Raw genomic sequence first — 285,411 nt, 5'->3', positions numbered from 1 at the left:
GGCTCTCTGTAGTTTGTGTCTACTTTGTAAGATGTGTATCTGTATTGCAGGTGTCTCTCTTATCTGGCTGTGTGTACAGTAGTCTTTAAATATGTTCATTTTAGGTCAACCTATATTTATTAAAAAAAACCTATACAATTATTTTGTTCAAATGGTATAAAAATGAATATTCATGGTCAGCATACAGCAAATAAATACTGCGAGGTATTTAAAAAATATGATCAAGTTTGGGGGCAGTCTTTAAAATTTCACTGAAATTGCTGTCCTGTAAGGTGCAAGAATCTGCTATGAAATGAATTGCATGATGTATAATTTACTCAAAATGGTTAATGAAAGTGCTGAAATAAAGTTGATTTAAACCCCAAAGATGTCATTTTTTTTCCATGAAATGATAATCAAATCTGAAGCTATCTTAAATCATGGTGCATTTTATTTGGGACTAAAATGTAGACTGCAGCTATCACATTGGAACAGAAATACAGCAATGAAACTCTAAACATTTTGATCTGCTGCGACCTCTATTTTCCCTCCATACTGTAAAATGTCTGACTTGTTGTAGAGGCTACTGAGAAACCAGCAAAGCCTAATGCTGAAAGGTTGGAATAACTATTCTGTAAGGTAATTTTTTTTGGAGCGATCTAGCTTGCTCTCACCAGCGTGTAAAGAAAATGTTAGGCCTCATGGCATATAATAATAGAAAGAGGTGACTTTAAAATTGTAGGCAATCAGGAGAGACCACATTTAGACCATCATCCAGTTTTGGTCCTTGTTCTTCAAAAAGAGATGTCATGTTATTGGAGAAATTTCAAGCAAGAGCTACAAGATTAATATTAGAACTTTTAAGGAGTCCGTTATGGAGAGCAATTCTGTACCTTGGGAAGAGAAGACCAAAGGCAAACTTGATGGGCAACTTTACAATTATAGGAAGGGGGTTGATAAATTGAAAACATGTTTTCCAGATGAATTCTAGAACCAGTAGTACAATCCCACTCTTGGAAGTTTGACTCCTGAAATACTGCTGTCTTGACTGAAGAACTCACCTGATCTCCAAAAAACATGACTCTTCTGACTCTCCATCAGAAGACATGCACTTGACAAGACATTCCAGTTTCAAAACCTTGTTGCAGCAGGGCTCCCTTCTGTTTTCAGATGACTATCTACACATCCACTTCATGTCGAGAGTCAAAGAATACCTCTCCTTAAAGTATAAAATGAAGCCACCCTCGCAGGGGAAGAAAATAAAACTGAAGCTCATGTGTCAGAGTGGGTTGACCACGCTGCTAAAATCATTTGTGAGAACCCCAGGTACTGATAAACTCTCTGACATACAGATTCAGAGGAGGCTAAGTTCAGGCAGCAGCCACATTGACTCTGTCACGAGTTCCACAAATCCTTCACAACTGCTTGTGGGAATAGCGTGACAAGGGAATGAAACCATGCCGTGAGTCCTTAAAACACCTAGTTTCTCTCAATGGTGCTACTAAGAATGGAACTGATCTATGCACACCAGGAAGGCTCAAATTCATCATCATCATAGCAGTCCCTCGGAATCGAGGAAGACTTGCTTCCACTCTTAAAATGGGTCCTTAGGTGGCTGAACAGTCCAATACAAGAACCACAATCTCTACCACAGGTGGGACAGATAGTCATTGAGGGAAGGGGTGGGTGGGACAGCTGTGCCACACACTCCTTCAGCTGCCTGCGCTTGATTTCTGCATGCTCTCGGCGATGAGACTCGAGGTGCTCAGCGCCCTCCCGGATGCACTTCCTCCACTTAAGGCGGCCTTTGGCACTTTATCAGGGCGGCTTTGAGGGTGTCCTTGTAATGTTTTCTCTGCCCACCTTTGGCTCGTTTGCCATGAAGGAGTTCCGAGTAGAGCGCTTGCTTTGGGAGTCTCGGGTCAGGCATGCGAACAATGTGGCCTGCCCAGCGGAGCTGGTCGAGTGTGGTCAGTGCTTCAATGCTGGGGATGTTGGCCTGGTCGAGGACGCTAATGTTGGTGCGTCTGCCCTCCTAGGGGATTTGTAGGATCTTGCGGAGATTCAAAAACCAATCTCTGCAGAATTTGTTGATAACCACTGGCGTGGTATTAGTGGTATTACTGCCGCAGGGTTAGAGAGGGGGACATCAGTTAGGATTCCCTGCTTTTGACTGTTATCCAGTGAAACTCTTGGAAAACGTGCATATGTGGGCATTGATTGAGGACAGAATCAGGCATGGCTGTGATGAACACCATCATCGAATAGGCTGCCAAAATTCACTTTCCGAGCTTATACATTGATGCAGGGAGCTTGAGTGAGCTACTGATGGGCACCATCATCCACGGTCCATTCACCACTAGGAGTCAGCAACTTGAGGGGAAGAAAACATTGGAGAAAGATGGAATAATCCTGTTGCGTGTGCAGGGTAGATCCTGCAGCCAGCCCCCTCTACTAGTTGTAGTTGAGAAGAATATAATATTATGCTTTAAATGTATCTCTGGTTGATTTTTTTCCATTAATTTTTGTCCCCAGATCTCATTTTATCAAAAACATAATTATGTTGTTTCTGTGCAGCGGAGCGAAGTCTGCACAACATAAACTGAGATTTGTTAAGGGAAACTCAATAGGGTTTTTTCCTTCCATGTGGCAGATCAGATGTACTCTCGCTATAAAAACATAAAAAAGGAATGAGAAAAGGTATTCAACCTATCTTTCTTCACCTTTTTGTTTTAGTTCCATGAACAGAATCTACTCAGACCATTTTTTTTCTGTCTCAATTTTGCCTTGAGGTAAATTCCGTATCTCATATCCTTTTATTGCTTCCTGTTGAATCAGGAATGTATTATTTTTGATTGAATACTTTATTACACATTTACTGTGCGAGATAACATTGTTCCAGAAGCTAATTCTAAATGAGAACTAACTTTTATAATTCTTAGTTTCTCTGATGTTCTTTTGGCTTAATAAGCGCTCCAAATTCACCCCACTGATTTGAATAAATAACTTTGAAGATTAATATATTTTCCCCTTCCCTTCACCATTGCCTCCACCATCCTCATTTGCTTTCTAGAATTCAAAATTAACTCCTTTAGCAGCTCTCTTTTCCCTCTTTCAAAAACAAAATTGAACTGGTTATAATAAAGGACACTTAATCAGTCCCATACTACCTCCTACCATCCACTATGCAAAACTCACCCAGTACTAACTAATATCTTTTCCTGATATCCGCAGCATAATTAAGACCGCCTATATTCACCTCTGTAACATCGCCTGTCTCCACCTTTGCCTCAGCTCATCTGCTGCTGAAGCCCTCATCCATGCCTTTGTTACCTCTAGACTTGACTATTCCAAAACAGTCCTGGCTGGCCTCCCACATTCTACCTTACATAAACTAGAGGTGATCGAAAACGTAACTGCCCGTGTCCTAACTCGCACCAAGTCCCGCACACCTATCACTCCTGTGTGCACTGACCTACATTGGCTCCTGATAAAGTAACAAAATTCTCATCCTTGTTTTCACATCCCTCCATGGCCTTGTTCCCCCCCCATCTCTGTAATTTCCTCCAGTCTCACAACCCCCCGAGCTGTCTGTGCTTCTCTAATTCTGCCCTCTTGAGCATCCCTGATTATAATTGCTCAACCATTGGTGGCCGTGCCTTCTGTTGCCGAGGCCCTAAGCGCTAGAATTTACTGCCTAAACCTTTCCGCCTCTCTACCTGTTATGTATGGAAGAACTCCACAAGTTTGAGTACCGTGAGCTAAAACTGATGTGACCTTAGTCTCTTTAATGCAACTCCAGAGTGCTTAAGCAGCATGGCAGACAACCTTTTATACTCCCTTGCATGAGGTATGCAGGTGACCCTTGGACCTCCAACAGTTGCGCCCTCTGGTGGCAAGTCTTACACAGTTACAATGTTTGCATACATAACATCACTCCCCCCAAATCTTTGATACAAATTATTTACAACTTGAGATGATCCAGGACCGTATGCTCCCTGGTTAATTGTCTGCGTTCAAACTCTGGCATGGGTGAGTTGGTCAGACCATTGCTGCACTATGGTGCCGCTGATCTGACAGGACTGTTGGAAATGGTGGGTTCATCTTCTTGATTGACAGCGAGGTCGATTGCTGGTTGGGTGCGTGTTGGTGGATCGATGATGGTGATGTCCTCTTCAGATTGTTCCTGGTTGTCGGTGAACCGCCGTTTGGTCTGATCCAAATGCTTTCTGCATGTTTGTCCATTCAATAGTTTGACTATAAACACTGGTGGCAGTGGATGTACTAGATGACATGATTACGTATTCAATCCATTTTGAGTAAGAGTCCACTACAACTAAAAACATCTTTCCGAGAAAGGGGCCAGCAAAATCAACATGGATCCTGGACTAGGGTTTGGAGGGCCATGACCACAGACTCAATGGAGCCTCCCTTGGTGCATTGCTCAATTGTGAGCACGTGTTGCACTGGTGTACGCATGACTCCAAGTCCGAGTCAATGCTGGGCCACCAAATATGCGACCTGGCTATAGCCTTCATCATGACTATACATAGGTGGGTATTGTGTAGCTCGTGTATAAACGTTTCCCTGTCTTTTTGGCAAAACCACGTGATTACCCCATAAGGGACAATCCGAATGGATGGACATTTCATCTTTGCGTCGGTGAAATGGCTTAATTTCATCTTGCATTTCCCTGGACGCAGCTTTTTACAAGTAATACCACAGGATCCTGGCTGGTCCAGGTCCTGATCTAGCAAGCAGTGACAGGTGACCCCTCGCTCTCAAAAGCATCCATGACCAGAAGCAAGTCTGCAGGCTACGCCATTTCCATCCAGGTAGTGGGCAATGGTTGCTGACTGAGGGCATCAGCACAGTTCTCCATGTCTGGTCTGTGGCGGATAACACAGTCATAGGCGGACAATGTTAGCGCCCATCTTTGGATGCAGGACGAAGTATTGGTGTTTATACCTTTGCTTTCTGAAAACAGCTAAATGAGCGGTTTGTCGTCGGTTTCAAGCTCAAATCGAAGTCCAAATAGGTATTGGTGCATTTTCCTAACCCCATATACACATGCTAACGCCTCTTTCTCAACCATACTATAGGCTCTTTCAGCCTTAGACAGACTTCTAGACGCGTATGCAACCGGTTGAAGTTTGCCCAATACATTGGTTTGCTGTAACACACAGCCGACCCCATACGAAGATGCATCGCAAGCTAACACTAATCGTTTACACGGGTCATACAGTACAAGTAACTTATTAGAACAAAGTAGGTTTCTGGCCTTCTCAAAGGCTGTTCCTTGAGATTTACCCCAAACCCAGTCATCACCCTTATGCAGCAACATGTGGAATGGTTCCAGCAAAGTGCTTAACCCGGGTAGAAAGTTACCAAAATAGTTGTGGAGTCCCAGGAACGAACACGGCTCCATCACATTCTGTGGTCTGGGTGCATTCTTGATGGCCTCTGATTTTGAGTCCGTGGGTCTGATACTGTCTGCCGCAATCTTTCTCCCCAAAAATTCGATCTCTGGAGCCAGGAAAACACATTTGGAGCGTTTCAGCCTGAGTCCCACTCTGTCTAGTCGACATAGAACCTCTTCCAGGTTGTGCAGGTGTTTGGTGGTGTCACGACCAGTGATCAGGATGTCATCTTGAAACACAATGGTGCGCGGAACTGCTTTCAGCAGACTCTCCATATTCCTCTGGAAGATGGCAGCAGCCGAGCGAATCCCAAAAAGGCACCTGTGGTATATAAACTGTCCTTTGTGCGTGTTGATGCATGTCAATCTTTTCGAAGATTCAGCCAGCTCCTGTATCATGTAGGCGGAGGTTAGGTCCAACTTGGTGAATGACTTCCGCCCCCCCCCCCCCCCCGGCTAATGTTGCGAACAGGTCATCTGCCTTGGGTAGCAGGTACTGGTCTTGTAACGAGACTTGGTTGATCGTTACCTTGTAGTCTTCGCAGATTCTGACCGTACCATCGCCTTTTAATACCGGAACGATCGGACTGGCCCATTCGTTGAACTCGACTGGTGATACGAGTCACTCTCGTTGAAATCTGTCCAGTTCGATCTTGACTTTCTCTCTCATCATATATGGAACCGCTCGAGCCTTGTGATTAACAGGCCTTGCATCGGGGACTAGATGGATCTGCACCTTGGTGCCTGTGAAGTTGCCAATGCCTGGTTCAAATAGTGATGGATACTTGCTCAGCATTTGGGCACACGAGGCATCATCCACTGAAGATAGTGCTTTGATGTCGTCCCAGTTTCATCGACTCTTTCCCAGCCAGCTTCTGCCGAATAGCGTTGGGCCATCGCCTGGTACAATCCACAGTGTTAAATCATGCACGGCTCCATCGTACGATACCTTAACTGCTGCACTGCCAATGACTGGTATGAGCTCTTTAGTGTAAGTGCGCAGCTTTGTCTGAATCAGGCTCAGTTTGGGCCTTTGTGCCTTGTTGCTCTACAGTTTCTCAAAAGCCTTCTGGCTCATAATTGACTGACTCGCCCCCATGTCCAACTCCATTGATACTGGAATACCGTTCAATTTGACTTTCAGCATGATAGGAGAGCTCTTGGTGGTGAAGGTGTGTACCCCATACACTTCTTCCTCGGGTTGAGTTGCCTCTCGTTTGTTCTGCGTGATCCGTGCCAGATCGATGATCCTCTGCTGACTCTGCCAATGGTGAGTTGCAGCACTCTTGCACATTCGCTGGAGGTGCCCCATTGTTTCACAGTCTTTGCACACATAGTGCTTGAATCGACATTGATGGGCTTGATGATTACCCCCGCAGCGCCAACATGGTGCAAATGGATTTGCATTCACGCCCGATGGAGGATTCTGAGTCATCCTAGGTCTTGTAGCTGCAAACATGTAGGCCCTGCCATATGCAGTTCTGCCTGCTAGCGATGTTATTTTATGCACAGTACTTGCCGGTGAGCTTCGATGCTGGGAAGATATCTGTCTGGTATTATCACTCGTGGATATGAATGCCCGGGCTATCATGGTGGCCTTGCTCGGGTCTTGGGATTCGGCGGACAGCAGCTTGAGAAGAATGCCCTCGTGGCCGATGCCAAGCACAAAAAAGTCCCGCAGCATTTCCCCGAAAAATCCAGCAAATTCGCAAGTTCCCACAAGGCTTCTCAGGTCGGCGACATAACTCACCACGTCCTGGCCCTCGGAGCGGGGGTGCGTGTAGAAGCGATACCTGGCCATTAAGATACTCTCCTTCGGCTTTAGGTGGTTCCGAACCAGCATACACAACTCTGTATATGTTTTCTCCGCTGGTTTCTCCGGTGCTAGCAGATTCTTGATGAGGCCGTATATTGTGGACCCACACACGGTGAGGAGAATCGCCCTGCGTTTGATCGCTTTATCATCCCATCCAGCTCGTTGGACACGGAATACTGATTGAGACGCTCAACGAAGGCCTCCTAATCATCATCCTTTACAAATCTGTAAAATACCAACGGCAGTCATGACCGCATGAAAGTTCGTAATCTGTTACTTGTCGCCAATTGTTTGGTATGGAAAAACTCCACAAGACTGAGTAGTGTGAACTAAAACTGATGTGACCTTAGTCTCTTTAATACAACTCCAGAGTGCATAAGCAGCATGGCAGACAGCCTTTTATACTCCCTTGCACGAAGTGTGCAGGTGACCCTTGGGCCACCAAAGGTTGCACCCTCTGGTGGCAAGTCTTACACAGTTACAATGTTTACATACATAACAATACGCTCCTTCAAGACGCTCCTTAAAACCTACCTCTTTGACCAAGCTTTTAGTCACCTGCCCTAATTTCTCCTTTTGCAGCTCGGTATCAATTTTTAAAAATCTCATAATAATCCTGTGAAGCGCCTTGGGACATTTCACTATGTTAAAGGCACTATGTTGTTGTTGTTTTATTTCTGATGGTGAATTGGCACAACAAAGCATAATCATCATCATCATAGGCAGTCCCTCGAACAAGGAAGACTTGCTTCCACACCAAAAGGGAAGAGTTTGCAGATGTTTCAATGAAGGACCCGATATTCCAGTCCTGAACTCCAATTGAAGGGGTGGAAGATGCCTGTGCATGGATTTTTTTTTACGTGTCATGACCGTTGCACATCAGCCACCACACGGGCTTGACAGAGCTAGGCCTTTATCCAGTGGCAAGGATTAACCAGGACGACTGGAGACCTGCTCTGCTGTACGGACCTAGTACGCACACATATCGCAGTGTGGGCTGGTCCGTGCTGCCCCTGGGCCCTCGGCTCTTCTGGGTCCCATACCCATCATATAACATGGCATAGATATTTACATTTTAACATGGTAGTACATTAGGGACTCTTCCAAACGAAAGGGTTTTTCACACACATACACACGAGAACCAAGCCCTATAAATCAAATCTAAATAATGCTTTGTGATTGGTTCAGCCATGCGTATTATTGACAGCTCTTTTTTGAATTGAGTGCCAGTTTTTTTTAATCCAAAGAATCTCAGCAACTTTTTCCAAAAGGTTATTTGAATACATCATGCACACGGGCTCATAACTTATAACGCACCCAAGAGACATTCAATCTAAATAACCTGATAACCAAAGTTGTCGTAAGTGTTGGGAAGAATATTAATTCTCTGCTGCCTTGAAGATTTCTAGGGAATTGAACCTTTGGGGTCCTCGAGATTGAAGTATCCCTGTATTCCTTCAAAATAGTGTCATAGGATCTTCTACGTCCGCCTGAGAGAGCAGACAGGGCCTCGCTTTAACGTCTCATCAAAAAAACGGCAGTGCAGCGCTCCCTCAGCACTGCGCTAGAGTGTCAGCCTCGACATATGTGGTCAAGTTCCTTGAGTGGGACTTGAAGCCACAACCTTCTGATGCAGAGGCAAGAGTGCTACCCACTGAGCCACAGCTGACACATGGGGCATTGATGTTAGGGAGGAGAAATATTACAACAGTGACTACACTTCAAAAGTAATTCATTGGCTCTAAAGTGCTTTGGGGGTGTACTGAAGTTGTGAATGGCGCTATATAAATGCAAGTGTTTCTTTTCTTTCTCTTCTAATCATGATCTAGCGATCACCACTGGGAGAGCCCATCTGTGGATTGAGGGATCTGCCTTGGCTGTGATTGCCCTCCCCCATCCCCTCCTTTCCTCACACAATCAAAGATCCTGCTAGTAAGGCTCACATATTAATAATAACCACTAAAGTGAGGTACCAACTGGAATTGTACCCCACCAAGGGATCACTGCCTTCAGGAGAGGGGAGAAAAATTAACCAAAAAAAAATGCTTCAAATTAATTGCGGAAATTACACAAAGAAGTAGTACTGGGTTTCAAAGATGATGCCAAGGATCTCAGATGTTCAGAGCATTGTGTCCGACTGCCAAGCCTTTGCTCCATTGAACAGTATTACACCACACGAATGAGCCCCACCAGATAGAACGCGATTACAACACGACAGACTGGGAACATATCGACATGAATGATTTCCATTTAACCTTCATGTCGTCATTTCAAATTGAAAAATTATTTTGGTTTATGCATTTGACGCTGAATGCTCTGATGCCGGCACTTGTTGCTACTGGCTGAGGGAGTCCCCATGAGGAGACTGGCATTGCCCTTACTACAAGGTGATAATAAATATTGTTTTAAGTCTGTAACGTGGAAGGAAACAGATTTAACTCATTGTTAACTCGAGCTTGCTGCTGATAGGGGAAACTTTGATGTTTATTACCTGGCTGTTAGTGACATCAAGTTCAACAGTGCTTGTGTGCTGCTCCCTCACTTTGTGAAGTGTAAGTTGTTGTCTAAATTTAGGGGCATAGAGAATTAAATTATGAGGACAGATTGCATAAACTTAGCTTGTATTCCTTGAGTATCGAAGATTGAGAGATGAGCTGATCGAGGTGTTTAAAATGTTAAAGAAACATTCGAAAGGGTAGATTTAGAGAAACTATACTTTCTGATGGGAGAATCGATAACGGCAGGACATAATCTTAAAACTCTCTCCCACAAAAGGCTGCTGGACAATTGGAGCTTTCAAGACTGAGATCGATAGATTTTTGTTAGGTAAGGGTATCAAGGGATATGGATCGAAGAGTTAGTGGAGTTAGGGTACAGATCAGCCATGATTAGTGTAGTTAATGCTTGCTGCAAAATGCTGTTCATTCCAACTTTAACTTGGCTGTTATCAAAGTGTCACCAAGCCCTGTTGTGGTCTGATGTAAAACTGTAATTGAATGGCGCAGCAGCCTCACGAGGTTTATTTCTGTTTCTATGTACAAGACTCACTCTGAGAATGCTCAGGTTTGTAGAGCTGTTGCACTGTGAGTGGCTTAGCCAGTCACGTGATGTTCAATTAACCCCAGTTAATTGAGTCCAGGTTCTCCACAATGAGGTGTGCAGTTGCGAACCTGGTGGATGAACTGGTAGGGTTTAGTTGATTGTTATAAACCAGCTAGTTCTTTCCAGCAAATGTGTAGCTGTGAAATCTTAAGCAAAGAACACATGAAGGAAATACACTACATCCTTGAAATGGCTGTTCATCCTTGTTACTAGACTTGAGCACAAAATCACTTCGGTGCTGTACTGAGGGAGTACTGCAGTCAGAGGTGTCATTTTTAGTATGAGATATTAAACCGAGGTCCATCTTCCCTTTCAGTTGGATGTAAAAGATCCCATAACAGTATTTCAAAGAAGAGCATGGAAGTTTGCCCCAGTTTCTAGTCAATATTTATTTGTTAATCAACATTACTAAAACATACTATCTGGTGATTATCTCATTGATGTTTGTGGGACCTTGCTGTGTGCAAACTGGCTGCCATGTTTCCTGCATTACAACTTCAAAATGTACTTAATGGGCTGTAAAGAGCTTTGGAATGTCCTGAGATCGTGAAAGGTGCAATATAAATGAATTCTTTCTTTCTCATTGATACAGTATGTGCATCTAGTTTAAGCTTTGCTGTTTGAGAAGTGTTCCACTACACTGTGATAGCTGAGTGTCCCGGGCACTCCACTGGTTCAGTGCAGACGCTCAATCAGTGGGGATGTTTTTGAATCTCCCGTTCATCTGATATTTGACTCTATTGGCTGTCACTTCAAGGAAAAGGCCCTAAAAAGTTAATAATGGAGGGCTTTATGGTGTTCCTAACACAGATGAGACAGCACACAGGGAGGTTAAAGTAACAGTGACCTCAGTCTTTATTAAGACACTCCAGAGTGAGGAACAGGCCTAAGGGGCTGGCTTATATACAGTGCACCCAAGGGATGCTGGGATCCCTTGGGACTTCAGGGGATGCGCTCTCTGGTGGCAGAACATGGGAGTGCATGCTTTACAGATACACAACAGGCTTTATTTAAGATGAAGCAATAATCCCACTTTATTAAGTATTCAGGTGGTGCAGATGCGTTACCTGATCCAAGAGTGATTAATCTGTGGGATTGCTGATGAGAATACACTTGTCAAGAGCCCCATCAGTTGAGGAGAAGCATTGTGTCAATGATTGACCTGGTTATATTGATGATACAAAGTTGTCAATTGGCAGAATACAGACTTTTGAGAGGCGGGAAGCTGGCTTTTAGTAAATGAACACCCTCTTGTAAAAAAATGTAGCTCCTCCCCCAACTCCAAAATAGACAGAATGAGCAGGGCGCTTAAAGGATAAAGGCAAGTGAAAGCTCGTTAACTTCAAAAACTGAGGTGTGTGTGTGGGGGAATTAATAGAATAGCACAATATGAGAAAAAAGAGGAACATTTAATTTAAAATTGAAATAGAGAGGGTATCATAGAAAAGAGCCGGACGCATAAAAGGAAAGTGCCACAGTAAACCTTCTCCTCGACAGAGAGTGCAGTAATGTTAGAGGTGCTGGGCTGCAGGTCTGTCTTAAGGAGCTGGCAACTCTCATTTATGACTTCTTTTTTAAAGCGCAGTCTTCTAACACACTGTCGCTCAGTCAGGTCCAAGTATGAGTGCTTGACACTGAAAATTCTATGTGGCTAAGGTCTCCTCCTCCTGCTCATTCTCCGACCAACTACATTACCCTGATAATTTTCTTTATAACCTTCTGCCATCTGCATCCTGCATTAGAAACGTTGTAAGCAATACAGGCCGAGATAATGCAGGCTCCATTTTAATCGACAGAGATTTCCAATCTACTCAGATGAACCCTGATTTTTGAAATATACTCCAAAAAAGCCTTCTTTGTTTCAAAATGACTATTTAAAGCCACTTAAGTGTGAATCCTGCCAATGGTACTACTTCTCTCCAGTGTTCCCAATTTTTCAAACAACTAAATGCACTTCAAAAAGCCTTCTTTGTTTTAAACTGACTATTTAAAGCCACTTACTCCAACATCAGTGTTCTCCTCCAAAAGCTGCTGGTTCTGCCGATGTCCAAATGAACGCACCACGCACTACCGCCCACTTTACTCAGCATAAAAGCCCGTTTTCCAGAACGGTATGCTTCAGGTTGGTACGTCGGCGGTAAGTGACCAATGTTGGCGTTTTCAGCAGTATGTCGGATCTTCAGTGTCGGCGGACAGTGCGCATACCGCTCGGCGGTATGTCAGTCACCAAAGTTGCGCCGGGCGGTATGTTGGCAGTATGCAGCTGTTTTTACATGAATGTTCCAAATCTCGGCGGTATGCGGGCGTTCTGCGGTGGTATGTCCACCAAAGTCGGCCCCATAGAATGAAACCGCACAGAAGGATGCGATTCAGCCCATTGTGCCTGTGCTGGCTCTTTGGAAGAGTTATACAATTAGTCCCAATCCCCTGCTCTTTTCTCAAAGCCCTGTAAATTCTCCCCCTTCAAGTATCCATCTAACTCACTTTTGAAAGTTCGAGTTGACTCTGCTTCCACCACCCTTTCAGTCAGTGCATTCCAGATCATAACAACTTGCTGCGTCGTGTCGCCTCTGGTTACTGAAATGCTTCTTGAGCCTACATTCATTATATATATATATATGCTTGGTAGTGTTCCGCTTCAGAAGCTGCTCTATATATGAACTATGTGCCATTTAATCCCCTGCTGGATTTTTAATTGATTTTTTATAAAGCGTATAATTTCCCCTGGTAGTTTATACAAAAGCTGAGTTGTAAAATTATTCTGATGGCATATTGCAGTTCTGCATCAAAACCACAACAGGCCACAGTGGCATTTTGCTAACATCTTAGTTAAAGTTGGAATGAACAAGCATGTAGCAGCAAGCATAAACTGCACGTTAATTATATATTTATATGCCTTGACATAATAGGTGTTGTTACAGTGTTGAGAAGCCTTGAGTAATAGACGGCAATCAGTGTTCTAGCTGCGATGTTCTCCAGTTCTTCCTGCCTCCAATAATAGGGCACTTATCCCTCACACTTTAGGTCACTGTAGTACTGTATAAACCTGTGAGTATTCTCACAGGTGCAAACATTACAGCTGTGAAATGGCTTCACAGACATAAAGGCCTGGATTTTCCAGAACCTATGACCGGGTCCACGGCCGTAAGTTCCCCGCAAGCTCTGGGTTTCCGCATGCGCGAAAACACGGAACTTGCGATCTGTCAACAATCTTCTTGACAGATCCACCACATCCCCTGGAAACGGGCATTCATTCGGCCCTTCGAGCCTGCACTGCCATTCAATATGATCATGGCTGATCATGCAACTTCAGTATCCCATTCCTGCTTTCTCGCCATACCCCTTGATCCCCCTAGTAGTAAGGACTACATCTAACTCCTTTTTGAATATATTTAGTGAATTGGCCTCAACAACTTTCTGTGGTAGAGAATTCCACAGGTTCACCACCCTCTGGGTGTAGATGTTTCTCCTCATCTCGGTCCTAAATGGCTTACCCCTTATCCTTAGACTGTGACCCCTGGATCTGGACTTCCCCAACATTGGGAACATTCTTCATGCATCTAACCTGTCCGATCGCATCAGAATTTTAAACGTTTCTATGAGATCCCCTCTCATTCTTCTAAACTCCAGTGAATACAAGCCCAGTTGATCCAGTCTTTCTTGATATGTCAGTCCTGCCATCCTGGGAATCAGTCTGGTGAACCTTCGCTGCGCTCCCTCAATAGCAAGAATGTCCTTCCTCAAGTTAGGAGACCAAAACTGTACACAATACTCCAGGTGTGGCCTCACCAAGGCCCTGTACAACTGTAGCAACACCTCCCTGCCCCTGTACTCAAATCCCCTCGCTATGAAGGCCAACATGCCATTTGCTTTCTTAACCGCCTGCTGTACCTGCATGACAACTTTCAATGACTGATGTACCATGACACCCAGGTCTCGTTGCACCTCCCCTTTTCCTAATCTGTCACCATTCAGATAATAGTCTGTCTCTCTGTTTTTACCACCAAAGTGGATAACCTCACATTTATCCATATTATACTTCATCAGCCATGCATTTGCCCACTGACCTAACCTATCCAAGTCACTCTGCAGCCTCATAGCATCCTCCTCGCAGCTCACACTGCCACCCAACTTAGAGTCAACTGCAAATTTGGAGATGCTACATTTAATCCCCTCGTCTAAATCATTAATGTACAATGTAAACAGCTGGGGCCCCAGCACAGAACCTTGCAGTACCCCACTAGTCACTGCCTGCCATTCTGAAAAGTACCCATTTACTCCTACTCTTTGCTTCCTGTCTGCCAACCAGTTCTCAATCCACGTCAGCACACTACCCCCAATCCCATGTGCTTTAACTTTGCACATTAATCTCTTGTGTGGGACCTTGTCGAAAGCCTTCTGAAAGTCCAAATACACCACATCAACTGGTCCTCCCTTGTCCACGCTACTGGAAACATCCTCAAAAAAATTCCAGAAGATTTGTCAAGCATGATTTCCCTTTCACAATTCCATGCTGACTTGGACCTATCATGTCACCTCTTTCCAAATGCGCTGCTATGACATCCTTAATAATTGATTCCATCATTTTACCCACTACCGATGTCAGGCTGACCGGTCTATAATTCCCTGTTTTCTCTCTCCCTCCTTTTTTAATGGGCCCAAGTTTCTACATGATTCGCGCCTGATTTTTAGGAGCAACTGGTGGAGAACGGACTATTTTAGAAATCGCAATTCTCCACATTTTTTTTTCTGCAGTTCTAGTCAGGTAGAACAGTTCTAGTTTAGAACAGAATTTTTTCTTCAAAAGGGGGCGTGTCCGGCCACTGACGCCTGATTTGAAAGTTTCCACAGTGAAAATGTACTCCAAACTAAAGTAGAACGGAGCCAGTGAAGATTTTTGTAGAACTGAAAAAACCTGTTCTACACATTAAAAAATCAGGCGCAGGTTACAAATTAGGCGTCCAGAACGAGGTGGGGGGGGGGAGGGAACTCATTAAATTCTACAATAAATCCTTATTTATACTTATACAAATATTATGCAAATAAATCCAACTAAATAAACATTTATAAGCCAAGAAAAGATTAAATAAACCATCTTCCTACCTGTGTGAAAGTGCTTCAGCCAGGGAGAATTCTGCAGCCGTTCGTGCCGCTGAGCGGGAGGGGGAGAGAGAGAGAGAGAGAGGGAGGGAGAGAGAGCGGAGGGGGGGAGGGAGAGAGAGCGGAGGGGGGGGAGGGAGAGAGAGGGGGTGGGTGAGGAGAGAGCGGGGGTGGGGGTGAGGAGAGAGCGGAGGGGGGTGAGGAGAGAGCGGAGGGGGGGTGAGGAGAGAGGGGGGGGTGTCGGGTCACAGGAGCGCGGGTCGGGTCAGTCGGTGGGGGGGGGGAGCGGGTCTCGGGTTGGGTCGGCGGGGGGGGAGCGGGTCTCGGGTCGGGTCGGCGGGGGGGGAGCGGGTCTCGGGTCGGGTCGGCGGGGGGGGAGCGGGTGTCGGGTCTGGTCGGCGGGGGTGGGGGGGGGGGAGCGAGTGTCGGGTCTGGTCGGCGGGGGGGGGGGGGGAGCGAGTGTCGGGTCAGTCGGTGGGGGGGGGGGAGCGGGTCTCGGGTCGGGTCGGGGGGGGAGCGGGTCTCGGGTCGGGTCGGCGGGGGGGGAGCGGGTGTCGGGTCTGGTCGGCGGGGGTGGGGGGGGGGGAGCGAGTGTCGGGTCTGGTCGGGCGGGGAGCAGGAGCTGGCTGTGGGAGGAGCCTCATTGACGCAGCCCCAGTGAGGCCATTCAGCCAGGGTTAGGGGCTGCGTGCTTCGGGCCCCTCCCACACAGTTCGGCGCCTGGAGCTACTGCACTTGCGTGCCGACTGTAGCGCGCATGTGCAGAGGTCCCGGCACTGTTTTCAGCGCCGGGACCTGGCTCCGCCCCCCACACAGCTCGTGCTGGCTGCGCCGACTGCCAGAAGACCTGTAAGTAGGTGGAGAATACCGAGGATTTTTTTAGGCGCCGTTTTAGGCGCGAAAAACGGGCGCCCAGCTCGGAGGGGCGCCCGTTTTTTTCTTGTGGAAACTTGGGCCCTATAAGTGGAGTTACATTGGCTACCCTCCACTCCATAGGAACTGATCCAGAGTCCATGGAATGTTGGAAAATGACTGTCAATGCATCCGCTATTTCCAAAGTCACCTCCTTTAATACTCTGGGATGCAGTCCATCAGGCCCTGAGGATTTATCGGCCTTCAATCCCATCAATTTCCCCAACACAATTTCCCGACTAATAAGGATTTCCCTCAGTTCCTCCTTCTTACGAGACCCTCTGACCCCTTTTATATCCGGAAGGTTGTTTGTGTCCTCCTCAGTGAATACCGAACCAAAGTACTTGTTCAATTGGTCCGCCATTTCTTTGTTACCCGTTATGATTTCCCCTGATTCTGACTGCAGGGGACCTACGTTTGTCTTTACTAACCTTTTTCTCTTTACATATCTATAGAAGCTTTTGCAGTCTGTCTTAATGTTCGCTGCAGGCTTCCTCTCGTACTCTATTTTCCCTGCCCTAATCAACCCCTTTGTCCTTCTCTGCTGAGTTCTAAATTTCTCCCAGTCCCTGGGTTCGCTGCTATTTCTGGCCAATTTGTATGCCACTTCCTTGGCTTTAATACTATCCCTGATTTCTCTTGATAGCCACGGTTGAGCCAACTTCCCTTTTTTATTTTTACACCAGACAGGGATGTAGAATTGTTGTAATTCATCCATGCGGTCTCTAAATGTCTGCTATTGCCCATCCACTGTCAACCCCTAAAGTATCATTCGCCAATCTATCCTAGCCAATTCACGCCTCATACCTTCAAAGTTGCCCTTCTTTAAGTTCTGGACCATGGTCTCTGAATTAACTGTTTAATTCTCCATCCTAATGTAGAATTCCACCATATTATGGTCACTCTTTCCCAAGGGGCCTCGCACAACGAGATTGCTAATTAATTCTCTCTTATTACACAACACCCAGTCTAAGATGGCCTTCCCCCTAGTTGGTTCCTCGACATATTGGTCTAGAAAACCATCCCTTATGCACTCTAGGAAATCCTCCTCCACCGTATTGCTTCCAGTTTGGTTAGCCCAATCTATATGCATATTAAAGTCACCCATGATAACTGCTGCACCTTTATTGCATGCACCCCTAATTTCCTGTTTGATGCCCTCCCCAACATCACTACTACTGTTTGGAGGTCTGTACACAACTCCCACTAACGTTTTTTTGCCCTTTGGTGTTCTGCAGCTCTACCCATATAGATTCCACATCATCCAAGCTAATGTCCTTCCTAACTATTGCATTAATCTCCTCGTTAACCAGCAATGCTACCCCACATCCTTTTCCTTTTATTCTATCCTTCTTGAATGTTGAATACCCTTGGATGTTGAGTTCCCAGCCCTGATCAACCTGGAGCCACGTCTCTGTAATCCCAATTACATCATATCTGTTAACATCTATTTGCACAGTTAATTCATCCACCTTATTACCGATACTCCTTGCATTAAGACACAAAGCCTTCAGGCTTGTTTTTTTAACACCCTTTGTCCTTTTAGAATTATGATGTAGTGTGGCCCTTTTTGTTTCTTGCCTTTGTTTACTCGGCCTTCCACTATTGCTTTTTACCTTTCTACCATCTGTTTCTGACTCCATATTACTTCGCCCTGTCTCGCTGCATAGGTTCCCATCCCCCTGCCATATTCGTTTAAACACTCCTGAACTGCATTAGCAAATGTTACCCCCAGGACATCAGTTCCAGTCCTGCCCAAGTGCAAACCGTCCCTTTTGTGTAGGTCCCACTTCCCCCAGAACTAGTTCCAATATCCCAGGAGTTTGAATTCCTCCCTCTTGCACCACTGCTCAAGCCATGTATTTATTCTAACTATCCTGCTCCCTCTACTCTGGTTAGCATGTGGCACTGGTAGCAATACAGAGATTACTACCTTTGAGGTCCTACTTTTCAATTTAACTCCTAGCTCCCTAAATTCAGCTTGTAGGACCTCTTCCCACTTCTTACCTATATCGTTGGTACCTACATGTACCACGACAACTGGCTGTTCACCCTCCTTCTCCAGAATGCTCTGCAGCCGCTCCGAGACATCCTTGATCCTTGCATCAGGGAGGCAACATACCATCCTGGAGTCTCGGTTGCAGCCGCAGAAACTCCTATCTATTCCCCTTACAATAGAGTCCCCTATCACTATAGCTCTCCCACTCTTTTTCCTGCCTTTCTGTGCAGCAGAGCCACCCATGGTGCCATGAACCTGGCTGCTGGTGCCTTCCCCTGGTAAGTCATCTCCCCCAACAATATCCAAAACGGTATATCTATTTTGGAGGGAGATGATCACAGGGGATTCCTGCACTACCTTCCTGCTCTTGCCTTGTCTCTTGGTCACCCATTCACTATCTGTCCTAACCCTTACCTGTGGTGTGACCAACTCACTAAATGTGCTATCCACAACATTCTCAGCATCGCACATGCTCCAGAGTGAGTCCATGCGCAGCTCCAGTGCCGTCATGCGGTCTGTCAGGAGCTGCAGCTGGACACACTTCCCGCACACATAGTAGTCAGGGACACTTGATTTTCCACATAGCACAGGAGGAGCATGACATGAGTCTGAGCTCTCCTGCCATGACTTAACTCTTAAATTAATTTACTTAGTAAAATTGACTTAAACACCAAACAGCTATTTAGTAGTTCGTTGCCAATTAAACCAATCTAAAAGTCAGTCTAAAAGAGAGTTATACTTATCAGTTGAACAGCCAACCACTTACCAGATTGGCTGTGACGTCACCTCTCGATTTCGCACCCCTCTATCTTTGTCTGCAGCTGCTTGGGCTGGTTTCTGGGCTTCTGTCTCCTACTCTTGCACTCCTTATCAGCTGCTCTAGTGTCAGAACTGATAGGAAAAACAAGACAAAACCACACCAGTCACCCCCACTTGCCCAAACTCACCCACTTACCAAACTCACGAATGTCACTCTATGCTGCTGCACTCCGTGCTCTGTACGAGCTGCCTCTTTTTAAACTGTATCTAGGTCAGATGACTCACTACAATTTGTCCAACCAATGCTCAGTGAATGCCCGTGAAACTCTTACACCTGATAAAAGCAGGATTAGGGCCTTCTTTTACCAGCGTGTCTAAATACATATTAAAATAAAATTTAAAAAATAATTTTAGCATTCGAAAACCTGCTAAATAAGTTTGTGTTATTTGTGGCCCCTTTGAAAAATGTTTACATTTATTTTTCAAAAAATTAAATTTGTTTTAAATTGTATTTTAATTAATTTCAAACATGTAATGATTTTTTTTTTAAATTTCAGTGTTGTGAAAATGTATTTTTTGGGTGATTCGTATTAAGCTTACGGGGGTTCCGTACATAAATGGAATCCCCATAACCGTAATTGTATCCCCTTTCTGATTGGTTGGGCTGGCCCACGTCATCCCAGGGATACTTGCAAACTGCATGCGTCCCTGGGATACATGGAGCTCTACACAGGTCTACGCGTAGAGGCCCAGGAGCACAGGTCTACATGGATTTAGGTCCATCAGGTAGGTTTGTCATTTTATTGTCGTTCAGAGGCAAATTCAGGCCCAATATGTACAGTGCGACCACAACTAAATCAGCATTAGTTCTGGATGTGGCCTTGGGTGTGAGACTGCCTACAGGAGGTAGTCTCACACTGCTCCAGCTTCAGGCAGGCTGCAGCATAATTGCAACTGGTGCAAAAACCAACCTTAATTTTAAAATTTAAGCATTGCTCGGGTGACCCACTGGATTATCTTCGAGGTTTCGGATATTAGAATATTAGTGAACAGCTGGCACGACACTCACTTTCTCAGTAACATTTTTTTACCAACATTTGGATGATGGCAAGCAAAGTTTGGTGCACGCAGGCTTCTCTTTGAGCCCCTGTAGCCACCAGCCAGAGGTGCCGAGTACCATCTGGCATGACTTTGCAAACCCCACCCTCCGCAGTTTGGATTCTCCCCGATTTTACTCTGCAAAGAGACATTGCACCCTCCGACGATTCAGATTGAGACATAACATAAGAAATAGGAGCAGGAATAGACCATTTGGCCCCTTGAGCCTGCTCCACCATTCAATAAGATCATGACTGATCTGATCATGGACTCAGCTCCACTTCCCTGCCTGCTCCCCATAACCCTTCACTCCCTTATCATTCAAAAATCTGTCTATCTCCATCTTAAATATATTCAATAGCCCAGCCTCCACAGCTCTCTGGGGCAGAGAATTCCACAGATTTACAACGCTCTGAGAGAAGAAATTCCTCCTCTTCTCAGTTCTAAATGGGCGATCCCTTATTCTTACACTATGCCCCCCTAGTTCTAGATTCCCCCACGAGGGGAAACATCCTGTCTGCATCTACCTTGTCGAGCCCCCTCGGTATCTTATATGTTTCAATAAGATCACCTCTCATTCTTCTATACTCCAATGAGTAAAGGCCCAACCTGTTCAACCTTTCTTCATAAGTCAACCCCTTTAGCTCAGGAATCAATCTAGTGAACCTTCTCTAAACTGCCTCCAATGCAAGTATATCCCTCCTTAAATAAGGAGACCCAAACTGTGCGAGACCCGAGTGAAGCTCCACCTGTTCCATTCTGTGGAAATGAATCATCGGTGTTCTGCCTCACTGCTATGTACTCCACCCACAAATATGAGGATATATAATTTTGGCCTCATGTAAAATGTAAGTGAAGCCTTTGATCTGAATTTGATGGCACCCACTTACCTGAATCTATTCTGATTTCCATGGTAAAGTGATTTTAAAGTAAACCTGTAATAACATCTTTACACGGAATTTTTTTTTTAACCACAGATCAAGCTATTCTCTAGAGTTAAGAAGAATGAGAGGTGATCTCATTGAAAAGTACAAAATTCTTACAGGGCTTGACAGGGTAGATACAGGGAGGATGTTTCCCCTGGCTGGGGAGTCGAGAACCAGGGGTCGCAGTCTCAGAATAAGGGGTTGGCCATTTAGGACTGAGATGAGGAGAAACTTCTTCACTCAGAGGGTGGTGAATCTTTGGAATTCTCTACCCCAGAGGGCTGTGGACACTCAGTCTTTGAGTATATTCAAGACAGAGATCGATAGTTTTTTGAATATTAAGAGAATCAAGGGATACAGGGACGGTGCAGGAAAGTGGAGTTGAGGTAGATCAGCCATGATCTTATTGAATGGCGAGGCAGGCTCATGTGGCCGAATGGCCTACTCCTGCTCCTAATTCTTAATCTTCTTAGGTGGTTCCTCGTATCGAGGATTACTTCCTTCCGCACCAAAAAGGGATGAGTTCACAAAGCTGAAATGTTAACCCTACCTTCCTCTCTCCACAGATGCTGCCTCACCTGCATCTTCTGTTTATATTTCAGATTTCCAACATCTGCTTGAAGCTACTCCTTTCATTGTGTTGGAGCAGATGAAGCATATCTGAGAAGATGTTTGTTTGGATCTTGGAACTAACAGTTGAAATGTGAAACAGTATATCATTTTTGTATGATTATTTCGAAGGCTAGCTTTCAGATTTACTTAACCAGGACAGTTACTAGAAAGAAAGAAAGATGTGGATTTATATTGCGCCTTTCACAACCACCCGACGTCTCAAAGCATTTTACAGCCAATTAAGTACTTTTGGAATGTAGTCACTGTTGTAATGGAGGAAATTTACCAGCTGAAATGTACTAGCTGATTAATCACACCACAAATGCAAGTTTCATTCAGCCTCATCAAAGTTGAAATTGCTCAGAAATGAAAAGAATGCTAATTAACATATTTCTAGCTTCAGATAACCCCTTTAAAAAAATGTCTGTTCAAACATCATCATAATTTTCAGTCCACTCTCTGCAATAAATATGACAACTATTCCTTAATTATAACTTTAACTTTAGTCGAACTAAGATATTTTAAAAATGCTTTCTAGAAAGAAAGAACTTGCATTGAGATAGTCCCTCTCACGATATCAAATCTCCCCAAAGCGTTTTTACACTCGGTGCAGTACTTTTAATATGTAGTCACTGTTGTAATGTAGGAGACAATTACAATCGTTTGTAGAAGTGATTAAATGAAAGCTGTTCCACATGATGCTTTCCTAGAATTAGACACGAGATAAGTGTTGGTGTAATTTGAAAATATTTTGCGCATTCCACAATAACAATCAAAAACATTAAATACAGTAAAGGTGCGGCTTTCAATAATTGCTTTTCTTTGATGTGGTATTGTATCACTTTGATTGTGAAAGTACTGCAGCATTAAGGAGACTTAATTCGCCCTCAAATATTTCATTACTATTCATCAAAAAATTTACAAACTCAAATCAGTATCATCAACTTTTTAAATAAGCCACAAATATGCCAATGAAAATTGATATTAATTAATATTATGAATTTATTCTGTCACCGTGATACAAGAAGAGTTATTATTTAAAAGGAAAGTTAAATATACATGTAAATCCCATCAGTGATTGGTCCTTATTTATGGAGCTCGACTGTGGGCGAGACTAGCAAGACTTAACAAGACTACTAAGCATTGATTCCCAAGCTGTGCAGCAGACTACCATTCCCTTCAAATATTTTATGAGTAATTGAAAAAGGTACGCATTAAGGAACCATCAAGGTCTGAAAGATGCATCAACTGTTTTTTTCATTCGTGGGATATGGGCGTCACTGGCAAGGCCAGCATTTATTGCCCATCCCTAATTGCCCTTGAGAAGGTGGTGGTGAGCTGCCTTCTTGAACCACTGCAGTCCATGGTAAGGGTACTCCCACAGATTCCCTCCCTAGCAGCACTATGGGAGTGCCCTTACCATACTTACTCCTCCTGCCGCACAGGCTTCATACAGTATACCACTTCTGCAATTACCACTGGACTAACTAGACTGCAGTTTGACCAGTTCACATGAAGTCCTGCAGCTGGTGTGGCCAGTCCAAATGACAACCTCGAAACATAGGCCATTCGGCCCCTCAAGCATGTTCCTCCATGCAATTAGATCATGGCTGATCTGTATCTTAACTCCACCTACCTGTCTTGGTTCTGTAATCCTTAATACGCTAGTTTATCAAAAAATCTGTCAATCTCAGTTTTGAAATTTTCAATTGATCGCAAGCCTCCAAATTTCCACTACCCTTTGTGTTTCCTGAGGAGCCTAGCTCTAATTTTATAGTTATGCCCCCTTGTTCTGGACTCCTCCAGCAGAGGAAATAGTTTCTCTCTATCCATTCTATCAAATCCTTTAATCATCTTAAATGCCTCAATTTTATCACGCGTAATCTTCTATATTCAAGAGAATACAAACCTAGTCTATGCAACAAAGCAAAAAACTGCGGATGCTGGAAATCTGAAATGCTTAGCATGTCAGGCAGCATCTCTGGACAGAGAAACAGAATTAGCATTTTAGATCGATGAACTTTAGTCAGAACTGGAAAAGGTTAAGTGCCGAAATTGCCCTCCGCTCCACTTCAGTGCTGGGACCCCAGCTATTTACAATATACATTAATGATTTAGACGAAGGAATTGAATGTAATATCTCCAAGTTTGCAGGTGACACTAAGCTGGGTGGCAGTGTGAGCTGTGAGGAGGATGCTAAGAGGCTGCAGGGTGACTTGAACAGGTTAGGTGAGTGGGCAAATGCATGGCAGATGCAGTATAATGTAGATAAATTTGAGGTTATCCACGTTGGTGGCAAAAACAGGAAAGCAGAATATTATCTGAATGGTGACAGATTAGGAAAAGGGGAGGTGCAACGAGATGTGGGTGTCATGGTACATCAGTCATTGAAAGTTGGCATGCAGGTACAGCAGGCAGTTAAGAAAGTAAATGGCATGTTGGCCTTCATAGCAAGAGGGTTTGAGTATAGGAGCAGGGAGGTCTTACTGCAGTTGTACAGGGCCTTGGTGAGGCCACACCTTGAATATTGTGTACAGTTTTGGTCTCCTAATCTGAGGAAGGACATTCTTGCTATTGAGGGAGTGCAGCAAAGGTTCACCAGACTGATTCCCGGGATGGCAGGACTGACATATGAAGAAAGACTAAATCGACTAGGCTTATATTCATTGGAATTTAAAAGAACGAGAGGGGACCTCATAGAAACATATAAAATTCTGACAGGATTGGACAGGTTAGATGCAGGAAGAATGTTCCCGATGTTGGGGAAGTCCAGAACCAGGGGTCATAGTTAGGACCGAGACGAGGAGAAACTTCTTCACTCAGAGAATTGTGAACCTGTGGAATTCTCTACCACAGAAAATTGTTGAGGCCAGTTCATTAGATATATTCAAGAGGGAGTTAGATATGGCCTTTACAGCTAAAGGGATCAAGGGGTATGGAGAGAAAACAGGAATGGGGTACTGAAGTTGCATGATCAGCCATGATCATATTGGATGGTGGTGCAGGCTCGAAGGGCCGAATGGCCTACTCCTGCACCTATTTTCTATGTTTCTATGTCTATGTTTCCAGAGGCCATCAATATAAGATAGTCACCCAAGAAATCAAATAGGGAATTCAGAAGAAACGTCTTTATCCAGAGAGTGGTGAGAATGTGGAACTCGCTACCACAGGGAGTGGTTGAAGCAAATAGTATAGATGCATTTAAGGGGAGGCTAGATAAGCATAAGAGGAGGAAATAGAGGGTTATGCTAACAGGGGTAAATGAGGAAAAACGGGAGGAGGCTCAAGTGGAACATAAGTGCCGGCATGGACTGGTTGGGCCGAATGGCCTGTTTCTGTGCTGTAGATCCTAGGTAATCCCATGTAATCCTATGTATGCCACATCCAACCAGAGATGGCAGTCCTTGTGGGATAGGGCCCCTTGTGCTACTCTAATGTCAAAAGTGGTGGATAACAGTGCAAATAAATGTCTCACTGTACTCCACCCAAGAGATATGTGTGTGTGAAGAGATGCTGCTCACTGGAACAGATTGTCCATGTTTTAGATCTGCAGTGCGGGCCTGATGGCCATGAGATGTGACCACCCAGTGTCTGATGGCTCTCTCGCTTGAGCACTATTCAACCAAGTTTAACAATTATTTGAAATTTACCAGACATTTGATTTGGACGCTGCCATTTTATTAGTTGTTCCCTCCTTTTTTGCGGGGGGGGGGGGGGGGAAGCTTTAGCTCAGTCTTGTGACACTCGCCATGGTCTGCACGGATCAGGATCTCCCATTCTGTTCTATTTGAAATCAATGCGTGTTTTTTATGAATCTGTTGGCTTAAATGATCCGCAGTAAATCTACAGTCGCGAACGCGCTGAACCAGAGTCAAACCTCACATAGATCATTTCCTATCCACTGCCCGGGGAGCCTGGGTTTGATTCACAATGAACTACTTGCATGTTTGTAAAATGTGCGGATTCGAATTTCCGAATCAATCCGTCGTAAGGTTGCTCAACTTTCCCCGAGCTCCGTCGATTTATAGAGCAACTGATCGCGAACAGTCGTGCCTTTATGTGTCGCAGATTGATAATGTTATATATCCAGGAGAGTTGACTTTTCCCGACCGGTTACGAAATAGCAATTCTGCTTTCTTTTGGGAGAGTGGAGCAGGCTTAAAATGTTGATCAAAATAAAAGGACACACACACACACAAAAAACAAGTTTACAACCAGGTCCCATCGATACTGCACTGTATCAGTGAGAACACAAAGATAACGTGCGAGAAACTGACCTGAAACTAACCACGGCTGAAGTGGCGAGCAACAGGCAGCACCGCCTGGCGCACAGGCTTTTTATGGACCCGAATCTTTGAATATGCAAATACAGCGACCGACGGGTTTGGGCAGATATCTCACCTGTCAGTCTTGGTCTTTTGAGTCGAGAGGAGTTTCTGTCTCCTGTGCAACTGGAGCAAAGGGACGCGCGAAGCGCATTGCCCGTTTGGGTTCCTCTACACGCTGAAGAGTCTGGAGGAAAGTGGGATTTTCTGCGGGAGAGACGTTCGTTTGGGCTTCGTTGCATTAAGTGCACGAATCGATCAATCACCGTTCAGTGCCGATCTGCAGCGTAAGGTGAGGATCGCATTGATTCCTTGCACTGAATGTGTATTTACAGGGTGATTGGATTTTTAAGATATATATATTTTTTAGACTTGATCGCATTAACCTGCATACAAAGATATTGTCTCGTGTTATTTTTGTTTTGCAGTCAAAAGCAAACAATATGCAAAGGATATCGTTTTTTTGGCTACTTGTGTTCTTTTGAAATCATACAAAGCGCTAGATAGACTGCCTGCCATATTTGTGACGATTTAAAACTAGTTGGAGTCTGTGGTTGTTTCGGCAAGGGGAGGGAGCGTCACAAAGCAGGCGGCTCAATCCCTGCAGTACCTGTCGGTCTTGAACCTGTGTCCCACTGCCAATTCAAACCGATTTTAGGCGGCGGGAGAGGATTAAAAACATAAAATGCTGCAAAAGCACAACCTCGATTTCAACATTCTCATCCTTGTTTACAAATCACTCCATGGTCTTGCCCCTCCTTATCTCTGTAATCTTTTTCAGCCCGACAACCCCACAAGATGCCTGCGCTCCTCAAATTCTGGTCTCTTGAACATCCCTCATTATAACTGTTCAATCATCGGTGTAACTTCAGCTGCCTGGGCCTCAAGCTCTGGAACTCCCTCCCTAAACCTCTCCGCCACTCTACCTCTCTTTCCTCCTTTAAGACGCTCGTTAAAACCCACATCTTTAAACAAGCTTTTGATCAACAGCCTTAATTTCTTCTGTGGCTCGGTGTCAAATTTATCTGTTTGTCTCTAACACTGTTGTGAAGCACCTTGGATGTCTTACTACATTAAAGGTGCTATATAAATAAAAGTTATTATTATCATCCGCAAAGTGCAAACCTCGGTTAATGCATCAGATCACACTGACACCTTTTGGTGATCGGTCCGGGCTGCTGTTTGCAAAAAGGTCAAGTATTTGGCTCTGACTTTCCCCAACAGTCCTTGTGCTGGTCCACTTTGAAACTCAGAACTGGAATAAACATAAAATTACCCAACCTTAAGCTTGAGAGTGGAAGGATTTTTCCCTACCCAGTAATGAGCACATGGTGTGCCAGAGAAGTCAATAGCCAAAGGCCTCCAACTCTCTGTCTCCTTTTTTAAAAAAAAGCTTCATCACAACCCATCTTTTTGATCTCGCCTTCAGTTATCTTCTTGAAGGTTTCTTTGGTTTTGGCAGTGGTTCCTCTTATTATTTCTTCGTGAAAAGTCTTTGGATGCCTTGTGTTTGAGGCGCTCTGTAAATGCTTGGTGGTGGTGTAGATTCCAGCTAGGAAAAGTAATGATAACAGAGCTGGATGAATGACTGAATGGTATCAGGTTTGAGGGCACAATGGATACATTTTAAAAAGAGTTGGATAAATGTCTGATTAATAAAAAGGTTGAGGGCACAAAGGATTAAAAAAAGACTTGCATTTATATAGCGCCTTTCATGGTCACCGGATGTCCCAAAGTGCTTTACGGCCAATGAAGTACTTTTCAAGTAGAGTCATTGTAGTAATGTAGGAAAAGTTGTAAGTGCAACCAAAGTTAACCAAATGTGGAAATTGGTGTTTGCTAAACTGCTGCAACCATGGGAATATGAAGAGAACGATAGGAACTGATGGAAGGATTAATATCAATGGAAGGTGGATAGATGGAAGAGTTTTGATTTAGGGTGATAAAAAGAAATTATAAAGAATCTTAAATCTTCGGGTGGATCAATGGGTTGGGTTGAGTCTGTGACAAAGCAGATTGCACCATGGTCCAGCAAGAGAATGATGAATTTTATGGTATTTTATTGCTCCATCTTTAGGGTGTAGTGAACACTCAAGTTCACATCTGCAGTGCACAAATAAGAGAAAGAAAGAACTTGCATTGATATAACATCTTTCATATCTGCAGGATGTCATAAAATGAAGTAGAGTACTTTTGAAGTGCAGTCACTGTTGTAATGTCGGCAAATGTGGCAGCCAATTTTTGCACAGCAAGCACCCACAAGCTGTAATGAGCTAAGTGATTGGGTAGACTGTTTTACTGGTGTTGGTTGAAGGATAAATGTTGGCCAGGATATTGGGAGAAACCCTTTGCTGTTTTTCAAATAGTGCTTCTATGCTCACCTGAGAGGGGAGATGGGGCCTTGATTTAATTCCTATATTTCCTATTATAACAATGACTACACGCCAAAAGTACTTAAATGGCTGTAAAGCGCTTTGAGACATCCGGTGGTCGTGAAAGGTGCTATATAAATCCAAGTTTTTCTTTAATGTCTGAAACAAAAAGATAGATTATGTGCTCAAGTCCTGGAGTGGGGCTTGAATCTATGACATAGAAACATAGAAAATAGGTGCAGGAGTAGGCCATTCGGCCCTTCGTGCCTGCACCACCATTCAGTAAGATCATGGCTGATCATTCACCTCAGTACCCCGTTCCTGCTTTATCTCAATACCCCTTGATCTCTTTAGCCGTAAGGGCCATATCTAACTCCCTCTTCAATATATCCAATGAACTGGCATCAACAACTCTCTGCGGTAGGGAATTCCACAGGTTAACAACTCTCTGAGTGAAGAAGTTTCTCCTCATCTCAGTCCTAAATGTCTTACCCCTTATCCTTAGACTATGTCCCCTGGTTCTGGACTTCCCCAACATCGGGAACATTCTTCCTGCATCTAACCTGTCCAATCCCGTCAGAATTTTATATGTTTCTATGAGATCCGCTCTCATCCTTCTAAACTCCAGTGGATACAGGCCCAGTCGATCCAGTCTCTCCTCATATGTCAGTCCTGCCATCCCGGGAATCAGTCTGGTGAACCTTTGCTGCACTCCCTCAATAGCAAGAACGTCCTTCCTCAGATTAGGACACCAAAACTGAACACAATATTCCAGGTGAGGCCTCACTAAGGCCCTATACAACTGCAGTAAGACCTTCCTGCTCCTATACTCAAATCCCCTAGCTATGAAGGCCAACATACCATTTGCCGCCTTTACCGCCTGCTGTACCTGCATGCCAACTTTCAATGACTGATGTACCATGACACCCAGGTCTCGTTGCACTTCCCCTTTTCCTAATCTGCCGCCATTCAGATAATACTCTGCCTTCGTGTTTTTGCCACCAAAGTGGATAATCTCACATTTATCCACATTATACTGCATCTGCCACGTGTTTGCCCACTCACTTAACCTGTCCAAGTCACCCTGCAGCCTTTTAGCGTCCTCCTCACAGCTCACACCGCCACCCAACTTAGTGTCATCTGCAAACTTGGAGATATTACACTCAATTCCCTCATCCAAATCATTAATGTATATTGTAAATAGCTGGGGTCCCAGCACTGAGCCCTGCGGCACCCCACTAGTTACTGCCTGCCATTCTGAAAAGAACCCGTTTATCCCGACTCTCTGCTTCTTGTCTGCCAACCAGTTCTCTATCCACGTCAGTACATTACCCCCAATTCCATGTGCTTTAATTTTGCACACTAATCTCTTGTGTGGGACCTTTTCAAAAGCATTTTGAAAGTCCAAATACACCACATCCATTGGTTCTCCCTTGTTTACTCTACCAGTTACATCCTCAAAAAATTCCAGAAGATTTGTCAAGCAGGATTTCCCTTTCTTAAATCCTTGCTGACTTGGGCCGATCCCGTCACTGCTTTCCAAATGCACTGCTATTACATCTTTAATAATTGATTCCAACATTTTCCTCACGACTGATGTCAGGTCTATGATTACCCGTTTTCTCTCTCCCTCCTTTCTTAAAAAGTGGTGTTACATTAGCTACCCTGCAGTCCATAGGAACTGATCCAGAATCGATAGATTGTTGGAAAATGATCACCAATGCATCCACTATTTCTCGGGGTACTTCCTTAAGTACTCTGGGATGCAGACTATCAGGCCCAGGGGATTTATCGGCCTTCAATCCCATCAATTTCCCAACACAATTTCCCGCATAATAAGGATTTCCTTCAGTTCCTCCTTCTCACTAGACCCTCGGTCCCCTAGTATTTCTGGAAGGTTATTTGTGTCTTCCTTCGTGAAAATATTTGTTTAACTGGTCCGCCATTTCTTTGTTCCCCATTATAAAATCACCTGAATCTGACTGCAAGGGACCTATGTTTGTTTTCACAAATTTTTTTCTCTTCACATATCTATAGAAGCTTTTGCAGTCAGTTTCTTCTGACTGAGAGATAAGAGTGCTACCAGTGAGTCGAGGCTGATCAGTAAGGGCCACATATGCAATTGATGAGTGTATCCCTCCTGAATTCCCTATTGGATTTATTGGTAACTACACAAAACATTCACGTGGCCGAGGTGCAGCAAATGTTTTGTGGCGGAGGAGCGGCGAGAGATCATGGCGGAGATGTGGCGAATGTTTGTGGCGGAGGAGCAGTGAGAGATCGTGGCGGATGTGCGGCAAATGTGTGTAAGGGGGTCAGAAGAGCCGAGGGCCCAGGGGCAGCATGGGTCAGCCCACGCTGCAATATGTGTGCGCACTAGGTCTGTTCAGCAGAGCAGGTCTCCAGTCGTCCTGGTTAACCTTTGCCACTGGATAAAGACCTATCTCTGACAAGCTTGTGTTTTGGCTGATGTGCAACGGTCACCACACATTAAAAAAATCCACGCACAGACATCTTCCACCCCTTCAATTGGAGTTCAGGACTGGAATATTAAGCCCTTCATTGAAATATCTGTGAACTCATCCCTTTTGGTGTGGAAGCAAGTCATCCTCGTTCTAGGGACCGCCTATGATGCCTTACTACTATATTATACCAGCTGTTTAAAAATACAGCATGAAAACAGTTTTAGTATTTGGCTCAAGTGAATTTGAAAGGGACTCTGAGGGACATTTGGGACCTGGGTTTGAATCCAGTACAGATGAATGAGAGCTGCTTCTTCCATTTACAGAATGAGTTTGGACAGTCGTAACTCAATTCCTACTGCATGCAGTCCTACAGTACAAATGAACAATCTCACAGAAAGACAGTAAGGATTAGTTGGTGTAGAAAATTGAGAAAAAGTCACACTGATGTAATCAGACGTGGTTTACTCAAGATGAGGTTTAGGCATAATGTTGGTGTAGATCTATGTTTTGTATCCAGCTCTGCTTTGACTGACTTGGGATTGTTGGATGTTGACATTGGTACCAAAAGTGGAAGATTGCCCATTGCACTGTGCCGACCTTCCCCTGACAACCGCATTCATTAAAATATGTTTAAAAAAAAATTTTGATGGGAAAATAGAGTAAATATATTCTTATTTTTCCTCCAATAATTAAATCCAAGTATCATTATCTGTACATGCACATGCACCATCTAAATGGTGTGTAACATGAATCTGAATGGTAGGATTCCATAAATGAGAAAAGGTAAAAATTGACAACAGTGCTTATTCACTATTGATTCAGGGAATAAGCCAGACAATAAGACAAACATTCAGGTATGTAGCACTTAATGAACACTTGCCCAAAGGGCATATTCTGGAACTATTAATTTTGGCCCTGAGAATTCTGCAAATTGTTTGTACTGTGTTTTGTTTCCTGCAGTGCAACAGATGTGAGTCCCATCAGAAGCCAGTGATTTGCTTGTAAATGGGAACCAAAACAGCCTGAGAATTCTGACAACTTGCGTCTCAACTGGCTGTACTTTGTAGAAGAAATAATGTTTGTGGTGTGTTATCCTAATCTGAATGGCGGCAGATTAGGAAAAGGGGAGGTGCAGCGAGACCTGGGTGTCATGGTACATCAGTCATTGAAAGTTGGCATGCAGGTACAGCAGGCGGTGAAGAAGATAAATAGTATGTTAGCCTTCATAGCTAGGGGATTTGAGTATAAGAGCAAGGAGGTCTTACTGCAGTTGTACAGGGCCTTGGTGAGGCCTCACCTGGAATATTGTGTTCAGTTTTGGTGTCCTAATCCGAGGAAGGACGTTCTTGCTATTGAGGGAGTGCAGCGAAGGTTCACCAGACTGATTTCCGGGATGGCAGGACTGACGTATGAGATGTCGGCAGCCCGGCATCGGCTGCGTGCGGGGCTTCTCCTTCGTCGTCTTCTCTCTTCCCCCCCACCCCCATCTTCCTCTCTTCTCCCCCCTATCTTCCTCTCTTCCCCCCCATCTTCCTCTCTTCCCCCCATCTTCCTCTCTTCCCCCCCATCTTCCTCTCTTCCCCCCCATCTTCCTCTCTTCCCCCCATCTTCCTCTCTTCCCCCCCATCTTCCTCTCTTCCCCCCAATCTTCCTCTCTTCTCCCCCCTATCTTCCTCTCTTCTCCCCCCTATCTTCCTCTCTTCTCCCCCCTATCTTCCTCTCTTTCCCCCCATCTTCCTCTCTTCCCCCCCATCTTCCTCTCTTTCTCCCCATCTTCCTCCCTTCTCCCAACCATCTTCCTCTCTTCCCCCCCCATCTTCCTCTCTTCCCCCCCCATCTTCCTCTCTTCCCCCCCATCTTCCTCTCTTCCCCCCCATCTTCCTCTCTTCCCCCCCATCTTCCTCTCTTCCCCCCATCTTCCTCTCTTCCCCCCATCTTCCTCTCTTCTCCCCCCTATCTTCCTCTCTTTCTCCCCATCTTCCTCTCTTCCCCCCCATCTTCCTCTCTTCCCCCCCCATCTTCCTCTCTTCCCCCCCATCTTCCTCTCTTCCCCCCATCTTCCTCTCTTCTCCCCCCTATCTTCCTCTCTTTCCCCCCATCTTCCTCTCTTCCCCCCCATCTTCCTCTCTTTCTCCCCATCTTCCTCCCTTCTCCCAACCATCTTCCTCTCTTCCCCCCCATCTTCCTCTCTTCCCCCCCCATCTTCCTCTCTTCCCCCCCATCTTCCCCTCTTCCCCCCCATCTTCCTCTCTTCCCCCCCATCTTCCTCTCTTCCCCCCATCTTCCTCTCTTCTCCCCCCTATCTTCCTCTCTTTCTCCCCATCTTCCTCTCTTCCCCCCATCTTCCTCTCTTCCCCCCCATCTTCCTCTCTTTCTCCCCATCTTCCTCCCTTCTCCCAACCATCTTCCTCTCTTCCCCCCCATCTTCCTCTCTTCCCCCCCATCTTCCTCTCTTTCTCCCCATCTTCCTCCCTTCTCCCAACCATCTTCCTCTCTTCCCCCCCTATCTTCCTCTCTTCCCCCCCATCTTCCTCTCTTCCCCCCCATCTTCCTCTCTTCCCCCCCATCTTCCTCTCTTTCTCCCCATCTTCCTCCCTTCTCCCAACCATCTTCCTCTCTTCCCCCCCTATCTTCCTCTCTTCCCCCCCATCTTCCTCTCTTCCCCCCCATCTTCCTCTCTTCCCCCCATCTTCCTCCCTTCTCCCAACCATCTTCCTCTCTTTCCCCCCATCTTCCTCTCTTCTCCCCCCATCTTCCTCTCTTCCCCCCATCTTCCTCTCTTCTCCCCCCATCTTCCTCTCTTCCCCCCCCTATCTTCCTCTCTTCTCCCCATCTTCCTCTCTTTCCCCCCCATCTTCCTCCCTTCTCCCAACCATCTTCCTCTCTTCCCCCCCTATCTTCCTCTCTTCTCCCCCATCTTCCTCTCTTTCCCCCCCATCTTCCTCCCTTCTCCCAACCATCTTCCTCTCTTCTCCCCCCATTTTCCTCTCTTCCCCCCCCTATCTTCCTCTCTTCTCCCCCATCTTCCTCTCTTTCCCCCCCATCTTCCTCCCTTCGCCCAACCATCTTCCTCTCTTTCTCCCCATCTTCCTCCCTTCTCCCCCCCATCTTCCTCTCTTTCCCCCCCATCTTCCTCCCTTCTCCCCCCATCTTCCTCCCTTCTCCCCCCTATCTTCTTCTCTTCCCCCCTTCTCCCTGGTGCTGCAGAAGGTGAGTAGAAATAATTTTTTATTTATTGAATGATTTTTAATTTTTTTATAACTTTTAATTTTTTAATTTATTTGGATTGATTTGGTTTATTTATTGGTTTATTTATCATTTAATATTGATGATGGCTCTTTATTTGTAAAAGTGAAGTGTTTAATGTTTGTAAACCTCCTCCCCCCCCCCCCCCCACCATCTTTCGTTCCATATGCCTGATTTCTAAGTGTCGGCAAGGTTTTTCTGAGCGTACAGAAATCCGCACTTACTCCATTCTAAGTTAGTTTGGAGTAAGTTTTCGCAGCCTAAACTTACAAAACAGGCGTTAGTGGCCGGACATGCCCCCTTTTGAAAAAAAAATCTGTTCTAAAATGAAACTGTTCTAATTCACTAGAACTGGAGCAAACTAAAGGCCGAGAATTGCAATTTCTAAGATACTCCATTCTAAATTAGTTGCTCCAAAAAAATAGAAGCAACTCAGGCAGAAACTTGACCCCATTATATGTACAAGTCAAGACATTGTGTCGCTTGGAGGGAAAGTTGGAGGCGATGGTGTTCCTACAACATTTCTGCTCTTGTCCTTCTTAATATCCTTCTTAATGTCAAGGACACCCTCAAAGCCTCGTTGATAAAGTGCAACATCCCCATCGACACCTGGGAGCCCCTGGCCAAAGACCGCCCTAAGTGGAAGAAGAGCATCCGGGAGGGCACTGAGCACCTCGAGTCTCGTCGCCGAGAGCATGCAGAAACCAAGCGGAAGGAGTGTGCAGCAAACCAGACTCCCCACTCACCCTTTCCTCCAACGACTGTCTGTCCCAGAGACTGTGACAGAGACTGTAATTCTCATATTGGACTATTCAGTCACCTGAGAACTCACTTTTAGAGTGGAAGCAAGTTTTCCTCGATTTCGATGGATTGCTTGTGATGATGATGATGGTAGAGATCCAGGGGAGGGAGGTGCAGTCAAACTACCCTTGGTGCGATGCATCCTGTAAATTGGACATCCTGCAGCCTCAGCGTGTTATTAATGGAGGCTGTGGATATTGAATCTAGTGGCAGGGGTGCCAGTCAAGTGAACTGCTCTGGATATTGCCACGTTTCTGGTATGTTTTGGCTACCTAGATCAGTGCCGTGATGAGGACTGGGGCTGAGTGGTTCTGGCAATACCTGATCTGAGTGAGTATTCATCATACTCATGTCATGAGCCTTTTAGATGGTGGGCAGGCTTTGAGGGGTCAGGACATAACTATGTAGTCCCTACCCTGCTGTTGTAGCCACAGTTTTGACCTGGCTTGTGCAGTTACTCATCTGTTTGATGGTGACCCTAGCATTTTGATGCCGGGTGACTTGGCAATGTTATTTGGTGCCATTGAAGGTTGGGAGAGATGGCTGGGATTTCTCTTGTTCAAGGTGATCGTTACCTGGCACTTGTGTGGCATGAATATTATGTGCCACTGCCTATGTTGTCCAGATCCTACTATAGGCTGGCATGGGCTGCTGCATTAATGGAGGAGTTGAAACACCGTGGAATTGCCAGCAAACCACCCACTCCTGATCTTGGCGGAAAGATCAATGATGAAGCAGCTGAAGATGGTTCCCTGAGGAGCTCCAGGAGCAAGGTTCTAGGGCTGCAATGATTGGCCACTGACACTCTCAGCCATATACCCTTGTGTCAGGTGTGATTCCAGCCACAATACGGTTTTCCATTTAACCCCATTTATCTTAATTTTGCTTGGGCTCCTTGCAGTCATACTCACGTAAATGCTGCCCTGATGTCAAGGGTACTACACTCCCTTCTCTAGAATTCAGCTCTTGCTTCCATGTCTGGATCAATTTTGTGATGAGCCAGGAGCTGAGTGATTCTGACGGAACCCGACCGGAGTGTTGGTGAGCAGGTTATTGATAATTATTTGTTACTTGATGACACTATTGATGACTTCTTACCAATGTTACCTTTAATTTTATTTGGGTGCACGGCCCTGTTAACGGGCTGCGTGGCCCATTGAAATTTCCACGGATGTGCAGTTTTTCTGTTTAAAAGCCGGTGAGCCAGCTGCACAGGATCTTTAGAGAGCAGCGCGGCTGTGCAGCTTAACAGGAACTTAGCTCCTTATATCACTTTGCTAATGAGTGGGAGAAGGCTTATAGGGTGGTAATTGTCCGAGTTAGATTTATCCTGTTTTTAGTGGATAGGACACACCTGAGCAATCTTCCACATTGTTTGCTAAATACCAGTGTCATAGCTGCAGTGGAACAGCTTGGCTCGGCAAGTGGCTCGCTTTGGTGCACAGATCTTCAACAATATATGGTCATTGCAATGTCATCCAGCTCGATGTCTCCAGCCACAATTTGTGTTGTTACGGTGCTGGCCAATGCACATTTGTTCCTCCTCTCAGCCTACCCTGAGGTACACTGCCACCATAGGCAGAGCCTTCAGCTATCAGACCTCTGCATTCTGGAAGTCTGTTTCTAAATCCCTCTACCTAACTGCATCTCTCCTTCTTCACCAACCTTCTCAAAAACTGTCTTTGTCCGCTCCTTCAGTCACCTCCCGTAACTTGTTCCGCTGCACCATTCTTGTTGAATGTCTGACCCCAACTCATGAAACTTCTCATTCATTGAAGCTGCTGTGCAAATGACCATGCAAGTGGTTCTCTGAACAGATAAAGTCAAGCTTTACTTCTACACAGCATAAAGGATGCATATCATTGGAAGAATAGGTAGGTAGGTAAGCTATCTTAAGTAGTAATAAGCATGTGGGGCCCTCCTTGCTCATATTGGTTTTGCTGGGGCAGTAGTCACTGCTTTGTTCTGAGGACCGACTTGTGTTTGCATCTTGGTAGATACGGTTGCTGAAGATGCGGCCGTGGAAAGAGAGGCTGGAGGATATGTTTTCGGTTGATGATCTTTGGGAGAAGAATGAGGGCTGGCCTTTGGTTCAACGGCTGAGCATTACAAACTGGAAGCACCCACCCTGTGAATTCCTAGCAGGCAGATTGGCTAATTTTCAGTGTTGAATCTGGTGGCAGAATTCACTTGAAATCTATGTTTGAATTGTTGTACCACTTGTAAGCAAGATGAGCTTACTTCAGATCTACTCGAGAAAAGTCAAAAGGCCATTGAGAAGGTACTGCATAGTAGACTCATGATGAAGGTCACAGCATGTGGTGTCAAGGGACAAGTAGCAGAATGGATAGCTAGCTGGCTACAAAACAGAAAACAGAGAGTAAAAGTAGAAGGGGCAGAAGCTCAGATTGGCAAAACTTGGGAAGTGGTGTTCCACAGGGATTGCTGCCGGGACCAATGTTGTTCACAATTTACATTAACGATTTGGACTCGGAAATCGGAAGTACAAATTCAAAATTTGTCGACAATGCCAAATTGGAAGCATAGTTAATGCAAAGGAAGAATGTGACAAAATACAAGAAGACGTTAATAAACTTGCAAAATTGCCGTTTAATTGGCAAATGAATTTCAATACAGATAAGTGTGCAGTGGCGCATTTTGGAAGGAAGTATAAGGAGGCCATATACTGCTTGGATAACAAGAGTCTAATGGGGTAGAAGAGCAAAGGGATCTGGGGGGGCAGATATTCAAATCACTAAAAGTAGCGATGCAGGTAATAAGACCATAAAATAAAAACTAAGCACTAGGGGTTATTTATAGAGGGATAGAATTAAAAAGCAGGGAAGCCATGTTAAACTTGTATAGAACCTTGGTTAGATCACACAGAGTACTGTGCACAGTTCCTGTCTCCATAATTATAAAAATGAGATATAGGCATTGGAGAAGGTGCAAATAAGATTCACAAGGATGATACCAGAACTGGGAGGTTATAACTATCATGAAAGACTGAACAGGTTGGGGCTCTTTTCTTTAGAAACAAAAAGGCTGAGAGGTGATCTGAAAGAGATCTTTAAAATGATGAACAGGCATGACAGGAAAAACATAGAGAAGCTATTTCCATGCCCAAACTAAGGGTCATGATTATAAGACAGGCATTAATAAATCTAAAAGGAATTCAGAAGAAACTTCTTTATCCAAAGAATGGTTTGCGCTACCACAAGGAGTACCATCTGCAAAATACACTGTAGCAACTTACTAAGGCCTTTTCGGCAGCACCTCCCAAACCTGCGACCTCTACCATCTAGAAGGACAAGAGCAGCAGGCGCATGGAACACCTCCTCAAGTCACAAGTCACACACCTTCCTGACTTGGAAATATATTGCCATTCCTTCATCGTCACTGAGTTAAAATTCTGGAACTCCCTCCCTAACAGCACTATGGGAGTACCTTCACCACACGGGCTGCAGTGGTTCAAGAAGGCAGCTCACCACCATCTTCTGAAGGGCATTTAGGGGCGGGCAATAAATGCTGGCTTTGCCAGTGACGCCCACATCCAATGAATTAATTTTAAAACGTTGAGGCAAATAGCATAGATGCATTTAAGGGAAAGCTAGATAAGCACATGAGGGAGAACAGAATAGAAGAGCATGCTGAGAGGGTTAGATGATGAGGGGTGGGAGGAGGCTCATGTGGAGCTTGAGCTAGTTGGGATGAATAGCCTATTTCTGTGCTGTAGACTCAATGGGCTCAAAATTGGGCCATGCCGATTTTTGGCGCACTCACCCGAGTTGCGCAGCTTTTCTTCGTTTCTAAGTGCGCCGAAAAAATTAGTCCCGGGTCTTCGCGCAGCGTGGCCAGTCGAGTCGGGGGCGGAGCCAGCGTCCGGAGCTGAAAACAGTGCCAGGATGTCTGCACATGCACGTTGGAGTGTGCGCGCATGCGCAGTAGCTCCTCGCCCTCAGCATCTCTGTGTGCGTCCCGCCCCTATCCCAGGCCAAGTGGCCAAATTGACCCAACTCTCTTGTCTCTAGTCACGGGTTTTTACCCTCGTGATATCGAAATCACCCTCCTGAGAAATCGCGAGCCGATCACGGACACGGAATCCAGTGGCATTCTGCCCAACCAGGACGGAACCTACCAGCTGACAAGATGGGCTGAGATTGAGTCCGAGCATGGAGCCACCTATTCCTGTCAGTATGAGCAGAGTGGCAACACAGGAGTGAAGAACTGAGACTTGGACGGGACATTCTGAGTGACTCCAGGATCCCCAAAGGGAACAAATCTCAGTTTGATTGTTGGAATTGTGATTGCTGCCGTCACCCTGATTGCTCTGGTCATCGGTGGCGTTATGTGGAAGAAGAGAGGAGGAGAGAAGAAATCTGGTTACAGCCCAGCAAACCCTGCTGAAAAAGGAGAATCATCCTCGAACTCATCAGTGCAGGCCTGAGGCTGGTCCCGAAGTGAAGGTCGCCGGGACTGGAATCTGGACTTGCTGCGTCGCTGGAAGGATACATTCAGAAGCAATCCCCATTCTGGATCTTCATTTGGTTTGATTGATTGTTACTGGCTGCTGTCAGTGTTTATAGTAATCTGTAATGTTCCTGGGCTGAAGATGAAGGTAGGGTAGGACTTACTTGGATATTTTGAAAAAAATTATGTAAGTATGTTTTGTCTCTTTATTTCTTTTATTTTTGTCGTTTAAGCTTCCATGAATGCTTCTGTTGTATAGTAAATTAACTTTGCGAAGTTTATCATATGATGTTCTGTATAGCTGTTTGATCCTATTCACATTCTTTAATCGAGTCATTAAGTTTTGCTGGCCTCCGATGTACCTACCTGCTCTGATTTCTTATCTCTCCCCACCGGTTTTCACAAGCGGCCACAAGTTAGTTTGGAGTAACTGTTAACTGGCCAAAGTGGCCTAAATGGCCAAAACAGGCGTGGGTGGCTGGTAACGCCCCCTTTTGAAAAAAAAACTAAACTAAAAAAATCCCAACTAACTCACTAACTAACTGGTGCAAAATGGGGGTTATTAAGATACTCCAGAAAAATCAAGTTGCTCCAAAAAAAACGGAGCAACTCCTGGCCAATTTTGAGCTCGATGTAACTAATGCCGAGATGCTGTCGGGGCTCATAGCCTTTGTTGTGTTCAGTGCACTCAACCTTTTCTTAGTGTCATATTCCTTAATGCCAAAATGGCTGGGCATTGCCATCTATAATGTTGGAGATGTCTGGCAGGATCATCCACTTGGCCCTTTTGGCAAACACTTCAGCTTTGTTTCTTGGACTGATGGTGGGCTCCACTACGATTCAGAATAGAAACATAGAAACATAGAAAATAGGTGCAGGAGCAGGCCGTTCAGCCCTTCTAGCCTGCACCGCCATTCAATGAGTTCATGGCTGAACATGAAACTTCAGTACCCCCTTCCTGCTTTCTCGCCATAACCCTTGATCCCCCGAGTAGTAAGGACTTCATCTAACTCCCTTTTGAATATATTTAGTGAATTGGCCTCAACTACTTTCTGTGGTAGAGAATTCCACAGGTTCACCACTCTCTGGGTGAAGAAGTTTCTCCTCATCTCGGTCCTAAATGGCTTACCCCTTATCCTCAGACTGTGACCCCTGGTTCTGGACTTCCCCAACATTGGGAACATTCTTTCTGCATCTAACCTGTCTAAACCCGTCAGAATTTTAAACGTTTCTATGAGGTCCCCTCTCATTCTTCTGAACTCCAGTGAATACAAGCCCAATTGATCCAATCTTTCTTGATAGGTCAGTCCCGCCATCCCGGGAATCAGTCTGGTGAACCTTCGCTGCACTCCCTCAATAGCAAGAATGTCCTTCCTCAAGTTAGGAGACCAAAACTGTACACAATACTCCAGGTGTGGCCTCACCAAGGCCCTGTACAACTGTAGCAACACCTCCCTGCCCCTGTATTCAAATCCCCTCGCTATGAAGGCCAACATGCCATTTGCTTTCTTAACCGCCTGCTGCACCTGCATGCCAACCTTCAATGACTGATGTACCATGACACCCAGGTCTCGTTGCACCTTCCCTTTTCCTAATCTGTCACCATTCAGATAATAGTCTGTCTCTCTGTTTTTACCACCAAAGTGGATAACCTCACATTTATCCACATTATACTTCATCTGCCATGCATTTGCCCACTCACCTAACCTATCCAAGTCACTCTGCAGCCTAATAGCATCCTCCTCGCAGCTCACACTGCCACCCAACTTAGTGTCATCCGCAAATTTGGAGATACTGCATTTAATCCCCTCGTCTAAATCATTAATGTACAATGTAAACAGCTGGGGCCCCAGCACAGAACCTTGCGGCACTCCACTAGTCACTGCCTGCCATTCTGAAAAGTACCCGTTTACTCCTACTCTTTGCTTCCTGTCTGACAACCAGTTCTCAATCCACGTCAGCACACTACCCCCAATCCCATGTGCTTTAACTTTGCACATTAATCTCTTGTGTGGGACCTTGTCGAAAGCCTTCTGAAAGTCCAAATATACCACATCAACTGGTTCTCCTTTGTCCACTTTACTGGAAACATCCTCAAAAAATTCCAGAAGATTTGTCAAGCATGATTTCCCTTTCACAAATCCATGCTGACTTGGACCTATCATGTCACCATTTTCCAGATGCACTGCTATGACATCCTTAATAATTGATTCCATCATTTTACCCACTACTGAGGTCAGGCTGACCGGTCTATAATTCCCTGTTTTCTCTCTCCCTCCTTTTTTAAAAAGTGGGGTTACATTGGCTACCCTCCACTCCATAGGAACTGATCCAGAGTCAATGGAATGTTGGAAAATGACTGTCAATGCATCCGCTATTTCCAAGGCCACCTCCTTAAGTACTCTAGGATGCAGGCCATCAGGCCCTGGGGATTTATCTGCCTTCAATCCCATCAATTTCCCCAACACAATTTCCCGACTAATAAAGATTTCCCTCAGTTCCTCTTCCTTACTAGACCCTCTGACCCCTTTTATATCCGGAAGGTTGTTTGTATCCTCCTTAGTGAATACCGAACCAAAGTACTTGTTCAATTGATCCGCCATTTCTTTGTTCCCCGTTATGACTTCCCCTGATTCTGACTGCAGGGGACCTACGTTTGTCTTCACCAACCTTTTTCTCTTTACATACCTATAGAAACTTTTGCAATCCGCCTTAATGTTCCCTGCAAGCTTCTTCTCGTACTCCATTTTCCCTGTCCTAATCAAACCCTTTGTCCTCCTCTGCTGAGTTCTAAATTTCTCCCAGTCCCCAGGTTCGCTGCTATTTCTGGCCAATTTGTATGCCACTTCCTTGGCTTTAATACTATCCCTGATTTCCCTAGATAGCCACGGTTGAGCCACCTTCCCCTTTTTATTTTTACGCCAGACAGGAATGTACAATTGTTGTACTTCATCCATGCGGTCTCTAAATGTCTGCCATTGCCCATCCACAGTCAACCCCCTAAGTATCATTCGCCAATCTATCCTAGCCAATTCACGCCTCATACCTTCAAAGTTACCCTTCTTTAAGTTCTGGACCATGGTCTCTGAAATTACTGTTTCATTCTCCATCCTAATGCAGAATTCCACCATATTATGGTCACTCTTCCCCAAGGGGCCTCGCACAATGAGATTGCTAATTAATCCTCTCTCATTACACAACACCCAGTCTAAGATGGCCTCCCCCCTAGTTGGTTCCTCAACATATTGGTCTAGAAAACCATCCCTTATGCACTCCAGGAAATCCTCCTCCACCGTATTGCTTCCAGTTTGGCTAGCCCAATCTATGTGCATATTAAAGTCACCCATTATAACTGCTACACCTTTATTGCATGCACCCCTAATTTCCTGTTTGATGCCCTCCCCAACATCCCTATTACTGTTTGGAGGTCTGTACACAACTCCTACTAACGTTTTTTGCCCTTTGGTGTTCTGCAGCTCTACCCATATAGATTCCACATCATCCAAGCTAATGTCTTTCCTAACTATTGCATTAATCTCCTCTTTAACCAGCAATGCTACCCCACCTCCTTTTCCTTTTATTCTATCCTTCCTGAATGTTGAATACCCCTGAATGTTGAGTTCCCAGCCCTGATCATCCTGGAGCCACGTCTCCGTAATCCCAATCACATCATATTTGTTAATGGTGATGTTCATGGAGCAGTCTCCAACTGTTACTTGCAGGACTGCCCATTTACTGTTCATGACTGAAGGTGGATGGGCTAGTGATGGGCATAACCTGCTGGTGTGGCACCACATAGTTCTGTCTTTAGCCTGCTGCTTTTGGTGTTTAGCATGTGGGTAGCCATGTATAATAGTTTCACCAGGTTGGTATTTCATTCTAAGGTATGCCTGGTGCTGCTCCTGACATGCCGCATCTTCTACACTTCGTATTGAACCAGAGGTGGTCACTCAGCTCCTCCTAATCTCTCCCTCTATGACACCATCTCCAATTTCTTGTCTATTTCTATTTGCGAAGCACTTTGGAATTATTATTTTTTTAAAGCACTATATAACTGCACCGTGTTGTAAAACCAAACCTATTCAGCAGGATTCTGTTATAGTTATCCCTCGTTAAACAATGGTCAGGTCTCCAGGTTTTGCCATTAAATGTTTCTTGTCAATCCTATTACAGCATGTGTTTGTTCAGGCAATGAAGTTTAGCTGCTGGTTAATGATTCGACATTTGACAAGTAGTTCCTGATTAAAAGGAATCACAACTGTTACCAAGCACTATACTTGATCGCTCAACCTCTAAGTATCCAGGCCATTTACGCTGAGGTATTCTTTCTATTCTGTCAGAATTCAGACTGCAATAGCTACATTCAGGGTTTTTGTCATTTGACGAATAAATCTTGTTTGCAAGCACAATGGTATGTTTTATTTTTCATCAAGAGTAAAATGAAAGAATTGCTGTGAATTGGCACTGGTTCTAATGTATTGATGGCTTGATGAGAGATTAGAAGAAGGAAAGAACTAACATTTCTTTAGCAGTTCATCACATCCTCAGGCTATCCTAAAATGCTCAAAATCCACTGCATTTCTTTTGAAGTATGGTCAATATTATATTGACAACAGACAAGCTGAGCATAGCAAGATCCCATAAAGAGCAAATAAACTGAATAAACCACTTCGAGGGTTAGAAATTGACAAAAATACCACTAATTACACTGCCATTTTTTAAAAGCCTAAAATTGGCAAACAAATGCGCCCAGTGGTCCTCGCCAATTTTAGTCCGAGGCTGATTACCTCTAAAAGACAGGCTCTGGGAGGGAGGAAAACACGCAAAAAAAAGCAAAAAACAAAAAATAAAAATATCACAAAACATTTACAAGACCCTTAACTAAGTAATCGCTGCAAAAAAATGTAAAAATAAAAACTTTAACTTGCCTTTTTTGCAGGTCTTCATATGTACTGTCGTTTTTGAGGCTGCAATACATCTTTTCTCGGGCGTTTTTTTCCACCCAGAATATGAGTGCGTTGAATGGCCAATTTAAAGCGATAGCGCTTTTTCTTGTCTTGCACGCCGGTGGTCCGCTTTTTATTGGTATTTCAAAACTAACGGCGCAAGACTTTGGCCAATTTACCCGATCACCTTTTTCCGTCAAAACGGCAAAATATCGTCGAAAAAATGGGTGCAAGGCTGGCCAATTTCTAGCCCAATATGTTTTCGGTACTGTTGGACAGAACACCAGGAAATCTCTGTGCCTTGATTTAAAAATAATGCCACAAGATCATTATTTACATCCACCTGAACAGGCAGATAGGCTCTCGCTTTAATATCTTCTCTCACAAACAGCATCTCTGACAATGCAGTGTTCTCTCAGTACTACACTCAACTGCTGGCCTCAGTTACATGCTTAAATCCGGGAATGGTGAGATTGCCACCAATTGAGCTTGGCTGACACGTGGGCTTGTTTACAAATGAGAATCTAATGCTTGGGTTTGCCACTGCGGATTCTAAGCCAGTTTGACTGAAAGAAGGCATGCTTAATGTGAAATTAAGGTTTTTGTTTTAGGCCGGCATTTATCGCCCATCCCTGATTGCCCTTGAGAAGGTGGTGGTGAGCCGCCTTCTTGAACCACTGCAGATTGTGGTGAAGGTGCTCCCACAGTGCTGACTTTGTCATAGTGGTTTGGTACAACTGAGTGACCATTTCAGCTAGGCCATTTCTGAGGGCAGTTAATCACATTGCTGTGGGTCTGTAGTCATGTATAGGACAGAGCGGGTAAGGACGGCAGGTTTCCTTCCCCAAAGAACATTAGTGAACCAGTTGGGTTTTAACGACATGGTTTCATGGTTACCAGTGCTGATATTAGTTTTGCAATTCCAGATTTATTTAATTAATTGAATTTAAATTCCCCAGCTGTTGTGGTGGGAGATTTGAACTCACTGCTCTAGATTCATTAGACCAGGCCTCTGGATTACTACTCCAGTAACATAACCACTATGCTCCTTTGTTAACCTTTGTCAACAGGGGCAGAATAGGGCAACTCAAGGAGTGGGACCATGGTTTGATTTCTGATCATGATGATTTGTTGAACATCTTAATGCCATATAAATATAGGAGATCACATGGTTTTGGGTGGTGTGGAGTGTAAACGTTGTGAAACACAAGGTACCTGTATTGCAATCGTGTGGGACCCATTTGATGGACCAGATGGTCTTTACCTGTCTGTAATTTTTCGTATGTTCGTATATCAATCAAGAGTAAGTTGTAAAAATGGATTTCTTTCGTTTAAAACCTTTTGATGTCCGGTTTTCATTTTAGAAATTTTCGGACACTCCACTGAAAAAATCTGGGCTTAAACCAAGTGGATTATCATTGCACCTGAGCCAGCAATCAATGTTAGTCAATCAGAGAATTGAGTAACAATAGAAAGGCAAGCCAAAGGCACAATGAGGTTCTTGGTTGGCAATTATTGTTATGGGAATAAACCTTTAGGCAAAAAGTACTTTCTCGAATATGGGAATGTGAAGTAAAAAAAGAGGTTTAATGGCAGTCAACAGGAAACTGCTTTGGAATATTGGAAAATAGACAGAATCTTTCACCTAAATTTTTTAGCGTGGGAAAAAATTGCAGCTTTGTTGAAAATATAGCTTTAGGCTCTGTCTGTTAATTACCATGTTGTCACAGTGAAAAGAAAAATGCTTTACATTATGCACTGCTTAATGAAAATTATCTTTGAACTCACCCTGTGTAATTTTCTTAACCTGAAACATTGACCTTAACCCAAGATTCGAAAAGGGAACAAAATCTATCCTTTGCCATTGGTGGGAGAGAGCAACAGTAGGTCGCAGAGAAACAGATGCCCTAAGAATATCCATACCTGCTGATTAATAATGCTCGGATGATCAGTAAGAATGGATAAGTGTGCTAGCAGGAGATTTGTGCACCTGAAGTTGTGAACATGACTTCAAAGTAACTACACATGTGGAGTTAATGCAAAGTCTTTTGCTGGTCTGTCTGGGACCTTCCTCGATGTTTGGGGAAGATCAAGTAGAGACCAGCACTATGGAACACTATAGGATCTCCTGTAAGGAGCTGGATACAGAAACATAGAAAATAGGTGCAGGAGTAGGCCATTCGGCCTTTCGAGCCTGCACCACCATTCAATAAGATCATGGCTGATCATTCCCTCAATACCCCTTTCGTGCTTTCTCTCAATATCCCGATCCCCTTAGCCGTAAGGGCCATATCTAACTCCCTCTTGAATATATCCAATGAACTGGCTTAAACAACTCTCTGTGGCAGGGAATTCCACAGGTTAACAACTCTCTGAGTGAAGAAGTTTCTCCTCATCTCAGTCCTAAATGGCCTACCCCTTATCCTAAGACTATGTCCCCTGGTTCTGGACTTCCCCAACATCGGGAACATTCTTCCTGCATCTAACCTGTCCAGTCCCGTCAGAATCTTGTACGTTTCTGTGCGATCCCCTCTCATCCTTCTAAACTCAAATGAATAAAGGCCCAGTTGATCCAGTCTCTCCTCATATGACAGTCCAGCCATCCCTGGTGAACCTTCATTGCACTCCCTCAATAGCAAGAATGTCCTTCCTCAGATTAGGAGACCAAAACTGTACACAATATTCCAGGTGAGGCCTCACCAAGGCCCTGTACAACTGCAGTAAGACCTCCGTGCTCCTATACTCAAATCCCCTAGCTATGAAGGCCAACATACCATTTGCCTTCTTCACCGCCCACTGTACCTGCATGTCAACTTTCAATGACTGATGTACCATGACACCCAGGTCTCGTTGCACCTCCCCTTTTCCTAATCTATCACCATTCAGATAATATTCTGCCTTCGTGTTTTTGCCCCAAAATGGATAACCTCACATTTATCCACATACTGCATCTGCCATGCATTTGCCAACTCATAACCTGTCCAAGTCACCTTGCAGCCTCTTAGCATCCTCCTCACAGCTCACACCGTCACCCAGTTTAGTGTCATCTGCAAACTTGGAGATATTACACTCAATTCCTTCATCTAAATTGTTAATGTATATTGTAAAGAGCTGGGGTCCCAGCACTGAGCCCTGCGGCACTCCACTAGTCACTGCCTGCCATTCAGAAAAGGACCTGTTTATCCCGACTCTCTACTTCCTGTCTGCCAACCAGTTCTCTATCCACGTCAGTACATTACCCCCAATACCATGTGCTTTGATTTTACACACCAATCTCTTGCGCGGGACCTTGTCAAAAGCCTTTTGAAAGTCCAAATGCACCACATCCACTGGTTCTCCCTTGCCCACTCTGCTAGTTACATCCTCAAAATATTCCAGAAGATTCTTCAAGCATGATTTCCCTTTCATAAATCCATGCTGACTTGGACTGATCCTGTCACTGCTTTCCAAATGCGCTGCTATTTCATCCTTAATGATTGATTCCAACATTTTCCTCACTACTGATGTCAGGCTAACCAGTCTATAATTACCCGTTTTCTCTCTCCCTCCTTTTTAAAAAAGTGGTGTTACATTAGCTACCCTCCAGTCCATGGGAAATGATCCAGAGTCGATAGACTGTTGGAAAATGATCACCAATGCATCCACTATTTCTAGGGCCACTTACTTAAGTACTCTGGGATGCAGACTATCAGGCCCCGGGGATTTATCGGCCTTCAATCCCATCAATATCCCTAACACAATTTCCCGCCTAATGAGGATATCCTTCAGTTCCTCCTTCTCACCAGACCCACTGTCCCCTAGTACATTCGGAAGGTTATTTGTGTCTTCCTTCGTGAAGGCAGAACCGAAGTATTTGTTCAGCTGGTCTGCCATTTCTTTGTTCCCATTATAAATTCACCTGAATCCGACTGCAATGGACCTATGTTTGTCTTCACTAATCTTTTTCTCTTCACATATTTATAGAAGCTTTTGCAGTCAGTTTTTATGTTCCCTGCAAGCTTCCTCTCGTACTCTATTTTCCCCCTCTTAATTTAACCCTTAGTCCTCCTCTGTTGAATTCTAAATTTCTCCCAGTTCTCAGGTTTGTTGCTTTTTCTAGCCAATTTATATGCCTCTTCCTTGGTTTTAACACTATCTTTAATTTCCCTTGTTAGCCACGGTTGAGCCACCTTCCCCATTTTATTTTTACTCCAGATACACTATATGTCACTGATAAGAGTATAAGAACAGAAGAAATAAGAGCAGAAGTAGGCCATACAGTCCCTTGAGTCTGCTCCACCATTCAGTAAGATCAAGGCTGATCTTCTACCTCAACTCCACTATCCTGCTCGATCCTCTTTTTGAATGATAAGGGAGTCGAGGGTTATGGGGAGCGGGCAGGGAAGTGGAGTTGAGGCCAAGATCAGATCAGCCATGATCTTATTGAATGGCGGAGCAGACTTGAGGGGCCAAATGGCCGACTCCTGCTCCTATTTCTTATGTTCTTATGCTCTCTATCTCCCTTGATTCCCAAAGGATCAAAAATCTATCCAGCTCAGCCTTGAATATACTCAACGACTGAGCGTTCACAGCCCTCTGGGGTAGAGAATTGCAAATATTCACAACCCTCTGAGTAAAGAAATTTCTCCTCATCTCAGTCCTAAATGGCTGACCCCATATCCTGAGAATATGCTCCCCTAGTTGTAGACTCTGATATTTAATTATCTGTGGAAGCTTTAAGTTAAAGCATCTACCTGCACTATGTGCTCCTCTCTTCACTTCTTTACGAACACTACTTTAGTACAGTCAGGGTGTAATTGATCTGTCTGTAATTGTTTACCTTTTGATGCACTGATATTTGGAAATTGTTCATTTTAATCATGCAAGATACGGGGCTGGATATGATCCAAAATATCATCAATTATTGTTTCATCAGTAGTGACCATATGGATTTAGTTATGATATGGATGAATCCAGAAATAAAATAAATGTTCTTATTCTACCTTTACAAAGGAAGATTAAAAAACAGCTAAACTTAAAAATAAAATTAATTTACTATGTGACTGATTTGAAGTAGGCGATCACTGGACAAATATCCTGGCTTCCTAAAGGCAACTGTCTATATTAAGAATGTAGAAGTATTAAATGAGGATAGGTTAATTGACACTTTAATCTATTTCTCTCTCACTTCTCCACACCCACTCCCCCCAACACAAACAAACCTACGCAGATTGTTCTATTTGAACTCTGCAGAACCTCCTCAAACTCTCACAGAGCAGATTCAATTGATTAACCTTTGGAGTTGAATTTACTATTTCTACTGTAGCAGCCAAGCCACTGGGAGTGGGACTCTGAATGTGTTTTGCCAAATTTCCGCTATTTAATTGTATATATATTTACACATATGAGTTAAGAATAATGCTAGGTGTCAGGGACACTGAGTGACCTAATAGCACACAGCATTATCCTTTGACCTCTGGGAACCAAGGTTGAATCCAGCCCAGATTGATAGTGGGTGAAAGTTGTCTCTCTTTACTGGCTGCACAGGGAATGAATTCAGATAATCTTTAGCTAGGTTCTGGTGGCCATGGGTCTACAGCAGGAAACTATAGTTTGCTCCTAAATTGACAGTCTCATTTGGGGGAAGTCACAAAGGCAGCTGGCGGGAGAAAAAAAGAAATACTTGGATTTATATAGCGCCTTTCACGACCACCGGCTGTCTCAAAGCGCTTTACAGCCAATGAAGAACTTTTCAAGTGTAGTCACTGTTGTAATGTGGGAAGCGTGGCAGCCAATTTGCGCACAAGCAAGCTGCCTCCAAACAGCAATGTGATAATGACCAGATAATCTTTTTTTTTGTGTTGATTGAGGGATAAATATTGGCCAGGACACCGGGGATAACTTCCCTGCTCTTCAAAATAGTGTCATGGGATATTTTATGTCCACTTGACGGAGCAGATGGGACCTCGGTTTAACGTCTCATCCAAAAGACGGGACCTCGGTTTAACGTCTTATCCAAAAGACGGCACCTCCGACAGCGCAATACTCCCCTGGAGTGTCAGCCTAAATTTTTGTGCTGTAGTCCCTGAAGTGGGACTTGAACCCACAACTTTCTGATTCAGCAGGCAAGAGTGCTACCCACTGAGCTACAGCTGAGCAATGAAAATATTTACACTGATGCTTTTCTGCCATTAGGGCTAAGGGTACGTTTTTGAGACACTTTTTGGGAGACGTTTTACTGCACCTAACTCATGCTCCACCTAACCGAGGAACGCTGATACAGTGAGTGTGGGGAAAAATGCCTGTTCCCCATTAGAACTGATGTCTCCCACCATTAAGAGCACACTGTTCACCAAATGAAACAATAATACTACCTTGTGCCCGGTACCTTTCCAAGTTGTAAATTATGTTTCACATCTAGGGCCCCAAGTTTCCACATGATTTGCTCCTGATTTTTAGGAGCAACTGGTGTAGAACGGAGTATCTTAGAAATCGGAATTCTCCACATTTAGTTTGCTCCAGTTCTAGTCAGGTAGAACAGTTTCACTTTGGAACAGAATTTTTTTTTCAAAAGGGGGCGTGTCCGGCCACTTACGCCTGATTTCAAAGTTTCGTGAGTGAAAACTTACTCCAAACTAACTTAGAATGGAGTAAGTGAAGATTTTTGTACGCTCGAAAAAACCTTGTCTACACTTTAGAAAATCAGGTGTAGGTTACAAATTAGGTGTAGGGAACGAGGTGAGGGGGGGAAGGGAAGTCATTAAATTCTACAATCAATCCTTAGTTATACTTATACAAATATTATACAAATAAATCCAACCTGAATAAAAATTTATAAGCAAAGAAAAGATTAAATAAACCATGTTCCTACCTGAGTGAAAGTGCTTCAGGCAGGCCTTTCATGTTGGAGACAGGCGGGGGTGTGGCGTCAGTGTCTCGACGGCAGCGGCAGCAAGCTTTGAGCTGAGCTGCAGTGCTTGAGGCAGGCCTTCATTCTCTTCGTGGCTGGCCGCGAAGAAGCAGCACCGGACGGACCCGAGGCCATTCGGCCATGAGATATCAGCGGCGTCAGTGGCTGGCCGGCAGCCGAAGAATCAGCGGACCGACGTGAGGCCATTCGGCCATGAGATAGCAGCGGTGTCAGTGGCTGGCCGGCAGCCGAAGAATCAACGCAGGACACACGCAGCTCTTTATGGTGCTTGAGGCCATTCGGCCATGCTTTAGGGGCGGCGTCAGTGGCTGGCCGGCAGCCAAAGATACAGCAGCAGCCTTCGAGCTGTGAGGGGGACTGAGGCCATTTGGACAGGGAGAGGCAGCCACATCGACAGTTTTATATTTAAATTTGCAGAATGGGTGCTGTATTGTCAACACCACGTATTATGCAATGGTTTGCCATCAATTCACTGCATAGGAGAGAATTGATTAGAGCTCACCACACCAGGAACGTCGTAGCCCGTAGGTTGATGGGCAGGAGACCTTGCCCACGCCGACAATATTGAACCAGGCGCTCGTACCTGGACATGAGCAAGGCTGATTGTGTGAAAAGGCTGCGTTTTCGCAGAGAAGTTGTCACTGAGATCTGTGATATGGTGAGAGCAGATTTGCAGCCCAGAAGCAGAAGGACACTGCCTTGGCTGTTGAAGGGAAGGTAACAGCTGCACTTTCTTTCTATGCCTCGGGATCGTTTCAGGCTACAACTGGAGATGTGTGTGCCATCTCTCAACGTGCAATACATGCCTGCATTTACCAGGTCACGGCTGCACTTTATGCGCGAAGGAATGACTTCATCAATTTCTCAATGACCGCACAAGCGATCCATGAGAGGGTTGTGGGCTTCTTCAGGATTGCCGGCTTCCCAAAGGTACAGGGCTGCATTGATTGTACCCACATAGCCTTGCGAGCGCCCGTGAAGGAATCTGAGCAGTACCGAAATAGGAAAGGTTTCCACTCTATCAATGTGCAGCTCGTGTGTGACGACAAGCAGCGCATCATGTCAGTCGACGCGAGATACCCTGGCAGCACCCACGATGCATTCATCCTACGCGACAGCGTTCTATCTGACATGTTTGAGCAGCAGCCAGAAGGGCATAGCTGGCTACTGGGAGACAAAGGGTACGGCTTGACCACCTGGCTCATGACGCCCATACGCGTGACACGGACAGAAGCTGACCGTCAATACAACATGGCGCACATTGCGACGCGCAGCATCATTGAGAGGACCATTGGCATATTGAAACAGCGATTCCGATGCCTGGACCATTCCGGAGGACAGTTGCAATACTCTCCTCAGATTGTCAGTCACTTCACTGTTGTGTGCTGCATGCTTCATAACTTAGCCATCATAAGGCAGCAGGAGCTGGTCGTGGAACCAGAAGACCGATGTGAGGGTCCAGTGCATGATGATAGTATTACGGAAGACCAGGATGTGGATGATAACGACAATCAGGAAAGCATGCAAGTGCCTGATGCCGGAGCACGAGGTCGGAGGAGGGCCGTCCATCATGCCCCTTTAACGTTGCTCGAGACTTGCGCCAGCAGCTCATCCGTGAACGCTTCAACTACTGATGCCTGAGGGCTCTGCGACCACTTTTGCATATGGACATGTTTATTCTTTGCAGTTGTTCCTACGTTGTGTTGTGTTACTGGAACATGAAACAGTTTTAATGAAAAAATATTTTATTGAAAAGTTAACGTCACTGTAATAAAATATTTGTTGTATCAAACTATACTTTTTAATATGACTCTTGAAGATCACTTCAAAACTTTAAGATCACTTATAAACTTGTAAAGTTACAAAAGTTACAAAACACTTTCTATGTGAAAAATTTTACACTCTAAGATCACTTACACTTCAAGATCACTTTTTAGTTGCAAAATTAAATAATTTACAGAAGGTGATAGCATTTACACTATAAGATCACTTGAAAACCCTGAGATCACTTATATGTTGTAAAGTTACAAAACTTACAAAACAGTTTCATTGTGAAAAATCTTACACTCTGAAGAACACTTAAACTTCAGGATCACTTTTTAGGTGCAAAATTAAATAAGATACAAAAAAATGTGAGAGCATTTACACTATAAGATCACTTAAAAATCATAAGATCCCTTATAAGTTGTAAAGTTACAAAACTTACAAAACAGTTTCATTGTGAAAAATCTTACACTCTGAAGAACACTTAAACTTCAGGATCACTTTTTAGGTGCAAAATTAAATAAGATACAAAAAAATGTGAGAGCATTTACACTATAAGATCACTTAAAAACCATAAGATCCCTTATAAGTTGTAAAGTTACAAAACTTACAAAACAATTTCAATTTGAAAAACTCTACTACAGCTACATCAAGAACAAGAACAAAAGCAGCAAAGAAAGGCTGCAACTATGTCTCATCCATATCTCAGTGAATGTTCACTTCCTCATGGGGGTGTCATTTGATTGGCTGGGCTGTGTGCCCTTATTACAGCACCTACCTCAACCAGGCCCTCCCTGTCGGCCTGTGCCGTCGATTGCACTCCCTCGGACATTCCCTTCCTAAGTTCCCGTGTCATTACTGCTATTTCTCCTGTCAGGACCGTCAACTCTTCACCTACTGCACTGACGCCACCGATGAGTGATCGGGTAAGCTCATTGGTCTCCATACCCAATGCCACAACCTGAGCCGCATCTGTTGCACGCTGCATCTCAGGAGAGTGTGCCTCCAATCTCCTGCTCCTCTGCCTGGGTCTGCCTTGTGGCACCGCTACACTGGGAGGCACGGGCACGGACGGTGGGATGCTTGGTGTTGCAAGCGGCACCATTACACAGGGAGGCGCAGGCTGGGACTGTGGTGCAGCATGCGAGGAAGAGGGTAAGTCCTGAAAATGCATCATGGCCCCTTAAATCAACCTGCTGCCTGGTTCCAGCGTTTCTTCATTTCTTTTGGTGGCACTTTTATGTGACCTCTGTTGCTGGTATCTAGCTCCTGCCATCTCTGCTCAATTACGTTGACTAATATCTCCACTTCCTCATGCGAGAAATTCTTTGTTCTTGGTGGACGTTGATCCATTGCAAAGTTGAATTGGCACTCTTATTTCTCCAAACACACAGTCCTTAATTTGCATGCACCGATGCAGCACCGGTTCTGCAAGTTTAGCAGTGAAAAGCTGAACTCACTGATTTCAGCAGGTGATTTATTCAGCAGTGCTGCTAAAAGCACTCCCTCCCAAAAAAAAAAGGAAAAAAAAGGGCCTTGTAAATGTCTGGTGTGTCACCCAGGTTGGGTGGCACGATTTAATGTTTTATGTTTTTGCAGGTAGACTCTAAAAGAGTTAAAAGCACTCCCTCACACACAGAAATATCAAAAAAAATTAAATTACAAGCCTTTGCAGGGGTCCAAGAAACAAATCTTCACTTTTTCTGCAGTATTTTTAAAAATGGCCGAGTGCCAATGTTTGTGTGAGACTGCGCGTGCGCGCACGCTCCAACGCGCACGCGCAGGGTTGCCGGCACCACGAAGGCTAATTTAAATTGTACCCGCCCCCTGCTGCTTAGAAAATCGGCGCCAGTGTTAGGCTCCGCCCCCTGCTGCGAAGAGCGCGCCGCACCAAGCAGACATCGAGCTCCAAGGAGCTTGAGAATATCGGATTTTTTTTTAGGCGCAGTTTTCGGCGCGAAAAACAGGCGCCCAGCTCGGAGGTGTGCCGTTTTCGCCGCGGCACGAAACTTGGGGCCTAGTTTCTGAACTGACATTATTTTAGGGTTGGGAGTTCTGATATTTCTGTGTCCAGGCTGACCTCTACTTCCAGCTGGATATGTGCAGAAGATAGCAGTGGGTAAATTTATTCGAAGCTTAGCTTACCAGTAAACCTGTAGTTTTACAACCAAGTGACTTTAGTGTCTCTTTGTTGCCTAGCACAGCTGTGTTAATATGCTTCATGTTTGCCCAGTGATGTTTAAAGAGCTTTGATTGTGACCTCTGTGTAAAATTGAGGGCATCAAGTGAAATATATAGCACAGTATCTTGACCTTTTGTAATGTTTAACTTCCATGGTAATGTGAATTTAAAGTTTGACTCTTTTTTTAAACTCACAATGGCAGAGTGAGCATTCTTGTGGATATATTGATCTGAATCATGCTTTTCTGCAAACATGAAGCATATTAACACAATGGTGCTGATTGTATCATTTCTCACATATAATTCATCTTTTCAAAACATATCGACCTATTTATTAACAAAAGACTAGATGAGCAGTTAGCAAGCAAAAATGACAAAAGAAGATTTTCTGGCTCTCTGCCAGGCGGTGAATGGAGAGTTAATGGTCCAATAATCGCTGGTTAAACATACTGCTCCCAATCTGGCTGCACCCATTTCTGTTAAAAAGACAAACATTTCTATAGAGCCTTTTACAACCTCAGTACGTCCCAAAATACTTTACAGCCAATGACATATTTTTGAAGTGCAGTCACTGTTGTAATGTGGGAAACACAGCAGCCAATTTGTGCACAGCAAGCTCCCACAAACAGCAGTGTGATAATGACCAGATAATCTGTTTTTGTGATGTTGATTGAGGGATAAATATTGGGCTGGGCACTGTGGATATCTCCCCAGCTTTTCTTCAAAATAGTTCCACGGGATCTTTTACATCCACCTGAGAGAGCACACAGGTCCTTGGTTTAATGTCTCATCCGAAAGACAGCACCTCCAAACACTCCCTCAGCGCTGCACTGGAGTGTCAGCCTAGATTTTTGTGCTCAAGTTTCTAGAGTGAGACTTGAACCCACAACCCTCTGAGGTGAGTGTGCTACCCACTGAGCCGCGGTTGACACAATTACATTGACACTATTGGGGCTTTCACATGGGCGGCCCAGATGTCTACCTGTTTCAGGCAGGAGCCTATTTGTAATATGCTAGTCAGGGTCCTCGGATATACATAGGACCCCAGTGCAATTATGAGATATGAATAGGTAGAGCATGCACTGCACATGCTCTGCCTACTGGTACCAGGTGTTGAGTGGCCCAACCAGTGGTCCTTAAAGGGACTGCTGCAGGTTGCTGAAAAATGTACGGATTCTGTTTTTTTTCCTGAACGTTTTGTGGATCCAGAAGGAGTAGGAATGCTCCTCCTAGTCCCCAAAAATCTTCTGGCTCACTGCCCTGTGAGTGTCTTTCACCCCCTTTCAGTCCCTACTTGTAGTGTAGTGGTTATAGAAACATAGAAATTTACAGCGTAGAAGGAGGCCATTTTGGCCCATCGTGTCCGTGCTGACCAACAAAGATCAACACGGCCCTCGGTCAGCAGCCCTGAAGGTTACATATAAACCTATGAACAATGAACAATGGTGGACAGGTAAAGAGCATCCGGCCCAACCAGTCCGCCCCACACAACTGTTATACCCCATGTATCGCAACACCCCACACTCCACCCCACCCCGAGCCATGAAATCTCCTGGGAGTAGCAAAAAAACAGATAAAAACCCAGGTCAATTGGGGGAAAAAAATCTGGGAAAATTCCTCTCCAACCCATCCAGGTGATCAAAACTTGTTCAGGAGATCACTCTGGCCATATTAGATTCCCTGAAGTACTTACCATTGTATCTATGCCAGCCAACAAGAGGTTATCCAGTCTAATCCCATTTACCAGCTCTAGATCCGTAACCTTGCAGGTCACGGCACTTCAAGTGCCCATCCAAGCACCTTTTAAATGTGGTGAGGGTTTCTGTCTCTACCACCTTTCCAGGCATTGAGTTCCAGACCCCCACAACTCTCTGCGCGTGAAGAAGCTTCCCATCAAATCCCCTTTAAACCTTCCATCAACCACCTTAAACCTATGCCCCCTCGTAATTGACCCCTCCATCAAGAGAAATAGGCCCTTGCTATCCACCATATCATAGAAACATAGAAAATAGATGTAGGAGCAGGCCATTCGGCCCTTTGAGGCTGTACCATCATTCAATATGATCATGGCTGATCATGCAACCTCAGTACACCACTCCTGCTTTCTCTCCATACCCCCTGATCGCTTTAGCCATAAGGGCCACATCTAACTCCCTTTTGAATATATCCAATGAACTGGACTCAACAACTTTTTGTGATAGATAATTCCATAGGTTCACAATTCTCTGGGTGAAAAAGTTTCTCCTCATCTCGGTCCTAGATGGCTTACCCCATATCCTTCGACTGTGACGCCTGGTTCTGGATTTCCCCAACATTGGTAACATTCTTCCTGCATCTAACCTGTCCAATGCTGTCAGAATTTTATATGCTTCTACGAGATCCCCTCCCATTCTTCTAAATTCCAGTGCCATACAGCCAATTTTAGTGTCCAGGCCCCTTAAAATGTTATACACCTCAATGAGGTCTCCTCTCAGCCTCCTCTGCTCCAAGGAGACCAAACCCAGCCTATCTAATCTCTACTAATAGCTATGATTCTCCATTCCAGGCATCTTCCTCGTAAATCTCCTCTGCATCCTCTCTAGTGCAATCATGTCTTTCCTATAATACGGCGGCCAGTGTATTATACAATTTATTCATAACCTCCCTGCTCTTGTATTCTATGCCTCGGTCAATAAAGGCAAGCATTCCATATGTCTTCTTAACCACCTTATCCATCTGGCTTGCTACCTTCAGGTATCTGTGAATAAGCGCTCCCCTTTGTTCATCTACACATCTAAGTGGCCTACCGTTTAATGTGTATACCCTTTCTTTACTTCACACAGTGCATTACTTCACACTTCTCCGAACTAAATTCCATTTGCCACTGCTCTGCCCACCTGACCAGTAGATTAATATCCTCCTGCAGCCCATGACTTTCCTCTTCATTATCAACCACACAGCCAATTTTAGTGTTGTCTGCCAACTTCTTAATCATCCCCCCTTATGTTACTGGACTAGCAATCTCGAGGCCTAGACTAATTATCCAGTAAACATGAGTTCAGATACCACAATGTAAGTTTGATAATTTTTTAATTCAGTTTAAAGGAAATACTCTGGAAATAAAAAGCTGTCTGACTGTTGTAAAAATCCATCTGGTTCATTAATGACTTAGGGGAAAACCTTTTGTCCTTGCTATTATGTGACTTAAGTTCCACACTAGCGTGGGTGACACTTAACTGCGCTGTGAAGTGGCCTAGCAAGCCACTCAGCTGTAGCAAACCACTACATGGACTGCAGTAGTTCAAGCAGAAGGCCCACCATCACCTTCTCAAGGGCAACTAGGGCTCGGCGATAAATGCCAGTCTTGCCAGTGATGTCCACATCCCAAGAATGAATTTTTTTTAAAGTTTCACAGGTGCGGACACAGAAGCTGACTCTCCAGTTGCATTTCGACTAACAGTACAAATAAAAACTGGTTGGCTTTGCCTTTGGCCTTCTACACTGTTGCGATGAAGCTCAACCCAAGTTTGAGGAATAGCAGCACATCTTCCTACCAGGTCCTTCACAGTTCTCTGACCTTATTGACTTTAACAACTTCAGACCTTAGCTGCAGTTCCCATTTCCTCTCTGGCAGTAGGCACCGACAATGTGGCATGAGTGTGCCTGTGTTTCTGGTGATGGGGGGAGGCGAGTGGATTGATGTTAGAACTGGGGGAACACCGTGCCGATTGGTGGTCTGCACTCTTGGTATCAACCTACTTTTTTCTTCCACCAGACCCCAGGGAAGCTGGAGCCAGCCCCATTTTGCCAGTTTCTCAATCTACTTACTATTCCCCTTTACCTCTCTCACATTCTCAGTGCCTTGAACATGTCTTTTATTCCTTTGATCTCATTATGCCTCCTTGTGTCTCCTGTGTATATCACTTTTACTCTTTAACAATTTCTCGATCCTCACCATAGCATTTTATGTGTGTCGATGTGTTTTATCCCCCTTCTCTCTTTCCCTTGTTCTGTTTTAAATACTGTTCATCTGTAATATTTTTCTCAGGAAGGGTTTAGAGCTGAAATGTCAATTGACTCATGTTCCCATGACAGATGTGGCCTGACCTCTGGAGTATCTGCCTGATTTCTGCTTTGTTTCAAAAAACTATTTATCCTGGTTCAACGCACTGGAGGGCATTATTAATCTGTTAAGTACCAGATCCCGGCCCTCCCATTTCCATCCCTAGTTCTACTCATACCTGCTGCTTCTGAGCAAACGTTACTCTCTGTACTGGCTGTCTCCAAGCCTGCAAAGGACAGGTTTCCTACAGCGCATACTCTAGATGGGGCTATTTCTGATGCTGCCCTACGCTTTAGACACAAGAGGGGCAATTTTAACTTCAGGTTCAGAGCAGGTGCCCGCCACCTATCCATTCTTACAGCCATGGGGCCCGATCCATTTACATGCACCTGGTGGGTGCCAAATGGGTGCTTTGCGGCAGCTCGTTAGTATGGGAGAACGGGAAAGTGGTCGGCTGCAATGCTCGGCCAGCTGTCAGGTCAGGCCTGCGAATTGCATCGGGGTCCTATGTATGCCATAGTGGAGGCTCCCACAAAATTGGCGGTGGGCAAATCGGAAGCAGGACACTAACTTCAGCCTTGTGATTTCCAAGGGGCAACGGCCCTGTTCCCATCGCACAAGGGCCTGAAAATCGGGCCCCAATTTTTAAACAGAATGAAGCTAGGAACACCCGAAACACCGTTTGCATCAATTTATTCTAGTATAAACTTAGCGTACAAATTTTAAATATTCCAGGTAAATTACGGTGTAATATAACAATTTCTAAATCCCCAGATGTGCATTCAAGTATGTTTTACACACGTCGGTTTTCATCATAAACAGCTTACCACAGCAACGTGATATATCTGTTCTTTTTCACCAGTATGTCTTGGGAACAGCACAATCACCTGATGTAAATATTAAACTTTGTGGGTAAATAAACAATATTTGGAGAGGGTGGAGCTCCTTATATACACACACACTTATCGAGGCCCCATTATTATGACTTGATTCCAAATCAGAGAGGGTTGCAGTACCTGGAGACAATGGTATGTTGCAGATATCATCTGGATTAAGTATATATACGCACAAGCCTGACCTGTGATCTTTTATTTATCTAAGTTGTGATACTGTAATTAGTGATACAGACAGGGTGAGTTCTGATCCCATGCCATTTGTACCTGCAGTATTCAGTGCTGGTACCCACATAGTGTGTGCAAACAAAAATCAATTGGTGCTCAGATGGCTTAGCATACATTTATTTTGATATGCTCCCTGCTAGCTGTAGCAGGAACAAAATAACTTATCTTGTTTGTAGTAAAAGATAGGCAAGTGTTGTGAAATGCTTTAATGCTCAGATAGATTGCCTTGCTAACGCTGTACTGTCGCCTTTCTCAAAGGTTCATGGACAAAAGAAAGCTAAGCAATGAAAGCATAGAGAGCTTCATTGATTTGCACCTTTCACTCATTAACCACTGGTATTGGCAGCAGTTATTAACCCTTTAAACACCAGATGCTACAACTGTGCTAGTCAAGGGTGCATTCACACAATAACTGCAGCATCAGTGTAAAGCAGTTTTGCATGGCTCTAATTTGCAGTTATTATGCGCATGCAGCTTGAGTTCAGCATTGCACGAGGAATATTAGAATTTTTTTAAACAGCAGCTGTAAGTGTTGGGCTATAAAATATTCTGTCAATTGATTATTCTGAATAGGAATGAAGAAATTCAGAGTAACTGCTGTTAAAAATATATTTTTGATACCAAAAGTCAGGTTGTCACCTGTCCCTCGCTGCCTTGGTGGCTGAGGATTGTGATCGGAATTGCAACATGCCTTTTGCATTAGTGAAACGATGCAGTCGACATGTGGAGTGTTGTTCCATATTAGGAGGCATGTGGTATGCAGCTTCAGTTGGTTCTCATACAACCATAGAAACTTGCAGCACAGAAGGAGGCCATTCGGCCCGTTGTGCCTGTGCTGACTCTTTGAAACAGCCGTCGTGCTTAGTTCCACAACTCTGCTTTTTGTCCGTAACCCTGTAAGTTCCTTCTCCTCCAGTACCTGTCCAACTCGCTTTTACAATTACTGATGGAACCAGCTTCCACCACCTTTTCAGGTATAGCATTCCAGATCCTGACAAATTCTCCTCATCCTCTTCTAGATCTTTTTCCAATGATTTTGAATCTGTGACCTCTAGTTATTGACCCACTCACCAGAGGGAATATTTTTTCCCTATTTACTCTATCAAAACCTCTCATCATCTTGAAAATCTCTATTATTTCACCCTTAACCTTCTCTGTTCCAAGGAGAACAGTGCTAACTTTTACAACCTCTCCTCTTAACTGAAGCCCCTCATTCCTGATAATATCCTGATAAACCTTCATTGCACCCTTTCGAATGTCTGTACATCTTTCCTTAAGTGTGGTGCCCAGAATTGTCCACAAAACTCAAGCTGAGGCCTAACCAGTGATTTATAAAGTTCTAGCATGACTTCTTTTTTTATATTGTATTCCTCTATTTATAAATCCAAGTAACCCATATGTTTCTTTAACCACCTTATCAATTTGCCCTGCTACCTTTAAGGATTTGTGTGTATGGACACCAAGATCTCTCTGCTCATCTATACTTTTCAAAATTGTGCCATTTGTAGCATACTATCATTCCATAATAGTCCTCCCAAAGTGCATCACTTCACACTTGTCCGCATTGAACTCCATCTGCCATGCTTCTGCCCATTTCACCATCCAGTCTATATCATCCTGAAGTTATGACCTACTACTTTTCCAAGTTGTGTACCATCTGCAAACGCTATAATGATGCTCCCTACAACCGAGTCTAGGTCGTTTATAAAAATTGCAAAGAATAATGGATCCAAAACTGACCCTTGGGGAACACCACTGCAAACCGCCTCCCAGTCTGAAAAACATCCATCCATCACCACTGTTTACTTCCTGTCACTGAGCCAATTTTGTATCCATATCACCACTTTCCACTTACTTCCATGGGCTTCCATCTTCTTAATAAGCTTCCTTTGTGGCACTTTGTTGAATGCCTTCCGAAAGTATACATATACAACATCTACTGCACTACCTTGATCAACCTTCTCTTTTACCTCATTCAATCAAGTTAGTCAGATACGATTTGCCTTTAACAAATACATACTGGCTCTCCTTAATTAACCCATGCATTTCCAAATGAAAGTTTATATTGTCCGTGTTCTTTAGCATAATTTTGTTTTGGTGAGGATACAACCCCATTTTTCCTGCTTAATTTTCTCCTCTTCGCATGGTCTCCTTGAGCAATGACTACATGATTTGGAGAGAAATACTTCGAGTATACTTAATACCATGAGGTGGCTCTGCTCTGCTCTCCGATTCATCCACATGGCTAAATCTATTTCCTTCACAATGATGCTATTGCTTTTTCTCTAAGGATCAGAACCTTGTTGAGCAAGATAGACAGCAAAGCAGCAGTAACATTAGTGGTGAAGAGGAGATGTTTATCAGCATGAAATGAAGATGGGGAAGGAGAGATGGTATGAATTGGTAGGGTGAGGGGAGAGAAAGTTAACTCTCTGATCTGGGGTGGAGGAGGCGGGAAGAGAATAAAGGTACTTCTGTGTCCTTGACTTGTTGGTGTCCGAAGGGTTAGAGGTGTGCTAAAGAGCACCACAGATGCCAACTCTCTGAATTGTAAGAGGAGGTAGGTATATTCGATTCTAGGTCCATTTTTCTGGCCACATAAGAAATAGGAGCAGGAGTAGGCCATTTGGCCCCTCGAGCCTGCTCCACCATTCAATAAGATCATGGCTGATCTGATCCTGGCCTCAACTTCATTTCCCCGCCTGCTCCGCATAACCTTCGACTCCCTTTGACTCCCTTAACATTCAAAAATCTGTCTATCTGCACCTTAAATACATTCAATGACCCAGCCTCCACAGCTCTCTGGGGTAGAGAATTCCAAAGATTCATGATCCGCTGAGAGAAGAAATTTCTCCTCATTTCTGTTTTAAATGGGCGATCCCTTATTCTGAAACTATGCCCCCTAGTTCTAGATTCCCCCATGAGGGGGGAAATCCTCTCTGCATCTACCCTGTCAAGTCCCTTACATGTCTCAATAAGATCACCTCTCATTCTTCTAACCTCCAAGGATTATAGGCCCAATTTGCTCAACCTTTCTTCATATGACAAACCCTTCATCTCAGGAATCAACCTCGTGAACCTTCTCTGAACTGCCTCCAATGCAAGTATATCCCTCCTTAAATAAGGAGACCAAAACTGTACGCAGTACTCCAGGTGTGGTCTTGCCAACAACCTCTACAGTTGGAGCAGGACTTCCCTACTTTTATACTCCATCCCCCTTGCAATAAAGGCCAACATTCCATTTGCCTTCCTAATTACGTGCTGTATCTACATGGCTTAGTGTTGTCGGCAAATGTTGTAATAGGGGTTGAAACACCCAGCTCTCTATCCATTATGAATATCGTAAGCAGCAGATGGCTCAAAGGAGACCCATGTAGAACTGCAGTTATCACCTTCAGCTTTCTGTAGTCAGGTCAGTATTTGAATGAAAGAAAGACTTGCATTTCTGTAGCACCTTTCACGACCACTAGACGTCCCAAAGCACTTTACAGCCAATTAAGTACTTTTTGAAATGTAGTCACTGCTGTAATGTAGGAAACGCCACAGCTAGCTCCCACAAACAGCAATGTGATAATGACCAAATAATCTTTTTTAGTGATTTTGATTGAGGGATAAATATTGGCGAGAACACTGGGGGATAACTCCCCTCTGCTTCGAAAGAGTGTCATGGGATCTTTAACATTCACCTGAGAGAGCAGTCAGGGCCTTGGTTTAACATCTCATCCAAAAGACGGCACCTCAGACAGTGAAGCACTCCATCAGCACTGCACTGGAGTGTCAGCCTAGATTATTGTGTTCAAACCCCTGGAGGGCGTGAGCACAAAATTTGGTCTTCCTGAGTAATTTGTCACTGCTGTCAAGTGCCTGTGTCTTTAAAAGTTACAGGTGTGAAACGTTATCAGATGCTTTCTGAAAATCCAATTAAGTTATTATCTGCTGAACAGCCTCTGACTAATTTAGTTATGCCCGATAGACTTAATGAAACATTACCATTGCTATGGGCTCTTGCTCTCGATGAAGACCAATAGCTCTTGCATGTTTTCTGCAGTAACAGTGTTACGCCAAATGATTTACAATTCCATGATTTGTGTCACTTCCAGTCTCAATATTGGGATTACAGCAGCTATCCTCCAAGTCAGCCTCATTTATAGCGCTGCCACAGACTTTGCCTATTTGCTCAATTCATGGTTGTGTCCAGTACCTTGCAGAAATTTTGTGCTTTGAGTTTCTTCACATGACATCATCATCAAAGGCAGTCCCTCGAACCAAAAGGGATGGGTTCACAGATGTTTCAATGAAGGACCCGATATTCCTGTCCTGAATTCCAATTGAAGGGGTGGAAGATGCCTGTGTGTGGATTTTTTTTAACGTGTGATGGTCGTTGCACATCAGCCACCACACGGGCTTGGCAGAGCTAGACCTTTATCCAGTGGCAAGGGTTAACCAGGACGATTGGAGACCTGCTCTGCTGCACAGACCTAGTGCACACACATATCACAGTGTGGGCTGCCCGTGCTGCCCCTGGGCCCTGGGCTCTTCTGGGCCCCGTACCCTCATTTGCCGCACCTCCGCTACAATCTCTCGCTGCTCCTCCGTCACAAACATTTGCATGTACACATATTCCTGAACTTAAAAGTTACCACGTCCAAAAACTGCAGTGAATTGATTAAATTAGGACATCAGCCAGTTTCTAATTTTCCTCCTAACTTCTTTCCACTCCATTTATGCCCTTAGTCTCTAATATTCACACGTTTTGCCAATTCTGATTCTAGGCATCCTATGTGCTGGTAAGATTGTACTGGAAGAATGCATACAAAAGAAGGAGTACTGCAGCTTTAAGTGAGTTGACTTATTGTAAAGTGTGTATTTTGACTTTTCATAGTTTGAGGTTTTGTGGTTGACCTGCCGACAAAGCAATCAATGCGGGCACTGAGCCGTTTCAAGCATGAACTGTACGACAGGAAGCAGGCAATAAAGCACAACTCTGCTCATTTCCTGCTTCCCTTGCATAAAATTAAAAGGGAAATCCTGCCCTTTATGATTTGTAGGTCTTTTTGTGTTTGCTCACTGTACCCTTCACCAAAAAGTGGGTACATTTTCCATCACGGGTTAATGAGTAATAAAAAGACTGCAAATCTCAAGTGAAAAGTTCAGTTCTTTGAAAGACTGACTGTTAGGCAACAGCGCACAGAGTACAGTCAATCCGGAAGTTAAGTTTTTTTTGGTACCCTGATTGGAAGGTTCAGAACTTGGACACTCAGAAAGTGTTTAATCAAAACTTGTCCACTGCCATTTTGATTTGCCATTCAGAAGATGGCAAGACTGCTTATAGAAGTGACCAGCACCACTCTGTTGGATATTTCTCTTGGCTTAAATCTGACTCGTAACAAGTTCCCAATGTTGATCACTCTGTCCACAACTTTATGTTTCTACTTGTGGGGGAGACCAAAATTAGGGGTCATAAATATAAGCTAGTCACTAACCAATCCAATAGGGAGTTTAGGAGAACTTCTTTACCCAGAAAGTGTTTAGAATGTGGAACTTGCTATCACATGGAGTAGTTGAGGCGATTAGCATAGATGCTTTTAAGGGGAAGCCAGATAAACACCTGAACGAGAAAAGAAAAGAAGGTTATGCTGGTAGGATTAGAGGAAGAGGGATGGGAGGAGGCTGGTGTGGAACATAAACAGCAGTATGGACCAGTTGGGCTGAATGGCCTGGTTGTCTGTCCATTCCATGTCATTCTATGTAATAGCTCTTTGGTGACCGCATTCCACCTGACTTCCCTTCTTTGTCCAAACTTCCTCATTGAATAATTTGCTTGGACCAATTTTACCCATCCCTTTATAATCTTGAAAATTTTAACGGGGCCATCGACCTTGAAATCTCTTTTCCAAAGAAAACAAATGCAACTTCCTCAACCTTACTCAAACATAAATTTCTGATACCCAGAATTGTATTTGCTGCTCACCTCTGTTCCATCAGAAGGGAAAAATGCCCTTCTATGTTTGGCTGACCAGAACTGCACATAACACTCCATGTATAACCTAACCACTGCCTTATACCGGGGTACAACCTATAGCATGAGACCCATAGGCACACTCCAAGGCCTGTCAATCCAGATCTTGAAGCCTAAGCAGTGCAGTCCTATATTTCTTATATTTCTTATTTGCTGGCTTAGAATATGTGATCCTCCCCCGCCCCCCACCCCGTCCTCCCCAACCTCCCAAAGGTCTCTAGTCCACAAGGACAAAAGCTAGTTTGTTTAATCTTTAAAAGAAACAGTCTGGGTGGGCCATAAACCCTTCAAGACCTTTCAAGTTAAGCCCAATTCAACAGTTCCACTGACCTACTTTTAATAGACTTTAATAAACTTGCAGAATGGGCATATAATTGGCAAATTAATTTCAAAACAGATAAATGTGAGGTATTACATGTTGGTAGGAAGAATAGCTGGGTCACATATTATTTGGAGGGTGGGAGTCTGGGTGGGGTCGAGAAGCAAAGGGATCTCAGAGTACAAATACACAAATCACTAAAAGTAGCCACACAGGTTAACAAGGCCATAAAAAAGCAAACCAAACATGAGTTTATTTCTGAAGGTATAGAATCGAAAAGTAGTGAAGTTATGCTAAACTTGTATCAAACCTTGGTTAGACCACACCGAGAGCACTGTGTACAATTCTGGTAGCCATATTATAAAAAGGATATGGAGGCACTGGAGAGGGTGCAGAGATTTACAAGAATGATACCAGAAATGTGAGGATATACCTATCAGGAAAGGATGAACAGGCTGGGTCTCTTTTCTCTTGAAAAAAGAAGGCTGAGGGGTGACCTAATAGAGGTCTTTAAAATTATGAAAAGTTTTGATAGAGTGGTTACAGAGAGAGTGTTTCCATTTGTGGGGAAGAGCAAATCCAGAGGCCATCAATATAAGATAGTCAACAAGAAATCAAATAGGGATTTCAGAAGAAACTTCTTCACCCAGAGAGTGGTGAACATGTGGAACTCGCTAATGGTATAGATGCATTTAAGGGGCAGTTAGATAAACGTTTGTGGGCGAAGAGCTAAATGAGGAAAGACGGGAGGAGGCTTGTGTGAAGCATAAATGCCGGGATGGACTGGTTGGGCCGAATGATCTGTTTCTGTGCTGCATTATCCTATGTAAAATAGATCCCTTTCATGTAGCATGCCTCTTTTTTGCTATCTGTTCTTGTGTCCATTACCCTCCATTTTCTATTACTCTCCTGTCATATCTCAGCCCATCTGTAAAATTGGTTGAAGTACCTCTAAAGGTAATCAATCTCCTTTGTACTAGTAATCTGGCCAGAGAGCTTTATGGGATCGATAAATTTGATGATACTGCAGGCTAATTTTCAACTTGCTGCTGGAGCATAAAACTGGCGTTAAGGATTGGGCGCCTGAAACAGATGGATTTTCCGTTGCATTAATTTTCATGGAAAGGAAAAATGGATGGTTTTTATAACAGACGCCCAACCTGCAATGCCGGTTTTAGGGTTGAAAGTTGCTTATTCCCCAATTCCATATCAATATTTAAAAGAATATTGCTTGGTTTTTCCCTATCTTTAATTTTTGCACAACAGACATTTAAGCCTTTTGGGAGTACCAGGGTCCAATAGGGTAAAATTCATTTAGTTTCTAATGTTTTTCTGTTTCTGGTCAGTGAAGATTAGAAGGTGCCACTGGATACTCCAGAGCACCAAAGGGAATTTATGCAAATCGGCGTGTGATGAATGACCCATCGGCTTAACAAAAGAGCACTATTGGTTTCAGTGTGCCTTCTGCTTACGTATGAGGCCAAATATTTGACACACGGTGAGATTGATGGCTAATAGATGAAGTTTTCAAAACTTCAAGAAATAGATTCAAAGAACTGCACCAGGGAGCAATATGATGAATAGATTGCGGTGCCAAAACTATTTTTCATAACAGACAAAATCTGTTTTTGAGAGACAAAAAAACAAACCAAGTCACAAAGGGCCTTCTACTTCTGTTGACTTGTATTCAGAATAGAATTATGGAACTCACTAAAGATCAAATAGTGACTTTTCCCACTAGTGTATCAGAATGCATTCCTGGATCCCATCAGTCATAGTTCATAATTGTCACTCTGCGCTACTGTTACATTATATGGGCCTGTCTTGCCTATCAAAGGCAAGCTATGATACTGATGTTACATTAATCCTTCAGAGTCTATTAATGCCAGCAAAATAAAACCAACTCTTGTACCCAAACAATCACCATGCCAAGTGTCTGATTGTTGCCTTGACAGATTTGATGGGAAAATGCAGAGTTTGTGTTTTTTTTGTAGCGTTAAATATTGTATTGTTCATTATTGCTTTATTGTACATTTCCAGTTGACACTCAAAGTTGTTTTTTAATATGGCATCCAAGCATGCAGATTTCCTGTGGCATTGCTGTTTTAGAACAAAGGGAGAATTATATCATGTATTATTTAATTATGAAGCCGATGACCCTTTCCTAATGGGCATAAAGGTATTGCCTCAAGCAAAACTGTCTGTTGCTAAGGTGGAGCTGTTTAATGTGGCTTGTCCTTCACAGGCACCAATGGTGAGGCAAAGGGAGGGGGGATTCGGAGGGAAGGAGAGTTTTGGTGAGGTTGTAGGGCTGGAGGAGGGGCAATGCCATGAAGGGGATTTAACCATGAGCAGAACATAAGAAATAGGAGCTGGAGTAGTCCATACGGCCCCTTGAGCCTGCTCCGCCATGGCTGATCTGATCTTGGCCTCAGCTCCGCTTTCCTGTCTGTTTCCCATAACCCTTGACTTTTAAATTGGAGACGTTTTGGGGACAGGGAGCTTATGCAGGTCAGTAGGGATAAGAACGTTGCATAAGCAGGATTTGAGAGGTGACAACACGTTCAGGCACGTTGGAGAGGAAAGGAAGGTTTTAGATCAGGCGATAGCTTGCAAAGACAGAGAGATAGAGGGTGGTGTTTTGGAGGAGGGGATTAATGGTAAGGGCATCAAAGATGTAGGCGATGGGGTGGTTAAGCAGATCAACGGCTGCAGAAGACTTGGTGGTGAATGGAAGACCAAAGGTTTCTAGTGCCTTTCATGATCTCAGGATGTCCTAAAGCACTTTAGGATGCAGTACTTTTACAGTGTGGCCACTGTTGTAATGTAGATACACACAGCAAGACATCACAAACATCAATGAGGTAACCGACCCAGTAATCTGTTTTAGTTATGTTGGTTGAAGGATAACTGTTGACCAGGATATGGGCAAACTCGCCTGCTCTTCTTTGAATAGTGACACAAATTTTTAACACCCACCTGAGAGGGTAGACAGGAACTGAATTTAATGTCTCCTCCAAAGGACAGCACCTTTGAGAGTGCAGTGCTCTCTCAGCCCTGCGCTGGAGTGTCAGGTAACAATCCATGCTTAATTTAGGATAAGAAATAGATAAAAATTAATCAGTTCTGGTCTTGAAAAAAGACACATGTGAAATAGAAAGCTGGATAAGCTAAATTGTCTTTCCTTGTTCCTACATTATATTGTTGGCTAGAGCACTTGAACCTCCTTTGAGCCTAAGTGCTGCAGAAGCCATACTTGAGAAAATTAAGTTAAGTGCCACAAGTCTAATCCCACTTTCAACACTCAAACAGATGTGATATTACGTGCTTCTTAAAATACAGATTTTTGAATCCAAATCTAGGCCAAATCCATGTTAATTTAATTTGAACAATTTGATAAAAAAAATGGAGTTTTATGAGGATTGGACTCCGTGGGCCAGAAATTTGCCACCGTAACGATCGATTTAGCTCCATTTTTTGGAGCTAAAAGTTTTCTTTTGGTGATAAATAAATTTAAGGCCATTTTGCTAGTTTCGCTGTGGTGTAGCGCCGTCCTTAAAAAATAAGGGCCTATTTTTTTGAGAACCGTTTTTGTGACGTCACTCGGGGTCAGACTCAATGATAATGCCGTTTTTGCGAGTTTCCCCAAATAAGGATATTTTTAAGACAGTGCTAAATACCATTTTTAACAAGCTTGCCATAACTGGTCGAGTCCAATTGAAATCAGCGTCAACAGTGCGATCTTGGAAAACGGAGCTGAGTTAAAGCTTTTGGAGGGAAGGCTGCATTCACAGATTGAGCTTTTAGTGAGTTTAGAATGAGTTGTTAAGGACATTTAAGGACATTTAAAGAATCGGGGCTAGTCTAACTTTGTCATATGTGGTGCGTACTTATGCTCTTATGGTTTTTCATCAAAGAAGGATTATTTGGCAGCATTGTCTGCATAATCAAAGAGGTTGCAGACTTCTGGGGAGGAGGCCTTACCCTGAGGGGACAGGATTTCATACCTGCACCTGACTGAGGCACAGTGTGCGAGAAGGCTGCGCTTTTGAAAAGAGGTAGTCACAGAGATATGCCAGCTCATAAAGGCAGACATACAGCCTACAAGCGCGAGGAGGACTGTATTGCCCGTCGAGTTCAAGGTAACTGTGGCACTTTCCTTCTATGCCTCCGGCTCCTTTCAGGCACCAACTGGGGACGTATGCTGCATCTCGCAGCACGCTACACATAACTGCATTCGCCAGGTGACAAGGGCACTGTACGCACGCAGGGACGACTTCATCAACTTCCCAATGACCAGGGAGGCACAAAATGAGAGGGCTTTATGCTTTGCACGAGTTGCTGGCTTCCCTAAGGTACAGGCTGCCATTGATTGTACGCACATCGCTCTGCGAATACCTTTAGACAATCCGGAGGTTTACCGAAACCGAAAGGGATTCCACTCGCTGAACGTACAGATCGTCTTCGACCATATGCAGCGTATCATGGCAGTAGATGCAAAATTTCCAGGGAGCATCCATGATGCTTTCACCTTGCATGAGAACAGTGTGACACAGATGTTTGAGCAGCAGCTAGAAGGCCAGAGCTGGATGCTGGAGGACAAAGGTTACGGGCTCGCCACCTGGCTCATGAGACCCCCCTCCGCAAACCGCGGACAGAAGGCGAGCGTCACTACAATATCTGCCATATAGTCACAGCAACATCGTTGAGAAGACAATTGTAGTGCTAAAGCAGCGTTTCCAATTCCTGGACCACTCTGGAGGCTCCCTGCAATACTCCCCTGAGCAGGTCGGTGAGTTCACTGTGGTGCGCTGCATGCTACACAACTCAACCACCATGAGGGAACAAGATTTCCCACTGGAGGACTGCAGAACCACCTCAGGTGAGGGTGGGGGCAGTGGAGAAGGCTGTCAATGAGAATGAGGAAGAGGACGAGGAACCCATGCCACCACTTCAACCCGCAGACCAATGGGAGAGGAGGCCTCATGCATCTTACACCATTGCAAGAGCCTTGCATCAGCAGCTGATACTTCACACCGCATTGCACGAAGGCTGAACGGCACGTTTCATCATGGACTGCCCACTGTATTCCACCATGTTGACTATTTCCACCTGTTATTTTGCAAATGAGGCATTACATAAGTTTGGTTTAGTCGAAAAAATAATTTGCAGTTTATTAAACATTTGTACACTTGTACTTAATTTTAAGAAAAACATTTATATTAAACTTTAAACTTTTAAATTAACATCACTTAAATAACAATAAAAGAACAAAAGAACAGCACAACAACAACAACAACAACAGCAGCAAACAAACTTTAGCTGCAGCCACTTCCCCCACCCTCTTATTCAAACACCGCTGCACCGCCTGCCCATCTTGTCATTAGCTGTGCCCGTTACCGCACGCTGAGCCCTACTCTCTCCTGGTGAGCCCAAGCTTCTTATTAGTGTCTCGGGTACGACGCTCTGTTTGGGGGACAGATCCAGGAGACGGCAATCCGGAAGGCCCGGGTTCAGCCTCTTCGGCCTGTGGATCAACCTGCGGGATTGGAGTGGGAGTGGCATCACTTGATACCGTCAATTGCCGCTGGGCAATGAAAGCCTGGGTGTGTGCCTGCGTTGTAGCGACTATCTCCAACATGCAGATAGTGCTGCTATTCCTCTTGACATGCCCTCCCTAATGTCACCAGGTAGTGCTCCTATTTCTCCCTTGATCCCACCCATGGCCTCACGGAGCGATTTTGTAAGCTGAACGCTCTCCCCACTTATTCCCATGAGCTCCACCACCTCCCGTGGAGCCTGCATTTCAGGAGAGTACTGTTCAGCTCTCCTCCTCCTCCTCCGTACAGACGGGCCTGCTGCTGCCCTGGGTGTGCTTTCCTGCAACCCACTGGGACCCGTGACCTCGTAGGGTGGACAACCCAGAAATGTCCCTTTGCACGTAGAGTTGTTGAAAACGCTTGGTACATCCATGGCCTACACCTCCTCGAATTGCAATACCACCGTCTAATCATCCTCCTCTGACCCACCACCCACCCTCATGAAAAATATTGTCGGCCTCCTGCTCCTCCTCCTCCTCCTGATCGCCCTGTAGAATTTGTTCAGTATCGCCGCGGTCGTCGGGCTCATCCAATTCTGCTTGTGGCAAGGTGGCCGGGTCCTCCCCTTCATTATTGGATGTCTGTGAAACATCTGCAAAATATAACACAACACACGAATGGTTAGCAGCAGGGGAGGGGACAGGGTGACATGAGTAGGCTCACATAGCGCAGGCTCATTTGAAGGACCACGACGAATGATATTACATCGCATAAACCGAAGCGTAGCCGACGGAGAATACATCGCATAAACCGAAGCGTAGCCCAGTTGTGCCAACTCATACTGGATTTTGCAGGACTTACCCTCTCTGCAAACTGGGCCCAGCATTTGAATGGGTGGTCGATCTGCGGGACTCATCAATAATACCCACTTTCCAAGGCTGTTAGTGGGTGCAGTGTTGTTGGACCTCCACCAATTTTCGTCCGCTCTCGGTTGTTGTCGGACACCTTCTGCAAAGATGGCAATAGAATTTTTTAACAGAAGGGCCTTCTGCTGTTGTGGCACATACAGATAGTCACATTTACAATTCAAGTAATTGTAGTGCATGAATAAAAACATTACTTACTCTAACTGCTTGGCTAAGGTCCTGAACTTCTTCCGGCACTGCTGGCCAATCCTCCTAGAAACATAGATATAGAAACATAGAAAATAGGTGCAGGAGTAGGCCATTCAGCCCTTCTAGCCTGCACCGCCATTCAATGAGTTCATGGCTGAACATGCAACTTCAGTACCCACTTCCTGCTTTCTCGCCATACCCCTTGATCCCCCTTGTAGTAAGGACTTCATCTAACTTCCCTTTTGAATATATTTAGTGAATTGGCCTCAACTACTTTCTGTGGTAGAGAATTCCACAGGTTCACTACTCTCTGGGTGAAGAAGTTTCTCCTCATCTCGGTCCTAAATGGCTTACCCCTTATCCTTAGACTGTGACCCCTGGTTCTGGACTTCCCCAACATTGGGAACATTCTTCCTGCATCTAACTTGTCTAAACCCGTCAGAATTTTAAACGTTTCGATGAGGTCCCCTCTCATTCTTCTGAACTCCAGTGAATACAAGCCCAGTTGATCCAGTCTTTCTTGATAGGTCTGTCCCACCATCCCGGGAATCAGTCTGGTGAATCTTCGCTGCACTCCCTCAATAGCAAGAATGTCCTTCCTCAAGTTAGGAGACCAAAACTGTACACAATACTCCAGGTGTGGCCTCACCAAGGCCCTGTACAACTGTAGCAACACCTCCCTGCCCCTGTACCCAAATCCCCTCGCTATGAAGGCCAACATGCATTTGCTTTCTTAACCGCCTGCTGTACCTGCATGCCAACCATCAATGACTGATGTACCATGACACCCAGGTCTCGTTGCATCTCCCCTTTCCCTAATCTGTCACCATTCAGATAATAGTCTGTCTCTCTGTTTTTACTACCAAAGTGGATAACCTCACATTTATCCACATTATACTTCATCTGCCATGCATTTGCCCACTCACCTAACCTATCCAAGTCACTCTGCAGCCTCATAGCATCCTCCTCGCAGCTCACACTGCCACCCAACTTAGTGTCATCTGCAAATTTGGAGATACTACATTTAATCCCCTCGTCTAAATCATTAATGTACAATGTAAACAGCTGGGGCCCCAGCACAGAACCTTGCGGTACCCCACTAGTCACTGCCTGCCATTCTGAAAAGTACCCATTTACTCCTACTCTTTGCTTCCTGTCTGACAACCAGTTCTTAATCCACGTCAGCATACTACCCCCAATCCCATGTGCTTTAACTTTGCACATTAATCTCTTGTGTGGGACCTTGTCGAAAGCCTTCTGAAAGTCCAAATACACCACATCAACTGATTCTCCCTTGTCCACTCTACTGGAAACATCCTCAAAAAATTCCAGAAGATTTGTCAAGCATGATTTCTCTTTCACAAATCCATGCTGACTTGGACCTATCATGTCACCTCTTTGCAAATGCGCTGCTATGACATCCTTAATAATTGATTCCATCATTTTACCCACTACCGATGTCAGGATGACCGGTCTATAATTCCCTGTTTTCTTTCTCCCTCCTTTTTTAAAAAGTGGGGTTACATTGGCTACCCTCCACTCAATAGGAACTGATCCAGAGTCTATGGAATGTTGGAAAATGACTGTCAATGCATCCGCTATTTCCAAGGCCACCTCCTTAAGTCCTCTGGGATGCAGTCCATCAGGCCCTGGGGATTTATCGGCCTTCAATCCCATCAATTTCCCCAACACAATTTCCCGACGAATAAAGATTTCCCTCAGTTCCTCCTCCTTACTAGACCCTCTAACCCCTTTTATATCCGGACGGTTGTTTGTGTCCTCCTTAGTGAATACCGAACCAAAGTACTTGTTCAATTGGTCTGCCACTTCTTTGTTCCCCGTTATGACTTCCCCTGATTCTGACTGCAGGGGACTACGTTTGTCTTTACTAACCTTTTTCTCTTTACATATCTATAGAAACTTTTGCAATCCGTCTTAATGTTCCCTGCAAGCTTCTTCTCGTACTCCATTTTCCCTGCCCTAATCAAACCCTTTGTCCTCCTCTGTTGAGTTCTAAATTTCTCCCAGTCCCCAGGTTCGCTGCTATTTCTGGCCAATTTGTCTGCTATTTCTGGCCAATTTGTATGCCACTTCCTTGGCTTTAATACTATCCCTGATTTCCCTTGATAGCCATGGTTGAGCCACATTCCCTTTTTTATTTTTACGCCAGACAGGAATGTACAATTGTTGTAGTTCATCCATGCGGTCTCTAAATGTCTGCCATTGCCCATTCACTGACAACCCCTTAAGTATCATTTGCCAATCTATCCTAGCCAATTCACGCCTCATACCTTCAAAGTTACCCTTCCTTGAGCTCTGGACCATGGTCTCTGAATTAACTGTTTCATTCTCCATCCTAATGCAGAATTCCACCATATTATGGTCACTCTTCCCCAAGGGGCCTCGCACAATGAGATTGCTAATTAATCCTCTCTCATTACACAACACCCAGTCTAAGATGGCCTCCCCCCTCGTTGGTTCCTCGACTTATTGATCTAGAAAACCATCCCTTATGCACTCCAGGAAATCCTCCTCCACTGTATTGCTTCCAGTTTGGTTAGCCCAATCTATGTGCATATTAAAGTCACCCATTATAACTGCTGCACCTTTATTGCATGCACCCCTAATTTCATGTTTGATGCCCTCCCCAACATCATTACTACTGTTTGGAGGTCTGTACACAACTCCCACTAACGTTTTTTGCCCTTTGGTGTTCTGCAGCTCTACCCATATAGATTCCACATCATCCAAGCTAATGTCTTTCCAAACTATTGCATTAATCTCCTCTTTAACCAGCAATGCTACCCCACCTGCTTTTCCTTTTATTCTATCTTTCCTGAATGTTGAATACCCCTGGATGTTGAGTTCCCAGCCCTGATCATCCTGGAGCCACGTCTCTGTAATCCCAATCACATCATATTTGTTAACATCTATTTGCACAGTTAATTCATCCACCTTATTGCGGATACTCCTTGCACTAAGACACAAAGCCTTCAGGCTTGTTTTTTTAACACCCTTTGTCCTTTTAGAATTTTGCTGTACAGTAGCTCTTTTTGTTCTTTGCCTTGTGTTTCTCTGCCCTCCACTTTTCCTCATCTCCTTTCTGTCTTTTACTTTTGCCTCCTTTTTGTTTCCCTCTGTCTCCCTGCATTGGTTCCCATCCCCCTGCCATATTAGTTTAACTCCTCCCCAACAGCACTAGCAAACACTCCCCCGAGGACATTGGTTCCGGTCCTGCCCAGGTGCAGACCGTCCGGTTTGTACTGGTCCCACCTCCCCCAGAACCGGTTCCAATGCCCCAGGAATTTGAATCCCTCCCTGCTGCACCACTGCTCAAGCCACGTATTCATCTGCGCTATCCTGCGATTCCTACTCTGACTAGCACGTGGCACTGGTAGCAATCCCAAGATTACTACTTTTGAGGTCCTACTTTTTAATTTAGCTCCTAGCTCCTGATGGACCCCACTGAGGAAACCTGTTCTGCAACGCTTTGCTAAACTTGAGCTATTGCTGCTAGTTTAAGTTTATCTGGCGCTATCCTCTCTCCACAGCGCCTACCAGGGCGTCATTGGGGTCTGGGTTCAGTTTCCGGGCCTCCTTCCTTTCCGAATCAGACTCCATTTTTCATTTTGCAACTCCTGTGTGGAAGTACTCACAAACCTCCTGTAAGTTACAGTGGTCTTTAAAAATGGCTGATCCAGACCAGGAAATGTACTGCGCATGTGCGGGCACACCGTCATGTGAAAAACGGGTGATTTCTTTTTTGCGTGTGCGCAGAACGGGCTTTATTTTTAGCACAAAAAATTTTAGCTCCATCCTTAAAAACGGTGGTATTTTCACGCTACACCAAAAATTTAAAAACTTTTGGCGAAACATAGGCCTTATTTTTTTGGCGCTATTTCGACATTAAAACATCGGCAAATAGTTATTCGCAAATAGTGCCACAAAACCGTGCTATTCTTAAATGTGGAATTTCTAGCCTGTATTTTTTAATGGCAAAATGGAAACCTGGAGCTGAGCCAGGTTCTTTGCCATTGAGCTAAATTCTGAGGAAGGGGTCGTCGTTTTTAAGTTTTGGATTTGGCTTGGATTCAATAAAAACGTATTTAAAATAGTGCATAAATTTAATAAAAGCCAAACAATCTCCTTTCCAGAGTCTTCCATAATTATGCACTGAAATATATAACAGCATTAAAATACATTAACCTTTGTTTGCTTTACTGTAATTATTCTGTCCCAAATGTTTCCCTCTATAATCGGTTTTAGTTTTGTTATTAACCAGCAATGGGCTGAATAACCTTCTCCTGGACTGTAAATTCCATATCAGTGGCTTATTCATTTTAAGTGTATAAAAGTGATGAGCTTTATTGGAAAGCATTACTCACTGCATCTTAATTTCCTGTGAACAAAAGTAGGTTCGGACTGTACTGTCAGGACTCTGGTTGAAGGTCAAAGCTGAATCCTTGGAAGTTTCTCATGATCTAAACTCACATTTCAGAGTCAAAGCAATCGAGAAGACATCAAGTTGGGCCCAGGATTTTGGGCTCGCCCACTTTTGTGCAGGCAGGGGGGCACATGTTACATTCCCTGTGTCTGAATCGTGAGGCCCGTAGCTCCCCCGATATTGGGCCTCGGGCCTCATTTCAGTGCAGCCGGTGAGGCGATGAGAGCACGCCTGCGAAGAGGAATGCAAGATGGGGGCCGCTACTATTGTCACAGGAGCCCTCGGGTAAGTGGGTCGCTCGCAATCTTGGAGCAGGGGCCCCAAATAGGCCTTAGGCCCTTTGCATATGCAAATAAGGGGCTTAACACCTGGTTCAGGCACGCATAGGGGGCGCATATTTTTTGTCCTTGGCGGATGGTGCACTTTTGACCAGAAATGTGCACACCCTTCCTGCCTGAGCTACTGAGTAATCCATGCGGCATCTGGAAAATAGTCGCTGCATGGACCAATTTTAGGCCCAAGTCTGTTTCGAACTTGACTTTGGACAATCGATTAAAAAAAAATGTGCATGCTGTGGTCTTTTTTTAGAAGCTTAGCAGCCAATCCAGTCGTCCTTGAAGAGATGGCTGGAGGCTGCCACCAGAAAGGTAAGTATTCATTTTTGTACTGAGCTAATTGTGCTCCTCCTGTCCCACATTAATTTCACAGGGCCACTGCCGGCCACCACTTGACCCCACTACCTGATTGACTACCACCCACCAGTTCTGCCAAGGACCCTGACTGTTACCTGAGTCGGCTGAATTCGCTGTCCCTCCACAACTGGGCAGTTGCCTCTGGAGCTGTAACTGGTGTCCACACCATACAGTTAAAAAGGAAGTGAGGCCAGCGGACCAACTTGTGCTGGTTCTGCTGCCAGCCTCATTAAGTGCATCAGTGTGTGCACTACATCGGGATTGCACCTAATTTCAAAGCCATGATTTCATATCAGGCATGAAACTGTATAGAGTGTGGCTGTGCACTTTAAATCAGAGTGAATATTGACACCACTGTTTCAGCCTATGAGTTGGAAGTGGGACAGGACTTATGTATTGTATGCATCTGTGAGTATGCTCACAGGTTTGTAGAGCTGTAGCATTGTAAGTGGCTTAGCCAGTCATGTGATGTACACAAGACTCTATAAAACCTCGATCAGTTGGGTTTAGATCATCCACGATGAGGTATGCAGTTGTGAGCCTAGTGGATGAACTGGTAATGTGTAGTGGGATTGTTAAACCTTTGTTAATAAACCAACTAGTTCTTAATAACAATGTGTTGCTATGAATCCTTAAGCAAAGAACCCTTGAAGCAAATACATTACAGTAGGGCTCACAGCAAACAGAGTATATTTAAACAGAGTCTCTGCGCACTATAACAAACAGAACTCATGACCGAAACTCTCCCGAGAATCTCCCGTTATTAGCAGGATTATTTCTCCAGGAAAATGCAGTGAGCAGATGAAAGTTATATAGTACAAACATTGTGCATAAAATCAATCACAGTCTCCAGGCGCTACTGCATGGGGAAATTATTTAATCTTGGGACTTGTGGTGTCACTGCAGCCTTTAACTTTGCTCAATGCTTAACTCCAATACGTAGCATACTACAAAACAGCCGTCCTGGTACATGATGTTACAAATCTCTAAGTTTTCTTTAAACAAGCTAGTTATCGCCTAATTTTCAACTTTGAAAGCGGTCAGCCTGTACAGATAAAGTAATATCCATAATACTGGGTAACACAAAACCAGGTATTTGGTTAACCTCACAACCAAAATTCAGGCCAAATAATTTCAGTCACCACGTCCTCTTTTATATAAACAAAAAACTGTGAGGCAGATAGGAACATAGGAGCAGAATCGGGCCATTCGGCCCTTCGAGCCTTCTCCGCCATGTAATAAGATCATGGCTGAACTTCTATTTCCAACTCTACCTTCCCGGACTATCCCATATCCCTTGGTTCCCTTATTACCCAAAAATCCATCGATTTCTGTCTTGAATATAAACGACTGAGCAGCCACATCTCTCTGGGTTAGAGAATTCCAAAGATTCACAACAGTCCTAAATGGTCGATCCCTTATTCTGAGACGGTGGCCCCTGGTTCTTTTCTGTTCCTCGATTCTACGCAGAGAATTTCTGCTGCCTGCTAATTAATGGCTGGATGCTAAACACCTTCACTCATTCACCTAAACATCAGTAGAACAGTCAACATATTCTGTGTTGACGTTTGGATAAGTAGAGATGTTTAAGTTTTAATGTGTATGAGTTTGTGCAGTGCTTTGTTGCTGGAATATTTACAAAACATACTATCACCATCTAGTGATAGACAATTTGTACTGTGGCATTTTTGTATCTCAGTTTTGCTTTTTTCGAGTGTCCCAGATAGTAATTGGGCAGATTACTTAATTTGGATGAGTTTACCTCATCCATCACATAACAACGAGAGAGGTAACATTACACAGTTTGTTGCTGGCTGTCCTGTCAGAATCTTTTGCCTATTTACAATGTGGCTCCCTAAAATATCAACATTTTAAAAATAACTGGACGTGAATTAAGTCCTGAAAGGATTTGTCAGTACCTGTCAAACGGATTCCAGACTTTTTTCGGAAAGTGACAACGTTGGGGCCTGAGGCCTTCAACACAATGAACATCTTTGGATAATTTCAGCTCAGCGACTCAACATGCCAGATTGATAATCTGGGGCAAACTGTGATGGTTATTCTATTTGCTTCCAGCTGCCTCTTTATTTGACAAAATCAGTCAGAGCTCTTGATAATTGGGTTGACTTCCCTGTGACTAAAGAAGATTGCTATTTGACTTTACAAGCCTAAATATCTCCTTTAACTGAAACAAGATGCTAACCTTTGACTCATTCCCATTTGGTAGGTTTTATTTATGTTCTGCTCATATTTCACTGTAGTATGGGAATGGTAGCATAGTGGTTAAGCTATTGGACTAGCAATCCAGAGGCCTGGATTTAATCATTCAGAGAACACAAGTTTGAATCTCACTGCGGCAGCTTTTGAGAATTTCAATTCAGTTTTAAGAATCTGGAAATAAAAAGCTGGCATCGTTGAAAGTGAGCATGAAGCTGTCGGATTGTTGTAAAAACCCAACTGGTTCACTGGTGTCCTTTAGGGAAGGAAACCTGCCGGCCTTAGCCGGTCTGGCCTCTATGTGACTTCAATGCTACACCATCGTGGTTGACTCTTTACAACCGTCTAATGCATGCTGCTTGCTCCCTCCAATGGCCCGGCCTGCTGAAGGTCTTGCAGGCCGGGACTGCGCTGCAGGAGGTCGATGGCTGTGAAACACAGAAACATAGAAAATAGATGCAGGAGTAGGCCATTCAGCCCTTCAAGCCTGCACCACCATTCAATCAGTTCATGACTGAACATGCAACTTCAGTACCCCATTCCTGCTTTCTTGCCATACCCCTTGATCCCCCTAGTAGTAAGGACTACATCTAACTCCTTTTTGAATATATTTAGTGAATTGGCCTCAACAACTTTCTGTGGTAGAGAATTACACAGGTTCACCACTGTCTGGGTGAAGAAATTTCTCCTCATCTCGGTCCTAAATGGCTTACCCCTTATCCTTAGACTGTGACCCCTGGTTCTGGACTTCCCCAACATTGGGAACATTCTTCCTGCATCTAACCTGTCTAAACCCGTCAGAATTTTAAATGTTTCTGTGAGATCCCCTCTCATTCTTCTGAACTCCAGTGAATACAAACCCAGTTGATCCAGTCTTTCTTGATACGTCAGTCCCGCCATCCCAGGAATCAGTCTGGTGAACCTTCGCTGCATTTTCTCAATAGCAAGAATGTCCTTCCTCAAGTTAGGAGACCAAAACTGTACACAATACTCCAGATGTGGCCTCACCAAGGCCATGTACAACTGTAGTAACACCTCCCTGCCCCTGTACTCAAATCCCCTCGCTATGAAGGCCAACATGCCATTTGCTTTCTTAACCGCCTGCTGTACCTGCATGCCAACCTTCAATGACTGATGTACCATGCCACCCAGGTCTTGTTGCACCTCCCCTTTTCCTAATCTGTCACCATTCAGATAATAGTCTGTCTCTCTGTTTTTACCACCAAAGTGGATAACCTCACATTTATCCACATTATACTTCATCTGCAATGCAAATGCCCACTCACCTAACCTATCCAGGTCACTCTGCAGCCTCATAGCATCCTCCTCGCAGCTCACACTGCCACCCAACTTAGTGTCATCCGCAAATTTGGAGATACTACATTTAATCCCCTCGTCTAAATCATTAATGTACAATGTAAACAGCTGGGGCCCCAGCACAGAACCTTGCGGTACCCCACTAGTCGCTGCCTGCCATTCTGAAAAGTACCCATTTACTCCTACTCTTTGCTTCCTGTCTGACAACCAGATCTCAATCCACGTCAGCATACTACCCCCAATCCCATGTGCTTTAACTTTGCACATTAATCTCTTGTGTGGGACCTTGTCGAAAGCCTTCTGAAAGTCCAAATACACCACATCAACTGGTTCTCCCTTGTCCACTCTACTGGAAACATCCTCAAAAAATTCCAGAAGATTTGTCAAGCATGATTTCCCTTTCACAAATCCATGCTGACTTGGACCTATCATGTCACCTCTTTCCAAATGCGCTGCTATGACATCCTTAATAATTGATTCCATCATTTTACCCACTACCGATGTCAGGCTGACCGGTCTATAATTCCCTGTTTTCTTCTTCCCTCCTTTTTTAAAAAGTGGGGTTACATTGGCTACCCTCCACTCCATAGGAACTGATCCAGAATCTATGAAATGTTGGAAAATGACTGTCAATGCATCCGCTATTTCCAAGGCCACCTCCTTAAGTACTCTGGGATGCAGTCCATCAGGCCCTGGGGATTTATCGGTCTTCAATCCCATCAATTTCCCCAACACAATTTCCCGACTAATAAGGATTTCCCTCAGTTCCTCCTTCTTACTCGACCCTCTGACCCCTTTTATATCCGGAAGGTTGTTTGTGTCCTCCTTAGTGAATACCAAACCAAAGTACTTGTTCAATTGGTCTGCCATTTCTTTGTTCCCCGTTATGACTTCCCCTGATTCTGACTGCAGGGGACCTATGTTTGTCTTTACTAATGTGAAGCCAGGTCGCTGATTGCAGTGCGGGCAGGCATAGCAGGAGGTGCGAAGGAGCGGCGAGAGTTTGTAGATGGAAGTGACTGGGGCCCAGGAGAGGCGAAGGCCCAGGGGCAGCACGGGCCAGCCGACACTGTGATATGTGTGCGCACTCGGTCCGTGCAGCAGAGCTGGTCTCCAGTCGTCTTGGGTAATCCTTGCCACTGGACCAAGACCTAGCTCTTGTCAAGCCTGTGTGGTGGCTGGTGTGCAACGGCCACCTCACGTTAAAAAAATCCACACACAGGCATCCTCTACCTTTCAGGATGTAGTTCGGGATCCTTCATTGAAACACCTGTGACATCATCCTTTTTTGACGTGGAAGCAAATCATCCTCGCTTCGAAGGATTGCCTACGAATTTATAATGGGGAACAAAGAAATGGCAGATCAATTGAACAAATACTTTGGTTCTGTCTTCACTAAGGAAGACACAAATAACCTTCCGGAAATAATAGGGGACCGAGGGTCTAGCGAGAAGGAGGAACTGAAGGAAATCCTTATTATTCAGGAAATTGTGTTAGGGAAATTGATGGGATTGAAGGCCGATAAATCTCCAGGGCCTGATAGTCTGCATCCCAGAGTACTTAAGGAAGTGGCCCTAGAAATAGTGGATGCATTGGTGGTCATTTTCCAACAGTCTATCGACTCTGGATCAGTTCCTATGGACTGGAGGGTAGCTAATGTAACCCCACTTTTTAAAAAAGGAGGGAGAAAGAAAACGGGGAATTATAGACCGGTTAGCCTGACATCGGTAGTGGGGAAAATGTTGGAATCAATTATTAAAGATGTAATATCAGCGCATTTGGAAAGCAGTGACAGGATTGGTCCAAGTCAGCATGGATTTATGAAAGGGAAATCATGATTGACAAATCTTCTAGAATTTTTTGAGTATGTAACTAGTCGAGTGGACAAGGGAGAACCAGTGGATGTGGTGTATTTGGACTTTCAAAAGACTTTTGACAAAGTCTCACACAAGAGATTAGTGTGCAAAATTAAAGCACATGGTATTGGGGGTAATGTATTGATGTGGATAGAGAACTGGTTGGCAGACAGGAAGCAAAGAGTAGGAGAGGCCTGCTGCCACACCACACATCGGCGACTCGACGTGACTTGAGCCTCCCAGCCGGACCTCCTACAGCGCCTGAATGACTCGACGTGACCTGGGCCTCCCGGCTGGACCTCCAGCAGTGACTCGGCTGGACCTGGCTATCGGGCCTCCACCTCCTCCCCCCTCATCTGGACCTCTCCTTCCCCACTGATGGCCTGGCCTCCTCTCCTCCTCCAGTACGTGGTGAGTACAATGGCTGTGACCCCCCTGTCCCCACATTCTGAACTCCGGTGCACCATTGGCTCCCCAAATGCCTGCCCTCAATCATGCCTTGGACCAGTTACCATCACGGCCGCTACCCAGCTCCGAGCATGCGGCCAACACCTCGCTGTAGACAATTAGGCCCATAAAGCAGTGCCTGGTCTCCAGTCATCCTGGACCCCCTTGCCACTGGACCAAGACCTCGTTCAGTTAAGCCCAGTGTGGTAGCCGGTGTGCAGCAACCACCCCACGTTAAAAGAAATCATGCACAGAAATCTTCCACTCCTCTAACATGAGGTTCAGGACCTGGAATGTCAGGACCCTCATGGACAACCCCAAAAGCGATAGACCAGAATGCTGCACCGCCATAGTTGCCCAGGAACTTAGACGCTTTGATATTGACATTGCAGCCCTAAGCGAGACCCGGCGGGGGAAGGCCAGCTCAAGGAACAAGATGGAGGTTACACCTTCTTCTGGATAAGGAAACCCGAGGCAGAACGCCGCCTCTACGGAGTCGGCTTCGCCATCAAAAATGAGCTGGTAGACCGCCTCAAAGACTCCCCCTGCGGGGCTAACGAACGCCTCATGACACTTCGACTCACCCTATCCCGGAATCAGTGCGCCATAGTCATCAGTGCTTACGCCCCAACACTTGATGCAACAGATGTGGCCAAGGAGGGTTTTTACTCCAACCTCGAAAAATCCCTGACTTGCGTCCCCGTGGGTGACAAATTAACCCTCCTCAGCGACTTCAACGCCAGGGTCGGCAGGGACACAGACCTCTGGGGAGGCGTGATTGGCAGAGAGGGGGTAGGGAAAGCCAACTCCAGCAGTACCCTACTCCTGACAAAATGTCTAGAGCATGAGCTTGTCATCACCAACACATTGTTCCGCCAGAGGGACAAATACAAGGCATCGTGGCAACACCCTCGCTCCAAACACTGGCACCTGCTCGACTATGTCATCGTCCAAGCCAGGGATTGCAAGGATGTGTGCATCACCCGTGCCATGACAGGAGCTGACGACTGCTGGATGGACCACCGCCTAATCCGATCCATCATTGACATCAACATAGCCCCAAAGCGAAGTGGGCAGCAGAAGCACTGTCGCAAAAAAGTCAATGGCGGGACACTTAAGGACCCAGCTAAGAGAGCCCTTTACAGTCAGCACCTCACAGCTAACCTGGCGTGCCTTGATGACCCCGAGACGCAGAATGCCCACAGTGCTTGGTCTGTCCTCCAGGCCTCCATAACCAGTGTCTGCAAAGTGATGCTCGGTCACTCAACCAGGAAACACCAGGACTGGTTTGATGAGAATGATCAGGAGATTCAAGAACTAATAGATTGCAAGCGCAGGGCATTTCTGAGCCTTAGACAGCAACCCAACTCGGGAACAGCAAAGCAGCATTACAGACGGCTAAAGGCTAAGATCTAACAAAAAACCCGTGACCTAAAGAACAGGTGGTGGATGGAGAAAGCACAGGAGATACAGCAGCTGGCTGACAGCCATGATGTGTGAGGATTCTTCACCGCAGTCAAGGCCACATACGGACCAAACTCCCAAGGCCCCACCCCACTCCTGGTGAAGAACGGGGAAACACTCATCAAGGACACTGAGACCGTCAGGGCCCGCTGGAAGGAGCACTTCGAAGATCTCTTCAATCGAGACTCTGCCTTTGACTCGAGTGTTCTCGACTCCATTCTGCAGCATGCTACTCGCCACCACCTCAGTAAGACCCCAACACTGCACGCGGTAGAAAAAGCCATAAGACAACTAAAAAACAAGGCTACGGGAGCGGATGGAATCCCTGATAAGGCACTGAAGTATGGCGGAGACGCACTACTGACGCAAATACATGACCTGATCTCTCTCATCTGGAGGGAGGAGAGCATGTCGGGAGATCTTCAAGATGCAGTGATCGTGACCATCTTTAAAAAAGGGGTTAAGTTCGACTGCAGCAACAACAGAGGAATCTCCCTGCTATCAACCACTGGGAAAGTCATCACTAGAGTCCTCCTCAACCGTCTTCTCCCCGTGGTCAAGGAGTTCCTCCCGGAGTCGCAGTGCGGATTTTGTCCTCTCCAGGGCACAACGGACATGATTTTTACAGTGCGACAGCTGCAGGAAAAATGCAGGGAACAGCGCCAGCCATTATACATGGCCTTCTTTGACCTTACAAAGGACTTTAACTCTGTCAACTGCGAGGGTCTATGGAGTGTCCTCCTCCGTTTCGGATGCCGCCAAAAGTACGTCACCATACTCAGCCTGCTCCACGACGACATGCAGGCCGTGATCCTTACCAAAGGATCCATCACAGACCCAATTCATGTCCGGACCGGGGTCAAGCAGGGTTGCGTCATCGCCCCAACCCTCTTCTCAATCTTCCTCGCTGCCATGCTCCACCTCACAGTTGACAAGCTCCCCGCTGGAGTGAAACTAAACTACAGAACCAGTGGGAAGCTGTTCAACCTTCGCCATCTCCAGGCCAGGTCCAAGACCACTCCAACCTCTGTCATCGAGCTACAGTAAGCAAACGGTACCTGTGTCTGTGCACACACAGAGGCTGAACTCCAGGACATAGTCGACGTATTTACTGAGGCGTACAAAAGCATGGGCCTTACACTAGACATCAGTAAGACAAAGGTCCTGCACCAGCCTGTTCTCGCTACACAGCACTGCTCCCCAGACATCAAGATCCACGGCACGGCCCTGGACAACGTGGACCACTTCCCTTATCTCGGGAGCCTCCTATCAACAATTGCAGGCATCGACGATGAGATCCAACACCGCCTCCAGTACGTCAGTGCAGCCTTCGGCCGCCTGAGGCAAAGAGTGTTTGAAGACCAGGCCCTCAAAACTGTCACCAAGCTCATGGTCTACAGGGCTGTAGTAATACACGCCCTCTTGTATGGCTCAGAGAAGTGGACCATATACAGTAGACACCTCAAGTTGCTGGAGAAATACCACCAGTGATGTCTCTGCAAGATCCTGCAAATCCCCTCGGAGGACAGACGCACAAACATTAACGTCCTCGTCCAGGCCAACATCCCCAGCATTGAAGCACTGACCAGACAGACTTGAACAGCTCCGCTGGGCAGGCCACGTCGTTCGCATGCCAGACATGAGACTCCCAAAGCAATCGCTCTACTCAGAACTCGTCCACGGCAAACGAGCCAAAGGCGGGCAGAGGAAACGTTACAAGGATACCCTCAAAGCCTCCCTGATAAAGTGCGACATCCCCATTGGGAGTCCCTGGCCAAAGACCGTTCTAAGTGGAGGAAGTGCATCCAGGAGTGCGCTGAGCTCCTCGAGTATCGTCGTTGAGAGCATGCAGAAATCAAGTGCAGGCAGCGGAAGGAGCATGCGGCAAACCAGACTCCCTGCCCATTCTTCCCCTCAACGACTATCTGTCCCACCTGTGACAGAGACTGTGGTTCTCGTTTTGGACGGTATAGCCACCTACGAACTCATGCTAAGAATGGAAGCAAGTCTTCCTTGATTCCGAGGGACTGCCTATGATGATGATGAGTAGGACTATAAACGGGTCCTTTTCAGAATGGCAGGCAGTGACTAGTGGGGTACCGCAAGGTTCAGAGCTGGGACCCCAGCTATTTACAATATATATTACTGATTTAGACAAAGGAATTTAATGTAATATCTCCAAGTTAGCAGATGACACTAAGCTGGGTGGCAGTGTGAGCTGTGAGGAGGATGCTAAGAGGCTGCAGGGTGACTTGGACAGGTTAGGTGAGTGGGCAAATGCATGGCAGATGCAGTATAATGTGGATAAGTGTGATGTTATCCACTTTGGTGGCAAAAACAGGAAAGCAGATTATAATCTGAATGGTGACAGATTAGTAAAAGGGGAGGTGCAACGAGACCTGAGTGTCATGGTACATCATTCATTCAAAGTAGCATGCAGGTACAGCAGGCAGTTAAGAAAGCAAATGGTATGTTGGCCTTCATCGCGAGAGGATTTGAGTATAGGAGCAGGGAGGTCTTACTGCAGTTGTACAGGGCCTTGGTGAGACCACACCTTGAGTATTGTGTGCAGTTTTGGTCTCCTAATCTGAGGAAGGACATTCTTGCTATTGAGGGAGTGCAGCGAAGGTTCACCAGACTGATTCCCGGGACGGCAGGACTGACGTATGAAGAAAGACTGGATCGACTGGGCTTATATTCACTGGAATTTAGAAGAATGAGAGGGGATCTCATAGAAGCATATAAAATTCTGACAGGATTGGACAGGTTAAATGCAGGAAGAATGTTCCCGATATTGGGGAAGTCCAGAACCAGGGGTCACAGTCTAAGGATAAGGGGTAAGCCATATCGGACCGAGATGAGGAGAAACATTTTCACCCAGAGAATTGTGAACCTGTGGAATTCTCTACCACAGAAAGTTGTTGAGTCCAGTTCGTTAGATATATTCAAAAGGGAGTTAGATGTGGCCCTTACGGGATCAGCGGGTATGGAGAGAAGGCAGGAGTGGGGTACTGAAGTTTCATGATCAGCCATGATCATATTGAATGGTGATTCAGGCTCGAAGGGCCAAAAGGCCTGCTCCTGCACCTATTTTCTATGTTTCTATGTTATTCACTCGTCAATTTGTGTTTTTTATATGATAATGGATTATTGATTTTCATGGCCGTTTCGAAACTACCACATGCATCCAAACACAAAACTCAAAATCATATACCAATTGTACAGCTCCCCAAATAAATTCTATAAATTCTATCTATCCATGACGGATTAGTGCTGGAGAGGTTATGGCCAGGCTTCTGTGACCCACTTAGTCCTATCTCTATATCTAATTGTTCTGGACTGTGGTCTGGGATGCTTTAAAGGCTATGATCACTGTTGGACACAGTGTCTTACCTACTTGCTTTGCTGCCCAAGTAATCAAAATGCCCTCCATCCTCTTCTTAATGTTGAGAATGTATATCTTCCTTTCGTGACAAACTTCTTTTTTTTCATCTCTTCTCCCCAAACTACAACAATGTGCTGGAGCAGTTGAAGCAAACGATGTGAGGTCTCTACTCAGCGTGGAGATCGACGGAGAAGTCCCGGCCCAATTTCTGAAGAACTGTACAAGAGTTACCCTTAAATACTATAGTATAACCTTTTAGAAAGTAGTGGGGGATGCTGGTATGAGAGGGAAGATGTGAGTAGAACACTCTACCAAAGGCACACAAGAACAATGACACGTCGCTCTCTCTAAGGGAAGACCACACTACCTCTTGCAAAATACCTGCCAAAGCCACCACCATCAAAATGCCCCTTTCTTCTAAGTATATGAGACTACTCAAGCACCTAATGAGAAGGCATGATCAAAAATAAATGCTAAAACTCACTGACTAGATGTTCATTATACAGCACAGCCTCAGAGTGGGCTCTCACAAATACAATGTGAACCAAAGGTGTGGGATCATCAATATATAAAGCAATGTAAAACCCAAACTTTTTTTCAAGTGTCAGATATTGGGGGAGTGTCAGTTTGACTCACTGTAACACTTTTGTTTCTGGGTCAGTAATATTTTCAAGCTCCATGATTGGGACTTGAGCTCATAATTTAAGTCAAAATTTCAATGTCGTACTGAGCACATGCTGTCCTTTGGTTAGTACATTAAAGTGGGGCTCCATATTAAAGGTGTCATGCACCTTTTGAAGGAGAGCAGGGAGAACTTCTGGTTTCTAGCAAACGCTAACATTCCACTCTGAAAACTTGTGCACAAAATCTAGGCTGACACTCCAGTGCAGCGCTGAGGGAGTGCCGCACTGTCGGAGGTACTGTCTTTCAGCTGAGATGTTAATCTGAGGTCCCATCTGCTCTCTCAGGTGGATGTAAAAGATACCATGGCACTATTTTGAAGCAGTGCAGGGGAGTTCTCCCCGGTGTCCTGACTAATATTTATTCCTCAACCAACACTTAAAACAGATTATCTGGTCATTATCGCACGACTGTTTGTGGGAGCTTACTGTGCGCAAATTGGCTGCCGCGTTACAGCAGTGAATTCACTTCAAAATATTTCATTGGCTGCGAAGCAATTTGAGATGTCGTGAACAGTAACTGAACTTCAAAAGAAGCTAATTGTGTGAAATACTTTTGAGTCATTTCAGCATGATAAGGCACTCTGGAGAAGCAAGCCCTTTTAAGTTGGGATTGATAAAATCACTGTTATTGTTTTTTGTGTCTTTAACTTTAATCATGATGCTTTTCATTCTTGTAGATAAGCAGCTGCTGAACAACTCATTCATGTGCTTCACAGTGCAAAGCAAATTAATTACACAGTTGCTTTCAGTCAGACAAACCTCTTGACATGACTGGTGTTTTCAAAGTGACACCACCCACTTTTCATGGAACGAGACCAATGAGTAGAGGATTGTATTGACAGTTGTGGCTACGTACAAGGTTTGTTCAGGGTGTGTCTCTCTCTCAGGGATTTATGGATAGCAAGTGCTGAACGTTGTGTTCCTTGCATTCGCAGTTGGTTTACATTTTGTACATCGCCGCATCAAGGCTGGAAGAATCTTGGCTCTGAATTTCTTCTAGGTATGTACTGTAGGAACCATTAGTCCGAAAACTATTGTGGGTTGCAGTCACAGTCATTTTTACTGACAATGTTCATTAGCTCAGAAGGCTTTGTGCTGTTGGTTCTTCTGCTTCCTCTCTCCTCCCAACCCCCTCCACATTTTGGGGCATTATATCCAGATCTTTGTTTGTGGCAAGCTGAAGCAGTACTTGTATTAATGGGCCTGTGTTATTTTGGGACAAATTGGTAACCCAGTAAACAAAGTTCCAGCAATAGTTCCAGTAGTTAAAAGGAGGTTAATGCAAAAGTAAACAGAACAGTCTCGTATTAGCAGACCACAGGCTCAATTTTGTCCAAGCCCGTTTTCTGGAGTATTACCAAAGTTACGCCCGTTTTTCTGGGCCAGAAATGCAGCAAAAATATTTTATAAGAACATAAGAATTAGGAACAGGAGTAGGCCATCTAGCCCCTCGAGCCTGCTCTGCCATTCAAAAAGATCATGGCTGATCTGGCCATGGACTCAGCTCCACTTACCTGCCCGCTCCCCATAACCCTTAATTCCCTTATTGGTTAAAAATCTATCTATTTGTGATTTGAATACATTCAATGAGCTAGCCTCAACTGCTTCCTTGGGCAGAGAATTCCACAGATTCACAACCCTCTGGGAGAAGAAATTCCTTCTCAACTCGGTTTGAAATTGTCTCCCCCATATTTTGAGGCTGTGCCCCCTAGTTCTAGTCTCCCCGACCAGTGGAAACAACCTCTCTGTCTCTATCTTGTCTATCCCTTTCATTATTTTAAATGTTTCTATAAGATCACCCCTCATCCTTCTGAACACCAACGAGTAAAGACCCAGTCTACTCAATCTATCATCATAAGGTAACCCCCTCATCTCCGGAATCAGCCTAGTGAATCGTCTCTGTACCCCCTCCAAAGCTAGTATATTCTTCCTTAAGTAAGGTGACCAAAACTGCACGCAGTACTCCAGGTGCGACCTCACCAATACCCTGTACAGTTGCAGCAAGACCTCCCTGCTTTTGTACTCCATCCCTCTTGCAATGAAGGCCAACATTCCATTCGCCTTCCTGATTACCTGCTGCACCTGCAAACTAACTTTTTGGGATTCATGCACAAGAACCCCCAGGTCCCTCTGCACCGCAGCATGTTGTAATTTCTCCCCATTCAAATAATATTCCCTTTTACTGTTTTTTTTCCCAAGGTGGATGACCTCACATTTTCCGACATTGTATTCCATCTGCCAAATCTTAGCCCATTCGCTTAACCTATCTAAATCTCCTTGCAGCCTCTCTGTGTCCTCTACACAACCCACTTTCCCACTAATCTTTGTGTCATCTGCAAATTTTGTTACACTACACTCTGTCCCCTCTTCCAGGTCATCTATGTATATTGTAAACAGTTGTGGTCCCAGCACCGATCCCTGTGGCACACCACTAACCACTGATTTCCAACCCGAAAAGGGCCCATTTATCCCGACTCTCTGCTTTCTGTTAGCCAGCCAATTCTTGATCCATGCTAATACATTTCCTCTGACTCCGTGTACCTCTATCTTCTGCAGTAACCTTTTGTGTGGCACCTTATCGAATGCCTTTTGGAAATCTAAATACACCACATCCATCGGTACACCTCTATCCACCATGCTCGGTATATCCTCAAAGAATTCCAGTAAATTAGTTAAAGATGATTTCCCCTTCATGAATCCATGTTGCGTCTGCTTGATTGCACTATTCCTATCTCGATGTCCCGCTATTTCTTCCTTAATGATAGCTTCAAGCATTTTCCCCACTATAGATGTTAAACTAACCGGCCTATAATTACCTGCCTTTTGTCTGCCCCCTTTTTTAAACAGAGACGTTACATTAGCTGCTGGTACCGCTGGTACCTCCCCAGAGTCCAGAGAATTTTGGTAGATTATAGCGAATGCATCTGCTATAACTTCCGCCATCTCTTTTAATACCCTGGGATGCATTTCATCAGGACCAGGGGACTTGTCTACCTTGAGTCCCATTAGCCTGTCCAGCATGACCCCCCTAGTGATAGTGATTGTCTCAAGGTCCTCCCTTCCCACATTCCCGTGACCAGCAATTTTTGGCATGGTTTTTGTGTCTTCCATTGTGAAGACCGAAGCAAAATAATTGTTTAAGGTCTCAGCCATTTCCACATTTCCCATTACTAAATCCCCCTTCTCATCTTCTAAAGGACCAACATTTACTTTAGTCACTCTCTTCAGTTTTATATATCGGTAAAAGCTTTTACTATCTTTTTATGTTTTGCGCAAGTTTACTTTCGTAATCTATCTTTCCTTTCTTTATTGCTTTCTTAGTCATTCTTTGCTGTCGTTTAAAATTTTCCCAATCTTCTAGTTTCCCACTAACCTTGGCCACCTTATACGCATTGGTTTTTAATTTGATACTCTCCTTTATTTCCTTGGTTATCCATGGCTGGTTATCCCTTCTCTTATCGCCCTTCTTTTTCACTGGAATATATTTTTGTTGAACACTTTGAAAGAGCTCCTTAAAAGTCCTCCACTGTTCCTCAATTGTGCCACCGTTTAGTCTGTATTCCCAGTCTACTTTAGCTAACTCTGCCCTCATCCCACTGTAGTCCCCTTTGTTTAAGCATAGTATGCTCGTTTGAGACACTACTTCCTCACCCTCAATCTGTATTACAAATTCAACCATACTGTGATCACTCATTCCGAGAGGATCTTTTACTAGTTGATTGTTTATTATTCCTGTCTCATTACACAGGACCAGATCTAAGATAGCTTGCTTCCTTGTCGGTTCTGTAACATACTGTTCTAAGAAACAATCCCGTATGCATTCTATGAATTCCTCCTCCAGGCTACCCAGTGTGATTTGATTTGACCAATCGATATGTAGGTTAAAATCCCCCATGATTACTGCCATTCCTTTTTTACATGCCTCCATTATTCCCTTGATTATTGTCCGCCCCACCATGAAGTTATTATTTGGGGGCCTATAAACTACGTCCACCAGTGACTTTTTCCCCTTACTATCTCCAATCTCCAACCAAAATGATTCAACATTTTGTTCATTCGAGCCAATATCGTCTCTCACAACTGCCCTGATATCATTCTTTATTAACAGAGCTACCCCACCTCCTTTCCCTTCTTGTCTATCCTTCCGAATTGTCAGATACCCCTGTATGTTTAATTCCCAGTCTTGGCCACCCTGCAACCACGTTTCTGTAATGGCCACCAAATCATACCCATTTGTAATGATTTGTGCCGTCAACTCATTTACTTTGTTTCGAATGCTGTGTGCGTTTAGGTAGAGTGTTTTAATACTAGTTTTTAAACCATGATTTTTAGTTTTGACCCCTCCTGCAGCCCCTTTATATTCATACATATTGTCCCTTCCTATCACCTTGTGGTTTACACTTACCCCAGTGCTACTCTGCTCTGTTGCCTCCTGCCTTTTGCATTCTTTCTTGGGGTCCTGTTCATCTGCCAAAGTTTCCCCGATGTATAATTCAAATTTGGCGCTGCGCAGCGTGTCCAGTCGCCTCAGGGGGGTGGAGCCACTGAAAAAATGATGCCATACCTTCTACGCATATGCGACAAATAAAGTGACGTTTTTGATGTTATTTCAATGCAGTATATCTTCGGGTTGGCAATCGGCCATTTTTAAAGAGCCAATTGTGTGTGTGAGATGGAGTGCTGTGTGAGAGCATTGGTAAAATCAGAGCTGCAGCAATACAAGATGCAACGCGGTGCAAGGACCAAGAATTTCTTGCAGGATGAAGTGGAGGCACTAGTTACTGTGATTGAGAACAGATGACACCAGCAGAGATCACATAAAAGTTCCACCCAAAGAAATGAAGAAACGCTGGAACCAAGTTGCAGAAGATTACTGTGCAATGGTGACCACCTCGAGGTCTGGAGGCTGTGCAAAAAGAAGTGGCAGGATCTTGGTCAAGCAATTAGTGTAAGTAATATTTTCATTTATTCAATGGAATTGCAATTGTAAATGTGAACGGCTGTATATGTCCCACCCAACCGAAAGACACCCTCTTTAAAAAGTTGCATTTTCATCTTTGCAGAGGAAGGTGGTACATAATAAAAGGGAAAGAACTCGAACAGGAGGAGGCCCGGCAACTCTGCAGCCACTGACACCCTTGGAAGAGAGGGTCGCTGCTTTGATTGGTCCTGCCTGGAGAAAAGCAACCACCACTGTACAAGCTGGCCCACACTCGAGGGAGAGGGTAAGTCCTGAAAATTTCACAGTCTGGCTTTGCTAAATGTTAAGTACTGCGCGGGCTAGCCATGCTTCGGTTCATGGGGATGTCTCCGTCAGCTACGTTTCGGTTGATGCAATGTGCTATCATTCATCATGGTCCTTCAAATGAGCCTTCTGCCTGCGCTGTGTGAGCCTACTCATGCCACCCACCCTGCCCCCTCCTCTGCTGCTAACCATTTGTCTGTTCTGTTATATTTTGCAGAACTTGAGGCCAACCTGACGATCCAGAAGAAGATTCAAATGAGGACAAGCCTGAAGAGGAGAACATCTTCCAATCCCACCATCCAGACCAAGAGCATAGGGGGGAGGGGGAGGGGGAGCGGATGGAGCTGGATGAAGCCCCCACTGTTTTACTGACTTTGGTGGAGGTGCAGGTGCCGCCCATTGAGGTGCCAGCCCCTTCTGTGATTAGTGGTTTGAGTATTGGTGGGACATCCCATGGTTTCCTAATGTCCGAGACTGTGGGTCCCACTGGTGAAGCGCAGTGAGGCACACTCAAGGCCCCACCTTCCGAGGCTGCCGGTTCCAGTGGTGAGATGCAGCGAGGCACACCAAGGGCCCCACCTTCCAAAGCTGCGGGTCCCAGTGGTGGGGTGCGAGCCACACCCAGGGTGAGGAGGGGAAGGAGAGCTCAACCGCGCTCTCCTGAGGTGCAGGATCTAACAGATGTGGTTCAGATGATGGCAATGAGTGCGGAGAGCATTGACCTTACGCGATCATTCCTGGACACCATCAGTGGGGTGGGTGTTGAGGTAGCGAAACTGTCGGGAGAAGTAACAGCAATCTCACGAGAAATGGGAATAATATCAGGAACCATAAGTGAGGGAATATCTCAGTCAGCTGAAACCATGTCAGTGAGGGAATGTCAGAGGTAACTGATGTGTTGTCAGTGAACATCAGGAAGGGAATGTCAGAGATGGTGCAAACACTATCAGTGAACAGGAGGGAGGGAATGTCACAGGTAGTTGAGACAGTTTTGCTTAACATGAGGGAGGGAATGTTGCAGGTTGTTGAGACACTGTCAGGGCGCATGATGGACAACGTGTTGGAGTTAGCTGCTTCAATAAGGGAACACGGCCAGACCCCGCGCCCATTGACAGAAACATCTGCCACTCCCATTCCAATTCCCACACCAGCCTCTGAAGAGCCCCAAGCCGAGCCCGCGACTTTGCCCGCCTGGGCCCTTTACATTGCCGCAGCACCGCCCCCCCCCCCCCACCGCCAACAGGTGCGCACTACCCGAGATCTTAGAAAGAATAAGCTTGGTACCAACAGTACCAAAGGGTGCAGCCTATCTTTGCAGCTGCTGTTATTGTTGTTGTTGTTATTATTGTTACTGTTGTTCTCAAATTAATAGATTTTTGTAATTATGCAAAATTACAAGTTTAAAAGTTAGTAAGTGATCTTAAAGTTTTTAAATGATCGTAACTGAAAACTTTAAAGTTTGATACAAGAATAATTTTATTAAATTTAAATTAAGTACAAAGAATTGTTTGTTAAACTTTTGAATAAAAGATATTTTACATTAAATCTGAATCACTTCCATTATTTGTTCCATTATTAACACAACTTTTGAAGTAAACAAGAATCATTTCCATCATTTGTTCCATTAACAGAACAGAACATTATGGAACAGGTCCAAACTGTAAACATGGTCCATGTGGACTAGTTGTCGCAGAGCCTTCAGGCAGCAAAGTGTTCACAGATGAGCTGCAGGCGCAAGGTTCGAGCAGTCGTTAAAGAGACATGATGGCCTGCCCTCCTCCGCCGTCGTGCTTCGGGTTCAGGTACCTGCATGGCTTCCTTGTCCTTGTCCTCCTGCTCGTCATCTGCATCTTCCTCTTCATTATCATCAGCCACTCTCACCGCAGGTGGGTCTTTTCCTACCAGCTGCTGCTGCCTCATGATGGCTAGGTTATGCAGCATGCAGCACACAACAGAGAACTGACCGACAATCTCAGGGGAGTACAGCAAGTAGCCTCTGGAACGGTCCAGGCATCGGAAACGCTGCTTCAAGATGCCAATGGTCTTCTCTATGATGCTGCACGTCGCAATGTGCGACATGTTGTATTCCCGGTCAGCTTCTGTCCGGGTTATGCGTAGGGGCATCATGAGCCAGGTGGCGAGGCCGTACACTTTGTCTCCTAGTAGCCAGCTCTGCCCTTCTGGCTGCTGCTGAAACATGGCAGATAAATCGCTCTCACATAGGATGAAAGCATCATGGGTGCTCCCAGGGTATGTTGCATCGACTGACACGATGCGATGCATGTCGTCACACAAGAGCTGTACTTTAATGGAGTGGAAGCCTTTTCTGTTCCTGTGCACCTTGGAATCTTCCAAAGGTGCTCGCAAGGCAATGTGTGTACAATCAATGCAGCCCTGTACCTTTGGGAAGTCAGCAATCCCAGAGAAGCCCACAGCCCTGTCACACATTGCTTGGGTAGTCATGGGGAACTTTATGTAGTCATTTGTCCATGCGTATACAGCAGCTGTCACCTGCCGAATGCAGACATGTGTTGCATGTTGAGAGATGGCGCACACATCCCCAGTTGTAGCTTGAAATGATCTGGAGGCATAGAATGAAAGTGCAGCTATAACCTTCACTTCGACTGACAAAGCAATCCTCCTGATGCTTCTAGGTTGCAGTTCTGCTTTCACCAATTCACAGATCTCAGTTGCAACTTCTTTGCGGAAACATAGCCTTCTCACAAAGTCTCTATCACTCAGGTACAGGTACGAAAGAACGCCTCTCTCGCTTTCATCATAGGCAGTCACTCGAAACGAGGATGGCTTGCTTCCACACCAAAAAGGATGACTTCACAGGTGTTTTAATGAAGGACCTAATATTCCAGGTCAACTACATCCTGAAGGATAGAAGATGACTGTGCGTGGATTTTTTTTAATGTGGGCTGGCCGTTGCACACCAGCCACCATACGGGCTTGACAGAGCTAGGTCTTGGTCCAGTGGCAAGGATTAACCAGGATGTCTCGCTATACCTGATGTGGATCTGGTGTTCCTCATGCGATGACGTTGAATCAATTGTCTCCTACATAGCACCATCATGCAAAAGGCTCGCACAAGCTATGGCATTGTCAGTATTGCCCCATGATTAAATTGTACCTTTGCAAGAAACTCAAAATGGCAGGAGGACAGGCTCTTTGTTCTCCTTCCCCAAGGTCTGTATGGATGGACCACACCCAGGACTTATGACCTCTCCTCTCTCTCCCACTCACCCCCCCCCCCCCGCCCCAACTTATTGCAATCTTGTGACTTCTCCCCCCTCCCCCAAATTAATTGCAGTCTTGTGACTTCTCCCTTTCTCCCTGCTCCCCCAAACTCATTGCAGTCTTGTGTCGAGTGCAGCAGCCTTCCGATCACCTCCTCCACCTCCCCGCCCCCCCCCGGCTTCTTTTCCAGCCGAGCCCCGAGCCCCTGCGTCTGGGCGCGGGGCCGATTCTGATGGTCGATGCTATGACCCTCCCCTCCAGCCCTGCTTGAAGACGTTCGGTGGTGGTGTGTAAGTACAAGAAAAATGAAAACTTCAGAAATCCAAGAAACTTCCATGTACTCAGTTGAAAGGTAAAAAAAGTTGAACTCTATTATGGCTATTTCAAGCATTAGAGACTCCCTCCAAAAACTTCGATGAAAAACAATGGCGTCTTTCAGCGCCGATTTCTCAGTGTGTGCTGCTTTCTGTTAACTCACCAGAAGGTTTTTCGGGAGTGGCCAGATTAGCCGACCTAGGATAAAAATATTTTGAGCAAACTGCGAAAAATGCTGAAAACTGGCGCAGGCATGGTGTAAAAAAAAACCTAACCGAGAAAGATTGTAACTAAAGATTGTATGTTGGCGCAGATTCCAGGGGGAAACTTTGAATTAAATAATTACGTCAGAAAAAGCGGCGCGCGCCAAACAAATGGCGCAAATGCCCAGGGAAAATGAGCCCCTCCACTGTAACACGTTGTTGCTCTCTGGAACTCTTTACCCAATTCGTTCCATCTTACTACTTCCCTCCCCATCCTCTTTAACTGTGGCTTCAGTCCCCTGTCCTGGCCGCTCCCCTTTACCCATGTATGGAGTCCACTGTAACCCTTTCCTCCTTGTAAAGTCCTCTGAGGCATCTCCCTGTACTTGGGGAGCTTGACGTCAACGCAAGTGGCTGTTGATTGGAATTCAGATCAAATGATTTTAACCTTGACTGTTGATCAGGCTGCATTTACTATATGAAGTGCAGTTTTGGATACAGCATTGGAACTTCTCGGCTGCTGGCTTAAAGAAATTCGGCAAGTTGAATCTGATGTTGCCGACAGCAGGAGAACTGCATGCTGGGAGCAGCCAGCGCAGTAATGTAAGAACAGCCTTTGTGTTGTTTGTGCATTTATGAAGGAAATGCCCTTCACTGTTGTCCTCCCTGCTCCAGACAATACAAGTTATTTCAGAAAATAACAGTTAAACACTGATTGAGATTGATAATCACGGTGGAACCGCCCTAATCCGACCTCTAATTATTCACCTTCCTGATTATCTGCCAGAAGTTTTGTGGAGGAAAGCCTCTCTTGAGGCGCTGCCTCATCAGATAGTCTTTTGTTAATTTGTATTTTAATCCCTTTTCTTGATGAATAAAAATACCTACTGTTTCTTTTGGTTTTTCTATTGTACTCGTCCTTATTGCTGTGCCTAGGCTGCCACTGTAACATACTTCAAAGACCAAATTATGAGCCATGTTGATGATATACCAATTTCTGTTGTCCACAAAGGGGACTTTCTTTTATGAAAGAAAGACTTGCATTTCTATAGTGCCTTCCACGACTCTGGACGTCCCAAAGTGCTTTACAACCAATTACCTTTTTGAAGTGTAGTCACTGTTGTAATGTGGAAAACGCGGCCGCCAGTGTGCGCACAGCAAGCTCTCACAAACAGCAATGTGATAATGACCAGATAATCTGTTTTTGTTGATCGAGGGATAAATATCGCCCATGACATCGGTGATAACTCCCCTGCTCTTCTTCGAGAGAGCACCATGGGATCTTTTACGTCCACCTGAGAGAGCAGAGAGGGCCTCGGTTTAACGTCTCATCTGAAAGACGGCGCCTCCGACAGTGTAGCACTCCCTCAGCACTGCACTGGAGCATCAGCCTAGATTTTTGTGCTCAAGTCTCTAGAGTGGGACTTGAATGGTACGGAAATGGGGGGGTGGGGAGGGGGTGGTGCGGTTCCACTGTTAATCACTTCAGTTAAAGGGGAGGGCCACAGCAAACTCTGCAGCCACTTTAGTGGCAAACACTGGGCCACCAGGGAGGGTTTTGGCACCCAAGAGGGGGTGCCAGGCTACCTGACGGCCCGGCCGATCCTGCGGGCATTATTGTCAGATGACCTGGCAGTTGGCTGACAAAAAAAAAATTGGAGTCGTTGGCAGCGCCATCTGCCCTTTAAGGGCGCCCGCGCCGCCAGCCACAGGAAGTTTACCGACAGCAAAAGCTGACAGGGGCACCGACCAGCGGCAGCACCATTCCCACGGGGCAATTTTTAAAAGGGGCAATTTTCCGCGTGATCATTTCGGGAAGTGGGCCCCGCCGATCGCTAAGGGGTTAGCGAATGCATGACGTGACATGGCGGCAAAACGGGCGGAGCGGGCCCCTACACCGCTCTACACCTGCCCTGAAGGAGGGCAATATCTAAAATGGCAGCCCCTCCACGGAGACTCAGCGGCCAGTCCGCACCGACCCATGGCCACTGCTTTCAGCTGGCCACGGGCCTTATAGAAAGGGGCAATTTCGGCCCCCACCAGTTCATCTACGAGGCTCACAACTGCATACCTTATCGTGGATGACCTAGACTCAGCTGACTGGGGTTTTATTGAGTCTTGTGAACATCACATGACTGGCTAAGCCATTCACAACGCAAGAGCTCTACAACTATTTTAAGTTGAAAATGTTAATACAAGTGCCCCCTTATTAAAGGGGCACTAAAACCGACAAACTTAAACAAATTAAACTTTAGATGTCAAGGATCAAATTAAAATTTGTTTGCTGGGGGTGGTGATGCACTCCAGTCCCTCCGGTGCCCACCTCTGACGAAAGGCCAGGAGTGTCCTGGTGGACAGCGCGTGCTTAAACCATACATTACAATGGGAAAAGGGCGGGGGAATGGGACTCGCTGAAGTGCTCTTGCAGAGAGCCGGCATGGGCTCGACAGGCCGAATGGCCTCCTTCTGTGCTGTAACCATTCTATGATTCTATGAGTAATTCATTAAAATGAATGGCCCATCATCGGTGTTCTGATTAGAAAACCTTGGCCAGTCAGTCGAAAATGTCATTACAAGTCAAGTCGAAGGATTAAGACTTACAAGGGTGATGTATTCATCTGTAGGACAAAGAAGTGGAATTTTTTGACTTTGTTAAGTATATACGCAGGTTATGTAGTTATATGAAAAACAATATTGTTATGACACAGATGTGCACCACACAGTCCTGTATTCAGACATTTGAAAGCATAATTTTAATCAGCAACTGAAGAAAAGTGAGCACTGAGACATCATTACATACTGGCCTAGACATTCGGGAGGATCCAGGCATTCGGGTGGTGTGGAGAAGGACAAGTATCCTGTGCCAGAGTTCGGAGGTCAAAGGCTCCCGAGATATTGCAATGGTGAAGGATCTGGAGTGATGATTGGGTCCTTTTAACGTGGGCTCCTCTTGGCTCCACACTCAGATAAGTTACTTACCTTCTTGATTGACAGGCGTTCCCTAGGGCTGGATTCTCTGAGTGTAACCTGTAATGCCCCTGGCTGCCTCAGAGCAAATCAGTGTTGGACTGGCGGACCTCAAGCAAGTATTAGGCCCCTTACTTGCATCTGCAAAGGGCCTAATGCCTGCTTCAGGCACGGGTAACGGACACTACTTGTTTGTCCTTGGCCAATCTGGCGGTCAGTGCACTTCCAGCCGGTAATGTGTGCATGTTACCTGCCTGCCATTTTGGCCACGTAGCGCCTGAACAATTAGGCGCTATGCAGGCCAGTTTGTAGGCCACTGTGTTTCAACAAACACTTTTCAATTATTAGTTAATTTTAATGCAGGGAAAATTTTTTCAGTAATCCAATATTGCTTTGGGCTAATCTGCTGGAGAGAGAAATCAGTGGCGATTACACATAACCGGCAGGAATAACTGATTCAGAAGTTTCAATACACAAGGTAACATAGAAACATAGAAAATAGGTGCAGGAGTAGGCCATTCAGCCCTTCGAGCCTGCACCGCCATTCAATGAGTTCATGGCTGAACATGCAACTTCAGTACCCCATTCCTGCTTTCTCGCCATACCCCTTGATCCCCCTAGTAGTAAGGACTACATCTAACTCCTTTTTGAATATATTTAGTGAATTGGCCTCAACAACTTTCTATGGTAGAGAATTCCACAGGTTCACCACTCTCTGGGTGAAGAAGTTTCTCCTCATCTCGGTCCTAAATGGCTTACCCCTTATCCTTAGACTGTGACCCCTGGTTCTGGACTTCCCCAACATTGGGAACATTCTTCCTGCATCTAACCTGTCTAAACCCGTCAGAATTTTAAACGTTTCTATGAGATCCCCTCTCATTCTTCTGAACTCCAGTGAATACAAGCCCAGTTGATCCAGTCTTCCTTGATATGTCAGTCTCGCCATCCCGGGAATCAGTCTGGTGAACCTTCGCTGCACTCCCTCAATAGCAAGAATGTCCTTCCTCAGGTTAGGAGACCAAAACTGTACACAATACTCCAGGTGTGGCCTCACCAAGGCCCTGTACAACTGTAGCAACACCTCGCTGCTCCTGTACTCAAATCCCCTCGCTATGAAGGCCAACATGCCATTTGCTTTCTTAACCGCCTGCTGTACCTGCATGCCAACCTTCAATGACTGATGTACCATGACACCCAAGTCTCGTTGCACCTCCCCTTTTCCTAATCTGTCACCTTTCAGGTAATAATCTGTCTCTCTTTTTACCACCAGAGTGGATAACCTCATATTTATCCACATTATACTTCATCTGCAATGCATTTGTCCACTCACCTAACCTATCCAAGTCACTCTGCAGCCTCATAGCATCCTCCTCGCAGCTCACACTGCCACCCAACTTAGTGTCATCCGCAAATTTGAAGGTACTACATTTAATCCCCTCGTCTAAATCATTAATGTACAATGTAAACAGCTGGGGCCCCAGCACAGAACCTTGCGGTACCCCACTAGTCACTGCCTGCCATTCAGAAAAGTACCCATTTACTCCTACTCTTTGCTTCCTGTCTGGCAACCAGTTCTCAATCCACGTCAGCACACTACCCCCAATCACATGTGCGATAACTTTGCACATTAATCTCTTGTGTGGGACCTTGTTGGAAGCCTTCTGAAAGTCCAAATACACCACATTAACTGGTTCTCCCTTGCCCACTCTACTGGAAACATCCTCAAAAAATTCCAGAAGATTTGTCAAGCATGATTTCCCTTTCACAAATCCATGCTGACTTGGACCTATCATGTCACCGCTTTCCAAATGCGCTGCTATGACATCCTTAATAATTGATTCCATCATTTTACCCACTACCGATGTCAGGCTGACCGGTCTATAATTCCCTGTTTTCTCTCCCTCCTTTTTTTAAAAAGTGGGGTTACATTGGCTACCCTCCACTCCATAGGAACTGATCCAGAGTCAATGGAATGTTGGAAAATGACTGTCAATGCATCCGCTATTTCCAAGGCCACCTCCTTAAGTACTCTGGGATGCAGACCATCAGGCCCTGGGGATTTATCGGCCTTCAATCCCATCAATTTCCCCAACACAATTTCCTGACTAATAAGGATTTCCCTCAGTTCCTCCTTCTTACTCGACCCTCTGACCCCTTTTATATCCGGAAGGTTGTTTGTGTCCTCCTTAGTGAATACCAAACCAAAGTACTTGTTCAATTGGTCTGCCATTTCTTTGTTCCCCGTTATGACTTCCCCTGATTCTGACTGTAGGGGATCTACGTTTGTCTTTACTAACCTTTTTCTCTTTACATATCTATAGAAGCTTTTGCAGTCCGTTTTCATGTTCCCTGCAAGCTTCCTCTCGTACTCTATTTTCCCTGCCCTAATCAAACCCTTTGTCCTCCTCTGCTGAGTTCTAAATTTCTCCAAGTCCCCAGATTCGTTGCTATTTCTGGCTAATTTGTATGCCACTTCCTTGGCTTTAATACTGTCCCTGATTTCCCTTGATAGCCATGGTTGAGCCACCTTCCATTTTTTATTTTATCGCCAGACAGGGATGTACAATTGTTGTAGTTCATCCATGCGGTCTCTAAATGTCTGCCATTGCCCATCCACTGTCAACCCCTTAAGTATCATTCGCCAATCTATCCTAGCCAATTCATGCCTCATACCTTCAAAGTTACCCTTCTTTAAGTTCTGGACCATGGTCTCTGAATTAACTGTTTCATTCTCCATCCTAATGCAGAATTCCACCATATTATGGTCACTCTTCCCCAAGGGGCCTCGCACAACGAGATTGCTAATCAATCCTCTCTCATTACACAACACCCAGTCTAAGATGGCCTCCCCCCTAGTTGGTTCCTCGACATATTGGTCTAGAAAACCATCCCTTATGCACTCCAGGAAATCCTCCTGCACCGTATTGCTTCCAGTTTGGTTAGCCCAATCTATATGCATATTAAAGTCATCGAAGATAATTGCTGTACCTTTATTGCATGCACCCCTAATTTCCTGTTTGATGCCCTCCCCAGCATCACTACTACTGTTTGGAGGTCTGTACACAATTCTCACTAACGTTTTTTGCCCTTTGGTGTTCTGCAGCTCTACCCATATAGATTCCACATCATCCAAGCTAATGTCCTTTCTAATATTGCATTAATCTCCTCTTTAACCAGCAATGCTACCCCACCTCCTTTTCCTTTTATTCTATCCTTCCTGAATGTTGAATACCATTGGATGTTGAGTCCCAGCCCTGATCATCCTGAGCCACGTCTCTGTAATCCGAATCACATCATATCTGTTCACATCTATTTGCACAGTTAATTCATCCACTTTATTACGGATACTCCTTGCATTAAGACACAAAGCCTTCAGGCTTGTTTTTTTAACAACCTTTGTCCTTTTAGAATTATGATGTAGTGTGGCCCTTGTTGTTTCTTGCCTTTGTTTACTCGGCCTTCCACTATTGCTTTTTACCTTTCTACCATCTGTTTCTGACTCCATATTACTTCGCCCTGTCTCGCTGCATGGGTTCCCATTCCCCTGCCATATTAGTTTAAACACTCCCAAACTGCATTAGCAAATGTTACCCCCAGGACATCAGTTCCAGTCCTGCCCAAGTGCAGACCGTCCCTTTTGTGCAGGTCCCACTTCCCCCAGAACTGGTTCCAATGTCCCAGGAATTTGAATCCCTCCCTCTTGCACCACTGCTCAAGCCACGTATTTATTCTAACTATAATGCTCCCTATGAGGTCCTACTTTTTAATTTAACTCCTAGCTCCCTAAATTCAGCTTGTAGGACCTCTTCCTGCTTCTTACCTATATCGTTGGTACATGTACCAAGACAACTGGCTGTTCACCCTCCCTCTCCAGAATGCTCTGCAGCCGCTCCGAGACATCCTTGACCCTTGCACCAGGGAGGCAACATACCATCCTGGAGTCTCGGTTGCAGAAACTCCTATCTATTCCCCTTACAATAGAGTCCCTTATCACTATAGTTCTCCCACTCTTTTTCACGCCCTTCTGTGCAGCAAAGCCATCCATGGTGCCATGAACCTGGCTGCTGGTGCCTTCCCCTGGTAAGTCTTCTCCCCCAACAGTATCCAAAACGGTATATTTTTTTTGGAGGAAGATGACCGCAGGGGACCTTCCTGCTCTTGTCTTGTCTCTTGGTCACCCATGCACTTTCTACCTAACCCTTACCTGCGGTGTGACCAACTCACTAAAAGTGCGATCCACAACATTCTCAGCATCGCGCATGCTCCAGAGTGAGTCCATCCGCAGCTCCAGTGCCGTCATGCGGTCTGTCAGGACCTTCAGCTGGACACACTTCCCGCACACATAGTAGTCAGTGTCCCTGACTTCCCACATAGCACAGGAGGAGCATGACACGGGTCCGAGCTCTCCTGCCATGACTTCACCCTTAAACCTAGTGATGAGTTCTTAGCACTGACCCGGGAGAGTGAGTCAGTGTCTCTGCTATGGTAAATTACTTCTTACCTGTGTAACATCCTGCCTCTTAAGGCCAGCCCTGAAATACTTGCCTTGTTTGGTGCCAACATTGCAATCTATTGTAACAGGAATAAATAACGGTGGAGAGGAGCAGGGCTGTCCTGTTCCCGTTGGGTAGCAGTGTGGTACTGAGGACCTGGATCCAGTGCTGCAAGAAGTTTAATGACTTCACAGGGCAGGGCAAGGTGAGAGAAGGCTTCAGCAAATACCACATCCCACCATCTGCATCACAAGCCTCACACACTGCTCAATGCACCGCACCGCCATCACTCTCCCACCAACAATCTCCACCTTGCACCACTCAGGCCTCACAATCATAGCTTCACTTCACTCTCACAACATTACCAGTGCTGCAACACTCACATCTCACACCTTGCACACACTGGCAGCTATTCAACAATGGCAGGCACATCACCCAAACACATTGCACTATACTCACTGGCACACTTCTCTTACAGGCCCCGGAGGCTGAGTTCACGCACGAGTTCTGCTGCACAGGACTCAGATGATGGCCTCGATGGGGTAGCCTCCAGAAGAAGGGTGATAGGCCATGGACACAAGAGAGCCTGCCAGAGAACCTCTTGTCAGCATCGAGGAGCGTGCAGAGTCCAGTTCCAACATTGCGCAGAGCTTGGCGCCATGGTTTGCAGGCTGGAAATGATGGGCAGCTCCAGCAGAGGCCTTGTGGACGCAGCCATGATGCTGCGTGTGATGGGCGATGTCACGGCTTCCATTGGCGGAAGCGACCCCACGTCTCAGTGCTGCAGTGGAAGTGCAGACTGCTCTTCCTGCAGGCTCAGCTCACTGCCACCCAAGCTCAGACTGCAGCCTTTGTGGCTGGGTTTACCAGTGTCGAAAGGGGCTTGCAGGGTGTCTCAGCAGTCCGCCCTCCAACAGATCGCGAGGAATGTTGAGCTGCTGTCCCCGGGGGAGTGGCAGTGGGTCTGAGAGGAGTGGGAACCTGCTATCCTCTTTCAGCATTCCTGTTCCTCCGCCTTGACCCTTGCCGCTGTCTGTCAGCCAGACCAGACTGCTGCTGCCCCTGCTGAGGTGGTGCAGGCTACAGCCGGGCCTTCTGGGCCCACAGCTGGTCAAGGTCATCCTGCAAGGTCATCTGAAGTCTCCCTCACAGAAACTCAACCGACTTCCACCAGCCATGCTGCAGCCACTGGGGGAGCATTGCATAGGAGCACCACAGTAGGAAATGGCACACAATCGACAGGCACTTAGGGATTGCACAAGGGTGATTAGTTGATATTGTAATCCAAATTGAATAGAGATAAATTTATTAATTTTGCTTGGAATTTTTGTTTTGTGGTAGCTCTCATTTCAGCTTTGTACCCAGGAGGACGCTGTGATATTCCTGGATAGTATGATGGGGAGCAAGAGGAATCTGGGGTTTCATACCCTCGAATCAGAGTCTGATGAGGCATTCACGGACAACCCATGTAGGAGGTGGATTTGCTGCCTGACTCCTCCCTTCCTCCTCATTCTCATCCTCTCCCTCTCCCTCCTGTGCCTAAGATGGTCCTATGGTGGCACAGACTGCGTCCTCATGATGGTCAAATTGTGAAGCATGCAGCAGACCACCATGGAATGGGACAACCGCTCTGCCGAGTATGGAGGGCTCCTCCTGAGTGGTCAAGGCATCTGAACCGTTGCTTCAGCAGCCCGATGGTCTGCAGAGTGATATTCCTGGTGGCAGCATGGCTCTCATTGTACGAGTGCTGGGCAGGAGTGTTGGGGTTATGGAGGGAAGTAAGGAGCCAGGTGCAGAGTGGATAGCCCTTGTCTCCGAGCAGCCACCTTCAGGTTTAACGTGATGGCTGGAAGATGGCTGGCACACCGGACTGACGCAAGATGAAGGCATCATGACTGCTGCCAGGATAGCGGGCAGTGACCATCAGGATGTGCTGGGCATCGTCCCACAACAACTGCACATTAGGTGAGTGGTAGCCTTTGCGGATCTCAGGATTGTTATGTAGCATCCACAAAGTCACATGGGTGCAGTCGATGGCTCCCTGCTGCAGAGAGAATACAACGTAGTCCCTTCTCATGGTGTAGAGAGCCTCTGTGACCTCCACGATGCAGTGATGGATGGTGAACTGTGAGATGTTAGCTATGTCTCCTGCTACAGATTGGAAGGATCCGCTGGCGAAGAAATTGAGGGTCACAATGACTTTGAGGGCCGCTGGGAGGCTTATGGTCGCCCTGTTCCGAGGCTGCAGGTCTGGTTACAGGAGGTGGCAGAATTCTGTGATCACCTTCTTGCTGAAGCAGAGTCTCCTAATACACTGCTCATCGCTTAAGTGGATATGAGAAGTGCAGTCCGGAAGACACTAGGTGGGTAAGGCCCCCTGTTGAGAGCCCTTCTCTTCCTCTCCCTGCAAATATCTTTCCTTTGCCGCCTCCGCTCCCTCTCCCGAAGATACTCGAGCGCAGGAGGGACTGCAAGTAGAGCCCCCTGATTCTGAGCTAGTGTTGTGAGCAGAAGTCTTTCAATAAGAATGAAGGTGTTCTCCACTTGCACCAACACTCCCTGTCACCTTTGGACCTTGAAAGCTGGCTGGAGTTGCAAAAAGTTGCACAGAGCCAGTCAAACTGAATAAATATGTCAGTTGTAAGTTGTTGCTGACGATCCCCTTTAAATAACGTGGCTGGAGGCTCCTTCCTGTTTGTCAACGCTTGGTCAGCTGGTCGCAATGAACACAGGCCGGTAAGTGGAGGGGCAAGGTCCAAAATGGCAGATCGTGTGTCAGGTGAACATTGCACACTCACTGACGTCACGATCTGCATAGTCCACATATCCCTAGCGAGCGCGGACATCGGCACCGCTGCCGCCCCGCTGAAAATGGCGGCTGCCGCAAATCCACCGGCAACGGGCGGAAGTGAGGCCGCCGCCATTTTTTTGCCAAAACAGGTCTTACCAGCCAGCGCTAACACCTCCAATTTCTAGGCCTATATTTTTAATTGAATTTCCGTTAGTATTTCCTGTGGATGGCATGTTTACAGCCTAATAACGATGGAGCAAAATAGCTCTATCCATCAACTTTCCTATTGATCCAGGCAGTCGTTACTTTGCCAGACTTATTTATCTGAGAAACCCGTCATGACATAACCATAACAGTTCAGGGAAAAGCTCTGTTTCTTCTTGGTTCTTTGGTATTTCATTGACGATGATCTGTTCGCAAATTTGTAATAAAATGTAAGATGAAACTCTTGTATAAAATAGAAAATTAAACCCTTGCTTAAATTGAAAAGCTAGAGACAGTGGTGGTTCAAAGAGATTTGGGAAGGTCCATGTACACAGATCATTAAAATGTCATGGACAAGTACAGAAAATAATCAAAAAGGCTAATGGAATGCTGGCCCTTATATCTAGAAGACTAGAATAGAAGGGGGTAGAGGGTATGCTGCAGCTATACAAAGGTATGGGTGGACAACACCTGGAGTACTGTGAGCATCATTGCTTAGGAGGAGTTATTTACAATATACATCAATGATTTAGATGAAGGAATTGAGTGTAATATCTCCAAGCTTGCAGATAACACTAAGCTGGGTGGGGGTGTGAGCTGTGAGGAGGACGCTAAGAGGCTACATGGTGACTTGGACAGGTTAGGTGAGTGCGCAAATGCATGGCAGATGCAGTATAATGTGGATAAGTGTGAGGTTATCCACTTTGGTGGCAAAAACAGGAAGGTAGAATATTATCTGAATGGCGACAGATTAGGAAAAGGGGAGGTGCAGCGAGACCTAGGTGTCATGGTACATCAGTCATTGAAAGTTGGCATGCAGGTACAGCAGGCGGTGAAGAAGGCAAATGGCATGTTGGCCTTCATAGCTAGGGGATTTGAGTATAGGAGCAGGGAGGTCTTACTGCAGTTGTACAGGGCCTTGGTGAGGCCTCACCTGAAATATTGTGTTCAGTTTTGGTCTCCTAATCTGAGGAAGGACATTCTTGCTATTGAGGGAGTGCAGCGAAGGTTCACCAGACTGATTCCCGGGTGGCTGGACTGACATATGAGGAGACACTGGATCGACTGGACCTATATTCACTGGAGTTTAGAAGAATGAGAGGGGATCTCATAGAAACATATAAAATGACGGGATTGGACAGGTTAGAGGCAGGAAGAATGCTCCCGATACTGGGGAAGTCCAGAATCAGGGGTCACAGTCTAAGGATAAGGGGTAAGCCATTTAGGACCAAGATGAGGAGAAACTTCTTCACTCAGAGAGTTGTTAACCTGTGGAATTCTCTACCGCAGAGAGTTGTTGAGGCCAGTTCGTTAGATATATTCAAGAGGGAGTTAGATATGGCCCTTACGGCTAAAGGGATCAAGGGGTATGGAGAGAAAGCAGGAAAGGGGTACTGAGGTGAATGATCAGCCATGATCTTATTGAATGATGGTGCAGGCTGGAAGGGCCGAATGGCCTACTCCTGCACCTATTTTCTATGTTTCTATGTTTCTATAGGCCTTGGAGGGACTGCAGCATAGATTTCCGAGAATGATACCTGGACTCCAAGGATTAAATTACGAGGAGAGATTACACAAATTAGGATTGTATTCCCTAGAGTTTAGAAGATTAAGTGAATTTAAGGGGTCGACGTTTTCAAGATATTAAGGGGAACTGATATGGTAGATAGAGAGAAACTATTTACGTTGGTTGGGGAGTCTAGGACTAGGGGGCATAGTGTAAAATTAGAGCCAGATCTTTCAGGAGTGAAGATAGAAAACGCTTCTACACACAAAGGGTGGTAGAAGTCTGGAACTCTCTTCCAAAAATGGCAATTGATGCTCGGTCGATCTTAATGTTAATTTTAAATCTGAGATTGATAGATCTTTTATTAACCAAAGGGATTATGGACCAAAAGCAGTATCTGGAGTTAGGGTGCAGATCAGCCATAATCTCATTGAATTGCAGAACAGGCTCCAGGAGCTAAATAACCTACACCTGTTGTTATGTTCCTATGCTGGAATTAATGTGAGGTTGGAAGTGAGCCACTAGCATTTACTGGGTTACTACTCATTGAACAACAGCAGATTGGCAGGTACATTTGTGTGCCACGTGTGTGTGTGTGTCTGTGTTGGGTGGCTAAAAGCCTTAGTAATCTTTCTAGTCAGCCAGAGTCAGTAACATTGTGGTGAGGGAGGAGGGCGGAGTTGTGACAAAGTATGGCTTTATAATGGGCCGAAAATTCCGGCCTCGCCGGGTCCGTATGAAGTGCGCATGGATCCGGCAAGGCCTCGCAAAAGCCGGTTTTTGGGGCGCGATAAGCCGAAACACGGCTTTTCCGATCTGTCAAGATTATGATCCTCCGCATCCCCGGGAGAAGGACATCCATGCGGGAGAGATTGGGCTATTTGCCCAACTCATGCCCAGCGAGTGTCCTTCAAACCTTTACACCTGGTAAAAGCAGGCGCATAACTTACTTTTGCCAGGTAAGAGTTTTAAAACATATAAAAATTATATTTAAACACTCATTTTTATATTTAAAAACCCTGTCCATTAAGGTAAGTTTATTTTTAACACAATTAAAACACATTAAAAAAAAATCCAAAAAATATTTATATTCTCTAAAACATTTAATTACACTTCATTTCAATTAATTTTAAATATGTGAGATGTTTTATTTATTTATTATGTTGTGTTTGGGTGTTTTAGGGGTTTTTCTCATTGATAGTAATGGGAGTACGTACAAACTGAGCTCTCATTTTTATCAATGAGAATACTGCATAGTAATTGGTGGTTCAGGCCCACATGACTCCAGCTTGTACGTACGTACCTCAAAGACATCTCCCCGTGCGCTGCGCAGTGAATTTGGGCCTCCGACTGGAATCCTACGTTCCTCCGGGACCACCAGGTACATTTGTAGATTTTTTTCTGGTCAGAGGCGTTGGTACGAAGGAAGCCCCTGACCACAATTTCCCCCCCAATGATTTATAATTTTATTTTTGACCCTTTTCAAAAAGTTTTGCATGAAGAGTCTGTTGAGTCCCAACAGAACTGCATTTTTACAACTTTCTTTGCTGAGTATGAAGTCCATGGTTGGCATTGTATCAACAACCTAAGTTTTTCTCTTGTGTGTTACTTAGATTAAATGTCTGCCTTGGCTCAGTTGTCATGCTCTTACCTTTCAGTCAGCAGGATGCAAGTTCAAGTTCCACCCCGGAGACTTGTGCACGCAATATCAACTGACACTTCCGTGCAGTACTGAGGGATTGCTACATTTTCTGAGGTTCCACCTCTTGGAAGAGATGTTAAACAGAGGCCTATCTGTCTGTTCCAATCCTTGGTATACGAAGAGATGAAAACCAGTATTGCTCATCTCACTGTGTAGACTACATAGTGCTGTCTGGGGGGGGAGGTGGGGGGGGGGGTTACGTTGAGGCCTGTCTAGATTTGCCGGGGATATTAAATTATAGATTATATGAATTTGGCAGCAGATTTACACCGAGTGGCTTCTATAAATCCTATCATAAATCCACAGATGTCGCAGCCCAAACCAGCTCTGAAGGAGTGTCTTGCTCCCACGCCCTTCTGACTGCCTCTAAGTGACGGATGTTTCAAATTGTGCAAGCATCCTTGCATACCGCTCTAGTTTTCAGTAGTGCCCGCTTGCAAGCTTCCTGTGATGGGGAATTGCGTACTCAGATCACATCATGCCCCAATGTCCGAGAGGTTGAATGTGCTGTGCCACCTAGGCTATTCACACTTGCTACCCTGTTACAGCTTCAAGAGTTACAAGAAGCATGCTACTGTGGCCAAGGATAGATGGAATGTATTTTCTGTTCCTGTGACTTAAGATTTCTCCCTGAATCTGAAGCAATACATCTCACTAAGGACTGACACTCAACATGTAATGATTCGCAGGTGTTAATCAGATTCAGCAGAATAGCTGGAGGTGTACAGAGCACCTGTTAATTGACTTGCAATTGGCATGTTACTGTTTTATTGTTATTTTAGTTGCTTTGGGAACCATCCCGTAAAGAGTGACAAACTTAATATTGTTTTACTGATAATCTGCAATATTTTTTTGAGAATACTTTAATTAGTATCTGCCTTTCAGAAACCTAACAATTAAAATATTATCCAGAAAGGTAACTTATTACAGAAGTGCACTAGATGTGATGAGAGATTGACAGCCACTATTAAAAGCACTGTGTCACAAATATTTGCCAAAGGTTGGGGTTTTGGATACTCCTTATAAAGCATTGCAAACTTACCTGTCGATCAAAACTCCTTATCTTTCACTTAACTTAGTTCCTGTAAGCATTCTGAAAGTAAGGCATGAAGAAGACCTTAGCTGCTAGTAATGATTACCATATCAATTACTATCAACAATGGAATCAAAACATGCCCTTTGTGCCATAGGCAGGGGCACATAAGTGATGGAATTGTGGTAAAACTTTGGTCTATTTCAAAAAGAAAGACTTGGATTTATATGGAGCCTTTCATGACCACCGGATGTAATGAAAGCACTTTACAGCCAATGAAATACATTTGGAGTGTAGTCACTGTTGTAATGCAGGAAACGCGGCAGCCAACTTGCACATAGCAAGATCCCACAAACAGCATTGTGATAATGACCAGATAATCTGTTTTTAGTGATGTTGATTGGGGGATAAATATTGGCCAGGACACCGGGGATAACTCCCCTGCTCTTAAAAATAGCACCATGCAGTCTTTTATGTCCACCTCAGAGGGCAGGTTTGATGTCTTATCCAAAGGTCAGCACTTCCATGTTGTGTCAGCCATAGATTTATGTGTTCAAGTTCCTGGAGTGGGACTTGAACCCACAGCCTTCTGACTCAGAGGCAAGTGTGCTACCCACTGAGCCACAGCTGACATTGTCCACCTTCTTCCAATTCTGGCCTCTTGTGCATCCTTGACTTGCTTCACCCCACCATTGGTGGCTGAGCCTTCAGCTGTCTAGGCCCAAAGCTCTGGAATTCCTCCCTAAACCTCTCTACCTTTTCTCCTTTAAGACACTCATTAAAACCTAACTCTTTGACCAAGCTTTTGGTCACCTGACATAAAGTCTTCTTGTTTGGCTTGGTGTCAGTTTTTTCTCTGATTACACACCCAAGGACGTTTTACTACGTTAAAGGCATTATAGAGTTGTTGTTTGAAATTATGATACAATGGCAGTTCCCCACTGCCTCTCTATGAAGGCTGTTTCGAATTCTGTGCGAGTGTTCATGTGGATTGCTCCAATTTTTTCAGGTGACCACTTGGTCCCACTCAATGGGCTCAATTTTGGCCCACACCGTTTTTTGGTGCACTTACTGGAGAAGCGCCGCTTTTCTCCATTCAGAAGTGCGCCAAAAAATTCCTCCCCACTTTGGTCGCTGTCTGGCCTCCTCCCTGTGGTCGCGTAGCATGGCTAGTCGAGTCGGGGGTGGAGCCAGCGTCCTGCACTGAAAAAAGTGCCGGGACGTCTGCACATGCGCAGTAGAGTTTCCGCGCATGCGCAGTAGTTCCTCGCCCCCAGCCTCTCCGTGTCTTGCTGCAGTTGTTGTGTCGGACCCGATGCCAACTACTGGAATCCTCAGTTTCTCCGTGTCTTGCTGCAGTCGCTGTGTGGGACCCGATGCTGGCCGAATGTTGTTGTGAGTAGGGGCAGTTGATTTGAAGCTTTAATCATCTAGAAATTGCACCAGGAGATCACTCGGCCAGGGCTAGGGGCAGGCGGGCAGGAGAACTGATAGTGCTCCTGCCTGGATGATTTCTATCAAGGGGAGTGTTTGCTCTTGGGGAGGAGTTAAACTAACATGGCGGGGGATGGGAACCTATGCAGGGAGACAGATGGAAATAAAATGGAGGCAGAAGCAAAAGATAGAAAGGAGAATAGTAAAAGTGGAGGGCAGAGAAACCCAAGGCAAAAAACAAAAAGGGCCACATTACAGCAAAATTCTAAAGAGGCAAAGTATGTTAAAAAGATAAGCCTGAAGGCTCTGTGCCTCAAAGCGAGGAGTATTCGGAATAAGGTGGACGAATTAACTGCGCAGACAGTTAATTGATGTAATTGGCATCACGGAGACATGGCTCCAGGGTGACCAAGGCTGGGAACTCAACATCCAGAGGTATTCAACATTTAGGAAGGATAGGCAGAGAGGAAAAGGAGGTGGGGTGGCGTTGCTGGTTAAAGAGGAAATAAATGCAATAGTAAGGAGGGACATTAGCCTGGATGATGTGGAATCAGTATGGGTGGAGCTGCGGAATTCCAAAGGGTAGAAAACACTAGTGGGAGTTGTGTACAGACCACCAAACAGTAGTAGTGAGGTTGGGGACAGCATCAAACAAGAAATAACGGATGTGTGCAATAAAGGTACAGCAGTTATCATGGGCGACTTTAATCTACATATTGATTGGACTAACCAAACTGGTAGCAATGCGGTAGAGGAGGATTTCCTGGAGTGTATAGGGATGGTTTTCTAGACCAATATGTTGAGGAACCAACTAGAGAGCTGGCCATCCGAGACTGGGTGATGTGTAATGAGGAGGGACTAATTAGCAATCTTGTTGTGCGAGGCCCCTTGGGGAAGAGTGGCCATAATATGGTAGAATTCTTTATTAAGATGGAGAGTGACACAGTTAATTCTGAAACTAGGGTCCTGAACTTAAGGAAAGATAACTTCGACGGTATGATGTGTGAATTGGCTAGAATAGACTGGCAAAGGATACTTAAAGGGTTGGCGGTGGATAAGCAATGGCAAACATTTAAAGATCACATGGATAAACTTCAGCAATTGTACATCCCTGTCTGGAGTAAAAATAAAACGGCGAAGGTGGCTCAACCGTGGCTAACAAGGGAAATTAAGGATAGCGTTAAAACCAAGGAAGAGGCATATAAATTGGCTAGAAAAAGGAACAAACCTGAGGATTGGGAGAAATTTAGAATTCAACAGAGGAGAACTAAGGGTTTAATTAAGAAGGGGAAAATAGAGTATGAGAGGAAGCTTGCAGGGAACATAAAAACTGACTGCAAAAGCTTCTATAAATATGTGAAGAGAAAAAGATGAGTGAAGACAAACGTAGGTCCCTTGCAGTTGGATTCAGGTGAATTTATAATGGGAACAAAGAAATGGCAGACCATTTGAACAAATATTTTGGTTCTGTCTTCACGAAGGAATACACAAATAACCTTCCGAATGTACTAGGGGACCGAGGGTCTAGTGAGAAGGAGGAACTGAAGGATATCCTTATTAGGCCGGAAATTGTGTTAAGGAAATTGATGGAATTGAAGGCCAATAAATCCCCGGGGCCTGATAGTCTGCATCCCAGAGTACTTAAGGAAGTGGCCCTAGAAATAGTGGATGCATTGGTGATCATTTTCCAACAGTCTATCAACTCTGGATCAGTTCCTATGGGCTGGAGGGTAGCTAATGTAACACCTCTTTTTAAAAAAGGAGGGAGAGAGAAAACGGGTAATTATAGACCGGTTAGCCTGACATCAGTAGTGGGGAAAATGTTGGAATCAATCATTAAGGATGAAATAGCAGCGCATTTGGAAAGCAGTGACAGGATCGGACCAAGTCAGCATGGATTTATGAAAGGGAAATCATGTTTGACGAATCTTCTGGAATTTTTTGAGGATGTAATTAGCAGGGTGGACAAGGGAGAACCAGTGGATGTGGAGTATTTGGACTTTCAAAAGGCTTTTGACAAGGTCCCGCGCAAGAGATTGGTGTGCAAAATCAAAACGAATGGTATTGGGGGTATTATACTGACGTGGATAGAGAACTGGTTGGCAGACAGGAAGCAGAGAGTCGGGATAAAAGGGTCCTTTTCAGAATGGCAGGCAGTGATTAGTGGAGTGCCGCAGGACTCAGTGCTGGGACCCCAGCTCTTTACAATATACATTAACGATTTAGATGAAGGAATTGAGTGTAACATCTCCAAGTTTGCAGATGACACTAAACTGGATGGTGGTGTGAGCTGTGAGGAGGACGCTAAGAGGCTGCAGGGTGACTTGGACAGGTTAGATGAGTGGGCAAATGCAGTATAATGTGGATAAATGTGAGGTTATCCATTTTGGGGGCAAAAACACGAAGGCCGAGTATTATCAGAATGGCGGCAGATTCGGAAAAGGGGAGGTGCAACGAGACCTAGGTGTCATAGTTCATCAGTAATTGAAAGTTGGCATGCAGGTACAGCAGGCGGTGAAGAAGGCAAATGGTATGTTGGCCTTCAAAGCTAAGGGATTTGAGTATAGGAGCAGGGAGGTCTTACTACAGTTGTACAGGGCCTTGGTGAGGCCTCACCTGGAATATTGTGTTCAGTTTTGGTCTCCTAATATGAGGAATGACATTCTTGCTATTGAGGGAGTGCAGCGAAGGTTCATCAGACTGATTCCAGGGATGGCTGGACTGTGCTATGAGGAGAGACTAGATCAACTGGGCCTTTATTCTCTGGAGTTTAGATGGATGAGAGGGGATCTCATAGAAACATAAAAGATTCTGACGGGACTGGACAGGTTAGATGCGGGAAGAATGTTCCCGATGTTGGGGAAGTCCAGAACCAGGGGACATAGTCTTAGGATAAGGGGTAGACCATTTAGGACTGAGATGAGGAGAAACTTCTTCACTGAGAGAGTTGTTAACTTGTGGAATTACCTGCCGCAGAGAGTTGTTGATGCCAGTTCATTGGATATATTCAAGAGGGAGTTAGATATGGCCCTTACGGCTAAAGGGATCAAGGGGTATGGAGAGAAAGCAGGAAGGGGGTACTGAGGAAATGAAGAGCCATGATCTTATTGAATGGTGGTGTAGGCTCGAAGGGCCAAATGGCCTACTCCTGCACCTATTTTCTATGTTTCTATGTTTCGGCTGCCCGCCCGCCCCTAGCCCTGGCCGAGTGGCCTCCCGGTGTGATCGATCCAGTATAATCATTGCAAACAAATAGTTGTTTAAATTAGTTGTAAGATTAAAGTAATTTAATTCAAATATCTTTTACTTCTTTTATTTTTGTAGTTTTAGCTTCCATGAATGCTTCTGTTGTATAGTAAATTAACTTTGTGAAGTTTATCATATGATGTCCTGTCTAGCTGTTTGATCCTATTCACATTCTTTAGTTATTAAGTTTCTTTATTAGTGACCAAACAAAATGTTCGCCTTTTGAAACTCACTCGGCCAGGGTTAGGGGCGGGTGGGCAGGAGAACTAATAGTGCTTCTGTCTGGATGATTTCTATCAGTTCTCCTACCTGCCCGCCCTTATCCCAGGCCGAATGACCTCCGATATACCTACCTGCGCTGATTTCTTAACTCTCTGAAGTGGCCACAGACGCTAGCCTAAGTAGATTTGGAGTAACTGTTAGCTGGTCAAAGTTGCCTCAATGGGCAGAACTGGCATAGGTGGCTGGTAACGCCCCCTTTTGGGAAAAAAAAACAAAACTAAAAAAATCGAAACTAACTCACTTACACTGGTGCAAATTGAATGTGCAAAATCGGGATTTTTAAGTTACGCCAGAAAAACCAAGTTACTCCAAAAAAACCGGAGCAACTCCTGGTCGAAATTGAGCCCATTGTAACCAGAGTTAATGTTTCAGGTCGATGACCTTTGGGTGCTGCCAGCATTTTCTGTATTTAATTTCAGATTTCCAGTAGTTTGCTTTTGTCGTTGTACTACGTCATGCTACAAAGCACTGGGTGTTGAACGGGTTGTGCCCCACATTTCCCCCACATTTAACAACCAGCTACAGCTTCAAACATAAACATTTATAGAACGTATTCTGCTGTGGGCAAGGATAGATGGATTGGCTGAATTTATTCAACATTTTGAACTTGGATTACCTTACTGAATAATGAGTTGTACAACTTCATACCTATAGGCATTGAGGCACACCAGCTGTTGCTATTGTCACGATGTAACATTGAATTTCCCAGAGGCTTTCTGGTAGGGGTTGAGCAATCAGGCCTCCTAGCTCACGTGCCATATTCACACCATGCTTGAATTTCCAATGGATGATTTTTGCCATTCATTGGACTTAAAGTCGATAAATCACCAGGAGTGGATGGGATGCATCCTAGGATGCTGAGGGAATTGAGGGCAGAAATCGCGGAGGTACTGGCCATAATATTCTAATCCTCCATAGATATGGGACTGGTGCGATTGACTGTACACACGTCGTCCTGCAAGCACCAACGCAATGCAGAGGTCTTCCGAAACAGAACGGGATACCACTCCCTAAACGCTCACACTCAGCGTGTCCTCACATTTGCCGCACTTCCGCCACGATCACTCGCCGCATTTCTGCCTCGCTCTCACCGCTCCTCTGTCCCGACCTATCCGCTCCTCTGGTATACCTGGGCCCCGCCGATGTTCCTGCCCACGCTCCAAATGGCGACTTGGGTTTTGATGACGTCACCCAGTCGCCCCCCTTGAGGTGCGGCGAATGTTTGGGGATGGAGGAGCGGCAAGAGATCGTGGCAGAGGTGCGGCAAATGGGAGTACGGGGCTCAGAAGAGCCAAGGGCCCAGGGGCAGCACAGGCCAGCCCACACTGCAATATATGTGTGCACTAGGTTCGTGCAGCAGAGCAGGTCTCCAGTTGTCCTGGTTAACTCTTACCACTGGATAATCCTGGTTATCTCTGTCAAACCCGTGTGGTGGCTGATGTGCAACGGTCACCACACGTTAAAAACATCCACGCACAGGCATCTTACACCCCTGGAGTTCAGGACTGGAATATTGGGTCCTTCACAGAAACATCTACAAACTCATCCCTTTTGGTGTGGTAGCAAGTCATCCTCGTTCGAGGGACCGCCTATGATGATGACAGTCAATGCTCGCTAACCAGGGAGCACACATGATATTTTCATCATGCGTGAGAGCATTGTGCCACGCATGTTTCAGCGACAAAGACGAGGTCAGAGCTGGCTGATCGGGGATAAAGGAAGTGGCCTGGCCACCTGGCCCATGACCCCCTCACGGACCCTGCCATAGAAACCGAGCGATGCTTTAATGATAGCCATGCAGCCACCCGCAACATCATTGAACAGACAATTGGGGTGCTGAAGCAGCGTTTCCGATGCCTGGACCACTCTGGAGGCAGCCTTCAATACTCCCCATAGCAGGTCTCCGAGTTCATTGTCGTGTGCTGCATGCTGCACAACTTAGCCAATATGAGGAGACAGGCATTGCTAGTGGGGATTGCAGTAGGAGGAGGAGAACATAAGGACATAAGAGAACATAAGAAATAGGAGCAGGAGAAGGCCATACTGCCCCTCGAGCCTGCTTCGCCAGTTAATACGATCATGGCTGATCTGATCATGGACTCAAATCCACTTCCCTGCCCGCTCCCCATAACCCCTTATTCCCTTATTGTTCAAGAAACTATTTCTGTCTTAAATTTATTCAATGTCCCAGCTTCCACAGCTCTCTGAGGCAATGAATTTCACAGATCCACAACCCTCTGAGAGAAGAAATTTCTCCTCATCTCAGTTTTAAATGGGCAGCCCCTTATTCTAAGATTATGCCCTCTAGTTCTAGTCTCCCCTATCACTGGAAACATCCTCTCTGCATCCACCTTGTCAAGCCCCCTCATAATTTTATACGTTTCGATAAGATCACCTCTCATTCTTCTGAATTCCAATGAGTAGAGGCCCAACCGACTCAACCTTTCCTCATAAGTCAACCCCCTCATCTCTGGAATCAACCTTGTGAATCTTTTCTGAACTGCCTCCAAAGCAAGTATATCCTTTCGTAAATATGGAAACCAAAACTGTATGCAGTATTCCAGGTGTGGCCTCACCAATACCTGGTATAACTGTAGCAAGACTTCCCAGCTTTTATACTCCATCCCCTTTGCAATAAAGGCCATTGGCCTTCCTGATCACTTGCTGTACCTGCATACTAACCTTTTGTGTTTCATGCACAAGTACCCCCAGGTCCCGCTGTACTGCAGCACTTTGCAATCTTTCTCCCTGCCTGCTCCCCATAACCCCTTATTCCTTTATCGTTCAAGAAACTATTTCTGTCTTAAATTTATTGAATGTCCCAGCTTCCACAGCTCTCTGAGGCATAATAACTTGCTCTTTGATTTTTTCTGCCAAAGTGCATGACCTCACACTTTCCAACATTATACTCCATTTGCCAAATTTTTGCCCACTCACTTAGCCTGTCTATGTCCTTTTGCAGATTTTTTGTGTCCTCCTCACACATTGCTTTTCCTCCCATCTTTGTATCGTCGGCAAACTTGGCTATGTTACACTCAGTCCCTTCCTCCAAGTCGTTAATATAGATTGTAAATAGTTGGGGTCCCAACACTGATCCCTGCGACACCCCACTGGTTACTGATTGCCAATCTGAGAATGAACCATTTATCCCTACTCTCTGTTTTCTGTTCGTAAGCCAATCCTCTATCCATGTTAATATATTATCCCCAACCCCATGAACTTTTATCTTGTGCAGTAACCTTTTATGTGGCACCTTGTCAAATGCCTTCTGGAAATCCAAATACACCACATCCCCTGGTTCCCCTTTATCCACCCTGTTCTTTACATCCTCAAAAAATTCTAACAAATTTGTCCAACATGACTTCCCCTTCATAAATCCATGCTGACTCTGCCTGACCGAAGTTTGCTTTTCCAAATGTCCTGCTACTGGACTCCAACATCTTCCCAACCACAGATGTTAGGGTAACTGATCTATAATTTTCTGCGTTTTGTCTGCCTCCTTTTTTAAATAGGGGCGTTACATTTGCAGTTTTCCAATCTGCTGGGACCTCCCCAGAATCCTGGGAATTTTGGTAAATTACACCAATGCATCCACTATCCCTGCCGCTACTTCTCTTAAGACCCGAGGATGTAAGCCATCAGGTCCAGGGGATTTATCTACCTTTAGTCCCATTATCTTACTGAGTACCACCTCCTTAGTGATTGTGATTGTGTTAAGGAGGAGGTGGAAGAAGAGAAAGAGACGCCTGGCGAAGAAGCCATACTGCAACCACCCTGACCACAGGGGAGGCAGAGTGGAAATATGGCCATTGCAAGAGCCTTATGTAGGCAGCTCATCATTGATCGGTTTGCTTGAACGGGGAAGGGGAGGTGTGAGCCTTGCCTCGCCACTCTATGCCACCTTGCTGCCTAATGTACAAATGATTGTGCAAATGAGACACAAGGCACCAGTGTCAAAGATGAAAGAATAATATTTACCAACATGTAACACTCTCAATCTCCTACCCCACCCCCCCCCCCCCCCGCCGCAACAGAACCATACGTAATAGAATGGTTCACCATTTATGGGCACATGATTGCTTCCTGCAATTCAGAAGATATTTGGAGCAAAATAACTGCATTCTGCAGTGGACAAAATGTCAAGGCTCCATGATGACTTCGCAGTCATTATTGCGTCTTGGAGAGACCTTTCCCGTCCCGTCCCCCCCACCCCCGTCCCTTCAAACCCCTCCCATGCCTGCTGTTTCTCCTCAATGAGGCCTCGGGGCATACAGCAAGGCTGCTAGAGGGCTGTTGTGTTGGGGAGTCAGATAATGGGAACAGCGTCTGAGGATGCACTGGACCAGCTCCTGGGCTGGAGGGCCTGGCTTTCGACTGGAGTGCCTCTTCCTCGGCGTTACCTGTCACAGGTGGATGGGGTGTCAACCATCTATGGTGCATGGTTGGCGAGTGAGTGGTGGGATCCAGAATGCTGTCATCCTGATGCATCAATAAGGTCACATTGCATCACTGCGCTCTCCCTGGACATTTCCACCAGGTCCAGTTCAAGGGCTGCCTGTCAGTTAGCAGACTGACATTGCTGATTCATCCTCCGGAGAGCTGGCCTGCAGGATTCCAACCCGGCACTGCTTTGTTGTATGCCACTGGGATCAGGAACATCCGATTCCACATACCCCGTAAATTCTGTTTCATCCCCTGAGGAGCTTTATCCGGAGGGTGCAATTGGTGGGCTCGGATGCTCCAACGGATCAGTGTTCTCCATTACCTCATCCTCGTGTGCCTGGCCTGAAGCGGACGGCTCCCTCAAGGGATAGAGTGCCTCTGGTTGGCCATCTGGAAATAGAAAATAACGCAAGAGCGGTTAGCGGCAGGGGAGGGGGCAGGGCAGCATGAGAAGGTTGGCAAAGCACAGGTTCATTTGAGGCCTGCCGCTACTCGCAGTGCAGTGGATTCAGTAACGTGATCCATGTACATACTCTCACTTCCCAAGGGGGATTCAGCATCGCTCCCGGCAACTGTCCAACCTGGCACTCCGATGAGGGCAGAGACCTTTCCTTCTACATCCGTTAGAAGAAGAGTTTGAGGTGGACCCCGCCTGTCCGCAACTGCTCCCTTCAATTGTGGGAGTACTTTGACTGCAAAGAGAAAAATAGGAAGGGTTCAAAAAGGGTCTCTCTGCTGTTGGGCCACATATGCCTACCACAGTGGAATAGGTGATACTGTGTTTATGTTGTATAGGCCTCATTTCAATCTGTTGCATGTGCTTCATCAGTATGTATTAGCTGATTTCACACATCTACCATGAGAGATGAATGTGATCTTTCAGAAAGCAATAGGAACAGGTGGAGTTCATTGACAGGAAAGATTTAAATGCAATAAATAATGTGGATAAATCATTTAAAGTTAATGGTTGCTGAAAGGGACCAGAGAAATTATAAATCATAGTGTATGAGGTTAATGTAACAAGTAATGGATGCATGCATAGATTAAGATGGTACTCACCCTGACCATTCTCGTGAGGTCATTGAATTTTTTTCGGCACTGTGTGCCAATCCTGGACAGCAGAGAACTCCTGTGCAATATCCCTCCATATGAGTTTAAACAAAGGAGGGAGTGGTCTGGCTCTCTCTGCAAGATAGAGTGCGGGCCACCTCCTTTCCACTGCCTCACTAGCCTCCCGGCTGAAGCACCTGGCATGCTGCCTTCCTTCCTGATCCCCCATCTCAGCAGAAGTGGCTGAAGTGAGCCGGTTTAAGTGCGCGGCCTGCATTTGCGTTTGTGAAAAGAAAGCAAGAGGGGAAAAAAACAGAGCAAAATGTCCGCCTTCTTCACCACCGAAAGTTTCAGATCTGGCGCACAAAGTCTGTTGTGCAAGCCTGACCTTACGCCAACGCTCCTCCAGATGACTTTTTGGCCGAAAATACATGACATGGGCACAAGCTATTTCTACGTGCAAACTTTTGTGCTCCGCCCCGATTTGCGCCCCCAAAATGGCAAAAGCTGAAACCCAGCCCCTGGTACTCTCTTTCCCCAAAAGGTGTGGCTGCTGGGACAATTGACATTTTAAAGACTGAGATCACTAGATTTTTGTTAGGTAAGGTTATGAAAGGAACAAACGCAGATCATTGGAGCTGGACTTGAGGTACAGATCAACCATGAATGGTGGAACTGGCTTGAGGAGCTGAATGGCCTACTTCTGTTCCATGCTGTAGTTTACTCCCAATTAATTTGTTTCACAAACAACTGGTGAAAGTGCTTTATTAATACCAATCTTTTCAATTTTTGAAGAGATGAAACATTCCACATATGTACTTAGAATCCAATTACAATAGGATCTGGATAAGCACATGATTCCTTTGCCTAGGACTATCATAATTGGATTAGGGCTATTCTGTAAATCTTAAGATAAAACAAGATCACGGGCAAGTCTTGCTAGTGTAGGCCATTTAATCCTCTACTCACTTCAGCAAAGTTGCAGAAAGCTAGTAATGGAATAAAGGGTTATGGGGAGCGGGCAGGGAAGTGAAGCTGAGTCCATGATTTTATTAAATGGCAAAGTGATTAGCGATCTAAAATGTGCCTCAGTCAGTGGATTGTTCAGTGCTCTGAGCAGTTAAGCAATAAATAATTGGGAACAATTTGTGCTTGAGGTCTGCTTGGAGCAGCAATTCCTCACAGTAGGAATGCATGGAACATGCATGGCACGTTAAAATTCTAGTGAACATGATATGATAAACCACTTCACAATCTAGGCACCAGAATGAACAGCCTATGGCAATGTGCTGGCAACATGTCAACATTTTTTTGCTTGTTAGTTTTCTCCCCTTCTGCTTTCCTGAAGGCATTGACTGCTGCTGGTTTAGGTTCCACAGGCGCCTGTTGCTTTCCAATTTCCAGATGAATGAGCGAAACGTGGCTCAGCATATTTACCAACGCTCCGCAGAATACTCACTGCCCAAATGTGCTGTAATGGCATACCATTACTAAAGAAAGAACTTGCATTTATATAGTGCCTTTCATGAGCTCAGAACATCTCAAAGTGCTTTACAGCCAATGAAGTACTTTTGAAGTACAGTCACTGTTGTAATGTAAGAAAGCAGATAGCAATGAGTTAAATGACCAGATAATCTGGTTTAGTGGTGTTGTTTGAGGGATAAATATTGGCCAAGACACCGGGAGAACTCCCCTATTAAGAGACAAAGCTATGTCTGGTTCAGCATGTGTAGGGAGCACATTGCTGTGGTTAGTTTCACAAGGACACAAGAAATAGGAGCAGGAGTAGGCCATTTGACCCCTCGAGCCTGCTCCACCATTTAATAAGATCATGGCTGATCTGATCATGGACTTCCCTGCCCGCTCCCCATAACCCTTTATTCCCTTATCGCTTAAAAATCTGTCTATCTCCACCTTAAATGTATTCAATGACCCAGGCTCCACAGCTCTCTGGGACAGAATTCCACAGATTTACAACCCTCTGTGAGAAGAAATTCCTCCTCATCTCAGTTTTAAATGGGCGACTCCTTATTCTGAAACTATGCCCCCTAGTTTTAGTTTCCCCCATGAGTGGAAATATACTCTTTGCATCCACCTTGATGAGCCCTCTCATTATTTTATGTTTCAATAAGATCACCTCTCATTCTTCTGAACTCCAATGAGTATAGGCCCAACCTACTCAACCTATCCTCATAAGTCAACCCCCTCATCTCCGGAATCAACTTAGTGAACCTTCTCTGAACCATCTCCAATGCAATTTCAATCTCCCCGGTTGTAAAATTCAGGTAAACTTGTAACTCCTAACAAACTAATTTCCCTTTTTGGTCCGCATGCGAGCTGACATAAATGGTTCCCTCCCATTTGCCATTGCTTCTCTCCCTTTGAAAACTGCTGTTGTCATTCTTTGCCTGAAAAAACAAACAGCCCAAACCCCTCTGTCCTTGCTAACTAGTACAGGTTGAACCTCCCTTATCCAGAAGGCCCTTATCCAGAACCACCCCTTGTACAGAACCATTCCCGGCCACTGGGTGGTGCAAGCGCAGAATTCCGACTTGAACAAATTGAAATCCTTCCTCACTGCCGACTCCCACAATCACTGGCCTGACCCCGTGATCCACCTCCCCCACCCCCCCACCCCATGTTCTCTCTGTGGCAGCCCCAGCCCCAAGCCAGCCCGCCCCGATATCCCCTTGCTCAGTACCTGTACCATCCAATTTAACGTGACCATCCCTCGCCCAGAAAGATCCCTTATCCAGAGCAGGCCAGGTCCCGAGGGTTCCAGATAAGGGAGGTTCAACCTGTATTTCACCTCCAACCTCCCTTTCTGTTCCACGGTTCACGAATGTGTTGTCGTCTATCAGATCGGTATCTCTCTCCTGCACCTCCGTTAAATCTCTCTCATAGCACCACAAAGGCCCGAACCAAAGTCATGAATGACATTCTCTGTGACTGTGACCACGGTACATTATCGCTTCTCACCTTCCGTGACCATTCTGCAGCGCTCAACCATACCCAACCACTCTTTGTTGTTCACTTCTATGGGATTACCCTTGCTTGGTATCACTCTTACTTATCTGATCTTAGCAATGACTTCTCTTGCTGCCCCACAGCGACACTTCTGAGTCCCCAAAGATCCATCCCTGGCCCCCTCTTACTCATCGATGTGCTGCCGCTTGGTGGCACCGCCTTCAAATGTGGGGTCAGTTTTCATAAGTACACCAATGATACTACCTCCAGCAACCCACCACTGCTGCTGTGCTGCTCGCATGCTATCCCACATCAAGCTTCTGTTTGTCCATTGCCCCCTGTCCTTGCTGACCTACATTAGCTTCCAGTTCCCCAATATCTCAAACTTAAAATTCTTATCCTCATGTTTAAATCCCTCCATGACCTTGCCTCTCTCTATCTATGCAACATCCTCCAGCCCTACAACCACCCAGCCCTCCGAACTCTCCATTCCTCTGATTCGACTTCTGGTGCATCCCTCTTTCCCTTCTTCTTAGGCGGTCCCTCAAATCAAGGATGACTTGCTTCCACGCCAAAAAGGAATGAGTTCAATGAGTTCACAAGTGTTTCAATGAAGGACCTAATATTCCAGGTCCCGAACTGCATATTAAAGGGTGGTAGATGCCTGTGCGTGGATTTTTTAATGTGTGGTGGCCGTTGCACACCAGCCACCACACGGGCTTGGTCCAGTAGCAAGGATTAACCAAGATGACTGGAGATCAGCTCTGCTGCACGGACCTAGTACGCACACGTATCGCAGTGTGGGCTGGCCCGTGCTGCCCCTGGGCCCACGTCTCTTCTGGGGGCCCGAACTCATGCCTCTCCTGGGCCCCGATCACATCGCTCTGCAATCTCTTGCCGCTCCTTCGCCCTGACCTCGCCACTCCAGCTGTACCTGCCGACGCTCCAATCACCGACCTGGGTTATGGTGATGTCCAATCCAGTCACCCTCTTCACAGCCGTCGCCCTCCCGGACTGGCTCGCGCTGTACCCTATAGTGGCATGCCTCCACGCTGCTCCCAGGCCGCTGCATGCCGCTCCTTTTATGGCCCCGACCTGCCGCTGATGGTCTCTCGCAGGTTGGGGCTGCCATCCCACCCCACCCTTTCCCCCACCATCGTTGGCTGTGTCTTCAGCCACACGATTCCCACTCTACAATTTTTTCTCTCTAAATTCCTCTGCTTCTCCTTTATGATCCTTCTGAAAACTCTCCTCTTTGGCCAAGCTTTTGATCACCACTCCTGATCTCTCATTCTTTGGCTCGATATCCATTTTTCCTTAGGCCTTTGAAATAATTTGGGATCTTTCCATATGTTAACCGTGCTACATAAATGCTTGTTGTAAAGCACCATTTCTTTTAGCGATTTGGATCTATTTTTTGCCACGTTTCTGGAGCAGAACATTATCAAATAAACCTGCTTAACAAAAAAAAATGCTATGCTCGTTAATTGGGTGGAACGTTGCCATTATTGATCCAGTGAGGAGGACCTATTAATTGAGGGGTAGGTCACACAATGTTAGAAATGTGGTCATTTCATTCAATTGAGGTCTGTCTCTCCCCTCACTTATTTTTTAAATATGCAGTGGTGGAAGCTAGGGGACAACAGCTGGGTCTAAATTTTATACCTCAGAGCGGTTTCATGGAACATTCCTTTAAATGTAACCATGAACTAAATCAATGTGAAGACCTATTGCAAGCCATTTTGTTTTCAGTTCCCTCAATTTTATCTGCTGAGTATTTGTTACGTTTGAAATTGACGAATTCCATTGACAACATTGTTAAGATGCACTCCAAAGGGTACAGTGGGTAGTGACCCACACACACGAACTCCAGGTTCAATCCCTAGTCTGCTGAGGGTGGTGGTAAAGGACTCAAACATTGTCCTGGGTCCCTCCGTGTTAGGGAGAGAAATATCTTCCCGAGTTCCTGCTCCTGACTATTATCCTGCGACCCTCACTGGAGGTAACTGTGACTGGACATTGGTGGAGGACAGGATTACAACATAAGAAATAGGAGCAGGCGTAGGCCATACAGCCCCTCGGGCCTGCTCTGCCATTCAATAAGATCACGGCTGATCTTCGACCTCAACACTTTCTCGCCCGACCCCCATATCCTTTGATTCCCCTAAGAGTCCGAAAAACTATCCAGCTCAACCTTGAATATACTTAACGACTGAGCGTCCACAGCCCTCTGGGATAGAGAATTCCAAAGATTCACAAGCCTCTGAGTGAAGAAATTCCTTCTCATCTCAGTCCAAAATGGCTGGCTGCCATGCCTCCTGGGGGTGAATAGCTTGTTTATAGCTCGTACATGAAATGACAACAAGTGGTAACAGTTTCTGGAAAGGGAAGGAGAGAAGGTAGGCGAAAAGAGAAAAGAAATGGGCACTTTGCAAGGGATTGTCAATGGATGTTTACTGGTCGAGGCCATAAAAGGAGCGGCGAGCAGCCCCTGGACAGCGTGGCAGCATACCACGGCAAGATACAGCGCGAGCTGGTGCAGGAGGGCGACGGCAGCGAAGAGGGATGTCATCAAGGTCCAGGTCGATGATTGGAGCGTGGGCAAGTACAGCAGGCGAGATCGGGACGAAGGAGCGGCGAGAGATTGTAGAGGGACGTGATCGGGGCCCGGGAGAGACGTGAGTTTGGGGCCAGAATAGGCGAGAGCCCAGGGGCAGCGCGGGCCAGCACACACTGCGATATGTGTGCGCACTAGGGCCGTGCAGCAGAGCTGGTGTTCAGTCGTCCTGGGTAATCCTTGCCACTGGACCAAGATCTAGCTCTGTCAAGCCCATGTGGTGGCTGGTGTGCAATTGCCACCACCATTAAAAAAAAAACGCGCACAGGCATCTTCCACCCTTCAAGATGTAGTTCGGAACCTGGAATATTATTGAAACACCTGTGATCTAATCCCTTTTTGACTTGGAAGCAAGTCATCCTCACTTTGAGAGATGGCCTATGATGATGATGATGAATCCATTAAATGAAATGGATCAATACAGAGAAAGTCCGTAAATGGATATTGAACAACTAATTCTTCCTTCCAAAAATTATTGCTTTCGGATTTATCTCAGAGAGGTAAGATCTCTTCCTAAGACGCACTTTAGTACAAAGATACCCCTTGACTTAAATTTTGGCAAGTTGACTAAATATAAGGCAATTCTGCTTTAAACACAACTGTTTAGAAGGTGGTTCTTTTACAGTAAAATGTAATCCTTACATCAGGTGTGTAATACTATGAATAGCCTAGTTTGTTCTGGTAGTGAAAGGCTGTATCCTTCAGTCCTCCTTACTGAAGGTGACCAGTGTTTCCCTCTAGTAGTGGGCATTGTTAATATCTGCTTAAAATCTGTGCCCACATCTTCATTGGCTTTGTCCTTTTCCCCCCTCGTTGAGTTGGCCCTCATTCATGGCTTTATCTCCTTGTAACCAATTGAGGTTTGTTGTGCATTGTTGAATAAAGATCACATGGATGCGAGCACAATCAGACGAAGCTTAAGTAGTGAAGCTTTGTAAACAATCTCTGTTCAGAAATATATAATCAATGGCAAGCCATTTGGCACTGAGGTCTGTTTTGGAGCGTACGTTACGTAAAGCTCATACGTTACAGTGGAGTTTATGTCGACGTTGGTTTGTGCTCTGTAGTTTGATAGCGAATGCCACCATGGGAATCTCCTTACAGCATCTGGAAAGGTGCCACCCGAGGCACTAAAGCTTAGATCTGGCACTCGAATTCCAGCAGCGTTACCTGAGCCTTTTGTGTTTGCTTCAGCAGAAACAGAAATGAGCAAGCTACATTTTTTTTTGTCAGGTTTGCACAAAGCACTTTGTTGAAGGAACCCCCCCCCCCCCCCCCACCAAAAAATGATTCTGATATTTGGATCTCCTGTTGGGGGCATAGTGCACGCTAACGTTACCTTCTAAACGCTGACTCTCATTTCTTACCCTCTTGTAATGATGTTGCTGAAACCTTCTGCCCTGGACTCCGATTACTTAATGCTTAACACTTGGAGCCTTAATAGGGGCTTGTATTGTGTGTGTGCAGTGAGCTGATTCAGAGATTAGATCGAAGCTGCATCACATCAGATAACCAGTCTCGGTAATGTTCCTGGTTGGAATTTATATTCCGATCATAGTGTGGATTAGTGAATGACTCCTGCTAGTGAATAAGAACCTGGAATCATATCCCTTTTCGTTCTCTGGGCCACTTCATTGCCGAGTGTGGGGTGGGGGAGGGGTGCTGAAATATATCAAATGTGTAAAATAAAGCCTCAAAATGGCCCTTCTTCGTAGCTGCAATGACCTAAATTTATCATCCCCTTGTAATGATGTTACAGAAACCTTCTGCCTTCAACACCATGCGCTGCATTTTGTAATGTAAGCTCTCGAATGTATCAAACATGTTGATTGAACTACAGATCTGTAGTGCTATCAAGGAATGCCGATGCTGATCGTAAATCATGAGAATTATGCATTGAACGTACTCCAGTGCAACCGTTCCTATAGGATGTATTTAATCATCACAGTACTGTATAGTCTGAGGGTCCCTTGAACACCAGAATTGTTTTTGACTGTACTGGGAGCCTACCAGGCAAGTGTATAACTTTTGGAATTGGCAGATCTCCTGTGGAGTTGCTCATGGTAAATCAAGACAACCTGCTGTCGGACTCCCTCTCCATCGGCTTTGCGAGCGCGACAGAGAGAGATGTTGCAGTAAAAATTGGTTACGGCCAATTTTCTGATCTTTGGGCCTTATTATTATTTGGGCAGCTCATTCCTTTTGTAAAGGTAAATGTCAGCCAACAGCGGTCTGAAAGCAATGAGGGGGAGGGGCTGGTCACGAGTGCTGTGGAGTTAGGGGAACAATCCTGCTCTTCCTGCCTCTGCAGCAATGATTTCTGGATTTATTTTTAAAACAATCTGTTGTTGGGGTCCCCTAAAGAATTCTGAGCAAAGAAAGCCTGGCTCCTGCTCTGCTCAGCACCAACCAGGTCTGTCAAGAGGATCTAAAATGGGTGTTAGTCCCCTCGTTTACATATGTCATGGGTCAAGTACCTATTTTAGGTGGTTGGCAGGGTAGCCTGAAAAATAGGTCCAGCTAATTGAGCAGTGGCCTGAACGCACATCGGGCATGGCCCATTATGCCGCTAACTTTGTCATTACCCCTGTTTTGTGCCTGAAGAACAGGCACAATGTATACCAATTTCCACCCATTCACTTATCAGTACCTTGAGATAATGCTGAAAGGTTTTAATGCTGATAAATACTTGGCCTTCTTCGGAGAAGTGCATTAGCACAAAGTTTCACAAAATTGCACGTTTCAAGCTAGACACTTTCAGCCTGTAGGAAAATAATTGGAATGCTAGTGGTCCCTGGCTTGTATTGTTGAGTTTACCACTATTCAAAATAAAATCTACTTTTGCTGTATCTGCATGTTAACTTTCTGTGATTCATGTACAAGGACACCCAGATCCCTCTGAATGAAAACATTTCCAACCATTCAAAAAATATTCTGCTTTTTTGTTTTTCCTACCAAAGTGGATAACTTCACACTTCCCCACATTGTGTTCCATTTGCCATGTTTTTGCCCACTTAGTCGACCTGTCTATATCTCTCTGCAGTCTCTTTGCGTCCTCCTCACAGCTTACTTTCTCACTGAACTTTGCATCATCAGCAAACTTGGATACATTGCACTCAGTACCTTCATCTGTTATTCATATAAATTGTAAATAGCTGAGGCCCAAGCATTAATCCTTGCGGTACCCTGCTAAATAAAGCCTGCCAACCCGAAAAAGTCCTGTTTATTTCTACGCTGTTTTCTGTCCATTAACCAATCCTCAATCCCATGAGTCCTAATTTTGTGTAATAACATCTTGTGTGGCACCTTGTCAAAAGCTTTTTGAAAATCCAAATACATGGGCAGGACCGGAACCAATGTCCTAGGGGGAGTGTTTGCTAGTGCTGTTGGGGAGGAGTTAAACTAATATGGCAGGGGGATGGGAACTAATGCAGGGAGACAGAGGGAAACAAAATGGAGACAGAAGCAAAAGACAGAAAGGAGATGAGTAAAAGTGGAGGGCAGAGAAACCCAAGGCAAAAAACAAAAGGGCCAATGTACAGCAAAATTCTAACGGGTCAAAGTGTAATAAAAAGGCAAGCATGAAAGCTTGGTGCCTCAATGCGAGGAGTATTCGGAACCCAGGAGAGGGCTCTGAGCTAGTTAGAGTGGGTGAGAGCGCAGATGAACAGGACCCCAAGAAAGAATGCAAAAGGCAGGAGGCAACAGAGCAGAGTAGCACTGGGGTAAGTGTAAGCCACAAGGTGATAGGAAGGGACAATATGTATAAATATAAAGGGGCTGCAGGAGGGGTCAAAACTAAAAATCATGGTTTAAAAGCTAGTATTAAAATATTTTACCTAAACGCACGCAGCATTCGAAATAAAGTAAATGAGTTGACAGCACAAATCATTACAAATGGGTATGATTTGGTGGCCATTACAGAACCGTGGTTGCAGGGTAGCCAAGACTGGGAATTAAACATACAGGGGTATCTGACAATTCGGAAGGATAGACAAGAAGGGAAAGGAGGTGGGGTAGCTCTGTTAATAAAGGATGATATCAGGGCAGTTGTGAGAGATGATATTAGCTCTAATGAACAAAATGTTGAATCATTGTGGGTGGAGATTAGAGATAGTAAGGGGAAAAAGTCACTGGTGGGCGTAGTTTATAGGCCCCCAAATAATAACTTCACGGTGGGGCGGACAATAATCAAGGGAATAATAGAGGCATGTGAAAAAGGAATGGCAGTAATCATGGGGGATTTTAACCTACATATCGATTGGTTAAATCAAATCGCACGGGATAGCCTGGAGGAGGAATTCATAGAATGCATACGGGATTGTTTCTTAGAACAGTATGTTACAGAACCTACAAGGGAGCAAGCTATCTTAGATCTGGTCCTGTGTAATGAGACAGGAATAATAAACGATCTCCTAGTAAAAGATCCTCTCGGAATGAGTGGTCACAGTATGGTTGAATTTGTAATACAGATTGAGGGTGAGGAAGTAGTGTCTCAAATGAGCGTACTATGATTAAACAAAGGGGACTACAGTGGGATGAGGGCAGAGTTAGCTAAAGTAGACTGGGAACACAGACTAAAAGGTGGCACAATTGAGGAACAGTGGAGGACTTTTAAGGAGCTTTTTCAAAGTGCTCAACAAAAATATATTCCAGTGAAAAAGAAGGGCGTTAAGAGAAGGGATAACCAGCCGTGGATAACCAAGAAAATAAAGGAGAGTATCAAATTAAAAACCAATGCGTATAAGGTGGCCAAGGTTAGTGGGAAACTAGAAGATTGGGAAAATTTTAAACGACAGCAAAGAATGACTAAGAAAGCAATAAAGAAAGGAAAGATAGATTATGAAAGTAAACTTGCGCAAAACATAAAAACAGATAGTAAAAGCTTTTACCAATATATAAAACTGAAGAGAGTGACTAAAGTAAATGTTGGTCCTTTAGAAGATGAGAAGGGGGATTTAGTAATGGGAAATGTGGAAATGGCTGAGACCTTAAACAATTATTTTGCTTCGGCCTTCACAGTGGAAGACACAAAAACCATGCCAAAAATTGCTCGTCACGGGAATGTGGGAAGGGAGGACCTTGAGACAATCACTATCACTAGGGGGGTAGTGCTGGACAGGCTAATGACACTCAAGGTAGACAAGTCCCCTGGTCCTGATGAAATGCATCCCAGGGTATTAAAAGAGATGGCGGAAGTTATAGCAGATGCATTCGTTATAACCTCTGGACTCTGGGGAGGTACCAGTGGATTGGAAAGCAGCTAATGTAATTCCTCTGTTTAAAAAAGGGGGCAGACAAAAGGCAGGTAACTATCGGTCAGTTAGTTTAACATCTGTAGTGGGGGAAATGCTTGAAGCTATCATCAAGGAAGAAATAGCGGGACATCTAGATAGGAATAGTGCAATCAAGCAGACGCAACATGGATTCATGAAGGAGAAATCATGTTTAACTAACTTACTGGAATTCTTTGAGGATATAACTTGCATGGTGGATAGAGGTGTACCGATGGATGTGGTGTATTTAGATTTCCAAAAGGCATTCGATAAGGTGCCACACAAAAGGTTACTGCAGAAGATAGAGGTACGCGGAGTCAGAGGAAATGTATTAGCATGGATCGAAAATTGGCTGGCTAACAGACAGCAGAGAGTCGGGATAAATGGGTCCTTTTCAGGTTGGAAATCGGTGGTTAGTGGTGTGCCACAGGGATCGGTGCTGGGACCACAACTGTTTACTATATACATAGATGACCTGGAAGAGGGGACAAAATGTAGTGTAACAAAATTTGCAGATGACACAAAGATTAGTGGGAAAGCGGGTTGTGTAGAGGACACAAGGAGGCTGCAAAGAGATTTAGATAGGTTAAGCGAATGGGCTAAGGTTTGGCAGATGGAATACAATGTTGGAAAATGTGAGGTCATCCACCTTGGAAAAAAAAACAGTAAAAGGGAATATTATTTGAATGGGGAGAAATCGCAACATGCTGCGGTGCAGAGGGACCTGGGGGTCCTTGTGCATAAATCCCAAAAAGTTAGTTTGCAGGTGCAGCAGGTAATCAGGAAGGCGAATGGAATGTTGGCCTTCATTGCGAGATGGATGGAGTACAAAAGCAGGGAGGTCCTGCTGCAACTGTACAGGGTATTGGTGAGGCCGCACCTGGAGTACTGCGTGCAGTTTTGGTCACCTTACTTAAGGAAGGATATACTAGCCTTGGAGGGGGTACAGAGACGATTCACTAGGCTGATTCCGGAGATGAGGGGGTTACCTTATGATGATAGATTGAGTAGACTGGGTCTTTACTCATTGGAGTTCAGAAGGATGAGGGGTGATCTTATCGAAACATTTAAAATAATGAAGGGATAGACAAGATAGAGGCAGAGAGGTTGTTTCCACTGGTCGGGGAGACTAGAACTAGGGGGCACAACCTCAAAATACGGGGGAGCCAATTTAAAACCGAGTTGAGAAGGAATTTCTTCTCCCAGAGGGTTGTGAATCTGTGGAATTCTCTGCCCAAGGAAGCAGTTGAGGATAGCTCATTGAATATATTCAAATCACAGATAGATAGATTTTTAACCAATAAGGGAATTAAGGGTTATGGGGAGCGGGCGGGTAAGTGGAGCTGAGTCCACGGCCAGATCTGCCATGATCTTTTTGAATGGCGGAGCAGGCTCGAGGGGCTAGATGGCCTACTCCTGTTCCTAATTCTTATGTTCTTATGTTATGTTCTTATGTCACATCCACTGGTTCCCTCTTATCCATCCGACTAGTTGCATCGTCAAAAAACTCTTAACAGATTTGTTAAACACGATTTCTCTTTCATAAAACCATGTTGAGTTTGCCTAATCACATTATAATTTTCTAAGTGCTGTGGCTGATCTGTATATAGCTAATGCTATAATTCGTGACTGAGAGATGTGTGGTTAGCAAGTTGAAGAATGTGCTGCTGGGGGGAAAACAAGAACAGTGATCTTGTAAACAGAGTTTTCTCTTTGTTTTATTGGGAGCCCAGATTCTCCCATCCCATATAGGTGAGAATGGTGAATAAGGCTGGCAAAGCAGTGAGAGAAAAAGTCAAAAATATCCATCTAAATACGCAAGTGGATAGATTTTAACTTTTGGGTTGGTTGCCAACCCTCCAGGATTGTCCTGGAGTCTCTTGAGAGTAAAGGTTAATCCCCTAGACATTGCTGTGAGCGACCCGGGAGAAAAATCATAGGGGCATTAAACAATGTTGTGTTTTGTTAAATTTTTCTTTGAACATTTTCATTTATTACTGATAAAAAAAATATTGGAAATGAGGAGGAAAAAGGGTTATCTGACTGGGCAGGGTGGTTGGAGGCAGGAGGTCACGTGATGAAACCTCCAGGAATACGTGCAGCCAGAGTTGGCAACCCTACCTTTGGGTGGGCGGTGGGCGGAGTGCGCTGGCTGCAAATCCCTTCTGGTCACAAAAAGGCCGGAGCCATTTTGAAGCACGGAACCTCATTTAAATATAACCGATGAGCTGAAGACGCCAGCTGAGCATCAAAAAAACAGCTCGCCGGTTTGGGACCTTGGGCATTCCGGCCCGCTCCATCGCCAAGCCAACGCACAGGTAGATCCTGGGAAGGGGAGGGGGTGGGGGTGGGGGGTGGGAACCGGAGCCCCAGCCTGCAGAGGCCCACAGTATTTTTGTGGAGCCGGGAGGAGCTGGGACCTTGCTCTGTACAAATTGGCTGCTGCATTTCCTACATTACATCAGTGACTACACTTCAAAAAAGTACTCCATTGGCTGTAAAGCGTTTTGGGATACTCTGAGGCCGTGACAGGCACCATACAAATGTAAGTCTGTCTAATCTAAACATCTAGGCAACAGGTGCTCTTTGGAAAACAGACCCTCTGATTGTAAAAAAAACAGGAACTGGACTTGGTGCTCATTCCTCAGCCCCACCCCCACTCACTGTGAGTAGGATAACTGTTCACTTAATGTAATCCATGTACACTCCATTTGCTGATGTTAGAGTACAGCTTCAGGCATGTCGTAAACAAACAGGGAACATGATCGATTTAATCAGCTATCTAAGAAGGTTAAAACAGACTACCAGATTGTATTAAAATGAGATGCATTTCACTGATGCTGAAGTACACTTGCCTCCATTCTTCAGTAAAATTCGTATAAAAGCCAAATAGCAATTTAACAAATGGCCAGAAATAACACATTCGGAACCAGTCCAGTGTTGTGAGTGCTCAATGATGCTTTAACGTCAGGTGCAGAATCTGGTTGGTTGCTATGCATCAGCAGTGCAGCATGTATGGCCATGTCAAAGGGAGTCATCAAAACTTCTCCAGACTGTTGTGTTGAGAGTGGATTTGAGTTCAACTTCCACTCTCTGGAGGTTAGCAATGCTGTAGCATTCTCAGTGCTTGTAATGAGAATATAAAACTCATCGATTGCATTATTTGCCAATTGAGAAAAAGGATCCGCCTAAAAATAGCAGTCATTTTGCACACTTTTGATTAATCAGCACAAAATCCTACCAGAACATTGTAATGACTGTGCGATTATGTATTTAAAGAAAAAAAATCAGGGCCTTGCCTGCCCCAGTGTATGGGCAGTGATATGCTCGTAATGTGTTGTACTTTGATATTTGATACACAGGTTTTCTCTAATGCAGGAACATGTTAACAAAATGTTCGTTTGTAAACTGATACCTCAGCATAATTGTTCTCAGCTCAGCCGTAAATTTTTTGCCTGAGTGCAGCTTTGTAGAGATGACTAAGGGAGGCAAGACTTGAGGTTGACATAGTAGGTAATTGATGCACTTTGTATTCCTCTCGCTGATTGGAAGATGGCATATGAACAATTTGTAGGCAGTTGCTGTCGCTAGCTACGTAACATTGACACAAGCCTAGTGGTGTCTTAGCACTAGTTGGTACTATCGGTACTTTATCGCGATTCATTTTACAACAACTTGTATTTATATAGCCCCTTTAACGTAGTAAAACGACATTTTAGGTAGTAAGCTCTGATTATTGAATTATTTAACAGGATATACACAAATTCAAATTTTACAAACTATATTTCCTGGTTATCAGATGTTTTGCAAGCTATTGTAGACCTTTTACATTAAAACAGTCATTACAACAGTGACTACACTCCAAAAGTACTTCATTGGCTGTAAAGCGCTTTGAGACGTCCGGTGGTCGTGAAAATCGCTGCATAAATCCAGTCTTTCTTCAGAGAACACATGACTGGAAACTGCATGCTGCATTGGGGTCACAACCCACCAGGATTGTCCTGGGGTCTCCAAGAATTAAAAATTAATTTCCTGGACAGTGCTGCAAACAACCTGGGAGAAAAATCAAAGTGTGTTTCTTTAATTTTCTTTGAGCACTTCATTAATTAGCTAGATTGGTCCTTTGGAAGCAAAGGTGTTCGCCGCTGGCCCTGAAGAAAGCTGCCAACAAAGGTCTTGCGATCCCTGCAGCGAGAAGTGCGGCTTTTCCAACGTTCAGTTGAAATCAGTGTAGTTAATGGGGAATTCCTAACGCGAGCTGCTTGTGACATCAACAAGCTGTCTAAGTGGCCAATCACAATGCGTAATTCTCACAGACCGGGGAATCAGGAAGTGAATAAGCTCCTTTTATTCTAACTTTTTAAAAAATGCTAGAGAGTGCAAAACAAAGATTGGGACTGTTTCATGAGGAAAAGGTAAACCTCAAATAAAGATGTACAAACTGAAAAAAATTTTTTTTTAAAGCTTTCTTAAAGTGTTACATTTTTATTAAAATGGATAAATTTGACACTCCACAAAATTTAAATTAGTTTTTCAGGGTCATAATGTTTGTTTAGCAGCCAATATGCTGTTAAAATCCCAATTACACCTGATTCAAAAGGGCCTAACTTTTAATGGGGTAATTAACAGCGGTATTACCGCAGAAGATCCCCATCTTTTTGTCAGTTTCACTGATTACACTGATTACCGGCTATGACACAGCACAACCAGTGTCGGAGCAGTGAATAACTGACCACAACTTCAGGATCTCCGTGTTGCGATGCGCATGTGCTAAATCCTGAAGTTGCAGTCAGTTTCAAAGAGGCAATGACAACGAAAGTTGTCAGTTCGCTGCTATTACCCACTGCAAATTACGGGACAATAAATATTAGTAGACAGAGAAAAAGGATGTTTTACTGGGCAGGGCGGTTGGAGGTGGGAGGACAGGTGATGAAACCTTCAGGAATATGTCCAACTAGAGTTGGCAACCTTAGCACTGCACTGTACTATGTCTTCAACGGTGGGCTTTGTGGAAAAAGCTAATCTGCTTCATTAAAACCCTGCTAAACGTAAAGCTCGCTTGATGGCGCACTGTAACAATAATAGTTGAGTGGTTTTTGTTTTGTATTTAAAGCTAGAGTTTGGATTAGTGCCTTGAATTTACTGGGAAGTGTCATTTTTGAGGCTGTAATTTTCTTATCAATTAACAACTGTGTTGCCAATACTAGAAGTTAATTGAGGAATTATCTAATGCTGATTGACATTCTGTGGTTATTATGCACTCATCTAATATTCTTCAGTGATGCAAATGGTTGGGTTGAAACTCTAGCTCTTGTCATTTGAAAACCAAGATAAAATCTTCACTGTAATCAGTCCCATGGAGACATTCTAATAACTTATACAATGGTTAGATTTTTAATCATAAAAACTGATACTGAGCTGCTTTCTGAATGTCCTGCAAAGCTTTGTGAATCTTGGCTTGCATCAAAGTACAGGGCACCCCGCCCCCCAAATCAGTGACTTTACAGAGAATTTTACCGCACAGAAACAGGCTATTCGGCCCAACATTCTATGCCAGTAAACGGTGCTGAGATCTGCTACAAATTGAAACCTGTGCCTGTATTCTTTGCCACATTCAGGTTAGTTTCGCCCAGGTCTAACAATCAAACTCAATCATGGTAAATTACTTACTAGGCAGTATGTAGGATGCCCAGTCTGCCCTCTGCCAATCCAGATGATGAATAGCACATTTTCAGATCGTCTTATACATACTGAGCGGCTCATTAATTGACAATTAAAACAATGCCCAAAAGCAAAAAGACGTGAGCAAAATATGGAATATCACAACACTTTTGAGAAAACTGGAACCCACCCACAAGAGGGTAACATATCCTTTTCAGGAACATGACTATTTAGTTTATCTTTTTGTTACCTTTATTGTAGAACCAGGCGTTGTTGGCCTTTCTATATGGCTTCTCGTATATATCACTCACTAACCTAAATTGCAGATGTCAGCTTGCTGTTGGGAGTATATCACATCCACTACTCTGAAAGAAGGTCCCAGCCCAAATTGTTGGCATGTCTGTTCTTTCCACACCAGCTGTGTATTCCAGCTTTTGTCTGTTTCGGTTTCAGATTTCCAACATTTGCATTATTTTGCTTTTCTTTTGTTGGCAAGCTGGCCTTACCTTGTTTGCCAAACAGTCTTTTGAGTTAGTGAGCATGGCAGGCAGTGACTAGTGGACCCCAGCTATTTACAATCAATGATTTAGATGAAGGAATTGAGTGTAATATCTCCAAGTTTGCAGATGACACGAAGCATGGTGGTGGTGTGAGCTGCGAGGAGGATGCTAAGAGGCTGCAGGGTGACTTGGACAGGTTAGGTGTGTGGGCAAATGCATGGCAGATGCAGTATAATGTGGATAAATGTGAGGTTATCCACTTTGGTGGCAAAAACACGAAGGCAGAATATTATCTGAATGGCGGCAGATTAGGAAAAGGGGAGGTGCAAAGAGACTTGGGTGTCATGGTTCATCAGTCGTTGAAAGTTGGCATGAAGGTACAGCAGGCGGTGAAGAAGGCAAATGGTATGTTGGCCTTCATAGCTAGGGGGTTTGAGTATAGGAGCAGGGAGGTCTTACTGCAGTTGTACAGGGCCTTGGTGAGGCCTCACCTGGAATATTGTGTTCAGTTTTGGTCTCCTAATCTGAGGAAGGATGTTCTTGTTATTGAGGGAAATGTAGAAACATAGAAAATAGGTGCAGGAGTAGGCCATTTGGCCCTTCGAGCCTGCACCGCCATTCAATAAGATCATGGCTGATCAGTCCCTCAGTACCACTTTCCTGCTTTCTCTTCATAACCCTTGATCCCCTTAGCCGTAAGGGCCATATCCATCTCCCTCTTGAATATATCCAATGAACTGGCATCAACAACTCTCTGCGGCAGGGAATTCCACAGGTTAACAACTCTCTGAGTGAAGAAGTTTCTCCTCATCTCAGTCCTAAATGGTCTACCCCTTATCCTAAGGCTATGTCCCCTGGTTCTGAACTTCCCCAACATCGGGAACATTCTTCCTGCATCTAACCTGTCCAGTCCCGTCAGAATTTTATACGTTTCTATGAGATCCCCTCTCATCCTTCTAAACTCCAGTGAATAAAGGCCCAGTTGATCCAGTCTCTCCTCATATGACTGTCCAGCCAGCCCTGGAATCAGTCTGGTGAACCTTCGCTGCACTCCCTCAACAGCAAGAATGTCCTTCCTCAGATTAGGAGACCAAAACTTAACAAAATATTCCAGGTGAGGCTTCACTAAGGCCCTGTACAACAGCAGTAGGACCTCCCTGCTCCTATACTCAAATCCCCTAGCTATGAAGGCCAACATACCATTTGCCTTCTTCACCGCCTGCTGTACCTGCATGCCAATTTTCAATGACTGAAGAACCATGACACCGAGGTCTCGTTGCACCTCTCCTTTTCCTAATCTGCCGCCATTCAGATAATATTCTGCCTTCATGTTTTTGCCCCCAAAATGGATAACCTCACATTTATCCACATTATACTGCATCTGCCATGCATTTGCCCACTCACCTAACCTGTCCAAGTCACCCTGCAGCCTCTTAGCATCCTCCTCACAGCTCACACCGCCACCCAGTTTAGTGTCGTCTGCAAACTTGGAGATATTGCACTCAATTCATTCATCTAAATCGTTAATGTATATTGTAAAGAGCTGGGGTCCCAGCACTGAGCCCTGCTGCACTCCACTAGTCACTGCCTGCCATTCTGAAAAGGACCCGTTTATCCCGACTCTCTGCTTCCTGTCTGCCAACCAGTTCTCTATCCACGTCAGTACATTACCCCCAATACCATGTGCTTTGATTTTGCACAGGGAGTGCAGCGAAGGTTCACCAGACTGATTCCCGGGATGGCAGGACTGACATATGAGGAGAGACTAGATCGACTGGGCATGTATTCACTGGAGTTTAGAAGAATGAGAGGGGATCGCATAGAAACATATAAAATACTGACGGGACTGGACAGGTTAGATGCAGGAAGAATGGTCCCGATGTTGGGGAAGTCCAGACACAGTCTAAGGATAAGGGGTAAGCCATTTAGGACCAAGATGAGGAGAAACTTCTTCACTCAGAGAGTTGTTAACCTGTGGAATTCTCTGCCGCAGAGAGCTGTTGATGCCAGTTCATTAGATATATTCAAGAGGGAGTTAGCTATGGCCCTTATGGCTAAAGGGATCAAGGGGTATGGAGAGAAAGCAGGGAAGGGGTACTGAGGTGATGATCAGCCATGATGTTATTGAATGGTGGTGTAGGCTCAAAGGGCCGAATGGCCTACTCCTGCATCTATTTTCTATGTTTCTATGTTTCTATGAGCTGTCCAGCATTTTACTTGTCTTGTGGTGTTGGTCAAGAGGAGCAAACCACTTTTTAAAGGTGTGTTTTGGCAATTTTTTAACACTAGTGGCCACAATCGCTACTGCCAGGATTGTGGTCTACATAATTTCCAGAACCCATGTCCCTCTTACATCCTTGTTCATCAGAGGCTGGCAAATCAATTCACTCGCTCTCCAAAAACAACCTCGGAATCTGATGTGGGATGAGTGAACTCTGTGCTTCGTTAATCCCTCTTGAATGTCAGTCCATCTTGTATGCTGAGTTCCTGGCTAATGGTAAAATACACTTGTCTTCTGTACCAGGCCATCCTTTCCTAATACAGGTCGTTACTTTCAACAATTTCAGTTCTTTATGTATATGGGCAACACTGGCATTCGGAGTCAGCCACGTACCCACAGACTTATTCACTGATACAAAAGGGTAGCCAGAAAAAGTACTGATTCGGGTTTCATTTTATTTCACAACTAAGCCAATGTTGGTTTCATGTCTTTTTTATAAAAGATTTTTTACTATTCTGTTTCTGAAAGAACAGACTCTTTACCATAATTATGAAATGTGCAAGTGCTACAATTATACTTCAGGGGACACCTTTATAAATTAGGCTCAAAAGCTTTGTTCATCATATCCCTCATGAGGCCCCTTTAAGAGAAAATAACTCATCCGGTTTAGTTGATGGCCTTTTCCGATGGAATTTCCATGATAGATATTATCAAGGCTAGGCCTGATTCAGTAATATAGACCAAGAAAATGCTCTAACTTATCTCTAATTTAAGTGTCAGCTGTGGCTCAGTGGGTAACACCCTTGCCTCTGGGTCAGAAGGGTGTGAGTTTAAGTCCCACTCCAGGGACTTGAGCACATAAATCTAGGCTGACACTCCAGTGCAATGCTGAGGGAGTGCTGCACTGTCGCAGGTGCCGTCTTTCAGATCAGACTTTAAACCGAGGCCCCGTCTGCTCTCTCAGCTGGACATAAAAGATCCCATGGCACTATTTCGCAGAAGAGCAGGGGAGTTATCCCGGGTGTCTTAGCCAATATTTATCCCTCAATCAACATAACAAAAATAGATTATCTGGTCATTAACACAATGCTATTTGTGGGAGCTTGCTGTACGCAAACTGGCTGCCACGTTTCCTGCATTACAACAATGACTACACTACAAAAGTACTTCATTGGCTATAAAGCGTTTTGGGACGTGTGGTGGTTGTGAAAGGTGCTATGTAAATGTAATTCTTTTTTTTTCGTGATCCTCCTGGCAGTAGTGAGGGAAAATCCACATGCAATTTGCCTTCTCTTTAATTAGGGAATACAATATCCAGCATGCCAATGTTTCTGAGAGCTTTGTAGTCTCTCACTAAAACATTCCCTCAAATATGTTGGTCATTATTCATGATTCATCAATAGAGAATCTGTATAACCGCACTGGTATGGCATGCCCTTCGAAATTACTTGCTTTTGGAAAGATTTCTAATAGCAGCACTGCAGAAAGAATTAAGTATGTTAATTTACTAATATTTATTTGTCAAATAAACAACGTAAGTATTCAGTAGTGTTGTGGTTGGTCACTACTTTCCCTGCTGATGGGAGGTCATGTACAGCCTTCAATCCATTTTGACTGCATGGTGTTGAAATGGGATCGAGGGACTGAGGTCAGGTGGCTTGCTTCCAGGACACTGCAACTGAGGTTGCTAGCAAGATAGTATTAAGGATTTGTAATTTTATTTGAATCCATGCTGCACTACTGACTAGTTACTAAGTTATGATCTTTCTGCCCAGGCTGCAGATAAGATAATTCATCAACTGATCGCACACTTTTATTTAAAAATCGCTGTCTTCACCCCCTCCTCAAAAAAGTCACCTTCGACCCCCACTGTCCTTGCAAATGACAACCCTATCTCCAACCTTCCTTTTCTCTCTAAATTCCTTGAACCTGTTGTAGTCTCCCAAATCCATGCCCGTCTTTCCTGCAACTCCCTGTTTGAAAATCTCCAAATCAGTTTTCTGTCCCTGCCACAGCACCAAAACACCCCTAACCAAAGCCACAAATTACATTCTCGGGGACTGAGACTGTCGTGCACTATCATTCTTCATCCTTCTTGATCTCTCTATAGCCTTTGACATGGTGACCAAACCATCCTCCTCCAATGTTTGCTTCTGTTATCCAGCTGGGTGAGATGCCCCCACTTGCTTCACTCTTGCCTGTTCGGTCCCATTCAGAGCATTGGTTTCTCTTCCCACCCCACATCATTACCTCTGAGTCCTTCAAGAATCTATCTTTTGCACCTCTCCCCTTCCTCATCTAACTTTGGAGGTATGAGGCGTGAATTGGCTAGGATAGATTGACGAAGGATACTTAAGGGGTTGACTGTGGATGGGCAATGGCAGACATTTAGAGACCGCATGGATGAAATACAACAATTGTACATTCCTGTCTGGCGTAAAAATAAAAAAGGGAAGGTGGCTCAACCGTGGCTATCAAGGGAAATCAGGGATAGTATTAAAGCCAAGGAAGTGGCATACAAATTGGCCAGAAATAGCAGCGAACCCAGGGACTGGGAGAAATTTAGAACTCAGCAGAGGAGGACAAAGGGTTTGATTAGGGCAGGGAAAATGGAGTACGAGAAGAAGCTTGCAGGGAACATTAAGACGGATTGCAAAAGTTTCTATAGATATGTAAAGAGAAAAAGGTTAATAAAGACAAACATAGGTCCCCTGCAGTCAGAATCAGGGGAAGTCATAACGGGGAACAAAGAAATGGCGGACCAATTGAACAAGTACTTTGGTTCGGTATTCACTAAGGAGGACACAAACAACCTTCCGGATATAAAAGGGGTCAGAGGGTCTAGTAAGGAGAAGGAACTGAGGGAAATCCTTATTAATCGGGAAATTGTGTTGGGGAAATTGATGGGATTGAAGGCCGATAAATCCCCAGGGCCTGATGGACTCATCCCAGAGTACTTAAGGAGGTGGCCTTGGAAATAGCGGATGCATTGACAGTCATTTTCCAACATTCCATTGACTCTGGATCAGTTCCTATCGAGTGGAGGGTAGCCAATGTAACCCCACTTTTTAAAAAAGGAGGGAGAGAGAAAACAGGGAATTATAGACCGGTCAGCCTGATATCGGTAGTGGGTAAAATGATGGAATCAATTATTAAGGATGTCATAGCAGTGCATTTGGAAAGAGGTGACATGATAGGTCCAAGTCAGCATGGATTTTTGAAAGGGAAATCATGCTTGACAAATCTTCTGGAATTTTTTGAGGATGTTTCCAGTAGAGTGGACAAGGGAGAACCAGTTGATGTGGATTATTTGGACTTTCAGAAGGCTTTCAACAAGGTCCCACACAAGAGATTAATGTGCAAAGTTAAAGCACATGGGATTGGGGGTAGTGTGCTGACATGGATTGAGAACTGGTTGTCAGACAGGAAGCAAAGAGTAGGAGTAAATGGGTACTTTTCAGAATGGCAGGCAGTGACTAGTGGGGTACCGCAAGGTTCTGTGCTGGGGCCCCAGCTGTTTACACTGTACATTAATGATTTAGACGAGGGGATTAAATGTAGTATCTCCAAATTTGCGGATGACACTAAGTTGGGTGGCAGTGTGAGCTGCGAGGAGGATGCTATGAGGCTGCAGAGCAACTTGGATAGGTTAGGTGAGTGGGCAAATGCATGGCAGATAAAGTATAATGTGGATAAATGTGAGGTTATCCATTTTGGTGGTAAAAACAGAGAGACAGACTATTATCTGAATGGTGACAGATTAGGAAAAGGGGAGGTGCAACGAGACCTGAGTGTCATGGTACATCAGTCATTGAAGGTTGGCATGCAGGTACAGCAGGCGGTTCAGAAAGCAAATGGCATGTTGGCCTTCATAGCGAGGGGATTTGCGTACAGGGGCAGGGAGGTGTTGCTACAGTTGTACAGGGCCTTGGTGAGGCCACACCTGGAGTATTGTGTACAGTTTTGGTCTCCTAACCTGAGGAAGGACATTCTTACTATTGAGGGAGTGCAGCGAAGGTTCACCAGACTGATTCCCGGGATGGCGGGACTGACCTATCAAGAAAGACTGGATCAGTTGGGCTTGTATTCACTGGAGTTCAGAAGAATGAGAGGGGACCTCATAGAAACGTTTAAAATTCTGACGGGGTTAGACAGGTTAGATGCAGGAAGAATGTTCCCAATGTTGGGGAAGTCCAGACCAGGGGACACAGTCTAAGGATAAGGGGTAAGCCATTTAGGACCGAGATGAGGAGAAACTTCTTCACCCAGAGAGTGGTGAACCTGTGGAATTCTCTACCACAGAAAGTTGTTGAGGCCAATTCACTAAATATATTCAAAAAGGAGTTAGATGAAGTCCTTACTACTACGGGGATCAAGGGGTATGGCGAGAAAGCAGGAATGGGGTACTGAAGTTGCATGTTCAGCCATGAACTCATTGAATGGCGGTGCAGGCTAGAAGGGCCGAATGGCCTACTCCTGCACCTATTTTCTATGTTTCTATGTTTCATCTACATGCCGCCCATTGGCGATAGACTTTGGATTCCATGTGCTACACTGACAATGGGTAGTTCTACTTTTCTACCACCTCTCTCGACCCTTCCACTGCCTCCGTACTGTTGGATTGCTTGTCCAACATTCAGTCCTGGATGAGTTGCAATTTGCTCCATGGCACTTCCTAGAGGCCTAATCAGACAAAAATTGATGGCATGCCAAAGTAGGAGATATTCACAGGGGTGACCAAAAGCTTGGTCAATGAGGTGAGTTTTAAGAAGGAGAAGGCGAGGCAGAGGGGATTAGGAAGATAATTCCAAAGCATGGTGGTACACTCATAATAAAGGAGGAAACTAGTACTGTGTACAATGAGCAAGTGTGATCTTAGCTCCTTTAATAAGACTCTAGAGTGCAGGTACCTCATGGGTAGCCTGCTTATATACTGTGCTCCCAAGGGATGCTGGGATCCCTTGGGACTCCCAACAAGTGGGCCCTCTGGTGGTCAGATGTCATGCAGATTACACAGGGTTAAATACATTATATCATTCCCCTGTGAAGTCAACAGTGCACTTATTTACAAGGTGAGATGATCTGGGGCTTTACGCTCCCTTGTCGATCGTTTCGGTACAAATGCGGGTGTGGGTGGCTTGTTCAGTTCTTCACTGGGTTGTTAGGCAGCCGGCCTTGCTAGGCTGCTGGGGACGATGAGTTCGGCATTGTGGTCAACCAGTTGTGTGTGTGTTGGAGGGTCAAAGTTGGTGGTGTCCTCTTTAGGTTGTTCGTAACTGTTGGTGAATCGCAATTTGATTTGGTCCAAGTGCTTTCTGTGCGTTTGTCCATTGGTCAATTTGACCTGAAACACCCTACTCTCCTCTTTGGCTGTGACCGTGCCAGCAAGCCATTTGAGACCATGTCCATAATTGAGCACAAACACAGGATCATTGTTCCCAATATCGTGTGACAAATTTGCGCGGTCATGGTACACACTTTGTTGATGCCGCCTGCCCTCGATGTGATCATGGAGATCAGGATGGACAAGAGAGAGCCTTGTTTTGAGCACCCTTTTCATGAGCAGCTCGGCTGGGGGAACCCCGGTGAGTGAGTGGGGTCTGGTGCGGTAGCTGAGCAGCACTCGGGACAGCCGGGTCTGCAGGGAGCCTTCCGACACACATTTCAAGCTTTGCTTGATGGTCTAAACTGCCCGTTCTGCCTGGCCGTTAGATGCGGGCTTGAACGGAGGAGATGTGATGTGTTTGATCCCCTTGCAGGTCATGAATTCTTTGAATTCAGCACTGGTGAAGCACGGCCCATTGTTGTTGACTAGGACATCAGGCAAGCCGTGCGTGGCAAACATGGTTCGTAGACTTTCAATAGTGGCCGTGGATGTGCTTACTGACATTATTGCACATTCAATCCATTTTGAGTAAGTATCCACGACAACCAAAAACATTTTGCCTAGAAATGGGCCCGCATAGTCTATGTGGATTCTCGACCACGGTTTGGAGGGCCACGACCACAAACTTAGCGGTACCTCTCTGGGTGCATTGCTCAACTGAGAGCAAGTGTTGAACTGGCACACACATGACTCTAAATCTGAGTCGATGCCAGGCCACCACACATGGGATCTGGCTATGGCTTTCATCATTACGATGCCTGGGTGGGTGCTATGCAGTTCACATATGAACGTATCTGATGCCTTCATGTTGCAACCTGTCCAGCTCAATTTCCACTTTTTCACGCATCATGTACGGTACCGCCTGTGCCTTGTGGTGAATGGATCGCCTACCGGGAACCAAATTGATCTGCACTTTCGCCCTGGAAGTCTCCAATGCCTGGCTTGAACAACGATGGGAACTTGCTCCGAACCTGGGTACATGAGGCGTCATCAATGGACGAAAGCGCTCGGGTGTCATCCCAGTTCCAGCGGATTTTTCCCAACAGCTTCTGCCAAACAATGTGGGGCCATCCCCTGGCACAATCCACAGCGGGAGTTCGTGTACTGCTCCATTATAGGAAACTTTGGGCTAGACTTTCCACTTCACATCGCCCATCTATGGCCCATCTATCACCCAAAATGGACCTCTATCGCCCATTTTGAGCAAAAAGTGGAAACTAGGCCCAAAATATCGCCGGAAAAACAGGTGCCTAAGTTTCCACTTTGATCGCCGAGATGATCGCCCAAATGAGGCCCATCCTAAGTTTCGGCACCCAGCATGCACTTTGCTGGGCCGATGCAAGGCCCAAAAGAGTGCTGAAAAATAGTTGCTTTTTCAGGGCCTAAGAGAAGGAAATGGGCACTATGGACGCTATTTTTAACTTCGGAGGCAGGGTGGAGAATTAGTTGTGAGTCATTTAGAGAGTAAAATTGAAGAAAATTGTACTCAGAAATTTGGGACAGGAAATATAAATTGGTATTATCAACTTATTTATGCTAAATAGATCTCATATATTGGAATCATTTAGTAAATCGCTTTTACATAGTGAAGTTATTTAATGATATTGTTGGGGCCTTTCAAACTGACTGGTATACAGCTTAGAGAGTACAGAGAGGGCAGACTACAGTGATTAGATAGCATAGAGTAGAGTAGAGAGATTATTAAAATTAATGAAAGTAATTATCGATAGTGATGGGGCCCATGCTTTCCCTGCCTTTAATTGCAACTGGTCACACACTGGTTACTGAAAAGATCAATTGAAGAGGTGGCAGAGAAATGCGTAGACAGAGACGAAGACAGAGGAGGAGACCGTAGAGCCAACGAAGGTATTTGGAAAAGCAATCCTACCTGAACTTGTCTGAAAATGCTTGTCTTAGGAGGCTGCGATTCCGGAAGGAGGCATCGATGAGATATGTCAACTCATCAAGGATGATCTGCAGCCTTCCAGCACCATCAGAACCGCACTGTCCGTTAAGGTGAAGGTTACTGTTGCCCTAGCCTTTTACGCATCAGGATCTTTTCAGGCTTCAGCTGGCAACATCTGCCATATCTCTCAGCACGCTACACACTGCTGCATTCGACAGGTGACTGAAGCCCTTTACGCTCGCAGGATGGACTTCATAAGCTTCCCAATGACCAGGGAGGCTTTGGGTTTCTCGAGAATAGCAGACTTCCCCAAGGTGCAGGGAGCAATAGACTGCACGCAGATTGTCCTGAAAGCACGCGGAGGTGTTTCGTAACAGAAAGGGGTTCCGCTCACTAAATGTGCTGCTTGTTGTCGACCACAATCAAACAATTCTGACAGTAAATGCTACATTTCCTGGCAGCATCCATGATGCGCACATCTTACGTGAGAGTGCTATCCCTGACCTGTTTGTCAATCAGCCAGAAGGTCACGGTTGGATGCTGGGGGATAAAGGATATGGCCTTGCCAGTTGGCTCATGACCCCTCTGCGTAGTCCTGTCACTGAAGCACAGAAACGGTATAATGAAAGTCACATAGCGACTCGCAACATCGTTGAAAAGACAACTGGAGTCCTAAAGCAGCGCTTCAGATGCCTGGATCATTCTGGAGGCAGCCTGCAGTACCACCCTGATCAGGTTGCAGAGTTTATTGTGGTGTGTTGCATGCTGCATAACCTAGCTATAAAGAGAGGACAAATAATGCCAGATCATGCTGCAGGTCCACCTCCAGAAGGAGATGAGACAGAAGAGGCAGCCGGCGAGGATGAAGAGGAGGAACAGGCGGGAGAGGACACGGGCGAGGACATAGGGGAGCTTAATCAGCCTGGCGATCTAGCACCGGTACCACCACACCTTTCCCGAAGACCAGTAGCCAGTGGCAGTTACACGGCCGCTAAGCTTTTGCGTCAGCAGCTCATTAATGAACGCTTCGCATGAACTATTAATTGTGGATATTCAAATGTTCAATTACAGTTACGGTTAATCAAAAGTTTCATTTCCGTGGAGAAACAGAATAAACAAACAATTATGCATGAAAAACTGTACGTTGTAAGTGACTAAGAGAGAAGGTACAAAAGTTGTAGAAAAATGTTTTTTTTATTAAGAAACACAATTTTTTTTAAGAACTAATGAACAACACCCTCCCTCCAACCCCCCGCACCAACCCACCCTTCCCTCAAATCCCCAAGACATTAGAAGAAGAGGAAATTGAACATTTAAATATTAATAACAAGTGGCCATTTAAGTAATTATAACAAGTGACCATTTCAGTGATGATAACAAGTGACCATTTAGGCAATAATAACAAGTGACCATTTCAGTAATGATAATAAGTGACCATTTCAGTAAAAATGGAAAGTGAACAGTTAAGTAATGATAACAAGTGAACATTTAAGTATTGAATACAAGAGCCCAATTTAGTAACAATAACAAGAAGATAATAACAAGTGAACATTTTTGAAACAAGTGAACTATTGAAAAGCACTCCACCCTCCCTACCTGCGGCCACGTTTCCCTCCAGATCCTGTCCCACCCCGTGTTCGAACCCCACCCGTCCATTTTGGTCTACGCAGACCGACACCAAGTCGTCGTGGAGAGTGTGGCGGCAAGACTTCCTGCCGTGGTGGAGGTAATGGAGCGGAAGCAGAAGCCTCAGGCTCTACTTCCGAGTCAGGAGGAACTGTGTCCTCCATACTCGCTTGTGTGCTTGGGGTCTCACTGCGCGTGGACACGACACCTTGGGGTGCAGCGCCGTGTCCAGCCAGCAACATGTGCCGTAGGGCATTTATTGCGGCTGTCTGCTCCCTGATCGCCTTCAATGTCTCCCGAGCAGTCTGTGACTGCTCAGAAGACCAGCTGGAGAAGCGCGAGCAGAACTGGCTCCAGGTTGTGGAGAACTGGCTCCAATTGGCTGAGAAACCAGCGAAACCCTGGATAAGGTCGCGACCGATCACGACAGTCTCCCTGCACAGGGAAAGTAAGCTCTCCGTCTGGTCCTCCGTGGCAGGCGAGTGCATATCACATTGACTGGACCTCCCTGGGGTCGGCGTCTGCAATGTCACGCGCCTTGGCGTCACCACTTGCATGCCGCTTGGTCCCGGTGCCTCATCTGTCTCAAAAGAGATGGCCGCAGGTTATTCCCCCCCCACAAAAAAAATCTTCTGTTCTTCCACCTCCTCCTCCTCCTCCTGCTCACGCACAGTGGCAGCAGGAGTCTGCACTGGCTCCTCCTCTGGCTGTTCCTCCTGGGAGTTTCCTGATTGTTCAGTGGACGTGTCCGTTGACTCCAGTAGTACTTGTTGACCTTTGAAAGACAAATGGAAGTTATAAACAACATTTAACAATGCAAATCAATTCATCTCAATTTTTCAAGAGCTCAAAACATTACCATTAGCCCATATTCACAAGCGCTCACCAGGCCTAACATGACCTCATTTGAAGATCAATAGTACATCTCAATAGTATAACTCAATTATATATCAAATGAAAGTATCATCGCATAGGATTACCCATGTAACAAATATTTACTATTGATTCACACATTGCACAATGCACAGTTCATTACTCACGTGACTCTAGGGTGGGTTCGGCCACACCATGGGTTGTGACCGAACGGCTTTCTGGCCCCACCAAGGCCACTGCAAGCTCCTCGTAGGCGGTGAGCGACTGCAGCATGGCACAGCCCCCTCCCGTCCTGCGTTGCTCTCGCTGGTTGATGGATATCTTCTTCTGTAATAGATAAGGTAACATTGCACGGCATAAGCAATTGGATTTGGCAATAAACATTTAGGACTGACAGCTTTAAATGTTCAATTACAAGTTTGCACTACATTGCATAGGAATAAGATATTTCATACTGTAACATTCAAATTTATGTTGTGGTGCATAAATGTAATCATAATTTAATCCTAATTTAGTTATTTAGTCATGCTTAAAGATTACGAGATAACATTGCAGATTCTAATTAGAATTTCCATACACCATTAAATAATAAATATGGATGATTTCAAATTTAAATTTCAACATACTCTTGCAGCCGCCAGTAGACTGTTCCAGCTTTTGCGGCACTGGTCCGGTGTCCGGGCTTCAGTTACGTCGGTAATCTCTGCCCAAACCCTCCAATATCCACGGGGTGGAGGTTTCCCATGCCTATCCCGTGTCAGATCCTCCCACCTCACGCTAACACTGTTCACTCGGGCCTCATTGGCCTCCTCGCTGAAGGGCTTGGCCCTTCGCCTTTCTGCAGATCCCTCCATTCTTTAAATTTATATGATTTAAGGCTTTGTCAAAATACCTGCATCCTTTCTCCCCTCTCTCTCTCTCTCTCTCTCTCTCTCTCCCAGACCCACACAGAGCTTCTGAGCATGTGTGAAGACCCTTGACCTCTCAAAACATGGGAAGGAGCATCAACCTGAAAAAAAAAATCAACCTGCACATGCGCAGTAATGCGTTGCTAGGGAAGCTTTTTTTTTCATTCACTTCCGCTTTCTTTGGGCAATCGTGAGATTGCCGAGAAATCACATCGCCCATTTGACATCGCTGAGCTAAGGCCGAGTGGAAAATCGCAAAAAAAAAATGGGCCTTGAGCCGGCGATCAGCACGGGTGATACGCCCTGCATCGCTGGAATTAGGCCCATTTTTTTCGGCCTTAGCCACCAAGTGGAAAGTCTAGCCCTTTGACTTCTGCACTGCCAATTACAGGGATTAGTTCCTTGGTGTAAGTCCTTAGTTTGATGTGAATGGGGCTGAGCTTGGGCCTGTGTGCCTTTTTGCCCCACAGCCTGTCGAAGGCTTTTTTACTCATTATGGACTGACTTGCCCCAGTGTCCAGTTCCATAGATACTGGAATACAGTTCAGTTCAACTTTCAACATTATTGGTGGACATTTCGTAGTGAATGTGTGCACCCCGTACATTTCTGCCTCCTCCGCACTAGTCTCCAATTCTGCCTGATCCACAGTAGATCGATCTTCCTCTGCAATGTGGTGGTTTGCAGGGTTTGCAGCTCGCCTGCACATTCGTTGGAGGTGTCCCATTGTTCTGCAACCATTGCACGCATAGTGCTTAAAGCGGCATTAATGGGGCCAATGATCAACTCCGCAGCGCCAACAAGGTGTTAGCTGCATTAACGATTGATGGCGGACTCTGGGTCAATTGAGATTGGGTCACAGCAACCAGCATGTACGTTCTGCAATGTACATTTCTGCTCGAGACCGACGTTACTTTATGCACAGTACTGGCCAAAACTTCTTTACTCTGCGGAATCTGTTTGGTGTTGTCGCTGGTGGACATAAATGCCTGGGCTATCGCTATGGCTTTACTTAGATTCGGAGTTTCTACAGTCAACAGTTTGCGAAGGATTGTCTCATGTCCAATGCCCAGTACAAAAAAGTCTCTGAGCATTTGTTCCAGGAAACCCTTGAACTCACAATGTCCTGCGAGGCACCTTAGTTCGGCGACATAGCTCGCCACTTTCTGGCCCTCCAATCGTTGAAAAATGTAGAACGGGTACCTTGCCATCAAAACACTTTCCTTAGGATTTAGATGCTCCCGGACCAGCGTACAAAATTCTTCGTAGGATTTCTCTGTCGGTTTTGCCGGGGCCAGGAGATTCTTCATGAGGTCATAGGTTGTTGCCCCACAGACAGTTAGGAGGATCACCCTTCGTTTGGTAGCGTTTTCATCCCCTTCCAGCTCGTTGGCCATGAAGTGTTGGTCGAGTCTCTCCACGAAGGCCTCCCACTCGTCTGAGAACTTCTCCAGGATACCGACTGTTCTTTGCATTTTCGCGCGGTTGTTCGTTACCTCGTCGCCAATTGGTACACTCATAATAAAGGATGAAACTGAGTACTGTGTACAGTGAGCATGTGTGACCTTAGCTCCTTTAATAAGACTCCAGAGTGCAAGTACCTCGTGGGTGGCCTGCTTATATACTGTGCTCCCAAGGGATGCAGGGATCCCTTGGGACTCCAACAGGTGGGCCCTCTGGTAGTCAGTTGTCATGCAAGCTACACAAGGTTAAATACATTACACATGGAGTCTAGATGGCTGGAGGCAGGACACCAATGATGGGGCATAGGAAAGGGAGGGGTTGCAAAAGCAGTCAGAATTGGAGCAATGGAGAGTACTGGGAGGGTTGTAGGGCTGGAGGCTACAGAGATTAAACTGTGAAGGGCTTTAAACAAGAGGATGAATATTTTAGGTTGGAGGTGTTTGGGAACCGGTTATTGATATAAGTGATGGGTGAGCAGGACTTAGTATGGATCATTAAAGATACTAACTCATTCCACTGTTGTGTTACAAATGCAGATCTGTTAGCAGTGGAAACAATTACAAAGACATTGGATGAGTTTACAGGAAACTCTGTGCACCAAGCAAACGGCTGGAAGTTTCTAAAGTCGACGTTATGAAACTGCTGAAATAAAAACAGAAAATGCTGGAGATACATAGTAGGTAAGTCAGCATCTATAAAGAGAAAAGACAAGTTATGACATTTCAGCATTGTACCCTTCATTAGAACTGTTGATAATTTATAATGGTTTCATTCTCTTCACAATTAGAGCTGTCTCTTTCATATTCTGCTTAGTAGAAAAGAAAAAGTTGAGTCAGAATTACTATTGGTGCGTGAATGTACTGAGAGAAATGAGCATCCCAGCTCCAATCTTCCATCAAGAAATGTTGTTTGAACATAAATTCTTGTCATTCAGTTTTAATAAATCAAGGGCTAGAAATTCAGCGACTTTATGACCGGGTTTTTGGCGATACAGATGCAGCTTCGAAAGTCCGGAGTTCCGGAATGTTCTGGAATCCAGACTCCGGGACGATCCGTGGAAGGTCGTCCAGAATCCACAAAATGTTCTGGAATCTGGACATCCTGCCAAATCGTTACCGCCGGGCCCAGGGAAAAGTCAAAAAATGAAATCCAGCTACTGTCCAGTGACAAAAATTGCAAGAATAAAAACGCCAATCCTACCTGTTCCAGGCCAGGTCTTCACAGTCACCGCACCGCTGCTCCTGGGTCCGCACCAACTCTGCAAAGCACGCAAATCCCCGGCCAGAACCAACCAAGCTCAGCACACAAGTCCCTTCGGCCAGAACCAACCAAGCTCCGCGCGCAAGTCCCTGGTCAAAATCAAACTCTGCACAGCACACTGCAGCTCCCCAAAGCAGCAACTGCGTGATTGGATCGCCACGCCCCATGACTCCGAGCGGAGCTGACCTGACCTCACCCGACCAGATTTCGATTTTAAGTTTGCACACCTGTACCTGTAATAAAAAATACTACCTGTACCTGCATCTGTACTGTACATGCGCTTTTAAATTCGACTTTTAAAAAAGAAAATTAGTGGCATTAAACATTATAGGGCTACCCCAGCTGACCCACCTAAACTCATGATCAGACCCCCACCTGACCCACCTACACCCCACGATCAGACCCCACCCAACCTGACTCCATCGCTGTGGTGTTTTTCCCGATTTAAAGATCTGCACAGGTAAAAATTGTGAATTTGTGTTGTGTCATTGCAAGCATGTCAAAAAGACCAACAGATATCTCAATGGGTTCAGATAAAGGAAAGTGGAAGCATAGTTCTTTTTCAATTGCTAAGAAAGTAGAGTTACTCCAGCGATTAGATAGAGGTGCTTCAGTGAGAAGATTGAATGAGGAGTGTGGTGTTGGACTCGCCACCATCAATGATATCAAAAAACAGAAAGAACAGCTCATGAAGTTTTACACGGAAAGTGAGGTTCATAAGGAAATGAGTAAGATAAAAAAGTATGCATAAGCTGAGATGTGATAACGTGGATCGAGCAGTAATGGAATGGTGGCATTAGAGGCGAAGTGAAAAGGTTCCTTTGTCTGGCCCAATGGTGGTGCAACAAGCTAAAATATTCCATGCACAACTGGGGATTGAAACTCCATGTGAGTACTCTTCTGGTTGGCCAGCCAAATTTAAACGGCATCATGGCATCAAGCAACTGAAAGTATATGGTGGGAAAGCTCAGCAGATCATGAGGCAGTTAAAAATTATATTGATGAGTTCATCAAACTAATTGCTGATGAAAACCTTTCACCTGAGTAAATGTACAATGCTGATGAGACATCACTGTTTTGGTGCTACATACTGCAAAAGACATTAGCAGTAGCAGAAGAAACGCAACCAGCAGGTGTAAAAGACGCCAAAGATAGGTTTACTGTGCTTGCTGCTGCAAATGCATCTGGGACACATAAGTGTAAGCTTATGGTCATTGGGAGAAACCAATGTCCACGATGTTTCAAGGGTTTAAGAATATTGCCAGTGCATTATTATGCCAATGTTTCTGAACTGGTATGAGAAGCATTTTGTCCCTCAGGCATGTGCTCATTGCACGGAAGCTGGCCTTGATGAAAACTGCAAAATATACTTGCCGCTAGACAATTGCTCAGCACATCCTGATGTTGAATTGGTAAAGGATAATGTCCATGGAATCTGCTTACCTCCAAATGTTACATCAGTGATACAGCCAATGGACCAAGGAATTTTGAGATCGATGAAGTGTCTCTACAAAAACGAGTTGATGAAGTGTTTGCTTAATGCTGTGAACACAGGCATGGGAATAAAAGCATTCTCAAAAGCTTTCTCTATTAAGGACGCCATATGGACAGCTGCAGATGCATGGAACTTGGCAACTGCAGACACCTTGATCAATGCTTGGCATAACATCTGGTCATCAACTACGTTTGCTGACGATGATGCTCCTCAGGACTTTCAAGGCTTTCGTGTGTCCAGGGAGAAAGCAATGATTGCTCAACTTTTAGATCATGCAAGAGGGCTGACTTGTTAAGCTGCGCAGGAATTGAATGAGGACGACGTCGCAGAAGTCATGGACATAGACAATGATGCTCCCATTGTGCATGCATGTGCCAGATGAAGAAATCTTGCAGAGCGCTTTGCATCCAGATGAAAGCAGTGAGGCTGATGTTGATGCCTGTGATCAAGTTGAAAAAGTGCCCATTAACAAAGCAATCAATCTTTGTCAAGAATTACTTAACGCCTTGGAACAACGAAGCTTCATAAGTGAAGAAGAAATACTGCAGGTCTACAGAATTCAGGAAAAATTAGTAAAAGAAAAGCCCAAATTATTTAAACAAACAACAATATTAAATATCTTTCGAAAGACGTCGTATCAGAAGGCCCAAGACCTACAGCATGCAACTACGCCAGTAATTTCCACATTTGATAATTCCACTGCTGCTCCATCATCAGCCCCAGACATCAGAGCTGAGCCCTCTACCTCAAGCACAACCTCCAGCCAATTGTAACTGTGCCTGTTTATTTTTACCCTGTTTACCAAATAAAGGCCTTCATTTACTGTTTTATATTTCATAACTTTACTGTTTTACAAATAAAAACCTTTATTATATTTCATGCTTTGAGCACTGTACATTCCTTTTCAAATTTGAAGATGGTAGCAAAAGATACAGGCCGAGAAGCTCACATTAAGTATGGTGGAAATAAAAGCCTCTTTTAACCCAGGGGATGTTCTTACGAACTTTGCATTCAAATACATCAGACTACCTTCCAAAACATACAGGTACTAAAACAAGAGAGGGAGACTTACCATGCATTGCAAAGAAGTGAGGGACTGCGAAGAGAAGAACTACAAAATGACGTTGAAAAACCGGAAATATCGGAACCTGGGCTCGGTTGTTTCCAGACTTCGGAAATCAGAAACATGTTCGAAAGTCCAGAAAAACACGATGTCTGGAACGGCCTCGGTCCCGAGGGTTACGGATTTTAGGCGCTGCACCTGTACTTCACCCTTCGCAGCGAAAACCCGGTTGGCAGGAACTTCGAGCACCTTTTTGCGACCACGCTTTCCACGTACCGCTGTGCAAGACCCGGAATAGTGTATTTTGCCTGAAATTTGGCTCTCTCCACATCAGAATTCTGCGCCCAGAATACTGACAGGGAAAAACCTGTGTTGCAGCCCTGCCAGCAGCGGTAAGATGAAGACCTGCTAAAAAGGTAAGTTATTGTTAATGGCCCTGAAATTCCGGCCTCCCCAGGTCCATACGGAGTGTGTACAGACCCAGGAAGGCATCGCAAAAGCCGTTTTGCGTATGTGCTGAAAACCGGCTTTTCCGATCTCTTAAGCTCCGGCTTGACAGATCGCACGCATCTCGGCAGCAAGGACATTCGTATGGGCAAGATTACAGTATTTGCCCATCTCTTGCCCTGCGAATGTCCTTAAAAGTCTTGCGCCTGGTAAAAGCTGGTGCATAACCTACTTTTAACAGCGTAAGAGTTTTAAAACATATAAAAATAAAACTTAAAACCACATTTCTCTGTTAAAAACCCTGCCCACTAAGGTAAGTTTATTTTAAACCCTAATGAAAAACCTTTTTTAAAAATATCAAAAATCTATATATTTTTGTGACACATTTATTAACCTTAATTTAAATTAATGTTAAATATGTTATGTTTTTCTTTTCTATTTTTTATTTGTGTTTTGGTGTTTGGGGGGAGGATGTTTCTCATTCATAATAATGGGAACTCCTGCTTACGGTGTTCCCGTTATTATGAATGAGAATACTTTACCTTGATTGGCTGCCTAGTGCCATGTGACTCCAGCTTCTCCCTCCACATCTGCAAGATGTGAACACGCTCCGATGCGCAGGGAGAGGAGGCCATTGACTGGGATCACTGGAGGGTGCAGCAGCCAAAGGTTGGTGTGGATTTTTTTGACTATTTTCTGGCGAGTGCCTGCGGGAAGCCCAGCACCAGGATTTCAGGCCCATTGTATCTTAAATTTTTTGCAGTGATTTTGTCGGTAAGGGTTTTGTGAATGTTTTGTGAATTTATTTTTTTCCAATTTTTTTCCCCCTTCCCAATGCCTTTCTCGCAGTGGTATCGGCCCCAGACTAAAGTTGCCGAAATTCACAGTTTGCACAGTGAATCCTCGTGCAACGTCGATTTTTACCACTGCGCAAATGAAAGGCTGAATATCGGGCCTACTAATGGTAGCGAAGCGAAAACGGTAATTTTGGCGTAAAAATACAATTTTCACTGAAAACCGAATTTCTAGCCCCAACAGTTTTGATCCAGAATTGTATTTTATATATTAATAATGTAATCCAGTTGCAGTCTTAAAACAAAATAAGTACAATTGAAGCTCATTACTAGTGATCTAAGTAATTGGAGTTATTAATAGGAACCATCCTCATGCCCAAAGGGATATAAGGAATGAATTATCCATCAAATTCAGCATCCAAGATAGCAGTGATTGCTCAGTCGCTCAGAGAGTGGTGAACCTGTGGAATTCTCTACCACAGAAAGTTGTTGAGGCCAATTCACTAAATATATTCAAAAAGGAGTTAGATGTAGTCCTTACTACTAGGGGGATCAAGGGGTATGGCGAGAAAGCAGGAATAGGGTACTGAAGTTGCATGTTCAGCCATGAACTCATTGAATGGCGGTGCAGGCTAGAAGGGCCGAATGGCCTCCTCCTGCACCTATTTTCGATGTTTCGATGTTTCGATGTTTCGGTCACCAAACCTCCAGGATTGTCCTGGCGTCTCCAGGAATGAATGATTAATCTCTTTGACATTGCTGCGAGCAAACCCAGGAGAAAGAGCATCAGGGCATTAAAACAATTGTGTTCTTTTCTTTGAACACTTTTGTTTCTTAGTAGAAGTTTTGGAGATTGGGTAAAAGGCTGTTTGACTGATAGTCAAGAATCATTGAATTAGGTGCTGAAGAGTCTGTTTGTTTTCCAATTGGTGTGGGTGAGGATGGACATATTGGCCAACCAATGGCGGGCGTGTGGAGATGGGAGGTCATGCGATAGAACCTCCAGGAATACATCCAACCAGAGTTCGCAACCCTAGTCAGTGTGCATCCTCTGAACTCAGCTTCACAATGATTCCGTTAATGGTTTATTGACATTTTCCACTTGTATTACTAGTTTTTAAAAAACTGTTGGGGTTTGTTTTAGGAATAGCAGCGATGCAACATTTGTGTTGAAAAGTATTTTTTACAAATGGTGTTGCAGCGTTACCAAGGTATTGTCTAGCTACTATATTAAAACACATTATTATAGGAAATGCACTGTAATAAATTCTGTTCCGTTGCTTTCCTTGCTTCACTAAAGATTAATATTCTGTGTTTTACCACAATTTGTATGTCACAGAATATGTGTTACATCAACAATTGCGCAAGTTGCAATATGTTTCAAACTGATTATTTGCTCACAATCCTGACACTGAGCTATTAATCATTACTACAACTTACATTGCTATGGAATACAATGTCCAAAGGTACCACACACATAAGAGAGAACAGACTGAGCAGCAGTAGATGAATTGACCGTCAAAAAGGTAGGTTTTGAGGCTTTAAAGACAAAGAAGGAAGGAACAATAGGGAGAGATGTAGTGAGTGAGTTCGAGACGGTGGGACTAGACAACTGAACACTCTGCCAGCAAGTGAGGAAGACCAGGAGGGCAGGGGGACCAGAGTTGAAGGGTAGTAGGGCACTGGCAGGAGAATATTGTAAAGCTAGGATGGAGCGAGACCATAGAGGGTCTTGCAAATAAGAAGGATTTTGAATTTGGTGTGTGGGGAGGCAAGGAGGTTGGTGAGGACAGGGTTAACGGAACTTTGTGTTGTGACAGGGAGCAGACAGCAAAGTTTTGGTCAAGTTGGGGTTCATGTAAGGAGGAGCTTGGGAGGGTGCTGAAGTTAAGTATTGTAATAAGCATGGATAAGGGTCTCAGTGGAGGTGGGACTGAGATAGGAGTGAAGGCAGGCAATGTTGGTGGAAGAATACAGTTTTAGTGATGGATAAAATATGGGGTTTGAATCTTCCACTAAATATCTATTGCACATTTTACAAATCCTTCACAGGATATCTACAAACTTAACGAAAAACATAAATAAAAAGATTGAAAAAAGTTCTGTCGCAATACTTTTTAATATTTTGAATCTGTTATCAAGCAAAAACTTGGATCATGCTCTTTTTTAAGATCATATTTTTCTGTGACCAATAATTGACCTTAATAAAGCCAGGGACCCAGTGTTGCGTGATTTTGTGATGATAAGATCATTCATCGCACTTTTATTGTGGAAAGTAGTTTCCTTTGATTCTTGGAGTGGATAATATCTCACCCAGTTAGAGCTTCTTTTGAGAATAAATTGATTATAACAGACCAAACGATGTTTGTTTAAGGTGCAATTTCAAGATCTCGTTTCTGATTATTCTGAAAGTATGTGAATGTAGGCCAACAGCCGACAACTTTAGCCGACTGCTGATTAGTGATAAGTAATGGCAGGATGTAGAAACACACCCAAAGTACTCTTCTTTATTAATAGTAATGAGATCACACTGATCCAGGAAACACAGCTCTGTATCATTGGAGTGTACAGAATTGATGAAACATTCTGGCCCTGAAATTCTGCGGGGATTCTCCTAATCTTTCGCCATAACTTCTTTCGGGAGACCAATAGAATGTTTCCCTGGGGATTCCTCCAATCTCCCACTGGAGTTATGGCAAGAGACTGGTAGAATTCCCATGGAATTTCAGGGCCTGTCTAACTTTGGGCCAATGATAATGTGCTTCTGTGTTCAGTGGTTGCTCAGGACTCCCCAAGTGTAAAAATACCACCTTAGTCCTTCTATGTGACCATCAGCAGCAGGGAGATGAATACTGAAGCTGAGCTGCAAATCAGTTAGGATTCATCTATAATTTAGACCTCACACAAATCTGAATTAAAACATAAGAACATAAGAAACAGGAGCAGGAGAAGGCCAAACGGCCCCTTGGCCTGCTCTGCAATTCAATACTGTTTTGGAGTCTTGGGTTATTTTCCTTGGATTAATTGTCTTGGACCGCTCCTGTTGGTGATTCCTTGCACCCTCTGACTCAGAGTGTGCTTTTGCCTGCCCAATATCTAGGTAATTGTTGCAGACCAAGGAATTGAGAATCCTTGTCACTATTCTGGCTGTATAACACGCATTCATGTGATCCTCCTTGACTTTGAAAGACAAAAGAATAAACACTTCACATGTCTGTGGCTTGTACTATAAACTGTAAAACTTATTTATTAAACAGCAAATCGATCAGTGAACAGTAGCAGTGATGTGCTGTTTAATTTAGAGGTTACTGGCTTAATTATACCTCCTTGAAATACCCTGTATAACAAAATAACAGTCACATCTTACATTGTAAACTGGATTGAACACAAGGTCGCTGAATGTGGAGTTGGAGATGGATATTGTCATTGTGGAGTTGGAGTAGAACAATTAGTAAGGTTATTATTTAAAGAGAAATTGTACAAAAGCAGTTACTTCACTATTCTCCCTTTTCTTCATTTACTGGGATTGAATTGATTTGTATCCTTTCCTTTTCATGTTTAAATATTTACCATTACTGATCTATGGTTCGATTTGCCAATTTTTCCTTCCATTTAATCTGGCCCAGGTCCCTTTCATTTTTTGCTATAAATTGATTGTGATTTATTTTTCCAGTTAAGTCCTTGACTTTTCTTTCTCCTTTGCTATGAATTATTGAATGTGAGTGGTTGGTACATTAAATGATCAAAGTAATTTGGGTATTGATGCGTAAGAATAACTTCACAGGTAGTAAGAAATCAGGACTGAAGAGGTTTCTGATTAGTTGAAAGAAAACACTTGCATTTATATAGCACCTTTCACGACCACCAGATGTCTCAAAGCGTTTTACAGCCAATGAAGTACTTTTGGGGTGTATTCACTGTTGTAATGTAGGAAACGCAGCAGCCAATTTGCGCACAAGCAAGCTCCCACAAACAGCAATATGATAATGACCAGATAATCTGTTTTTGTTATGTTGATTGAGGGATAAATATTGGCCAGGACACCGGGGATAACTCCCTTGCTCTTCTTCGAAATAGTGCCATGGGATCTTTTACATCCACCTGAGATAGCAGACGGGGCACAAGCAAAATACTGTGGATGCTGGAATCTGGAATAAAAACAGAAAATGCTGGAAATCTCAGCGGGTCAGGCAGCATCTGTGGAGAGAAATCTCTCCTGTCTTCCATCCTATCACAGACCTTCCTTTTTTCCTTTCTTCCCCTCCCCCTTTCAGTGCTTCTTAAGAATGTGTTCTTTCCAAACACTCTCCAGTTCTGCATCATCCCTTTTGTCTCTCTAATCTCTCCTGTCTTCCACCTTATCACAGAACTTCCCCTTTGTTCTTTCTTCCCCTCCCCCTTTCAGTGCTTCTTAAGAATATGTTCATTCCAAACACTCTTCAGTTCTGAACCCATCGTATCAGCCTCTTCTTGCCCCACTGAACTTATTTCTTCCTATCTCGACTCTATTTTTTCTTCCCTTGTCCACTCTCTTTCCACCTACATCTGTGACTCCTCCAACGCCCTCCGTCACTTTAACAGTTTCCAGTTCCCCGGCCCCAACTGTCTCCTTTTAACCATTGATGTCCAATCCCTCTACACTTCCATCCCGCACCAGGATGGCCTGAGGGTGCTCCGCTTCTTCCTCGAGCAGAGGCCCAACCAGTCTTCATCCACCATAATCTCCACCACCTGGCTGAACTTGTTCTCACATTGAACAACTTCTCCTTTAACTCCACTCACTTCCTCCAAATTAAAGGTGTTGCTTTGGGAATCCGCATGGGTCCTAGCTATGCCTGCCTTTTCATGGGATATGTGGAGCATTCTTTGTTCCAGTCCTACTTGGGTCCTCTCCCTCACCTCTTTTTCTGGTACATTGATGACTGTATCAATGTCGTTTCCTGCTCCCGCCCTGAACTTGAAAATTTCATTCACTTTGCATCCTTCCCTCACCTTCACCTGGTCCATCTCTGACTCTTCCCTTCCCTTCCTCGACTTCTCCGTCTCCATCTCTGGGGATAGACTTTCGACCAGTATCCACTATAAGCCCACTGACTCTCACACTTACCTGGACTACACTTCCTCTCACCCCGCATCCTGTAAGGACTCCATTCCATTCTCCCAGTTTATCCATCTCCGTTGCATCTGCTCTGACAATACCACCTTTCACACTAGTGCCTCTGACATGTCTTCCTTTTTCCTCAACAGAGGATTCCCCTCCACCGTTGTTAACATGGCCCTCGACCGTGTCCGTTCTATTTCCCGCACCTCTGCCCACCCTCTCAGAACCACCACAGGGTTCCCCTTGTCCTCACCTTTCACCCCACCAGCCTCCACTTTCAACTAATCATTCTCCGCCATTTCCGTCACAGTGTCCTAGTATCCTAGTGTCTCTGTGTTTCTGTGCCTCAGTGTCCCAGTGCCTAGTGTGACAGTGTTCCAGTGTCCCATCTTTCCTCCTCTCCCCTCTCAACATTCCAAAGGGAATGGTTCCTCCGTGACACCCTGGTCCATTCCGCAGTCACCCCCAGCACCCCCTCCTCCACCCCACGGCACCTTCCCGTGCAAGTGCAGGAGATGCAACACCTGCCCACTATCCAGGGCCCCAAATGAAACAGCGATTTATTTGTACTTCTTTCAATTTATTATACTGTATTCGCTGCTCACGATGTGGTCTCCTCTACACTGGGGAGACCAAGCGTAGATTAGGTGATCGCTTTGCGGAACACCTCTGTTCAGTCCACAAGTGTGACCCTGAGCTTCCGGTCACCTGTCACGTTAATTCTCCACTCCATTCCCACTCTGACCTCTCCGTCCAACGAAGCTCAAGGAACAGCACCTCATCTTTCGTTTAGGCACTTTACAGCCTTCTGGACTCAACATTGAGTTCAACAATTTCAGAGTGTAACCACTGTCAATCTTTGGCTCCCTTCCCTCCCTCCGCCCCCCCAATCTGATCCTTTTATCCTCCTTGTCTCTAATGGCAGCTGGATATCTCTCCATTCACATGCTATCCTGACTAATGTTTTTCTAACTCCTGGCATTATCATTTCAATTTGGTCCATCATCCCTTTTGTCTCTCCAATCTCTCCTCTCTTCCACCCTATCACAGGCCTTTCCTTTTGTTCTTTCTTCCCCTTTCAATGTTTCTTAAGAATCTGTTCTTTCTGAACACGACAGTTCTGACGAAGGCTGATCCATCCAAAACGTTAACTCTGCTTTCTCTCCACAGATGATGCCTGACCTGTTGAGATTTCCAGCATTTTCTGTTTTTATTAGAGCAGACCTCAGTTTAAGGTCTCATCCGAAAGATGGCGCCTCCGATAATACAGCACTCTCTCAGCATTGCACTGGAATGTCAGCCTAGATTTATGTGCTTAAGTGCCTAAAGTGGGACTTGAACCTGCAACCTTCTGATTCAGAGACGAGTGCTACCCACTGAGCCGTTGGCTGATACTAAGCATCCACAGCAAACATATTTTTGCTCAACCAAATCATTTTTCATATTTTTACAGTAGTTTTTCAAATGGGACAAGACAACAAAATAAATAGCAAACAAATGCAAATTATTTCCTGAAAAAGATGCAGTCAAATATACAGTATGCATGATAGAATCGTTGAAGTCCTAGGGGGAGTGTTTACTAGTGCTGTTGGGGAGGGGTTAAATTAATATGGCAGGGAGATGGGAACCTATGCAGGGAGACAGAGGGCAGTAGAATGGGGGCAGAAGCAAAAGATAGAAAGAAGAAAAGTAAAAGTGGAGGGCAGAGAAACCCAAGGCAAAAATCAAAAAGGGCCACATTACAGCAAAAGTCTAAAGGGGCAAAGTGTGTTAAAAAGACAAGCCTGAAGGCTCTGTGCCTCAATGCGAGGAGTATTCGGAATAAGGTGGACGAAGTAACTGCACAGGCAGCAATTAATGGATGAGATATAATTGGCATCACAGAGACATGGCTCCAGGGTGACCAAGGCTGGGAACTCAACATCCAGGGGTATTCAACATTCAGGAAGGATAGACAGAATGGAAAAGGAGATGGGGTAGCGTTGCTGGTTAAAGAGGAAATTAACACAATAGTAAGGAAGGACAATAGCTTGGATGATGTGGAATCTGTATGGGTGGAGCTGCGGAATACCAAAGGGCAGAAAACGCTAGTGAGAGTTGTATACAAACCACCAAACAGTAGTAGTGAGGTTGGGGACAGCATCAAACAAGAAATTAGGGATGCGTGCAATAAAGGTACAGCAGTTATCATGGGCGACTTTAATCTACATACAGATTGGGCTAACCAAACTGGTAGCAATATGATGGAAGAGGATTTCCTGGAGTGTATTAGGGATGGTTTCTAGACCAATATGTCGAGGAACCAACTAGAGGGCTGGCCATCCTAGACTGGGTGATGTGAAATGAGAAAGGACTAATTAGCAGTCTTGGTGTGTGAGGCCCCTTGGAGAAGAGTGACCATAATATGGTAGAATTCTTTATTAAGATGGAAAGTGACACAGTTAATTCGGTGACTAGGGTCCTGAACTTAAGGAAAGGTAACTTCGATGGTATGAGACGTGAACTGGCTAGAATAGACTGGCAAATGATACTTAAAGGGTTGACAGTGGATAGGCAATGACAAACATTTAAAGATCACATGGATGAACGTCAGCAATTATACATTCCTGTCTGGAGTAAAAATAAAACGGGGAAGGTGGCTCAACCGTGGCTAACAAGGGAAATTAAGGATAGTGCTAAATCCAAGGAAGAGGCATATAAATTGGCCAGAAAAAGCAGCAAACCTGAGGACTGGGAGAAATTTAAAATTCAGCAGAGGAGGAGAAAGGTTTAATTTGGAGGGGGAAAATAGAGTATGCGAGGAAGCTTACCGGGTCTAGTGAGAATGAGGAACTGAAGGATATCCTTATTAGGTGGGAAATTGTGTTAGGGAAATTGATGGGATTGAAGGCCGATAAATCCTCGGGGCGTGATAGTCTGCATCCCAGAGTACTTAAGGAAGTGGCCCTAGAAATAGTGGATGCATTGATGATCATTTTCCAACAGTCTATCATCTCTGGATCAGTTCCTATGGACTGGAGGGTAGCTAATGTAACACCACCTTTTAAAAAGGGAGGGAGAGAGCAAATGGGTAATTATCGACCGGTTAGCCTGGCATCAGTAGTGGGGAAAATGTTGGAATCAATCAATTAGGATGAAATAGCAGTGCATTTGGAAAGCAGTGACAGGATCGGTCCAAGTCAGCATGGATTTATGAAAGGGAAACCATGCTTGACAAACCTTCTGGAATTTTTTGAGGATGTAACTGGTAGAGTGGACAAGGGAGAACCAGTGGATGTGGTGTATTTGGACTTTCAGAAGGCTTTTGACAAGGTCCCACACAAGAGATTGGTGTGCAAAATCAAAGTGCATGGTATTGGGTGTAATGTACTGACGTGGATAGAGAACTGGTTGGCAGATAGGAAGCAGAGAGTTGGGATAAACAGATCCTTTTCAGAATGGCGGACAGTGTCTAGTGGAGTACCGTAATGCTCAGTGCTGGGACCCCAGCTCTTTACCATATACATTAATGATTTAGATGAAGGAATTCAGTGTAATATATCCAAGTTTGCCAATGACACTGAACTGGGTGGCGGTGTGAGCTGTGAGGAGGACGGTAAGAGGCTGCAGGGTGACTTGGACAGGGTAATTAAGTGGGCAAATGCATGGCCGATGCAGAATAATGTCGATAAATGTGAGGTTGTCCACTTTGGGGGCAAAAACACGAAGGCAGAATATTATCTGAATGGCAGCAGATTAGGAAAAGGGGAGGTGCAACGAGACCTGGGTGTCAAGGTTCATCAGTCATTGAAAGTTTGCATGCAGGTGCAGCAAGCGGTGAAGAAGGCAAATGGTATGTTCGCCTTCATAGCTAGGGGATTTGAGTATAGGAGCAGGGAGGTCTTACTGCAGTTGTACAGGGCCTTGGTGAGGCCTCACCTGGAATATTGTGTTCAGTTTTGGTCTCCTAATCTGAGGAAGGATGTTCTTGCTATTGAGGGAGTGCAGTGAAGGATCACCAGACTGATTCCCGGGATGGCAGGACTGACATATGAGGAGAGACTGGATCGACTGGGCCTGTATTCACTGGAGTTTTGAAGAATGAGAGGGGATCTCATAGAAACATATAAAATTCTGACAGGACTGAACAGGTTAGAACGTTCCCGATGTTTGGGAAGTCCAGAACGAGGGGACACAGTCTAAGGATAAGGGATAAGCCATTTAGGACTGAGATGAGGAGAAACTTCTTCACTCAGAGAGTTGTTAACCTGTGGAATTCCCTACCGCAGAGAGTTGTTGATGCGAGTGCATTGGATATATTCAAGAGGGAGTTAGATATGGCCCTTATGGCTAATGGAACCAAGGGTATGGAGAGAAAGCAGGAAAGGGGTACTGAGGTGAATGATCAGCTATGATCTTATTGAATGATGGTGCAGGCTCGAAAGGGCTACTCCTGCACCTATTTTCTATGTTTCTATGTTTTTATGTTCCTAAGTCATAATTCCTGTCACATTTTACCAAATATCAATTTTGCTCTTTGCACTATAATAACCTTTTTGTCCAACCCAAATTAAACAAATCCAGATTCCTATGTACTCAAAATCAGGGAGCAATAATTAAGTCCAAGTTGTAAGAAAGAGAAAGAAAGACATAAACAAAGAATAGAGCCTTTCAAGTCCTCAGGCCATCCCAAGTGTCCGACAACCAATGAAATACCTTTGAAATGCAGGCATGCCACAAGGTTACCTCCAATTCTATGCTAATAACGGCTTGTGCGGAAGCTTATCAAATTCCTTCTGGAAGTCCATGTAGACAACATCCATGGACATTCTCCTGTCCACCATGTTGGTGACCTCCTCAAAAAAATTAAACTGGATTAATCAGACATGACCTCCCGTTCACAAAATCCATGATTAATGTGGTATATTCCAATAGTTTTGTGTCACTCCTTCAGTCTCCATAATCTCAACACCTTGTGGACTTACCCTCCCGAATAAATCAATGATCGCTTTCTCAAATGGTGTAAGGTGTTTCATATCTTGGCACCAAATCCCGATTCCATGCCTTATTTCATTGTGCGCAATTTGTCCCTTTAAATATAAATTGGTGGTGATCTGGCCCAAGACAATTCATAAGAACATAAGTAATAGGAGCAGGAATAGGCCATTTGGTCATCTCGAGCCTGCCCCGCCATTTAATAAGATCATGGCTATTCTGATCATGGACTCAGCTCCACTTCCCTGCCCGCTCCCCATAACCCTTTATGCCCTTATCACTCAAAAATCTATCTATCTCTGCCGTAAATATATTCAATGTCCCAGCTTCCATATCTCTCTGGGGCAGAGAATTCCATAGATTTACAACCCTCTGAGAAAAGAAATTTCTCCTCATCTGTTTTAAATGGGTGGCCCCTTATTCTGAGACTATGCCCCCTAGTTCTAGTTTCCTCGATGAGCGGAAATATCCTCTCTGCATCCACCTTGTCGAGCCCCCTCATTATTTTATATGTTGCGATAAGATCACCTCTCATCCTTCTGAACTCCATATAGGCCCAGTCTGCTCAACCTTTCTTCATAAGTCAACCCCTTCATCTCAGGAATCAACCTAGTGAACTTTCTCTGAATGGCCTACAATGCAAGTATATCCTTCTTTAAATATGTAGACCAAAATTGTACGCAGTTCTTCCTTTCTTCCTTCAATGCACAGCCTTTGTCATCATAGCTTTCAATCCTGCTAAGATTTGTGCGTAACTGCAGCACATTTTTTGCATATATCTTAAACAACTTTCATTCAATCACGCATGTATCCTGTGAAGCTGCCTTACAGTAATAGTCATACCTTACATTTGTGCTCTTACATAGAAACATAGACATTGAAACATAGAAAATAGGTGCAGGAGTAGGCCATTCGGCCCTTTGAGCCTGTACCACCATTCAATATAATCATGGCTGATCATGCAATTTTAGTACCCCATTCCTGCTTTCCCTCCATATCCCTTGATCCCTTTAGCCGTAAGGGCCAAATCTATCTCGCTTTTGAATATATCTAACGAACTGGCCTCAACAACTTTCTGTGGTAGAGAATTCCACAGGTTCACAATTCTCTGAGTGAAGATGTTTCTCCTCATCTCGGTCCTAAATGGCATACCCCTTATCTTTATATTAGCAGAATTGTTTATTCCAAGAAATACATTTAAGGTAGGCTGACAATAAGGGATTCGGTCTCGAACATGATGAATCCAACTGTAGATTACAGATCAGCACAATGGCCAGTGAATATAAGTCTAGTCGATCCAGTTTTTCTTCATATGTCATTCCTGCCATCCCGGGAATCAGTCTGGTGAACCTTCGCTGCACTCCCTCAATAGCAAGAATGTCCTTCCTCAGATTAGGAGACCAAAACTGTACACAATATTCCAGTTGAGGCCTCACCAAGGCCCTGTACAACTGCAGCAAGACCTCCCTGCTCCTATACTCAAATCCTCTCGCTATGAAAGCCAACATGGCATTTGCCTTCTTCACCGCCTGCTGTACCTGCATGCCAACTTTCAATGACTGATGTACCATGACACTCAGGTTGCACCTCCCATTTTCCTAATCTGTCACCATTCAGATAATATTCCGCCTTCCTGTTTTTGCCACCAAAGTGGATACCTCACATTTATTTACATTATACTGCATCTGCCATGCATTTGCCCACTCACCTAACCTGTCCAAGTCACCTTGCAGCCTCTTAGCATCCTCCTCACAGCTCACACCGCTACGCCACCCAGCTTAGTGTCATCTGCAAACTTGGAGATATTACATTCAATCCCTTTGTCTAAATCATTAATGTATATTGTAAATAGCTGGGGTCCTAATGCGGTACCCCACTGGTCACTGCCCGCCATTCTGAAAAGGACCCATTTATTCCCACTCTTTGCTTCCTGTCTGCCAACCAGTTCTATATCAATGTCAATACATTACCCCCAATACCATGTGCTTTAATTTTGCACACTAATCTCTTGTGTGGGACCTTGTCAAAAGCCTTTTGAAAGTCCAAATACACCACATCCATTGGTTCTCCCTTGTCCACGCTACTAGTTATATCCTCAAACAATTCTCGAAGATTTGTCAAGCATGATTTCCCTTTCATAAATCCATGCTGACCTAGCCCAATCCTGTCAGTGCTTTCCAAATGCGCTGCTATTACATCTTTAATAATTGATTCCAACATTTTCCCCACCACCAATGTCAGGCTAACCGGTCTATAATTCCCTGTTTTTTCTCTCCCTCCTTTTTTAAAAAGTGGGGTTACATTAGCTACCCTCCAATCCATAGGAACTGATCTAGAGTCTATAGAATGTTGTAAAATGACCACCAATGCATCCACTATTTCTAGGGCCACTTCCTTATGCAGACTATCAGGCTCTGGGAACTTATCGGTCCTCAATCCCATCAATTTTCCTAACACAATTTCCTGACTAATAAGGATTTCCTTCAGTTCCTCCTTCTCACTAGATCCTCGGTCCCCTAGTATTTCCGGAAGGTTACTCGTGTCTTCCTTAGTGAAGACAGAACCAAAGTATTTGTTCAATTGGTCTGCCATTTCTTTGTTCCCAATTATAAATTCACCTGATTCTGACTGCAAGGGATCTACATTTGTCTTCACTAATCCTTTTCTCTTCACATATCTATAGAAGCTTTTGCAGTCAGTTTTTATGTTCCCTGTAAGCTTACTCTCGTACTCTATTTTCCCCCTCCTAATTAAACCCTTTGTCCTCTGCTGAATTCTAAATTTCTCCCAGTCCTCAGGTCCTCTTCTTTTTAATTGGCATTATTTATTCAGATCCTCTGAGTAAGTGACACCAAATTTACCCTTGGCCATACTTGTTGCCGCAGTGTATTTGAGGTTATCCTCACCCACTCCAAGTATGCTTGCAACGCTCCATCACAGTGATTACCAGGAACATGCAGAGAGCTTTCTTAAATTGCTGTTGAGTCACGATCTACAACGAACAAATGCTTTGATCCTTATACAGGTAAAGTAGCTCGTAGCTCGCTGCGTGCTTGAGAAGAGTTAAAGGGATCATTATTACGAATGTTTTGTAATTGGTTGCTGCGTTTTTCTTGGTATTGCTAATGAAACCACATATTTCACAACCATCATGATGAAAGACTCACATTTTTTTTTAAACCAGGTTCCTTTAATTCAGACACATTTCTTTATATAAATTGGATGTTTATTCAGCAGTATGATGGCAGCAAAATAAAAGTTTAAGCTTTTTATAAACATATAGGGCTCTATTTTCCCCTTTTCTGATTTTTGGCTCCCGGGTAAATGTACTGCCAATTTTTTTGTGCCCGATTGCGCCGAAAAGAAAAATACAACTTTCGCCAAAGTAAAATTGAATTTTGACGCTGCGGTACCTGAAGTTAAATCTGGGGGTGGAGCTTCAAATGTGTGCCGAAAAGTCAGTGAGCATGTGCCGGGAAAAAAAAACTGAAGCCAAAAGCTTTTTCCATGTGCCGGGTGTGTCCGTGCATCCACGACATTTACATTTTTGCTGCAAAAGATGGATCCAAGGGAAGCGGAAGGAGAAGGACAAGGACAAGGAGAAGAGGAGCCGAGAAGGGCCAAGAGTTTTCTAGCAGAAGAGATTGAGCCCCTGCTAGACATCATTGAGAGGAGATAGGATGTGCTGGAGAACAAAGGAAGAATGGGATAAAATAAACTGAAACACTTGCTACTAGCAAAACTTTGGGACCAAGTTGCAGAACATAAGAACATAACATAAGAAATAGGAGCAGGAGTAGGCCATTTGACCCCTCGAGCCTGCTCCACCATGATCATGGACTCAGCTCCACTTCCCTGCCCACTCCCCATAACCCTTTATTCCCTTATCGCTCAAAAATCTGTCTATCTTCACCTTAAATATATTCAATGACCCAGCCTCCACAGCTCTCTGGGGCAGAGAATTCCACATATTTACAACCCTCTGAGAGAAAAAATTCCTCCTCATCTCAGTTTTAAATGGGCGGCCCCTTATTCTGAGACTATGCTCCCTAGTTTTAGTTTCCCCTATAAGTGGAAATATCCTCTTTGCATCCAGCTTGTCGAGCCCCCTCAATATCTTATATGTTTCGATAAGATCACCTCTCATTCTTCTGAACTCCAATGAGTATAGACCCAACCTACTCAACCTATCTTCATAAGTCAACTCCCTCATATCCGGAATCAACCTAGTGAACCTTCTCTGAACAGTCTCCAATTCAAGTATACCCTTCCTTAAATACAGAAACCAAAACTGTACGCAGTACTCTAGGTGTGGCCTCACCAATTCCCTGTACAGTTGTAGCAGGACTTCTTTGCTTTTATATCATATCCCCCTTGCCATAAAGGCCATCATTTCATTTGTCATCCTGAATACTTGCTGTACCTGCATACTAACTTTTTGTGTTTCATGCACAAGGACCCCCAAGTCCCTCTGTGCTGTAGCACTTTGCAATTTTTTTCCATTTAACTTATAATTTGCCTTATATTTTTTCTGCCAAAGTGGATAACTTCACATTTTCCCACATTGTACTCCATCTGTAAAATTTTTGCCCACACACTTAGACTGTTTATATCCCTTTGCAGATTTTTTGTGTCCTCACAATTTGCTTTCTCAGCCATCTTTGTATCATCAGCAAACTTGGCTACATTACACTCGGTCCCTTCATCCAAGTCATTAATATAAATTGTAAATAGTTGAGACCCCAGCACAATCTCTGCGGCATCCCATTAGTTACTGTTTGCCAACCGGAAAATGATCCTGACTCTGTTTTCTGTTAGTTAGCCAATCCTCTATCCATGCTAATATATTACCCCCAACCCCTGAACTTTTATCTTGTGCAGTAGCCTGAGTGAGGCAGACTGCATTTGCAGGCTGCGATTTTTAAAAAATTGATTACTTTTTAAAATGTTTTCTTTCTGTCTCGTTTTTTCTCTCTCTTAATCCAATCTTTCTATTCTTCTCTTTATTTTGCTTTCTGCACCTGATTTAACATTGAATTCACTATTCTGATTGACGCTTCCTGCTTATTAACGAATCTTCAATCTGATTGGTTAAGGAGATACTCAGACTCCAGATACCCTGTAGAGGGCGCTGCGTTTTTTGGCTGGCCGGCTGACAGGAGCTTGCCTTGCAAATCCCCATAGAAAGTCTATGGGCAAGTCTAACAGCTCAGAGCAAATTCCAGCTAAAGATTTGCATTTATATAATGCATTATTCAGTCTTTCAGAAACCTCACAAAGTGTTTTGCATTCACTGAATTACTTTGAAGTGCAGCGCCTGCTGTCACGAAACCGAACAAGCAGCCATGAAATGTAAGATTCTCTCTAAAAGCACAATTTGTAAAAAAAAAATTGATGGCAAATTTCATGCTCAAGAAGTTAACCATACCAAAGTTTGGTCTGACATGGCTGCAGGCTGTGCTTGATTGTGAGCTTTGACAGTTTTGAAGTAGAAACTAGAGAAAGCAAAGTATATGATTTCCTCAGACTTCATTAAAATAAAAACGTGGGAGTCAGCTGAGAAAAACGCAATAAAGTATCAGGTAAAACAAATGTTTGATAGCTAAATTAAAGGAAAAGTATAAAAAGAAAGTTTTTTTAAAATCCCCTCTGAAGAATATTAATTGCAACTTTGCTGATGTACATTTGTTTATTTGATGCAGCCTGCACGAACAGAATGTTGTTTCACGCCTTCCCTAAATTGGATTCAGGCGATTTGGGATTTAATTGCACCACACCGTCTGTGTCAGTGTGAAGGCAAAGTCACTGCGTTAATTCTACTCTGGAAGATAAAGCATCTGAATTGCCAATTTTGATCCATGTGACCATGTACATGCTAGTTCATACTTACAACAACTTTCATTTATATAGTGCCTTTACCGTAGTAAAATGTCCCAAGGCACTTCACAGGAGCGTTATCAAACAGAATTTGACACTGAGCCACATAAAGAGATATTAGAACAGGTGAGATGGGTTTTAAGGAGCATCTTCAAGGAGAGGCAGAGAGATTTGCGGAGGGAATTCCGGAGCTTAGGCCTAGGCTGCTGAAGGCATGGCCGCCAATGGTAGAGCGATGAGAGTCGGGTGAAATATCAGTTGCTGCTTTTCAAGAAGCAGCCATGTGGGCTGAAACCATTCCCACATAGATTGTTGTTTTCATATCTTCACACTCTTCCCCTGGAGAATAGTGGAAGGGTTCGCCGACTGATTAACAGGCTGAACGTTAGCGGCAAGGTTTTACAAGCTCCTATAACCCATATGATGAGAGGAGACCACTCACACCCACCGGACATGAGTACCCTGCTAGATATCAACCCAGAATTCAGAATTGGTGCTGTGGCCTCCACTCGCCGGGACTGTACGGAGCAGGGGATGAATCCTGCTCCTTCTGGCTCAAAGGCAGGATTGCTAGCACTAAGCTAAAGGCCCACTCCACTCCCACATGAGTTGAGCATGAAATTTTAAAGACAAACTCTTGGTTAAATGAACTTTCAGAAGCATTTTTTTTTACCATTAATTCAATGCTAAATATTCTGGTATATGCACACTGGGTTAAAGCACATGTTGTTTAAATGTACAGATTTTCACACCTTGTGATGGGCCATTCCTTACCCAAGTACACAGATTTTAATTATCCATTGCCCCAAGCATATACAATATTTCACCTCATTGCTCACATAAATAGAGATGCTACTTAACATTATGCTGCCTCACCTAACTACTGGGAACAGATTGCCCACTTCGGAACATAGGAACAGGACTAGGCCATTCAGCAACCTGAACCTGTTCTGGCGCTAAATTAGATCATGGCTAATCTATATATTAACTCCATGTATCCTCCTTGGTTTCCTCAAATACCCTTGCCTAACAAAAAAAATCTATTAATCTCGGTTTTGACATTTTTTATTGACTCAGCCTTAACAGTCCCACTCAAGAGATTAGTGTGCAAAATTAAAGCACATGGTATTGGGGGTAATGATTTTTCGTGGATAAGAAACAGGTTGGCAGACAGCAAGCAGAAAGTCGGAATAAACAGGTCCTTTTCAGAATGGCAGGCAATGACCAGTGGGGTGCCGCAAGGTTCAGTGCTGGGACCCCAGCTATTTACAATATACATCAATGATTTAGATGAAGGAATTGAATGTAATATCTCCAAGTTTGCAGATGACACTAAGCTGGGTGACGGTGTGAGCTGTGAGGAGGATGCTAAGAGGCTGCACAGTGACTTGGACAGGTTAGGTGAGTGGACAAATGCATGGCAGATGCAGTATCATGTGGATAAATGTGAGGTTATCCACTTTGGTGGCAAAAACAGGAAGACAGAATATTATCTGAATGGTGACAGATTAGGAAAAGGGGAGGTGCAACGAGACCTGGTACATCAGTCATTGAAGGTTGGCATGGAGGTACAGCAGGCGGTGAAGAAGGTAAATGGCATGTTGGCCTTCATAGCTAGAGGATTTGTGTATAGGTGCAGGGAGGTGTTACTGCAGTTGTACAGAGCCTTGGTGAGGCCACACCTAGAATATTGTGTTCAGTTGTCGTCTCCTAATCTGAGGAAGGACTATTGAGGGAGTACAGCGAAGGATCACCAAACTGATTCCTGGGATGGCAATACTGATATATGAGGAGAGACTGGATCAACTGGGCCTTTATTCACTGGAGTTTAGAAGAATGAGAGGGGATCTCATAGAAACATATAAAATTCTGACAGGATTGGACAGGTTAGAGGCAGGAAGAATGTTCCCGTTGCTGGGGAGTTCCAGAACCAGGGGTCACAGTCCAAGAATAAGGGGTAAGCCATTTAGGACCGAGATGAGGAGAAACTTCTTCACTCAGAGAGATTAACCTGTGGAATTCTCTACCGCAGAAAGTTGTTGATGCCAATTCGTTAGATATATTCAAAAGGGAGTTAGATATGGCCCTTACGGCCAAAGGGATCAAGGGGTATGGAGAGAAAGCAGGAAAGGGGTACTGAGGTTGAATGATCAGCCGTGATCTTATTGAATGGTGGTGCAGGCTCGAAGGGCGGAATGGCCTACTCCTGCATCTAATTTCTATGTTAACAGCTTTTTTGAATGGACAGAGTTCTAGATTTCCACCATTCTTTGTGCTTCCTGACATTACTCAACAATGGCCCTGCTCCAATTTTAGAACACCTTTGTAATCATTGAAGCTCGATATATTTAAGTAAGGAATCTATTCCCACCAGGCAGGTGTGAATTGCAGCTTTACTGATATAGGTGGTTTCCTGCATGGGTTCTGTTACCCCAGCAGCAGAATTATAGATTTGCACCGTGGCAGCAGAATGCCAGGGTTAAGGGTTTGATCATGTAATCGGGGCAACTGACACACAGAAACTGCTCACAAACTAGCCGAACAAAACCAGCTCCGATATAGAAGTGCGTTATGGTGCATGCGTGGCTGACGAGCAAGTTACATTCTCTGCAGTGTCAGAATCGTGGTTTCAGGAAGGATGTCTGTCTTGAATGGAAATGTTGGTAACTATGGCATTAACACTGCTCTGCACGTCAACACTTCGAATATTTAGAAATGTAATTTAATTCACTGCAAGGTAGCGTTCAAATAAAATATGATCAATTATGGAGGAAAGACATCTCACTAAAATAATTAGTACTCCAAAAACAGAACTGTCGGTCAAAAAAAGACATTCAAATTGATTACATTTACAGCCGGGTTTAGGGCATATTGGTAGATGGCAAAAATGTGGGCTTCGCTTTATCACAATGCTCTAACTTATTGATATGGAAAATAAAGATGGGTGTTATCAGGAACTGTGGCAAAAGTGATAAAATCTGCCTTACCCTGCTTATAAGTGTAACTTTAACAAGATAATCCTTCAAATAACTCTGATAACATGCTTTGCTTTAGGGAAGCGGTGTTCTGATAGACCATGACTGCATCTTAATTGGAAGAAGCAGTTTCTGCTGAGGGTGAAATCACCGCTCTCGCTAATTTCAGTGGAAGTGCTCGGTGAGTTCAAATGGGGAACACTCGTTAGCTAAAATCAGCAAACACATGAATGTCAGTGGCCCGGTTTTTGCAGTCGGCGGCGAACGAACACTTGCCGTTCATTACACTTGCCCCCAGGCTTTCTGGAGAGAAGCTTGTGGGAAAGCAGGGCAACTCAGACAACGACTTCCTGATTTCCGCGTTTAATTGCCCGTCTGCGGACGCTGGAAGTTGCTGTCTCATTGACTCCTTAATAACGGTGAGTGCTGATAGTCTCGCCGTTACTTCGACCACAGAATTTCCAGCGATGGAACCTTGGTGAACACGGCAGGAGATTGCAGCCTGCAGTATATGATCTTGACAAACTGCCCGTGCCAAGATGAAGGAAAGCTGTGACTTGTCCTTAACCTCGTGTTTATTCTGATCTTGTACAGATGGTTTCTCTTTGTTTGCAAACAAACAAGCTCCATTGCTCAGAGGGGAATGGAATTACAACAGACTTAATTGATTAAGGGAGGAATCTTGTGTGTGGTACAAGAGGTTTCACTTCAGCATACATCAGATACGTGTGAGCTAATTGGCAGGTGAGATGAGGTACAATAAAAGATTTTTATCTTAGCAACTGGCTCAGGAGGAGATACGGGCTTTAACCTTATTTGAACAAGTGTTCAACAATACTTGCCCATAAGATCAAATAATTTCTAAGAACAGAAACATAGAAACAAAGAAAATAGGTGCAGGAGTAGGCCATTCGGCCCATCGAGCCTGCACCACTATTCAGTAAGATCATGGCTGATCATTCACCTCAGTACCCCTTTCCTGCTTTCTCTCCATACCACTTGATCCCTTTAGCCATAAGGGCCATATCCAACGCCCTCTTGAATATATCTAACGAACTGGCATCAACAACTCTCTGCGGAAGAGAATTCCACAAGTAAACAACTCTCTAAGTGAAGAAGTTTCTCCTCATCTCAGTCCTAAATGGCTTAGCCCTTATCCTTAGACTGTGACCCCTGTTCTGGACTCCCCCAACATCGGGAATATTCTTCCTGCATCTAACCTGTCCAGTCCCGTCAGAATTTTATGTTTCTATGAGATCCCCTCTCATTCTTCTAAATTCCAGTGAATATAAGCCGAGTCGATCCAATCTTTCTTCATATGTCATTACTGCCATCCCGGAATCAGGCTGGTGAACCTTTGCTGCACTCCCTCAATAGCAAGAATGTCCTTACTCAGATTAGGAGACCAAAACTGCACACAATACTGAAGGTGTAGCCTCACCAAGGCCCTGTACATCTGCAGCAAGACCTCCCTGCTCCTATACTCAAATCCTCTCGCTATTAAGGCCAACCTGCCATTTTCTTTCTTAACTGCCTGCTGTACCTGCATGCCTACTTTCAGTGACTGATGTATCATGACACCCAGGTCTCGTTGCACCTCCCCTTTTACTAATCTGTCACCACTCAGATAATAATCTGCCTTCCTGTTTTTGCCACCAAAGTGGATAACCTCACACTTATCCACATTATACTGCATCTGCCATGCATTTGCGCACTCACCTAACCTGTCCAAGTCACCTTGCAGCTTCTTAGCATCCTCCTCACAGCACACACAGTCACCCAGCTTACTGTCATCTGAAAACTTGGAGATATTACGTTCAATTCCTTCATCTAAATCATTAATATATATTGTAAATAGCTGGGGTCCCAGCATTGAACCTTGCGGTACCCCACTAGTCACTGCCTGCCATTCTGAAAAGGACCCGTTTATTCCCACTCTTTGCTTTCTGTCTGTCAACCAGTTCTCTATCCACGTCAATACATTATCCCCAATGCCATGTGCTTTAATTTTGCACACTAATCTCTTGTGTGAGACCTTGTCAAAAGCCTTTTGAAAGACTAAATACACCACATCCACTGGTTCTCTCTTGTCCACTGTACTAGTTACATCCTCAAAAAATTCTAGAAGATTTGTCAAGCATGATTTCCCTTTCATAAATTACAAAGTAGTAAATGAAACACAGGAAATACCAGTTAGCTCAACTTGCAAAAGTGAAATGCAAGCAACAGGTATCAGGGTAGACATATTTAACCAGAGAATTCCAAAGACTTGGTACACAATGCTGTCCTCAATGAAGGTTTCATTATGATGTAATCAATTAAAGTTTAATGACTAATATGCTGTAGGTGAATTTTAGAAAATAGTTCAATCTATATTACATAAAATTATCAAAAGAAAAAACAGTTTCACCAGCAGCCTGGAGGCATACTCACAGAAGTGGGGATACTTTGTGTACAAAACACAGAAATAATGGCAAGTGTTACAGTATCCTCTTCCTCCCACCACCACCCACTTACCCTCTTACACTAATCTACACACAGACACATACACTTTCTAAGCCACAAGTGATTCCAAAAGGCCATGGTTATACCTCTTCACTTATCTCTGCTTCTTTCAGAACTCTCAAACCTTTCCTCGAGCAGTCTTTTAGACACCCTCCCAATTTCACCTATGGCTTGAAATTTGTTTCCGTTTGTTTCCATGTGTGAAACTTCTTGTAACATTTTGCATGTGTTAACTGTGCGATATAAATACAAGTTGTTTTGTATCAATTAGACTAATGAAAGACATCACTTTGGGTCGTGTAACTTTCTGGACATGTTCAGCATTCTAAAGATCTTTGCAGATATTTACTTTAATATATTAAGAGAATTGTACCATTACAATGGGCTCTATAGTTTAACTTGGTTATCTTCCTACTGACAGTGCCTCTTTTTATGCTATGGGTCAGATTCAACAACAGCAGCAAGCTGTATGTGTGAGGTTCATGCATTCCCCTGGCTACAAAGTTCTGTCTGGGACTATCCCCGATGTCAGTGGAAGGTTTGTAAATGCCAGCAATGCAGGCTCAGATTCAGCCCACTATGGCCAGACTGAAAGCCAGCGGGTGATGTTTATATTAGCTGCTGTTGGGCCACAGTTTTTAGAAACACAGAACGGAGGTCATGATGCTTCTGATGGCACTCGTGTAGTTTTGTTTGCCTTGCAGCCGAGACAGCAGAATTGCCTTTGCCGTTGTGGCCACTGACCAACTATTTAAAGTAAATGGGATATGAGGAGAACTGAAGGGACGTAATAGGGTAAAATCACATTCTGGTTTCCTTTTCATTTTTAAAACGCTATCGTACATTTAAAACCCCATTTAAAACTGAGATAAGGAGAAACTTCTTCTCTCAGAGGGTTGTAAATCTGTGGAATTCTCTGCCCCAGAGAGCTGTGGAGGCTGGGTCATCGAATATATTTAAGTCGGAGATAGACAGATGTTTGAGCGATAAGGGAATAAAGGGTTATGGGGAGCGGGCAGGGAGGTGGAGCTGAGTCCATGATCAGATCAGCCATGATCTTATTAAATGGCGGAGCAGGCTCGAGGGGACAAATGGCCTACTCCTGCTCCTATTTCTTATGTTACGTAATGCCTCTTGAACAGCACTTTCAAAATGATAATGTAATCCATTGTACATTGAGTTCAGAATAGCACCTTGGACAAATTCTTGACTATTTTAGAAGAGCACTGTTATAATAAATATTGTTATCTCTCTGTCAATTGAACTGATATCATTTGCACTAAGGCATCCCATTGTTGCACCTGCCATCATGTTGCATGTGAGTACCATCACTGCAGTAAGGATGGTGTGTGGTCCTTCTAGCTTATCTTTCTCCATGACAACAGAAATGATTCCTCCCCCTTCCCCCCCTTTCTATCTCTCTATCCATCTATCTGTCGGTCTGTCTGTCTATCTGTCTGTCTATCTATCTATCTATTTATCTATCTATCTAATGGTCTGTCTATCTATCAATATTTATTTTGAATATATATATATATATATATATTATATATATAGATATATGCATTATAGAGATCTGCACAAATAAGGTCTTAATATAGATAGGAATAATCTTTACACAACATCCTGCTGGTGTCAATACCAACAGACTATTGCTAATACTAACAGAATACAGTACTATAATGTTAAATGCATAATATTTGGTTTCACTTATTATTTCTGATGGTTTCCTGATCCCTTTAATGATACCACCTTGTTATGTTGCAAATATTACTGATAAACGCAACTTTATACTTGCGCTGATTATTTTTACCATCCTCAAGGGGCAGGGGAAAACATACCATACTAACTGTAATATATGCTGACTGGTTGTGCTCTATAAAAGGAAAGTTCAAAATGCAGCATGTGATGGGGAATGAAGGAATGTAATTTGCCTGGGTGCATTTGTATATTTTTTTGTCTTGCGTTGCCCATGAAATTGTGTAGCTGTACATCTCTAGGCAATGCAAATTTCCAGTCTAAAATGTCTGATTTGCCTTCTGCTAATGTGCTGTGGGCTATAGACCTGCAGGAAGTCAGATTTAAACTGCACGCACAGCAGAAACACAATGGATTGTTTCCAGAATAAATCATTTTGAGGGATCATGGCTCCTGTCTGTCTGCTGGCCAATGACCTTGCTGGAAAGTTTAAATAATAAGGAGAAAAAAAACATTTTTGTTAGAAACAAATGTAAATCAAAGTGGGACATGGAATTGTGTGTGTGGGAGATATCCTTTATCTTGAGAGCCATTCTCTTTTATTATGGGCTATAGCCAAACTGCACACAATATCAGGAGAGAAGAGGAGGGGGGGGGGGTGGCAGGGGTGGAGAAAAGGGAAGAAAATTGGCCAGAGAAAGTATAATCTTCATCCCATGGTTTTTCTGAGACAATTGTGCTTTTGAAATACTTCAAAACGTTGGTTATAATTTCTGGCTGACTGTTCTAAGCTATTGCTGCAATTGCTCAGTTCCCTCCTCCTATATCATGTCACATTGATCTTTAATATTTGAGGCATCAGGCAGCCAGAGACCATTGTTATACTATAATATGTGATTTTGTTCTATAGTGAGACAGTTCTGTCAGCAAAATCTCATATTGTTGCCAAATAATTGACATGTATTTGCAAGCACTTAGCCATCAGCTGGCTCCTTAAATGTTTTAGAAAAGCTCTACGTTCGTGTTTTAATAACAGGGATTGAGTACAAGTGTTTGCAAGTAAAGCAGGTGGCAATTGGCACTCTTTTTTCCCTGTATTGTTGAACTTGAATTCTTCCTTGTGAAGGAGTGGACAGGGAGGGTGTGCCATAGATGGGTGGCTGTTCACCAATCATTCTGTTTCTTTTTGATAATAATCTATTATTGGATATTCTCCATTGGGCATTTTTTCACACCTGTCTTTTTCCTCCCTTTCTTTGGTTCTCAAACTGTCACATGAGCAAGAAATTATCTACCCACCTAACTACCCAACCACCTAACTAACCTAACCTAACTACCAACCTAACCTAACCTTACCTACCCATACCTACCGACCTAACCTAACCGTACCAACTAACCTAATTACCTAACTAACCTAACCATACCTACCTAACTAACCTCACTTAACCTTACCTAACTACCTACCTAACTAGCTAACCTAACTTTGCCTATCTACTTAAATCACCTAACCTACCCACCTGACTACCTAATTAACTAACCTAACTATCTATCTACCTAGCTATGATTAAGAATTCTTGGGGCCCGATGCCCCAAGAATATTCGTGGGCCCTCTGCACCCCTACTACCTCCTCCACCGATCCATTAAAAACAAATGTGCAGTAAAATGCATGAAGAAATAGACCCGTACAATGTTTACACACTGCATTAATAATGGGCATAAATTTGCGGTCGGTGGCGAAGCTTAGCAGTACTCCGACGACATCGCAAGTAAATCCGCACCTATCTCATATGATTCCCCCCTGTGAGAACTTCCTTTAAAATGCTGTGGAGTTCCATGCAGCGTACTCCCAGGAGCCCAGGAACGTACTGTTGTATGTATGGGAACCTGGGATCAGGAGGGGCGGTGGTTGATTTACGTCCTGATCCTTAGCCTATAAGCTATTCATTCTGGTCTCACCAGGTATCGACTTTAATGACACATACGCACAACATAGTTAATGACTGATTCGAGATCATTCTATGATGTGGTTTTGTTACTGTAGACAGCGAGACAGTTCCTGCCCTCGGTGGCATATACTCTACAATGTATCCAGGTCAATTTCCTCTGTAATTACAGAACAAAATATAAAAACAAATAGCAAGAGTTTCTATAGGTATATAAAAAGGAAAAGAGTGGCTAACATAAATGTTGGTCCCTTAGAAGATGAGATCGAGGAATTAGTAATGGGGAACATGGAGATGGCAGAAACTCTGAACAAATATTTTGTATCAGTCTTTACGGTAGAGGACACTAACAATATTCCGACAGTGGATAGTCAAGGGACTATAGCGGGGGAGGAACTTAACACAGTCACAATCACTAAGGAGGTGGTACTCAGTAAGATAATGGGACTAAAGGCAGATAAATCCCCTGGATCTGATGGCTTGCATCCTAGGGTCTTAAGAGAAGTAGCGGCAGGGATTGTGGATGCATTGGTTGTAATTTACCAAAATTGCCTGGATTCTGGGGAGGTCCCAGCAGATTGGAAAACTGCAAATGTAACACCCCTATTTATAAAGGAGGCAGACAAAAAGCAGAAAACTATAGACTAGTTAGTCTAACATCTGTGGTTGGGAAAATGTTAAAGTCCATTATTAAAGAAGCAGTAGCAGGACATTTGGAAAAGCAAAATTCGGTCAGGCAGAATCAGCATTGATTTATAAAGGGGAAGTCATATTTGACAAATATGCTGGAGTCCTTTGAGGATGTAACGAACAGGGTAGATAAAGGGGAACCAGTGGATGTGGTGTATTTGGACTTCCAGAAGACATTCGACAAGATGCCACATAAAAGGTTACTGCACAAGATAAAAGTTCACGAGGTTGGGGATAATATATTAGCATGGATTGGCTTACGAACAGTAAACAGAGAGTAGGGATAAATGGTTCATTCCCTGGTTGGCAACCAATAAAGAGTGGGGTGCCGCAGGGATCAGTGCTGGGACCCCAAGGAGAGAGGCGGGAGTCGAGAGAGGCAGCGGCCTATAAAAGACTCAGCAGTCCGGGGAGCGTCGAGAGAGGCGGGAGTCGAGAGAGGCAGCGGCCTATAAAAGGCTCAGCAGTCCGGGGAGCGTCGAGAGAGGCGGGAGTCGAGAGAGACAGCGGCCTATAAAAGGCTCAGCAGTCCGGGGAGCGTCGAGAGAGGCGGGAGTCGAGAGAGGCAGCGGCCTATAAAAGGCTCAGCAGTCCGGGGAGCGTCGAGAGAGGCGGGAGTCGAGAGAGGCAGCGGCCTATAAAAGGCTCAGCAGTCCGGGGAGTCGAGAGAGGCGGTAGTCGAGAGAGGCAGCGGCCTATAAAAGGCTCAGCAGTCCGGGGAGCGTCGAGAGAGGCGTGAGTCGAGAGAGGCAGCGGCCTATAAAAGGCTCAGCAGTCCGGGGAGCGTCGAGAGAGGCGGGAGTCGAGACACGTACCGGTGCAGCTCCAGCTGAGAGAAGTCAAAAAAGTAGAAAGAAATCAAAAGGTGACGTCACAGCCAACGTGGTAAGTGATTGGCTGCTGATTGGTGAGTAGTTTTTCTTTTTCTTTATTAGTCAGCAACTTTTAACATTGTTGTCGGCAATTTAAGTGTATCTAAGGGTTAAGTCATGGCAGGACAGCTCGGTCATGTGATATGCTCCTCCTGTACCATGTGGGAACACGGGGACAACACCAGTGTCCCTGACGACTACATGTGCGGGAAGTGTGTCCACCTCCGGCTACTGACTGTCCGCGTTGCGGAGTTGGAGCTGAAGGTGGATTCACTCTGGAGCATCCACGATGCTGAGAATGACGTGAGTATCACGTGTAGCGAGTTGGTCTTACCGCAGGAGAAGGGTCCACAGCCAGCGAGGGAATGGAAGACCAGCAGGAAGAGTAGTGCAAGGAAGGTAGTGCAGGGGTCCCCTGTGGTCATCCCACTGCAAAACAGATACACTGCTTTGAGTGCTGTTGAGGGGGATGACTGACTCATCAGGAGCGGGCAGCAGCAGCCAAGTTCATGGCACCGTGGCTGGCTCTGTTGCACAGGAGGGCAGGAAAAAGAGTGGGCGAGCGATAGTGATAGGGGATTCAATTGTAAGGGGAATAGATAGGCGTTTCTGCGACCGCAACCGAGACTCCAGGATGGTATGTTGCCTCCCTGGTGCAAGGGTCAAGGATGTCTCGGAGCGGGTGCAGGACATTCTAAAAAGGGAGGGAGAACAGCCAGTTGTCGTGGTGCACGTTGGTACCAATGACATAGGTAAAAAAAGGGATGAGTTCCTACGAAATGAATTTAAGGAGCTAGGAGCTAAATTAAAAAGTAGGACCTCAAAAGTAGTAATCTCGGGATTGCTACCAGTGCCACGTGCTAGTCAGAGTAGGAATCGCAGGATAGCTCAGATGAATACGTGGCTTGAGCAATGGTGCAGCAGGGAGGGATTCAAATTCCTGGGGCATTGGAACCGGTTCTGGGGGAGGTGGGACCAGTACAATCCGGACGGTCTGCACCTGGGCAGAATCGGAACCAATGTCCTCGGGGGAGTGTTTCCTAGTGCTGTTGGGGAGGAGTTAAACTAATATGGCAGGGGGATGGGAACCAATGCAGGGAGATAGAGGGAAACAAAAAGGAGGCAAAAACAAAAGACAGAAAGGAGATGAGGAAAAGTGGAGGGCAGAGAAACCCAAGGCAAAGAACAAAAAGGGCCATTGTACAGCAAAATTCTAAAAGGACAGAGGGTGTTAAAAAAAACAAGCCTAAAGGCTTTGTGTCTTAATGCAAGGAGTATCCGCAATAAGGTGGATGAATTAACTGTGCAAATAGATGTTAACAGATATGATGTGATTGGGATTACGGAGACGTGGCTCCAGGATGAGCAGGGCTGGGAACTCAACATCCAGGGGTATTCAACATTCAGGAAGGATAGAATAAAAGGAAAATAGGTGGGGTAGCATTGCTGGTTAAGGAGGAGATTAAGGCAATAGTTAGGAAGGACATTAGCTTGGATGATGTGGAATCTATATGGGTAGAGCTGCAGAACACCAAAGGGCAAAAAACGTTAGTGGGAGTTGTGTACAGACCTCCAAACAGTAGTAGTGATGTTGGGGAGGGCATCAAACAGGAAATTAGGGGTGCGTGCAATAAAGGTGCAGCAGTTATAATGGGTGACTTTAATATGCACATAGATTGGGCTAACCAAACTGGAAGCAATACGGTGGAGGAGGATTTTCTGGAGTGCATAAGGGATGGTTTTTTAGACCAATATGTCGAGGAACCAACTAGGGGGGAGGCCATCTTAGACTGGGTGTTATGTAATGAGAGAGGATTAATTAGCAATCTCGTTGTGCGAGGCCCCTTGGGGAAGAGTGACCATAATATGGTGGAATTCTGCATTGGGATGGAGAATGAAACAGTTAATTCAGAGACCATGGTCCAGAACTTAAAGAAGGCTAACTTTGAAGGTATGAGGCGTGAATTGGCTGGGATGGATTGGCGAATGATACTTAAGGGGTTGACTGTGGATGGGCAATGGCAGACATTTAGAGACCGCATGGATGAACTACAACAATTGTACATTCCTGTCTGGCATAGAAATAAAAAAGGGAAGGTGGCTCAACTGTGGCTATCAAGGGAAATCAGGGATAGTATTAAAGCCAAGGAAGTGGCATACAAATTGGCCAGAAATAGCAGCAAACCTGGGGACTGGGAGAAATTTAGAACTCAGCAGAGGAGGACAAAGGGTTTGATTAGGGCAGGGAAAATGGAGTATGAGAAGAAGCTTGCAGGGAACATTAAGACGGATTGCAAAAGTTTCTATAGATATGTAAAGAGAAAAAGGTTAGTAAAGACAAACGTAGGTCCCCTGCAGTCAGAATCAGGGGAAGTCATAACGGGGAAAAAAGAAATGGCGGACCAATTGAACAAGTACTTTGGTTCGGTATTCACGAAGGAGGACACGAACAACCTTCCGGTTATAAAAGGGGTCGGGGGGTCTAGTAAGGAGGAGGAACTGAGGGAAATCCTTATTAGCCGGGAAATTGTGTTGGGGAAATTGATGGGATTGAAGGCCGATAAATCCCCAGGGCCTGATGGACTGCATCCCAGAGTACTTAAGGAGGTGGCCTTGGAAATAGTGGATGCGTTGACAGTCATTTTCCAACATTCCATTGACTCTGGATCAGTTCCTATGGAGTGGAGGGTAGCCAATGTAACCCCACTTTTTAAAAAAGGAGGGAGAGAGAAAACAGGGAATTATAGACCGGTCAGCCTGACATCGGTAGTGGGTAAAATGATGGAATCAATTATTAAGGATCTCATAGCAGTGCATTTGGAAAGAGGTGACATGATAGGTCCAAGTCCGCATGGATTTGTGAAAGGGAAATCATGCTTGACAAATCTTCTGGAATTTTTTGAGGATGTTTCCAGTAGAGTGGATAAGGGAGAACCAGTTGATGTGGTATATTTGGACTTTCAGAAGGCGTTCGACAAGGTCCCACACAAGAGATTGATGTGCAAAGTTAGAGCACATGGGATTGGGGGTAGTGTACTGACATGGATTGAGAACTGGTTGTCAGACAGGAAGCAAAGAGTAGGAGTAAATGGGTACTTTTCAGAATGGCAGGCAGTGACTAGTGGGGTACCGCAAGGTTCTGTGCTGGGGCCCCAGCTGTTTACACTGTACATTAATGATTTAGATGAGGGGATTAAATGTAGTATCTCCAAATTTGCGGATGACACTAAGTTGGGTGGCAGTGTGAGCTGCGAGGAGGATGCTGTGAGGCTGCAGAGCGACTTGGATAGGTTAGGTGAGTGGGCAAATGCATGGCAGATGAAGTATAATGTGGATAAATGTGAGGTTATCCACTTTGGTGGTAAAAATAGAGAGACAGACTATTATCTGAATGGTGACAGATTAGGAAAAGGGGAGGTGCAAAGAGACCTGGGTGTCATGGTACATCAGTCATTGAAGGTTGGCATGCAGATGCAGCAGGCGGTTAAGAAAGCAAATGGCATGTTGGCCTTCATAGCAAGGGGATTTGAGTACAGGGGCAGGGAGGTGTTGCTACAGTTGTACAGGGCATTGGTGAGGCCACACCTGGAGTATTGTGTACAGTTTTGGTCTCCTAACCTGAGGAAGGACATTCTTGCTATTGAGGGAGTGCAGCGAAGGTTCACCAGACTGATTCCCGGGATGGCGGGACTGACCTGTCAAGAAAGACTGGATCAACTGGGCTTGTATTCACTGGAGTTCAGAAGAATGAGAGGGGACCTCATAGAAACATTTAAAATTCTGACGGGGTTAGACAGGTTAGATGCAGGAAGAATGTTCCCAATGTTGGGGAAGTCCAGAACCAGAGGTCACAGTCTAAGGATAAGGGGTAAGCCATTTAGGACCGAGATGCGGAGGAACTTCTTCACCCAGAGAGTGGTGAACCTGTGGAATTCTCTACCACAGAAAGTTGTTGAGGCCAATTCACTAAATATATTCAAAAAGAAGTTAGATGAGGTCCTTACTACTAGGGGATCAAGGGGTATGGCGAGAAAGCAGGAATGGGGTACTGAAGTTGCATGTTCAGCCATGAACTCATTGAATGGCGGTGCAGGCTAGAAGGGCCGAATGGCCTACTCCTGCACCTATTTTCTATGTTTCTACGTTTCTATTTACAATCTATATTAACGACTTGGAAGAAGGGACTGAGTGTAACGTAGCCAATTTAGCTGATGTTACAAAGATGGGAGGAAAAGCAACGTGAGAGAAGGACACAAAAAATCTGCAAAAGGACATAGGCTAAGTGAGTGAGCAAAAATTTGGCAGATGGAGTATAATGTTGGAAAGTGTGAGGTCATGCACTTTGGCAGAAAAAAATCAAAGAGAAAGTTATTACTTAAATGGAGAAAGATTGCAAAGTGCTGCAGTACAGCGGGACCTGGGGATACTTGTACATGAAACACAAAATGATAGTATACAGGTACAGCAAGTGATCAGGGAGACCAATGGTATCTTGGCCTTTATTGCAAAGGAGATGGAGTATAAAAGCAGGGAAGTCTTGCTACAGCTATATAAGGTATTGGTGAGGCCACACTGGAATACTGCGTGCAGTTTTGGTTTCCATATTTATGAAAGGATATACTTGCTTTGGAGGCAGTTCAGAGAAGGTTCAGTAGGTTGATTCTGGGGTTGAGATGGTTGACTTATGAGGAAAGGTTGAGTAGGTTGGGCTTCTACTCATTGGAATTCAGAAGAATGAAAGGTGATCTTATCGAAATATATAAGATTATGAAGGGGCTTGACAAGGTGGATGCAGAGAGGATGTTTCCACTGATGGGGGAGACTAGAACTAGAGGGCATGATCTTTGAATAAGGGGCCGCCCATTTAAAACAGAGATGAGGAGAAATTTCTTCTCTCAGAGGGTTGTAAATCTGTGGAATTCACTGCCTCAGAGAGCTGTGGCAGCTGGGACATTGAATATATTTAAGACAGAAATAGACAATTTCTTAAACGATAAGGGGATAAGGGGTTATGGAGAGTGGGCGGGGAAGTGGACCTGAGTCCATGATCGGATCAGCCATGATCTTATTGAATGGTGGAGCAGGCTCGAGGGGCTGTATGGCCTACTCCTGTTCCTATTTCTTATGTTCTTATGTAAACATACCATCTGGTCGTCTTCTTCCGTATGATAGTAGCAAAGCAAATCAAACGTCAATATCCAGGCAAAGCTTCCGGTAATGAGAGATGCCTTTGATGTTAAGTTGGCATATTCGGATGGCTGGGCCTACGTGTAGTTTTCTTTGGCGAGGACCGTTCAATTTGCTTGGTTTGCTACTGTTACCGGGACGCCGATTTAACAACAAGTTTGATGTCCTTTGAGACAACATTAGTTGTGATCTAAGATCATGTAACGGGGTGTTCGCGAGAAGATTGTCATCATCCACCCCACTATCCGATGACATATGTTCAGGACATCTAAAAATAAAAATAAAAATAAAATGCTTCCGTTCTCATGATTTAAATTAAAACAAAAATGGCAATTTACAATGATTGTTCTAAATTTGCATTTGCTAATTGTTAACCATTTTTTTGCAGGACACACAGCCTAACAGGGCTATGTACAATATAAAATCGCTGGCACCTATTAATTGTTGTGTGTTTGAACTTCATTCCCAATAAAAACCTTTCTTCACATCCCCTTACGCTGTGCAACAGTCTTCCTGCGCCTGCTTGTACAAGACTTGAAAATTGAAAGCATAATTATTTCGGAGTAGTGGGCAATTAGGCCAACTTTTCACCAGCACATTGATTTTTATCTGGAGGTGAAAGACACAGCGAAGCCTCTGTGTATTCGGAACTTGACAGATCGGAAGTTCGGGTACAAGCACATACGGAAATCCTGAAATGGCAGCCGGTTTCAACGACGGTATGATGGCTGACAGTTCACCGTCATATTGATCGCAAATTCAGGGCCATTAAAGCAAATCATATCAAAATATACCATGCTTAAATGAAACATATTCATATGGGGTAACTTGCGAGTGCCTCTGAGTATGGGCTCCATATGCCCCGTGCCTTAATCCGCTTCTGTTATCTTATCTTCTAAAAGTTTTGACTGTAGGAGAATAAGGGAACATGGATCAAAGCTTCATTGTGGTCCCCAAGGTGAAAAGCTTGGCTGCTCCTGACCTACATAACAATGTCACTGCTCTTACAAGTAATTCATTGCATGTGAAATGCTTTGAGTCGTTTCTGAGAGATGTGATAAAAGGCTACATAAATGCGAATGTATTTCTTCTTCCCCCTGATAATGTAATTCCACATTCAGTCTTCAGAACTCGCGCCTCACTGCCAGTGTGAAAAGAAATGTGCTACTGAGTCATATCATGTGCCCGGCTATATCTTGTCTTTGATTCAGAAAGTGCTGCTTTTGACTAAAATATCAGTCAGAGCTAGAGTAACAGATTTTTTTTTTACAATGAGAACTCGCTCGAAATTGGACCTCAGGCCTCATCGGTATACTGCCAGCGAGCAGTGGATGCCAGCCGAACAACCAGAGGCAGCTCGCCATTTCTATGAGGGCAAAGTCAGGCCCGCTGTCCACCCGACAGCTGCCCTCAGGTAAGTCCTTGGAAAGGGGGGTGGGGGGCTGGGAGGCATTGGTGGGGGAGAGGGGGGTGCGAGGTGATTGGGAGGAAAGGGGGAGGGGGCCAAATGAGGAATGGAAAGGTAATTCAAACGAGTGTGCTGCTCTCGGCTCTACATTCAGGGAAGCATTTTTTAAAAAACATACCTTTTTTAGTGCGACCTCCAGTTGTCCCTTTAAGGATGACTGTTTAGGCCACATGTAGACCGGGCTATCGTAAATGTAGCGGGCCCGGCGTCAGCTGCATTCAAGGCAGCCACATTTCTGGAAGAGGGCCTCAAGCAGGCCCATTAATCCCATTGCATATCCAAAGAGCAGGGGCTTAAACTCTGTTTCAGGCGCGGGCTCTGGACGCCTATACTGGAGCCTTTACCAATATGGTGGGTGAAGTACTTTTGATGCAGACAATAGGCGCATGACGCCCACCATATTGGATGCTTAGATGCTTGTTTTATGCCTCCAAAACAGGCGTGGCGTCAACAAATTTCTCCGCCCATAACCTTTGACTTGACTTTATTGGTATTAAACACATGCGTCATGAAATAGCAATAAAATATTGCAGAGCTCTGTGATGTGGTTTTAAAACACATTCACCGTGGTGATTGTTGTTAGCAACCATCTTTCACTCCTGTCAGCTGTCAAGAGATAAATATCCACTCAACTGCTCCGAACATTCCTCAACCACTTTCCTCAACCCATATACCCAGTTTCTGATCCAAGAAACCTGATCATCCCCGATCCAATCAGTTGTTTTTCTCCAGTGCTTTTATATTTTTAAACAGGATTCAATGGCTTTGAGCCCAGATAGCCTGTTTTAGAACAAACCCAGTTTGATTTGAGATGAGCCATTTTCTCTCTTTGCCCTCCTCCAAAGCGGCAAGAGACAAGTAGATCGTGTAATCCAAATTTAACATACCGATTTGGTATTTTGGACCCAACATGGAAATTTGATGATTTTATATTGCGAATTTGCCATTGGTGGTACCTCACGCAGCACACCTGCGGTTGTGTCCCTGGCAATACAAAGGAGGCGTCCAGGACTCATAGTCTCATGGGGCTCGTAAGCAGCTGCAAGGTGTCCACTTGTTGTTAAGTAAGCAGAGAAGAGCCGTGTTTGAAAGTTTAAATCTCCATTTGAGTACTGCTCCCTGAGATATCTTGCGTGAATATATAGGCGCCTTATGCTACTTGGATCTTGAGTGCAGCTGTAAGCAGAATAGACAAAGTGGTGCACTGCCTTGCATTGCTGTGCTGTTTGTTTTCACAGTGTCTCTAAACTTAGATATGGATCAAATCTACCATGGAAAATGCTGGATATACACAGTGGATCAGTCTGCAGCCATTAAGACGAAAACAGTTAACGTTTTGGATTAAAACCTTCATTAAAAATGAAAACTAAATGATAAACCAGCATTTTAATGGAAAAAATGTAGTGAGGGAAACATTGTTTTTTTTCTAGTTCTAATAGCATACTTGCACATTGCATCGCATTACGTCGAACAGTACAGAAACAGGCCATTTGGCCAAATTGGTTTATGCTGGTCTTTAAACTCCACCCTATCCTAATTACTTCCGCCCTACCCCATATCCCTCTAGCCTATTCCCTTCTCCCTCATGTATACATCAAAGTCTCCCTTAAGTGTAGCAATGTTATCTGCTTCAAACACTCCATGTGGCAGCGAGTTTCGCATTCTCACCACTCCCTGTGTAAAGAAATTCCACCTAAATTCTTTGTTTGATCTGCTCGTGACTAGCGTATATTTAATCTCCTTGTTCTGGAATCACCTACACGTGTATACAGCTTTTCCATTTCACCCTATCCTCATTTTAAACAGGTGACCTCTAGTCTTCGCTTTTCCAGAGCAGTCTACTCAATCTTTCCTGATAGTTATATCTTCTCAATTCTGGTAACATCCTTGTAAGTCTTTTATGCATTTTCGCCAGTGCTTTTTGCAGCATGGAGCTTACCTTTCACTGTGCAATTCAGACAAAAGGTTACACCTAAAACACTTTTTGTTTCTTTTTATAGATGCAGACTGACTTGCAGAGTATTTCCAGCATTTTTTTCTATTTTAGTTTCAGCACTTGCACGCTTATTTCATTTTTTATTTATCAAACATACGAGTTCAAAGTAGGTGATGACATTCAAGTTGTCACTTTTGCAAAATTTGGCACCATAAATTGGGTTGTTATCCGACAAGCCGGCAAACCGCTGCTATTCAATGGTCAAGGGCACTCACTTCAGGCAGCTGGTCTCACAGCTGGTCTCACAGCAGGAGAAGTATTGTCAAGTAACAAACAGGCCAAGAGTACTTCCTCAGTAATTGTGTGCAAGTAGTTTCACAATCCTCTGTTTATTACAAATTAGGATCCTGCGATTGAGTCCAATGGGATTCTCAGTTGGAACTGCAGCAGAAAGCTGTGAGAAAATCCAGTAAAGCTACAAGGAGTCTTAATTTACAAGAGATGATGTCATTAAACGTGGGTTTTTTTAACAGCTGGTTGCTTGGATTGTAGGTGGATGTGCTGCATCTGCTGACTCTCTCAACAGACATTTTTCTTTGGTCTTCTCTTGAATATATTCATATATTTTAATATAACCAACATATTTGAAACTGGCCAGTTCAGTAAAGCACTTTCCGAGTTCTCTATTGAGTGGCTGACCCCAGCCAGAGCAACAATTGAGGCATTTCCAGTGGCTGCAGAACCAATAATTATTGAGAACCAAATCAGGCAGTAAATAAAGACCTTGCACATATTGCACCTTTCATGACCTCAGGACGTCTCAAAGAGCTTTTCAGCCAATGAAGTACCTTTTGAACATGTAGTCACTATTGTAATGTAGGAAACGCGACAGCCAATTTGCGCACTTTGGGTCCCATAAACAGCAATGAGATAATGATCAGATATAATCTGTTTTAGTAATGTTGGTTGAGGGATAAATATTGGCCAGAACACCCCTGCTCTTCTTCGAAATAGTGCTCTAAGATCTTTTATGTCCACCTGAGAGGGCAGACGGAGCCTCGGTTTAACGTCTCACCTGAAAGATGGCAAATGTTCCCAATCCTGATCACTATTCCATAATCCTTGCTGGAGGTGCAAATGTGTGGTCATCACATATCAGAGCATAGCCAGGCTACATATGGAAATATTTTTATTATCTGAGGAGGCAAATCAGCTGTGATAGCACAAGCTTATGCTACAACATCTTACTTGCAGCCCCCATGAGGATCTAGCTGAGAGATTGCTGCAAGTGCGATTCGTAATGCTGTCTTCATGTGCCAGGCTTGGCTCAGTGGCAGCACTCTTGCCTCTGAGTTACCAGTCCTGAGTTCAAGCTCCACTAGAGTTACTTGAGAACTTAATCTAGGCTAACGCTGCAGTGTAGTACCGAGGGAGTGCTGTACCTTAATCCTCTTCACTAACAAAAAATGTTATCAGAAAAGAATGGCAGTGGCAGCAGTAGAATTTATATTTCACTGTAATATGAATAATGTCATATCACAGTTTCTATCAATTATGATGTTAGTTATGCTTTTTTAAAGTAGGTTTCAGTTGATTTTTCGGGGGTCATGAGTTATGAATTTGGAATCCTCGGGGAGGTTTTTTTACCTAGCATCCTGCTTCGGTCAAAGCGTTACTTTCATTTTAAATCGTGTGATTTATATGACAGCACAGTTCCGTGTCTGTATGAGAAGCAGCATTAACTGAACGCGAGGATCTCTAACACAAACAAGCACCGCCTGGTTAGGGTACGTGGTTTTATTTTTAAGTCGATAAACTGGGTTGTTACTGTTCTATTTTTTGTAAGAGTTTGGCTGTGTAGTAAAACTCTGCTGTTATCTCATTCACGGTAATCCACGGTGACAATTCATGATGGCTTTAGAGCACTTGCTAGTAGACTTGTAGGCATTTCTCACTTCATTTCAAGCAGGACAGAAACTGAAGGAAAGTAGTTCTGCAATAAGGCAGTTCCTGTGGTACTTAATCTGCCCCGAATGTACAACACTGAATGAATCCTGCCCTTTGAAATCACAGTGCACGCTCCTCCACACAGCTCCCAGGGGGATTGCATTGTGCAAGCATGTTGCTATTCGAGCCATTGTTCCGTTTCTCTTTCCTATGGGCTGTGAAATTCACAAAATTTCTCCTTCAAATTGCATGTCCACAGTGTACCAAGGCTGCAGCAGAGGTTTTACTCGGCTCTGTGCTCCCGAAAGAGACCCCAATACAAAAGCAAAATACTGCGGATGCTGGAATTTGAAATAAAAACAGAAAATGCTGGAAATCTCAACGGGTCAGGCAGTGCCTATGGAGAGAAAGAAGAGTTAGCTTTTCGGGTCGATGACCCTTCGTTAGAACTGGAGACTGTTCGAAAATATCAGGTTCGTAAAGAGCACTGAAAGGGGGAGGGGAAGAAAGAGCAAAAGGGAAGGTCTGTGATAGGGTGGAAAGCAGGAGAGATTAGAGACAAAAGGGATGCTGGGCCGACTTGAAATGGTTAGAAAAAGGTTTCTCTAGATAGAGTGTGAATGGCGGAATAATTACCAGCTGCTATGGGAGACACAGAGAAAAAAATTACATAAGATCATGGGGAAGGGAGCCAAATATGGGCAGAGATTATGGTCTGAAATTGTTGAACTCGATGTTGAGTCCAGAAGGCTGTAAAGTGCCTCAACGAAAGATGAGGCGCTGTTCCTCAAGCTTGCGTTGAGCTTCATTGAAACAGTGCAGAAGTCTGAGGACGGAGATGTCAGAGTGGGAGTGGAACGGGGAATTAAAGTGCCAGGCGACCGGAAGCTTAGGGTCACGCTCACGGACTGAACGGAGGTGTTCCGCAAAATGGTGATCCAATCTGCGTTTCGTCTCCCCAATGTAGAGGAGACCACATCGTGAGCAGGGAATACAGTATACTAAATTGAAAGAAGTACTTTTTTTCTTCTGTCTTTTTTTCTGCCTTGCCTATATCCTCCCCTCGCTCCCCTTCCTGTTCACTAGCTGGTCCTTGGGGAATTAACGAGTGTGGGTTTGAACCCTCGCCAGTAGAAAAAAAACCCTCCCCCCCCCCCCACCCCCCCAAACGAGCAGCATGGTGAACTGCACAACTCCATAAAAAAATCTGAGTGCATTTCCACCATCCTCCTGATCACAGCATGGACAATCACCATATCCCATTGAACGCCGATTGTAAAGTCGGGGGTACAGAGTGTTGGTAACGGCTGTTTGCAATCCCACCCTGGACCCAAGTCCACAATATAGAAAGAAAAGAAAGACTTGCATTTATATAATGACTGTCACGACCACTGGACGTCTCAAAGCACTTTACGGCCAATGAAGTACTTTTGCAGTGTAGTCACTCTTGTAATGTGGGAAACACGGCAGCCAATTTGCATACAGCAAGCTCCCACAAACAGCAATGTGACAATGACCAGATAATCTGTTTTATTAATGTTGCTTGAGAGATAAATATTGGCCGTGGCGGAGGTGCGGCGAATGAGGGTACGGGATCCAGAAGAGCCGAGGGCCCAGGGGCAGCATGGACCAGCCCACACTGCGATATGTGTGCGCACTAGGTCCACGCAGCAGAGCAGGTCTCCAGTCATCCTGGTTAACCCTTGCCACTGGATAAAGGCCTAGCTCTGTGCAACAGTCACCACATGATAAAAAAATCCACGCACAGGCATCTTCCACCCCCTCAATTGGAGTTCAAGACTGGAACATCGGATCCTTCATTGAAACATCTGTGAATTCACGAGGAAGCAAGTCATCTTCCTTCGAGAGATCGCCTATGATGATGATGATGGTACTGTCAGAGGTGCTGTTCTAAACAAGGACCCGTCGGCTTTCTCAGGTAGATGTAGAGAAAAAAATCCCATGCCACTATCCAATATTTATTCCTCAAAGCAACATCACAACAGCTACTGCTTTAGAAAACCATTGTGAAAGATTGAGCTCTGTTGTGTGGATTCGTAATGATATTTCGTAAATTGGAACACTCCCATAGCCTTTATCAAAATCACTAGATTGTGGTTTGCCTGAGTGCTTCAAGAGATCCAGTTAATCCAGTATCATTCCTTTCATCACAAGTTCATTTTATTTAAAATATATACTGAGCTGGCACAACTCAGCTTTGTGTACAGCAGCATATGAGACGACATTTGATGTTATATAGTAGCTACTAACTGTTGGTGTTTGCTTTGTTTTCTGTATTGAGTTTGAGTAAACACTAAAACAATTTAAATTTGCATTGTATGCCTGTGGGCATAAAGAAAGAAGGATTCATCAACATTGTATTTTCTCTTTGGTAAACTGGTAATAACAATAGCTTGGGTTCATGTTGCATCTTTTAATGTTAAAAAAAACTTCTCCAGTCCCGTTAAAGAAGTGATTAGGGGAGTCTAGAATCAGGGGTCACAGTCTCAGAATAAGGGGTCGGCTATTTAGGACTGAGATGAGGAGAAACTTCTTCACTCAGAGGATGGTGAATCTTTGGAATTCTTTACCTCAGAGGAGGCTTAGTCATTGAGCATATTCATAGAAACATAGAAACATAGAAAATAGGTGCAGGAGCAGGCCATTCAGCCCTTCTAGCCTGCACCGCCATTCAATGAGTTCATGGCTGAACATGAAACTTCAGTACCCACTTCCTGCTTTCACGCCATACCCCTTGATCCCCCGAGTAGTAAGGACTTCATCTAACTCCCTTTTGAATATATTTAGTGAATTGGCCTCAACTACTTCCTGTGGTAGAGAATTCCACAGGTTCACCACTCTCTGGGTGAAGAAGTTTCTCCTTATCTCGGTCCTAAATGGCTTACCCCTTATCCTTAGACTGTGACCCCTGGTTCTGGACTTCCCCAACATTGGGAACATTCTTCCTGCATTCAACCTGTCCAAACCCGTCAGAATTTTAAACGTTTCTATGAGGTCCCCTCTCACTCTTCTGAACTCCAGTGAATACAAGCCCAGTTGATCCAGTCTTTCTTGATAGGTCAGTCCCACCATCCCAGGAATCAAGACAGAGATCAATAGATTTTTAAATATTAAGTGAATCAAGGGATATGGGGATAGTGCAGGAAGGTGGAGTAGAGGTAGAAGATCAGCCATAATCTTATTGAATGACGGATCAGGCTTGAGGGGCCAAATGGCCTACTCCTGCTCCTACCTGGAGTATTGTGTGCAGTTTTGGTCTCCTTACCTAAGAAAGGTTATACTTGCCATAGAGGGAGTGCAGCGAAGGTTCACCAGACTGATTCCTGGGATGGCAGAACTGTCGTATGAGGAGAGATTGGGTCGACTAGGCATGAATTCACTGGAGTTTAGAAGAATGAGAGGGGATCTCATTGAAACATGTAAAATTCTGACGGGGTTGGACAGACTGGATGTGGGGAGGATGTTTTTCCTGGCTGGGAAGTCCAGAACAAGGGGTCACAGTCTCAGGATACGGGGTAGGAAATTTAGGACTGAGATGAGGAGAAATTTCTTCACTCAGATGGTGATGAACCTGTGGAATTCTCTGCCCCAGAAGGCTTTGGAGGCCAAGTCACTGAATATATTTAAGAAGGAGATAGATAGATTTCTAGACACAAAAGGCATCAAGGGGTATGGGAGAAAACGGGAATATGGTGTTGAGATAGAGGATCAGCCATGATCATATTGAATGGTGGTGCAGGCTCAAAGGGCCGAATGGCCTACTACTACTGCTCCTATTTTCTATTTTTCTTATGTTCTTATTAGGAGATGTGGCTGGAAACATGCTGATAAGATGCATTTTGAGGAGGGCCTGGAGTTTCCTTCGCACTTGTCCCCCAAGATACACCCGCAATCTGGGCGCAAAAGAATACAATAATACAATAACTTTCTCTTAGATAGTGCCTTTAACATAGTAAAATGTCCCAAGACACTTCAGAGGAGCATTATCAAACATGATTTGACACTGAGCCACACAATGAGATATTAGGACAGGTGACCGAAAACTTGGTCAAAGAGGTAGGTTTTAAAGCGCATTTTTAAGGAGGAGAGAGAGAGGTTGAGAGGTGGAGAGGTTTAGGGAAGGAATTCCAGAGCTTAGGGCCTTGGCTGCTGAAGGTATGGCGGAGCAATGGAAATCTGGGATGCGCAAGAGACCAGAATTGGAAAAGCGCAGAGATCTTGGAGGGTTGTCGGGCTGGAGGAGATTATAGAGATAGGGAGAGGTGAGGCCATGGAGGGATTTAATAACAAGGATGAGAATTTTAAAATTGAGGTGTTGCCAGACCGGGAGTCAATGTTGGTCAGCGAGCTCAGTGGGTGATGGGTGATCGGGACTTGGTGCACATTAGGATACAGGCAGATGAGAAATAGGAGAGGTCCAAGGATAGATGTTTGGGGGACTCCAGAGGTAATAGAAACATAGAAATTTACAGTGCAGAAGGAGGCCATTTTGGCCCATTGTGTCCGCTCCGGCCGACAAAGAGCCACACGGCCCTCGGTCAGCAGCCCTGAAGGTTACATATAAACCTATGAACAATAAACAATGGCGAACAGGTAAAGAGCATCCGGCCCAACCAATCTGCCCCACACAACTGCGATACCCCATGCATCGCAACATTTTACACTCCACCCCACCCGGAGCCATTTGATATTCTGGGAGAGGCAAAAAAACAGATAAAAACCCAGGCCAATTGCGGGGGAAAAAATCTGGGAAAATTCCTCTCCGACCCTACAGGTGATTGAAACTAGTCCACTCTGGCCGTATTAGATTCCCTGAAGTAATTACCATTGTACCTGCACCAGCCAATAAAAGGTTATCCAGTCTAATCTCACTTACCAGCACTAGGTCTGTAACCCTGCAGGTTACGGCACTTCAAATACCCATCCAAACATCTTTTAAATGTGGCGAGGGTTTCTGCCTCTACCACCTTTCCAGGCAGTGATTTCCAGACCCTCACAACCCTCTGCGTGAAGAAGCTTCCCCTCAAATCCCCTTTAAACCTTCCACCAACCACCTTAAAACTAAACCCCCTCGTAATTGACCCCTCCACCATTGGAAATAGACCCTTGCTATCCACTATATTCAGGCCCCTCATACTTTTATATATCTCAATGAGGTCTCCTCTCAGCTTCCTCTGTTCCAAGGAGAACAAACTCAGCCTATCCAATCTGTCCTCATAGCTAAGATTCTCCATTCCAAACAGCATCCTCGTAAATCTCCTCTGCACCCTCTCCAGTGCAATCACGTCCTTCCTATAATACAGCGACTAGAACTGCACGCAGTATTCCAGCTGTGGCCTAACCAGTGTATTATACAATTTAAGCATAACCTCCCTACTCTTGTATTGTATGCCTCAGCTAATAAAAGCAAGCATTCCATATGCCTTCTTAACCATCTTATCCACCTGGCCTGCTACTTTCAGGGATCTGTGGACAAGCACTCCAAGGTCCCTTTATTCATCTACACTTCTAAGTGGCCTACCATTAATGTGTATATCCTTTCCTTATTAGCCCTCCCCAAGTGCATTACCTCACACTTCTCTGAATTAAATTCCATTTGCCACTGCTCTGCCCACCTGACCGGTAGATTGATATCCTCCTGCAGTCCATGACTTTCCTCCTCATTATCAATCATACAACAATTTTAGTTTCATCTGCAACATTTTTAATCATAGCCCCTATATTCAAATCTAGATCATTGATGTATACCACAAAAAGCAAGGGACCCAGTAATGAGCTCTGCAGAACCCCACTGGAAACATCCTTCCAATCACAAAAGCATCCATCAGCCGTTACCCTTTACTTCCTACCTCTAAGCCAATTTTGGATCCAACTTGTCACTTGGCCCCGGATCCCATGGGCTTTTACCTTCGTGACCAGTCTACCATGTGGGACCTTATCAAAAGCTTTGCTAAAGTCCTTATACACGACATCATATGTACTACCCTTATCAACCCTCCTGGTTACCGCCTCGAAAAATTCAATCAGGTTAGTCAAACACGATCTTCCCTTAACAACTCAATGCTGACTGTCCCTGATTAATCCTTGCCTTTCTAAATGTAGATTTATCTTGTTCTTCAGGATTTTTTCCAATAATTTTTTTACTACTGAGGTTAGGCTGACAGGTCTGTAATTACTCAGTCTATCCCTTTCTCCCTTCTTCAACAAGGGTACCACATTAACATTCATCCAGTCCTCTGGCACCATGCCTGAATCCAAAGAGGACTGGAAAATGATGGTCAAGGCCTCTGCTATTTCCTCTTTTACTTCGCTCAACAGCCTGGGATGCATTTCATCCGGGCCTGGGGACTTATCCACTGTCAAAGCTGCTAAACCCCTTAATACTTCCTCTCTCACTATATTTATTTCATCCAGAATTTCACACTCCTCCTCGATAGCAGTATCTGCATTGCCCCTTTCCTTTGTGAAAACAGATGCAAAGTATTCATTAAGACTCCACACAAAGATTACCCTCATGGTCTCTAATAGGCCCTACCCTTTCTTTAGTTATCCTTTTGCTCTTAATATATTTATAGAACATGCCAAGAATTTTTCATGCTCTGTCTTAGCATTCCTAATATCCTTTTTAATTTCACCTCTGAACTTTCTCCAGAGATTCTACAGTATTTACAAGCTGCCGGTATATGACATAAGCTTCCCTTTTTTTTTATCCTCCACTGTAAGTCCCTAGACATCCAGGGGGCTCTGGAATTGTTATTCCCGTCCTTTTACTTTAAGGGCACATGTTTGGCCTGAGCCCTCCGGATCTCCTCCTTGAATGCCTCCCACTGTTCCGACACTGATTTACCTTCAAGTAGCTGTTTCCAGTCCACTGTGGCCAAAATCACTTCTCAACTTAGCAAAGTTAGTTTTTCCCCAATTTGGGATTTTTACTCCTGGTCTATTCTTGTCCTTATCCATAACTACCTTGAATCTGACTGAATTATGGTCACTGGCACCCAAGTGCTCTCCCACTGATACTCCTTCCACCTGTCCAGCTTCATTCCCCAAAACTAAGTGCAGAACCGCACCCTCCCGTGTTGGCCTTGTTACATACTGACTAAAAAAGTTCTCTTGAATGCATTTTAGGAATTCCGCACCCTCTATACCCTTCACACTATATTTGTCCCAATCAATATTAGGATAGTTGAAATCCCCTACTATTACTGCCCTATGGTTTTTGGACTTCACAGAAATTTGCCTACATATTTGCTCTTCTATCTCCCACCCACTGTTTGGGGGTCTATAATACACGCCCAGCAGTGTGATCGCCCCTTTTTTATTTTTCAGTTCGACCCTTTTGGCCTCATTTAATGATCCCTCTAACATATCATCCCTCCTCACAGCTGTAATAGTTTATTTAATCAATACCGTGACCTCCCGTCCCCCTTTTACCTCCCTCGCTGTCCTGTCTAAAAATCCTGTAACCGGGAATATTGAGCTGCCAAACCTGCCCCTCTTTCAGCCATGTCTCTGTAATGGCTATACTGTCATACTCCCAAGTATCTTCCTGTGCTCTCAGCTCATCTGTATTGACGCATATACCATTTAGCACAGGAAGACCTCCTTGAGTACTACTTACTAACCCTTGTTTCCTCTGTCTTACACTTTCTACATTCTTGCTTTCCAATTTCAGCATTACTTCCTTCCCTATTGAATTTGTTTTCAGCTTCCCATCTCCCTGCCAAGCTAGTTTAAATTCTCCCCAACAGAACTAGCAAAACTCCCCGCGAGGATATTGGTCCTGGCGCTGTTGACGTGCAACCCGTCCGGTTTTTACAGGTCCCATCTCCCCCAGAAATGGTCCCAATGCCTCAGGAATTTAAAGCCCTCCCTCCTGCATCAACTCTCCAACCACGCGTTCATCTTCTCTATCCTTCTATTCTTGTACTCATTAGCATGTGGCACCAGTAGTAACCTGGGGATTACTACCTTTGAGGTCCTACCCTTTAATTTTTCTCCTAGCTCCCTAAATTCTGCCTGCAGGACCTGATCCCTCTTTCTACCTATGTCATTGGTCCCGATATGAACCACGACCTCTGGCTGTTCACCGCCCCCGCACCCCCCCCCCCCCCAGAATGCACTGCATCCGTAATGGTGCGGGAGCAGGAAGAGAAACCATTGCTGGTGATTCTCTGGGTATGACTGGAACCAGGCAAGTGCTGAAATGAATTTTGGGCATAAGTGAGTTACTCACTTAACTACAGTAGACCCAAGATTCTTTCCGTCCGTCCATCAAACCCTCTGTCCGAAAAAATCTCTGCCCACGAAACTGGCCACGTCGTTGACTCTTAAGTGCGAGTGTCCTTCAAGTGCGCTTGACCGAGGTGGGGGAAGGGGGTCTCTCAACATTATGAACATACGAAGAATGATGGACAGGAATTGAGGGATAAATATTGGCCAGGACACTGGGGATAACTCCCCTGCTCTTTTTCGAAATAGTGCCATGGGATTTTTACATCCACCTGAGAAGGCAGACGGGGCCTCGGTTTAATGTCCCACCCGAAAGATGGTCACTGCACGAGCCGACAGCCTGTTCCACAGGTCAACTATGCTTTGAGAAAATAACATCTTCTAACATCGAATCTAGATTCAATCTTACAGAAATTGAGATTGTGATCCTTATTTAGTTGAAGCAAACTGTCTTCACAAACACAACCTATTCCCATCATCATCTTCAAAATCTCGATCAAATTACCCCTAAGCCTACGCTTGTCTATTGTGAGCAGATTTTCAGACACAGCAGGAAACCAAGAGTGGGGGAGTGGGACTAATTGGATCACTCTTTCAAAGAGCCAGCACAGGCATGATGGGCCGAATGGCCCCCTCTGTGCTGTAGGATTCTGTTTTGTGAAATCTGGAATTGAATAGCGGCAACCCAAACTTAGTTAAACGTGGGCCCTTTGACGCCATCAAAGTAATCCCATCAGGTTGCAGTTACACCGATATCTCACAAGTGACAGGGTAGTATCCAACAGTCCCCTAGGCAGAAATATTTTAATAAAGTAATGTTGAGAATGACTTGATTTCTGAAAATTTTTTTCAAATTCAGTTGTGGTATGTCATAAAATTAGCAGGATAATAGTGAGTTACAAGGCTGTTATTACAGGGAACAGTTCTAATGATCGTGTCATACACATAAGCAAAACTGTCAAACCTCACAGCAACTGCACAGAAGAATTAAAAATGAGACTCATTTTCATTAGTCATCTGTGGAATAAGTTGTGTACGAAATTATTGTTCTGATTTCCTTCAGCAGATACCTTGAGTGATGTAATTTAAATAAAACAGAATCTTACAGCACAGAAGGGGGCCATTTGGCCCATCGTACCTGTGCCGGCTCTTTGAAAGAGTGATCCAATTACTGAGTGATCCCACTCTCCCGCTCTTTCCCCACAGCCCTGCAGTTTTTTTCTCCTTCAAGCATTTAACCAATTCCCTTTGAAAGTTACTTGTGAATCTGCTTCCATTCCACCATCCTTTTCGGCAGTGTATTCCAGATCATAATAACTCCTCATCTCATCTCTGGCTTTCTTGCCAATGATCTTAAATCAAAAGATTAATAAAGATTTCAGTAGTGGAGGAGCTGGAGGTATAAGTAATCACCTCTGGTTTTTGGCAGTGAATTATCAGCTCTCAGTAACTCTTGCGATTTAATCGCGATTTGTCTGGTTCAGCCTGAATGAGTGGCTGGGGAGGGGGATGGAGTCAGTGACAAGGAGAAAAGTTTATGATGGTGGCCATGAACAATGATGAAACGTGTTGTTACTTCTGAACTATCTCGGACACAGCATGAGTAACAGCGCAGGTTTTGGTTCACAGGAGAGTTGAGGCTGGATTTTAACATCAGGCATGAAACAGGCGGGCAGTGGGTGGAATGCTCACCTCCTCCTGCTGGCAGGTGGCCCAAGCCATAAATATATATGCTTAATTGTCTAACTAATTTATATTAGTCATCGTTAAACTGAGGTGCAGGGCAGCGTGGTGATAATGGGTAGGAATTTTATAAAGTTTTTTTTAAAGCATTTTCAGGTGCAGCAATATGGTTTTGGAAAGAGCTGTGACCTGTTAGAGATTAAATAAAGCCACTAATGATGTTTATAAATGAACTGTCAATCTATATTGGTTTATGCTTGAAAAAAATTGCAACTCATGATTTCTTACCAAATCTCACGATTTTCAAGACTTTGCCTCATGATTTGTGAGATGGTGGGGTTGGCATTACTGAGCTCTTTATGTATTTGTTGAACTTAATTTTTATGTGAACAAGGAAATACTTTTAAGTAGTCAACAACAAAACTGTTCGTCAAATGTTTCAGTTGGCAGGCTGGAATGTTTCCATCCATTTGCTTATCAATGAACCTGACATTGTGTCTCCCCCCACTGCCAGTTTAGTCACCATAGCTTCCTTGACTCACAGGAGGAGAAATTTGACCCCGTCGCACACGGTTCTTTGGCCGTAAAAATGGGAGTAAAATCAACAATTTGGTGTTACTATGTCCCAAACCCGAATGGTGCCTGAGGTCTGCCTGATGCCAGCTTGGCTCAGCTGATATTTAGGCGCCCCTGGTGGATGCCTGAAACAGCCGTTAGGCCCCTTGCATATGCTAATGTGAGGCCTTTTGCATGTCTCACGACCCTGCCCCGAAATGTGGCAGAACTGAGCAGAGTATGTGCCAGGAATAGTCTGCCCAGTTTTCCCAGTCCTTCTGTGGCAAAAAGGAGGGCGTGAACCAAACAGTGAATTTTTACTGTTTAACTTGCCTCAATGTGGTGTCAGGCGGGTGAGGAGTGTTCCTCCTGGCTCCACAGTAATACTGCAGGCCAAGATTGCTCCCCTTTTGTTTGTCTTTCCCCCTCCCAGGACCTACGTGAGGGCCACTGCTGGTGTGGCAGATGGCCCAAATTGGTCTGCAGCAAACCCGCAAGTTGCCTTTGGTCGCCCCGATTGACATCTGCAGCTCTTTGGAATTGTTTAGATGAAGCCCAATTTGGGATGAGCCTCTGGCCTGTAACTTGCATTGAATCCCCCAGAACCATGCCTTGTTTGTGCAGTGCAAGAAAGATGGCGCTAAAGGGTCAATCCTCGTGTCGTTGCTTCCTGCAGATTTTGCACTTTGTATCCTCTGCTCCATCTACAAGGTTCAAGTCAGGGCATGATGGAATATTCACCACTTACCTGGATGGGTGCAGCCACTATAAAACTCGAGACGCTCAGTACCATCCAGGACAGAACAGTTCACTTGATCACTGCCCCTGCCAATGGACTCAACATCCACCTCCTGAACCATCGGTGCTATGTGGTTGCAGCAACTCATCAAGGCTTCTTTACAGCATCTCCCTCCCCAGCAACCTCTCATCATCATCACCAAAGGCGGTCCCTCGCATCAAGGATGATCCGCTTCCATGCCAAAAAGGGATGAGTTCACAGGTGTTTCAATGAAGGACCTGACATTCCAGGCCTCGAACTATATGTTGAAGAATGGAAGATGCCTATGCGTGGACTTTTTTAACGTGTCTTGGTCCACCAATCTCTATCACCTCCATGTTTCACACACACACAACTTGATTTGGACATACATTACTGTTCCTTCATTGTCACTGGGTCAGAATTCTGGAATTCCCTCCTTAACACCCTTGCAGGAGCACGATCACCACAAGAATTGCAGTGGTTCAAGGAGAAGGCCCATCACCACCTTCTCAGGCAACTACGAATGGGCAAAAATGAAACAAATTGCACCAATGTTGTTCTTTCTGACTTTTGAACAGTCTCCACTGAATAATCCTCTTTGCTCTTTCTTGCAACAGTAATCGAATGAACAAAAAGACCACACTATCCCGGTACCAAGCACTGAAAAGCACAATGTCACCCATGTAAATTGAGCCTGATTGAATCAAGAAAATCTGCTGTGACTCATACATTACAAATATCTATGTTACAATATTTTTAAAAGAAAATTCCCAGAGTGTTGCCAGTTACAACTTTCCAGCTCTAACAAGATGAGAAAACGTCTGTTCCTGCAGAAAAAAACGACCAAGTGGCAACCTTTACTTGTGCTGCAACATGTATGGCAACATTACACAACAACAAGAATAACTGCATTTATATAGCACCTTTAATGTAGTAAAACATCTCAAGGTAGTTTACAGGAGCGTTATCAAACAAAATTTGACATAAGGAGATATTAAGACAGGTGACCAAAAGCTTGGTCAAAGAGGTAGGTTTTAAGGAGCACCTTAAAGGCAAAGGGAGAGGCAGAGAGGTTTAGGGAGGGAGTTTAGGGCAGCTGAAGGCATGGCCTCAATGGTGGAGCGAACAAAATAGGGGATAATCAAGGGGCCAGAATTGAAGGAGCACAGAGATTTTAAGGGTTGTAGGGCTGGAGGTTGTTACAGAGATTGGGAGGGGCGAGGCCATGGAGAGATTTGAAAACAAGGATGAGAATTTTTAAATTGAGGCGGTGCTGGACCGGGAGCCAATGTAGGTCAGTGAGCACAGGGGTGATGGGTGAACAGTCCCAGACTGAGTACAGCATTGCCAGTGAAGAGGAACACTCCCTGCGATGTGCCTCAACCTCTGAGAAGTATCACATTCCCCAGCATTGTGACATTTCCATTCCCCACATTGCTCTCTGAGTGAGGCTGGCAAGTTAATTATTCTAAATTTTAAGTTGTTAGAGCAGATTTATTAGCGGTCCAGTATCATTGTTGCATTATGTTACATCTTTGTTTACAAAGCTGGTTAAGTGTCTTGAAAAACCTTTAACATCAGGCAGCCCTGCCCTTTCCATTAATTATCGCATCCATGATGGAACTGTGAGCTTTTGCATGCATGAGTGATAGGATATCAAATAATAGCTATTTTTTTTTAACAATGAGTGTTAAGAAAGGGTTAAACATTCCCTTTGAGTGAGATTTAATCCAGGTGCAGTTTAAAGTGTTTTGCTTAGTAAACGTCTCAAAGAATAAGGCTGTAATTGCCCCTTGTGACAGCTTTTCCATTGATGACACTGTGAAAACTGTGTGATTGAATCAGTAACTGTAGCAGTGTTCTATCACTTGATCTGAACCAGATTTGACTGTAATTACATTTTCCTTTTTATTTGTGTGACTAAATTTAGGTGTACTCAATCCAACACATCTTTGCTAAGCACATAATAGCTAAATACTGCTTCTCTGTACAAGGTTGATTCAAAAGACAGATTACTGGATTTCTCTTCTGCCATTTGTGATGCTAAGAATCTGGTTTTACAACCTTATCATCATAAAAGTCAACATAAAAGAGTTATCCTCCTCATGCACATGATGTGGTGGCCAAAATTACTATATTGTAACATAAGAACATAAGAAATAGAGCAGGAGTGGACCATTTGGCTCCTCAAGCCTACTCCGCCATTCAATGAGATCATGACTGATCTACTTCAACTCCACTTGCCTGCACTATCCTCATATCCCTTGATTCCCTTACTATCCAAAAATCTATTGATCTCAGTCTAGAATATGCTTAACAACTGAGCTTCTCAGCTCTCAGGGGTAGAGAATTCCAAAGATTCACAACACTCTGAGTAAAGAAATTTCTCCTCATTTCAGTCCGAAATGGCCGACCCCTTAATCTGAGAATGTGACCCCTGGTTCTAGACTCCCCAGCCAGGGGAAACATCCTCCCTGCATCTACCCTGTCAAGCCCTGTGAGAATTTTACATGTTTCAATGAGATCACCTCTCATTCTTCTAAACTCGAGAGAATGTAGGACTAGTCTGCTCAATCTCTCCTCATAGGACAATCCCCCCATCCCAGGAATCAGTCTGGTGAACCTTCGTTGCACTCCCTTTATGGCAAGTATTTCCTTCATTAGGTAAGGAGACCAAAATTTGTGATTCCACCAGTAAAAATTTGTAACTTATATTGCTAAATTTAAAAAGAATGAAAACATTATTGGTACTAGCCAGATCTACAATTTGGAAAAAATAACAATGGCAAATATGGGAATGCTGAAATAAAACAGAAAATGTTGGACATACATGAGGGGTCAGTCAGTATCTGAAACGAGGCAAGACAGATGATGATATTTTGGGTTGGGTATGCATCCCAAAACACCTCAACTGCACCTGCATCTGCATAGGTCATGAAGCTGCTGCTTAATGTTTAAGTCCTTGCAAAATGAACCCATTTCCATCGGAATATGTGATTCATGGACAACAGGCTCGAGGGGCCGTATGGCCTATTCCTGCTCCTATTTCTTATATTCTTATATATATATAAAGCAATTGAGTTTAACATTGTACATAATCCTGTATGGATGCAGGCTATCAGAGCAGGCCAAATTGGGAATGTGGTACCTCATATGCTTAGCCGATAAATGGAGAAATACCACCAGCACTGCCTCTGCAAGATCCTGCAAATCCACTGGGAGGATAGTCGCACCAAAGTCAGTGTTCTCGCTCAGGCCACCATCCCCAGCATCGTAGCACTGACCACACTTGACCAGCTCGTCCTCATGCCTGACACGAGACTCCCTAAGCAAGTGCTCTACTTGGAACTCCTACACGGCAAGCGAGCCCCAAGTGGGCAGAGGAAACACTTAAAGGACACCCTAAAGCCTCCTTGATAAACTGCAACATCTCCACCGGCACCTGGGATTTCCTGGCCCAAGACCGCCCAAAGTGGAGGAAGAGCATCCGGGAGGACGCTGAACACCTTGAGTCTCGTCGCCGAGAGCATGCAGAAATCAAGCGCAGACAGCGAAAGGAGCGTGCGGCAAACCAGACCCCACCCACTCTTTCCTTCAACCACTGTCCCACCTGTGACAGAGACTGTAATTCCCATATTGGACTGTATTTGGAGTAGAAGCAAGACTTCCTCGATTTCGAGGGACTGCCGATGATGATAAATGCAAGATTCGTTGTGAAACTGAGCCGAACAGAAGGTCACAGGTTTGATTCCCCCCTTGTCTGTGTTGACTTAACTGATCTCACTGGGGCAGTCGCAGTAGACCTACATTGGTCCAAATGTCCCTGGGCTAGAGAGGAGAAAAGTCACTATCCAGTGACAGGCTAGAAAGTGTATATATGAGGACATCTTGTGAAGCTAGATTGGGGCAGGACAAATAGTCTGGTGATGCTCATTGTCAATGCTTACTCAGGAAGATTGACCACTTGAATTTTGTTTTTGTTTTGGTCAACCAGGAGTCTTCAACTCAAGCTACTTGGAAATCTATAGCCATCCGTAGTATTTATGTTTACCCCAATATAGAGCACACACTCTCCCCATAGGGTTACCTCCCACTTACCCAAGTCCAGGCACTATATAAATCCAAGTCTTTCTTTTTTTCTTTACTCTGATCCAATGGCTTAGCCAAAAGTTGGCAAAACAAATTTAGATATCAATGAAAATGCTTTTGAATTTAGGTCATTCAAATAACAGGGCACCACTGTACCTCTGGAGCTGCCAGGTATCCGGGGAAGCCAGACCCTCAGTACATTTGGGTGATGCTTCAATCTTTTACACTGAACTTCTACTTGCCATTTGCCTGAGATAAATAGTTATAGATTCAGTGTATTTGAAATATTTAATGGCTACCAAAACAGGAATGAAAGTTTTTGAGTCAGTTATATCTTCTTATGCATCCTTTACTGTCAGCTAACATTTTGATTTAATTTTTTAATATTCCCTACAATCACATTTCATCATGTCACTGTTTTGCTTGGATTATGCTGCCAGGGAGAACAGTTGCTAATCTTCTTCACAAGGGGTTGTAATTTCACAGGACTGAAAGTGAAAACTGATAGTTCATGCATGTAAAATACAGTGTATCGTGTCATATTGCATTGGTTGAGATGGGCAATAAAGTTGGAGATATCACCATTTGTTTATATCAAAGGTAAATACACATTGCGGTGGTAGGAACATGCGAGAAGCTTGCATATAGCAGGGATTTGGATACAACAACCTACTTTATATCACATCATTAATGTAGCAACATGTTCCAAAGGTGCTTCACAGAGGATGTCAAGCCATAAGAGACTAAAAAGAAAAATTTGGATTTATATAGCGCCTTTCACAACCACCGGATGTCACAAAGCACTTTACAGCAAATTAAGTACTTTTTGCAGTGTAGTCACTGTTGTAAAGTAGGAAACGCGGCAGCCAATTTGCGTACAAGCAAGCTCCCACAAATAGCAATGCGATAGTGACCAATCTGTTTTGGTAATGTTGATTGAGGGATAAATATTGGCCAGGACACCGGGGATAACTCCCCTGCTCTTCTTCGAAATAGTGCCATGGGATCTTTTACGTCCACCTGAGATGACAGATGGGGCCTCGGTTTAACGTCTCATCTGAAAGACGGCACCTCTGACAGTGCAGCACTCCCTCAGCACCACACTGGAGTGTCAGCCTAGATTTATGTGCTGAAGTCCCTGGAATGGGATATAGCAACAGCTAAGACTTTTACCACTGGGTCACAGTTTGCCTTTCAGCTCGTCTGGAAATTGAACTGTACTGAAGAATGTGCTGCCGTCTGATTATACTGTTTAATTGCTGCAAATGACAAGCTGCTCACAAGTTTGTGAGAAAAAAACATATTTGAGGTGGACAGCCCTCACAGTGACAAATAAAACATCTGAGCAAATGTGACTTACTGTCCTTTCAAGTCTATCAATCCAGTGAGATTTAATGGATTAATTAACATTTAAAGCAGGATAGTAATCTGGAACATGTAATGAAGTCTATCTCCAACATCGTGCCTGCTCTCCCTTTAGCTGTTCCTTACAAACGAGTAAAATATACCATTTTGCCATATCAGCATTCCCAAAGAGGCTGGATTCCTGTCACATATTCTACAAACCTTTCATTTTATGTTGCCCCTAAATTAGATTTTATATAGAATCATTGCTGAAATATTCATTCCCTGTGAGAAAGGCGTTATGTTTCAGTTTCATAGAAATTCACTCATTCCTTTGAGTCTAATGAGAAACGGCTGCCACTTGTTTAGAGTCCTGCATCACAATGAAATATCAGCGAGTGGCCTGTCCTTGCCCAAGTTTTACAAGGAGTGGTAGGAACTGCAACACTAAAGCTGCTCTTACATTGCAGTATGAGTCTCAGGAGAGTGAGCTGTTCCACCTCCTTTTGTTTGCAATGGGCAACCAGTCTTCTTGTAAACTGGTTCCACAGTGGCCACCCAAAATTAGGTGTTTTTTTAAAATTCGTTCTCGGGGCGTGATTGTTGCTGGTGAGGCCGGCATTTATTGCACATCTCCAGTTGTCATCGAGAAGGTGGTGGTGAGTTTTCTTCTTAACTGCTGCAGTCCATGTGATGAAGGTGTTCTAATAATACTGTTAGGTAGGGAGTTCTTGGATTCTGACGCAGCAATAGAGAAGAAATGGCGTTATATGTCCAAGTCGGGATGGTGTGCAACCTGGAGGGGAACTTGCAGTTGATGGTGTTCCCACACACCTTCTGCCCTAATCCTTCTAGGTGGTGGAGATAACGGGTTTGGGAGGTGCAGCCGAAGAAGTCTTGGTGAGTTGCTGCAGTGCACCCTGTAGGACGATGGTGGAGGGAGTGGATGTTTAAGCTAGTGGATGGGGTGCAGATCAAGCGAACTGCCTTGTCCTGGATACTGTTGAGCTTCTCAGGTGATGTTGCAGGTGCAGCCATCCAGGTAAGCGGAGAGCATTCCATCACACTCCAGACTTCTGCCTTGTAGGTGTCGCAGCTTCTCAGCCAGCAGCGATGAGTGGAACATCATAGAATCATAGAAATGTACAGCACGGAAGGAGGCCATTTTGGCAAATTGTGTCCGCGCTGGCCGACAAAGAGCTATCCAGCCTAATCCTACTTTCCAGCTCTTGGTCGGTAGCCTTGTAGTTTACAGCACTTCGAGTGCACATCCAAGTACGTTTTAAATGTGGTGAGCGTGTCTGCCTACCACCCTTTCAGGCAGTGAGTTCCAGACCCCCACTACTCTCTGGATGAAAACATTTCCCCTCATTTCCCCTGATGTCGTGATCATGGGAAGCATTTATTTGTAGCAATGCCTTGATGCCACACTGCTACCAGTGCAGTAGCCCGTTTACTAGTCCCAGTAAAACTGTCCGCAGCGAGGAGAACCCGTTGAGAAATAGCCTAAAACAATCTGCTGGTGTTTATCTGCAGACAGCCTTTAGCTGCAAGAGACCAGCAGGGGCTGGATTTTCCGGCCCTTTGCGCTGCGTGTTTTGCCCCGGAGAACGTGAAAGGTGGCGGTGAGGTGCCCGCGCCCCGCCGTGATCCTCTGGTCGGGTTGTGCGGTAGCGCTGAGCAGCACCGCCGGGAAGAGCTGGGCCAGGTGAGCAACGCCCCTGGTTGCGACACCAGTGCGAGTTTTGAGTTTTGCCCGATCTGTCCGCCCGGAAGTGCACCCGCATTGACCGCCTGGGAATTCAGAGCGGTCCCACGATGCCGGCGACGGAGAGGAAGGTACAGTGTTCCAAAGTAAGTGCGAGTAATTTTTTTTGTTTTAAATTTTTGTGCGATTTGTGTTGCAGTGGCATGGGCAATGTTTTAGGAATGTTTTTGTGGGTTCCCCCCCCCCCCCCCACCCCGCCGGCTGGCTCGTTAGCTCGGGAGTTTCCCTTCCTTGCGCCAAGAGAGGTTTACAATGCCTCGCTTAGCGATGCACCCCCTGACGCAGTGCCCTGATGCCAAAACTTAAATACTAACGCGCAAACTATTCCCGGCCGCTAACTTTCCCGCCCCGCCACCATTATCGTCCCGAAAACAGAAAAGCTGAAAATCCAGTCCTTTATCTGGTCATTATCACATTGCTGTTTGTGGGAGCTTGCTGTGCGCAAATTGGCTGCCACGTTTCCCACATTACAACAGTCACTACACTCCAAAAGTTGGCTGTAAAGTACTTTGAGATGTCAGGTGGAAGTGAAAGGCGCTATATAAATGTACGTCTTTCTTTTTCTAAATGTACGTCTTTCTTTTTCTTTTATTGTTCACTGCTCTCTCAGTTTAATTTCTGTCACTGGTTCCTATTACTCCAGGCACAACATGTCAGTCACTTTGACTACTTGAATTATAATTCTGGTCACAAAGAACTGTCAGTGAGTTGTATAATTCCAAACTCTCAGTTCCTACGGAAATCACTCATTAAGTACCTTACAATTAAGTAACAAAACAAACATCAAAGGACTGCTCTTTTCTACACAAGAATTACAAGTTTGTAGTGACACCATGGAGAGTTGTTGCACATTCTCAGCGGGAGCATTGGGTTGGTAGAATCAACCTTCGATGTTATAGCCTAGTCTGCGACCAGCACTCCCTGTGAGTGTGGCTTCCTTGCTGGAAACATAGGATTGCGGAATCACCCCTGCCCCCGCTGCCCTCCCCCTGTCCCCCTCCCCTCATTTGTCCACAAAATATGAGATTAGGACGTGAATCCAAGCATCTTAAACACCTGAGCATAGTGTCCTTTAGCCTGAGGAATCAAAAGCATTGGCGAAACACTTTGTTATGTAATTAAAAGGATGACCTTACCCATGAAATTTAATTTCCCATTTAAGGATGGTAATAATTTTCACAGATTCCTTATATATGTCTCCATTTTCTGTTTTTAAAGGGGCAGTGTCATGTGCACATAATTTAATGTTGTGTCTCAACATGATTTCAGGACATTTTATTGTGCAATTGTAACAAATGAAAAATATTCTGCCGTACAGTTTTTTTTTTAGATTTAATTTTTTGGGAATTTGCCTTTTCGTGTCTTCTGGCCAGAAGACAGAATGGTCTGAGTCACAGGCTTCTGCTCAATTACAGTGGATGCTGCTTAATCAGCTGCAAAGAGATAGCTATTTACAATATACATTAATGATTTAGATGAAGGAATTGAATGTAACTGTCATGTTTGTAACCTTCACATAAGTGTAACCTTTATGTAACAATACTGTACACTGTATACACCTGAGTAATGCACACCTTGACCACAGGGGGTGAACTTGTGGGAGACACTCCTCACCTGGTCATCAAGGTATATAAAGGGAGGTCCCACGCAGGGTCAGCACTTCTTAGTCCTGGGAATAAAGGTTCAGGTCATGTAGTGACCTTGTCTGCAGTACATGCCTTGTGTGATTTTATAGTAAGGTGTAAGGACACCACATTTGGCGACGAGAAATGGGAATCAACAACCCACGAGGATGGCCACCTGTAGCACAGAGGAACGGTACTGTGTTGGTGAGGACTGGGACGATTTCGTTGAGAGGCTTCAGCAGAGCTTTGTCACGAAGGACTGGCTGGGAGAGGAAGCAGCTGGCAAACGGAGGGCGCATCTACTGACCAGCTGTGGATCCAAGACGTATGCGCTGATGAAAGACCTGCTAGCACCTGAGAAGCCGGCGGACAAGTCCTTTGAAGAGCTCAGCATTCTGATCGGTAAGCACCTCAAACCGGCAAGCAGTATACACATGGCCCGGCACCGGTTCTATAAACACCGGCGTTGGGAGAGACAAAGCATATCGGACTTCGTTGTGGACCTTCGGCGTTTGGCCAGCCTCTGTAAGTTCACAGATGCCTGCAGGGGGGAGATGTTAAGGGATTTCTTCATTGAGGGCATTTCAGGAAGCTTATTGAGACCAAGGACTTGACTTTGGAAAGGGCAACGCTGATAGCTCAGACCTTCATGGCAGGGGAAGAGGAGACCAAGATAATTTACGCGCGCAGCCCTGGTTTCAACGTGGCGATGGACCAGGGAGTTAACATTGTAAATGTGACACAGAACCCCGCAGGCAGACAAGGGCAATTCGACACCGCCCAGGCAGCAACAGGCTCTAGGGTGGGCCAGCAACAGAGACAGTAGCAGGGGGATCGGCAATTCACACCATCACAAGGGACAATGCGTCCCAGGATGGGACCATTGACACTCAGCAACAAAGTGCTCAGGAGTAATCAAAGAGACAATCAGAGAGGAATGCCTGTTAACAGTTCCTTTGTTCACAACAATCTCAGTTCATGCTGGAGGTACGGTGGCAGACATGCTGCGAAAACCTGCAGGTTTCAACAATTTATCTGTAGAAACTGTAACTTCAGTGGACATCTGGCCAGAATGTGCAGAAAGCCCGTAGTGAGGCTAGTTTATGAGGCAGAGGAACCAGACGAGAGATCTGAAAGGCAGGATGATGCTTGGGGCAGAGCTATAGACGCTGAAGTCCAGCGGGTTCATGTGGCAGATGTCCACAGCTCGTACACCAGCCCCTAGGATGCTCCGGATTCAAGGACCCTCCCTTCAATACCGCCTGTCGTGCCTCCTGCTGGCCTACAGGTCCCGCGGAACTATTCAGGAAACGCATGCTTAAAACGTGGCTGTCCCTCATTCATCCAGACCTGTCAGACATTGTTGAGGGCAAGCGCCAGTCCCAAATCGCAACTCAGTGGGGAGATGCATAGAAATTGATGACCTTGTATTTGTTCTCAATCATGCTTTGGGACCCAAGTGGCTTGAGGGTACTGTAATTGGCAAAGAGGGGTGGTCAGACTTAACAATGGGCAGATATGCCGCAAACATCTGGACCAAGTAAAGAAAAGGTTCAGCATGGACACTGAGGAACCTGAGGAAGATCATGAGATGTCATCCACACTACTGCCAGTGAACGAGCAACAAGGACATTCACCAGCATGCACAGTCCCTGCGGCCAGCCCGGAAAGGCCGGAATCACCTCAGGCGACAGAGACGCATGCCGAGGCCCAACCACCAGAGCCCCAACTGCGGCGCTCCATGAGAGCGTGTCGACCGCCTGAAAGACTCAATCTTTGACCCAAAGACGTTGGGGGGAGGTGCTGTCATGTTTGTAACCTTCACATAACTGTAACCTTTATGTAACAACACTGTACACTGTATACACCTGAGTAATGCACACCTTGACCACAGAGGGTGAACTTGTGGGAGACACTCCTCACCTGGTCATCCAGGTATATAAAGGGAGGTCCCATGCAGGGTCAGCACTTCTTGGTCCTGGGAATAAAGGTTCAGGTCACGTAGTGACCTTGTCTGCAGTACATGCCTCGTGTGATTCTGTAGTAAGGTGTAAGGACACTACAGTAATATCTCCGTGTTTGCAGATGACACTAAGCTGGGTGGCAGTGTGAGCTGTGAGGAGGATAGTAAGAGACTGCAGGGTGACTTGGACAAGTTAGGTGAGTGAGCAAATCCATGGCAGATGCAGTATAATGTGGATAAATGTGAGGTTATCCACTTTGGTGGCAAAACAGGAAGGCAGAATATTATCTGAATGGTGACAGATTAGGAAAAGGGGAGGTGCAACAAGACCTGGGTGTCATTGTACATCAGTCATTGAAAGTTGGCATGCAGGTACAGCAGGCGGTGAAGAAGGCAAATGGCATGTTGGCCTTCATAGCGAGAGAATTTGAGTATAAGATCATGGAGGTCTTACTGCAGTTGTACAGGGGCCTTGGTGAGGCCACACCTTGAATATTGTATACAGTTTTGATCTCCTAATCTGAGGAAGGACATTCTTGCTATTGAGGGAGTGCAGCAAAGGTTCACCAGACTGATTCCCGGGATGGCAGGACTGACATATGAAGAAAGACTGGATCAACTAGGCTTATATTCACTGGAATTTAGAAGAATGAGTGGGGATCTCATAGAGACATATAAAATTCTGACGGGATTGAACAGATTAGATGCAGGAAGAATGTTCCCAATGTTGGGGAAGTCCAGAACCAGGGGTCACAGTCTAAGGATATGGAGTAAGCCATTTAGGACCAAGATGAGGAGAAACTTCTTCAGAGAATTGTGAACCTGTGGAATTCTCTACCACAGAAAGTTGTTGAGGCCAGTTCGTTAGATATATTGAAAAGGGAGTTAGATGTGACCCTTACGGCTAAAGCGATCAAGGGATATGGAGAGAAAGCAGGAATGGGGTACTGAAGTTGCATGATCAGCCATGATAATATCGAATGGTGGTGCAGGCTCGAAGGGCCGAATGGCCTACTCCTGCATCTATTTTCTATGTTTCTATATTTCTATGAGACATAAAAAAGACTTGCACCTTTCACAACCTGAGGACCTCCTAAGTCGCTTTACAGCCAATGAACTACTTCTGAAGTGTAGTCACTGTTGTAATGTAGGAAACATTTTCGTGGAGGTAATCAGGAGGGTCGATGAAGGCAAAGCATATGATGTAGTGTATAGCAAAGCTTTAGATAAGGTCCCATATGGCAGACTGGTCACAAAAGTAAAAGCCGATGGAATCCAGGGCAAAAGTGGCAAGTTGGATCCAAAATTGGCTCAGAGACAGGAAGCAAAGGGTAATGGTTGATGGATGTTTTTGCGACTGGAAGGATGTTTCCAGTGGGGTTCCGCAGGGCTCAGTACTGGGTCCCTTGCTTTTTGTGATATTGATTTGGTTAAGAATTTTACAGGTGATACTGAAATCGGCTATGTGGTTGATAATGAAGAAGAAAGATGCGGACTGCAGGAAGATATCAATCAACTGGTCTGGTGGGCAGAACAATGGCAAATAGAATTTAATCTAGAGAAGTGTGAGGTCATGCACTTTGGGAGGGCTAACAAGGAAAATGAATACACATTAGTGGTAGGATACTGAGAAGTGTAGAGGAACAAAGGGACCTTGGAGTGCATATCCACAGATCCCTGAAAGTAGCAGGCCAGGTAGATAAAGTGGTTAAGAAGGCATACAGAATGCTTGCCTTTATTAGCTAAGGCATAGAATACAAGAGCAGTGGGGTTATGCTTGAACTGTATAAAATACTGGTTAGGCCACAGCTGGAGTACTGCATGCAGTTCTGGTCACCGCATTACAGGAAGGACGTGATTGCACTGGAGAGGATACAGAGGAGATTTACGAGAATGTTGCCGGAAATGGAGAATCTATGCTATGAGGACAGATTAGAAAGACTGGATTTATTTTCATTGGAACAGAGGAGGCTGAGGAGAGGCTTCATTGAGTTGTACAAAATTATGAGGGGCCTAGATATCGTGGATAGAAAGGGCCTATTTCCCTTAGCAGAGGGTCAACAACCAGGGGGCATAAATTTAAAGTAATTGGTAGAAGGTTTAGAGGGGATTGGGGGGAAATTTCTTCACACAGAAGGTTGTAGGGGTCTGGAACTCACTGCCTAAAAGGGTGGTAGAGGCAGAAACCCTCACCACATTTAAAAAGTACTTGGATATGCACCTGAAGTGCCATAACCTGCAGGGTTACGGAACTAGAGCTGGATGGGATTAGGCTGGGTAGCCTCTTGTTGGCCGGCATGGACACGATGAGCCAAAATGGCCTCCTTCTGTATACATCTATGATTGTATGAAACGCAGTAGCCAATTTGCGCACAACAAGCTCCCACAAACAGCAATGTGTTAATGACCACATAATCTGTTTTTTTTAGTGATGTTGATTGAGGGATAAATATTAGGCAGGACACCAAGGATAACTCTCGTGCTGTTCTTCAAAATAGTGTCATGGAATTTTTTACGTCCACCTAAGAGAGCAGAAAGGGTCTCGGTTTAATGTTTCATTTGAAAAATGGCACCTCTGACAGTGCTGCAGTCCCTCAGTACTGCAATGGAGTAGGGAGTAATAATCAACTTCAGTGGGGGTGGAAAATTGGTGGTAGCCGATTTTCCTTTCCATTGACTTCAATTGAAAAGAAAATCAGAAAGGAAAATGTCGTGAGGTGTATAATGGGCGGCAGATCTGATACTGTCAGCTTTCTACCCCCTCGAGAGTCGAAAACTACCCTCATAATTTCAGCAGATTGGACAATGCACATTCTTCGTTTTTATCCTCAGGCGCTCAGTGCTGACTCATGCACCATAAATGAGCACCACATGCTCTTTGCAAGCGGTCCTGTTTATGTGGGACCCTAGACAGTGAGTGTTAGCAGGATAATTAACTGTAGAGCTCTTTGTTCTTATGTGGCACTCTGTGTAACAATTTGGACAAGAACGTACAAAATACACTTAGTGAACCATGTAAAGTATTTGGTCTGGGTCACCCTGCAGTTTTATCATAAAGGTGGTTGTATACTAAATGATTTCACATCACCATGAAGAGGTCATTGAATATCCTGTAATAACATTCAATTGAGGATGCGTTTCGACTGGTAACGATTTAGCTCTGAAATGACGTTTGGTTCGTGCAGCTTTGGTGGACATTTTCCAACATTCCATGGACTCTGGATAGGTTCTTATGGATTAGAGGGTAGCTAATGTAACCTCACTTTTTAAAAAAGGAGGGAGAGAGAAAACAGGGAATTATAGACCGGTTAGCCTGAAATCAGTGGTGGGGAAAATGCTGGAATCAATTATTAAAGATGTAATAGCAGCGCACAGGATCGGTCCAAGTCAGCATGGATTTATGAAAGGGAAATCATGCTTGACAAATCTAGAATTTTTTGAGGATGTAACTAGTAGAGTGGACAAGGGAGAACCAGTGGATGTGGTGTATTTGGACTTTCAAAAGGCTTTTGACAAGGTCTCACGTAAGGGATTAGAATGCAAAATTAAGGCACATGGTATTGGGGGTAATGTATTGAAGTGGATGGAGAACTGGTTGACAGACGGGAAGCAAAGAGTGGGAATAAATGGGCCCGTTTCAGAATGGCAGGCAGTGACTAGTGGGGTACCGCAGAGTTCAGTGCTGGGACCCCAGCTATTTAAAATATACATTAATGATTTAGACAAAGGAATTGAATGTAATATCTCCACGTTTGCAGATGTCATTAGCTGGGTGGCAGTGCGAGCTGCAAGAAGGATGCTAAGAGGCTGCAGGGAGACTTGGACAGGTTAGGTGAATGGGCAAATGCATGGCAGATGCAGTATAATGTGGATAAGTGTGAGATTATCCACTTTGGTGGCAAAAACAGGAAGGCAGATTATTATCTGAATGGTGACAGATTATTAAAAGGGGAGGTGCAACGAGACCTGAGTGTCTTGGTACATCAGTCATTGAAGGTAGGCATGCAGGTACAGCAGGCAATAAAGAAAGCTAATGGCATCCTAGCCTTCATAGCGAGGGGATTTGAGTATAGGTGCAGGGAGGTCTTACTGCAGCTGTACAGGGCCTTGGTGAGACCACACCTGGAGTATTGTGTGCAGTTTTGATCTGCTAACCTGAGGAAGGACATTCTTGCTATTGAGGGAGTGCGGCGAAGGTTCACCAGACTCATTCCCGGGATGGCAGAACTGACATATGAAGAAAGAGTGGATCGACTAGGCTTATATTCACTGGAATTTAGAAGAATGAAAGGGGATCTCATAGAAACTTATAAAATTCTGACAGGATTGGACAGGTTAGATGCAGGAAGAATGTTCCCGTTGTTGGGGAAGTCCAGAATCAGGGGTCACAGGTCTAAGGATAAGGGGTAAGCCATTTAGGACCGAGATGAGGAGAAACTTCTTCACTCAGAGAATTGTGAACCTTGGAATTCTCTACCACAGAAAGTTGTTGAGGCCAGTTCGTTAGATATATTCAAAAGAGAGTTAGATGTGGCCCTTACGGCTAAAGGGATCAAGGGATATGGAGAGAAAGCAGGAATGGGGTACTGAAATTGCATGATCAGCCATGATCTATTGAATGGTGGTGCAGGCTCAAAGGGCTGAATGGCCTACTCCTGCACCTATTTTCTATGGTTGCAGTACTAGCTGATGACAATCTTGCCTGAAGGAGCTTCATACAGTGAAGGGTTAAAGAGGTATGCCTATGCTAGAAGGTTTGGTAACTGCGGCAACATGACATGCCTCATGACAATAGCAGAAAAAAAAGGGAGCAAAAAGCTGTCATCTATTGTCATACTCGGCTTTTGTGTGTTAATCCAGGCTTAGGTGCAGAGAAACCAAAGACTGGGCAAGCAGGATCTATATACAGGTTCAAACATCTCTGAAATCTCTCAAAGAGCTTGTGCTGCTGAGATGTCTTTACCTGTTGAATGGCGAATGCCAGTGAAGCCTTTTAATTACTTTGAAGTAGCTGACAGTCACGTATTTGATTGTTGGGTCTCTTCCCAGCAATAGCAGATCCTTGAATTCCATATACAATTGAAATGGAATTGAAGTAATCCTGTAATGAACAACTGTCAGAATGGCACTGTGGAATTGAGGCTGCAGACAAGTCAATCTTGATGCCTAGTCCTCAAACAGCCCCCTTCCCCAACTGTACCTGCTCAATACTCTCAGTTCCCCAGCACAGTGCGGCTGGGATCTAAAATTATTATTTGATCACAGCTTGGGGATGAAAAGCAATTTATAATGGAAAATGGGAGGATGCTTGTTTTTCTCCAGGTAACAACCCACTAATAAAATTGTGGGAATGCATGGACTTTTGATGATTCTGAGAATGCCATTAACAGGTTATTAATTACAGAGAAAGCCACTAATTAAAATAGGTTGTGTTTCAGAAACTCTTTTTTAGACCTTTACAGCTTTCAAGAATCCCCATCTCGAACAGTGTAGAACTATTAAAGGGGAGATTAATTGATATCCCATCAGTGTCAGCCATGGCTCAGTGAGTGGCACTCTCGCCTCTGAGTCAGAAGGTTGTGGGTTGAAGTCCCACTCCAGGGACTTGAGCACAAAAATCCAGTGCAGTGCTGAGGAAATGCTGCACTGTCAGAGGTGCCGTCTTTTGGATGAGACGTTAAACCGAGGCCCCTTCTGCTCTCTCAGGTGGAAGTAGAAGATTCCATGCCGTTATTTCGAAGACGAGCAGGGGAGTTATCCCTGGTGTCCTGGTCAGTATTTATCCCTCAATCAACAGCACTAAAATAGATTGTCTGGTCATTAACACATTGCTGTTTGTGAGAGCTTGCTGTGTGCAATTGGCTGCTGTATTTCCTACATTACAACAGTGACTACACTTAAAAAAAGTACTTCATTGTCTGTAAAGCGCTTTGTTTGAGACATGCGGTAGTCATGAAAGGCATTATATAAATGCAAGTTTTTTCTTCTTTCTTTCAACATACATTAATCTAGCACAAGGGTATTGTGCCCATCAATACTGCCTGTGCCGAGTTGAATTTGAATGTACATCACAGTTAATTAATTATGGCATGTTGTCAAATGCTTTGTTCAGGCAGTTGACATACAGTTGACATTCAGGATATCCTCAGACTGTTGCACTGGGTGGGAATATTAGGCTGAAATGTTACAGATGTTTGGATCTACTTCTGACTGCTCTGAATTAATCAAGAATTTCTAACTTGTAATCCAGACATACAGGATAACAGTGTTTAAATGTTCTCCCAATCTACTGCTGTAACTTCGGTGGAAGATTGGCAGAATTCCCTGAAAATAGGGAAAACCGTAACTGCCATTTACACTCTTTCTTCAGGGACTCCGCCAAAGTTACAGCAGGAGAGCCAAAGAATGCTGTGGGATTTCCCCCCCATAGTGTTTCAACTCTTTAGCAATCGAACCATAGAAGTTTATAGCACAGAAGGAGGCCATGTAGCACATCGTGTCTGTGCTGGCAATCCAGTTCTTTGCAATGCCGTTTACTACTGTTGTAGTTAAATTGTTCTAAGCTGATGCCAGAACTACTTACGTCTCTAGCGGAGAACAGAGCTCCTTTAACTCATTCCTGACTAATGGCAGACATTGGATACCACTTTCAGTTCATCGTCCTTAAAATGCCAGAGGGGGAAATTATTGGTCCTCCGTAAAATGCGACCTCTCCAGGGGCCTACCATATGCGCACTTCGCCCGAAGAGGCCCCACAAGTTCCGCACTGCACATGCGCCTAACCCTGGCACTTGCGATCTGTCAACATTTCTTTTGACAAATCGTACGAATGTGAAAGTAAAGGGCGGAGAGTTGGTCTATTTGCCCAACTCCTGTCCAGCGAATGTCCTCAAAACTCTTATGCCTCGTAATTAGACGCAGAAGTTAGAACTCCTGATTTGTCCATCATTAAATTTTGGAGTCCTGCCGTCTGCACCCAGTTCTTTGATCTGCACACCCAGCAACTGTGCCAGAAGCCTCATCTTGGTAAAATTCCCCTTTATATACATGCACCTGACATTTGGATGCTGCACAATAGTGTAAGGGGCATATGAGTTTATCTGGCCACAAAGAAATCCAGATTGGGCAATATGACTCTGTGATATAGGTGCTGGGGTCAAACCAACATACCAGTGAGTAACAGTGTCATAAGTTAACAGTCTTCATTCCTTCCATCTTGGCAGATTATGTACCCGGAGATACAAAGTGCGCTGGAACACACCGTTATCTTGCCCGCTTTAAGAAAGAACCTTAAACCGCTGCTATTCTAATGATAGATAAACAAAACCTTTCTAAATCCTTGGATTGTGTTCATTCCTTTTAATATCGAATCTTTTGGGATAATATGTTGGGATAGAAATTGCCCTCCGCCGGAAGCGGAGCGCACCTACCATTTCTGAAGCGTTCTGGCCACCACTCGGGAGATTTTTCCAGCGCGGCGAAAGTGGATCATCATGGGGGAGGAAGTGGGAGCGGAGTGCAGTGGCCGTCACTAGCGGGGCGGAAGTGGGGGCGGGGCGGAGTGTCGGCAGCTGTCAGTCATCACTGCTGTGCTCATCATCGCGCTGGCGTGTCACAACATCTCTCCCCTTCAGTTAAAGGGGAGAGACGCTGTGAACTCTGCATTCATTTTTGTTCGGTCCACTGGGCCACCAGGAAGGGTTTCGGTCGGGCCAGCAGCCAGACACCCAAAAGAGGAATTTTACCAAGATGAGGCTTCTGGCACACTCGCTGGGTGTGCAGATCAAAGAACTGGGTGCAGATGGCAGGACTCCCTGGCAGTCGACCGACAAAAAAGATAACAAGTGCACTCTCCCCTTTAAGAGCGTCTGTGCCGCTATTCCATACAGAGTGCGCCGACTGCAAAAGCTGTCGCGGACACCGGCCGGTGGCGGGAAAACAGGCGGAGCGATCCCGGACACCACTCCGCTCCTGAGGAAGGGCAATTTCTAAAATGACAGCCCCTCCACAGAGAGTCGGCGACCATTCCGCGCTGCCCCGTGGCCAGAGGCCTCATTGGGAGGGGCAATTTTGGCCCCATTCTCGCTTCTAAACTTGTGCACCTTTCAGAAGTGTTATCCCATTTTTCATTTTGACATGTGTAAGATTTCTCGGTGCCCTTCAGTGCTGGCTACAATATTCCCTTTTAGCCTAGTTGTATGAAGACTGTAAGTGAAACAGCACTGTACTCTTCAGGGAACTTGAGACTGCTGGTAGTACTGAAACCCCAGTGACAGATTGATCTAAGGGTTTGCTTATTATTTCTGTGAATTTACTGACCCTCTGAGAACCCACAGTGTCATTTTTGCACTGCACCATTGAGTATGATGAAAGAAACGATAAGCAACTGACTAATTTAGCTCATCTGGTTTTAATCTAATGTTGTGAAAAGAGACAAATTGCCCACATTTCTATATTCAGAGGAATTTCTGCCTCAAAATGGCATTAAATTAGCACTAATCTACCCACCACCATTTCCTGTTCGAGGCTCGTTATACAGGAATGGTTAAGAGAAGATATTTTTAATGGACTTTTATTTTCTTGTTGTAGCAGAAATCATTAACCAGGTTTTAATTCTATCAATCTGTTTGTCTGTCTGTCTAACTTAATATCTAAATACGCCTCCATCATATCTCTGGGTTTAAAAAAAAAGAGTATAAAATCAAGTAATTTCCAATCTGCAATGAAATTCTTCCAGCAACAGCAAATACCTTCTAATTGACCATAAGATGTCCCCAGAGGCAGTTAGCCTCTGATCTGCAGGATGTTACAGCAATTAGAACTTATTATATTAAAGTAGCAGACCAGATGGCACACAGCTCCCCCTTAGTAACAAAATATTCTACATTGAATGGTGGAATGCCCCTGTACTTATAAAACAATATCTTCCATGAGCAAGACCATGGGGATCATCTACTCTTATTTCATAATTAGAGTTTTAAAGTATTTCTTTCTTGACTGATCCCTGCATTGTCCCTGGGTCATCCAAGGACAGGTACAGTGACAGACATTACGTCACGGTAACGGAGTCAAACTGCAGCACTACACAGCTGGGTAATCAACAACCTTGCAGGACACACATGACAATGCACGAACATTGCGAACACAATGATGTAAATAGCTGCATGAAATGATGCACCTGATGACATCATGAATTCGCGATCATGTCTGGTGCTAAAAATTACCTTTATTAATCTCAGGACATCCCAAAGCTGTTTAAAAACATAAGAAATAGGAGCAGGAGTAGGCCACACAGCACCTCAAGCCTGCTCCGCCATTTTATTAGATCATGGGTGATCTTCGACCTCAATTCCACTTTCCTGTTCAATCAACATATCCCTTGATTCACTTATAGAGTCCAAAGATCTATCGATCTCAGCCTTGAACATACTCAACAACCGAGCATCCACAGCCCTCTGGGGTAGAGAATTCCAAAGATTCACTACCCTCTGAGTGAAGACATTTCTCCTCATCTCAGTTCTAAATGGCTGACCCCTTATCCAAAGAAAGTGCCCCCTAGCTCTAGACTTTCCAGCCAATGGAAACATTCTCCCAGCATTTCTACAGCCAATGAAGTACTTTTGAAGTGTAGCCACTGTTGTAAAGTAAGACCAACTAATGTAGAACTGATCCTGGTGGAAGACGCCTCCAAACCGTATCAATGCCCCCTTTTTATACATTGCGCATTTATTTACATAACTACAACTTCCAACTCCCAAACTTATTCAACTCCAACATCTTAGAACAAAGGCTTGTAAAATCAAAAGAATCTTTGAAATTCAACAAGGCTTAATTGGATTGAAATTACCTGACACAAACTTGATATGCAGGTCATGAAAGGATCTTTGTTGTAATATTTGAGAATTTCAGGCAGGTTTAACTCCTAGAGCAGGTTGCTATTGGCAACTTACGTTAAAAGTGCTGTGTCAGGTGTCTGTGCAAATTTACAACGTTAACTGCAAGGTGAGTAGTTTTGATATGGATTTTCCATTTTTAATATTAGTTCATAAACTTTTCAAATGCTGTGAAGTAATTTTGACCCATTTATTGGGTTAGCATCTCTGCTAAATTACATAGAATGATGGAATTGCATTGAATTTTACAGCACAGAGTTAATGTACTTCTTTGGCCTTATGTCTGTGTTCAATTGTTAGTATGCAGGTACAGCAGGTAATCAAGAAGGCAAATGGAATATTGGCCTTTATTGCAAAGGAGATGGAGTATAAAAGCAGGGAAGTCCTGCTAAACTGTACAGGGTATTGGTAAGACCACACCTAGAGTACTGCATACAGTTTTGGTCTCCTTATTTAAGGATATACTTGCATTGAAGGCAGTTTAGAGAAGGTTCACTAGGTTGATTCCGGGGATGAGGGGCTTGACTTATGAGGAAAGATTGAGCAGGTTGGGCCTCTACTCATTGGAATTCAGAAGAATGAGAGGTGATCTTATCGAAACATATAAGATTCTGTTCCAACTTCCTCACTTTTCTGATGCCTCTTTGGAGGTCGTAGTGGAGGAAGTCAGGACAAGGGAGGTGCTCTTCCCCAGTTGCCACAGGATTATTCTCGAGGCCACTCATCATCATAGGCAGTCCCTCGAAACGAGGGTGACTTGCTTCCACGCCGAAAAGGAATGAGTTCACAGGTGTTTCAAATCCAAGAGGTGGCGACAGGGTCAGTGCCACCAGCATCACCCTCGGGACCTGGGTTCGAAGTAGAAAGAGGTTCAATGACCTCACAAGAGTAGCACCGGTGAGTACAGCTCTCCACCACTCTCAACAGCACCTTGACAACACTCCTTTCATCCTCTCCACCACCACTCTCAGCAATTGCCTGCCCTCCATCACATCAGCCATGTATTCAACCAGCATTGTAACCCATGTATAAACTGACCTAAGTTGTACACCGTGAGAACACTGACCACTAGGTGGTGAACTTGTGGGAGACACTCCTAACCTAGACCTTCAGATATAAAAGGGGAAGCTCCACCCACTTCCTGCATCACGTACGGCACCGCTCTGGCCTTGTGGTGTACTGGCCTGGCGTCCGGGTTTATGTGAATCACTACCTTGGCCCCCAAGAAAGTGCCAATGCCGGGTTGAAATAATGAGTCAAATTTGTCTAGGATCTGTGAGCATGATACTCGCTCCACAGAGGAAATTGCATTGACATCGCTCCATTTCCAGTTCATGACAGCAAGCCAACTCCTCCCCAGTAGTGCGGGACCGTCCCCTGGGACAATCCAGAGTGGCAGTCTGTTCTCCAAATCTTTGTGGGTCACGTCTACCCTGGCGCTGCCTAGCACCGGAATGATCTGCTTTTTGTAAGTCCGTAGCTGTGTGTCAATCGGCGATAATTTTGGCCTCCTGGTCTTGGATGCCCACAACTTTTTGAACTGTTTGATACCCATCAGGGACTGGCTGGCCCCCGTGTCTAACTCCATTGATACTGGGATGCCATTGAGGAGCACTTTCATCATTATCGGTGGTGTCCTGGTGTATGAACTGTATACGTGCTCCACATGAACTCGCTGAACTTCAGCTTCCAGCGATTTCCCCCAGTGTTCATTTCTGCAATTTCTGCAGGTATTTTGCTCACCTCTGCAAACTCCGGCTGAGTGTGTGCCTCTACGCCTCCAGCATGAGCTGCGGTTTGAAACAAAAGGTCCCTTGCCAGTCGATCGTCCCTGACTGCCCCTGTTATTGCCCTTGAGTGCGCCATTAACAGGTGTTGATGGCCCCATTACTGGCCGCATTGTCCCTTGCAATGGCGTGAATCGCCGTTCAGCTTGCCATTGTCTCTGTCGACCTCCCCCTCTGGGCTCGACTACATGTTGGGGCATGCCCGACTGCCTTTGTCTGCCTGGAGAACTGTGTGCTGCTTTAACAATGCTGAATCTCTGTCCCAACCATTCCTTAACACAGTACCTCTCGTCTGTTCTGCTAGTGGCCATGCTCGCGTGGTTTAAATCCCAGTTTCTTGTCGCCATTAATACATCCTTACTATACAGTATAAATGCACACGAGGCCCATGCTTGAGAGAAGGTCAGTCTGTGACCTGTCCTTTATTCCTTAGCACTCAAGCGCAGGAAGTGGGTGGAGCTTCCCCTTTTATATCTAAAGGTCTAGGTTAGGAGTGTCTCCCACAAGTTCACCACCTAGTGGTCAGTGTTCTTACGGTGTACAACTTAGGTCAGTTTATACATAGGTTACAATGCTGGTTGAATACATGACAACATCCTTCATCATATAATCACAAGGGCACACTGCCACACCTCCCTTCTTGTTCCAAACATGTTCACTTCTTTCTTTCTTCTCTTCACACCACACAATAACACCATTCTCTTTTCATATCCGAGCACTTGCTAAATTCAAACGTCTCCCGGCACTCCTTTACCACTTCACTTTACATACACTCCGTGGCACATTCATCACCTCCCCACCCTCATTCCATCCGGCTTCTTTTGCACTATTTACACAAGCCCTACTCTCTACTTAACTTTTCAACAGCCACCCACTAACTCTCACCCTCTCTTTCAGCAGGATAAGACAGCACATAATTCAAGTGGAAGGACCAAGACAAGGGGAGAACTTACCAACATCATCGCCTTCACTCAAGCGGAGCAAGAGGCCCTGGTGATCTGTGGCCCAGGCAGACTCATCAACATCGAGGAAGGCAGGGCTGACAGCTCATCTGAGCAGGGTGTCTGCACCTTACTTTTAACATTCATTCATCTCAGCAAATATGCAGCAAGCTTCACAATTTGAAGTTGCATTCTCAAGAAAGTCACCAGTTAATTTCCAGCTTTATCTGTTAACTTAACCCTTGTCCCATTTTTCATTCTTCTCGGCAGCAAGAGGCGACAGCAGGAGAAACCTGAAAATGCTCCATTGGGCACTCCTCCCTCCCAATAACAACAGAAATAGCAACATTCATATAGCACCTTTAACATATTAAAACATCCCCGGGTGCTTCGCAGGAGCATTATCAAACTAAGTTTGACACGAAGCCGCATAAGAAGATAGTAGGACAGGGGCTTGGTCAAAGAGATAGGTTTTAACGAGGGCTTGAAGGAGGAGAGAGGTAGAAAGCGATGAAAATTGGGATGCACAAAAGCCCAGAGTTGGAGGAATGCAGACATTTCTGAGGGTTGTACAGCTAGAGGAGGTTACAGAGATAGGGAAGGGCGCGGCCATGGAGGGATTTGAAAACCAGGATGAGAATTTTAAAATCGAGACATTTCTGGACCAGGAGCCAATGTAGGTCAGGTTTGATGGAGGACTGGGTGCGTTAGGATTTCGGCAACAGAGTTTTGGATGGGATCAAGTTTATGGAGGGTGCAAGGTGGGAGGCCGGCCAGGAGAGCATTGGAATAGTCAGGTCTGGGGATAACAAAGACATGGATGAGGGTTTCAGCAGCAGATGGGGTGAGGCAGGGGTAGAGTTGGGCGATGTTAGGGGGAGTACAAGTAGACATTCTTGGTGATGGAGTGGATATGGGGTCAACCATCAGTTCAGACATTGGCACTTTGCATAGGTTAGATAGTGAGGCGCAGGGATCTGTAGATGGTGAAAAACCCAGCACAGGTACTGGTGTCAGAGGCAGACCAGGAAAGAGCTCGCTGGAGGGCAAGATTCTCTTGCAGGTCTGTGGAACAGAACAAGGATGAGGACTTCAGGGGCCCAGCAAAGAAAAACAAAGTGCTGGACTCCCACAAGCAGCTATACCAGGCATTGCAAGGACTGACAAGGAAACATAGAAACATAGAAATTTACAGCGCAGAAGGAGGCCATTTTGGCCCATCGTGTCCGCGCCAGCCGACAAAGAGCCGCACGGCCCTCGGTCAGCAGCCCTGAAGGTTACATATAAACCTGTGAACAATGAACAATGGCGGAAAGGTAAAGAGCACCCATCCAAACCAGTCCACCCCACACAACTGCGACACCCCTTGCACTGAAACATTCTACACTCAACCGGAGCCATATGATCTTCTGGGAGTTTCAGCTCTATGGCTAAAAGTGTGAAAGAGTCCGCTCCAGCATGTGTGGTGTCATTTCACATGGCATCAGCACTCTGCAATCCACGGTGGATGTGTGGTCACCTCCAGGGCTGCTGCAGCCGGTACATCACAACAGGAGTCAGTGTCACCAGCCTTTGCAGCTTTGGTGGAAGCTCAAAGTGTTGCCATGCAGTATCTGGGGTCAAACTTGTGCTCTGCCTTGGAGACGCAGACTGCCACCTTGGACAGTTTGATGGAGCACATGGATAGGAGCTTCCAAGGCGTCACTCATCGACTGCAGTCTGCTGTCCCGCAGATCAGTGAAAGTGATGTGACCCAACCCCGCGGGAGTAGCAGTGGTGTGATGGGAGCATCACCTGTTGTCCTCTCTCACCAGATGTCTGCTTTTTCCCCGCCCCCCCCCCCCCCCCGTCAACCAACACCCACCATGGTTCCAGCACGTCTTCTGGGCCAGAGTGCCCCAGAAGCTGTCGAGGTACAGGAGTCTGCAGCTGCAACCCTTCTTAATGCGAGCATCCAGAAGTCATCGGCCATGAGCATTTCAAGGATCTGAACAACAGCTTTGCTATTTTAAATAATCTGACCCTGACATTTCTGACCAGGTCAGCCTCCTCCAATTTTGGCGGACATCATTTTGAATGCATTTATGCTTCAGGCCCTTCAGGACTATCCAGGCTATCGCACGTAATCTGTAGAAGGAGCAGGCTTGGCGAACTGAATGGCCTTTTCTCAGTCAATGGTTTCACATGTTCTTTTTGACTTTGGTCCAGACCTATAGAAAAAATAAAAATTGTATACATTTCGACGGCATTACTTTATAACATTCAGCAATCGAGATTTACTGAATGTCGTTTTCCAGATTTTACAGGGTATAAAAAATGAATGTGTCTACTAAATGATGCAGCGGCCATTCAGTCATTCAAGCTTTAAAACTCAGATATTCCTTCAGAATTCTTGATGAGCACTTGAAAGACTGACATTTGTTATAATCCCTTCACTAAATGTTATAATTTTTAGAAAGCTTCACAATAACTCCACTGTAAGGGGAACCTTGTTGAATGTGCTAGGCAGATTAATGTAGAAAGGGAACTATGGTAGCACTCTCCAAACAAGACTGTTTGATTTCAAAACTTGACATTCCTCCATGATAAGTGAGTTTTTGATTGGTAGCACTTACTCTTCCTGGGCTTTATCAACACTCAGGCCATCCTAATTCTTTGCAAATGCATTTTTTTTCTGTAGTTTTACTCCTATTCTTATGGAGTGATGGAAGCCAGAATGTAAGGATTGCAATATAGTGAGTTTAAATTCATTCTCTCGAAAAGGAAGCAAGAAAATATTATTAAGTATTCCAATAAAGGGATCTGATAGGAATCATACAGAGAAACTATTTCCGCTTGTGGGGTAATCCAGAACAAAGGGGCATAATCTTGAAATTAAAGCTAGGCCATTTAGGAATGAAATCAGGGAGCACTTTTTCACTCAAAGGAGAGTGGAAATCTGGAGCTCTCTCCCCAAAAGGTTGCGGATGCTGGGTCAATTCAAACTTTTAAGATTGAAATTGAAAGACATTTGATAAGTAAAGAGCAAAGATGGCTAAATACAATTGTGGTCCAGATCAGCCATCATCTAATAGAATGGCAGAACAGACTCGAGGGACTGAACGGCCTACTCCTGTTCCTATATGCCTTAGCTATGATTTATTTCCCTACTCTTCTTCCCATCCCTTTATTGAAGGCATTGTCATTGCGGAGATACGGTGATCGTTGACAGGCTATTAGGCTTCGGGATCGTCACAGGTTCGTTCACTCTTGCATTCATTCTGCATCCATACAAATGTCCTTACATCGAAGGTCGCTGGATGGTGATCAGGGGCAGGAACCCTGGTTTATTTTGCTCTCCCTAGCCCAGGGGCCCTGAGGCAAATTGTAAACACGGTCAAATCTTGCTGGCCAAGTTCAGCTAATACACCACTAATTCTGCACATAACGTCACTGAGCCATTAAAGGAGTAATGACATTGCTCAAAATGCATACTCTAATATAATTTTTTTAAATGTGTGTGTGGGCCACGGTTTATGCAGTTTAGCTTGGCTTGTTTACAAACCTAGGTAATTTGGCTGATTCTAACTTGGACTGAGCTACCCAGTTCCAATAAAAAAAAGTCTAATCCTTTTTAATTATTTAAAATGTTTTCAAGTGGATAGTTGCAGACATCTACTAAATTCAGTTTATGCCCAGTTAGATTATTTTGGGCCTTTGAAAAAATTTGAGCCCTTAAAAGATTTCAGCTTTGTCCCAGTTTGATCAAAATTATGGTGAGCTTGCCATTCTGATTCAGTTATTAACTTTTCATCCCTGCCAGATGAATCACAAACACAGAGCATGTACTCAGCGACTTGATCACTGCCACTACTGTGATATTGTATCAGCAGTCCTTTATGTACTCCATTTTGTATTTTATTACTAATTTCCCACCTTTTTGGGCACCCTGTATCATATACCAAGCCTCACCAGGCTCCCTCCTTCCTGTCAGGGAGCTCTGTTATAACTGGTGCTGGGATGTCTAAGCTATGGAGAAGGATCTACTGTCTACAGGTCTGTGGTGTAGTGGGTCTGTAGACTAAGGTCGTACATAACAACAACAACTTGTATTTATATAGCGCCTTTAATGTAGTAAAATGTTCCAAGGCACTTTACTGGAGCGTTATCAAACAATGATTGACACTGCCAGCTTTAGATGAATTATAGTAATAAATAAAGAGTGCTGAGGCATTGGCCATGGCAAAAACGGCAAAACAAATAGGGCCCCGAACTTGGTGGATTTACTACCCGCTGCTGCCAAATTTTCTGGGCGGTCTTCCCTCTGAGCAAGTTTGGTGGAGGCCTCCCGCCAGCGGGGAGGGAAGACTGCTGGGAACCGTCCGCTGGTGCGCAACGCGCTAAGTGTCCTCCCGCCCGCCGAGCTGCCAGTTTGCTCCGGGCGGGAGTCCGCTGCAGCAGGGGTAAGGACCGCCGCAAGGAGGCAGGTCTAACCTCAACCGTAAGTATGAAGACCTGCAAAAAAAGGTTAGTAAACTTTTCTTAATTTTTTTTCCAGAGATTCAGGTGGATGGAGTCCCCTGAAGATTTTGCGGTGTTTTTTTATTTTTTGAAAATTTTTAATTTATGTGTTCCACCCTCCCTGGGCCCGACTCAATTCTCGGCGGTATTTTGCTGAGGATTGCATTTGCCACCAAGATTGGGAGCCCCCACCTGCTGCCGCTTGTTTGCCGCCGGGCTGTCTTTACAGGACTTTTCCGCGAAACTCCCGCCCAAAGTAACATGAGGTATCTCAGCGGTCCTTTGGGCTTCACTTGGGCGGAACTTAGCTTCCAACAAGTTCGGGGCCCACCATTGATGAATGACCTGCACACCCAGCAATGTGTCAGCCTTGTAAATAGCGGCGACGTTCTTTCAGGCAAAGCACTCATTGATGAGCTCCTGACGTTAGGCTCTTGCAGCTATCATGCCACCATGGGCCCTTTCATGCAGTCTACAGGGAGGGCGGGCGCATGGCTTCACTGTCAGCCTGATTGTCTGGGCCGATGTCAGCGTTCGTCCTCCTCTTCCTCTCTCTGGTGAGGTGGACTGTCAAACTTATCAGGCAATTCTTGTCCCCTCCTGATAGCCACATTGTGCAACATGGAGCACACCACCACAAATTGAGCTACCTGCTCAGGGTGGTATTGGAGGTCGCCTCCTGAGTGGTCCAGGCATCTAAAGCGCTGCTTAAGCACTCCAATGGTTTTCTCCATGATATTGCGAGTGGCTCTGTGGCTCTCATTGTATCGCCTCTTTGCTTCGGTGTGGGTGTCGCGCAGGGGGCTCATCAGCCTGGTGGCGAGGCTATATCCTTTGTCACCAAGCATCCAGCATTGACCTTGTGGCTGATTGTTAAACAAGTCACATAGAGTGCTCTCACGCTGGATGTGAGCATCATGGATGCTGCCTGGAAATTTAGCATTCACAGCCAGTATAATTTGCTGGTAGTCGACAACGAGTTGGACATTCAGGGAGTGGAATCCCTTGTCGTTCCTGAAAACCTCAGCATCCTGAAAAGGTGCTCGTATCGCGATGTGCGTACAGTCTAATGGGGAAGTTTGCAATTCTGGAGAATCCTAGAGCCCTCTCACTCTGTGGCTCCCTGGTCATAGGGAAGCTGATCAAGTCAATCCTGCATGTGTACAGGGCTACAGTGACCTGTCTAATGCAGCAATGTGTGACATGCTTAGACAGACCTCAAATGTCGCCAGCTGAGGCCTGAAAAGAACCTGACACGTAGAACGATAGTGCTACGGTGACTTTGGCCTCGACAGACAGTGCAGCACTAATGGTGCTGATAGGCTGCAGATCTCCTCTTATGAGCTGGCATACCTCAGTGATAACCTCTTTGTGGAAGCGCAGTCTCCGAAGGCAGATGGTGTCGGGCAAGTTGAGGTAAGACTGCTTCTCCCTGTACTTGCAGGGGGTTGTAACGTCTGGTCCTCCTCATCAATCTGGCACGTCTTACATTGGGCACATAATGCTGTGGAGCGTACTTTCGGCCATCTCGAGTCTGCAGCATGTAACTGGTCATCCAAAGAGGGTGAGAAAGGACAGGCCCTAATGCAATAGTTCTCTGTTTTCCACCGATTGGTCACAAACAATGAATGTCCCGACGAAGACATCTATTCAATTCCAATCGGTCACAGTATGGTTAAGATGTTTGTACAGATGTTCACATCAACTCCAACAACCTGCAGAGTACATTCGAACTCCGCCGAGGTTGAAGCACAGCAGCCTTTTAAAGGATGTGGCATGTGGTGTGGAACATACCATCCATAACGCTGTGATTAGTTCTGGTTATTTCAACTCTTTCGGGGTTTTTTTTGGGCGAGCGATATTATAGCCGATATGTGTACGAGGTGGTGAAAGTGACGCTGGGCGATCTCATGGCCGCTAGTTTCGGCAAATATGATCTTTACAAGAAAAAAAAATGGATCTCGGCGTTAATTCTGTGCGGAAAGTAATGCTGGGCGATATTATGGCCATTGATTTCGCCCATTCTGATGATTCCGCCCCCAAAAAATGGGCGGGCGGTATTATTTCTTTCCCGGCGTTATGCACATAGGGAAAGTAACGCTCGGCGATAATTTTCCGAAAAATGCCTGTCAGTTTCCATTTTGTGGCTAAATGGGCGATATATGGGCGTTATACGTCATTTCAGCGGTAAAATGGACGTTAAGTGGGCATTAAGCATACAAAAAAACGAGGAAACTCTAGCCCCTGGACTTGGATATACAGGGCATATTTTCAAAGTTTGCAGTTGACACAAAACTCAGAAATGTAAGTGATCATATAAAACTTCAGGAGGACATAGACAGACTGGTGAAATGGGCAGACACATGGCGAGTGAAATTTAATGCAGAGGGATGTGAAGTGATACATTTTGGTGAATGAGGAGACACAATATGAACTAAATGGTACAAGTTTAAAGGGAGTGCAGGAACAGAGAGATCTGGGGTGTATGTACATAAATCTTGGATAAGTTGAGAAGCCGGTTTAAAAAAAAAGTATATGGGATCCTTGTTTTTATTAATAGAGGAATAGAGTACAAAAGCAAGGAAGTTATGGTAAATCTTTACAAAACACTGATTAGGCCTCAGTTGGAGTACTGTGTTCAGTTCTGGGCACCACACTTTAGGAGGGATGTCAAGGCCTCAGAGAAGGCACAGAAGAGATTTACTAGAATGGTACCAGGAATGAAGGACTTCAGTTATGTGAAAAGACTGGAGAAGCCGGGGTTGTTCTCCTTAGAGCAGGGAAGATTGAGAGGAGATTTGATATAGCTGTTCAAAATCATGAAAATGTTGATAAAGTAAGTAAGGAGAAACTGTTTCTAGTGGCAGAAAGGTTGGTAACCAAAGGATACACATTTAAGGTGATTGGCAAAAGAACCAGAGGTGATAGGAGGAAACATATTTTTACACAGCGAGTTATTGCGATCTGGAATGACGGTGAAACCAGATTCAGTAGTAACATTCAAAAGCAAATTGGATAAATACTTGAAGGGAAAACAATTACAGGGCTATGGGGAAAGAGCGGGGGAATGGAATTAATTGGATAGCTCTACCAAAGAGCTGGCACAGACACGATGGGCCAAATGGTCTCCTTCTGCTGATCATTCTATGATTCTATGGGTATAGTCACCCACAAAATTTAGAATTTTTATATTTAAAATTTTGCATTCTGATTAATTTTAAGAGCTTTCATATTTTAGGATTGCTAGATTATTAACTTTAAGACAAGAGGAAAAACACAGTAACATTTGGATATTCAACAATTTTCCCAAAGTTACCCCAATAATACCACTCTCCCACACCCAATCCCCATTGCTCCAGTTCACACAGGCATTCGACTTCCTCCGGATCCAGTTCATGACGATATTGTACCCCAACCCAACTCCCCCTTCTGTTACAAAGACTCTATTCATCCATCATCGTCATCATAGGCAGTCCCTCGGAATCGAGGAAGACTTGCTTCCGCTCCTGAAATTAGTTCTTTGGTGGCTGAACAGTCCAGTACGAGAGCCACAGACTCTGTCACAGGTGGGACAGATAGTCGTTGAGGGAAGGGGTGGGTGGGACTGGTTTGCCGCATGCTCTTTCTGCTGCCTGCGCTTGATTTCTGCATGCTCTCAGCGTTGAGACTTGACATGCTCAGCGCCCTCCCAGATGCATTTTCTTTACTTAGGGCGGTCTTTGGCCAGGGACTTCCAGGTGTCAGTGGGGATGTCACACTTTATCAGGGAGGCTTTGAGGGTGTCCTTGTAACATTTCCGCTGCCCACCTTTGGCTCATTTGCCGTGAAGGAGCTCCAGGTAGAGCACTTGCTTTGGGAGTCTCGTGTCTGGCATGCGAACTATCTGGCCTGTCCAGCGGAGCTGATCGAGTGAGGTCAGTGCTCCAATGCTGGGGATGTTAGCCTGGATGAGGACACTGATGTTGGTGCGCCTGCCCTCCCAGGTGATTTGTAGGATCTTGCGGAGACATTGTTGGTGATATTTCTCCAGCGACTTGAGGTGTCTACTGTACATGGTCCATGTCTCTGAGCCATACAGGAGGCCATCCAACCATCCATCGGATGATGCTTGCGTCTGCGCACATTCAGAGTCTGAACTCCGAGCCATCGTCAACATCTTCACCGAGGCATATGAAAGCATGGGCCTTAGACTAAACATCCGTAAGACCAAGGTCCGCCACCAACCTGACCCCGTCACACAGCACTGCCCCCCAGTCATCAAAATCCATGGTGCGGCCTTGGACAACGTGGATCACTTTCCATACCTTGGCAGCCTACTATCAGCAAGGGCAGACATTGACGACGAGATCCAACCCCGCCTCCAGTGCGCCAGCACAGCTTTCGGTCGCCTGAGGAAGAGAGTGTTCGAAGATCAGGCCCTCAAATCTGGCACCAAGCTTATGGTCTACAGGGCTGTAGTGATACCCGCCCTCCTGTATGGCTCAGAGATATGGACCATATACAGTAGATATCTCAAATCGCTGGAGAAATACCATCAACGATGTCTCCGCAAGATCCTGCAAATTCCCTGTTCTCCTTCAGGCCAACATCCCCAGCATCGAAGCACTGACCACACTCAACCAGCTCCGTTGAGCAGGCCATATTGTCTGCATGCTCGACACACGACTCCCAAAGCAAGCGCTCTATTCGGAACTCCTACATGGCAGGCGATCCCTAGGTGGGCAGAGGAAACGTTTCAAGGACAACCTCAAAGCCTCCTTGATAAAGTGCAACATCCCCACCGACACCTGGGCGTACCTGGCCAAAGACCGCCCTAATTGGAGGAAGAACATCTGGGAGGATGCTGAGCACCTCGAGTCTCGTTGCCGAGAGCATGCAGAAACCAAGCGCAGGCAGTGGAAGGAGCGTGCGGCAAACCAGACTCCCGACCCACCCTTTCCTTCAATGACTGTTCCACCTGTGTGACACAGATTGCAATTCTGTATTGGACGGCACAGTCATCTGAGAACTCGCTTTTAGAGTGGAAGCAAGTCTTCCTCGATTTTGAGGGATTGCCTATGATGATCATCATCCAATCCTCTCAGTTTGAGTACTCTTCTTCCTCTCCTCAATTTAACCTGCCACATTTCTCGTGCTGAAACCCTGTTGAAGATGTTACTTTTTCTCTTCCCCCGGCCCCTTTCAATCTGGCATTTCTTTTTGCTCCCCTCAGTTACAACCAACTCTCTCCCGCCCCCCCCCCCCCCCCCCCTCATCATCTCCCCCAGCAAAGGCTGGCAACCTCTATAGTGGGACTAGGTAGCAGTGTCCTTTCTGTGTTTGGTTTTGATCCAGACCATGCTGTAGCTGCATGGAATCTACCTGAATGAGATTCGGCAGTTCCAGTTGTCCATGGATCTAGAGAGCAGAACTTCCTACAGAATGTTAGTCTCACTCAAAGAATGGCAAATGTAGGATATAGTAATGGGAGGGTGTACTTCTCAGTGAGGTTAAGACAATGTTGACTCCTTCGGTGCCAATAGGGTTCATTTTAAAAAATCTGTTGAGAATCATCATTTGTTGAAAGTTTGATCCATGGAATTTGGAGCAATTATGCCCCTTGTTCCAAGTGAAAGAATTTTGTTGGCACGAGTCAAAGGGTGGGCAGGACAGTGGATCTCTTTAATTTACAATGAGAGGACTCCAACCTATGGTAACATTCTTGATCAATAGGGCAACCATAAAAACAGGGCATTTTTTTCTTTATGGACTGTTAATTGTTAAATGTTTGCCAATTTTCTTGTTTCAACTTGGTGTCTGTTTGTATTGTTTGGTTTCTTGAAATGAAATGTGTGTGTGTGGCGGGGGGTGCAGGGAGGGGGGGAATACAGCCTACCAACTACACAATTCTGTCATTTTGCATATGTTTTGTGTGGCTTTCAATCACTCCAGGGGGCCTGCTGTACACAACACAGCACCATCATTAAGTTCAGTTTGGCTCAGTTAGTAGCATGTTAAACTCTGAGTCAGAATGTTGCGGGTTCAAGTCACATTGAGGATCGAGGCTAACGCTTCAATATAGTACAGGGGGAGTGCTGCATTGTTGGAGGTGCAGTGTCCTGGATGGGATTTTAGGCTGAAGCCCCCTCCCACCTGCCTCTTCAGGTGCACAGGAATGTTCCCACGGCAATATTTCAAGGCGAATGGGGCGTTTTCACAGTGTCTTAGAAAACGTACATTTCCTCAAACAACACCACCAGACATTATTTGGTCATTCTTTCAGTTACTGTTTGTGGGGGGGAGGGGCCCTTTATGTGTGAAAATTGGCTACACTGTTTACATACTTAACAACAGTGACTGCACTTCAAAGGTAATGGGTTGTAAAGTCCTGAGGACTTGAAGGGCGCTATATAAATACAGGCTCTTTACTGGGAGTGACAGGTAGAGCAAAGCACCCAGTGATGGGCAGTTCTGAAAATTGACAAAAATATTAAATATTTGTAGAATTCCAAATTTTTCCCAATTCCACCCATTTCAGACGTAATGGCTCAGAAATCCCGTTTTTTTCTTTCCCGCGGGCGTTCGGATGGATTCTGGAAAAAAAATGCGCACTTACCTGAAGCTGCTGCACCCACACGAGTTCCCGGTCCTGAGGCCTCCACTGACTGTGCGTCGCAGCGCGTGCACGTCAGGACGTGTGCAGGGCTGGAGCTGCAGTCACATGGCTCTGGGCAGTCAATCAGGTAAAGTATTTTTATCATTCATAATAATGGGAACTCCGTATGTTGGCATTCCCATTATTATGACTGAGAAACCCCCCCAAACACACAAAACATTAATAAAAAATAGAAAAAATACACTACATATTTAACATTAATTTAAATTAAATTTATTTATGTATTATTAAAAATATATATTTTTCCGATTTTTAAAAACTTTTTAAAATTATGCTTTAAACTAAATTTAACCTAGTGGGCAGGATTTAAAAAAATAAAATGCGTGTTTTTAATTTTATTTTTTATATTTTAAGTGTTTCGAAACTCTTACGCCTGTAAAAGTAGGCTTTGCGCCTGTTTTTATCAGGCGCAAGAGTTTGGAGGACATTTACTGGGCAAGATATGGGTAAATCCCGCAATCTTGCCCTTGCAAATGTCCTCGCTCCCGATATGTGTAGGATCTGCTAAGCTCCAGCTTGACAGATCGGAAAAGCTGGTTTTCAGCGCATGTGCATTGTGCGCTGAAAACTGGCTTTTGCGATGCCTTCCCGGGTCCGTACACACTCTGTACGAACCGTGGGGGGCTGGAATTTCTGGACCATTATGATTGTACAATTCATCATCATAGGCAATCCCTTGGGATCAAGGAAGACTTGCTTCCACTCTTAGCATGAGTTCTTAGGTGGCTGTACAGTCCAATACGAGAAACACAGTTTCTGTCACAGGTGGGACAGATAGTCGTTGAGGGAAAGGGTGGGAAGGGAGCCTGGTTTGCCTACGCTTGATTTCTGCATGCTCTTGGCGACGATACTTGAGGAGCTCAGCGTCCTCCCGAATGCACTTCCTCCACTTAGGGCGGTCTATGGCCAAGGACTCCCAGGTGTCAGTGGGGATGTCGCACTTTATCAGGGAGGGTGTCCTTGTAACATTTCCTCTGCCCACCTTTGGCTCATTTGCCGTGGACAAGTTCCGAGTAGAGCACTTGCTTTCGGAGTCTCGTGTCTGGCATGCGAATTATGTGGCCTGTCCAGCAGAGCTGATCAAGTGTGGTCAGTGTTTCAATGCTGGGGATGTTGGCCTGGACGAGGACGCTAATATTTGTGCATCTGTCCTCCCAGGGGATTTGTAGGATCTTGCGGAGATATCGCTGGTGGTATTTCTCCAGCGATTTGAGGTGTCTACTGTACATGGTCCACGTCTCTGAGCCATACAGGAGGGCGGGTATTACTATGGCCCTGTAGACCATGAGCTTGGTGACAGTTTTGAGGGACTGATCTTTAAACACTCTTTTCCTCAGATTGTTACCATTAAACCACAGTGGATACACAACCACACATTGCCATTCTGTCTGCTGTATCAACAGTTCCAAAAATCTGACAGGGACTTCAAATGCGTGTACTTGTTTTTTGTCATGATTCTATTTAATAATTTTTAAAAAGGTGCGATCTCCTGTTCATTTTAGATGTTTCTTGTGTTATGTGATTTTAGTACCTTACCTTCCTGTGTCATTTGAGTAATATGCAATCTCTGTTTACACTGCAGTCAGCACCTGTGTTAAAAACACTGATATTTATTGATCTTGCACGATGCCATGCTGGCTTAGTGCGACAGTTTTTCTCTTTAAATTTTCCAAACAGTGATGAGTGAACTTAATTTGACAGCAGAATTTAATACTTTGGTCACTTTAAAGATTGCAGGCAAGAGTTTTTTTCAGTTTCAATTCGCCCAATATTGGTATAACTGGAGCAAAAACTGCGGAATTTTAACCTCAAATTACGTTCAGCGCAACTCGAGTTTCCGTGATCTTTTGCACTAGTTTTTAAAATCATCGTGCTAGAAGCTGGTGCCCACAAAACTACATCTCCAGGGTGAATTAATCACCATCAGGAGTTTCCGCTAATTGCGCCGTTTGCAGGCCTTCGAGGAGGCTCCAAAAATGAAGGTGTAACGTTTGGACACAAGGACACCAATAGGTACGTTTTAAAAGGCTCTGAATGATTTTTGTTTTAATTTACTAAGAAACTGACTTCTGTACTGCGATCCAACTACACTGTGATTAGAAATGCTTATTTTCAGCTAGATTAATCAAACTTTACCAAGTTCCCACTCTAATATATCAAGGAATATTTTTTAAAGCAACGTTTTTTTTAAATTATGTCTTAAAACGCTCATGGCAGATTTTGAGCTTGCTGATAGGCAAATGAGTTTGAGCAGAATCCCACAGATCATAAAATCATACAGTACGGAAGGAGGCCATTCAGCCCATCATATTTGTGCCGGTGCTTTGTCAGAGCTATCCAATTAGTCCCACTCCCCCGTTCTTTACCCATAGCCCTGTAAATTTCTCCTTTTCAAGTATATATCCAATTCCTTTTTGAAAGTTGCGATTGATTCTGCTTCCATCACCATTTCAGGCCGTGCCTAATTACATAGTCAGATTTCTATATGTTTCGTATTTGTTACTTGTATGTTACTTTTGTTGCTGTATACTATAAATAAAAAGTTTCCTGCGATGATAACATTGTTTTCTATTGGATGGCTGACACTGTCCTTTAGAAGCTGGGGATGGGAGGTTTCCTGCGAACTCTATAATATCTGCAGAGGATTGCCAGAAAGTGTCAATATTTCTGGCGGAGAGGGTGTGGTGGTGGTGGGAATGGCAAAAAGTTTAAAAAGCACTGTTACTATTAATAGTAATTATCTATAATGGTGCCTTTTTAAAGTTTTATAAAATGCATGTTGCATGGAACTTCCTCAGTCCCATCAGTCCTATTTCTAGAGTGCTATCAGATAGGTGGTAAGAAGTGTAATGTGTTTATTGCAGTACCAACCTATGGGTGAAATGTTGGTGGGAGGGCAGGTTGCGAGGACTTGTGATAAACACAGAACCATAACTTCCATGGACTGGCATGTTTTCAAGATGTCACAATCGTAACAAATGAACAGAAGGGTTTTTTGTTCAATGAACCCATTTAATAATTACGTAGAAGTTGTACTTTGATTTGGAATGCTGTTAGTAGTAGAAATTGGAATCAATTAAGGTTCACTCCTGTATATAATCATTATCACAGAATATGCAGAAATAAAGTGCACAGACAAGGAAGATCTGATAATACTGTTTATTGCTGCACTCAAAGACCAATCATTAAACCCTCAGAGATTGCATTTTACACATGCTGTCATGAAGCATCCGTAATCCTTTTGCGTACTTGTAATTATAGATGAGAAATGTTCTGTGACCAAAGGTATAATGACAGGTTGGATTAACCGATTACCAATACAATGAAAATCTGTCTCTTTGTAAACTGAAACACTTTTCGCATGTTCCCATAATTCATAAATCAGTTGCCTATTTTTGAGCATATTACAGGAAACATGCTTGGGTGCATAAATCACACTCTTGTATTTACAGAGCACAAGGCATAAGCGATAAAACACCTTGAGGTAGAGTTTCTGCTTTGGGCGCAATCGGCAATCCAGGCGTACCTGCGCTCAAAATTCTGTTGGTTTTCTGAAGTGAGCTTAGGGTTTGTGTTTCTGCTCAAACTCATTTACATATTCACAAATGTAAATTCTTCCTTGAACCAGTGCAATCGAGCAGAGTTTTAGAGCGTAATTGTTTTTATTTGCTTGCATTAAAAATTATTTTTTGATATATTTAAGAGTGGTAACCTGATGCAGTTTTATTAATTCAGCTGAAAATGGAGTTTATCACAAAAAATAAGTGTTTTTACTAAGAGTATCTCGTCCACCACCTGATTTTAAAATGATGTTAAAAATTTTACTGAACCATTCACTGGTTTCATTGGTGTACACTAGTCAGTTTCTTAGTAAATTAAATAATTTTCAATATTTAAAAAATTTTAAAAGGTGCCTATTGCGCCTGAAAAAGGTTCATTTTAAGAGCATATTCGAAGGGCCGCAAACGAGCGAAACTCGCCATGACAATTAATTCGATCTGGGGTGTGGCTAGTTTTGGAAGCCAGCTTCCAGCGCAATATTTTTCAGACTACTGCAAAAGACTGTGGTAGCTCAACTTGCACTGGACATAACTTGCACGTGAAATTCCTCAATCGTTTGCGCTGGTTTGGTTGATTTTGGATGAATCGCGCTTGTAACACCAGCTTAACCTACCCCTGGTATACTTTGGTTTTTACTGTACTTTGCAGCATTTTGAGACCAGCTGGTCTCCCTGTATATTTGTGAATCAACTGTAAGGGGGAGAAATTCGGGTCATTTGCACCTCTTTGGGTCGCAAGCGATTTTGCGACTGGGTGCGGTGCCGCTAACGACTCCCAATAAATTCGGTGAGCGTTTAGTGGCGGTAGCGCCCCGCTCTGCCGCGCCGGCGGATGACGGCGTCATCACCGTGCCCAGCAACCTGTTTTCACTCCTGCCCCTAAATTGGGTATTGCAGCCTCGACCTCCCCCCCCCCCCCCGCCACTGAAGCTGCACCAGGTAATGACAGCGACAGTTTCAGGGGGTGCATACCGGGCTGTAGGCTGCTCACGAGCGTCGGCCAGGGAGCAGCGTGGAGGCCACTACAAGGTACAGCGCAAGCTGGTGCAGGAGGGCAATGGCAGTGAAGAGTGACGTCAGCAAGGTCCAGGTCAGTGATTGGCACGTGGGCAGATGCAGCAGGAGCGGTGAGATCGGGGCGAAGGAGCTGTGAGAGACTGTGGAGCGATGTGATCGGGGCCCAGGGGAGGTGTGAGTTCAGGGCCAGGGGCCCAGGGGCAGCACGGGCCAGCCCACACTGCGATATGTGTGCGCACTGGGACCGTGCAGCAATGCTGGTCTCCAGTTTGTCTTGGGTAATCCTTGTCACTGGACCAAGACCTAGCTCTGTCAAGCCTGTGAGGTGGCTGGTGTGCAACAGCCACCACACGTTAAAGAAATCTACGCACAGGCATCTTCCACCCTCGAGGATATGTTTCAGGTTCGTCTTTCGAAACACCTGTGAACTCATCCTTTTTTTTGGCGTGGAAGCAAGTCATCCTCGTTTCGAGGGACCGCCTATGATGATGAATTAAAGGAGAAGGTAGCAGCCATTTTCTTTTTTTAAATTCTGACTTTTCCGAACACTTCCAACGCGGTGTCCGTGCTGAGATCTTGCAGCCCGGCACTCTTCTTGAGTGTCGAGCTGATGCCATGGCACCCTGCTCCCCGGTGTATGAGCTAGGCACCTGAAGAGTCGGCAGCTTGGCCCTCCCCTTTAATGAAGGCAAGGGCTCCTTCTAAATGTCAGCACTACGCATCACAGCGAGTAGCACTGCACCCCTCTGTTTCCCCTTCTGCTCCGCTCGGGCCCTGTGGAGCGCATCATATTGCGATCTACTCACTCTCGGGGACGGTAAGCACAATATCGCGAGTGAGGCGGGACTTCGCGCCTGGCGCAGGAACTCCCGCCTCGTGGCTGTTACCGCCCCCAAACGGGGCGCGATGCAATTTGCCCCCTCACCCTATCTGTTTTAATAGTGGATAACTAAGGAAGGATTTGGCCAGCCTGAAAGATTCGCAACCATATTACAAACTTGCTGGTAAATGCAAGACTGGTTTTGATTTTCAATTTGGTTCATGGTTGGAAGGTCAGAAGAAATACAGCGCCAATGATTCAATTTTTTAGCTGGTTATCATTAGTTTCTCCTCCTCCTCTCCTCCAGCCTAACATGGCGATAGAAATTTAGGTGCTACCAGTACAATGCACCATTTGTGACTGCACTGCTGGTAGCATCATGCAGCCTCACTTTTATTTACAATGCAAGTTGCTTATTACAGGCTGGCTTGTGCATGACTGCCCAATTTATTCCTCCTCCCTCAGTGGCAGCTCTGCAGCAAGGCAACCATCTAGCACACGCAAACTTAGACAAATGGCATTAAAAACAAATGTAAACACCTTAATCAGCTGTAGGACGAAGAAGTGACGTAACCAGGCCGATGTAACTAGAGTTGTCCGTGTGTCCATTCGTGCGCGCATTTTGGACCCGAGCCCATCACTTCTATTTCTCCTTATGTGTCAAATTTTGTTTTGTAACACCTTGGGACATTTTACTACGTTAAAGGCACTATATAAATACAAGTTGTTGTTGTAGTGGGTATATGGCACGCAGCATGCTGGCAGCTTAACTCCAGCAAGGTTTAAGTTAAACCACAGCTGATTGCGGCACCCAAATCTAAGTATCAGCTTCTTACACGGGATATTTATTGGTCGATTGAAACAACATTCACATCTGTTGAAGGTAATAAATTTACTCTCGAACTCTGTGGATTTGGCTGGGGATTCAAGCTTCTGTGCATTTTAAGGAGTCGTCCAGTTTTTCTACATCTAGTATATCTGTGTCCAATATAAGTGGGCTTAGATTTCTGTTAAACGACTCGGACTGTTGAACAAAGTGGTAATATTGGAAAAAAAAAGAGTACTTCTCATTTTACTTTGCAATCATTACAATGCCTCTAACTTCCGACAGACAATGTTTGTTCATGTTGTAATTCCCAGAATTACAACATGTGTGAGCTTTAATGCCAGTAATAAAAATATTAGCAAGACTGGTTTGATAGCTATAAAGAGAGTCTGCCAGACCCGTGTCTTGAAGATCCAGGTTGATATTCAGTAATCTGCGTCCAACAACGGATGGGTTTGCCAGACTCGTTAGGTGAGGTGAGGTGAGTTTGTCAGGCTCAACCTGCTTATTATGTTAGGTGGGAGCAGAGTAGGATTTATGCCAGAACATCAAGCACACTAAGGAATGGTATTGTCAGTGTCCACGGAGGTGTCTGTAAGTTTGACTCTTTGTGTTGAGGGAGGGAAAGAAAGGAAGGAGGGAAATAACAACAGGAGGCACACGTGGAGACATTGGTAAGTCTTCGCGAACTGATCATATTATTTATAGTAATTAGCTTCTCTATTAAAATGTAATGTTTTCTCGTTCTTGTAGGTGCAGCTGATGTTAACGCTTCATGATATTACCAGAGACTATGCCCATAACTCGCCATCCTACAAGAGTGGTCCTCTTCCAGCTCCTCATCCTCTTAGTAGATTGTGGGTTTACCAAAAATGTCAACTTTCATAACGTGAGGCCGCCAATGTCCCGTAAGTAAATTTAATGGCCACACACAGCGGAGGTTCTTCTTGTCATTCTGGGCTCTTACCTTCACTGTATGTTGGAGTCAGCAGGTTACTTATTCACTGCTCATTGCTTTCCACATTACAATGTGTATCTATATCGATATGGCTGAAGCTTGTTATTAGCATGTCTGAGGAACTTATCAAGAAAACACTCACCAATATCGTGACTATATTGTTCCCAAGGTTCAAGGTTACCGAGGTCATGTGTTCCTTCATCACAGCAGGGTTCTCTTAATCTGTGTCAGTTGTGGCTCAGTCGGTAGCACTCTCGCCTCTGAGTCAGAAGGTTGTGGGGTCAGGTCGCATGCCAGAGACTTGAGCACAAAAATCTAGGCTGACACTCCATTGCAGTATTGAGGGAGTATTACATTGTCGGAAGTGCCGTCTTTCGGATGAGGCATTAAACCGAAGCCCAGCCTGCCCTCACAGGCAGATGTAAAAGATCTTATGATGCTATTTTAAAAAAGAGCTGGGGAGTTATCCCCGGTGTCCTAGCTGATATTTATCCTTTCATCAACATCCCTGAAACAGATTGTCTGATCATTATCACATTGCTGTTTGTGGGAGCTTGCTGTGTGAAAATTGGCTGCCGCGTTTCCTACAATACAACAGTGACTACACTTCAAAAAGTACATCATTGGCTGTAAAGCACTTGGGACGTCCGGTGGTCCTGAAAGGCGCCATATAAATGTCTTTCTTTATCTATTTATTTTTCTTTCTTTCTTCCTTCCTTCCTTTCTATCTTTCTTTCTTTCTTTCTTTCTTTCTTTCTTTCTTTCTTTCTTTCTTTCTTTCTTTCTTTCTTTCTTTCTTTCTTTCTTTCTTTTTTACTGATTTGAAGCATGAGTGCAGGGAAGTGTGAAACTACCATTAAATTCTCCAGTATCAATTAAAATGAAAAAGCATATGTCTGGATCAGGGGCAATATATAAGAGATTAAGAAAAGTGTGTCCAGTTGCAGATCCTGACAGACCGCATTGCGGCACTGGAGCTGCGCATAGATTCACTGTGGAGCATCCGCGATGCTGAGGATGTCGTGAATAGCATGTTTAGTGAGTTGGTCACACGGCAGGTAAAGGTTACTCAGGCAGATAGGGAATGGGTGAGCATCGGGCAGAGCAGTGGAAGGAAGGAAGTGCAGGGGTCCCCTGTGGTCATCCTCCCCCAAAACAGATACACCGCCTTGGGTGCTATTGGTGGGGGATGACTCATCAGGGGAGAGCAGCAGCAGCCAAGTTCATGGCACCATGGGTGGCTCTGCTGCACAGGAGGGCAGGAAAAAGAGTGGGAGAGCTATAGTGATAGGGGAATAGATAGATGTTTCTGTGGCCGCAATCGAGACTCTAGGATGGTATGTTGTCTCCCTGGTGCAAGGGTCAAGGATGTCTTGAAGCGGCTGCAGAACAGTTTGGAGGGGGAGGGTGAACAGCTAGTTGTCACGGTGCATATAGATACCAACGATATAGTAAAAAATGGGATAAGGTCCTACAAGCTGAATTTAGGGAGTGAGGAGTTAAATTAAAAAGTAGGACCTCAAAGGTAGTAATCTCAGGATTGCTGCCAGTGCCACGTGCTAGGCAGAGTAGGAATTGCAGGATAGCTAAGATGAATACGTGGCTTGAGGAGTGGTGCAGGAGGGAGGATTCAAATTCCTGAGACATTGGAACCAGTTCTGGGGGAGGTGGAACCAGTACAAACCGGACGGTCTGCACCTGGGCAGGACCGGAACCAATGTCCTCGGGGGACTGTTTGCTAGTGCTGTTGGGGAGGGGTTAAATTAATATGGCAGGGGGAGGGAACCTATGCAGGGAGACAGAGGGAAGTAGAATGGGGGCAGAAGCAAAAGATAGAAAGAAGAAAAGTAAAAGTGGAGGGCAGAGAAACCCAAGGCAAAAATCAAAAGGGGCCACATTACAGCCAAATTCTAAAGGGACAAAGTGTTAAGAAGACACTGAAGGTTCTATGCCTAAATGTGAGGAGTATTCATAATAAGGTGGACGAATTAACTGCGCAGGCAGCAATTAACGAATATGATATAATTGGGGTTACGGAGACAAGGCTCCAGGATGACCAAGGCTCGGAACTCAACATCCAGGGGTATTCAACATTCAGGAAGGATAGACAGAAAGGAAAAGGAGGTGGGGTAGCATTGTTGGTTAAAGAGGAAATTAACGCAATAGTAAGGAAAGACATTTGCTTGGATGATGTGGAATCTGTATAGGTAGAGCTGCGGAATACCAAAGGGCAGAAAACGTTAGTGGGAGTTGTGTACAGACCACCAAACATTAGTAGTGAGGTTGGGGACAGCATCAAACAAGAAATTAGGGATGCATGCAATAAAGGTACAGCAGTTATCATGAGCGACTTTAATCTACATATAGATTGGGCTAACCAAACTGGTAGCAATATGGTGGAGGAGGATTTCCTGGAGTGTATTAGGGATGGTTTTCTAGACCAATATGTCGAGGAACCAACTAGAGGGCTGCCCATCCTAGACTGGGTGATCTATAATGAGAAAGGACTAATTAGCAATCTTGTTGTGTGAGACCCCTTGGAGAAGAGTGCCCATAATATGGTAGAATTCTTTATTAAGATGGAGAGTGACACAGTTTATTCAGAGACTAGGGTCCTGAACTTAAGGAAAGGACTCTTCGATGGTATGAGACGTGAATGGGCTAGAATAGACTGGCAAATGATACTTAAAGGGTTGACGGTGGATAGGCAATAGCAAACATTTAAAGATCACATGGATGAACTTCAACAATTGTACATCCCTGTCTGGAGTAAAAATAAAACGGTTCAACTGTGGCTAACAAGGGAAATTAAGGATAGTGTTAAATCCAAGGAAGAGGCATATAAATTGGCCAGAAAAAGTAGCAAACCTAAGGACTGGGAGAAATTTAGAATTCAGCAGAGGAGGACAAAGGGTTTAATTAGGAGGGGGAAAATAAAGTATGAGGAAGCTTGCTGGGAACATACAAACTGACTGCAAAAGCTTCTATAGATATGTGACGAGAAAAAGATTAATGAAGACAAACGTATGTCCCTTGCAGTCAGAATCAGGTGAATTTATAATGGAGAACACGATTATAAATTCACGAAGGAAAACACAAATAACCTTCCGGAAATACCAGGGGATCGAGGGTCTAGTGAGAAGGAGGAACTGAAGAAAATCCTTATTAGTCAGGAAATTGTGTTAGGGAAATTGATGGGATTGAAGGCCGATAAATCCCTGGGGCCTGATAGTCTGCATCCCAGAGTACTTAAGGAAGTGGCTCTAGAAATAGTGGAAGCATTGATGATCATTTTCCAACAGTCTATTGACTCTGGATCAGTTCCTATGGACTGGAGGGTAGTTACTGAAACACCACTTTTTTAAAAAGGAGGGAGAGAGAAAACGGGTAATTATAGACCGGTTAGCCTGACATCAGTCGTGGGGAAAATGTTGGAATCAATTATTAAAGATGAAATAGCAGCGCATTTGGAAAGCAGTGACAGGATAGGTCCAAGTCAGCATGGATTTATGAAAGGGAAATCATGCTTGACAAATCTTCTAGAATTTTTTGAGGATGTAACTAGTAGAGTGGACAAGGGAGAACCAGTGGATGTGGTGTATTTGGACTTTCAAAAGGCTTTTGACAAGGTCCCACACAAGAGATTGGTGTGCAAAATTAAAGCACATGGTACTGGAGGTAATGTATTAACGTGGATAGAGAACTGGTTGACAGACAGCAAGCAGAGAGTCGGGATAAATGGGTCCTTTTCAAAATGGCTAGTGGGGTGCCACAGGGCTCAGTGCTGGGAACCCAGCTATTTACAATATTCATCAATGATTTAGATGAAGGAATTGAGTGTAATATCTCCAAGTTTGCAGATGACACTAAGCTGCTTGGCGGTGTGAGCTGTGAGGAGGATGCTAAGAGGCTGTAGGGTGACTTTGTTAGGTTAGGTAAGTGGGCAAATGCATGGCAGATGTAGTATAATGTGGATAAATGTGAGGTTATCCATCATCATCATAGGCGGTCCCTCGAAACGAGGATGATTTGCTTCCACGCCAAAAAAAAAGGATGAGTTCATAGATGTTTCAAATGAAGAACCCGAACTACATCCTCAAAGGTGGAAGATGCCTGTGCGTGGATTTTTTTAACGTGTGGTGGCCGTTGCACACCAGCCACCACAAGGACTTGACAGAGCTAGGTCTTGGTCCAGTGGCGACGAGAGGCCTGCTGTGCCGCACGGACCGAGTGTGCACACATATCGCAGTGTGGGCTGGCCCATGCTGCCCCTGGGCCCCTGGCCCCGAACTCACGCCTCCCCTGGGTCCTGATCACACCCATTCACAGTCTCTCACCACTCCTTCGCCCCGATCTCGCCGCTCCTGCTGCATCTGCCCACGCTCCAATCACCGACCTGGACCTTGCTGAGGTCACTCTTCACTGCCATTGTCCTCCTGCACCAGCTTGCGCTGTACCTTGCAGGAGTATGCCGCCACACTGCCTATGGTCGCCGCTCCTTTTATGGACCCGACCTACTGCTGATGGTTTCTCGCAGGTCGGGACCTCCACATGTAACACCCCCCCCCCCCCCCTCACTGGTAACCCCCTCACATGTAATACTTTGGGGGCAAAAACATGAAGGCAGAATATTATCTGAATGGCAGAAAATTAGGAAAAGGGAAGGTGCAACGAGACCTGGGTGTCATGGTACATCAATTATTGAAAGTTGGCATGCGGGTACAGCAGGCGGTGAAGAAGGTAAATGGCATGGTGGCCTTCATAGCTAGGGGATTTGAGTATAGGAGCAGGGAGGTCTTACTGCATTTGTACAGGGCTTTGGTGAGGCCTCACCTGGAATATTGTGTTAGTTTTGGTCTCTTAATCTGAGGAAGGACGTTCTTGCTATTGAGGGAGTGCAGCGAAGGTTCACCAGACTGATTCTCGGGATGGCAGGACTGACATATGAGGAGAGACTGGATCGACTGGGCCTGTATTCACTGGAGTTTAGAAGGATGAGAGGGGATCTCATAGAAACATATAAAATTCTGACGGGACTGGACAGGTTAGATGCAGGAAGAATGTTCCTGATGTTGGGGAAGTCCAGAGCCAGGGGTCACAGTCTAAGGATAAGGGGTAAGCCATTTAGGACCAAGATGAGGAGAAACGTCTTCACTCAGAGAGTTGTTAACCTGTGGAATTCTCTACCGCAGGGAGTTGTTGATGCTAGTTCGTTAGATATATTCAAGAGGGAGTTAGATATGGCCCTTACAGCTAAAGGGTTCAAGAGGTATGGAGAGAAAGCAGGAAAGGGGTACTGAGGTGAATGATCAACCATGATCTTAATGAATGGTGGTGCAGGTTCGAAAGGCCGAATGGCCAACTCCTGCACCTATTTTCTATGTTTCTAACCCTGTTTTGATGAAGGAACACATGACCTCGTTAACCTTGAACCTTGGGAGCAATATAGTCACGATATTGGTAAGTGTTTCCTTGATAAGTTCCCTGATGAATGTTCACTTTATATTCATTACATGCCACTCGCTTCCGTGGTCCTTATTACTGTTGTTTCACATCAGTTAAAAGAAATATGACAAGGGTGCATTAATTCTTTGGGTACAACAGATAAGTTTACATGTCCAGCTGCAGGAAAGGGCATTTCTGGAGTCAATTCGTTGTTGCCTATCAAAGGTCGGACCTGGGCACAAAGAAAAGTGAGACAACCTCATGCTGAGAATGTCACTCCAATTAGCTTTGTCGTTGGGTCTGGCCCTGGCTCTGGATTCGGGGTGCATTTACACTATAACCGCAGCAGTGCACGGGAAGCTGCCTTGCTCCAGTGCTGCAGTTATGGTGTGAATGCACCCCTGCCTATTCACTTTCATCTGTTATATGGGGAAAGTGTATTTTTCAAAGGAGATGTCAACTACTGGTGCAGTTTATTCAGTGCTGGTGTAAAAGCGTATATTTTCACTTCTGATCACCCCAGCACCTTTATAGTGTTCCAGCTATCTTGCCTGTTCTATAGAATGATTAGCTGGCCCCAATTTCCTGAACTTCCTCTCTCTATTTTTCACAGCAACGCCATTTCCAAACAGCTTCAAGTGCTTTACTTGCAACAATGCTTTGGACAATTATGAGTGCAACAGATGGGCTGAAGATAAATGGTGCCCTCAGCGTGAGTATCTTGTAGCCAAAGGGATAGCGTTGCTCAATTCAACAGGCTTCTTATGGGAGATTTACGACTTCTGGTCTGATTGATAAGTCCAAAGGCCTCTTTATAAATAGTCCGTTTCAATAGCATTGACTGTTTTACTTTGAACAATTAAAAAAGGCTGTAAGAGGTCAGTCAGTGTGACAGGATGTTTTAGCTTTACATAGTATTTTAGGGCGGTAAATCAAAGAATAATGTATAGTTCTGATGCCTACTTCTTAAATTATTTCACTCAATGTTTAACGTTACAGATAACAAAAGCCTGCATTGACCCAGCTGTTGATATTGTTGTTACATTATTTATTTAGACCTTAGAAGGAAATAATGATCTCAAATTGAAATATAAAGGCTGGTTGTTTATCGTGCAAATTTCCCCGTTTTAATTTTTGAAATTGGCGCCACGCAGCCTGTCCTTTAATTCGGGGGGGTGGAGCCTAATGTCTATGCCGAAAAAACAATGCCCACCCCCAGCCCTTCTGAACATGCGCAAAAATAAAAAATAAGTTTTTTACATGACTGCTATGGGCGCGCATGCACAGTACACCTCCCGGTCTGCATTTAGGCATTTTTAAAGGGCCAGTTGTGTGTGAGAACATAAAAACATAAGAAATTGGAACAGGAGTAGGCCATACGGCCCCTTGAGCCTGCTCCGCCATTCAATAAGATCATAGCTGATCTGATCATGGACTCAGCTCCACTTCCCCGGCCGCTCTCCATAACCCCTTATCCCCTTATCGTTCAAGAAACTGTCTATTTCTGTCTTAAATTTATTCAACGTCCCAGCTTCCACAGCTCTCTGAGGCAGCGAATTCCACAGATTTATAACCCTCTGAGAGAAGAAATTTCTCCTCATCTCTGTTTTAAATGATTCTAAGATCACGCCCTCTAGTTCTCGTCTCCCCCATCAGTGGAAGCATTCTCTCTGCATCCACCTTGTCAAGCCCCCTCATAATCTTATACGTTTCGATAAGATCACCTCTCATTCTTCTGAATTCCAATCAGTAGAGGCCCAACCTACTCAACCTTTCCTCATAAGTCAACGCCCTCATCTCCAGAATCAACCTAGTGAACCTTCTCTGAACTGCCTCCAAAGCAAGTATATCCTTTCATAAATATGGAAACCAAAACTGCATGCAGTATTCCAGGTGTGGCCTCACCAATACCTTATATAGCTAGACCAAGACTTCCCTGCTTTTATACTCCATCCCCTTTGCAATAAAGGCCAAGATACGGGTTTCTGATGGGTTTAGACAGGTTAGATGCAGGAAGAATGTTCCCAATGTTGGGGAAGTCCAGAACCAGGGGTCACAGTCTAAGGATAAGGGGTAAGCCATTTAGGACTGAGATGAGGAGAAACTTCTTCACCCAGAGAGTGGTGAACCTGTGGAATTCTCTACCACAGAAAGTTGTTGAGGCCAATTCACTAAATATATTCAAAAAGGAGTTAGATATAGTCCTTACTACTAGGGGGATCAAGGGGTATGGCGAGAAAGCAGGAATGGGGTACTGAAGTTGCATGTTCAGCCATGAACTCATTGAATGGCGGTGCAGGCTCGAAGGGCCGAATGGCCTACTCCTGCACCTATTTTCTATGTTTCTATACCATTGGCCTTCCTGATCACCTGCTGTACCTGCATACTATCCTTTTGTGTTTCATGCACAAGTATCCCCAGGTCCTGCTGTAGTTCGGCTCTTTGCAATCTTTCTCCATTTAAATAATAACTTGCTCTTTGATTTTTTTTCTTCCAAAGTACATGACCTCACACTTTCCAACATTATACTCCATCTGCCAAATTTTTGCCCACTCAGTTAGCCTATGTCTTTTGCAGATTTTTTTTGTCCTCCTCACACATTGCTTTTCCTCCCATCTTTGTATCGTCAGCAAACTTGGCTACGTTGCACTCAGTCCCTTCTTCCAAGTCGTTAATATAGATTGTAAATAGTTGGGGTCCCAGCACTGATCCCTGCGGTGCCCGACTAGTTACTGGTTGCCAACCGAAAATGAACCATTTATCCCGACTCTCTGTTCTCTGTTAGTTAGCCAATCCTCTGTCCATGCTAATATATTACCCCCAAACTTGTGAACTTTTATCTTGTGCAGTAATCTTTTAAAAACATAGAAACATAGGGCCCAAGTTTCCACAAGAAAAAAAACGGGCGCCCCTCCGAGCTGGGCGCCCGTTTTTCGCGCCTAAAACGGCGCCTAAAAAAATCCTCGGTATTCTCCACCTACCTGTAGGTCCTCTGGCCCCTCGGCGCAGCCAGCACGAGCTGTGGGGGGGCGGAGCCAGGTTCCGGCACTGAAAACAGTGCCGGGACCTCTGCACATGCGCGCTACAGTCGGCACGCAAGTGCAGTAGCTCCAGGCGCCGAACTGTGTGGGAGGGGCCCGAAGCACGCAACCCCTAGCCCTGGCCCAATGGCCTCACTGGGGCTGCGTGAATGAGGCTCCTCCCACGGCCAGCTCCTGCTCCCCCCCGCCCCCCCCGACCAGACCCGACACTCGCTCCCCCCCCACCCCGCCGACCAGACCCGACCCGACACCCACTCTTCCCCCCCCCGCCGACCACACCCGACCCGACACCCGCTCTGCCCCCCCCCCCGCCGACCAGACACCCGCTCCCTCCCGCCGCCGCCAACCAGACCCGACCCGACACCCGCTCCCCCACCCCCGCCGACCAGACACCCGCTCCCTCCCCCCGCCTCGACCCGACCCGAGACCTGACACCCGCTCCCCACCCCCCGCCCTGACCCGAGACCCGACACGCGCTCCCCACCCCCCCGCCCCGACTCGAGACCCGACACCCGCTCCCCCCCCGACCCGACCCGACACCCGACACCCGCTGCCCCGACCCGACACCCGCGCCCCCTCCCCGAGACCCGCGCCCCGCCCCCCGCCCCGACCCGAGACCCGACACCCGCTCCCCACCCCGCCCCAACCCGAGACCCGCCCCCCGCCCGACCCGACACCCGCTCCCCCCCCCGCCCCGACCCGACACCCGCTTCCCCCCGAGACCCGACACCCGCGCCCCCCGACCCGCCACGACCCGAGACCCGCTCCCCCCCCAACCCCGACCCGACCCGACACCCGCTCCCCCCCCCCCGCCCCGACCCGACACCCGCTCCCCGCCCCGACCTGAGACCCAAGACCCGCTCCCCCCCCCCGCCCCGACCCGACACTCGCTCCCCCGCCCCGACCCGAGACCTGCGCCCCCCCCCGACTGACCCAACTCGCGCTCTTGTTCCCCGACCCGACACGGCCCCCCCCTCTCTCTTTCCCCCCCATCTCTCTTTCCCCCCAGCTCTCTCTCTCCCCCTCTCTCTTCCTCTCTTCCCCCCCTCTCTCCCCCCCTCTCTTCTTCCCCCCCCTCTCTTCCCCCCCTCTCTCTCCCCACCCGCTCTCTCTTCCCCCCCGCTCTCTCTCCCCCCGCCCCCCCGCTATCTCTCCCCCCCCGCTCTCTTTCCCCCCCCGCTCTCTTTCCCCCCCCTCTCTCTCTTACCCCCCTCCCTCCCCTCTCTCTCTCCCCCCCTCCCCTCTCTCCCCCCTCCCCTCTCTCTCTCCCTCCCCTATCTCTCTCTCCCTCCCCTCTCTTTCTCTCCCTCCCTCCCCCCTCTCTCTCTCTCCCTCCCTCCCCCTCTCTCTCTCCCTCCCTCACCCCCTCTCTCTCCCTCCTTCCCCCCTTCTCTCTCCCTCCCTCCCCCCCTCTCTCTCCCTCCCTCCCCCCTCTCTCTCCCTCCCTCCCCCTCCCCCTCTCTCTCTCCCTCCCTCCCCCTCTCTCTCTCCCTCCCTCCCCCCCTCTCTCTCCCTCCCTCCCTCTCTCTCTCTCCCTCCCTCTCTCTCTCTCTCTCTCTCCCCCCCTTCCTCCCCCTCCCTCCCCCCTCTCTCTCTCCCTCCCTCCCTCCTCTCCCACCCTCCCCCCCCCTCTCTCTCTCCCTTCCCCTCCCGCTCAGCGGCACGAACGGCTGCAGAATTCTCCCTGGCTGAAGCACTTTCACACAGGTAGGAAGATGGTTTATTTAATCTTTTCTTGGCTTATAAATGTTTATTCAGGTTGGATTTATTTGTATAATATTTGTAGAAGTATAAATAAGGATTTATTGTCGAATTTAATGAGTTCCCTTCCCCCCCCACTCCCCCCCACCTCGTTCTGGACGCCTAATTTGTAACATGCGCCTGATTTTTTAATGTGTAGAACAGGTTTTTTCAGTTCTACAAAAATCTTCACTTGCTCCATTCTACTTTAGTTTGGAGTACATTTTCACTGTGGAAACTTTGAAATCAGGCGTCAGTGGCCGGACACGCCCCCTTTTGAAGAAAAAATTCTGTTCTAAACTAGAACTGTTCGACCTGACTAGAACTGCAGAAAAAAAAATGTGGAGAATTGCGATTTCTAAGATAGTCCGTTCTCCACCAGTTGCTCCTAAAAATCAGGCGCGAATCATGTGGAAACTTGGGCCCATAGACACAGAAAATAGGTGCAGGAGTAGGCCATTTGGCCCTTCGAGCCTGCACCGCCATTCAATGAGTTCATGGCTGAACATGCAACTTCAGTACCCCATTCCTGCTTTCTCGCCATACCCCTTGATCCCCCTAGTAGTAAGGACTATATCTAACTCCTTTTTGAATATATTTAGTGAATTGGCCTCAACAACTTTCTGTGGTAGAGAATTCCACAGGTTCACCAGTCTCTGGGTGAAGAAGTTTCTCCTCATCTCGGTCCTAAATGGCTTCCCCCTTATCCTTAGACTGTGACCCCTGGTTCTGGACTTCCCCAACATTGGGAACATTCTTCCTGCATCTAACCTGTCTAAACCCATCAGAATTTTAAACGTTTCTATGAGATCCCCTCTCATTCTTCTGAACTCCAGTGAATACAAGCCCAGTTGATCCAGTCTTTCTTGATATGTCAGTCCCACCATCCCGGGAATCAGTCTGGTGAACCTTTGCTGCACTCCCTCAATAGCAAGAATGTCCTTCCTCAAGTTAGGAGACCAAAACTGTACACAATACTCCAGGTGTAGTCTCACCAAGGCCCTGTACAACTCTAGCAACACCTCCCTGCCCCTGTACTCAAATCCCCTCGCTGTGAAGGCCAACATGCCATTTGCTTTCTTAACCGCATGCTGTACCTGCATGCCAACCTTTAATGACTGATGTACCATGACACCCAGGTCTCGTTGCACCTCCCCTTTTCCTAATCTGTCACCATTCAGATAATAGTCTGTCTCTCTGTTTTTCCACCAAAGTGGATAACCTCACATTTATCCACATTATACTTCATCTGCCCTGCATTTGCCCACTCACCTAACCTATCCAAGTCACTCTGCAGCCTCATAGCATCCTCCTCGCAGTTCACACTGCCACCCAACTTAGTGTCATCCGCAAATTTGGAGATACGACATTTAATCCCCTCATCTATATCATTAATGTACAGTGTAAACAGCTGGGGCCCCAGCACAGAACCTTGCGGTACCCTACTAGTCACTGCCTGCCATTCTGAAAAGTACCCACTTACTCCTACTCTTTGCATCCTGTCTGCCAAGCAGTTCTCAATCCACGTCAGCACACTACCCCAATACCATGTGCTTTAACTTTGCATATTAATCTCTTGTGTGGGACCTTGTCGAAAGCCTTCTGAAAGTCCAAATACATCACATCAACTGGTTCTCCCTTGTGCACTCTACTGGAAACATCCTCAAAAAATTTCAGAAGATTTGTCAAGCATGATTTCTCTTTCACAAATCCATGCTGACTTGGACCTATCATGTCACCTCTTTCCAAATGCGCTGCTATGACATCCTTAATAATTGATTCCATCATTTTACCCACTACCGATGCCAGGCTGACCGGTCTATAATTCCCTGTTTTGTTCTTCCCTCCTTTTTTAAAAAGTGGAGTTACATTGGCTACCCTCCACTCCATAGGAACTGATCCAGAGTCAGTGGAATATTGGAAAATAACTGTCAATGCATCCGCTATTTCCAAGGCCACCTCCTTAAATACTCTGGGATGCAGACCATCAGACCCTGGGGATTTATCAGCCTTCAATCCCATCAATTTCCCCAACCCAATTTCCCTACTAATGTGGCACCTTGTCAAATGCCTTCTGGAAATCCAAATACAGCACATCCACTTGTTCCCCTTTATCCACCCTGTTCGTTACATCCTCCAAAGAACTCCAGCAAATTTGTCAAACGTGACTTCCCCTTCATAAATCCATGCTGACTCTGCCTGAACAAATTTTACTTTACCAAATGTCCTGCTACTGCTTCTTTAATAATGGACTCCAATATTTTCCCAACCACAGATGTTAGGCTAACTGGTCTATAGTTTCTTGCTTTTTGTCTGCCTCCTTTTTTAAATAGAGGCGTTACATTTGCAGTTTTTCAATCTGCTGGGACCTCCCCACAGAACTTTGAGTGCTGTGTGGGAACTTTAATTCTCAGTGCAACGCAGCTCAAGGACAAAGAATGTCTCACAGGATACAGTGGAGGCACTGGTTACTGTAATTGAAGCCAGATGGCACGAGCTGGACACCAGCAGAGGTCACATAAAAGTTTCACCAAAAGAAATGAAGAAACTTTGGAATCAACTTCCAGGTTACTGTGCACTCCGGTGTCTGGAGGCCAGTGCATAAAGAAATGCCAGGACCTTGGTCAAGTAGTTAGTGTAAGTAATATTTTCATTTATTCAATGGGATTGCAATTTTAAATGTAACCATTTGTACGTCCCACCCAGCAGAAAGACACCTCTTAAAAGTTATATTTTCATCTTTTCAGGGGAAGGTGGACAAAACAAAAGAGAGAGAACTCGAACAGGAGGAGGCCCGGCAAATCTCCACACACTGACACACTTGGAAGACAGGGTCACTGCTTTGATGGGTCCTGCCTGGAGAAAAGCAATTACCACTGCACAAGCTGGGTCCACACTCAAGGGAGAGGGTAAGTCCTGCAAATTCCATCGTCTGGCTTTGCGAAATGTTAAGTACTGCATGGGCTATCCATGCTTCGATTCATGCGGATGGCTCCATCAGCTACGCTTCGGTTGATGCAATGTGCTATCATTCATTGTAGTCCTTCAAATGAGCCTGCTGCCTGCGCTGTGTGAGTCTACTCATGCCACCCACCCTGCCCCCTCCTCTGCTGCTAACCATTTGTCTGTTCTGTTATATTTTGCAGAACTTGAGGCCAAGCCTTACGATGCAGAAGAAAATTCAGATGTGGATGAACCTGAAGAGAACATCTTCCAATCTGACCTTCCAGACCAAGAGCATGGGGGTGAGAGGGAGGGGCAGGATGAAGCCCCCACTGTTGTACTGACACGGAGGAGGTGCAGGTGCCGCCCATTGAGGTGCCAGCCCCTTTCCTGAATGGTACGAGTGTTGCTGGTACATTCCATGGTTTCCCACAGTCCGAGGCTGCGGGTTCCAGTGGGATTCAGCGAGCCACACCCAGCGCTCCACCGTCCGAGGCTGCGGCTCCCAGTGAGATGCAGCGAGGCACAGCCAGGGCCCCACCATCCGAGGCTGCGGGTTCCAGTGGGATGCAGCGAGCCACACCCAGGGTGAAGAGGGGTTGGAGAGAACAGCGCTCTCCTAAGGGGCAGGATCTAACAGATGTGGTTCAGATGAAGGCAATGAGTGCGGAGAGCATTGACCTTACGCGATCACACCTGGACACCATCAGTGGGGTGGGTGATGAGGTATCGGCACTGTCGGGAGAAGTAACAACACTCTCACGTGAAATGGGAACACTGTCCGGGAATATGAGGGAGGGAATGTCTCAGTCAGCAGAAACAATGTCGGTGCACATGAGGGAGGGAATGTCGCAGGTAGTTGAGACACTGTCGGTGAACATGAGGGAGGGAATGTTGCAAGCAGTTGAGACACTGTCGGGGCACATGAGGGAGGGAATATCGGAGTTAGCTGCTGCAATAAGGGAACATGCCCAAATCCCGTGGCCATTGACGGAATCAATTGCCACTCCCACTCCAATCCCCAGACCTGCTTCTGAAGAGGCCCAGGCCGGGCCCTCCACATTACCGCCTGACCACGCCTCCCATCAAGCAGTGGGCATTTCCCGAAATGTTCGAAAGAATTAGCTTGGTACCAACCTGAGAAACGCTGTGCCACCGCCTGCGGGCAGGGGTGGCGTCACCAAGACCAAGCGCAGCGGGTGGTCTTAGAATAAGGTGGAGGAGAGATGGGTGCAGCCTTTCTTTGCTGCTGTTGTTGTTGTTATTATTGTTACTGTTGTAATTGTTCCAAATTAAAAAGTTTTTTGTAAGTGATGTAAATTTACAACTTTAAAAGTTTGTTCGTGATGTGAATACTTTAAAGTTTGATACAAGAATATTTTTATTAAATTTAAGTTAAGTACAAACAAGTATTAAACTTTTGAATATATTTTAAATTATAACTGAATCATTTCAATTATTTGTTCCATTATTAACATAACTTTTTGAACTAAAGAATAATTTCTATTATTTGTTCCATTAACACAGCACAACATTATGGAACATGTCCAAACAGTAAACATGGTCCATTTGGAATAGTTGCCTCTGAGCCTTCAGGCAGCAAAGTGTTCACGGATGAGTTGCTGGCGCAAGGCTCAAGCAACCGTTAAAGGGGCACGACGGCCCGCCCTCCTCCGTTGCCATGCTCCAGGTTCAGGTAGTTGCATGGCTTCCTCATCCTCGTCGCCCTCCTCCTTTTCACCAGCTGCGTGTTCCTCCTCATCATCAGCCATTCTCATCTCAAGTGAGTCTTCTACAACGAGCTGCTGCTGCCTCATGATGGCTAAGTTATGTAGCATGCAGCACACAACAGTGAACTGACCGACAATCTCGGGAGTATTGCAAGTAGCCTCCAGAATGGTCCAGGCATCGGAAACGCTGCTTCAAGATTCTAATGGTCCTCTCTATTATGCTGCGCATCGCAATGTGTGACATGTTGTATTCCCAGTCAGCTTTCGTCTGGGTTACGCGTAGGGGGCGTCATGAACCAGGTGGCGAGGTCATACCATTTGTCTCCCAGCAAACAGCTCTGCCCTTCTGGCTGCTGCTGAAACATGGCTCTCACGTAGGATGAATGCATCATGAGTGCTCCCACCAATGCATATCGTCACAGACGAGCTGCACGTTCACGGAGTGGAAGCCTTTACTTTTCCTGTATATCTCAGTATCCTCCAAAGGTGCTCGCAAGGGGACGTGAGTTCAATCAATGCAGCCCCGTACCTTTGGGAAGCCAGAAATCCTGGAGAAGCCCACAGCCCTTTCATGCAATGCCTGGGTGGTCATGGGGAACTTTATGTAGTCATTCCTCTTGGCATATAGTGCAGCAGTCACCAGCCGAATGCAGATATGTGTTGCATGTTGAGAAATGGCATACACATCCACAGTTGTGGCTTGGAATGATCCAGATGCATAAAATGAAAGTGCAGCTGTCATCACAGGCAGTCGCTCGGAATCGAGGAAGACATGCTAACACGCTTAAACTGAGTTCTTAGGTGGCTGAACAGTCCAATACGAGAACCACAGATTCTGTCACAGGTGGGACAGATAGTCATTGAGGGAAGGGGTGGGTGGGACTTGTTTGCCCCACACTCCTTCCGTTGTCTGCGCTTGATTTCAGCATGCTCTCAGCGATGAGACTCGAGGTGCTCAGTGCCCTCTCGGATGCACTTCCTCCACTTAGGGCGGTCTTTGGCCAGGGACTCCCAGGTGTCAGTGGGGATATTGCACTTTATCAGGGAGGCTTTGAGGGTGTCTTTGTAACGTTTCCTCTGTCCACCTTTGGCTCGTTTGCCATGAAGGAGTTCCAAGTAGAGCGCTTGCTTTGGGAGTCTCGTGTTAGGCATGTGAACATTGTGGCCCGCCCAGCGGAGCTGATCACGTGTGGTCAGTGCTTCAATGCTGGGGATGTTGGCCTGGTCGAGGACGCTAATGTTGATGCGTCTGTCCTCCCAGGGAATTTGTAGGATCTTGCGGAGACATCGTTCGTGGTATTTCTCCAGTGACTTGAGGTATCTACATGGTCCATGTTTCTGAGCCATACAGGAGGGCGGGTATTACTACAGCCCTGTAGACCATGAGCTTGTTGGCAGTATTGAGGGCCTGGTCTTCAAACACTCTTTTCCTCAGGCGGCCGAAGGCTGCACTGACGCACTGGAGGCGGTGTTGAATCTCGTCGTCAATGCCTGCTCTTGTTGATAAGAGGCTCGCGAGGTATGGGAAATGGTCCATGTTGTCCAGGGCCATGCCGTGGATCTTGATGTCTTGGGGGCAGTGCTGTGCGGTGAGGACAGGCTGGTGGAGGACATTTGTCTTACGGATGCAATCATACGCCTCAGTAAATACGTCGACTAAGTCCTGATGCAGGCGTCGTCCGTATACTATAGCTCGACGACAGAGGTTGAGGTGGTCTTGGACCTGGCCTGGAGACGACGAAGGTTGAACAGGTTCCCACTGTTTCTGCAGTTTAGTTCCACTCTAGCGGGGAGCTTGTTGACTGTGAGGTGTAGCATGGCAGCGAGGAAGATTGGGAAGAGGGTTGGGGCGATGACGCAGCCCTATTTGACCCTGGACGTGGATTGGTTCAGCAATGGACCCGTTGGTAAGGATCACGGCCTGGATGTCATCGTGGAGCAGGCGGAAGATGGTGACGAACTTTTGGGGGCATCCGAAGCGGAGGAGGACGCTCCATAGATCTTTGCAGTTGACAGTGTCAAAGGCCTTTGTAAGGTTGAAGAAGGCCATGTATAAGGGCTAGTGCTGTACCCTGCATTTTTCCTGCAGTTGTCACGCTGCAAAAATCATGTCCGTTGTGCCCCGTTGGGGACGAAATCCGCACTGCGACTCCGGGAGGAGCTCCTCGGCCACAGGTTAAGGAGGACTCTAGCGACAACTTTTCCAGTGGCTGATAGCAGGGAGATTCCTCTGTAGTTGACACAGTTGGACTTGTCCCCTTTTTAAAGATGGTCACGATCATTGCATCTCTGAGATCTCCCGGCATGCTCTCCTGCCTCCAGATGAGAGAGATGAGGTCATGTATTCGCGCCAGCAGCGCCTCTCCGCCATACTTCAGTGCCTCAGTAGGGATTCCAGAGTTGCTCCTGTAGAGTTGCTGTTTTTAAGCTGTCTTATGGCTTTTTCTACCTCGTGCAGTGTTGGGGTTTTGCCAAGGTGGTAGCGGGTAGCATGCTGCGGGATGGAATCGAGAACACTCGGGTCAAAGGCAGAGTCTTGATTGAGGAGATCTTCGAAGTGCTCCTTCCAGTGGGCCCTGACTGCCTCAATGTCTTTGATGAGTGTTTCCCCGTTCTTGGCCAGCAGTGGGGTGGGGCCTTGGATGTTTGGATTGTAGGTGGCCTGGACTGCGATGAAGAATCTTCGCACATCAAGGCTGTCGGCCAGCTGCCGTATCTCCTGTGCTTTCTCCATCCACCCCTGTTCTTTAGGTCCCGAGTTTTTTGTTGGACCTCAGCCTTGAGCTGTCTGTAATGCTGCTTTGCTGTTCCCGAGTTGGGTTGTTGTTTAAGTCTCAGAAATGCCCTGCGCTTGCGATCTATTAGCTCTTGGATCTCCTGATCATTCTCATCAAACCAGTCCTGGTGTTTCCTGGTTGAGTGACCGAGCGTCTCTTCACAGGCACTGGTTATGGAGGCCTGGAGGGCAGATCAAACGCTGTGGGCATTCTGCATCTCAGGGTCATCAAGGCACACCAGGTTAGCTGTGAGGCGCGGACTGTATAGGGCTTTCTCAGCTGGGTCCTTAAGTGCCCCGGCATTGACTTTTTTTGTGACACTGCTTCTGCTGCCCCCTCCGCTTTGGGGCTATGTTGATGTCAATGATAGTTCGGATTAGGCGGTGGTCCATCCAGCAGTCGTCAGCTCCTGTCATGGCACGGGTGATGCGCACATCCTTGTGATCCCTGGCTCGGATGATAACATAGTCGAGCGGGCGCCAGTGTTTACCACAATGCCTTGTATTTGTCCCTTTGGTGGAACAAGGTGTTGGTGATGAGAAGTTCATGTTCTAGACATTTAGTCAGGATAGGGTACCACTGGAGTTGGCTTTCCCTATCCCCTCTCTGCCAATCACGCCTCCCCAGAGGGCTGTGTCCTTACCGACCCTGGCGTTAAAGTCACTGAGGAGCATCAGTTTGTTGTCCGCAGGGATGCGGGACAGGGATTTTTTGAGACTGGAATAAAAACCTTCTTTTGTCTCATCTGTTGCATCGAGTGTTGGGACGTACACACTGATGACTGTGGCGCATTGATTCCGGGATAGGGTGAGTCGAAGAGTCATGAGGCGTTCGTTAGCCCCGCAGGAGGAGTCTTTGAGGCGGTCAACCAGCTTGTTTTTGATGGCGAAACCGACTCCGTGGAGGCGGCGTTCTTCTCTGGTTTCCCTTTCCAGAAGAAGGTGTAACCTCCACCTTGTTCCTTGAGCTGGCTTTCCCCTGCCGGGTCTCGCTTAGGGCGGCGATGGCGATGTCAAAGCGTCTAAGTTCCTGGGCAACTATGGCGGTGCGGCGTTCTGGCCTGTCGCTGTTGGAGTTATCCATGAGGGTCCTGACGTTCCAGGTCCCGAACTTCATGTTAGAGGAGTGGAAGATGCCTGTGCGTGAGTTCTTTTAATGTGGGGTGGTCATTGCACACCGACTACCACACAGGCTTAGGTGAGCAAGGTCTTGATCCAGTGGCAAGGGGGTCCAAGATGACTGGAGACCAGGCACTGTTATAAGAACATAAGAAATAGGAACAGGAGTAGGCCATATGGCCCCTCGAGCCTGCTCCACCATTCAATAAGATCGTGGCTGATCTGATCATGGACTCAACTCCACTTCCCCGCCTGCTCCCCCTCACCCCTTATCCCCTACATGGGCCAAGTTGCCTACGGCGAGATGTTGGCCGCAGACTCAGCCCTTGATGTAGGTGGTCTGAGGCTTGGTTTAGGGCAGGCATTGAGAGGGTCAGTGGCCCACTGGGGTTCATGGCCATGATGCTCACCACGTGTTGGAGGAAGAGAGTAGGCTAGGTCACCGATGGGACAGGAGAGCTCCAGTCGTCGCTGAAGGTGGACGGGGCGGGGGGCTAACCGCCGTCGTAGAAGAGGAGGGCCCAGTCGTAGTTGAGGAGGAGGTCGCCTGTCGCCGAAGGAGGTCCAGCCATCGTCAGGGAGGAGAGGCCCATCTGCTGCCGCTGGAGGTGTTTCAATCGCCGCTGGGGGTGGGAGTGCCCGATCGTCAGGTCCAGTTCGTCGCCGCTGGAGTCTCGGTCTTCACCGCAGGAGGCCCGGTCTTTGCCGCTGCATGCCGATGGGTGGTGTGGTGGGAAGCCTAAGGGAGGCCCGAACTTGTGGGGTTGGGTTTAAGTAATTAAGACCCCCTATTAGGGAAGTTTAGACAGTGGGAGGGGGGATGTTGAGGGTTGAAAGTTGCCAATGGTTGAAGATGGGAGTTGATTAGCAGGGGAGCTCGCTAGGGAGCTGCCACCCTGGCGGCCATCTTGTCCAACCTTTACTTCAAATGACACAGCAGTCCTTCTGATGCTTCTAGGTCTGCTTTTACTAACTCACAGATCTCGGTTACAACTTATTTGCGGAAATGCAGCCTTCTCACACAGTCTGCATCACTCAGCTGCAGGTACAAATGCCTGTTTCGATATACCCGACATGGGTAAGGCCTCCTGCTCATCATCCTACGTGCTCTGAGGTTCCTCAAGCGATGATGCCTAATCAATCTTCTCCTCCGCAGCACCATCATGCAGAAAGCTTGCACGAGGTATGGCATTGTCAATATTGCCCCCGTCATTTAGTTGTAGCTTTGCAAGAAGCTCAAAACAGCAGGACTTCTTTCCTGTCTCTCTCTCTCCCCGAGGTCTACGCCCTAGTATGGACCACACCCAGGTCTGCGCATGCGCAGTAGGCTTGCTTAGAACGGGAAGCTAGGCATTCAATGAAGACATTTGGGGCAACGAAGTCTAATGCAATTCTTTAATTTTTGAATTTTTTCAAAGTACCACCCCACTGCCGATCGAACATCTCCTCACCGGGCTCAAGGGTCAGCCGGCAGAATCGCTCCCTCACCCGGACACAGAGGCTCAGCGTCCACCGCTCCCCCCCCCCCCCCCCCCCCCGGACTTCTTTTGAAGTTGCTGTATGTCTAAGGGTTCTCATCCCTTCAGTTTGGCTTCCCCTCCCACCCCATCCCGGGCCTCTTTTGAAGCCGAGCCCCTGTATCCGGGCAAGGGAGCAATTCTGCCGGCCGACGCTCGACCCTCGAGCCCGGTGAGGAGATGTTCGGTGGTGGCGTGGTACTTTGAACAAAATCTAAAGTTAAAGAATTACATTAGACTTCCATTTTCTCACTTTTGACTTTGAAAAATATTAAGCTTCATGATGCATATCCTTTGTCTTTTTGACTCCCTCCAAAACTTCATCTAAAAACAATGGCGTCTTTCTGCGTCAATTTTATAATGTTTTTCTTCAGTACCCAGAAGGTTTTTGGGGGAGTGGTCACATGCGCCATCCTAGGAAAAATGTAATTTGGCCAAACTTGCTTAAATGTGAAAAACTGATGCAAAAAAATACTAACCTAAAATAAAATCGGAACTAACTGAGTTACACTGGCACACAAACTTTGGGGAAACTTGGCTATTTTAATTTACGCCAAAATAACGGTGCAGATAACTGGGGGAAACTGAGCCCATAGAATTTTTCCATAGTTTTGAGAAAGGTGATAGTAAAATCCACACATAAATTACCTTCTCAAATACTTTACCCACTGCATTTTCCAAATGCCTGCACCAATCAAATGCAAAGAACAAAAACAGCCTAAATGCAGCCCAATGTTTGTGATGTGTTCATTTAAATAATACTTGAATATTTGTTTTCAATGCACAGCTCTTTAGTAAAAAATTGTTTTGTTTTTCCTTTGGCGCAGAATTAAATTATGTCTGATTAACCATACGATCCACATTACAGCTGGCTCGGGGAAAGCCAGAGACAATGGGTCCGATATTACAGCTGTGTCCAAAGGTGGGCGGAATTTGGTGCAAAAGTGGTTCCCCCCCAGGATTTTGCCTCGTTTTTCTTGCTGTTTACCATTTTCCAATAGGGGAAGTGGGGGAACTTCTGTCCCCCACCAACTTCCCCCATGTCAAGGGAGCCTGTCTTGGGGAGTACCTGAGATAGAATTAGATAGAATTTACAGCACAGGAACTGACTAGTTGGTGTTTATGCTCTATTCGATCCTCCTCCCACTCTATTCACCTCATCTCCCCCATCAACAGATCTCTGACAGTACTAAAGCATGGAATCCAGTTTTCTTTCAAAAAATGTACAGATTGTTTTGTTTTCTATTCCTTTCTCCCTCGTGTACTTAACCCAGGAATTTCGCTAAGAGCTGGTGAGAGTTCTGCTGAGGCCTTTTGACAGGCCACAAACATTTAGGCAGGCAAAGATAATCAATCCTAGACAGGATTAATTACCTTATTTTTTTTAGAGTCCTGGCTCCCATTGGAGTTGATATTCTTCTTTATATATTAAAAAAATTTGTCGCTCTCTGGTAGAATTGTTGTGGGCCTTAAAAAGTCGGATCAGGATGGGCACCATGAAGCCTCCCTGTAAATGCTGGTGGGCCGCCCAACCATGCAAATAAACCCATCTCCGCAATGCCGAGCGGTAATGTTAAACCTATACCAATCATTCAGAATGTACTACCAGACACAGCCGTGGAAGCAGAATCCATAAATAGCTTCTAAAAAGGAAGTGAATAAATGTTCAGAAAAGAGGAAGTCTGTCTTGCGTGTAATTTAGTAGCAAATATTTCGAAGTTAATTTGATAATAGGACACTTACCATGAGGTAGCTAACATCCCACCCGAAGATCCCATCTTTACTAAAGGTGATGTAATTGTACAACGGCTTAACACTATCGTATCACATTCCTCTCTCGGGTACTAATCCATATATTTTAAAACGGCTCCGCGAAGAGAGGAATTTGATACAAGCATAGTAAGTCTTTGTATTTATGTCGTTGCTACCAATAATTTCCATCCTAATGTGTTCAAACCTAAGGACAGAAATTTGGTGTCTCGTCACCAACACCTCTGCTCCCATGACCCCATACTACAATAAGTGCACAGGATGCAAGGAACTGAGGCCAGGTGTGTAACTGTGCAAATACCATGAAGATGGCAGGGACCAGTTATCTCAGCCTATGTTTTTTTTTAAATTCTAATACTATTTTTACATACATCACCTTTTCAACTGAACATTCGAGGACAAAATCATTACAAGGCCTCATCTGGCAATAGAAACATAGAAATTTACAGCGCAGAAGGAGACCATTTCGGCCCATCGTGTCCGCGCCGGCCGACAAAGAGCCGCACAGCCCTCGGTCAGCAGCCCTAAAGGTTACATATAAACCTATGAACAATGGCAGAAAGGTAAAGAGCACCCGGCCCAACCAGTCCGCCTCAACTGCGACACCCGCTACACTGAAACATTCTACACTCCACCCCAACCGGAGCCATGTGATCTCCTGGGAGAGGCAAAAATCAGATAAAAACCCAGGCCAATTTGGGGGAAAAAAATCTTGGAAAATTGCTCTCCGACCCATCCAGGCGATCGAAATTAGTCCAGGAGATCACCCTGGCTGTATTCGATTCCCTGCAGTACTTACCATCATATCTGCGCCGGCCGATAAGAGGTTGTCCAGTCTAATCCCATGACCAGCTTTAGGTCCATAATCCTGCAGCTTACGGCACTTTAGGTGCCCATCCAACCATCTCTTAAATGTGGTGAGGTTCACTGCATCCACTACTCTACCACGCAGCAAGTTCCAGATCCCCACAACCCTCTATGTAAAGAAGCCCCCCCGTCAAATCCCCTCTGAATCTTCCACCAACCGCCCGCCAAAGCTAAGGGACAGGCTGTGCGGTGCCAATTTCAAAAAATAGAACGGGGAAACTTGCTACTTTTTTGGAGTAGATCGGGCCAAAAAAAACGGACGTAACTCCGGCAATACAGCAAAAAACGGCATTGGGGAAAATTGAGCCCATTGTCTGTGGAGCAGTATTTTCAGGCAATTGACTGCTATGACTTTTTGGCTTTGTAAAAGATAAAGAATAATCGATTGGAGTGAGTTTAACAAAGTTGAGACCCATAGCCCAGTCATATGGATCAGGAGGTCCCAGGTTTGATCCCTGGTTTGTGCTAAGTTAGCTAAAGGCAGCTGGAATGCCAGAAGGGGTGCTGGACTACTAATCCAGAGAGCGTGAGGTCAAATCCCACCATGGCAGTTTTATGGGGAATGAGCGGAGGGAGTGGGGGAGTGGGGGGGTAGGGGGGAGTCTAATTGGATAGTTAAATAAGAACATAAGAAATAGGAGCAGGAGTAGGTCACATGGTCCCTCGAGCCAGCTTCATCATTTAATACAATCATGGCTGATCCGATTATGGACTCAGGTCCACTTCCCTGCCCGCTCTCCATAACCCCTTATTCCTTTATCGTTTAAGAAACTGTCTATTTCTGTCTTAAATTTATTCAATGTCCCAGCTTCCATAGCTCTTTAAGGCAGCAAATTCCACAGATCCACAACCCTCTGAGAGAAGAAATTTCTCCTCATTTCAGTTTTAATTGGGCAGCCCCTTAGTCTAAGATTATGCCCTCTAGTTCTAGTCTCCTCTATCAGTGGAAACATCATCTCTGCATCCACCTTGTCAAGCCCCCTCATAATCTTGTACGTTTCGATAAGATCATCTCTCATTCTTCAGAATTCCAATGAGTAGAGGCCCAACCTACTCAACCTTTTCTCATAAGTCAACCCTCTCATCTCCGGAATCAACTTTGTGAACTGACTCCAAAGCAAGTATATCCTTTCGTAAATATGGAAACCAAAACTGCATGCGGTATTCCAGATGTGGCCTCACCAATACCCTGTATAACTGTAGCAAGACTTCCCTGCTTTTATACTCCATCCCCTTTGCAATAAAGGCCAAGATTCCATTGGCCTTCCTAATCACTTGCTGTACCTGCATACTAACCTTTTGTGTTTGATGCACAAGTACTCCCAGGTCCTGCTGTACTGCAGCACTTTGCAATCTTTCTCCATTTAAATAATAACTTGCTCTTTGATATTTTTTCTGCCAAAGTGCATGACCTCACATTTTCCAACATTATACTCCATCTGCCAAATTTTTGCCCACTCACTTAGCCTGTCTATGTCCTTTTGCAGATATTTTGTGTCCTCCTCACACATTGCTTTTCCTCTCACCTTTGTATCATCAGCAAACTTGGCTATGCTACACTCGGTCCCTTCTTCCAAGTCGTTAATATAGATTGTAAATAGTTGGGGTCCCAGCACTGATCCCGGCGACACCCCACTAGTTACTGATTGCCAACCTGAGAATGAACCATTTATCCCGACTCGCTGTTTTCTGTTTGTTAGCCAACCCTCTATCCATGCTAATATATTACCCCCAACCCCGTGAACTTTTATCTTGTGCAGTAATCTTTCAAAAGAGCTGGCACAGGCATGATGGGCCGAATGAACTCCTTCTGTGCTGTATGTTTCTATGATAGAAATGGCCTCGGTGCCCCTTGGCAAAGGGGAAACCAGCCAAGAGACCCCTCTGCATGTGGAAGCTTCTGGTGAAGATGGGTTCAGGTTCAACCTGAAACTTTAGAGTCAAACGGCATTCCAACACTCCCTGCCAAGGCTCATAAAAAAATGGAGAAGAACTGGTGGGTAATTATTGCCTGCAAAAGCATAACTTAGCAAGTAGTAAATGACGTTGAGAGGGAAGGAAAGAAAATTGACAGAAAAAGGAGAGAAGAAGAATCATTTAGTGTATGCTTTCAGTGATAACTTAATTGCATATGATGTATAAAGCAACATGGAATGTTAATACTTCAAACTGATCCTGACAGAAGCTTCATTATAGCAATATCACCTACAGAAACTCAGGAAAGGGAATACCTCATAATGGAACCTACTCTGTGGGTTTAGATCTGAGAATAAACTAGCGTGAAAAGTTGTCAAAAGGTCGTGAGCATTTTTGTAAGATAAAAACCTAATGGAGAAAAATGCAGAAAATGTCATGACCGAGGAGTAAAAGTATGTGACCTGGAGACATTGTTACAGCTTTAACCAGGTATTAGGATAGTAATTGTCATTCCATTCATGCAATAAGCTGTTCTTTATTTGCCTAAGAGGACCAACATTAGGAATTTACACTTTATGAGCAACTAAATGTTTTTTTTTTATGGACAGGGTAATGTTTATTATAGTACTATATAGAGAAAAAAAAATCCTGAGAAACTTTGGTTGACTTGTTTTTATGGCTCAAGAGTGGTTTGTAAATGGCAAAATAGTCCTAAATCTTCATTTTTGTCTTTTTATGGCACAGATACAGAGTATTGCCTTACAGTCCACAGGTTTACAAGCCATGGCAGGAGTGAATCAGTCTCAAAGAGGTGTGTTTCAAAGGAGGAATGTCGTTCTGTTGGCTGCCATCACATGAGGAAGTTTGGTCATACAGTAAGTACTGGCACAGGCACGATGGACCAAATGGCCGCCTTCTGTTCTGTAGGATTCGATCAAGTATAATACCAAAGGTGACCATGTATTAACTCGTCGGCAGTTCTGCCAGTGTTCCCTGTTAAAGCCCTGGTTATGCAATGAGTAAATTAAATTACAAATAAATTCCATCTTCATCAGAACAGAAATATTACGGGCTGGATTTTCATTATGTTGCCGCCTCTGTTCACGCCCCGGAGGAGCGGTAATGGCGGAGGAAATGCTTTCCGGGCGGGCGGCCAGCTCCCCGTGCCCCGCTGGCAAATTAGTTGCTGGTTTTGCGGGGGCACAGAGCATCACCACCCGGGAGTGTCGAGCCGGCGTGCAACGCCACCGGTTTCGACTGCGCATTAAAGCTTGTTGTGCGCTGACCCGATAGGGCCCGTAGTGGGACTGCCTGGACAACCAGGCGGCCAGAGCTGTCCTGGTGGCAGGAGTGATGGAATTGGTGAATTAGATAAGTTTGATTGATTTGTTTCATTTTATTTTTGTGATGTAGCTTATCATGGGGAGTTTAAGGTATTGGGAATGTTTGTTGTGTTTTTAATTGCGATTTTTTATTGCCACAGAAACCTCTCTTAAGGCGCTCCGAGGCTGGCTCTTTAGCAATGGATATTCAGTTGCATATGCCCTAAAAGAGGTGTGTAATTCCTGCCTTAGTGCTCCGCCCCACCCTCAGGGCCCAGCTGGTGAATTTTGCAGACTGAGACACAAACTTTTTCGGGCGCTATAATTACTGCCCCGCCATGAATAATGCCGTGAAATAGATGGTAATGAAAATCCAGCCCTTCAATACTTTTGAAATGGTGCAAAACAGCTGTTGATAACCTTGGTAGGTTTAGTTTTAAAACTCTGGTTGTTTATAGTTTAGTCACCTGTAAGATGGATACTTACATATGGGATATGTTCCTAATCCCATCCCTTTCAAGCATACTTAACTGTAACAAATCCTAATGGTAATCCAATATGATTGATGCTCTGAGACCAACTGGATAGTTCTCTCTGAGCGATGCCACACGAACTGTATAATATTGGCCTATATTTGTCTCCGTTTGCAAATTTTAGCACAAAAAGTAAAAGTAAATATCTCTCTAAGACAGTCCCTCGGAGTCGAGCATGATTTAAAAGTAAATATAAAGCAGGGGACACTGCTTTATGCTCACATCTACTTTATCACTAAAATTAGAGAGGAAAATTTGCCCCATGAATAATAGAAATTTACGGCACAGAAGGAGGCTATTCGGAGAATAATGATTTTTTTTCTCTTTATCAAAGGACGTTTGTGCCTGGAAATGGAATGATTTCTATTTTGGGAACCCATTACCAACATCAAGCACAGTTTGATGTAAAATAAAGTTCTTTCCACTTCATACCCGAACTCGGTTTAAAACCTTCCTTTTGCACCATTGTGACATTTCCTATTTCCCACACGAGCCATCCCTGAGGTACCTGTGACTAAGATTGCCAAATTAGAGACCACAATTTCCTGTTGTACCACAGTTTCCTGTTGTACCCCAGTGCACATTTAAAAACAGGTTTTGAAGTTGCTCAAATTCACGTTGGACTTTTACAGTCAATGTCGAGAGATGATTTCCTTCCTTTTCGCCTTAGCTGGATTTAAACCCAGGCCAGAAGGGCAAAAGGACACTGCCTATGCCCTGTGCCGCCCCCTTTCTCAAAACATGCTCCAGACTTAATCAGCTGGCTTTTCTATATCTAATATTGAAAAATGTGGCCAAACTCTTTGACCAGTTATGAATAGAAGCAATTGAAACAAAATGAGTTGGGCTCTGACAGTTTTCTCAATAGACTTGTGCGACCTCAAGCAGTGAGTGAACGACACTGGGAACAGATGTCTCTTATGTGCGCACTGGAAGGAGGGGAATGCAACTACAGTGGAAATGTTTAACCAGGAAGCATTTTGTTTTTGTTTCAGGAGTGCATTTCCTGTTGCGAAGGAATGATCTGCAACATCGAAGTGCCAACAAACCACACAAATGCAGTATTTGTGGCTAAACAGCTCCACAGGTTCTCTTCATCTGCCAACAGTAGGGTGCTGAGCATAACCTGGATCACCACAGCGCTGCTCGTTGTTCTGCTGGTATGACACTGCAGCTGGTGGGAGGCTAGTTCGATTCTTTACACGCATCAGCGACAGTGACCAAGGCCTTCTTTAGACTTTGGAAAAAAAAGGCGTCTTCTTCAAAAATATTCCCAGATATCTGCACCGGCCGGTGATCGGTGCATGCTGTCATTTTGTGCACAAAGACTGGACTGGGATCTGATCTGATGTAAAAAAGTGCTGTTGGAACTGACTGCTGCCCTCGGGTCAGTGACTCTTCAGGGTCAAATAAGGAAAGTCACAGGACATTCACCGCACTCTTATAGAAGATAAATACAGATTTTCTTTTTTTTTTCTGAGTCAATTTTTCTGCCCTCTGTTCCTCTGTTGAAAGTGTTGATCAATTTGCGAAGTTTAGCGTCATGGACACCCCGTTGCCTTCTGGCACCTAGCCTAAGTGGTTATAATTCATGAACAAACCACAGCAGTGCATGTCTGCAAGCTGTTCGGCCATAGACTATCACAGCCATCCTTACCTGGTCTTCACACATGTGCATTTCCAGCGGGAGTTACTGGACGGTGATCTGGAGCAGAAACCATGACCAACCTTTCCCTCTTTTAACCCTGGTGTACTGAGGCCTATTATAGCTTCCCCTAACGTGGCCGAGGCAGAAATCAACTAACTCAGGAAAGACCAAAGACTGAGCTTGGGATCTTTGGGACTTTTGAATTAGCTATTCGCTGGATAAAGTCAGAGGAGCAAAAATGCACATTTTAAGAAGTAACTTTGCAAACATTTTGTACAATTTCCTCAAAATTGATCACAATGAGCCAGATTCTCGGCTTTCAGGGTTTTTCGGTGTATCGCTACCGTTTTCGCTGCGCTACTATTTTTAGGCCGAAATTTCGGCCTTTGCGATCGGTAAGGGAGCCGTTGCACTAGCATTCGCAGCGCATACTGTGAATTTTGGCAACTTTAGTCCGGGGCCGGGAGCGCTTGGGAGGGGGGGGAAAAAATTCAAAAAAACATTCCAAAAACATTTACCAGACCCATAACTATCTAATCGCTGCAAAAAAATAAAAACTTTAACTTACCTTTTTTGCAGGTTTACGTACTCAGCGTTGCTGGCAGAACTGCACCGACAAGTTTGATCTGTCGGTATTCTGGGCGCGACGTACGGGTCAGTAGAGTGCCGAAACTTGGGCGCAAACACAATCCGAGTCATTGCGCATCGGCGCACCTCTCCTCGGCAGTACTTGGAAGCGCCGCCGCAAACAGGTACGCGAGGATCCCGCCTGGGCTATGCGATCGGGTTTTCGCCGCGGAGGGTCAAATCGCGGCGAAAACCCGGTCACAAACTTCTCAAAAATCCGGCCCAATGTATATCCCGCAATCCCCCTCCCCCCGCCCTTCTTTGCCTGAAACTGCTATTTATGTTGTAACGCTATTTCTATGGTGACAATATGGCGGATGGTAGTTGTCAGAAATAATTTTCTTCTACGCAAGGTAAAATATCCGCTGGCAATAAGACAAAAAAAAGGGAAAACTATCGTCAGCCATAAAAACATAACGCAAAAGCATTTATAACTATTTAATTGAGACGGATTTCTTTGTTACTATGTCATGGTTGAAGGTAGATTTTGCATGTTTGCAAACAATATGAGAGCACTGGCTGGTGGTGTCCTACTCCTTTGTGACCAGAAGATGAAATTGTAATGACGGGCAATTATGCTTTGAAGTTATGCTCTGTATCTGAGGATAGGAGTCCCCTGTTTAAATCAAAGAAAGAAAAAATGAAAAACGCATCCAAAAGCATTTTACACAATAAATTAATTTTTGGACCGTAATGAGTGTTATTATTTGGACAAATGCAGCAACCATCCTGCACTAGCAAAATCCCACGTGCTCTTGGTGTTTTGGCTTGAGGTAAGAATATTGAGCAGGACTCTTTTGCTGCTTGTCTTTAAATAGTGGCACAAGATCTTTAACATCGGCTCGATCTCATTCAATGGCACTTCTATTCGGGTAGTCCCTCCCTCAGAAGCGTCAATCTAACGCAAGTACTGGTGTGGGCCTTGATCCCGCTAACTACTAATCCAGAGACAACAGTGCTACCAATTGAGCCAAGCTTGTGTGCAAGTAAAGCTAATGGTATGACAGAAGGAAATGCCTATAGTCTGTGCCGATTAAAACATGGAGATTTTCTCTTTGGGCCATTGAAGTTTCCATCCTAGGGAGGAATATTGTTGAACAAGACAATAGAAGTAGGAAGCAGCAGTAACTGATGACGGGCATTTGACTGAGAAGCCTACTGGTAACAAAAGCTATTCCTTGGATTCATAGAAACATAGAAAATAGGTGCAGGAGTCGGCCATTCGGCCCTTCGAGCCTGCACCACCATTCAATATGATCATAGCTGATCATGCAACTACAGTACCCCATTCCTGCTTTCTCTCCATACCCCTTGATCCCTTTAGCCGTAAGGGTCACATCTAACTCCCTTTTGAATATATCTAACGAACTGGCCTCAACAACTTTCTGTGGTAGAGAGTTCCACTGGTTCACAATTCTCTGAGTGAAGAAGTTCCTCCTCATCTCGGTCCTAAATGGCTTACCCCTTATCCTTAGACTGTGACCCCTGGTTCTGGACTTCCCCAACATCGGGAACAATCTTCCTGCATCTAACCTGTCCAATCCTGTCAGAATTTTATATGTTTCAATGAGATCCCCTCTCATTCTTCTAAATTCCAGTCTTTCTTCATATGTCAGTCCTGCCATCCTGGGAATCAGTCTAGTGAAACTTCGCTGCACTCCCTCAATAGCAAGAATGTCCTTCCTGAGATTAGGAGACCAAAACTGCACACAATATTTAAGGTGTGGCCTCACCAAAGCCCTGTACAACTGCAGTAAGACCTCCCTGCTCCTATACTCAAATCCTCTGGCTATGAAGGCCAACATGCCATTTGCTGCCTTCAACGCCTGCTGTACCTGCATGCCAACATTCAATGACTGATGTACCATGACACCCAGGTCTCGTTGCACCTCCCCTTTTCTTAATCTGTCACCATTCAGATAATATTCTGCCTTCCTGTTTTGCCACCAAAGTGGATAACCTCACATTTATCTACATTATACTGCATCTGCCATGCATTTGCCCACTCCCCTAACCTGTCCAAGTCACCCTGCAGCCTCTGAGCATCCTCCTCACAGCTTACACTGCCACCCAGCTTAATGCCATCTGCAAACTTGGAGATATTACATTCAATTCCTTCATCTAAATCATTAATGTATATTGTAAATAGCTGGGGTCCCAGCACTGAACCTTGCGGTACACCACTAGTCACTGCCTGCCATTCTGAAAAGGACCCGTTTATTCCTACTATTTGTTTCCTGTCTGCCAACCAGTTCTCTATCTGTGTCAATACATTACCCCCATTAACATGTGCTTTAATCTTGCACACTAATCTCTTGTGTGGGACCTGGTCTAAAGCCTTTTGAAAGTCCAAAATAGACCACATCCACTGGTTTTCCCTTGTCTACTCTGCTAATTACATCCTCAAAAAATTCCAGAAGATTTTTCAAGCATGATTTCCCTTTCATAAATCCATGCTGACTTGGACTGATTCTGTTACTGCTTTCCAAATGCGCTGCTATTTCATCTTTAATAATTGATTCCAACATTTTCCCCACTACCGATGTCAGGCTAACCGGTCTATAAATCCCTGTTTTCTCCCTCCTTTTTTAAAAAGTGGGGTTACATTAGCTACCTTCCAATCCATAGGAACTGATCCAGAGTTTATAGAATGTTCGAAAATGACCACCAATCCATCCACTATTTCTAGGGCCACTTCCTTAAGTACTCTGGGATGCAGACTATCAGGCCCTGGGGATTTATCGGCCTTCAATCTCATCAATTTCCCTAACACAATTTCCTGACTAATAAGGATTTCCTTCAGTTCCTCCTTCTCACTAGACCCTCGGCCCCCTAGTATATCTGGAAGGTTATTTGTGTCTTCCTTAGTGAACCAAAGTATTTGTTCAATTGGTCTGCCATTTCTTTGTTCCCCATTGTAAATTCACTTGATTCTGACTGCAAGTGACCTACATTTGTATTCACTATTCTTTTTCTCTTCACATATCTATAGAAGCTTTTGCAGTCAGTTTTTATGTTCCCTGCAAGCTTACTGTCAAACTCTATTTTCCCCCTCCTACTTAAAGCCTTTGATCTCCTCTGCTGAATTCTAAATTTCTCCTTGCAAGTTTGCTGCTTTTTCTGGCCAATTTATATGGCTGTTCCTTGGATTTAACACTATCCCTAATTTCCCTTGTTAGCCACAGTTGAGCCACCTTCCCTGTTTTATTTTTACGCCAGACAGGGATGTACAATTGTTGAAGTTCATCCATGTGATCTTTAAATGTCTGCCATTGCCGATCCACCGTCAACAGTTTAAGAATCATTCACCAATCTTTCTTAGCCAATTCACGTCTCATACCATTGAAGTTATCATTCTTTAAGTTCAGGACCCTAGTCTCTGAATTAAATGTGTCACTCTCCATCTTAATGAAGAATTCAACCATATTATGGTCACTCTTCCCAAGGGGCGTCGCACAACAAGATTGCTTCGTTGTCCTTTCTCATTACACATCACCCAGTCTAGAATGGCCAGCCCTCTAGTTGGTCCCTCAACATATTGGTCTAGAAAACCATCCCTAATACACTCCAGGAAATCCTCCTCCACCGTACTATACCAGTTTGGTTAGCCCAATTAATATGTAAATTAAAGTCGCCCATGATAACTGCTGTACCTTTATTGCATGCATCCCTAATTTCTTGTTTGATGCTGTCCCCAACCTCACTACTACTGTTTGGTGGTCTGTACACAACTCCCACTAGCATTTTCTGTCCCTTGGTGTTCCGCAGCTCCACCCATACCGATTCCACATCATCCAAGTTAATGTCCTTCCTTACTATTGCGTTAATCTCCTCTTTAACCAGCAACGCTACACCACCTCCTTTTCCTTTCTGTTCACCCTTCCTGAATATTCCTAATTTCTAGATATGGGGGAGGGGAGGGGGGAGGGCTATAGAAAAGAACAAATGCTTTTCCTGTGCATTGGGTTAGAAGGCCACCTCCAGATGGCCTGTTCTAGATCTGCACTTTCAGTGCGCTATGAAGGAATTGATATTACCACTGACCGTGCCACCTTAAAATGCTTAAATCAATGTTTGTGTTTAGCGTGATCTATCTAGCTATCTAAGATTTTTAAAGTCTTGTGCGTAGCATGCACTTCCTGCAAGTGTCATACTTATCTTCTGTGATATAATTCTGTCACTCCTTTCTGTTCTGTTTAAACACCAATTTATTGTACTTACCTCTCAATGAGTCCTCTCAGCACTGTCTTAAAGTCACGTGATCATCATCATCATCATAGGCAGTCCCTCGGAATCGAGGAAGACTTGCTTTCCCACTTAACATGAGTTCTTAGGTGGCTGCACAGTCCAATAGGAGAACCGCAGTCTCTGTCAGTCACAAAAGGCACGTGATGCTGCAGCGCCATCCAGCTGAGGCATGTAAAGGGGAGGCATGTTGCATGCCCATTCTCTGCTGCCCCCTCTGCTGCCCAGAGCAGTGAAGTGGTCTCGCATCTCTCCATGCCCACTGCAGCCGTCCTCCCTGATTCAACTGCCCACCTGTTTCCCACCCTCCCTGACCATCTATTCACCTGCACTGAGGAAATTACAAACGCCATATGCCTGACCGTGACAGAGTTTTAAGTTGTTGAAACACTTGATTCATAGAAACATAGAAAATAGGTGCAGGAGTAGGCCATTCGGCCCTTCTAGCCTGCACCGCCATTCAATGAGTTCATGGCTGAACTATGAAAGTAAAAGCACTTAAACATGTTCAAGACTTTCCTCGGTCACCACCAGCAATTACACAGCTTCTGGAATTTCCGACATATAGGATTCAACACTGACTGGGGAATCTTAAACCTCTTTCTGCACTTGTACTGTACTTGCCAATGTAAAATTGCAATATGACCACAATATGCACTTCCGTAAAACTTCAGGGGGAGAACAATTAATGATGGCTCACTACCTTCATTCTGCTCCTCATTTCCACCCCCTGTTCTCTTCTTCTGCAGCTTCCCACCCCGCTGACCCATCAACCACTCACTGCTTACTTACCCCTGGGAAAATGACACATTCCAACCGACAAAACTCACAACAACTGACCATCCATTTCCAAAAACGGTGACCACTCAAAAAAACAACACACAACTGACAAACCAGACCATTGCTTCAAAACAACCGACTGTTAAATCCTTCTATTTTTACATTAAATTTCCAGATTTTTATTGGTGTTTTGGGATCACATTCTGCAATTCAGTTTGTTTTTCTCTGAAAACTAGCTCAACGATCTCATGTGTGACAGATGAAAAGGGACAGTTGCAATACATTTTGTGTGGACATTCAGCTTTTCCAGCCCAACTTTCACAGTACATGTAGGGACAGGGGTCTGCTCTTGTCCAGCCTGCATGTGTGCAATCTTGCAAGGCCTGAAGGTGCTCTGCCATTCACAGGCATTGCATTGCCTTGAGTAAAGTTAACCTGAGCTGGGCTGCTCTTATGCTGTCCTCGGGTATCAAGTGGAGTTTATTGTGTTCCGAACACAGATGAGACTGCACACAGGGAGGTTAAGGTAACAGTCACCTCAGACTTTATTAAGACACTCCAGAGAGAGGAACAGGCCTTGGGGCCGGCTTATATACAGTGCTCCCAAGGGATGCTGGGATCCCTTGGGACTTCAGGGGATGCGCTCCCTGGTGGCGGAACATGGGAGTACATGCTTTACAGATACAAAACATTACTCCCCCCTCCAAAGTCAAAGTGAAAACTATTTACAAGGTGAG

The 285,411-nt window shown here is 45.0% G+C and overlaps 1 protein-coding gene across 1 annotated transcript; it reads left to right on the top strand.

Annotated features, from left to right (window-relative positions):
• The first annotated feature begins 155,999 nt into the window (after positions 1-155,999).
• On the top strand, positions 156,000-278,739 carry lypd6b (LY6/PLAUR domain containing 6B). Its single transcript, XM_070874411.1, has 5 exons — positions 156,000-156,104; positions 250,450-250,604; positions 256,713-256,811; positions 276,264-276,394; positions 278,370-278,739. Exons 2-5 carry the CDS (start codon positions 250,472-250,474, stop codon positions 278,538-278,540), a joined length of 534 nt encoding a protein of 177 aa, XP_070730512.1. The 5' UTR covers positions 156,000-156,104; positions 250,450-250,471; the 3' UTR covers positions 278,541-278,739.
• The last annotated feature ends 6,672 nt before the right edge of the window (positions 278,740-285,411 follow it).

The sequence above is a fragment of the Pristiophorus japonicus genome, chromosome 3 (genome assembly GCF_044704955.1).
Source record: "Pristiophorus japonicus isolate sPriJap1 chromosome 3, sPriJap1.hap1, whole genome shotgun sequence".
NCBI lineage: Eukaryota > Metazoa > Chordata > Chondrichthyes > Pristiophoridae > Pristiophorus > Pristiophorus japonicus.
The sequence above is the reverse complement of the archived record's forward strand: the minus strand, read 5'-3'. Positions and strand labels throughout refer to the sequence as shown.

Bases quoted from the DNA above. Each gene is read 5' to 3' on its own strand.
- lypd6b (XM_070874411.1), top strand. From the start codon at position 250,472: ATGATATTACCAGAGACTATGCCCATAACTCGCCATCCTACAAGAGTG. The intron at 256,812-276,263 runs GTGAGTATCTTG...TTTATGGCACAG, and splicing joins AGATAAATGGTGCCCTCAGC to ATACAGAGTATTGCCTTACA. The intron at 276,395-278,369 runs GTAAGTACTGGC...TTTTTGTTTCAG, and splicing joins TGAGGAAGTTTGGTCATACA to GAGTGCATTTCCTGTTGCGA.